Raw genomic sequence first — 251,830 nt, 5'->3', positions numbered from 1 at the left:
GTCCATGTTTATGCCATAAGTAGCATGAGCAATGGGTGGGCTGGGGTTGTCCTGTTGAAAAATGTCTCCTGGGATGCTTTGGAGAAATGGCTGTACTACTGGTTGTGCTGAATGTAACAAGTGTACCTTAAATGAAGATTAGAAGGGTCCGCCTACTGTATATTAAGCTACCCTACACCATAATCCGAGGAGTAGGACTGGTGTGATGTTCCCTTGTGAAGCCCTCCTCATGGTGTTGTCCATTTAGCCTGAAATTGGTCTGGAAACTATCGCTGCATCTGAGACAAAAGCAGGACTCATCCCTGTAGAGCAGGCATCCTCAAACTGAGGCCCTCCAGCTGTTATAAAACTACAACTCCCACAATGCCCTGCTGTAGGCTGATACATGTAGGCTGTTCGGGCATGCTGGGAGTTATAGTTTTGCAACAGCTGTAGGGCCAGCTAGGGTCTGTGTAGAGCAGGGATGGCTAACTTGCGGTTCTCCAGCTGTTGCAAAACTACAACTCCCAGCATGCCCAGTCTGCCTACAGCAGGGCATGGTGGGAGTTGTAGTTTTACAACAGCTGCAGCGCCGTAGGTTGGCCAGCCCTGGTGTAGAGGTTCTTCTCTGTGCACCTTTTACTGTCATTCAAGTTCGCCATTGTTCTCCCAACCACCAGGACCTGCAACATTGAAAAGTGCTGACATCTTGGCCTAGGGGCAACGATCTGCCTGTATTGTTTTGTGAATTTTCTTTGTATTTAATGTTCCTTTACTTCGTTTTTTTTTCCTCATATGATACACATTAGATATGTTTGGCGTGACCACAACTGAAAGTAATTGTTCATGCTTAAATTTTTTTTTTGCTTTAGAAGGAGCAATTATTACATGGATTGTGTTTAAAGGGAGTCTGTCAACTGGAAATTCACTGATAAACCAGGCACAATGCCTTGTAGGGCTAGCTCAGCTAAATGGTATGATACCTTAGCGATCTGTTGCTTCCTTCTGGAGAATAAGTGCTTTTAATCCGTATCCCCATAAGCAGTTAATTGCACCAAGGGTGGGCCCAAACCCCTCTGCACCCTGCTCCTCCTTTTTTTCCTCTGAGAGACCCTTCCTCTCTTTCCGGTTTGAAAAGGCCAAACCATTTAAAACATTTGTACAAAGTGAAAAATCCTTCGCACTACCAACGACCTTATAAATACAAGTCATACACCACACAAGAGCTGCGTTTGAAGTCTGTATGAGATTTGTATTTTTCTTGCACAAAAACCTGAAGCGAATCTCATCAGAAGAAAGCAGCAAGTCCTTTCAAAGGAAAGCCATATTGCTGTGCTGTGACAGGACGAATACTGCCGTTATATGGACTGAAGCCTTGATTAGATTGCTATTCAAAAGTAGCCATCAAGCCCCACATTCATGCACATATATTAGAATATTTCATTTAGCCCAGATGCTCTTTTTGGACTATTTAGGTACCATTAATGCTAATTGAGGCCTACAGTAGACTTCCTTTATTTTATTTTTTTCATTTCAATAAGGTGTGACCCTTCACACGCTGACACTGTCAGCACTAATGAGATAGTGTGAGACTCTAAGGGCACATCCTCTTACCAATGAGATCGGTAAGACTCTAATGCTGGCAAATAAAAGTATTTACTAAAATGCACATGTCTGCAGGGCCTATATTAAGCATATTTCTGGTGCAGATTTTTGCCGCAATCTGCAACACTTCCCCACTCACGCCTGGTCAAAAAAAGTGGGTGCGGTAGAGAAGAGGACGGGCCAGTATGCCCGTCTCATTCATCATTTGCTATGCCTGTTTGAGGAGGAGAAATTGGTCTAAATTTAAGCCAGCAAGGAAGCTGTCTTACATTTAGACCTGCGGTGGATATGTCGAAGTTATGTGGAAGCCGGTGCTGCTGCTGTGACACAAACCAGCAGCAATGCTGTGAATCCCAGTCTGACTGTGGCTGTACAGTTCAGTAAATCCAAGGTCGGGCAGGAACTGACAGCATTTTAAATCATTCTAAGGCTACATTCACGCAAACGTATTTTGTTTCCGTGTCCGTTACGTTTTTTTTCCGGACTATGTGCTATCTGCATCTGTATGTCTGTTCCGTAGCCCTGCAAAAAAAGTAGAACATGTCCTATTGTTGTCCATTTTGCAGACAAGGGTAGGCATTCTTACAATGGATCCGCAAAAAAAAAAAAAACGGATGCCATACGGCCATCCGTCATCCATACGGTGGTGTGAATGTAGCCTTATTCAGCGAGTTTGTGTCACATGAGCAGTGTTCAGCCTGAGAAATACTGCTCTCACACAGAGTGTGTTTCCCGGGCTGGAAACCCTCTTGTAAAATGGCCATTACGTGGTGACCTTCTTTTCATCTTTTTAGTTGCGCATACACCAATCTCCTGTTCCTCTCGCCATCTAAGATGGCCTGGCCTACCTGGTGCATTAGTTATCCCAAGACACTTGCTGCTGCCCTTGGTTTGGCAAACACTGCTCATTTGAACAGTGCGGGCCAGTCCAGGAGCAGGGTTGGACAAGTAGGAAGAATCTTGAACTACCAAATGACCACTAGTCTGACAAGCGGTGGCCGCAATCTTGTATAGCAGAGGAGGAGCATGAGAATTGACGGCTCTTCAGCGAAAAAGATTAAAAGGAGACACCATGTGTTTGTTCCCCAGTAAGTGTGACTTTTTCTTTTCTTGAACCAGAGGCTCACTTTGAAGGTGCAGCTTTTGTTTTAGGTTAGGTAGCTTTTTACCTGCCTTGTGTGGCTGTACTTGAGTGACATAATTTCTGCCCATTATTTACCTTGTATCTTGCATTTATTAACAGTTTTTTTCCTTGTGCAAGCTCCATCTTAACTCAGTTTTCCTGAGCTCCAGAGTTAGTGGAGACTAGCTGCTATAATGTCCCCCATACACTGCACACAGAAGAGAACTGTCTCTCTCACACTGAGAGAGAACATTATATGACAATACTGAGCAGTTTTGCTGTTTCTGCAGCTGATGATAATTTCTCTTAATCTCTGCTTCTCTGAAGACAGATTTTTACGAGTGATCTAAATGAGTGATCAGTGTAAGGGCTTGTTCACATGACCGTTGCCCGCCCGTGCTGTGGACTGCAAATTGTGGTCTGCAATGCATGGGCATCGGCCGTGGGGCTGCCGCATGCAGATCGTGACCCCATTCACTTGAATGGGGTCCACGATCAGTCCGTTCCGCAAAAAGATAGAGCAAGTTCTATCTTTTTGCGATGCGGAGGCACGGAACGGAGCCCACGGAAGCACTCCGTAGGGTTCCGTTCCGCACCGCATCTCCGGATTTGCGGATCTATTCAAGTCAATGGGTCTGCATCCGTGATGCGGAATGCACACGGCCGGTGCCCCGTGTATTGCGGACCCGCCATATGCGGGTCGCAATGGGGCAACGGTCGTGTGAACAAGCCCCAAAGGGGAGGACGAGATGATAAGGGCTGATTCACATGTCCATGATTTAAATGCGTTTTCTCCACAGACAGCACACGAATCTATTGAATTGTATATATCTATTAAGACATCCTTGTTTTCCATGAGAACGCAAGACCATACACTACTTTGGTCTGTCATAGACCCCATGCACGTGTCTGTTCCGTGCATTGGCGACCGCAATTTGCAGTCCCCAATGCACAGGCAACATCCGTGGGGTGGCCGGGACGGATCGAGACCCATTTAACTTGAATGGGTCCGTGATCCGTCCACAACGTAAAAAAATAGAACATGTTTTATTTTTTTGTGGTGCGGAGGCGCGGACAGAAACACCACAGAAGCACTCCGTAGTGCTTCCGTGGGGTACCATGCCTCCGTTCTGCAACGTAGCTCCGGATTGCCGACCCATTCAAGTGAATGGGTCCTCATGCGTGATTCGGGGAGAAATGTTTGCGGGTGGCAATACGGCCATGTGCATGAGGCATTACAGACAGAACATGCTCATTCTATTCAATAGGTCAGTAAAAAAACACTTTAAAAAGGGACAGCACACTTATGCCATCCATGTGGTCCGTTTTTCACTAATTCATTGCATAGAAAAGTGACAAAAGTTTGTGAAAAACTAATGTTCGACTGCAGTAAAAAAAAAACACAGAGATGTCATGATGTCAGACCTTTGCAGATGCAAAAAGGTTCTGGCCTTGACTTGTATAAATAAGGCCTAAGGCTCCTTTCACACTAGCGTTCGCTGGTCCGCTCGTGAGCTCCGTTTGAAGGAGCTCACGAGCGGACCCGAACGCAGCCGTCCAGCCCTGATGCAGTCTGAATGGAGCGGATCCGCTCAGACTGCATCAGTCTGGCGGCGTTCAGCCTCCGCTCCGCTCGCCTCCGCACGGACAGGCGGACAGCTGAACGCTGCTTGCAGCGTTCGGGTGTCCGCCTGGCCGTGCGGAGGCGTGCGGATCCGTGCGGATCCGTCCAGACTTACAATGTAAGTCAATGGGGACGGATCCGTTTGAAGATGCCACAATGTGGCTCAATCTTCAAGCGGATCCGTCCCCCATTGACTTTACATTGAAAGTCTGGACGGATCCGTCCGAGGCTATTTTCACACTTAGCTTTTTTTTTGCCATTTTAATGCAGACGGATCCGTTCTGAACGGAGCCTCCGTCTGCATTATTATGAGCGGATCCGTTCAGAACGGATCCGCCCGAACGCTAGTGTGAAAGTAGCCTAACTCATTATGCCTCTGGTTACAGGGAGAGGTAATACTCACCTGTCTTCATCTGTGTTCTTCGCCCTTTAGAGCTGTACCAGCAGGGCCACCTCACGACCGCTGACAGCAGGGGTCCAGGCAGAGAAGGGCTGGAGAGGAGGTGGCCCTATTGCTGGCGGGAAACAGGGGAGCGAGGCTGCCCTGGTCCGCTTTTTCTTCTTGGGGGAGGTAGGACGGTGGAAATCATGACACTCTGCGAGCGACTCTGTGTCACTTAAGTAACTGTAAAAAAAAAAAAAAAATAAAGAGCCACCCTGCTAGATGCAGGGAGGTCTGCCTCCTACGACACTAAGCTAAAAACTGATATGCTCTCTCCAGGCTGGAGGGGGTATAGCCTGCAGGGGAGGAGCTAACAGCTTTCAGACTAGTGTCGCCTCCTAGTGGCAGCAGCAAGCTATACCCACGGTCCTGTGTCCCCCAATGATATGAGCGAGAAATACGCTTGTGTACATGTGAATTTTAGGCTAGGTTCGCATCATCGTTTCATTTTCCGTTCTTCTGATCTGTCAGAAGAACAGAAAATAAAAGGATCCTGCAAAAAACTGATCCTGAGCATCAGTTATGTATATATTGCATCAGTTTTAGCTATTTCCTTCTGAGATGGGTTTTTTTCAAATGGGAAAAAAAGTTGTGCATGCATGACTTTTTTTTTCCCTGTCTAAAATAACAGATCTCTGACGGAAATGGCTCAAATGGATGCTAAATGTGCATAACTGATGAACAGGATCCATTTTTTTCTTTCTTTTTCTGTTCTGACGGGTCAGAAACCCATGCACCAAGATAGTGTTAGACGTTGTTAAATTTCTGTGTGGATTCTGAGACTGCAATTTTTGAATGAATACTCAAAATGTGAATTTACCCTTAGGCTAGTTTCAGATGAGTGTGTCCTGTGTGGAAATCACACTCCAAGTGTGAGTAGGATTTCCCATTATGGATACTGCTCGTTTCCCAGTTGTGCCCAGAGTTCAAATGATTTATAATGCTGTGAGTCTCTGCATGACCTTAAGGGTCCATTCACACGTCCGCAAAATGGGTCTACATCCGTTCTGCAAAATGCGGACCCATTCATTTTCAATGGGGCCGTAAAAGATGTGGACAGCACAGTGTGCTGTCCGCATCCGCACTTACGTTCTGCGGCCCCGCAAAAAAATAGAACATGTCCTATTCTTGTCCACAGACATAGACAAGAAAGGGCATTTCTATTATGTTTAAACGATTAATTGAGTTTTTCATGTAGTATAACATCGTTAAATGCAAGCCACAATAAAGGTATTTGTAAATCAGCAAGACACCTGAATACCAAACATTGAAATAAGTGACTGTCTTTGATTGCTGCAAGATGGGGACTAGTTTAGACAACACATGTATGGTTAGATTAAAGAATGTGAAATGAAGAGGGGAGATGACTCCACAAAACTGGAGGTTCCTTTAGGAAATATCTCAAGTGGAGAGTAAGGAAAGGAAGTTCGGGGAATTCAGAAAATCTATCAATTTCGGCCAGATCCTTATGTATTTGGAGGACTGATGATTTGCTTCGGAGGAAATCTCCTCCATTCTAGCAATATATAGCATTTCTTGGTACCATTCTCTCAAGTTAGGTACATCTGTCGTGCGCCAGTGTCTAGGTATTACCGATCTAGCTGCCGTGATACAGAATCTCAGCTCTTTTTTTTTTTTGAGATGTGATGGAGCCCGGTAAGAGAGGAGTGCTACCTGAGGGGAGTTGTGAACAGTTTTCTGTGTGATGCTGTGGAATACTTTAAAAACCTTATGCAAAAATGGTTTGACTAGTTCACACCCCCACCATACATGTAACATTGTGCCTTTCACTATGCCGCATCTCCAGCAAAACTCAGAGACCGAAGGAAAGATCCTATGTAGTCTAACTGGATACCCGTACCAGCGTGACATAATGTAGTTCTTTTCCTGTGCAGAACATGCCATAGAAAGCTTATGAGAGAATATGAAGGCTTTTTCCTGGTCAGTATGTTCAATGTTAGTTCCTAATTCTTGTTCCCACCCCGAGACATCGAGTGTCTCTATAAGAATCTGCCAATAGATTTCGGTATAGTTGAGAGATCAAGTGTGTCGGCTGAGAGGACAGAGTAAACAATTTTTCAGTCTCCGTCAGAGATGTCCCAAAAGCGCACTGCTCTCCTATGACTACAGTTCATATTCCAGCCATGCGATCTGCGCGTTAGGAAATTTCACGGCTATCGCGGATAAAGAAGGCAAAGGGTTCCCTAACAGAAGATGGTGAAAGCGAGGATCATCTATAGCTGCATACCAAGGAAAGAATCTCTGCCTTTGCTATCGGAGAAGGCCAGTTTATGAAAGATCGGAGTAAGTGGGCTGAGTCTTCTGGTGCAAATGCCTCTGAGCCAGGGAATCCCACAATTTAAGAGTTTGTCGTAATAAGGCGTTCTTTTCAATCCAAGGGGTGTATTTAAGACTACTTCCACACTGGCGTTTTGGCTTTCCGTTTCTGAAATCCGTTTAAGGCTCTCACAAGCGGTCCAAAACGGATCAGTTTTGCCCTAATGCATTCTGAATGGAAAAGGATACCCTCAGAATGTCTCAGTTTGCCTCCGTTCCGTCTCCATTCCGCTCTGTGGGAGGACACCAAAACGCTGCTTGCTTTCTGAACGGATGCAGACGTTTGTATTATCTGAACGGATCCGTCTGTGCAGATCCATGACAGATCCGCAGCAAACGCGAGTGTGAAAGTAGCCTAAGGCCCCTTTCACACGGGCGAGTTTTCTGCGCTGGTGCAATGCGTGAGGTGAACGCATTGCACCCGCACTGAATCCGGACCCATTCATTTTTATGGGGCTTTGCACATGAGCGGTTATTTTCACCCATCACTTGTGCGTTGCGTGAAAATTGCAGCATGCTCCTCTTTGTGCGTTTTTCACGTAACGCAGGCCCCATAGAAATTAATGGGGTTGCGTGAAAATCGCAAGCATCTGCAAGCAAGTGCGGATGCGGTCGATTTTCACGCACGGTTTCTAGGTGACGATCAGGATAGAGACCCGATCATTATTATTTTCCCTTATAACAAATAACATGGTTATAAGGGAAAATAATAGCATTCTGAATACAGAATGCTAAGTAAAATAGGGCTGGAGGGGTTAAAAAAATAATAATAATAATTTAACTCACCTTAATCCTCTTCTGTCTTCATCTGTGAGCAATAGGACCTTTGATGATGTCACTGCGTTCATCACATGGTCCGTCACATGATCCATCACCATAGTGATGGATCATGTGACCGACCATGTGATGATTGTAGTGACGTCATCAAAGGTCCTATTCCTCACAGAACAAGACAGAAGAGATGGCGGCTGCGTCAACAAGTGGATTAAGGTGAGTTACATTTTATTTTTATTTTTTTAACCCCTCCAGCCCTATTGTACTATGCATTCTGTATTCAGAATGCTACTATTTTCCCTTAAAACCATGTTATAAGGGGAAATAATACAATCTACACTACAACTAACCCAAACCTGAACTTCTGTGAAGAAGTTCAGGTGTGGTATTTTTTATCACGCGCATGCAAAACACATTGCACCCGCGCAATAAAAACTGAACATCGGAACGCAGTCGCAGTCAAAACTGCAATTGCGTTCCTACTCGCGCGGGTTTGCCGCAATGCATCGGGACGCATCCGGACCTAATCCGGACACGCTCGTCTGCAAGGGGCCTAAGAGGAAGAGGATAAAGGGATTGTTCTAACCCTACCCATTGTTTAATTTCCCCATTGTACTGCCAATCAAGGGAAGCCGCTGTGTGATATAACTTGAGATCAGGAAGGCCTACCCCCCCCCTGAGACTTAGGTCTGATTAAAGTGGAGATCCTATCCGAGGGCTAAGGTGTCCCCAAACAAATTGGGTGATTGCTGTTCTTAATTTTCAAAAGAAGGATGAGGGCGGTGTGAGTGGAATGGTTTGGAAGATGTACTAAAATTTTGGTAAGATGTCCATTTTGAGGACGTTTATTCGACCGAATCATGACAAGCCTTTTTTTTGTTAAAAGTAGCAAAATCCTTCAGCGTTCGTTCCAATAAGGAAAGGTAGTTCAGATTAAAAATTAAAAAAATGATCCATAGTTACTGGAATATGTATTCCCAAATATTTAAGCGAAGACGGTTGATGTCTAAACAGGAATGAGCTGAGAAGTCTGGCAAACTCACTGTGGGGGATAGATATGTTGAGGATTTCAGATTTTGTGTAATTAACCTTGAAGTTCCTTAAGTGGCCAAATCTTTCAAATTCATTTAGTATCGAGGGAAGGGATATTGTGGGGCTGAGTAACGTATAACAAGAAACCATGTATTGATGAATTAAGGTGGAGAGTGTCGGCCAAGTGTTCCATCTCTAGGACATATAACGGCCATCCCTGTCTGTTTCTGATCGTTATAGAAGGGGATAAAAGCCCTTTTACCCTCACTTTGGCTGTGGGTTAGAATATAGGGTGCTAATTTTATGTAAAAACTTGGGTCCTAATCCGATTTGTCATAGAGTGGAATTCAGGAAAGCCCAGTGGACCCGGTCAAATGCCTTCTCGGCATCTACCGACAGCAGGCATAAAGGAGAAGCATCAGTATTCATCTATGCGCGTAGATAGAGAAGAATGTGTCATGTCTGAGAATTGGCCTTTGATGTTATAAAGATGGGAGTAATAAGATCGAAATACCTCCAATATGTCTATGGGATTGTGTGTGGCTTTACCATCAGATTTCTTGATATGAGGAATAAAGGTTTGTGATGATCGAGGATGTAGAAGGCGGGCTAGCGGTCTGCCACATTTGTTAGAGTATTCGTAAAAAAAAAAAAAAAATTTCCCCTGATCCCGATATTTTTTATATTGTTGGTCTATCAATGCTTTAATGGAATCTCTGACTTTGAGTATCTCTACATGCTTAGCTAGTGAGAGTGTTTGTTTATGTAATGCTTTCAGGCTGTGTGCCTGGGCAAGGAGGTTAGTGAGTTTATTTGCTCTTTCTTTTTTTTTTTTAGCCGGGTACAATGTTTTATAAAAATTCCCCTAAGGACTCACTTCAGTGCTTTCCATTGCGTTGGTAGAGAGGTAGTATCAGTGGTGTGTATCTTCCAAAATTAATTCGATTGCTTTTTGAATGTCTGCCACTCAAACTACAGTACATCCTTAAGAAGGTTGTCATTTAACCTCCAATTCCATGGCTTAGGAGCTGCATCGGGTAGCTCTAGCACCAGATAGATCGGTGCGTGGTCAGAGAACAGTATGTCCCCTATAGAGGCTTGTGGTTTCCATACTTGGGTGTGGTGGCTAACAAGGAAGAGGTCTATGCGGCTATAGGACTGGTGTGGAGGGGAGAAGAATGTGTAGTCTTTACCTTGTGGATGGAGAATCCGCCAAAAATCTACAAACTGGAGAGAGTGGAGATGTGAAAGTAAGGATCTTAGTTGCTGGTGGGGAGCCACGCTCTGACCTGTAGAGAAATCCACAAGTGGATCTAGTGTGAAGTTAAAGTCTCCATCGACTATCAGTCCCTCAGCAAAATCGGATAATTGACGTAGGAAAGATCTGCAAGTAGAAAGCTATCTCTGGTTAGGTAGGTACCAGTTGACCACAGTGACTAAAGTCGAGTAAATCCTCAGCTTAAGGAGAATATAGTGCCCCTCTCCATCCATTCACCACAGTCCCTTGTAGGGATTTGTGCAAGCCCACAGAGACTCCTCTTGATCGTGAGTCTGAGCTCGGGTTATGATGCCAATGTGTAAAATACCTGTCATGTAGCACCGACACATGCCTCTCTTTAAAATGTGTTTCCTGTAAGAGCACAATTTGTACTCTCTGTTTATGCATATGGTAAAGAATCTGGGACCTTTTTTGAGATGCGCTAAATCCCCGGACATTCAGAGATCCTATTGTTAAGGAAGTCATCTGTCTTTGAGACAAATGAAATAATAAAGAGAAGAGAGAGAAGAAGAAAAAAAAGGGGGGGGGGGTGGAGGGGGGTTTATTAAGAGGTTGGTGACAGAGGAAAGAAAACGTTAAGGACAGTTAAAGATTAAGAATAAGACTTGGAGAAGTGTTGAGTTAAAGAGAAAGTAGCAGGTAAGATTGTACTGTAGAAAGAAGGGAAGGAGTATATCTCACATCAAGAGAGACGGGAGTTCCTATGTGGAAGCGTGCTTTCAACAGAGAAGCTACCTCCTCTGGAGGGAGGGACCTTGTATGATGATCTGAAGAACAACAATAAAGTATAAACATCACCATTTTATAACCATGGACGTCTAGTGAGCCATGAGCCCTTAATCATAAAGTCACCCAGCCAAGGTATATGTTTCTCAAAGGTTAGTAACATCAGCGTCATAGTTAACGCCATGCCTTTGTGGATCAGCCATCCAGGGACCAGGCCCCCAATGGAGGAAGCTGTGTCCCCAGGGGCCGACCGACACAGCTCAACAGTTGTGATCATATAACAGATCCGGACTAAGGCCTCACACCGTATCCTACTGTCAAACCCTATGGCAAATTCAAAGCTAAGTATATAGCATCAACAACAGATATATCAATATCTAGAATCTTTTGACTAGGGCCTTGAGTACTATCGGTATGTGGAGATTTTTATCATTATGAGCTGGCCACCTACTAGAGCCCTCTATCTCTCAGATACCATGTTAGGTCGTATATATCACAAAATTGGGCATCACTGGTATTAGACATGATGCATGCCCATGAGGATGCGCCATCCGACACCCCCGGGAGGGCCAGATGATCCAGTTAGGAGTTAAGGTACTTTCACACTAGCGGCCGGACTGATCCGACAGGTTGTTCACCCTATCGGACCGTCCTGCCGCTATTTCGCCGCTCCGTCCCCATTGACTATAATGGGGACGGGGAGGAGCCCGGCGCAGTTTGCGGTGAGAGGCCGCCAGACTAAAAAGTCGGACATGCAGTACTTTTAGTCCGGCAGCCTTTCGCCATGCACTGTCGTGCTGCACCGGAGCTCTGCCCCCGTCCCCATTATAGTCAATGGGGACGGAGCGGCGGCACGGCGAAATAGCGGTAGGACGGATCCGACAGGGTGAACAGCCTGTCGGATCTGTCCTGCTGCTAGTGTGAAAGTAGCCTTATAGTCCCCTTTTGCAGGGCCCAGTTCGTCAAAACTGAGTGTCAACATTAAAGGGTTTCTATCATCAGAAATTCTGTTATGTACATAACAGTGTTCTTTATACTTTTGTCCCTGCCGCCGTTCTCCTAAAAAACACACTTTTAAAATATGCTAATGAGCCGCTAGATGCTATGAGGGCGTTGATTCAGCACATAGAGGCTCGGTCTACTAACCATTTATCCCACCCAGGTCCTACGTTTAGCCCACCCCGCTCCTCCTGAGTGACGTCCGAGTTAGCTGGATAGCTGAAGAAATCCCGCGCCTGCGCCTTCCACTTCTGTATTCGGCGCAGGCGCAGTGAGTGAGTGACGCACTCCTGGTGCCGGCTTCCTCACTGCGCCGACTACGTCACAGTGAGGAAGCCGGCACCAGGAGTGCGTCCTTTACTCAGTGCGCCTGCGCCAAATACAGAAGTCGACGGCGCGGGCGCGGGATTTCTTCAGCGATTCAGCTAACTCGGACGTCACTCAGGAGGAGCAGGGTGGGCTAAACAGAGGACCTGGGCGGGATAAATGGTTAGTAGACCGAGCCTCTAGGTGCTGAATCAACGCCCTCATAGCATCTAGCGGCTCATTAGCATATTTTAAAAGTGTATTTTTAGGAGAACAGCGGCAGGGACAAAAGTATAAAGTACACTGTTATGTACTGCTGACATTAGCACATCGCTAATGTCAGTCAGCTACATAACAGAATTTCTGATGATAGAAACCCTTTAAGTATTATTTTTAGAACTCTAAGTCAGCTTAAGTAAGCGTATCGAGCTAATAGCTGGAGTGTCCTCCGTTGGGCCCGGACATCTATGTTTCCTGACAACCTCCCTCCATGGAGGCCTCGGCTAACACAGCCTGGCTTCTGGTAGTACGGCGAACTTTCCGGCAAGGTGGTCTGGCTTCCTTCTGAGGCATTGGTGCCATATACCTTGTGATTCCATTGGGTAGAGAGGGCCATTCCGAGATCTCCACTAATGCAATATCTAGCGCCTCAGAGAAGGTTGGTAGATCTCTAGGATGTCGAAGGACCGCTGTCTGTCCGTTTACACAAACTTGCAGGCGGAAGGGAAATCCCCAGGTGTACGCAATTTTGTTTTGTAGGAGGGAAAGCAAGGCCTTCCATTTTAGTAAAGTATAGCGTGAAAGGTCTGACAGAAGTTGTATGGTGGAACCTTTAAATTGCACCTGACCAGCCTCTCTGGCCTTCTTCATTATGGCTGGTGTACTCGGCATATCACATCTCTAACCCTATCCAGGTCAGTAGGTTTGGGTCGCAGAGCATGATGGGTCCTATCCAGCTCCAGGGGTGTATCTAAAGGAACCCCTTTTTGGGGGGGCAAAGGAAAAAACTGAATTCTCAATATGTTAAGGCTATAGCCTGTTGGTAAGAGGTCAGGCTTACATGTATAAACCTAGGTTCAAGTCCCAGCAGAGACTTCTATGTTTTTTTTTTTCTTGTTATTTTTACCTCCCTTCTTTAACCCATAATAAAATGTTACATTCTTATATTGAGAAGTGTTTTTTATGCTTAGAAAGCTAATACATATTGCTTGTTTATTCACGGGCACACAATATGATTATAAAGAAACCAGTAATATATACAGGTGAAACCTCTACACTTACGAACAAGCTTCAATAGCAGGCAGAGCGGACGGCAGCAGTAACGTCACTCACTGACGTCAAGCGCCTGCTCTGCCCACTTTATGAATGAAGCAGACGGAGCAGACGCACAACGTCAAGGAGTGACGTTACTGCTGCCGTCCGCTCTGCCTGCTATTGAAGCTTGTTCGTAAGTGCTGTGGGGATACAGGGGAACATGGGAGAGCGCAAAGTTAGTTAAACTTAATAACAGGATAAGGATTCATGTTTATAAATACTTCGGTGAGCGGCGGAGCCCGTTATAAGAGTACAGTGACTGCACCGGGCCCCTAGTTCCGTACTTCAGACCTTCCTCTCTCCCGGCTTTTTGGGGAAGAAAAGTGCATCTTATGGGGCGAAAAATACGGTAAAAGGAATTGCATTAATGCAGCTTAAAATTAGAATTTAGTGAAAAGGGTCAATATTCTAGGCTCAAAGTGTCACACTCTAGTCAGCTAATTAATCCATACCCCCTGAGCAAAGGGTACCTCAAAATTGAGTCTTTGGGGTTTCATAAACTGTAAGCCATAATCATCCAAATTATAACAAATAAAGGCTTTAAATATCTCGCTTTGCATGTAATGAGTCTATCTCATATGTTAGTTTCACCTTTTAAGTTGCATTACTGAAATAAATTAACTTTGCACGATATTATAATTTTTCGAGTTTTACCTGTATTAGCTTAAAGGGTTTATCCAGCAATGGATAATGATGCAGGATAGGTCCTCATTATCACTTCAGCAGGGGTTCACGTCCCAGCACCCTTGCTGATCAGCTGTTTCAGGGAGCCGCCACGCTCACCAGGAGCTCTGGTCAGCACAGCCAGCTCCCATCAGCTCTCCAAGCACTGCGTTGAGCACTGTACAGTAGCTGTGCTTGGTGTTGAAGCTCAGACACATTCACTTCAATGGGGCTGAGCTGCAGCTATGCCATGAGACTGAGGTACGGTGACATCAGATGGTCTCGGAAGAAGCCGCAGCGCTCATGGAGTGCCGGCCTCTTCTAACAGCTGATCGGCGAGGGGTCCTGGGTGTCAAACCCACTTTAATCTCATATTGATGACCTATCCATTCTGCTTGAAAAAACCTCATTGTAGTCACAGTTTGTGAATAAATTCTGAAATTGCATTGAAGACATTGAGTGCTGTGGTATTCTCTTCATATTTCAAGGTTACCAGGGGCCCAATGGGCTAGGGCCTGACACTGCTGGCACCCCCACTTCATGGCTTGTCCGAATAGGACCTAACAGTAGTGCTGTCTTTGGTCACCAGTATTAATTACCAGATAGCCCCTTTAAAAGGATAAAAGCCACTAATCTCAATATAATAAAACTATAGCTTTTTATTGCAGGTTAAATGAAACAGAAAAAAAAATATCTGAAGAAATAAAATCTAAAACTCTCTCTCTAGATTCAAACCTGGGATCTCTACATGCCAGGCTGACCACTTACTTACAGGCTATAGTCTTATCATATTAAACACTGGTTTTTCTATACTTACCTAATATTACTGGTTTCTTTGTACTTATATATTGTGAATAAACCAGCAATATGTATTAGCTTTATAAGCATAGAAACCTGTATTCTCAAAATGGTAAGGCTATAGTAAGTAGTGCATATGATACTGTATGTATATGCCATGACACAGCTCTGCCCTCAGCATGCTGATATCTAGCCCTGTCAATCAATGGGAGGGGGGAGTGTGCAGAGCACAGGGGAGTAAACAAAAGCAGTGCTCCAAGGATTCAGCCCCACCCCTTGGTACTCCAAAGTGCTCATTTGCATAGGAATAAAATGCTGATGTATCTGCAGCTGTTTAACATACAGACAAAAGAAAGGTATCATTTTAATCAACATGATCAAACCTACCAGGCAGTAGGCCTGGTTTAATAGTGTTGATCATGCTGACAGAGGCTCTTTAAAAATCCATAAGAACTCATGTTTGTGGAAAGTAAGACTCAAGCAGACCCTGAGACACAACACCTACAAATGAAAGATGTGCTGATTTTATATATGGCACATAAATCTATGTATGCATTTAATCTTCCGAAAATGTTTAAACATGAAGGTAAAAAAAAGAAACAGCCCAAACTTCACCCTTTTTACATGCAATAGCCCCGCAATCAGATAGCGACCGGCTGTATCATAAATTACTATGATACAGTCAGTTTGGGTATAGGAAGCCATAGTCGGCATGGGAGATGTGGCTGATCATGGCCATGAGCCCAAAGTGATAATGGAGTGACTGCTCGCAAGTCTTGTCCTATCCCAGTATTAACATCTGCAGAGACGAGCAGCACCAGACTGAATTATCAAGAGCTTGTCTGAAGCTAGCCTAAGCCCGCTTTCAGACGAGCAAATTGCATACCGCGGACTTGCTGCGTGAGTATAAGACAGCTTCCGTCCTGAACTTCCAGCACTGGCCGGGTCGCATAGCATTAAATTGATATATGATGATATGTAACCCTTAGAGGTCTGGAATGTATTGTATAATACTGACATAATACTGTCAGTGTTATCCAATGCATTCCAGAAAAAATCCCCTTCTATAGATCATCTCACTGCATACAAGCAATCCCTTCTCATATTCAAATCCTCACTCGCTGATGCAAAACAGGCCTACTTCTCATCTCTCATATCTTCCCTGTCACACAGCCCTCCACCCTCTCCTCTCTTCTCAGCTGAGGACTTTGCCAAATATTTCAAACAAAAGATAGTCCACATCAGAGAAAGCTTTACTACACAGTCCCCACAGACCCTCTACACATCTGCTCGGTCCTCTCCCCCTAAAACCCGCTTCTCCACCATTACAGAAGAAAAACTCTCCACTCTACTCTCCAGATCACATCTCACCACCTGTGCACTTGACCCGATCCCATCCCACCTCATCCCTAACCTCACCCCAGTGTTTATCCCAGCCCTAACTCATCTCTTCAATCTATCACTAAACTCTGGTGTCTTCCCCTCTGCTTTTAAACATGCTACCATTACACCCATCCTCAAAAAGCCTTCACTTGACCCATCTTCCTTGTCCAGTTATCGCCCCATATCACTTCTTCCATATGCCTCAAAGCTACTTGAACAACATGTCCATTCTGAACTGTCCTCCCACCTCTCCTCTTGCTCCCTCTTTGACCACCTACAATCCGGCTTCCGAACCCACCACTCGACCGAGACTGCCCTTACCAAAGTCACCAATGACCTACTGACAGCCAAAACCAAGAAACAATACTCTGTCCTCCTTCTCCTTGACCTGTCCTCTGCCTTTGACACTGTTGACCACACCCTTCTGTTGCAAACTCTCTCATCTCTTGGCATCACTGACCTGGCTCTCTCCTGGATCACATCATACCTCACAGACCGGACGTTTAGCGTCTCCCACTCCCGCACCACCTCCTCGTCTCATGCCCTCTCTGTTGGTGTCCCGCAAGGCTCTGTCCTAGGACCCCTGCTCTTCTCAATCTACACTTTTGGCCTGGGACAGCTCATAGAGTCCCATGGCTTTCAGTATCACTCCTATGCTGATGACACACAAATCTACCTTTCTGGTCCAGACATCACCACCTTACTATCAAGAATCCCACAATGTCTATCTTCTATATCATCCTTCTTCGCCTCTCGCTTTCTTAAACTTAACATGGATAAGACAGAATTCATAATCTTTCCCCCATCTTGTTCAACCCCCCCAACAGACCTATCTATCACGATCAATGGCTGCACATTATCCCCAGTCAAAAAAGCCCGCTGCCTTGGAGTGACCTTAGATTCTGCCCTTTCCTTCCGACCGCACATCCAAGCCCTTTCCACCACCTGCCGCCTCCAACTCAAAAACATCTCCCGCATCCGTGCTTTCCTTAACTTTGAATCTGCGAAAATGCTCGTACATGCCCTCATTATCTCCCGCCTAGACTACTGCAACATTCTCCTCTGTGGCCTTCCATCTAGCACCCTCGCACCCCTCCAATCTATCCTCAACTCCACTGCCCGACTAATCCACCTCTCACCTTATTACTCCTCTGCCTCTCCCCTCTGCCAATCCCTTCACTGGCTCCCCATTGCCCAACGAATCCACTTCAAAGTACTGACAAACACATACAAGGCCGTCCATAACCTGTCCCCTCCCTACATCTCTGAGCTACTTTCCCGATACATCCCCACACGCACTCTCCGATCCTCACAAGACCTCCTTCTCTCCTCTCCTCTTATCGCCTCTTCCCACAATCGACTCCAAGATTTCTCCCGTGCATCCCCCATACTCTGGAACTCGTTACCCCAACATATCAGACTCTCACCTACAGTGGAATCCTACAAAAGAAACCTGAAAACCCACCTCTTCAGACAAGCCTACAACCAATGACCCTGCTGCCTCTATACCGCCATGACCAACTCAACCCGCACCTACTGTGTCCTTCTCCCATACCATGTAGATTGTAAGCCCTCACGGGCAGGGCCCTCTCTCCTTCTGTACCAGTTTGTAACTCATCTTGTTTATGATTAGTACAATTGTCTGTTATGTATGTGCACCGCTTATCATATGTACAGCGCTATGGAATGAATGGCGCTTAAATAATAAATAATAATAATAATAAATCAATATAATGTTATGCGACCCCAGCAGTGCTGGATGTTCAGGACGGAAGCTGTCTTATACTCACGCAGCAAGTCCGCGGTATGCAACTCGCTCGTCTGAAAGCAGCCTAAGGATGAATTCAAATGCTTTTTTGAGACTGAGTGACTGACAGCAACTTCCAACTCTCCTCATAAGGCCCCGTTTGTCCCGCAGCGAGTCCGCATCGCAGCACCTGGCCTGACCTCCCAGCACTGACGGGATTCACATAGCATTATATTGCTTTATGATGCTATGTAACCCTTACAGCATTATGCCAGTGTTATCCAATACATTCCAGAACTGTAAATAGCATCATAAATCAATATACCGGTAATGCTATGTGACCCCCGGCAGCGCTGGGAGGTCAGGCAGGGAGCTGCGTTGCGGACTCGCTGCGGGAGGAACGCTCGTCTGCAAGGGACCGAAGTGTTCTTTTGAGCTGTATACCAGGCTCAATACACAGACTCTCAAACTTTAGTTGTAAGAGTTGTCCAGTGGTTTATAGAATTGACTTGCACTTTATGGTTATCCTATATGTCCATGGTTGCTTAGGCCACAACTTACTATTACAGAAAATTCCAGTGGAAAGAAGCGTTTGTGTGAAACATATCAAGAAGAAAGAACGACTTTGAATTATTTTATTCTCACATAAAACTTTGCTCAGATTGTACAAAGAGGAATGGTTGATGGTAACAAAAAGGTTTACACAGCTCTTCATTTCTGTCAAGGAGCAGCCTGTAGAAAATAGATTAGTATTTTGTTAATGCAATTAAATAGAGTTAAATTATACATACACAAGGTACAAAAAGGCTAGAAAAGCATGAATGACACAGTGATTCCAGCCATAAAATATGTTGCATACATTTTTTTTTAAACTAAATGTAACAAAAATTTGTAACAGATATGCAAGGCAGTCTGTGAGTATATTACATTCTTTGGATTCTCTTGTTGTGCACATATCTATTCTATATATCATGAATCAAAGCCAAAATCATAACATATACTCATCCATTTAAGGGTTTTTAAAGGCTCCTGATATCAATGACCTATACTCATGATAGGTCACTAATATCCTATCAGTAAGGATCTGACCCCCCGTTCGCCCACTGATCGTCTATTCCCTCAAGCCTCCAGTGCTGGAACTAGCACATTGAATGGAACAGGATGCACAACTCAACAAATTAAAATTTGTGAACAGTGGTGGCAATTATCGTCATTGTCATATTCATAAGAACATATGTTAGGGGCAATGTAGAATGATTATGGCCTAGACCAGGGATCAGCAACCTCTGGCACTCCCGCTGTTTTCTGAAACTACAACTCCCAGAATCCTCCTTTCACTTCCATGGGAATTAGAAGAACAGCAGAGTATGTTTGCATGCTGGGAGTTGTAGTTTCACAGCAGCTGGAGTGCCAAAGGTTGCTGACCCCTGGCCTAGACTCATGGACAGTACAATTTCTAAAGAGATGAGCTTATTATAAAGACATGAGAATCATAGCTTCTGACTTTTGGAACACATACAACATGGGATGTAAAATGCAGTGGAAAATCTGCGTCAGTTTCCAACCATTCACCTCGTGGATTTTTTATGCAGCGTGTGGATGAGATTAGTTGAAATGTCATCCACTTCCCTTCTACTGTAAAATGCTGCTGAATTTCCGCTTGGAAATTCTTTCCTGAAAAACCACAGCATTTCCACCACATTTGGCTGTACCCTATGGCCAAACAAGGAAAACAATTTGATGCATATTTTCAGTGCAGATTTACATGTTACATGTGTTACATGCAGATTTTATCGTAGATTTGCTCCACAATGATAGACTGCAGAAAGAATTGACACGCTGCAAATTTCTAAAGCAACACCACAGGTCAATTTACACGTGGAAAATTTTGATAAATTTGGAGCATCTTCAAGTCTAAGGCCCCATGCACACAACCATATTTTTCAGCCATGCGCTATCCACATTTTTTGCGGATGTCTATAGGACCATGCACAATTCCGTATTTTTTTGCAAATCTGTGTGACAGTTTTGCAAATTATAGAACATGTGCTATTCTGATCCACATTGAGAAGAAGAATAGTCCTTTCTATTGATGGGAGAAAAATGCAGAGTGCACACACGTATTTTGCGGATGTTGTTTGAGGACCAAAATACATGAAGCCTAAGGCCCCTTTCTCCACGCGGGTGCAATGCGTGAGGTGAACGCATTGCACCCGCACTGAATCCGGACCCATTCATTTCTATGGGGCTGTGCACATGAGCGGTGATTTTCACGCATAACTTGTGTGTTGCGTGAAAATCGCAGCATGCTCCTCTTTGTGCGTTTTTCACGTAATGCAGGCCCCATAGAAATGAATGGGGTTGCGTGAAAATCAAAAGCATCCGCAAGCAAGTGCGGTTGCGGTGCGATTTTCACGCACGATTGCTAGGTGACGATCGGGATGGAGACCCAATCTGTATTATTTTTGTTATAAGGGAAAATAATAGCATTTTGAATACAGAATGCATAGTACAATAGTGCTGGAGGGACCATGTGATGCACGCAGTGACGTCACCACAGGTCCTTTTTCTTCAGATGAAGACAGAAGAGATGCCGGCTGCGCGAACAAGTGGATTAAGGTAAGTTAAATTATTTATTTTAACCCCTCCAGCCCTATTTTACTATGTATTCTTTATTCAGAATGCTATTATTTTCCCTTATAACCATGTTATAATCGAAAATAATACAATCTACATAACCTTGAACCCAAACCTGAACTTCTGTGAAGAAGTTCGGGTCTGGGTACCACAGTTAGTTTTTTATCACGCGCGTGCAAAACACATTGCACCCGCGAGATATAAACTGAACAATGGAACGCAATCGCAGTCAAAACTGACTGCAATTGGGTACCTACTCGCGCGGGTTATCCGCAATGCACCGGGACGCATCCGAACCTAATTCGGACATGCTCGTCTGCAAGGGGCCTAACACTTTTATCTTGAGCTGTTACTCCACTTTCAACCCACTCCTTTACTGGGGACAATTGAGACGATTTTTACCATTTAAAAGTCTCAGTTGAAGAATCTGAAGCTAATTAATATGACCAAGTACACTCACTTTCCCACCTTCTTTATAAAACTGATGTGGTGTAAAATTTCAAAATGTCTAAAAACATTTTGTGCAAGTAAACAAACTCCATTTTTATGCGACTTTTTGTTATCAAAATTCTGGCGTCCTGGGAATCCTAAATTCCCTTCACAGTGCCTGTGGTCTATGATATTGGCTCAGAGGAACACAATAGGGTGAATTTACAAAAGCATTAAGTTAGGTTTTTGGCATAGAAAAAAGTCACTAAATTTGTTTCAAAGGGCATTTGGTGCAAAAAATATTTTGACTTTTGTGTTTTCTGCCACTTTTGTAAAAAGTGGGTAGAGCTTAGTGAAAGTGGAGGGACCACATCAGCTCAATACATTTTCAATAATTTACACCGGAAAATTGTGGCAATTATAACTAAAATCTACTCCAGTTCTAGAGAGGTGCACCAATCTTTAGTACAGGAACCACAACAGGTTAGTATAATTGCAAAATACACCGAAAAGATGCTGCAAGAAGAGAAGTAAATGTGAATTCCACAAAAACTTATTTGGAGTTTCCAAGTCTGATCATGTAAATATAAGTGGGAATGGGCTTTACTTGCATTACAGTATTAAGCGGCTCATCAGATAATCTCCCGACAGAACATCTGCTGTCATCACTGTGTCATGAGTCTCCATTGTCCAGCCCTGATACACATACTATCCACAATCGGGTCATGTTGAAATTGTATTTTTATAGTTTTTTTTGGAACAGTGGTGTTTATAGATTCCTTATGCACACAGACAGTCCAGTAACAAGCTGTATACATCCTTTCATATATGTATACTTCTCCCCTCATTCTAATTTTGATTACGGTGCAGAACAATTGAGTTGGTTTTATGTTGTACTTACTCCAAGATAGGACTGGGCAGTCTGTCAATGAGGACGGCTGCATGCAAGCTTTGAAATTAGCATTTTAGGCCTCATGCACATGAACGTATTTTGTTTCCGTGACCGTTCAGTTTTTTTAGGATGCGGACCCATTCATTTTAATTGGTCCGCAAAAAATGCAGACAGCACACCGTGTGCTATCTGCATCAGTATGTCCGGAACATCCTATTCTTGTCCATTATAGGCATTGTTACAATGGATTCGCAAAAAAAAACGGATGGCATACAGATGTCATCCGTTTTTTTTTTGCGGACTGCAAAACACATACAGTCGTGTGCATGTAGCCTTAGATGTAAGAATTCCATGTAACATCTCCATTTCTTATGAATGCAGAACGTGGTTATAAGTCTCAGCTTCCAGTAATTAGAGGAATTATTGCTTGAGTCAAGTCCTTTTCATGGCATTCATTTTTAAAAAAAATTGATTTGCCCTTAAAAGGGTTTCCACTTACACATCTGTCTTGGCACTGAGAGAACTGTCCTCTGTTCTGCCTTCCTCCCGATTTTTCACATTGTCTGTTCCATCCTCTTTACATGGCAGGCGAAGAAGAATTTGACGGAATTTCTTGACAGCAAAGAAATAGACCAGCGGGTCTAGGGCAGCATTAAGGGTGCTGAGGCAAGAGGTAAAACGGTTTGCTAAAGCTAACCCTTGCCTTAAGTGACAGGGAGATAGCACAGCAGCACTTTCGCCACCTGGCATCAGGACATGGTAAAGTGCTCGACTTAGATGGTATGGAACAAAGCAGATCAGGAATATGGTAAGGACCAGGAGCACCATCTTTACAGCACGCTCCTTGGGTTTCCTGTCACCTCCTTTCTGGAGTCGTCTCAATATAAGACCATAGCAAGTGACTGTGGCCAAGAAGGGGATGGCAAATGCTGTACTGAGTGATGACAGTGCCCTCAAAGATGGCGTTTCACGATATAGAAGTCGACAAACCGTTTCATCCATTGCTGCCCCTCGACCTAACAGTAATGGTGCAGTAGCAAATGCAACAATAGCCCACAAAAAGCCACAAGTCAAATGAGCATGTAATGGTTTTCGGAACTTGACAGAGTTGAGGGGATGCACAATAGCTAGATACCTATCAATGCTTATGCCAGCCAAGAAGTAAAGACTGGCATACATATTGAGGTAAAAAACAAAACCAGACAGCCTGCATGCCAATGAGCCAAATGGCCAGCTATTTCCTGACAGGTGGTAGAAGAGCCGAGTAGGTAAGCTGAGGAGCAGGAAGAGATCTGATAAGGCCAGGTGAAGGAGAAAGATGTCAGAGGGTGACTTAGGCTGGCGGTCGCGTACAAAGAGTGACAGAGCAATGACGTTTCCCAGACCTCCAACAAATAGGCCGAGCAGGTAGCATACAGACAGCAGAGCATTTTCTAGCCAAGTTTCATGAATACACGGATCCACCCATGCCAGGCTGGAGGAGTTATCAAAAACGTTGTCCTCGGAATTGGTCATTGTCACCAAGATTCTTCAGAGCCACTCTGGAAGACAGAGGCATATGCATTACTTATGTAGTACTGTAAATTATTACTTATTTGTCTATTCCAGCTTTAATTAAAGAAGTGCTGACCACTGAACACAGTGGTTCAGTGGTTAGCACTGTTGTCCTACAGTCCTGTGTTTGAGTCCAAAGGAAATATCTGCATGGAGATTGAATGATTTGGCCCTGTTTTTACTGCAGGTACTCTGATTTCTTCCCACACTCTAATGCGTATGGACAGTTACTGATGTGACTGATACAAGCTCTGCCTCTATTGCCACCACCACCAGAGCAAAGCTTGCTAACAATTTATTTGAATAGTCTCTTCTACTCTATAAGACTCGTATAGCGATGACACAGTGCTGCGCTATATCAATGAATAAAATCCTAGAAATTGTTCTCTGGCTTGGCAATGACATGTAGAAAAGATTTGATGAATCATTGCTCAAACGTTACATTCTGAGGTTAACAGAAAAAGTATACACAGTACTTCAACGATAAAATATAAGGAAATGCTCAAATATTGGATGCAAATGTTGTTACCCCAAAAAGGCCATAACTGCAAGTTTAAAAGCTCTAAATACTGACCCAATATGATATTCATTGCAGGAGATACTTATAAAAACTGAACTATTCATGGGCCAACAACAGTGTACACTAAAATACATTCCTGACTGTCATTAAACAGCGCGCCCATTCCTCGAAGTAGCCACAGAGCAGGAGATGCAAGGACATTGTAGTACTTGCCATGAATATCGAAACTACATTTTTCGCATTTGACCAATAAAGAAGGCCTATACTAAACACTATAACTATAACAAAAAAAAAGTTTTACATGCTAGACACAAAAATAGGTTAAAAACAATTACTGGAGGTGGAGGCAATTATATCCAGATTAAAACAGCACTACTCTTAGGTCTTAGTTCATGGGGTGGTAATGCCAGCAGTGTCGGGCCCTAGCCCAGAGATGGCAAACTCGGCCCTTCAGCTGTTGTTTAAAACTACAAATCCCATCATTCCCAGTCTGCCTACAGCTATCAGCCTACAGCAGGGCATGATGGGATTTGTAGTTTTAAAACAGCTGGAGGGCCGAGTTTGCCCATCCCTGCCCTAGCTCAACAGGCCCCTAGTAGACAGGAAATGTGATGTGGAGAAAATACTGCAGCACTCTATTTCTTCAATGCAATTTTATATCTTTTTTCACAAAAAATGCAACGTTTCCACTACAATGAGTCTTTTTCAAGCAGAATAAATGTATTCTGCTTGAAAAAGAACAATTGTAGTAGAAACATCGCATTTTTGGTAAATAAACACAGAATTTGAATTGAAGACATCTGGTGCTGCATATATGTATAACAAAAACAAGCACACATAAGTAATGAAGAGTCCATAACAATACAATCAAGACACAAATATATGAAAATCAAATATAGCATGCAAAGTCAGGCATCACCAAATATTACCAACCAGGAAAAAGAGTCTATACCAAACAAAAAATGCAATGTCAAAGCCCCAACGCGCTTTTCACAGTCTGCTTTACACCACTCTATCCGACCATTTGTATTGTGTTTGGTGTACTTGTCGACTTGCATACAGCTGCTCAGCCATGAAGCTCCCAATGCAGTTTTTGTGCTGGTGTTAACCATTTCGCTATCAGCGCCGTACATGTACGGCGCTGGAGTGATGGGTAAACATGGCGCCTGCTTGCGCATGCAGCGGACTGCCATGGCAGGCAGGTCTCCGCTGTTTAAAACAGCAGAGACCCGCGGCTAATGACGGCGACCAGCAATAATGCCGATCACTGTCATTAAAGCCTTTAGGTGCCTTGATCAAGTGTGATCACAGCATCTAAAAGCTAAAAAACCCGAAAGCTCATGCTTCTAGGCTTCTTACTCGCATCCTCTGCGGCCAATGAGGATACTGGTAATTGATTTCAATACACTGGGTCTCTCTGAGGAGACCCAGGGTTTTGAAGCTGCAATTCTTATTTTGGCCAAAAGGTGGCAGGCTGACATAGGAAATCAGTAATTCACATATTACAATGCCCCTGTATGGAGTGTGGTAATATTGAAGAAAAAACATGAGCTACAAAACAATAAAAAGTGAAAAAATATGTAAAAAAAATATATAAAAAATGAAATATAAAAATTTAAATCATCCCCCTTTCCGTAGACTTAAAAAATAAATACATAAATTGCAAAAAATATAAACATCATAAGCATCACTGCGTCCAAAAACAACCGTACTGATAAAATATAAAAATATTTTTCTCCAATACAGCGAAAGCTGTAACAGTAAAAAGGGTCAAAATGGCCAGTTCGCCATTTTTTTCATCACTTCTTCTTAAACAAAAAAATGTAATAAAATGTGATCAAAAAGTCTCACACACTCCAAAATGGTATCAATAAAAACTACAGATCGTCCTGCAAAAATCGTTCGGCTCAGTAGATATAACTATAAAAAAGTTATGGGGTATAGAATATGGTGATGCAAAAAAAAAATTTTTTTTTCAAAGTTTTAATCTATTTGTACACTATTTAGACATAAAAAACCTATACATGTTTGGTATTGTTGTAATCGTACTGACCCAGAGAATGTAATTATGTTTGCCTCATGGATATGCACCTGTGATCCTGAAGGTTTTAGTCTAAATTTTCTTGCAATATGTTGGGGGTGGCACCCCTTTTAGACTGGACACGCCCATCTACCTGGGACTTCTGAGCAGAATATGTTTGTAGCTGGTTCCTACACTGCCCTGAATATTGTAGGCTTAAGTAAGTCCAAAGTGAGCCAGGCTATGAGCTGTGTGCTGCGATTGGCCAGCACTGCAGCAAGGGACACGCCTCCTACAAAAAAATCAGTCCAATACAACAGACGGAGCTGAGACACCGGAGCCTATGCCGGGCGAACAGAGCGGCGCCCAGGCATACTAGTAAGTGCAGGGGGACCCCTGGGCGCCGCTCTGCCCACAGGTATAGTTAGTTTTTAGTTTCTATATTAGTTAAAGGTCCTCTTTAAGGATCCTTAAAAACTGTCCTGAATATATGCTGCTAACACCAGTACACTATGCAATAAATAATAGTGGTATCCAGCATGCTCATCTCAGAAGGACAAAATATGTCCATATTTATGAATTTGTATCTAGGCTGAAACACCTGGACCTTGCATAGTGCTACAGAACTGAGTTAGGATTGTTAGAATCATGTGTGGTCTTGTCATCATAATATGGGCTAAAATATGCTTCTATATTTTGGCTGTTAGCTACTTTACAATCACTGAGTATCAGGATATTACAGCAGACAGTTACTATTCCAATACATATATCACTGAGGGCAACTTCTAAAATGTAACCTTTATTCTACATATATAAGATAAAAATATTTATCCAAACAGGACCCTGATAACTATAGTACAAAAAGCTGTCAAAACAATGGACGGTTAGCAAAATACGCACAATATTATGCGGATTGACGTGAAACTTCTCAGTATCAAGTACCAATTCCCGCGCCTGCGCGGTGCGCTTCTGTATTCTCCCGGCACAGGCTTCCTAACTGCGCCTGCGCCAACTACGTTACAGTGAGGAAGCCGGCACCAGGAGAGCGGCATTCACTCACTGCGCCTGCGCCGAATACAGAAGCGCACGGCGCAGGCGCGGGAATTGGTACTCGATACTGAGAAGTTTCACGTCAATCAACAGGAGCGGGGCGGGATGGAGCGACGCGATGGGCGGCTGAAATGGTTAGTGGACGGAGCCCTCTAGGTGCTAATGACGCCCACATAGCACCTAGAGGCTCATTAGCATATCTATAAAAGTACGTTTTTAACAAAAACGGCTGCAGGAACTACTGTTAGAAACATACTGTTATGTAGTGCTGACATGGGCGAATCGCTAATGTCAGTCAGCTACATAACAGTATTTCTGGTGGTAGAAGCTCTTTAAAGAAATTGCTCAGCCCAGAGATGCACCTTAAAGGTAGGTGCACTCTGTCCACGTTCCTGGGCTAACCTATCCTGATATAGCCCTATCACTACATACAATGTGCCAATGCGTTTACTCTTACAGATAATCAAAGGTTCATTTTGCCCCCTGGAGCCCCCCAGCCGTGCATCCTGCATCTGTGAGAGGACTGGACCAACACGCTATCCATCTGAATCAGCTAAGTTGCTTTGTGTTGACAAAAAGAGTTGCTAATACTATCTAATATGTGGTAGACTGACATAAAGTGTATTTAAGTGTCCACACACTGTGAATAAGTACTCAATTTTAGAGGCTTGACGCCTCTTCCCTCGTCACAGATGTTTTCTGGTCTGGGGTGCTCCAGTAATGTTTTGATTTATCGGTTATTTATGTTTACTCTGTATATTGCAACCTATTACCATACTGATGCTTTTAGTTCCCTGATGAACCTTTGATTATCTGTAAGGGGAAACGCGTTGGAACATTGTATATCGTGTCAGAAAGTGATAAGGCTATATAAGGACAGGTTAGCCCAGGAACGTGGACAGGGTGCACCTGCCTTTAAGGTACCCAAATATTTGTATCTTATATATGTAGAAAAAAGGTTAAGTTTTAGAAGCTGCCCTGAGTGATATATGTTAGCTACTTTAGGTGATTACATGTGATTAATGAGCACCCCGAATTACAGACAATTATGTAGATGTTCCAGTATGAGCAATAAGAACTGTAGTACATTTTATAACATGGTATGAAAAGTATTTTTATTTAAAAAACACTATGAAATGTATGACAGTAAATTAATCTTAAATGAGTTTTCTAGTTTTATATAAATAAAGCGCATTCAGTACATAAATGAAAAGCTCTATATTAGGCCTCGTTCACATCACCGTTCCTGCATGCAGGACTTTCGTCTCCGCTCAAAAATCATGTTCTGACCGACACCGAACGGACCCCATTATAATCTATGGGGTCTTTAGGCTCCGTTACACTCAGTTAGGTCTCAGTTATCTGCAGAATCTGTCCTTTCCGTTCTCCTGCTCCTCAACGGATCCGGAGAACGGATAGGAGAAACGGTGATGTGAACGAGGCCTTTTTGTAATATACTATAAGTGAATGAGAACACTCTAGTCCAGTGATGGAGAACCTTTTACAGACTGAGTGCCTAAACTGCAACCCAAAACCCACTTATTTATCCCATACAGTATATCTTCCATGTACTTTATCCTTTAGCTATAATGACCTGCCTATATTCAATGCGCCATCTGTGCCGTTCATAGTGCGCCCTGTGCTGATGAATGGCAGGAAACATCGAAGGCATATTGGTACACCATTGACTTTTTCCAGGGTGCGGGTGCCCACAGAGAGGGCTCTGAGTGCCGCCTCTGGCACCCGTGCCATAGGTTCGCCACCACTGCTCTAGTCTATCATTTAAAACAAGTGCATATCTAGTCCTGCTCTCAGATGTGGATACAATGTATTCAGTCCTAGACAATGCTCTGTAAGCTTAACACATCAGGAGCAGCTGTATCCACCTCTGAATATTTGCCACAATGTATCAGTCTGGAGACTAAGATGTTTAGCTCACAGAGCATTGTCTACACTGGATACTATTGTGTCCACCTAAGATATAGTTTCAAAAAATCCCAATCTTGGCCATTTGATGTGTTTGGTGAGTGCATAAAAAATATATCCAGCATGATGTTCAATAGTAACTGATTTATAGGGCATCAGGAGTGTGAAATTTGTCTAGATTGATAGAACAAGACACAAACTTATTATGTGGATGACCAATGTGTGTCCCAGGGCCAGACGTATAATATACCACGCACCCTGGTATGAAAGTTTGTTCTCATGCATTTGGACTAAAATTCTCTATTTTACAGAGTGTATGTGGATTTACAAGCAAGTCATGCTTGATAATCTGATGCAATGTTTCTACCTAGAGTTAAGATTGTTTCACTCACACAGAATTAGGATGGAATTGTAGTGAAGAATCTGCAGAGAGCATTTCTTTCACTTACAGCAAGCAGAAATTTTGAAAATGGGTAGCAAAGTATATCAGAAAGATGCAAAACTTTTCTGTAGACTGTGATTAACAGCAGTCAGTTATACTCACAAATCACATATAGCTTTACATGATGAAATCCTAGATGAGCTGACAATGACAGAATGCCTATAACAGATGATGATACTTACAGCCTCATCAGTCTCCTGCTCTGTCTGTCCCTCTTAATGGTCTGCTCTTCTCTGCCCTATAGCTTAAGTAATACTGCATGTCTGTATTGGGGTAGTCAAAAAAGCTCTTTCACTAGAGGGGAGGGTGTCCCCCACATTCCTGTCCTCTTCTTCAACCCCCGAACAGATAGTCACAGCAGCATTTTTCATAGTAGGACAAAGAGGGGAGTGTGTCTGGGGAATGGATGAGTGCACTGTTGCCATAGTAACTTGAGGGGGGGGGGGGGTACATGTTCATGGGGTTTATGACTTTTTGTCAGAAGAAACTATCATCCCTTGTGTGCTATCAAGCATAATAGGCTGCTCGTCAAAGAGCTCCCCATTATATGCTGGGCTCACACATACTCATCTTGTTCTACAGTCCAGCACAGCTGCAGACACATTGGGAGAGTGCATTCTGGGCCATGGCGGAGAAAATAGGCAGCTATATGTCTGGAAATGGGTTGAGTAGGAGACGTCTCTTGTAGAAGTCACCTGTAGTCAATAAATGGTTAACAAATAGCAAGGACTTTTACCCATTCACATTTACCAGATGATAGATAACACAGTTGTAGTTGTCTTCAACAGACGCAAAAATCTGAAAGGCCCAAAAATTGCAAATAAAAAAGTTGTGATACAAGAGAGAGCAAAAGTGTACAGCTAGCCATTAAATAGCACTCTACTGTATAAATTGTGTGATAGCAGATGTTCAGTTCACAGCCCATGTCGTATAGGGCTCATGCACACGAACGTATTTTCTTTCCGCTTCCATTCCAGTTTTTTGGGAGGACTGTATGCGGAACCATTCACTTCAACGGGTCTGCAAAAGCAACGGAAGGTACTCCGTGTGCATGTTGTTTCCGGATTTCTGTTCCGCAAAAAAGTTGTGCATGTCCTATTATTGCTCAAACATTAATGCCTACACGGCTACTAACCACTCTTGTCCCAGATTAATAAAACATAACTTTTACTTTTTTATCCTTAAAAGTGATGAAGGAATTGATTGTGAGCTACCTAAAGAGTTAAAAACACTGAGCCCCATGGACGACGCTGTGAATGAGGGGTCGGTACGGTGTATAGGTAGGCGGGAGTGCACTATCACCGCTCAACTACACACCTCCATCCCAATTATATCAACAAAGTACTGTACTGTGCCTAAAAACTACTTGGCCCCCGTATCTGGAGTATAAGCACAATTAACAAATGAGCCTTATGGCAATGCGTATTTTCACTTTAGGCACACTGGTTGCAGCGATTGCTCAAAGGGGTACAGCAGATTAAAACCTAGTTCCGCCCCCCTTAGCGTCGTCCATGGGGCTCCGTGTTTTTAACTCTTTAGGTAGCTCACAATTTATTCCTTCATCACTTTTAAGGATAAAAAAGTAAAAGTTATGTTTTATTAATCTGGGACAAGAGTGGTTAGTAGACGTGTAGTCATTAGTGTTTGAGTATAAATAAACCCTTCCCAGACAGGGTCCTACATAGAAAGTAGTGTCCTATTATTGTCCGCAAATCATGGTCCGAGGCCCCATTCAAGTTAATGTGTCCGCAAAAAATACGTAACGCACATGGAACACATCAGTATTTCATCCGTATTTTGCGCATCGATACTGTAGAAATGCTATGCCCAGCCCATATTGCTCATGTATTTGATGATTAATAAGTTACTGTTTCCGTTTCCAATCTGCAAAAAACACATCGCATACGGAAACCATACGTTTATATTTTGTGGAATAATGGAACGGAAGAGGACTTAAATCAGAGAATAAAAAACCTCAGATACGGAACAACGGATCCGTGAAAAATGGACCGCAAAACAACAACGGTCGTGTGCATGAGCCCATAGTCTGATAAAATGTTTTTTTTTTTTTTTTTACAAAGTTTCATATTCCACTAACTTGTGACAAAAAAATAAAATTTTACATGAACTAACCATACCCCTCACGGAATACCTTGGGGTGTCTTCTTTCCCAAATGGGGTCACATGTGGGGTATTTATACTGCCCTGGCATTTTAGGGGCCATAAAGCGTGAGAAGTAGTTTGGAATCCAAATTCGTAAAAATGCCCTGTGAAATCCTGAAAGTACTCATTGGAAATTGGGCCCCTTTGCGCATCTTGGCTGCAAAAAAGTGTCACACATGTGGTATCGCCGTACTCAGAAGAGGTAGGGCAATGTGTTTTGGGGTGTCTTTTTACATATACCCATGCTGGGTGAGAGAAATATCTCTCTAAAAGACAACCTTTCCCATTTTTTTTATACAAAGTTGTCATTTGACAGAGATATTTCTCACACAAAGTTTGGGTATATGTAAAAATACACCTCAAAACACATTGCCCTACTTCTCCTAAATACGGTGATACCACATGTGTGACACTTTTTTGCAGCCAAGATGCGCAAAGGGGCCCAAATTCCAATGAGTACCTTTTAGGAGGGCATTTTTAGGCATTTGGATTCCAGACTTCTTCTCACGCTTTAGGGCCCCTAAAATGCCAGGGCAGTATAAATACCCCACAAGTGACCCCATTTTGGAAAGAAGACACCCCAAGGTATTCCGTGAGGGGCATGGCGAGTTCATAGAATATTTTTTTTTTTGGCACAAGTTAGCGGAAAATGATTTTGTAAGAGAAAAAAATTAATAAAATAATAATTTTCCCCTAACTTGTGCCAAAAAAATTATATTCTATGAACTCGCCATGCCCCTCATGGAATAACTTTGAGTGTATTTTTTCCAAAATGGGGTCACTTGTGGGGTATTTATACTGCCCTGGCATTTTAGGGGCCCTAAAGCATGAGAAGAAGTCTGGAATATAAATGTCTAAAAATGTTTACGCATTTGGATTCCGTGAGGGGTATGGTGAGTTCATGTGAGATTTTATTTTTTGTCACAAGTTAGTGGAATATGAGACTTTGTAAGAAAGAATCAAAAATATAAAAATAAATTTCCGCTAACTTGTGCCCAAAAAAATAAAATTCTTTTATGAACTCGCCATGCCCCTCAAAAGTGATCTTTTTATAGCGCCGCAGCGATTTTACGGTGTTTTTGCAGTGATCAGAAAAAAAAAGACTGAACGCAAGTGTGCGCACAAGATCAGGCCTGATCGGGTGAACACTGCGTTTTTTGTACAGCCTATAGAACATGTCCTATTTTTGTCCGCAATTGCGGACAAGAAAAGGCATTTTCTATATAGTTCTGGCAATGTGTGGATCCGCAAAATGCGGAAAGCACATTGCCGATGTCCGTGTTTTGCGGATCCGTGGATCCGCAAAACACATACGGACGTCTGAATGGAGCCTTACAGGGGGGTAATCAATGACAGGGGGGTGATCAGGGAGTCTATATGGGGTGATCACCCCCCTGTCATTGATCACCCCCCTGTAAGGCTCCATTCAGACATCCGTATGTGTTTTGCGGATCCGTGGATCCGCGGATCCGATCCGCAAAACACATACGGACGTCTGAATGGAGCCTTACAGGGGGGTGATCAGGGAGTCGATATGGGGTGATCACCCCCCTGTCATTGATTACCCACCCCCCTGTAAGGTTCCATTCAGACGTCCGTATGTGTGTTGCGGATCCGTGGATCCACAAAACACAAACGGAAGTCTGAATGGAGCCTTACAGGGGGGTGATCAATGACAGGGGGGTGATCAGGGAGTCTATATGGGGTGATCAGGGGTTAATAAGGGGTTAATAAGGGGTTAATAAGTGGCAGGGGGGTGGGGGGTGTAGTGTAGTGGTGTTTGGTGCTACTTACAGAGCTACCTGTGTCCTCTGGTGGTCGATCCAAGCAAAAGGGACCACCAGAGGACCAGGTAGCAGGTATATCAGACGCTGTTAACAAAACAGCGTCTGATATACCTTTCAAGGGTTAAAAAATCGCATCTACAGCCTGCCAGCGAACGATCGCCGCTGGCAGGCTGTAGATGCACTTGTTTACCTGCCGTTTCCTGTGAACGCGCGCGCCTGTGATGCTTCCGCAAAAATGGAACGGATTCGGAAGACATACGAATGCATTTCCGTATGTGTTCCGTTTTTTTTGCGGACCCATTGACTTGAATGGAGCCACGGAACGTGATTTGCGGGCAATAATAGGACATGTTCTATCCTCTATACACTCACCACTGCAGGTTTGATGTGTGATAGACAAGGGACGAACATATCGCCTGGTTCAGCTGCACAGGGGCCCAGAGAGGTAGGGGTCCGTTCCCAGTGCCAGCTGAGGTTTTTTATTTATTTATTTTATTATTATTTTCCCTCCCTTCCTCTGCCAGGGTAACCTGGTCACCTTGGGGTGGAGAGGGGAGCTGATTAGAACTTACTTTGAATCTGCTGCCTGTTCTGCCTATACTCCATAGCAGTTGCATGGTCTGCCGCTATGGTAGTTACGCCCCTGGATGTTAGTTACACGGGACTGTGTGTTACAGAAGATTGGAGGGAGATGACTGGTGTTATTTACATGGGACTGGATATTATAGAGGACTGGAGGAAAAGGCGTGATGTTATTTACATGGGACTATGTGTTGGAGGGGCTAAAGTAGCAGATTTAAGTTATTTACATAGGACTGTATCTTATAGAAGACTGGAAGGAAGGTTTATTTACATTGGACTGTATCATATAGAAGACTGCTGGGAAAGGACTGGTGTTATGTACATGGGACTGCATGGTATATAAGACTGTAGGGAGAGGAGTGATGTTATGTACATGGGAATGCATGGTATAGAAGACTGTAGGGAGAGGATAGGCATTATAATTTATGAGGGCACTACATAGAAGATTATAACTAGAGCGAATCGACTTCGGATGAAACATCGCGAGCCGGTCTGAAATCAAATGCGGTCACGGGAGCAGGCAGTTCCGAGAACAGCCGCTGGCGGCCTTCATCGGGCTGTTCTCGGAACTGCCTGCTCCCGGTGACCGCATTAGTTTCAGACAGGCTCCCGTCACAGGCACAGGTAAGGGCTTACCTGTGCATCGCCGGACTTGTGAGTCAAGATGGCAGCCCGCATGTGTTTGCTGGCAAACACTGCGAACTGGCCATCACTGGTGACAGGTACTTTCACTTTCAATTTGTGATGGTCATCTAATAATTGTTTGTACGCACTCTCCTTTTTTGATATTAACCCCTTAAGGACCTCCGCCGTATGTGTACGGTTTAAGTCCGGTCCCTAAACATGGCGCCCGCTCGCTCATGCAGCGGGCACCATAGCTGCTGGGTTTCTGCTATTTTAAAGTCAAATGTGACCATGGCATCTGATCAGTCCGGAAGCGGAAGTCGCGCGCTTACGCTCCTGTAATAGCATTCCCCGACTGAGATCGGGGAACCTGTTACATCTCTGAAATAGCCCGAAGCTTCAAGCAGGCTTTTGTGTCTATTTCAGGAATTTACCAATACAGGCCACTAGGTGGCAGCATTGTATTGTTATATTGGAAATGAAGTGTTAAATGATGGCTGTATAGCCATCAATGAACACAATAGGCAATCTAATGATTGCCAGTTATTGTCACCCAAGGTGACTTAAAAAAAAAGTTTTTACAAATATAAAAGAAATACAAAAAAACTAAAAGTTCAAATCACCCTGCCTTCATTAAAATAAAAATACTTATCAAAAAATAAAAAATATCATGGGAAATCGCCGTGTGCGAAAATTCCCATACAATTAAAATAAAACAATATTAATGGCATACAGCAAATGGCAAAACGGGAAAAAAATGAAAACAGCCAATTTGCCATTTTTTGTCACTTCAACTACCCAATAATTTTTTTATAAAAAGTGATCAAAAAGTCGCACACACTTCAAATTGGTAGCAATGAAAAGAACAGATTGTCCCCCAAAAAATGAGCCCTCACACAGCCCCGTACACATTTCTCCCAAAAAGTTATAGGGGTCAGAATATGGTTATAAAAAAAATAATCCCTCAAAGGGTTTAATTTTTTTAAAGTATTAAAACGCAAGGAAAATTATACAAGTGTGGTATCGTTGTAACCGTACTGACCTGGAGAATAAAGATAACAGGTCAATTTTACCGCATAGTGTATAGTATTAAAAAAAAAAAAAACTTTATCAGAATTGCGTTTTTTCCCAATTCTACCCCATATACAATTTTTTTCCCGCTTCCTACTACATGGTATACAACTGTAAATGGTGCCATTAGAAAGTACAACTTGTCCCGCAAAAAATAAGCCCTCATAAGGCTATGTGAATGTAAAAATAAAAAAGTTAGGACTATGGGAAGGCGTGGAGTGAAAAAACAAAAACTCAAAAATGGAAAATCTCAGGGAAGGGGTTTAAACTTCACTTTAATAAGAGCCTTCTTGTGTTCTAATGATTCCATGACCTTAGAAGAAGCGTTACCTAGATTGATTTATTAAACCTGTGAATGCTAGCAGTCGTAGAGAATACTTAGGTGTTATTTCATGCAAGGTGTCTCGTCAGCCTGATATGACGAGTGGTGGCAGCTAAGATTGATTCGTTTCAGGAAGGAGTGCTGACAGAGGGAGGTCCAGTGTGACCCTGCAGACTCCCCTCCTGAAACGAAGTCCCTGATCCTGAGAATTGTCACCAGCCATATGTGAGAAGCCATTAGAAGCTGTGATGGTTACAGGGAGAGAGGTGCAACAAAATAACAAACCCCCTGAACTGTGATAGAGAGAGAGCTGCAAAAGGAAGGACACACTCCCTGAGCTGCAGCACAAAGGACAAACCCCTGAGAAAGAACTTGCTCCCCTGTGCAGCAGAAAGGACACACTACCTGAGAAAGGCCTTTTAAAGGGTTTCTACCACTTCGGTGTCACATATTTAGCTGTCAGACACTAGCGATCCGCTAGTGTCTGCTCTGGCCAACCATCCTAATATAATTGCTTTTGGGGAGGTGGTTTGGCTAAAAAAACTACTTTTATTAATATGCTAATGAGCCTCTAGGTGCTATGGGGGCGTCATTAGCACCTAGAGGCTCCGTCTACCTTTAGAAACTGCCGCCCCCAGCGCGTCCCTCCAGCCCGCCCATCTCCTCCTGAATGCGATCCTCCTTGTGAGCGCCTGTATTCGGCGCATGCGCAGTAAATGTCTGACAGCTTCCCTGCTCAGACATCTCCACTGCGCCTGTTCCTCGGAGCACTATGGCGTCATCGCGCAGGCGCAGTGGAGATGTCTGAGCAAGGAAGCGGTCAGACATTCACTGCGCATGCGCAGAATACATACGAGGATCGCATTCAGGAGGAGATGGGCGGGCTGGAGGGACGCGCTCGGCGGCGGCAGTTTCTGAAGGTAGACGGAGCCTCTAGGTGCTAATGACGCCCCCATAGCACCTAGAGGCTCATTAGCATATTAATAAAAGTAGTTTTTTTAGCCAAACCACCGCCCCAAAAGCAATTATATTAGGATGGTTGGCCAGAGCAGACACTAGCGGATCGCTAGTGTCTGACAGCCAAATATGTGACACCGAAGTGGTAGAAACCCTTTAAGAGCTTGAAATAAATCTAGCAGAGCAATTGAAGCAATGAATGGGCAAATCTCTGGATCCACGTAAGGTACAGGGCTGGTTCTAGCTTTGTTAGAGATTGTCATGTATTATGATAGGATCTGTGATTTTAATTTTTTTACATTAATCATGGGATAACCCATTTAGGTCTTGTTCACACGAACGTATGGGTTCTGTTGCCGTATTGCGGACCGCATATGCTGATCCACAATAAATGGACACCGTTCGGTGTGCATTCCGCATCACAGATGAGGACCCATTCACTTGAATGGTCCGCAAATCCGGAGATGCGGAGCGGTGCGGAACGGAAGCATGGAACGGAAACTAAAGGAAGCACTACGGAGTGCGTCTGTGGTGTTCTTTTCTGTACTTACGTTCTGCACAAAGAAAGAACATGTCCTATCTTTTTGCGAGAACGGAGGGATGCGGACCCATTCAAGTTGAATGGGTCTGGATCCGTCCCGGAGGTCTCACGAACCTTCTTCATGCATTGCGGACCGCAAATTGCGGCCCCAATGCACGGAATGGAACCCATACGTTCATGTGAACAAGGCCTTAAGGTATTTTATTTTAAGGGGCTGATTTCAGAAGAGTTAAAGACAAGGCACACAAATAGTGCTTAAAGTAAATAGGGGGATAAAAAGTGGCACATGAGATCTGAGGGTTATAGAATTAACAATGAATGTAATTGTATACCATTTGGCAGTAATTTCTGAGCAGAGTTTAATTACCCATAGCAAATGTATGATCACCACAGCAGATTATAGAGGAAGAGGTCCAAACAATGAATGTAGGGTTGTAGTCTTGCAAAGTGTGCGTACCAAGGAAGAGGGAGCAAGATTGCCATACAGTTCACCCCCGATTTGACTAGTTACAATGTAGTAAGCTTCTATTTTTTGGTGTACCTGCCTTGTTTTAATACAGTTCATTGCTCTTATGTGCCTGCCTGGTGCTTGTAATACAAGTCACTGCCTGCTCTAATGAGTCTGCCTAATGTAACACAGTTTATTCTCTGATGTACCGGCCTGGTTCTAATACAGTTGCTCTCCTCCAGTGGTGTAACCAGAATTGATTGGGTCGCAGACCAAGCAATCCCCCCTCATGTGCAACCCTCACTCCTGCGGCTAGTCAAGATCACCCTCTCACACCAGGCCCAGCAGTCGCTCTGTCCATTTCCTACATATATATATATGTCATGTCACTCTATATACTGTCACTGTATATAATGTCATTGTATAATTCTATTGAGGGGGCCCTGATAATAAAATCTTTCAGTTTGTCTCCTGGGTGGGCCCCTTATAAGTTCAGGCCCCGTGGCAGCTGCCTCCTCTACTTCCACTATACACACCTGCTCCCCTCACTGTTGTGCCTGCCTATTTGTAAGGCTTAGTTCACATCCCGCCTTAGCTTTCTATCAGACACATACATTGAGAGTATTGTATGACAGTATTGTATATAGAAACATAGAATGTGTCAACAGATAAGAACCATTTGGCCCATCTAGTCTCCCTAATATACTGAATACTATGGATAGCCCCTGGTCCTATCTTATATGAAGGATGGCCTTATGCCTATCCCATGCATGCTTAAACTCCTTCACTGTATTTGCAGCTACCACTTCTGCAGGAAGGCTATTCCATGCATCCACTACTCTCTCAGTAAAGTAATACTTCCTTATATTACTTTTAAACCTTTGCCCCTCTAATTTAAAACTATGTCCTCTTGTAGCAGTTTTTCTTCTTTTAAATATTCTTTCCTCTTTTACCTTGTTGATTCCCTTTATGTATTTAAAAGTTTCTATCATATCCCCTCTGTCTCGTCTTTCTTCCAAGCTATACATGTTAAGGTCCTTTAATCTTTCCTGGTAAGTTTTATCCTGCAATCCATGTACCGGTACGTCATGTGTATTTCCGATCACCGCTGCCCGGCGGGCGGTGATCGGAGCGGGGTGCCTGCTCAAATCATTGAGCAGGCACCTTGGTTCAATGCCCAGGGGGGTCCTGTGAACCCCCCGTGTCGGCGATTGCCGCAAACCGCAGGTCAATTCAGACCTGCGGTTTGTGGCTTTTTATGTTGCGGTGGGCGGCGGTGCCATTGGGTCCCCATGGGGCTGTAGGGGGGACCCAATGGCAAGGAAGGCAGCGCGATGCCTAAGGAAGGCATCGCGCTGCCTTCCGGTGACGAGCCTGTGAGATCCAGCCCCCTGGATCTCACAGGCCGGAAGCTGTATGAGTAATACTCACTGTATTACTCATACAGCCAATGCATTCCAATACAGAAGTATTGGAATGCATTGTAAAGTATTAGACCCCCAAAAGTTGAAGTCCCAAAGTGGGACAAAAAATGTAGTGAAAAAAAAAGTTTTCCCCCCAAAAAATGTTAAGTTTCAAGTTAGGCCTCATGCACACGACAGTATTTTTTCACGGTCCGCAAAACGGGGTTCCGTTATTCCGTGATCCGTTTCCGTTTTTGTTGCCGTGTGTCTTCCTTGATTTTTGGAGGATCACCAGACATGAAGGAAAGTGAAAAAAAATCTAAGTCAAGTTTGCCTTGCAAATGATAGGAAAAAAACTCACATGGATCACGGACGCGGATGACAATCTTGTGTGCCTCCGTGTTTTTTCACAGACCCATTGACTTGAATGGGTCCGCGAACCGTTGTCCGTGAATAAAATAGGACAGGTCATATTTTTTTCATGGACTGGAAACACGGATCACGGACGCGGATGACAAACGATGCATTAGCCGAGTTTCCCACGGACCCATTGAAAGTCAATGGGTCCGCAGAAAATCACGGAAAACGGAACAACGGACACGGGACACAACGGTCGTGTGCGTGAGGCCTAAAAATAAACAAAAATGTCATTTTCCCCAAATAAAGTTGGTAAAAAATAGGGGGGGGGGGGAAATATTAGGTATCACATGACCTAACCCCTCAGTTGAACACCATAAAAAATAAAAACTGTGCTAAATAAACCATTTTTTTGTCACCTTACATCACAAAAAGTACAACAGCAAGCGATCAAAAAGGCGTTTGCCCACCAAAATAGTACCAATCTAACCGTCACCTTATCCTGCAAAAAATGAGCCCCTACCTGAGACAATCGCCCAAAAAATAAAAAACTATGGCTCAGAATATGGAGACACTAAAACATCATTTATTTTGTTTTAAAAAAGCTGTTATTGTGTAAAACTTACATAAATAAAAAAAAAGTATACATATTAGGTATCGCCGCGTCCGTATCGACCGGCTCTATAAAAATATCACATGACCTAACCCCTCAGATGAATACCGTAAAAAATAAGAACTGCTAAATAAACCATTTTTTGTCACCTTACATCATAAAAAGTGTAATAGCAAGCGATCAAAAAGTCATATGCACCCCAAAATAGTGCCAATCAAACCGTCATCTCATCCCACAAAAAAAATGAGATCCTACCTAAGATAATCGCCCAAAAACTGAAAAAACTATGGCTCTCAGACTATGGAGACACTAAAGCAGGGATCAGCAACCTTCGGCACTCCAGGTGTGGTGAAACTACGACTCCCAGCATTCACACTTGCTTGACTGTTCTCAGAACTCCCTTAGAAGTGAATAGAGCATGCTGGGAGTTGTAGTTTCACCACAGCTGGAGTGCCGGAGGTTGCTGACCCTTGCACTAAAGCATGATTTTTTTTTGTTTCAAAAATGATATTATTGTGTAAAACTTACATAAATAAAAAAAAGTATACATATTAGGTATCGCCGCGTTTGTATCGACCGGCTCTATAAAAATATCACATGACCTAACCCCTCAGATGAACACCGTAAAAAACTTAAAATAAAAACTGTGCTAAATAAACAATTTTTTTGTCACCTTACATCACAAAAAGTGTAATAGCAAGCGATCAAAAAGTCACACGCACCCCAAAATAGTGCCAATAAAACCGTCATCTCATCCCGCAAAAATCATACCCTACCTAAGGTAATCGCCCAAAAACTGAAAAAATTATGGCTCTCAGACTATGGAAACACTAAAACATGATTTTTTTTGCTTCAAAAATGAAATCATTGTGTAAAACTTACATAAATAAAAAAAAAGTATACATATTAGGTATCGCCGCGTGACAACCTGGTCTATAAAAATACCACATGATCTAACGTGTCAGATGAATGTTGTAAATAACAAAAAATAAAAACGGTGCCAAAACAGCTATTTCTTGTTATCTTGCCTCACAAAAAGTGTAATATAGAGCAACCAAAAATCATATGTACCCTAAACTAGTACCAACAAAACTTCCACCCTATCCCGTAGTTTCTAAAATGGGGTCACTTTTTTTGAGTTTCTACTCTAGGGGTGCATCAGGGGGCAGTGGCGTACACACAATCCATGGGGCCCCTGTGCGAAACTGATCCAAGGGCCCCCCCGCCCCCCCAGTGTCCCCGCCCCCCCCAGTGTCCCCGCCCAGTCGCCCACCCTCAATCCACACCTACGCACAGCCCTACCTATATATCGCGCCCATACCTCTTACATCCAGTGACGTCTCCTTTGATTTCGATGTTCTCTTTCTTCATCTTCTCCATTCAGACCGGACCACCATGATGATTTCTTTCAGCCATCTCTCATCTTTGCAGAGTTTGACAGACAGACATCTTAGTTTCCTACCCCCATCAGACCCCAAGTCAGCCCCCATGAGACTTCAGATCAGCCCAAAGACCCCCAGTCAGCCCCCATGAGACTTCAGATCAGCCCAAAGACCCCCAGTCAGCCCCTATGAGACCTCAGATCAGCCCAGACCCCCAGTCAGCCCCCATGAGACCTCAGATCAGCTCAAAGACCCCCAGTCAGCCCCCATGAGACCTCAGATCAGCTCAAAGACCCCCCAGTCAGCCCCCATGAGACCTCAGATCAGCCCAGACCCCCAGTCAGCCCCCATCAGACCTCAGATCAGCCCAAAGACCCCCCCCATCAGCCACTTTTGGGGTCATGGTAGGTCAGGGCCCCCAGGGGCCCTCACTACTCGAGTCAGGGGCCCAGGCCCAGCCTGAGGCGGGCTTTTCCTGCCAGGCAGCTCAAACCCCCCTGGGTGCCTGGGGGGCTGGGGGCCTAGTGTGCCCTGCTGCTGCAGCCTGCCGCTGCCCCCCCCAGTCATCTGCCAGGGGGATGCCTGGGGGGCTGGGGGCCTAGTGTGCCCTGTGCCCCAGAGAGACGACAAGTGCCAGGCCAGCCCAGGGTCCGGTCGGGTCGGGTCCGGTACGCTCCCGCCCCCCCCCCCCCCGGCTTTTACTTACCGTTGAGTTACCGGCTGGCAGGGCAGGGGAACTTCAGTTCTTCTTCTGTTCTTCCGGTCGGCGCCTCGGCGGTCCTCTTCTTGAATCTGACGTCCTCTCTGAGTTCCCGCGAGACCTGCACAGGAGTTCACACAGGTCTCGCGGGTGTTCACGGGCCCGGCGCTGACCGCAGGGAGGAAGGAGGAGGGAAGGAGGAGGGAAGGAGGAGGGCGGGGGCAACTTAAATGTGATGTGATTGAATATGTGAATCGGACGGATGGATGCCAGACACAGCTGCAGCAGGGGCCAGGGGTCCGCAGGCGGCCGGGCCCCCCTGGGGTGCCGGGCCCGGTCGCAACTGCGACCCCTGCAACCCCTATATGTACACCACTGTCAGGGGGGCTTCAAATGGGACATGGTGTAAGAAAAAACAGTCCAGCAAAATCTGCCTTCCAAAAACCGTATGGCATTCCTTTCCTTCTGCGCCCTGCCATGTGCCCATACAGCAGTTTACGACCACATATGGGGTGTTTCTGTAAACTACAGAATCAGGGCCATAAATATTGAGTTTTGTTTGGCTGTTAATCCTTGCTTTGTTACTGGAAAAAATGGATTAAAATGGAAAATTTGCAAAAAAATTTAAATTCTGATTCTCCATTTGCCAATAAGGGTCCAGTCACACGTCCGTAATTTGGGTCCGCATTTGTTCCGCAATTTGCAGACCCTTTCACTTTCAATGGGGCTGGAACGGATGCAAATCCACATTTCCTGGATCCGCATTTTCGGGATCCGCATCCGTTTTTTGGGGATCCGTTTTTTCGGGATCTGCAATTTTGTTCCTGAAAAAAAATAGAACATGACCTATTCTTGGCCGCAATTGCGGACCAGAAAAGGCATTTTCTATTATAGTGTCTGTGATGTGCTGTACGCAAATTGCGGATCGCACATTGCAGGTGTCCGTGTTTTGCGGATCCGCAATTTGCGTATCCGCAAAACACTTACGGATGTGTGAATGGACCCTAACTCTTGTGGAACACCTAAAGGGTTAACGACGTTTGTAAAATCAGTTTTGAATACCTTGAGGGTGTAGTTTCTTAGATGGGGTACATTTATGGAGTTTCTACTCTAGGGTTGCATCAGGGGGGCTTCAAATGGGACATGGTGTAAAAAAAAAACAGTCCAGCAAAATCTGCCTTCCAAAAACCGTATGGCATTCCTTTCCTTCTGCGCCCTGCCGTATGCCTGTACAGTAGTTTACGACCACAAATGGGGTGTTTCTGTAAACTACAGAATCAGAGCCATAAATATCCTTTTTTCATTTATGTATCTGAAGAATGTCTTATCACCTTTTTTCACTGACTGAGCTAATTTCTCTTCTGCTTGTGCTTTAAAAGCTCTTATAACTTGCTTGGCCTCTCTCTGCCCAATCTTATAAATTTCCCTGTCATCCTCGTTTTTTAAAATTTTTATAATTACTAAATGCTATCTTGTTTTTAATGATTTTGCCCACTTCTGCTGAGTACCACAGTGGTCTCCTCCTTTTTTTGCTTTTACTGACAAGCCTAATGCAATTATCTGTTGCCTTCAATAGTGCCACTTTTAAGTAGTCCCATTTCTCCTGGACTCCATTGAAACTGTTCCAATCTGATAGGGACTCGTATACCACTAATCTAATTTTAGAAAGTCTGTTTTTCTAAAATCTAAAACTTTTGTTTTTGTGTGGTGTGACTCAGTCACTGTACTTATAGTAACCCACACTGACTGGTGATCACTAGATCCCAAGCTTTCCCCTACAGTAATATCAGATACCAAATTCCCATTTGTGAATACTAAATCTAAAATGGCCTTCTTCCGGGTTGGCTCCTCAACTACTTGCTGTAGAGATTATGCCAGTAGGGAATTTAGAATATCTGTACTTCTGGCAGAACTAGCTATTTTGGTTTTCCAGTTTACATCAGGAAGTTTAAAGTCTCCCATAATGATAACTTCCCCTTTAAATGTAATTTTAGCTATTTCCTCAACTAGTAGATCATCTAATTCTTTGACTTGGCCAGGTGGTCTATATATCACACCTTATGATTATCAAGCTGCAACGTAACCCAAACTGACTCTAAATTGGTCTCGCTAACTTGTATTAGATTAGATTTTATGCTATCTTTCACATACAGGGCCACCCCTCCCCATTTCTTGCCTTCTCTGTCTTTCCTTTATAGAGAGAACCCTGGTATTATTATATCCCAGTCATTACTCTCATTAAACCATGTCTCAGTAACAGCCACTAAATCTATATTCTCAGATGCCATTATAGACTTAAGTTCATTGATCTTATTCCCTAAACTGTGAGCATTTGTAGACAAGACTCTGAGCTTGTCATTTCTTAACCTATGTTTGACATCTTCTGGCATTGTTCCGGGGGGCAGTCGGACTACTGGATTATCACTCTTTTGCCCCCCTTTCCTAGTTTAAATGCTCCTTAGCAAATACTTTGAACTGTTCACTGAGGACATTCGTTCCCTTGAGAGAAAGATGCAAACCATCTTTCATGTACAGTTCTTTTTCATTCCAACTAGAGCTAACATGAGACACAAGGCCAAACCTTTGGTTCAGACACCATTCACCAAGCCATACATTGAATCCCTTAATGCGCATCTGCCTGTCATGCTGAAGGTTATGCACAGGCAAAACTGCAGAGAATGAAACAGTTGATGCAACCTCCCTTATATCATTAGCTCTGATGTATGCCACTGTATAGACATATCCCCACGCAATGGGGAGATGCAGCGTTCAGAAGTGACGCAGGGTGCCAGGGAGCGAGGTAAGTGCAACCTTTGTGAGGAGCCCGGGCATATGGAGAGCTATTATAGGTCTTGGATAACCCCTTTAAGCCAATTTTAGTTGTCTTACTTTTTTCAGATTCGTGATCTGAAATGTGGCAAAATTTTACATGAAAAATTGCAAAATTTTACACAAATTAGAGGCGCAGTCGATTGTGCATCTGAGCCATGAGCACTATGTAGCATGGAAAAGTAAAAACAATTGATTTTAAACTTCTTCTATATTCTGCAATTAAAAGACAGAGGGTGGTTGCTGAGGTCTTATATCTTTACATATTCTGCAAATGACACAGTGTTAATTCTTTTGAATAATTTATTGTATTTACTGACATCAGGAGCCTTGTTTTAGTAATAAACAAAATTATCATAATCCATGTTTAGTCATTTTATTGCGATATAAAATTAGTCTAAAACAAATCACTTACTGTAATTTACTGACATCTCATTCCTACACAAGACATTTTTCCAAGTCTCTATCTTAAAGGGGTTCTCCAGGAATTAAGAAAATGAAAATACTTTAATATTACTTTGTTCTAAATATCTTTCATTAGTTAGAATGGCTCGTTTTGTCTAGGAAGCAATCAGGGTGAATAAAATGGCCACTGTGCTATTAGTACACCTGTCCTAATCACACAGGAGGACAAGTTACTTTACAACACTGAGGTAAAGAGCTGCCTCATCCTCCTCTGTGCTCTGCTTGTCACACATAATGATCCTGAATACAGATCATAAGATCTTCAGCTGAATCTCTGTAGGAATGGAGTTCATGAGGAGACATGAAGTACATTGAGGATGGGCAGGGCAGACTGCATACAAGTGCTGATGCTTATTACCCTATCCTCTTCTCTGTACCTCATGTCTCCTCATGAACTCTATTCCTACAGAGATTAATTTCAGCTGTATTCAGGATCATAATCCCTGACAAGCAGAGCAGAGAGGAGGCTGAGGCATCTCTTTAGCTCAGTATTCTGAAGTAACTTGTCCTGCTGTGTTATTAGGACAGGTTTTGTGTGTACTAATAGGACAGCGGCCATTTTATTCCCCCTGATGATTGTTCCCCAGAAAAAAACGAGCCATTATAACTAATTAAAGGTATTTGGGAATATATTTATAATAAAGTGATATTTAAGTATTTGAATTTTCTTAATTCCAGGAGAACCTCTTTGATGAACTAATAAAGGCACCCAGTATGATAAATAAGAACTTGGCATGTGACAACAAAAAGATGTCTACTAAGGTATGCCAAGTCACATATGGTATCTATACAATGGTTTCTTTTTATCAATTGCTGCTCTGTTTTAAGTAGTTCCATGTTAGCACCGAAGTCCTGGTATCCCTAGCAAGCAAGGATTACCCCAAATATTAAACCCAATGCCATTAAAGGAATACAGGTATATAAAGCACATCTTGGGGTATGTAGCAATAGAAAAGGTACACACAGTTGGTGCTTTTCATGTCTTTATATATATATATATATATATATATATAGATCCCATACAAAGTTCACAGCAGTAGCTGGATATAGATGCTGCCGTGAGCCCTCCCTGCCTTGCCAGTCCGACACAATATTTAGTATCAGAAGTTGTGAGCACTTTAGGTACTTTACATTACATCAGGAGAACCTCATTAATAATCATCTATTGCCTTGCATGGTTGTGACAGAATAGAGCGGTCCTCAAGGCTCCCGGTAACGGGCAGGTGTATTTTTTATAATGCCACTTGTATGTCCAAGGTCCATGATGTGAAATAATGACAGTAAATACTTTTGTGAAGAACACTCAAGGCACAAACGTTATGCACGTTGAAGGAAGATGAAACAGATGAAGATACCATGCAGTGACTTGAGGCTTTGCTTTCGGAATTCACGATTTACATGTTATTGATATGGGAACATCAAGCATGGTTAGGCTGGAAATAAAGATGGCATATATAAATGTCCTTTAACAGATGTACTATGGATTGGTTGGTTTTTGCTGCATTGAGAGAAAGTAACTGATGTATGATGTCAGAAGGTCATCCATCTTATAGCCCTGTAGAATAATAATAGTAGAATATTAGCATAGAATGCAACACTTAACCTTAATATATTACTTATGTATCCAATTAAATAAAGAACTAGGGCCTTGTTCACGTCTGTGTTTGGGGCCTCCGTAGCAGATTCTGTTTGGCTCCATTTGGGTCAGTTATGTGCCGAATTGAGCATTTCCACTATTCTGCTCCTCTAACAGAGCAGAACAACGGAAATCAATAGAAGTAGTGTAAACTGACCGTATCTTTGTTAAATATTAGAAGATTCAAAATTAGCTGATTACCACATCTGCCACATAACAAAGCACACAGCACCATTTCAGATTTTAAATCTTTTTTTGCAATCTGTAACATCCTGTGTTGGAATCTGACAGAAAAAAACAATCAAAAGAATTCATAGACATATATAAGTACAATAGAGGCCCCATAGAAGTCTATGGGTACTCTGCTATGGCTCCCTAAAACTTCGAGGCTGGGTATCAGGATAGGGGATAACTATTAAATTGGTGGGGGTCCTACCACTTATCACAAAAACAGGGGCTCTGTACCCTGCAGGTCCCCACCAAAAGAACAGAGATGAAGATCAAGCATGCGCACCGGTGCTCCATTCATCTCTATGGAATCTGACGGAAATAAGCGAGTGCTGTCTAATAGAAATGAATGGAGCGGCTGTGTGCACGCTCAACTTGCTGCTTTGTTTATTTCAGAAAGCCCTGCGGGCTCTGGGCCCACACTTTTGTGAACGGTGGCGGTACCAGTGGTTAGATGATCGATCCCACACCTATCTAATAGTTATTCCCTATCCTGTGGACAGAGGATAAGTTCAAATTACAGGAATACCTTTTTAACTGTAAGGGCACTTCCACACATGACTGAAATGCTGCAGATTTGCTGTAGCGGATTTTTGTGTGGCAAATCTGTAGCATTGTACAGTACTAGCAAAGTGGGTAAGAAATCTCATCCACACACGGATTTGAAATATGCAGTATGTAAAATTACACTGCGAATTTCCACTGTGGGTTTTGTCCTTTGCAATAGTGAGGGTAAAATGCATGAGATACATTTGTGCATGTGTAATACATCAGTGACAAAATCGGCAGGGGAAAATGTATTTTCTGTTACATGTGGATGCAACCTAAAGATGAACATGCTCCTTAGGCCTCCTGCACACGAACTTTTTTTACACGGTCCGCAAAAACGGGGTCCGTGGGTCCGTGATCCGTGACCGTTTTTTCGTCCGTGGGTCTTCCTTGATTTTTGGAGGATCCACGGACATGAAAAAAAAGTCGTTTTGGCGTCCGCCTGGCCGTGCGGAGCCAAACGGATCCGTCCTGAATTACAATGCAAGTCAATGGGGACGGATCCGTTTGATGTTGACACAATATGGTGCCATTTCAAACGGATCCGTCCCCATTGACTTTCAATGTAAAGTCTGGAGTTCTTTTATACCATCGGATTGGAGTTTTCTCCAATCCGATGGTATATTTTAACTTGAAGCGTCCCCATCACCATGGGAACGCCTCTATGTTAGAATATACTGTCGGATATGAGCTACTTCGTGAACCTCAGATCCGACAGTATATTCTAACACAGAGGCGTTCCCATGGTGATGGGGACGCTTCAGGTTAGAATACACTACAAACTTTGTACAAGACTGCCCCCTGCTGTCTGGCAGCACCCGATCTCTTACTGGGGGATATGATAGCACAATTAACCCCTTTAGGTGCGGCACCTAAAGGGGTTAATTGTACTATCATATTCCCCTGTAAGAGATCAGGGCTGCCAGGCAGCAGGGGGCAGCCCCCCCCCTCCCCAGTTTGAATATCGTTGGTGGCACAGTGTGCCAACCACCATCGCCCCCCCCCCCCCTCCCTCTATAGCAGTAACATTGGTGGCAGTGTGCGGTCTCAACAGTAGAAGATTCATACTTTACCTGCTTGCTGCTGTGATGTCTGTGTCCGGCCGGGAGCTCCTCCTACTGGTAAGTGAAAGGTCTGTGCGGTGCATTGCTAAAGAACTGTCACTTACCAGTAGGAGGAGCTCCCGGCCGTTCACAGACATCGCAGCAGCAAGCAGGTAAGTATGAATCTTCTACTGTTGAGACCGCACACTGCCACCAATGTTACTGCTATAGAGGGGGGGGGGGGGGCGATGGTGGTTGGCACACTGTGCCACCAACGATTTAATACAATAGAGGGAGGGAGGGGGGCCGATGGTGGTTGGCACACTGTGCCACCAACGATATTCAAACTGGGGAGGGGGGGGGGGGTCTGCCCCCTGCTGCCTGGCAGCCCTGATCTCTTACAGGGGAATATGATAGTACAATTAACCCCTTTAGGTGCCGCACCTGAAGGGGTTAATTGTGCTATCATATCCCCCTGTAAGAGATCGGGTGCTGCCAGGCAGCAGGGGGCAGTCTTGCACAAAGTTTGCAGTGTATTCTAACTAGAAGCGTCCCCATCACCATGGGAACGCTTCTGTGTTAGAATATACTGTCGGAAATGAGTTTTCACGAAGTGAAAACTTAGATCAGAAAAAGCTTTTATGCAGACGGATCTTCGGATCCGTCTGTATGAAAGCAACCTACGGCCACGGATCACGGACACGGATGCCAATCTTGTGTGCATCCGTGAACCGTTGTCCGTCAAAAAAATAGGACAGGTCATATTTTTTTGACGGACAGGATACACGGATCACGGCCTCGGCTGCAAAACGGTGCATTTTCCGATTTTTCCACGGACCCATTGAAAGTCAATGGGTCCGCGAAAAAAAACGGAAAACGGCACAACGGCCACGGATGCACACAACGGTCGTGTGCATGAGGCCTTATAATAACCTCACTATAATCCTATATTTTATTATTCATCCTCTTCATAGTTTGTCATGAAACCTTTTGTGTCAAATGTAGAACCACAATTGAAAATATGCAGCCATAGAAAGGGGGGAAAAAACAAAAAAGGGGGGAAAATGGCACCAAAACGACGCTCAGCGGACTCCTCTGTTATTAAGCTGGGGGCTAAGACTCCAGAGAATAAAATTGACAAGTTTTTGAAATCGCCCTTTCTAAATGAAAAAAACCAAGCTAAAATTAAACCTCCTGCCAAGCTGAAAAAATCTGCTAAAATTCCCCAAAATGATGATTTCTCTGAGGACGGATTAGAGGATGCAGATCAGGAGGCAGGTGAGGAAAGTCCCTCTGCACAAACACGAACTGAATATGACCCATTTGTCTTGGATAAAATCCTCTGTGCTGTGGAAAACAATGGCACTTTAGTCCAAGGAATGTCCACTCAATTGGGGTCCGTGCAGAGTGATATTTCTTTAATAAGAGAAGACCTAGCAAAGATACGGGATCGAGTCCTTAGTGTGGAAAAAATTGTTGACTCCTTACAAACTGACATGGGCATGTTAAAATCTAAAACGCTACTTCTGGCCTCAGAAAATCAAGCACTCCAAAATAAGCTAGAGGACCTAGAAAATAGGTCAAGGCATAACAATGTCCGTATAATTGGATTTCCAGAAGGAGCTGAGGGCCGACATCTAGAGGAACAAATTAAAGATGTGGTCAGGCACAGTCTCGGCAGCGATAATTTCTCTTCCATGTTTCAAATAGAAAGAGCCCACCGAATTCCAGGAGGGAAGCCTACACCAGGAAGACCGCCGCGCGCAATTCTAATTAAATTGCTACTGTCCGCCGATAGAGACATGATCTTGAAAAGAGCAAGAGAATGCTCACCTATTGAATATCAGGGCACCAAATTGCTCTTTTTTCCTGATTTTGCGCGACAGACTGAGGAAAAAAGAAGAAATTTCATAGAGATAAAGAAACGCTTGGCGGCTAAGGAGATCAAATATTCCCTACAGTATCCAGCGAAATTAAGAGTAATCCATAAGGGGACTTCCCTCTACTTTGAGACACCACAGCAAGCGCTAGACTGGATGGATCAAATAGGCATCTGAAATCGCGCACTATTATGATTGAAGGGATGGAAGGGAGGGGGGGTTAGGCCGGGGGAGAACGGCCTGTTATAACTGATGTCCACTAGGATTGTAGCTTGGAATGTCAGAGGGCTCGGGGAAAGGGTTAAAAGGCAAGCGATCATGGATGCAGCAAAGAGATATCTTCCAGCAATCATCTGCATAGTTGAAACTCATCTAACTAAAGAAACCCTGTCCCGTCTGACAACGGGATGGCAGTCTCAATCATATCACTCCACTTTTAGCGGCTCCTCCAGGGGTGTTTCGGTTCTTATTCATAATTCCATAGATTTCACCCTTATAAAATCACATATAGATGACCAGGGCAGATTTATTTTTTTACATGGCAAGCTGCATGGCCATAGTTATATTCTTGCCTTTTAATACATACCTCCGCCATTTTCAATGTACCCACTGCTTCAGCTAATGCTTTTTTTCGAAAAGAGACCAGAATGCCGCTTAATCCTGATGGGGGATTTTAATGCGGTTATTGACCCCAACAAAGATAGATTTACATTAGACGCAGAAAGGGGGAGGAACTTTTTTAATTCTCTGTTGCCTCAGTTTTGCTTAGAGGTGGGACTGGTGGACATATGGGAACATTTTTGCAGAGGAAAGAGAGTTTATTCCTGTGTTAGCAGGGGCGGCAGAGCAATGTCTAGGATCGATCTAGCATTCACCAATGAGAGCAACCTGAGTAATATCCGGAAGATGCGATATGGGGTAAGAACAGTTTCAGACCACACACCCGTTCTGGTTGAGGTTGGCAGCGTGGAGAATAAGGACATTAGGGGGCTAGGATTTAAGCTGAATCCATATTGGCTCACTATTATGGACAATATTCAGTCGATTAAACCACTGATGTCCTCCTTTTGGAAGGTGAATCTACCCTCTGCTAACATCAACATAGTATGGGATGCCTTTAAAGCATTTCTGAGGGGGGTTTTTATAAGTGAGATTGCCGCAGTAAAGAGAACGTTTAGGAAGAAAGAGCAGGAACTGGACAAGACGGCTGCCCTTACAGCAGAGCGATATGCTAGCCAGCCTACTGAATACAATAGGGAAGAGATGCAGAAGGCTAGTTGTGCCCTGGGGAAATATGTAATAGAGAAGGCAAACCATAGGGTATTCTTTAAGGGGCTCAATTATTTCATTGAGTCTGGACGCCCGGGTAGGCTTTTAGCTAGAATAATTTCACAACAGGAAAAAAAAAAAAATCTATTACTTCGATCCGCAACGTAGAGGGGGAAATTATAGCAGATTTGGGGGGAATTGGGAATACCTTTTTACAATACTTTGCTCAGATATATAGATCCTCCCCAGGTCTGTCATCTGAACTGGCGATGCGGTTCCTGGAGAGAATTCCACTTCCTACTTTAAATGAAGCTCAAAAGGAATACTTGGAGGAGGGGCTGTCCCTCATGGAGCTGCAGGAGGCCCTTGGATCCATCTCGGGGAACTCATCGCCAGGATTGGATGGCCTTCCATACGAGGTCTATCGCAAGTATAGCGAGGTGATTCTCCCCAGGTTGCTACAGGTCTTTTCCCAAGCAATACAGGAAGGGCAACTACCATACTCTCTATGGAGATGTTTTAATTCCAAAAAAGGATGAGGACCCGGCAGAACTGAGCTCCTATAGACCAATATCCCTATTAAACACAGATGCTAAGTTACTATCAAAAGTCCTGGCTAGGAGGCTCTCGCGGGTTATGTCCACCATTATCCACCCAGATCAAAATGGCTTCATGCCAAAAAGGGGTACCCATAACAATCTACACAGGCTATTCATGAATATTCAGTCCCCTGGGCATGGTGCCCGCTCCATCCTGTCGCTGGATGCAACTAAAGCCTTCGACAGGGTGGAGTGGATCTTTCTCTGGGAGGTCATGAAAAAAATGGGCTTTGGTCCAAGATTCATGGGGATGGTTCAGTTACTCTATAATTCTCCTGTTGCTAGGATCAGGATCAATGATTTGACGACAGAGAGTTTTACCTTTGGACGGGGCACCCGTCAGGGTTGTCCCCTTTCCCCTTTTCTATTTAATATTTATATCGAACCTTTAGCTGCCATGATAAGACAGGACCCGGAGGTGGCCGGTTTTGGCATAATGGGGAAGCATGACCGAGTATCCCTTTACGCAGATGACATCCTGGTTTTTATCCATCAAACAGACACCACTCTCCCTCGAATAATGGACCTTGTTGGTCTTTTTTCCGATCCGTCTGGACTGCAGATCAACTGGGATAAGACCGTTCTCCTCCCTATAGATGAGCTGCGAGGTGAATGGAATAACCAATTAACAATTTCTGATTCAATAAAGTATCTGGGGATAACAGTTTCTGCCAAACCTCAGGAATATTTACAACATAACCTGATTCCTTTGCTGATGAAGTTGAGAGCCAAAATTAAGATATGGCAAAAAATCCTGCCAGCAAGAGCGGACAGAATTTCATTAATAAAAATGGTAGTGCTGCCCCAGGTTCTTTATGTCCTGCGCAATTCGCCCATATGGATCCCAGACAAGTATTTTAGACTGATAGATCGTATGATCAATGATCTATTATGGGGGAGGAAGCGCGTGAGACTGAAGGCACTCTATTTTTCCATGCCTTACAATCGGGGAGGTCTTAACCTCCCCTATTTTAGGGGCTACTTTGTGGCTTCCCAACTCTGTCTTTTTAATGACTGGGAAAATAGCCCTTTTTGTAGTAGAGTGGTGAAAGATTCAGGCTTCTCGGATTTTTTCACCGTACTGGAATCTGACTATCTAGCAAATATCCCGAGCGGATACTCACTTTTTTGTAGAATGGCCATAAAGACCTGGCTGGCCATAAGGAGTTGGTGCGGAGTTAAGGCATCACTCGTCTGCACCCCATTATGGCACAACTCAAAACTTCTCATTTTAAACGACTTAAGCTGCCGCCAGTATTGGAGGATCAAAAATGTTCAGTACCTACATCAAGTAGTCAGTGGGGGACAAATTTTGTCCCTCATGGAACTAAGGGCAAATTTAGGTGAGGTGGCTTGGTATGCATATTTTCAATTGAGGTCCGCACTCTCTAGCACTCTAAATAGTCACTCTTTTATTATAGATACTCCCGCATTTTTACACGATTTAATTTGTAGGAAAATTGTTACGAGAATTAAATTATCATACTGCTATAGACACTTAATGGATAATTTCTTTTTGGATGTTCTCTCTCCAGGGCAGAGAGCTTGGTCCTCTCTCCTTGCAGAGGCGGGTCATCCAAATTGGGATAAGATAGGGGAAAGCTTAAAGCTGGTTTCACACAATTTTAACCACATTGTTGTACAATTTAATATTTTGCACAAAATTTACGTGACACCTTTATGGCTACATAGAAGAGGACTCAGGGTCTCCTCCGAATGCCCACGTTGTGGTGACTCCGAGGCAGATCACTTACATATGTTCTGGGGTTGCCCAATGGTGAGCAGGTATTGGAGTTTGGTCCAAAAAAAACTGGCGTGTAAACTTAAAATTGTTGTTCCTTTGTCCCCCAGGATATGGGTCCTAGGAGACCTATCTGAGGTTAATTACCAGCCCACAAAATGCCACCTCTTGATTAAAGTGATGTTCTTGGCCAGACTACTCATTTCTAGAGCTTGGTTTTCCTCTTCCGCCCCAGACTGTAATAACTGGCTGAGTTTAGTTGAGAAAGTGAAAAGCTACGAGAAGATACTTCATAAACAAAGAGGATCCTACTTAAAGTGGAGTAACTTATGGAAAGACTGGGACACAGTTAATTAATTAACTATGTTTTTTTTTTTTTTTTCCCTGCAAGGTGGGAGGGTGGGTGGGTGGGGTGAGATAGGGGGATACTCCATTTGTCCGGCTCGCTCTATATGTATTGCACCGGGGAAGAATGTGAAGATATATTTGAGCACATGAGGATCTCTAGGAATGTTGAGGATGGGGGGACTTTCCGGCATTAAAACAAAGGTTGTAACTTTTGTTCATTCAGAAGGCTATATACATCTGCTTACTAGGCTCCGGATCCTGCCATCCTCCTCAGCTAGAGTCCTCCATTTGATTTTTAAAACATTTACACAATTATGGATATTTCTATGCAATTATTGTCAATTACGTCCATAGACTAGATTTGACGGACTGATGGACTATAAATTATTAGCTATGTATTTTGGTTATTAATTCTGTATTAAAACAATAAAATTTATAAATAAATAAAAAAAAGAAAATATGCAGCCATGCCAGTGACAACCCAGCAGCATTTCAAGTAACTATGAGAAGAGGCATGTGAACAACGCAGCTCAAGCATCTAAACATTTAATCAGACTATAGTGTAAAATGTCATCGTAAATAAAGTAAAACATTTTGAACTCATATAGTGAATACAACAGATTTCAAGAAATAGCTCTTACCAATGAAGTCTCACACAGGATCTTGTTATCTCGTACTAGGTTCCCAGTTGTCATCTGAAAATAAGTATTTCCACTGTTCCAGCGAGATATTTTATTTAATGGGTGGTTAATAAGCAACTCCTATATGAACAGAAAAATACAAAAACCCCTATAGCTTTATTGTTAAATAGAATTTCCTGAAAAGTGTAACAATGTGAATAGATTAAGCATTTACACTGCATAATAATATGTATAATATGACATCTGCTGCTACAAAAGTCTCTATGTATAGCACAAGAAAGACTTTAAATAAATTTAATCGGCATAAATTATTATTAGAGTATTTTTTTCTCTCTCCTTGTTCTAGCGATTAGTTGCCGATCAAAACGTTTTTACAAAGCTCAGTGACCCTTTAAATTATGTGCTTCAGCATTTTATCATCTACAGAGCTAACTGAAATGGCACCACACTTACATCTTCCCTTTCTATTGCAACAAATGCCCCTGGTTGTACAGTATTTTGAAGAACAGCATCAAAGACCTACTGCGAGATCTCTCCACAGGAGTTAAGGAAGTGCTTCCCACTTCCATATGTGTCTTAGGGCTCTTTCACACTTGTGTTGTTTGGATACAGCGTGTACTCCACTTGCCGGAATTACACGCCGGATCCGGAAAAACGCAAGTGAACTGAAAGCATTTGAAGACGGATCCGTCTTCAAAATGCGTTCAGTGTTACTATGGCAGCCAGGACGCTATTAAAGTCCTGGTTGCCATAGTAGTAGTGGGGAGCGGGGGAGCGGTATACTTACAGTCCGTGCGGCTCCCGGGGCGCTCCAGAATGACCTCAGAGCGCCCCATGCGCATGGATGACGTGCCATGTGATCACGTCATCCATGCGCGTGGGGCGCCCTGACGTCACTCTGGAGCGCCCCGGGAGCCGCACGGACGGTAAGTATGCTGCTCCCCACTACACTTTACCATGGCTGCCTGGACTTTAGCGTCCCGGCAGCCATGGTAACCATTCATAAAAAGCTAAACGTCGGATCCGGCAATGCGCCGAAACGACGTTTAGCTTAAGGCCGGATCCGGATCAATGCCTTTCAATGGGCATTCATTCCGGATCCGGCCTTGCGGCAAGTCTTCAGGATTTTTGGCCGGAGCAAAAAGCGCAGCATGCTGCGGTATTTTCTCCGGCCAAAAAACGTTCCGGTCTGGAACTGAAGACATCCTGATGCATCCTGAACGGATTTATCTCCATTCAAAATGCATTAGGATAAAACTGATGAGGATTCTTCCGGCATAGAGCCCCGACGACCGAACTCTATGCCGGAAGAAAAGAACACAGGTGTGAAAGAGCCCTTAGTACTTTCTTTAGGGTGCTTTCAAAAATCGGTTCCATTAAACTAAATGGGTTTGTTTTAGTGGCAAGCCGATGGATTTCTGCAAAACTCATTCAGGTGAATGGAGCTGATTTTCAGTTGCAGAAAATTTCTGCAAAAACAAATCTGCAGCATGTTAAGGAAATGAACATTCCCAGTACTTCTGGGATCTTGCCTTGAAATGCAAATCCACTCTGGAATTTAAGGAGAAAAGTTTATAAACAAAAATTTGCATGAAAGTAAAGTGCATTTTCACAATGGGTTAGATATGTCCTTTCAAAAAGTAAATGGGTATGGGGTTATAATTACTTTATAATTTAGGTTTTATTTGCGTTGGTAAAAGTGGTCGTGGCAGCAAAAGATAAATCAAGTAAAATAAGAAAGTGTGATTGCCCTGTTGTTGCTCTTTATTTTTAACTTTTTAAGTACTAAAAACATGATTCTGCTTGATTGCTACACAACACAAAATATACAGTATATAGTAGTAAGGGTGTTAAAAAGTATAGGAGCAGTCTTTTGCATTTGGGGCATAGTACGGGGTTGGGATGCAGGGGCAGACTGGGAACTTAAAGCAGCTCTGGAAAAAACCCTAAAAGAGGCCTTATGCTGTAGCCAGGACCAAATGGACAGAAGGCGGGCCAACATAAGTAGGCGAGAAGTAGATGGGACCAGCAATACCGTAGTGCAGCACTAAAGAGATCTGAATTCAAGAGGATATAAGTACCTGATGCTCCTAACATTGACCCCTTAGTGACCACCCATATGCCTTTTTACAGCAGTTACTAAGGGGATATAGGCTGGCCTTTTCACCGCGGCCTGGTCTAAGCGCTGCAAGGGTCCCCCTCTAACAGCCCAGACTGGCAGGAGTGACACCTTATATGCCTCTGGCACGGCGCCGCCAGATGTAAGTGGTGACAGAGGGAGCAGACTCTCTCTGTCTCCTAATGTGATCGCAGGGTGCTGATGTGTGTATAGGCTGGCTGGGACCTAGTCTGCTGGTCAATATCAGTATAGCACTGATATTAAAATGCAATGCACTGTGGGGATAGTGCATTGTATTTTAAAAGCAATCCAAAGATTGCCTGTTATATTTCCCCTGCAGGACTAGTAAGTGATTAAAAAAAAGTTTAAAAAAATGTTTAACAGTTTTAAAAATTGCAATAAAAAATATGCTTTTTCCCATTGAAAATATGCTTTTTCCCATTGAAAATATGCTTTTCAATGAAAAAAACCTTCAAAAATAAAAACGCCCACACATATTTGGTATTGCCACATCCATAACAACCAGCACTACACAAATATAATTTTATTTTTTATTTTATTTTTTTTATTTCCAAAAAATTTATTGGGAAAACTGCAGAACATTTACAGTAAAACAAAGTCTTTACAATCTCTCAATTCTTAGTGACCCAACTAATTATATATAAATATAAATATATTCAGCTCGTCTTTTCATAACATTTAGAAAACCCTCCCCTCCCTCCCCCCCGATTTGTGGTGCGTCAAAGTAGGACCCCTATATATAAAACAACTTGACCTCAGCTAATCGGACCTCCAACCACTCCATATCCTACTCCACTGGTGTTCAATTTCCCTCCGTCTATATATAATTTTCTCGTAGTTCTTTACCTTATCAATTAAATTTGTCCATGTATTTATGTCTGGAATGGATCGGGCAAACCAGGTCCGACTGATCAAAACTCTAGCCAACATCAGTATTCTACTCAGGAAGATCTTTTGATACTTGTGATTTTTTAGTTTGGAAAGATCATTAAGAACAAATACTTGTGGTTCAAAAGGAATTCGAATTTTTAGTTTACACATAATACAATTATTGATACCATTCCAGTAATTTATAAGTTCTGGACAGGTCCATATCATATGGAGAAAGTCTGCTCCTACAGTGTCACATTTGGGACAGTTGGACGTGTCTCTTAACCCGCATTTATTCATCCATAGGGGAGTTATATATAATCTGTGGCAAATATAGAATTGTATTAGAACATGGTTAAAGTTCTGGGATAATAAAGATAAATTCCCAAAAATATTCTCCCACCCTTCTATTTGTAAATTCGGACAATCCACCTCCCACGATTTTTGTCCTGGTGAGTGTATATCACTAAACCGTACCTTAAGTAATAACTTATATATATTTGAAATTTTTATTCTAGAAAGTGTGCCCCCTACCCAATCATTCAAAAAGGATAAATTATCTATATCCAACAGCCGCTTATCATCCAAACTAGATAACACAGATCGCAATTGAAAATACCTAAACCATGAAAGATTTTTTATATTATGTGTCATTTCTATAAAGGGTTTAATTTCTCTATCTTTAACTACCTGTGAAATATATAAAATTTTATTCTTCTGCCAAAATGTGTCAGCTGCAATTTCATCCAGCCTTTGTAAATACAAATTATGCCAAAGAGGCGTAAATGTAAGTGAACCCTTAACCTTCAACCATGTCCTAGTTGTAGCCCACACCTTAAGGAGTAGTTTTATAGTCTCTCTATAGCCTTGCTCATAACTCTTCAATAGACCAGATTCCAACAAGGTGAAAATATTATTGTGAGCGTGACTAGTTACCAACTTCCCCAGCAGTGCGCTGTTCTCTGATTCATAGCACATCAATAACTGGGCTGCAATAAAATACCCCTTAAAGTAGGGGAGATTTAAACCCCCGCACTCCACTGATTTATACAAATATTCCAACTTAATTCGAACTCGCTTTCTTCCCCATATTAAGTCATTAATTATTCTTTCCATAAGTTTAAAATGTTTGTCTTGTATCCAAATAGGTGTATTCCTGAGCACATAAAGAAATTGTGGTAATATCACCATTTTAACCAGTGAAACTCGATCAGCTCTAGACAGGGGAAGTTTCAGCCAGATCCCTATTTTAGCTCTAATCTTTACCATTATGGGGATCAAATTAAGTTCTACAAAGTTTTCGACCCGAGGCGATATAGTCAAACCCAAATATTGAAAAGTATCAACAATATCCAACTGTGTAACAGGAACCTCTTTCTGTGGCAGGGGGTCTATTGGGAGCAGACTGGTCTTGGCCCAGTTTATAAGAAGACCAGACACCTCACCAAATGCTTTAACCATTTGAATAATCCTAGGGAGAGTAGTTTCCGTGTGATCTATAAAAAACAGAACATCATCTGCATATAATGAGATACGGTCTTGTATTCCTAGCGTACCAAATCCTTTAACCTGATCGTCCTGCCTGATGGCCATCGCAAGGGGTTCGATATACATATCGAATAGTAAGGGAGATAATACACAAATATAATTGAAATTATACCCTACAGTGAACGCTGTAAAAAAGAAAACAAAGAAAATCCAGAATTACTCATTTATTCTTAGTCGCCACCGAAAAAACGTAATAACAAGCTGTCAAAAAGTGTTATTTACTTCAAAATGATTCCAGACCCAGAGAATAAAGATATTATTTTATTTATGCCAGAAATCGAATGCCGCAAAATTCATTATGTAAACACTCAGTGGCAGTATTGCTGTTTTTTTTACATCTCCCTCCCAAACAGAGTTAAAGGGCTTCTGTCACCCCACAAAAGTTTATTTTTTTTGGCTACTTATAATCTCTATACTGTGATATATCAATCTATAATGCTATTACTCATTTTGGTTCAGTAGTTAATTAAAAAAACTGACTTTTATAATATGCAAATTACCTGTCTACCAGCAAGTAGGGCGGCTACTTGCTGGTAGCAGCCGCATCCTCCTCTCATAAAGACGCCCCCTCCTCATGTTGATTGACAGGGCCAGCGAACGCGCTCGTCCTCTGCTGGCCCTGTCTGCATTCAAAATCTGGCGCCTGCGCCGTACCTGTCTTCAGTCGGCGCAGGCGCACTGAGAGGAGGACGCTCGCTCGGCCGCTCCTTCCTCAGTGCGCCTGCGCCGGGTGTAGATGTGACGTCATCGACGCAGGCGCTTTGAGGATGGAGCGGCCAAGCGAGCGTCCTCCTCTCAGTGCGCCGACTGAAGACAGGTACGGCGCAGGCGCCAGATTTTGAATGCAGACAGGGCCAGCAGAGGACGAGCGCGTTCGCTGGCCCTGTCAATCAACATGCGGGGGGGCGTCATTATGATAGGAGGATGCGGCTGCTACCAGCAAGTAGCCGTCCTACTTGCTGGTAGACAGGTAATTTGCATATTATAAAAGTCAGTTTTTTTAATTAACTACTGAACCAAAATGAGTAATAGCATTATAGATTGATATATCACAGTATAGGGATTATAAGTAACCCAAAAAAAAAGACTTTAGTGGGGTGACAGAAGCCCTTTAATCAGAAAGTTATATGTATCCCAAAATGGCACTATTAAGAACTACACCTTGTTCCGCAAAAAACATGCAATCATACAGCTACATAGACAAAAAAATAAAACAAGTTATAGCTTTTTGAAAAAAGGAAGAAAAACACTTGGTCAGTATGGCCCAAAACTGGCTGTTCACTAAGGGGTTAATTACTACCGAGAGCATGAGACCATTAAGTATCCAGCTGGCAGCCATGAGGAGGGTTCAGGTAGCCCCCTGGGCATTGGTCCACCAGGAAATTTCCTATTTGAGTCTATGGCCAAGTCCGCCCCTGGTGGCATGGGATTTGGGGCAAGCAACCATACATGAAAAGAAAGGTCGATAACTTTGAGTGTCTATTGTTTGACTGGACAGACTACAGCTTTTTCCCAGATAAGGCAATGCTTCTTTCCTGATTACTTGCAAGCCAGGTGCCATTAGTCATGGATAGGTAGTATATGCTGGAAATCTCAATGTACACTACTGTCAGGTGGTGATGGTATTATTTCCAGGTCCTCTACAAGGATGACTGACATATTTAGTCTGTAGGATAGGTGCAGGGTAGATGTGAACAGGCATAGGAGGATTCACACATTATATTTTGTTGTTTGAGTAACCCTCCACTTCAAACTTCTCGATAAAGGTATGATAGGGGCATGAATAGTTTCCTGATGTCTTACCTTAGTTTTGGGATGAAATAAGGATACTCCATGCTTGTTTATTGCAATAAGTACAATATCAGGCAATGATGGATCAGAAGATTGCTGAAAGGTAAAGTTTTCATTATCAATATTACATACAAGGGTATGAAATGCATTCCTAATAGAAATGAGCAAATTTCTTGAAATTCGGCTAGGGTCTTATTCACACAAGTTGGTCATCAGATTTGATTCAGGTCCGTATAAATTTGATCCTAATTGAAAGTAACGAATACATAACAAAGTTACTTTGTCTAGAATCGATTCCCTCATCTCTAATTTCTAATGCTTCTACTGGCAATTATTATTTTGCTTGTAAAAGACCAACTTCTTGCACACACATGTATATACTATACTGACCTTAACCTCGAAGAACGCAGAACCAAATGTCGGCCACCTGCTAATATACTTTAGAAATGCTATCTTGGCTTCTTCCACTGTTTTCTTCTCATGCTTACTATAAGCAGCTATTATGTTCTAGGAACAAAGGAACACATTTATTAATCAAGTCCCTGACGCACTGTAAAATAGTGGTCCAAGAAAAATATGAAGTACCCAATATGATGCTCTTGTGTTATTATAACTCAAAGTACATCTTGCTACTATTCTTTTGAAACATTTCACAGATTTTCCAGTTTATATCCAGCCAACCAAATTGAAAGTAGATATTGAAATATTGTAATATATGAACCAGGACAGCTTAGCTGATGTAGTGCTACATCCCAAATCTGACCTTTAACGGGGTTCTCCAGGAATGCAGATTTTTCAGCAAGTACTGTCAACCTCCATTAACAGAAGATTCATACTTACCTGCTTTCTGCCGCATTGGTCCTCCACAATGCCTCCCCTGTGTCCATGTTAAGGTCCCCTTCTTGTTTTCTTCCAGTGCTGCATAGGCAAGGTCACGTAATCTGCTGCAGCCAATGACTGGCTTCAGTGGTGATGTGCTGCTTCTGGCAAGTCGGGGACTGAAACATGGACACAGCACAGGGATTGCGGAGGACTGTAGCTGAGGGCAGCAGTATGAATCTTCTCTTTATGGAGGCAGGCTGTGGGCACTTGCTAAACAAAATCAGTATTCCTTAAGAACCCCTTTGAAGAGTCATTGAGCTTTCATATAACCGTTGAGGTCATAGAGACTTATCAAAGGTTTTGATTAGTGGGAGTGCTGAGCATTTTTGAAGTCAAGGAGACTCATTCAAGTCAAGGCAGACAGTGTGCACCTGTGAGGTTCGCTGCACACATCGCTCATGCACAGAAGCACTGAAGTCAGGCGCTGTACACCCAGCTTCACTGCACAGGGACCCTTAAAGAGATAGAGCATGTCTGAGCGAGATGTGGAGACGATAATTTTCTGTGCAACTATGAAACAGAAGAGCAGAATAATGGTACCACTGGGGACATGTTTAAAATCAGGGATGCCCTCCAGCAATTGCAAAACTACAACTCCCAGCATGCCCAGACAGCCTACAGCTATCAGGGCATGTTTGGAGTGCCGCAGGTTGGGAATCCTTGCCTAAAATAATAACGTAGTTAAAGGGGATGTTTGCTTTATTTATATTGATGACCTATCCTCATATACTTGCAATTACACCTGCTCACCGCAGCGGTGAGCAAGAAAACAATGAAGGGAAGGCACTGCTCACAGGACGTGGCCTTCTCTTCAAACAGCTGATTGGTGGTGGTGCCAGGTCTCAGACCCCCACCGATCTGATATTGATGGGCTGTCCTGAGGAAAGGGCAACAATATAAATAAAATGGGCAACCCCTTTAAATGTTGAACATCTGGATGTCAGGTTCCCTTTAAGTGTATGGGGCTGGCTGCAGGTCCCTGCACTGGTGGGTAAACAGATGTGCCGCAGGGATAAATTAGAAGGAAATGCAGCGCTGCATTAGCACCATTCCTGGAAAACATGAGGCTAGGGATATTTTCTATCTCAACTTTTAATTGCCAACTTAATTTCCTATGTGCATTCCCTGCTGATATATATTTAAAAAATTTTATTTGTCACCTACCTTCTTCCATTCCTCCTGTGTACTCATACGCAGAAGGTACTCTGGAACCAGATCCCGTAGGATTTTATTGAGGTTGGCAAACTGAGTGCGGTCGTTGTTGTACTGTATCTTGTATATCAGTCCAGCTAAGTTCACAGCATCTTCCACAGTACATCGGTGGTATCCACGCATATATTTTGGTAGCTCCTGAATATTACATTCAGATAACAAAGGACAATTAATCTTGCACCTTTTGATCCTCTATAGGCAAACTAAATACAGTACATCTTGTAGTGCAAATGACACTCACCTGATGATAGTGAAATATAGTATCAGCCTTGATATCCTTCCCTGGCTGAACAGATACCCACAGCTTCCGCATGAAGTACAACTGGAAGCTGGCAAAAGAAGGCGCTCCTGCATGACAAGATATGTCACTAGACTCAACATCACCTGATAAAATTATTTATCTGCAAGTCAAACACCATATGCACAATTTACCTGCAGTAGGACGGCTCTTTCGGATGTAGTCATTCAGCTGCCTCAATGCATCATAGAAATAATCTTGTTCGTTCAGACTTATAACCTGTAGCAAAATTATCACTCAGTGAATACATGAATATGTGCAACGGGCGCCTCCCCCAGGGGCCTCTATATATATAAAACGCGTTCCAGGTGTAGGAATGCCTAGTGGTATAGTGCGGCCTAAAATGTCACTTTATGTGTGTCACGGTGCTTCTACCTGGATACGGCTGGACCCCAAGTTTTCGCTCCGAAGCAATAAATAGGGGGAATAATTTAGGTATTTAGAAGAAATATTGAGTCCAGACCTTGTATGTAGTTGAACAGCAGCTTTAATTTGCATAAACGTTCTCCAAAACGGTTTACAGGCTTTGTCTTGGTCCCAGTAGGCTTTAACATTAAAACTGGCAGGCAAACTCAACTGTACTACATCTGTTTCTCTCTGGCTCTGCTGTACTGACAGGTTGACTGTATGGCTTTGCTTCTTCTTTATGTTGCACTTCTCTTTGTATGGTCTGTCTTTAGATTAGGCCTGGGAAACTCCTGGCTCCTGAGGCTTTAAGCTTTGGCCTCCGTGGCCAGCAGAGCTTAGGGTGCTCTGGCTGGCTTGGGCACGTTCAGCAGAGACATGCCCTGCACACCTTACCCTAGCAGGTGATAAGCTAGACTAACTCTAACTGGTCCCCATCCTCCCTGCAGGAAGTGGGGACTCGCCCACTTCTCCACAGAGGGGGGTTAGAATGGAATGGAAGGTTCTATTCTATCGAAATATAGCTCTGCCATATTTGCAGCCACATGCTGGTAAACCAGAGATATAGCATTTGAACAGTTACATGACAAAATAGGAATGCACATCGTGGAGGACCTGAACAAAATACATAAGATGACGTTTTGTTAGCCCATTAGAGATAGTAGCAGGGTGCAGGAGTGGTAACACAACTCTGGGGTGTTACATATGCTACTCCATAAGAGAGATGTACTAAATGATCATCACAATCATCGGCAATTATCCTTTCAACAAAACTTCATAAATCTTTTCTAAAGTTAGGGTGTAAACTAGCACTTTTTTCATTAGACTTTTTTACCCCAAAATTGGGGAGATATGTAAAGCTGTTTGAAACCAAAACTGCAAAAGTTCTACTGTGATTGGTTGCCATGACAACAAAGACAGTTTTTCTTTCACAGTTTCCATAAATCGACCTGTATGTAGCATATGTCAGTCCAGTGAAAAAAAGTAATCAAAATGTCTAAATGTATTGTCTATGTTTTAATAAAGGGAACCTGTCACCAGGATTTTGTGTATAAAACTGAGGACATGGGTTGCTAGATCGCCGCTAACACATCTGCAATACCCAGTCCCCATAGCTCTGTGTGCTTTTATTATGTAAAACATTTTTTTTATACATATGCAAATTAACCTGAGATGAGTCCTGTATGTGAGATGAGTCAGGGACAGGACTCATCTCAGGGTAATTTGCATATGTATCAAATAGTTTTTTTTACACAATAAAAACACACAGAGCTATGGAGACTGGGTATTGCGGATGTGCTAGCGGCCATCTAGCAACCCATGTCCTCAGCTCTATACACAAAATCCTGGTGACAGGTTCCCTTTAAGTGATGGCCTATCCTCGGGATAGACCCTCACTAGCTGTTCAGTGGGGTCTGACACCCAGCACCCTGCTGATCGCCTATTTAAACATAGCTCCAGCTCCAGAAGCAGAAACTTTGTCTACTTTTTAGTGGACTAAACTTATAATCGCAGAGCTGCTCCAATTTGTTTCAGTTTTTATCTTTCTATCATTTGCTATGATTTCAGGTGACTTAAGAATAAGTTTTCATGTGTGATTAACATTTTTTTGACCATTATATGACTTGGCTCAATTGTGTAGCATATGCTACATAGCAGAGTAGCTGCTTATGATGTCTCCCATACATAGCACACATAATGAAGAGGAGATCCTGCTCCCCTTCACTGTGTAGTACACTCATAAAAGCAGCAGCTCATTATACAGCAGTACTGAGCAGCATTGCTGTTAGTTAAGCTCTGGAGTCGTGTCCCTTCCTCACCATAGCCTTCTATGAGCAGCAACTGTATCCTTATTTTTCAATGTGCAAATTTTTATGTACAGATTTTATCGGGAAATTGAGAGTGGTGATCAGTGCAGGATGCTGGGGGAGAGAAGAAATGTCTTATATGGGGAGAATGAGGCATTTTTCTGTAATAAGAAACTTTGTCACATATATTATCCTAATTTATATTATTAATTTATAGAAAAAACTGTCAATCGGTACTCTTTAACACCTTCCCAACAGTTTTTTGACATTTTAATTTTTCACTGTATGCCTTCCCAGAGCCATAACGTTTCTTTATCTGTTCACATAGCCATATGAGGGCTTGTTTTTTGCAGGACAAGTTGTAACTTCTAGTGGTGTAGCTGGCCAGCTGGGACCTGTCCTGGGTTGCTAGTGTAGCTTGTACAGCTAGACCTGCCAACAGCCTTAGTGCAGTTCCTATGTTTATGTGTTAAAGACAAAAGCAGAGTTATATACTGTGACATTGTGTTTTGGATGTCATATTTCTGTTTTATTTTGTGTTCACAGAAGCAGAAAAGATAATATGCCTTTAAGATTAATTTTGTAATGTGAGGTAAACTCAGTGGCACAGCAGAAACAGTTATTCTGTTCTTTCTGGGCAGAAGTCTAGACCAATCACAGCCATCTTCTCATGCAGCAAGAATTTTCACCAAACACAGCCAGCCTCACAGACAGCCTGTCTGGGAATTCCCCCAGCTCCTGCTGCTAGAATCAGTATTCACCAGAGACAGGAGCTGAAGAGACATTCACTCCACTGAGAGCTGCGTTTTATGGGAACGGCGCTAGAGGAGTTACAGAGTAATAGACAGTCTGGTTAGACTAAAAGTCAGAGATATCAAAATTCTTCTAATGCCACAGCACAAAAGGCACTTCATAGTGCTGCGCCTGCCACAGTGGAACTATAGCTCTCAGAGGGCGAAGCGATAGCGCTCCTCAACTTGCACAGTAAAGAGCGCATTAGAGCAGCGGAGCGCCAGTCTATACCGCCGCGCAGCAACTGTTCCCTGAGTGAGCAAGCAAAGACACCTCAGCGGAGCTACCATAAAGGCCATAGAACGTGTGCATTAGTCAAACTGCAGCAGACTCTTAAAGTGGCAGAACAGCAAAGGCAAAATAGTCAGAGAAAGAACGCCAACCCTCCTGCGATCCCTAGAGAGAGAAAGAGACGCATGGTGAGAGGCCAAAGTCCAGAGCTAGAGTGCCTGAACTGCTATCCATGGAGAGACCATGTACTGCAGTCAGCAAGTTTCCCAACACCAGACCCAAAGTCTGCAGCAGCGTATATCCAAGGCAGCGCATTGCAAGTCATCACAGATCATCGTAAGTCATCACAGAGCATCGCAAGTCTGCACAGAGTATCGCATCACATCAAGAAAAGACAAGTCTCATTTATGACACACATTTGTTCCAGCAACCTTCAGATCGCACTATCCTGCTCTTCAGAATAAGGTCAGAAATAAGAGACTTTAAATAAAAACAAAGGACAGTTTGTAGTACACGGACTCTAAAGCATTTAAAGTGAAAGTCATTTATTGCCTGCATTTATCGCTGTTGCATTTAAAGTGATGGTCATTTATTTCTGCATTTGTCAGTATTGCACTTAAAGTGAAAGGACTCTTAAAGGGGTATTCCAATCACAATGATCACTGTTAAGTCTGTTAATGATTTGACAGTGATCAGTTTTGTAAATACATTTTATTACCCAATTCTCACCCTTTTTGAGAAAATAAGTCCCCTCTTACCTGATTGTTGTCTTTCGTCTCCCCTGGTTAAGGCCACCTCTCGCCTGTCGAATCCTGTGGCCGCGCTTGCACAGAAAACTTAAGATTTTCTCCCGGCCGGGCCGCGCAATGTCCTGAACGCGCACACCACCGCGCATGCGCCATGATGACTTCTTCCTTGCCAGTAAAATACAGAGCTGCACACGCCGGCTCTGTACTATACAGGCCAGGAATTAGTCACCAGGGCGCATGCACAGCGGCGTGCACGTTCAGGACATTGCGCGGCCAGAAGAAAATCTTCAGTCTTCTGCGCAAGTGCGGGCCGGGAGAAGTCGTCAATATAAGAAGTGAACGTCGCGCTCGCCGCAGGTAAGTATGAAAACTGCTGATGCGAATACCCCTTTTATATTCGTATTAATTGTCAGTATTGCATTTAAAGTTACATTTCTGAACCTAGTATTACCATGCCACTGTTAGAGGATACAAAAATAGATAGAGTAGAGGGGGAAGAGCAAGGGAACCTGTCTGAGGTAGAAGAGTCTGATGCAGCATTAGTCTTGCCTCAAACAAATATAGCCCAAACAGATTAACTAAGACGTTCATCACGTGCCATAAAACGGACACCAAAAATGCTGGAAAATTTGGAGCAAGAAGCAGCACTGGAAGCAAATGGAAACTATACCTTAAAGACATTTGTAAAAAGCTAAAGCAAGAAAGTATAAAAGGGAACTTGAGTGATATGGTAGAGACGGTAGAAGAATCTGAATCAGAACTTATGGCAGTATATGTCAACCTGCGGTCGTTTACAACACTTTCCCAGGATATTGTAAGGAACATGGACACATGTACTGCGGTCACAAAAGATTTTGTAAAACTCATGAGAGAACTATCATCTGCAGCAAACTATGATGAAGTTAAAGCAAGGAGTACAATGAACTAGCTTTTTATGAGAGACTATGCTAGGTCCTTAGGGGGAACCACAATCTCAAGTGTGACTTCCTTTGCTAGCAGAAGTGCCACCCACATATCAGAGTCCTCAAATACTTCAGCCAAAAGAAAGGAAGTAGCTGAACAACTTGTTGTCAAGAAAGCAGAAATTGAGATGGAAGCTGCCATTGAGGCACAGCGTCAACTGATGGCTGAAAAGCAAGTTGAAAAGGATGCACAACGCCATCAGATGGAAGCTGAATAGGATGCACAACGCCATCAGATGGAAGCTGAAATGAAGGCACAGTGCCATCAAATGGAAGCTGGAATGGAGGCACAGCGCCATCAAATGGAAGCTGAAATGGAGGCACAGCGCCATCAAATGGAAGCTGAATTGAAAAGTCTGGAAAGGCAGAACAAGTTAAGATCATAGAAGCCAGACAGAGTACATGAGGAGGATATGAGTCAGAGTAGTCATAGGTTCAAATCTGTACTAAGTGAAGAAAAAGACTCCTACTTTCCTTCATATGCCCAGGAGAATGGAAGGAAATCTCCAGCATGTAGTGAAGAAATAAGTTATTATCCTTCCATCCCTGCTCATAAAAACAGAGAGGCCTAGTCCAGTGTTAGGAAAAAGGTGTGTGAATTTACCCTCTATCCCTACCCGAAAAGATAAAGAAAAGGACTCACCCAATTCAGAACTAAGTGAGAAAATAGAACCGGATGATTCTATTCCTAGACGGCAATGCTCAGGAGAGTGTTACAACTATTGTCCCAACAGGACAACAGAAAACAGTCCTCGCTAGACTTCCCGTGCCGGAACCCACTGTATTTTCAGGAGACGTACTGAAGTTCATAGAGTGGAACGCATGTTTTAAAATGATCATTGAGCATCATTGCTTCAGTCCAATCGACAAGTTATTCTACCTTCTGAGATATGTTCGTGGGGAAGCAAAGAAAGTTCTTGAAGGTAACTTCTATCGAAAAGACGAAGAAGCCTACAAGCAAGCTTGGGAAAAATTTAATGCAAGATATGGTCATCCTTTCTTATTACAAAGAACTTTTAGAGAGAAATTGAATAAGTGGCCTAAAATAGGTCTTAAAGAACACTTCAGACTCCAAGAGTACGGTGACTTCCTGCCAGCATGCAGCAATGCCATCCCACATGTTCAAGGACTGGAAGTACTGAACGACTATCTAGAAAACCACAGGATGCTAACTAAGCTACCTAAAGAAGTGGCTTCTAGATGGAATCGCTATGTGACTGAACATTTAGATCTAGGTAAGGACTTCCTAAGTTTTAAAGAGTTCTCTGAGTTCATCAATAAGGAAGCACGGATAGCATGTAATCCAGTAACAGCATCTTACGTCTTAAAATCCTTAGAAGAAAGGCCTGCAAGAGATATAAGACGCGCAAGAGTAACTAGCTTTGCAACCAACACAGCAGCTAAAGGTCCAGATACCTACGAGAGCAAACCGACAAATCTTCAAACTACCTTCAAGTGTATGTTCTGTGGAGAGAACCACTCCATACACAAGTGCCAACAATTGAAGGTGAAGTCCCCAGAAGAAAAGATTTTTTTTTTTGCTGGATAACCAACTGTGTTTCGGATTCCTAAGAAAAGGCCATGTTACTAAGGAGTGTAAAAAAAAGGCCACATGCAGCGTTTGCAAAGGACGCCATCCCACACCACTACATGAAGAACGTGCAAAGAAATATAAATCCTCAATACCTAAAGATACTGAGAAAGGAAAGAAAGTATCAGTATTTTCTTGCAGAGTGAGGGAAGGAGAAAGCAATAGCACATCAATGGTTGTACCAGTGTGCATATAAAATCCTAAAAGGAGAAACAAAAAGGTATATGCCTATGCACACTAGATGCCCAGAGTGATGTCACCTTCATTGATCAAGAAATCTGCAAGAAATTACAAGTGGCTACAGAACCAGTGAAGCTCAAACTCACTACAATGATGGGGAGAGACACATTAGTGAACAGTCAAAGGGTTGAGAGTTAGAGGACTCCATTCAAACTGCACATTAGATCTACCTCCAGCTTATACAAAAGACGATATACCTTTAGATTGAGATCGCATACCTACCTGTGAAACAGTCAATGAATAGGAGCACCTATCTGTCATATCTCATGAAATGTCCCCGCTGAAGGAGTTTGGTGTTGGACTGTTTATAGGTTACGATTGTCCTGAAGCTTTGGTACCATGAAAGGTAATCACAGGAGGAAAGGGTGAACCCTACGCTGTTCAAACCAATCTAGGATGGGGTGTTGTTGGAGGAAAACAGCAGATTGCAAACTCAAGACAGGTGACAGGATTGTGATAATACAATGTGTCAATCAGCACTGCAGTTTGAAGTGGAGTAGCGGTGCACGTGTCTCAGGGCTGGCGTCCCCTATAGATAAGGAGAAAAGAGACCAGCACTCGCTTGTTTAGATAATCTTGCTGTGATTTATTGTCACATTCCAGTGACGCGTTTCGGCATACAATCTGGCTTTGTCAAAACAGTTTGACAAAGGCAGATTGTATGCCGAAACGAGTCACTGGAATGTGACAATAAATTACAGCAAGATTATCTAAACAAGCGAGTGCTGTTCTCTTTTTTCCTTAGGTGACAGGATTGTGTCATTGAATATCTGTCCAAGAGTTACGACTTTGCAGATATAAGTTCTAAAGAAATTAGTGTATCCCAAGAAGACATAAAGTTCATACACATTCTAGAAGAAAGTATTACGCAGAATCAACAAGGTCATCTTGAAATGCCCTTAACTTTTAGAGAACGACCTCGTCTGCCAAATAACAGAAATCTTGCCCTGGCAAGATTGAAATGTTTGAAGAAAAAGATGGGAAGAGATCCCAAATTCAGGCAGGATTATTTGAAATTCATGGAAGGCATCCTCGAAGAAGGACATGCAGAGAAAGTTAATGACAAACCTAAAGAAGGAGAAGTGTGGTACATCCCACATCAAGGTGTTTACCACTCAAAGAAACCAGATAAGATTAGAGTGGTATTTGATTGCTCAGCAAAGTACAATGGTGTTGCATTGAATGATCATCTACTAAAAGTACCAGATCCTACAAACGCTCTGCCTGGAGTACTCTGTAGATTCAGAAAGTATCCCGTAGCGGCCATGTGTGACATTGAAAAGAGGTTTCACCAGTTTCATGTGAAAAATGAAGATAGAGACTTCCTGAGGCTTCTATGGTGGGAGGACCGAGATACAGATACAGAGCCAGCAGAATACAGAATGAAAGTACACTTGTTTAGAGCAGCATCATCTCCAGGTTGCGCCAATTATGATATGAAGTACCTGGCCAATCAGAATGAAAGTATTGCCCATCAGCTGCAAATTTTCTGAAGAAAAACTTTTATGTAGATGATGGTCTCATAAGTCTAGAGTCTACAGAATCTACAATCAAACTAGTGAAAGAAAGCCAAGAGTTATGCGCAAGAGGAAACCTGTGCCTTCACAAATTTATCTCAAACAACAGAGATGTACTGGAATCCATCAGTGACTCTGAACGTGCAGCAACAATGAAGAATGTAGATCTGAATTATGATCATCTTCCAGTTCAGAACGTACTTGGTTTGGGATGGAATGAAGTATCTATTGAAGAGAAAGTTGCAACTAGACAAACCATTCTTTCCACAGCGGCTTCTATATATGATCTATTAGGATTCTTGGTCCCAGTAATCCTCAGAAGAAAAGAAAGTACAAGAAAATAGAACTTCATCACTTTTCAGGTGCCAGTAGTTATGGTTATGGTACTCCTACATCAGAGTAATAGGAGAAGAAAAGATACACTGTTCCCTGGTTATGGGGAAGGCAGAGTTGCACCTACCAGTATTCAGACAATACCAAGACTTGAACTGACAGCAGCCGTGGTTTCAGCATCAGTAAGCAAGTTTCTGAGAGATGAATTGGAATTGAAAATAGATGAAGAATATTTTTGGACAGACTCACAAGTTTTCCTAGGATACACAAACAACGAAACTCGAAGATTCCATATCTTTGTCGCCAACAGAGTTGAGAAAATTCAGGAAATAACAAATCCGGAACATTGGCATCACATTGACACAAAGCATAACCCAGCAGATCATGCTTCAAGAGGCCTGAATGTAACAGAATTGAAACATTCAAACTGGTTCACAGGCCCAGAGTTCCTTTGGGAAAAGGAAATCCTGCCCAGTAAAGGTTACACAGAATTGTCTATGGGTGATCCAGAAGTAAAAGTTGTACAAACATTGAGCACTGAAGAGTTGAAAAGACTTAGTCAAGAATCTAAAAGGCTTCCAAAACAACCACCCTTTGTACAAGCTTAATCCTGTTCTGCAGGATGGTATACTGAAGGTGGAAGGGAGACTGGAAAATGCATTGTTAGGCTACATGCAAACGACCGTTCCGTTTTTGGCCTGATCCGCAAAACACGGATGGCGTCCATGTGTCTTCCGCAATTTGCGGAACGGCACAAACAGCCTTTAATATAACTGCCTATTCTTGTCCGCAAAGCGCGGACAAGAATAGGACATGTTATATTTTTTTGCGGGGCCACTGAACAGAGTAACGGATGTGGACAGCACCATTGAAGTGAATGGGTCTGCATCCGAGCCGCCAAAACTGCGGCTCGGATGCGGACCAAAACAACGGCTGTGTGCATGAGGCCTTACCTAGCAGAGTGAAGCATCGAGTAATTCTACCCAAAAACTACCACAACATATCCTTACATCAAGGAAGAAGCTTTACCCAAAGCTTTTTGAGAGAAGGTGGTTACTGGATTGTGAAAGGAAGCAAAGTTATAGCAAAGTATATAAGTAAATGAGTAGTCTTCAGAAAGGCACGTAGACCTACAGAAGAACAAAGAATGGCAGATTTACTGGCAGATCGTGTAAACCCATCACCACCATTTCTTTATAGCGGAATGGATTGCTTTGGCTTTTCATCACCAAACAGAACATGTCTGAGCTCTAAAGCAATTCACCTGGAAATGTTAGAGGATATGTCAACTGACGCATTCATCAACGCCTTAAGATGTTTCATAGCCATTAGAGGTACTGTCAGAGAGCTTAGATCTGACCAAGGATCTAATTTTGTTGGAGCAAAAAATGAATTGAAGAAAGCTCTAAAAGAGATCGGTAAAGAAAAGGTAACTGAGTATTTGTTAGAGAAACAGTGTGATTTTCATATGAATGCTCCACATGCAAGCCATACAGGAGGAGTTTGGGAAAGACAAATCAGAACTGTGAGAAATGTGTTAAATCCAGTGTTGAAAAAGAACGTCGGAAGAATAGATGATGCTTCACTTAGGACCCTATTCTATGAAGTAATGTCTATTGTTAACAGTCGTCCCCTTACAGTTGATAACATCAACGATCCAACAAGTTTGGACTCTTTAACTCCCAACCATCTACTTCACTTTAAGTTGGATTACATACTGCCACCGCCTGGCAAGTTCACTAAAGAGGATTTATATACCAGAAGGAGATGGTGAAGAGTTCAATATCTATCAGAACAGTTTTGGAATAGATGGAGGAAAGAGTACTTAGCCAATCTTATGCTAAGAAGTAAATGGCAAACACCCAGAAAAAATGTCCAAGTTGGTGACATAGTGTTAGTAAAAGAAGAAGATTTACCTAGAAGTCAATGGAAATTGGCCAAAGTTCGAGAAGTTCAAAAGGATGAAGACAAAGTAGTAAGAAGAGTATTACAAATAGACCAATCTATTAATGTCTCTAGGACTAACTTACACCTATTAATCCTACACCTCCTATATCCTAAAACCTAACCTTTAATTGTAGCAGGCAGAGCTACAATTTCATTCATAAAGTAGGCGACGCAGGCACGTGACATCAGTGAGTTCCGGCCGGCCGGCCGCCCGCCCTGCCTGCTACAGGGCATTTAGTAAGTAGTACAGATGGGGCTGGGGATCGGAACGTTAATGAAAGCTATTATTTTAAAATGTTTAGGCAATAAAGCAGTGAGTGAGCGGTGGGGCTGGAGTACAGTGACCGCACCGCCCCACCGCATTTGCATGACACCGACCCCTCCCACAGGTTTAGCTCCCGTATATTAGGGCATCTGTAGATGCCACTATTATAGGTTGTGGGATATGTGGATGGCACTGTTATGGGGGGGTGATCTGTGGATGGCACTGTTATGGGGGGTGATCTGTGGATGGCACTGTTATGGGGGGATCGGTGGATGCCACTATTATGGGGTGGGGGATATGTGGATGGCACTGTTATGGGGTGGGGGAATCTGTGGGTGACTCATATATAGCAGTGCCATCCACAGATCCACACCCCATAACAGTGCCATCCACAGATCTCCCTCCATAACAGTGCCATCCACAGATCACCCCCCTATAACAGTGCCATCCACAGATCAACCCCATACCAGTGCCATCCACAGATCACCCCCCCATAACAGTGCCATCCACAGATCACCCCCCATAACAGTGCCATCCACAGATCACCCCCATAACAGTGCCATTCACATATTCCCCCCCATAACAGTGCCATCCACAGATCACCCCCCATAAAAGTGCCATCCACAGATCCCCCCATAACAGTGCCCCCCTCAGATCCCCCCCATAACAGTGCCCCCCCATAAGAGTGCCATCCACAGATCCCCCATAACAGTGGCATCCACAGATCACCCCCATAACAGTGCCACCCACAGATCACCCCCATAACAGTGCCACCCACAGATCACCCCCATAACAGTGCCATCCACAGATCCCCCATGGTAATGTCATGCACAGACCACCATTAGTTCAAAACCCACCAAAAGCACACCTTTTGGTTGAAAATATTTTTTCCTCATTTTGCCCCTCAAAAACCTAGGTGCGTCTTATGGGCCGGTGCGTCTTATAGGGCCAAAAATACGGTATACGTTTTTTTTTTTTTTTTTGCAGGAATCACAGGATGGAAAACGTAGCACATCATGCTTCCATCCTGCAAAGTCAACCAATACTTTACAATGGAACTCTAAGGTGATGGATGCCACAGTATGGCATCTGTCTGAGGCATCCATTAACGTATACTTTTTGGGGGTATATTAAAAATTTGACAAAAACGTGATCTGAACCCAACCTAAATTTCTGGAAATTTTATATCACACTGTGGGTTTTGCAGCATACAGTATATGATGGTGACCATTGATGTTGTAGGGGGGGGATTACAATTTAACAATATAATTAGGGATGAGCGACTTTCATATTTTGAAACTCGTTTTTAGTTCGTGTTGTGGTATTTATTAAATTGCGCTATGGATCCCGTCACCACAGACCATAACGCAATTCCATGACGGAATGCATAACGGAATGCCTTTAGAGGCATTTCGTCATAATAGAAGTCTATGGACTGCATAACGGATCCGTCTGGTTTACGTTATGCAGGAGAGGACTCCAGCACAGGAGATGGATCCATTATGCAGGCCATAGACTTCTAATATGATGGAATAAATAACGGAATGCCTCTAAAAGGCATTCCGTTACTCATTCCGTCATAGAATTGCGTTATGGTCCGTGGTAACAGAATCCATAACGCAATTCAGTAAATACCACAAAACAAACCGAAAACAAATGTAAAAATATGAAATTCGCTCATCCCTAAATGAATAAATGATTTACACTGTATATGAACTAATTGCTTTTAGATGTTTGATTTAAAAAAAAAATGTATTAACTTTTTTGTGTACTTGAATTGTGATTGCCATTTTGAACAAATTGTTTGTACGATGGATAAATGCAGCTTACATGTTTAAGGCCAATAAGGCCCTAAATCAGAACCTAGGGTCAATTCCACATTGTTCTAGCAACTGGCACGGTTCACAGGAGTAAACTTGAGTTGTCATGAAGTGCATTTTTCTCATTAATTACTATTTAAAATTTTAACAAATTACTAAAAAGCTAAAATGATATTCCTTTTATTATCAGGAAAAAAGGTCAGAAATACATATTATATTATGAATTTCAAATATACATTAGCACTTTTTCAGAATAAGCTGCCATGTGGGTGTACAGGAGGAATAACTCTGTCTGGACATTAAATGACTTGTATCTGGCATTTTGCAGAAGTTTGTCCCTCTGCATTCTGTCTGTATTTCTAGTTTCTTTTTGAGCTGGAATCATGTCTGCCCATAGACTATACATGGAGAAACAGGAGATGCTGCTTCCTAACTCTCTGTGGCACAACCTCAGAAGTAATTGAGGACCTTACACTTCAGAACTAAGCAGTGTAGGAAATGTTCACATCTGCATTGGAGCCTGTTTTTGAGACCTCCATCAACGATTCCACCACAAAGAGCTGACAAAAGTGACTGCTGAATGGACCCTATTATAGTCAAAAAGGACTGTTCGGCTCTATTGGGTTCAGTTATGTGTTAAAATCCAGCACTTCTATTATTTTCATGTTCTGCTCCTCTAATAGAAAAGAACAATGGAATGACTAGAGCTGTAAATCCAACAGTGAAGTTACATATTAAATGGACTTAAAGGGGTCAGGAAATAGTGTTTATTATGTAGAGAAAGTTAATACAAGGCAATTACTAATGTATTGTTTTTAACCATATTGTTTCCTTTGCTGTCTGGATTCATTTTTCCATCACATTATACACGGCTTGTTTCCATGGTTACGACCACCCTGCAATCCATCAGCAGTGGTGTGCGTGCACAATATAGAAAAAAGCTCCAGCCAGTGTGTGCGTTTCATTCTAGCTAATTACACACTGGGTAATTGGCAGCACCTTTACACTGGCAGATTATCATTAATGAGCATCTGTATGAGTGAACCTGAGTGAATCTGCTTGAACATCGGACAGTGTAAAGGGCCTTTTACAAACCAGCAGCAGTCACTTTATCTGTCTCTGCCTATCCCCGGCAGCCCCTCCCTTATCCTCCTTCCTTTTTCCTCTGCATAGACTTCTATGTAAACTCATCTTTCAGTGATCAGGCAGTCATTTTCACTGAACAAAGACCTGAGCTACTGCCATCGCTCGTCCTCATACAGATTAAATGTTTCTGGGCAGAAGAGTGCTCTTTAGACAGAAAGATCTGCTTCCCAGGAATTAATATTTAGGTGTCCGCATGAAAGATTGTTTCACCCAATGAATGAGCATTTACCATACATTGGCAGATCATCAGGAATGATTGTTTTTACAAATGTTCGTCCCTGATAATCTGCCCAATCGGGCAGTGCAAATCTAAATTTAGTGAAGGTGGCCAGAGGAGAAGCCTGATAAAGAGAAGGATGCATCTTTCTTAAATAAAATATATTACAACGTTTCTTATATTCACTTTTTTACTATTCATTTATGAAAAAATTAGACGTTAATTTGTTAAATCAAAATATTAATCTTTAATAAAATTGTTAAAGACTTTACCTTGTCTCCTATTTTTAAAAAGATGCTGAAGCCATCCCAGGAGCTGAGCTGCAGCTTGTTAGAGATGTTCTGACACACTTCTCTCACCTTAGTGTTTGTACCAACTTCAAAGGCCTATGGAAATGTGTGACATAACGGAGATATTACTATAAATTGCTGGGTCCCTTTATTCTCACAGTCTGTCTGTATTTAACAAAATTTTATTGAGAGCAAGCTGATTTTAAACCATGTGAAGGTGTCCACACCTGCCAGCTATTCTTCCCTACTCCCCCATACACATGCACACTTGGCTTGGCAGAGAGTGCCTGCATTTACTGTGGGGAGAAGGGAATAAGCCAATGGCAGAGGAGCTTATATCCTGTGGGAACAAAGGATTGGGCTTGCTGAAATCCAACATGCTCAATTCTCTTTCCCCTGACATTTGCCATTGGGAGAGAATTAGCACACCCCTATATATATATATATTAGACACTCGTTTAATTCTGCCACAGCTGGTGTGCCTGTCAAACTATCCTTTAATGTGTGTGGGCAGCTTAAAAGACAGGGATAAGACCTAAAAATAGAATGCTGGATTATTTTAATAACACACAACTCAATAAAAGGTAAAAATGTTCTTTAAATATGCTTAGTCTTTCTTAGTTTAAATGCTAAGAAAATTGGTCTTGAAAAGAATTCTTATCTTATAAATATGATTATAAAAGAAAGATGTACTACAGCACATGTGTACTGGAGATCTACACTAGAATTGCATCCATACCTCTTCTGTTTCATTTGGAAAGTACACTTTGTGGTAGATCTTGGTGCTCATTTGTTGTATGGCTTCAACTTCTACCTGGTGAGGGGGCTGTTTTCTTGTCCCACTTCTAAGTATATTTAGCAAAAATATGGTCAGTAACATGTCCAGGATATTAAATATCTATCCCATGCAATACACATGTTACTTTTACAGAGCTTTAACAGAGCTTTAAAAAAAAAAATTAAATAAAAAGCATCATATCAAGAAAAAGCAAATGTGACACAAAGCATTAGAACATATTCATGTACATATACTGTACGTCTAACGTTTTTATGTTAAACATATTATTAGAACAGGAAATCATGATGTATTATTAGACCTTGTGGCCAGTGTGAAAAATTGCAGGATAATATACTGTACATTTTTTAAAATATAGATTGTAACATGGAAAATTTAAACAAACTAAAGGATTCTAAAAATATGCTTAACATAAAATGGTGTATTAAAGAATAGATCAACATGTCCTTTTATTTAATAATATTTTTTTTCAGTGTACTATTATCTATACAGTACAGTTGTAAATAAGAGACAATAGGTGTTATTACTGTAGTACTCTTTGAATCCTTCGCTTGCATTCTTTGGATAGTGGTTCCTTTGGACGTTTCTCAATAAATTTCTGAACATGAACCAACAAACTTTTGCTTGGTGGAAAGAGTCCGGTGCATAGCCAAAGCAGCTGCCATCCGCTGCTTAAACTATAACTGGAAGAAGAAACACAATTTTATATTCTTAAAATAGAGAATATAGATTGTATGTAGTAAGTACAAGTTGGGAATTTAGAGATTTTCTAGCAGCAAGTATAGCTAGTGCCTAGTGTGTTTGAACTTATATGAAGTTTTATAAAAAATATAAAAACTATTTACATATAAAATAAAGCAGATTAAATTAATGACTAAATAAATTGCTGAATATATATATATATATATATATATATATATATATATATATACACACGCAGTATATAAAGCAATATATTCAGTAATATATAAATACAATATACTAAATATATGAATGTACAGCAACCTGCAGGAGGAGAGCCAGGAGGAGAGGAGTGGTAGTTGTGGCACTGTTTTAGTGGTTCATGGTGGCTGTTCTCACACCAATGCTCCATTGGGTTACGCAGTGAATAGAGGGCACACCCTTTCTTCCCTTGGTCACTCCCTGGCCTCTTTGGAGGATTCCTGTCGGGTGTTAGGTGGGGTGCCCTTGATGGTGGATGTTTGGCAGGGTGCAAAGCAGGAGGTCAGGTACAATGAGAGCCAGTGAATGGTGGAGACAAAGACCAATCCCAGTTTAGTGATGATAAAGAGCAGTTTGTTTACTAATGATGGTGTGAATTTCAGGGCTGATAGAAGCAATAGCCACAGTTCTGAGTATAACACAGAGCTTACTTTCCTCAATGGCTGTGTATAGGCAGCAACAATGATGATAGGCATGCAAGGATGAAGGTTCCTTTCAGCAGGTCACACTTCTGCACATGCATATGCAACTGCTTCCTCTCACTTAGCCTGTCTAGCTCAGGCTCACTTGCTCCTAAATCAGAGTTGAAGAGCCTTCCTCCTCCTGCTAAGCAGGGCACATAAACTAAACAGTGTTCCCACGTCAGCTCTTGGATAACAAACATCACATAGAAAAAGTGCATTAACATTAACAATTCACATTAACGCATTAGTAACAAATTAACCCAATTGCAGTAGCCCTCAGGGGTACTGCATGTTTTCTTTGACTGATCAAAAGTGGTCATTCAAAAGCAGAGTTTACCTGTTGCTATTTGCTGTCATTTGCTTCAAGATCTGGCAGTAAATTTCATCTCTGAGAGTTTCCTCATGTACTGGGCCAGAGAATATCTGATCTGTAAGTTCTACTGGGGAGAGAGACTGTTTTGTTGGATAGTCTCCCATGTATTTCATAATAGGTAGGTTATGTTAAGGTCAAATATTATGATTGTAGAAACAGGTCTGTCTATACTTAATTTTCTACATGCATGACATACCACATATTTATTTACGCTTAATGGTCTAGAGAATAATTTCTCTTTGCCTTTACTACCAGGGCATACAAGTGTATGATCATACACTGTGCTCCGCCTATTAAAGCACTCTATAAGAGTAGTACGAGTGGTTTAGGGGGTAAAACTAAATATTTCTGGTGGTTTAGGACAGTAGAGAGTTAAAGAGCATGTCTAATGAAGACAACCCTTTTTATGTTAATAGGAATAACGTTATATTATGTTTTACTAGATCATGTACTGTCCAAGTCATGTACTCTGTCCTCTGCTTAAATAAAAGATATCAATGAAAGCCTGGCATGCATAATCGCGCAGATCAGCCACTTCATAAACTTTCCGAAGCAAGGGCTGTTTTAATGGTTCCCGCGAATAAGCCCACAGCTGTGACTTAGCCCGAGATCTTTGTAGAAAGGCCTTGGAAACACTCTCAGGGTCTGGAGGTCTGAGAACAAAAGCAAGAACATAACATTATATACTCTGTAGTTTACAAATTTTGAAGTTATATAAGTAAAATTTTCACAATGTACAGTATTGTCAGCAGATTTTGTAGAACAAAATGGAAAACTAAAAATGCTGTTTGCTTAATTGTGTGATTTATACGCTTCCTGCTTCCATATCCTTGTACTTAAAAGATGCATACCTGAAATATTGCATGGAATACTCCTCTAATGTGTATGGCTTAACTATTTCCTGGAGGCTAGACTCATCAAATGAAGAACCGATTAGTTCTGATTTCCGCTGTTCTGGAGACATGGCAATCATCCTCTAAGAGCAAAAATTAAATGAAGTAGTTAATAAACAACCACGTTTACATATGGCAAATAAATAGAACTAACATAAGAATTTATATTTATATAAGATGGCAATGTACATAACCAACAACCACAAGGGTGATTTGGCATTTCTGGGGACCCTCGTCACCCTTACTAAGCTCTGCCTCCATTAGCCTGCTAAGCTTAGTCCCCACAGTAATAAAGACCGCTGTAGTAATAAAGCCTCCATAGTGGCCAAGTAAAAATAAAGTCACCCTGTAGTGCCACCAGTAGTAATAAGGGCCCTCTGCAATGCCCCAGTAGTAATAAGCCCCCCTGTAATGCCCCCAGTAATAATACAGCCCCCAGTAGTAATAAGTTCCCCTACAGTATACTCCCCCAAAGTGGCAAAAAAAAAAATCAAATAGTCACCTGACTCCCGTTCCATCTGCGATGCAGTGCAAACCGCAAGCCTCTTCCAGCCTGTGACTGACATGACTGTTTCCCGATTCAGGTGGTCACAATAATATCATTGTCTGCCTGCGCTATTTATATGTCCTATCAGGCTTATGAACAGTGGAGCACGGAGCCATTGGCTTCTTGCCCTGCTACAGTATTTAAAAGGAGTCTGTCACCACAGTATGCCATTATACACTGCTTACATAATACTGTAGCATAACTATAGATGAGTCAAATGGTACCTGTCTCCTTTTGTTTTGATGTTCACCAAAGAAAAAAACGCTGTTTTATTCATATGTAAATGACGGCTCGCAAGTGCCCAGGGGGGGCGTTTGGGCTGTAAGTGCCCAGGCAGCTCTTCCTTCTTCTCACATAACCCCTCCCTAGCCTGTTGCTTGGCCCACCCTGTAAGCCTCTAGGGTCATCCAGTTTACTGTATGAGATCCCGCCTGTGCATGTGCACTGTGATGACCATTGTGGGCAGCAGCATCGCTCCATGCAGTGCCCATGTGCTGGCGTGGTCTTTTCCAGTACACTGGATGACGCAAGAGGCTTACGGGGCGGGCCAGCCAACAGATGGGGAGGAGTTATTTGATAAGAATGATGAACAGCCTGGGCATTTACAGCCCGAACACCGCCCACTGTGCGAGCCCTCATTTACATATGAATAAAACTGTGTTTTTTTTCCCTTTGGTAAACATCAAAACAAAAGGAGACGGGTACCATTTGACTCATCTATAGTTATGCTGCAGTACTATGTAAGCAGTGTATAATGGCATACTGTCGTGACAGACTCCCTTTAATTGTTTCAATGTCCTGAGGATGCCAATACAGTCAATTGTAGCATGCAGTAAAGGGTCCCCTGATCTCTGAGGCCCCACACTTTCACACTTTTGTGTGGTTTCCATGATGATAAAGACCACCCGTAAGTGGCAAATTGGTCCATATTTAGTAGCCTGTTTACTCCAAACTTTGGCCTAAATTGTGCATTTATTGTGTGACACAACTGAGCAATTTTTAGCAACTTTTTTCCTCCCACCATTTAAGTAGCCAAGAAAAGTGGCAATTGTGTTTTAATCAATCAAAAAACTCCACAATTATTAACAGTTGTGGGCCAATTACATGATGTACTTTTACAAACAATATCTGCTTACCAGTATTTCAGAGCTGGGTTTGGTAAGGGTAGGTACAATATAGATGGCATCCAAAGGCACAGCTCCATTGTTTCCTGTTTTTTCATTTTGTGCATAGGTCCAGTTCGGTCCAATCTGAAGTTCTGGACTTCTGTTAAGAAGAAGTAGATCCCCATTCTTAAAGCTTAACAGGTCTGGCTCATCTAAGAATAGAGATGAAGGAATGTGATCTCAGAAAAACATTGCCTATGAATTTTGAACACTGCAATAGGCTATGATAACTATTTTATGAACCTAAGACTAAATCCATACTGCATTTCATAATTTACATTTTTTTGGGACAGTGAAACTCCTGCCAAACATGGTCAGATATATCAATGTATGTTGGCCAAAAGAATATCCTTTACCAACTAAAATCTAAGAGCTGTGTGCATCTGTGTATGTCAGGAGATTTTCCCAGTGCATGCAAATACAGTACAGTTAATATGGATTTAATATGGATAAGTACATGCAACGTTTTGGCTACAAACAGTCTTTATTAAGGTTTGTAGTCGAAACGTCACACATACTTGGTCTATAAATTTGGAAGATTCTTGAAGAAAACAGGAGTGCTGGAGTTATTCCATATTAAGTGTACACAGGGGCTGACAAACTTGAGCCTAAAGCCTCATTTATACGTCCGTGTCCGTGCTCAAAAAGGTGGTCAGTGATGCATCCGTAGCTGTCTGTGAAGGATCCGTGTTGGGTCCGTGTGTCCGTTTTTTGCTGTCCGTGTGCCATCTGTTTTTCACTGACACTGCACAGCTGAAAAATAATTTCCAAAGCATCTCTTCCTAATGATCTGTGAAACACGGATGCAACATTGATTGCATCCGTGTTGCATCCATGGTTTTCAAGGACCCATTTACTATAATGGGCATTATGGATCCGTAAACACAGAAAAAATAGAGCATGCATCTGTGGTAAAAAACTGACCCACAGACTGTACTAAAACTCTGATGTATGTATATACACATTAAAATGAATGGGGATGTGTACTGTCCGTGGAACACTGATGTGTCAATGAGACTTAACACTGATTGCACCGCCACTAAATAGAAATAAGATAATAATCATCTGGAGTGCTGCTGATTTATTACATTTTTTTACATCGACAGTACACCATTATAAATAATGATTTATAATGCTTACAGTTCCTGCCTGACCTCAAATCTAATGATTTGTATTGACAGCATTATGTAATTACAATTCATGAGAGTTAGGACTGTCAAAAACAGACATCATTATATGGTAAATAATTGTAATGCTGTGGGTATATGTCATAGGAGCAGCATGCAGGATGAGAAATACCTCTGACACATGAAGCGCATTTCTCGCACAGAATATGTTTGTGTGAATTTGGCTGTCAGAAACTTTAATACCTGTTAATGTCTTTTGTTTTGAGTCTGTCAATGACCTGGAGCTGTCCTGCAGAGCGACTGCATACAAAGATCTCGCCTTAAGCCCATCCAAAAAGTGGAGAAGCAGCTTAGCAATTTCTTCACTGTTCTGTGAGGTTAGAACAAATTGCTCTCCTCTCAGTGTATTTAAGACACAAGACTGGCCAAATGATTTTTCAGCTCTGTAAAAAGATAATTAGGTATGCTATACATGCATAGAAATTAAATATCAGAATATACAGTAAAACATTAAAGGGGTTGTCTCACTTCAGTAAGGCTACTTTTACACTGGCGATTTGGTTTCCGTTTGTGAGATCCGTCATGGGCTCTCACAAGCAGTCCAAAACGCATCAGTTCTGCCCTAATGCATTCTGAATAGATAAAGATACGTTCAGAATGCATCAGTTTGCCTCTGTTCTGTCTCCATTCCGCTCTGGAGGAGGACACCAAAACGCTGCTTGTAGCGTTTTTTTGTCTGCCTGACGATGCGGAGGCAAATGGATCCATCCTGACACACAATGTAAGTCAATGGGGACGGATCAGTTTTCACTGGCAATGTTAAAGATAATACAAACTGATCCGTTCTGAACGGATAAATGCGGTTGTATTATTGGTGCGGATCCGTCTGTGCAGATCCATGACGGATACCCACCAAACGCGAGTGTGAAAGTAGCCTAAGCTGCATTTATCATGTAGAGAAAGTTAAAACAAGCCACTTACTAATGTATTGTTAGTATCCATATTGCTTCCTTTGCTGGCTGGATTCATTTTTAAAGCACGCTGTGGACAGGGTATACTATTAAGGCCCCATGCACACTGCCGTGTTTCACAGCCGTGTGCGGGCCGTGGAACCGCGGCCTGGATCCCTCCTGAGAGCAGGAGCGCACGGCGTCACTGGTTGCTATGACGCCGTGCGCTCCCTGCTGCCGGCACAGTACAGTAATACACTGGTATAGATCATACCAGTGTATTACTGTATTGCGGCGGCAGCAGGGAGCGCACGGCATCATAGCAACCAGTGACGCCGTGCGCTCCTGCTCTCAGGAGGGATCCAGGCCGCGGTTCCACGGCCCGCACACGGCTGTGAAACACGGCAGTGTGCATGGGGCCTAAAACATAATATTTTAATATACTCAGTAAAAGTTATTAATAAAAAACTAACAATTGCAGTGAGTGAACAAGCTCCAGTCTCCACTTCCTGAGGCTACAATATTATAGTAATAAATGGATAGATCTTACCACTTCCAGAAGTATTAAGGCCAGCCTCAGGTGTGTGACGCAAATATCCTATCCTCGGTGGCAAAAAGACATGAGTGACTGGTGCTCATAGTGTCGATGGCAGTAAGCAATCCGTCTCTTAATTAGCCCTGAATGTAAAACCCTGCCTACCAGAGGGTCAAGGAACTAATTAGCACCTGCCTGTCAGACACAGAGCACCTGCCCGTTAGGGGCGACCCCATACAGAACCTTTCCCTACTTTGGGCCTATTCACTACAGATACCCTCACTTGGTGTCACGATGGGGAGTTGGGGAAACCCCCACCATACAATGTCAGGGAAGAAAGGAATGCCACCAGGCCTGAAACTAAGGATAAGGGAACGGGACACCTCCTAGCACATCCCTAATCCTCACCCTGACTCCTAACTGCATGAGCAGACCTAGAAGGTAGGGCGGCTCATGCTCAGGAAACCTAGAGATCTACTAACCCTGATGATCCCTGGTAGTAAGGTCAGGGCCAGAGACGACCTGTTCTTCTATGACACGGAAGAGCAGGAGTCTCTGCAGGCCTAACAGCAAGGAGAGGAGCAGACAGTAAGCAGAGGACAAACTCAACAGGCATGTGTCCTGTGACAGAATGATAATATTCCACAGGACCACAACATCACTTACCTGCCCACAACAACTAAGAAGAATGAGTTGTGTGAAAAAGCACTGAAGCCCAAACTCACAAATCTGGACTCAGTACCAACACCAAACACAGGAGCAGCAGTAACTGCCTGGACCACCATGCGGCAAGATGCATGGCGGACCCAGAAAGCGCTGCTTAACTGAGTTGTAGTTCCCCCTCCGGGTAACCCCAGGGACCCCCTTCCGGAGGTACAGACAAACAGGTGAAATGTCAAACAACCATGCTGGACTGTACGCTACAAGGAATCGTCCTTGACTTTGAATCAGTAAGTAGATGGTGATACTTTTTCTGCACTTTCTCCCTGTTTTTGCTGTGGATATTTATCTGTATGTTTTGAGTGCCCAATTGTTGTTTTTGTTTCCATCTTGTTATTTCAGTATTTACCTTCACTTCATAAAAGTCTCCTGATGAGTCCCGTTGCTGGGACGAAACGTGGCATGTAGGGAATCCAAGTGAGGGTATCTGTAGGGAATAGGCCCCAAGTAGGGAAAGATTCTGTATGGGGTCACCCCTATCAGGGCGGGTGCTCCGTGTCTGACAGGCAGGTGCTAATTAGTTCCTTAACCCTCTGGTAGGCAGGGCTTTACATTCAGGGCTAATTAGGAGACGGATTGCTCACTGCCATCGAGACTATGTCCTTTTGCCACCGAACACTAGGATATTTGCGTCACACACCTGAGGCTGGCCTTGATACTTCTGGAAGTGGTAAGATCTATCCATTTATTACTATAATATTGTAGCCCCAGGAAGTGGTGACTGGAGCTTGTTCACTCACTGCAATTGATAGTTTTTTATTATTAATATTTTAATATACTCAGTAAAAGTTATGTTTTAATACCCTGTCCACAGCGTGCTTTAATATATTGAGGTGAGACAACATACCTCTACACGGCCATCCATAGTGTATTGGGGTATTTGTAGTTTTATGGATTAATTTTTCCATCACATTATACACTGCTCGTTTTCATGGTTACAGACCACCCTGCAATCCATCAGTGGTGGCCATGCTTGCACACTATAGGAAAAAGTGTCAGCCTCTCTGGTGGACGTGACCATGGGAGCACACATAGGCTAGTGCTTTTTCCTATATTGTGCAAGCACGGCCACCACTGATGGATTGCAGGGTGGTCTGTAACCATGGAAACGAGCAGTGTATAATGTGATGGAAAAATGAATCCAGCCAGCAAAGGAAGCAATATGGATAATAACAATACATTAGTAAGTTGCTTGTATGAACTTTCTCTACATGATAAATGCCACTTACTGAAGTGAGACTACCCCTTTAACCAAGATTATAGAAGGGTGATCATTATTGCTCAATTTCCCTACTCTATGCAAACCAAGACATGCAACTGGCAATTCAAATTACTCATATACATATTGACTGTGAATAAATAAGTGCATTTCATGTCTTAAAAACAGTTTGCTATAAGCTATAATCCTTTTGTCTGTCTATGGATCGTGTGCTGCCTGATTCCCGAGTCTGTCTGCCACCTGACCTGTGCCAGTTAACCTGATCTGTTTGTCTGCCTGTGCTTTGTCTTCTGCCTGTTGCCTGAATTTTATCCATGTGCTGCCTTTCCTGACCCTGTGACTGTTTCTTGGATTCATATGTATTCTGCCTGCCTGACCTCAACCCAGTTCTGACTGCTAGTGTTGCTTCATCCCCTGGTGCTTTGTATCTGTGTCTCTGACCGCTGACAAGCAATGCAAGCCTGTATGATCCATGCTGATGATTGTTGGTGGCCGGTTTGTGGTGCCAAAAGACATAGGATTTGTGATTATTTGCATTAATGTATAAGCATAATGACTGGCCAAGGTTGAAACAGAAATCTTTATTGTGGGCTAAAGTTAAAAGGGTTATCCAAGAGTATATAGTGTCCCCCCATTTGCCGGGTCCCCCACATGGAATATACTTACCCTGGTCCCCGCTTCCTGTGTGCGCTTCTGGTCCCCGCATCGCCGCTGCTGCTTCTCCCCGTACACGGATGAAAATATACAGTGTCGGGGGGGGAGCAGCCAATAGCAGGCTGGGACTAGGTAAGCATATTCCATGTGGGTGGCCATATGAAGGGGACACTTTATACTCTTGGATAACCCCTGTAATGAGTGCCTGGTGGCATGAGCCTTCAGCACCTGGAGACAACAAAACAAACCCATTACCTAGAGTTGCTCTTTAACAGTTAACTTGTTACAGACAATAGTTGTGGAACCACTGTGCCAACTAACCAGTTTGACTTTGGGCCATTTCTGAGGGCATTGTCCTGACGGTCCCCTGATTTTCACCCTTTAAACCCTACACAGGGATCTGGGTTTTGCTGCATGGGAGCCAACAGGCCACTACCTCTTGAAATAATCCGGTGTAGTTGGCAGCTGGAAGCATCTTTCTTAAAGAACCAACACAGGTGGCTCAATACCTAAACCACGTGGTTCAACGGAACTGAACTTAGCTCGGCATAGGGATCTTTGTTAAAAAGCACACACCCCTGAGCTGATAGGAAAAGAGTTTCAGCAGAAAGGACACACCCATTCAGAAAGGACATGCCTTCTGAAGTGCCAGCTTGATGTACATCTAGCAGAGCAATTGCAGCAATGAAAGGGGAGATCTCTAGATTCATGTGAGGTATAGGGCTGGTTCTAGCTTTGTCAGTAAGATTTTTTACATTACTCATGGAATAAAAAATTCTCTGCAACGTGTACCTTTTTGTAAGGATACCAATTAACTCTGGAAAAGTAAGATCCAACAACTTTTTCTCAGTCTCATCCAGGAAACTCACTCCTTTACAGTTTATTGCAACAATGAAGTGGTTTCTGCTGATGCTGGGTCCTGCAGAATATATGAGCAGTAGATAATGTAAATTATTATGATAGGACAACACCTTTTATCTTAATCCATATATTTCTGAGAAGTATCATGCCTGTAATTATAAAACTTGGCAGAAATGCCTTATCTTACCTGCAAATCTGGAGGCTTCAAATAACTTTGAAAAAAATAAAGGCCACTGCTGGCGGGAATAATCTACTACCATTTCCTTTACTTGCTGTCCAGGAGTTTTCTCTAGTATATACTGAGCCTAAAGATAAGACATAAATCCAAATTAAATGACCTATAAATAATGGCTACATGGCCAAAAGTGTGTGGATACTTGACCATCATACCTATATGAGCTTGTCGGATATCCCATTCCAAAACCATTGGCTTTAATACATAGTTGGACCCATAATTATTATTTTTTATATAAGACTGGGGCTACGTCGTGAGTTGTTGTGTACAGCAAGTCTCAGAAAAGTCATGCAACTGACAATCAAGTGTAATGCACTTTCTCACACAGGGAACTGAAAGCATGGGATTCGTTGTGGGGCAAAGGAGTCAGTGACTGCAATATAGGCAATCATCTTCAACACTTAATAGGGTCAATTTCATAACAGGTCTATTTAGTATATTTTTTGGAGTGTGGGAGGAAACAACTGTATATGGAGGGAACCCACACAAACACTAGTGGAGGTGCAGTAGACATCGCATATCTAGATTTTAGTAAGGCTTTTGACACTGTCCCACATAGAAGACTTATCAATAAACTGCAGTCATTGAGCATGGACTCTCATATTGTTGAGTGGATTAGGCAGTGGCTGAGTGACAGACAACAGAGGGTTGTAGTCAATGGAGAACATTCAAAACAAGGTCATGTTACCAGTGGGATTCCACAGGGATCTGTACTGGGACCAATTTTGTTTAATATCTTCATAAGTGATATTGCAAAAGGCCTCGATGGTAAGGTTTGTCTTTTTGCTGATGACACAAAGATATGTAACAGGGTTGATGTTCCTGGAGGGAAACGCCAAATGGAAAAGGATTTAGGAAAACTAGAAGAATGGTCAGAACTCTGGCAACTGAAATTTAATGTGGATAAGTGCAAGATAATGCACCTGGGGCGTAAAAACCCAAGGGCAGAATATAGAATATTTGACACAGTCCTGACCTCAGTATCTGAGGAAAGGGATTTAGGAGTAATTATTTCAGAAGACTTAAAGGTGGGAAGACAATGTAATAGAGCAGCACGAAATGCCAGCAGAATGCTTGGATGTATAGGGAGAGGTATAAGCAGTAGAAAGAGTGAAGTGCTTATGCCGCTCTACAGAACACTGGTGAGACCTCACTTGGAGTATTGTGCGCAGTACTGGAGGCCATATCTCCAGAAGGATATAGATACTCTAGAGAGAGTTCAGAGAAGAGCTACTAAACTAGTACATGGATTGCAGGATAAAACTTACCAGGAAAGGTTAAAAGACCTTAATATGTATAGCTTGGAAGAAAGAAGAGACCGAGGGGATATGATAGAAAATTTTAAATACATAAAGGGAATCAACTCGGTAAAGGAGGAGAGCATATTTAAAAGAAGAAAAACTACCACAAGAGGGCACAGTTTTAAATTAGAGGGGCAAAGGTTTAAAAGTAATATAAGGAAGTATTACTTTACTGAGAGAGTAGTGGATGCATGGAATAGCCTTCCTGCAGAAGTGGTAGCGGCAAATACAGTGAAGGAGTTTAAGCATGCATGGGATAGGCATAAGGCTATCCTTCATATAAGATAGGGCCAGGGGCTATTCATAGGATTCAGATATATTGGGCAGACTAGATGGGCCAAATGGTTCTTATCTGCCGACACATTCTATGTTTCTATGTTTCTATACAAAGTCCATGAAGATATTGGCCTTTGTGAGATTAGAACCCAAGACCCTAGGGCTAAAAGGCAACAGTACAAAGCACTGAGCCGCTGACCAATGACTAAAGGCATGTATATAGCTTGTCTGCAACTATTTAAGAGCTTAGATTTGGCTTTAAATCTAAGCTCAGGCAAGTCACAGTGACATGCAGCGTGCATTTGGTCTATAATAGCAAAGTTGTGTGCTACTTGCAACCAAAGATACAGCAGTGTCGGATTTCTTGAGATTGGAACAGTTGATGTTAACATTGAAAATAATTTGATGCAGTGTCACAGTGAGACATTGCAACCTTCATGTCGAATGACATGTCACTGTGTAGCCCCAGCCCCAGCCTCCACTTTCTTTTGACATTTTGTAGTGTGTCTGTAGGAATTTGTGTCCATTCAGACAAAAAGCACTTTTGGGTGATAAAGATTGCTTCAATTCATCCCAAAGGTGTTTGATGGGGTCAAGGCCAGGACTCTGGACAAGACACTTGAGTTCCTCCACACCATTTTAATTAGAATCATTTTAAAAAAAGCTCTTGTATTTAGATTTTTATTTTATGTTCTGGTGTTCTTTTAATGTCTTCTGGGGAAAAAAAGAATGCTAGGGGGAGCTGTAACAACAAGCATGTAGCAGCGATATCTGCTCACAGAACCTTTATTTAAATTATTACAATTAAAAGGGTTGTCTGGTTTCATGACATTGATTTGGTATCTGCATAATCGTTCTGACCCACAGAATAAAGGTACAGTGCTATTTTTACCATAGCAAATGCCATAAAAATAAAACCCACAAAACTAAGGAGGAATTGCATTTATTTCTGTTTCAACTCCAGAAATATTTTTGCAGTCTTCCCTTATGATAAGGAACACTAAATTAAGCTATGTCAGCAGATGAATAAAAAAAAAAGCCGAGGCTTCTAGATGGGGGGAAAATAAAAATGAAAATGAAAAACTGCTACCATGAGAAGGGGCTGAAAAAAAAAGTCAGTTGTGGCAATAAAAAACCTTGACATCAGGCAAAATATAAGGACAAAACCTTGAAAAGCTGCATTAAAATAAAGCTGTCATAAAATAATATATATTATTCTATTACATGCTGTGGTTAGTTTATTACCTTAGCTTGATTTTCCTTCAGTAAGTTTACCCAGTATGTGCTGGGTTTAGAGGCTAATTGTTTTGCAGGAATGCAGTCTTTAAGGACATTGTGCACATTTTCCTCTTTTAAGACCTCACCATATTTAATATAGTAGTGTTTGGACATAAGTTCCACTAAATCATCTTCCTGCAAGACAAAGATTTTAATCAAATAAGGATGTGAGATGTTTGCCTTATAGCTATATGAATTTCAGCAATAAATAAAATAAGATAATTTAAACCTAATATAAAAATATCATATAAAAACATATACGGTAAATCCTTTTTATTGCATAATAATAGTTATAGTAAAAAAACAAAAACAAAAAACAAAGTGAGGAATAACATGTAACATAAGTCCTTGAGGTATTCTCTCTTCTCTGGTTATATCTGTTTCTTCAATGACTGCCACGGCTTGTACTTTTTTTTTACAGAAAAAGGTTATAAATTGAAGGAAACACCACCAAAATGGTTTGGAAACAACATGGGGAGGACCTCTTGATGCATCTTGGACTCCTATTACCTATAACATACAATAGGCAACCACACAAAGGTTGTATGCCAATAGCAGGGTATGTGCAAGCCAACAATCTATCCATGAGACAGATACAGTCAGCACACCTTACAATGGCAGCTTTGTGCACTTTGAGACATTTTAAACCAGCTCTCATCTGACTGAGAGCCAGTAAGCCTCAAAGTTTCTTCATATCTGTTGGATGGCTGGGGTGGACCTGCGCACCTAGATCAATATCATTAGGGTGACAAAAAGTTTTCTGATTGTCCTAACATACTGTTCAATAACCTCTCTATACTGTTTTGTCATATAAACTTTTGCATAAACATGGGCATATGGGAAAGACATACAAATGAGCAGAAAAAACATTTGTATGGTAAATTCACGATTACAATATTCGCGATCTACACTACTCATGAACAGTGCCATCTATTTGATTCATAGTTTTTGTCATAAGACAATGAAACCAATAACATATAAAGCATCATCAATCCTTACATAAAGACGCACTACCATGAGACTACACAACAATAAATCCATATAAACTCTGAAATGAGACACTGTACACCTCCAGGAATACCTATAATAAAGCGAAAACATTAACCCACATCACCTGTATAGAAGGGGGTGGGTTAGAGGGGGGGGGAAAGGAAATGTTTAGGTAAAGGATTATTGCACTGTTTATATGTGTTTTATCTTTGTTTTCCCTGCACATCTGTAAAAAAGGAATATAACCTGTAATTTGATCCCATATGTACCTTTGAATGTAAATGTGCAAATTATATTAAAACCTAATAAAATGTATAAAGAAAAAGACTGAAACCAATAGATGGCGCTGTTCATGAGTAATGAACAGCGCCATCTATTGGATTCAGTCTTTTCATAAGACTATAAATCCAATAAATGGTGCTGTTCATGAGTAGTGTTGATCGCGAATATTCTAATCGCAAATTTTTATCGCAAATTTTCCGTGCAAATGGTGTTTCAGCTGAAAAACAAGCAGATTCAGATAATTTGCATATGCCCATGATTATGCAAATGAGTTTACATTACAAAACTGTATAGAAAGGTTATTTCATATTATGTTAGGACAATCAGAAAACTTTTTGTCACCCTAATGATAATGATCTAGGTACGCAGGTCCACCCAACCCATCCAACAGTTATGAAGCAACTTTGAGGCTTACTGGCTCTCAATCAGATGAGAGCTGGCTTTGAATGTCTCATAGTGCGCAAGGCTGCCATTGTAAGGTATGCTGACTGTATCTGTCTAAGGGTCCATTCACACGTCCATGAATGTGTCCGCACCCATTCCACAATTCTGTGGAACCGGTGCGGACCCATTCATTCTCTATAAGGACGGAATGGACGCAGAGAGCACACTATGTGCTCTCCGCATCTGCATTTCCGGAGCGCGGCCCTGATCTTCCAGTCCGCGGCTCCGGAAAAAATAGAACATGTCCTATTCTTGTCTGCAATTGCGGACCAGAATAGGCAGTTCTATGGGGTGCCGGCCGGGTGTATTGCGGATCCGCAATGCACTACGGACGTGTGAATGGACCCTTATGGATAGATTGTTGGCTTGCACATACCCGGCTATTGGCATATAGCCTTTGTGTGGTTGTCTATTGTATGTCATATGTAATGGTAGTCCAAGATGCATCCAGACATCCTTCCCATGCTGTTTTCAAACCATTTCAGTGGTGTTTCCATCAATTTCTAACCTTTTTCTGTGAACCAGACACCCTCGCTTCTTCAGAGCAGGGGTGCCTGGTTTAATGCTTGGGTCTCCCATTGATTTTCATTGTGTTCAATTGTGCTCGAGCATACACAGTATTCGGCCGAACACTGTGATGTGCCGAGCATAGCAATGCTGGAGCCGAACTGCTGTTTGGCCGAGCATGCTCGCTCAACACTAGTTGTACTGTGTAAGGAAATGCCAAAAATATGAATATAAACTGCTGTATGGGCACACAGTAGATCTCAAAAAGGAAGTAGCGCCATATGGGGTGGGAAAGACCACCTTTTGGCTTTTGCAGCACAGATTTTGATGGATTGGTTTATGAGCACCATGTTGCTTACAAACAGCCTCTGGGATACCAGTACAACTATTTTTTGACAACCATACTTTTTGTATTTATCGTTCAACAGAGCTTTGTGTGGTCTTATTTTTTTGCAGGATAAATTGCCATTTTCATGCAATTTGTTTTATGTATTTTTTATTGCAGTGTACACCGTGCAAGGAAGATGACATTAACTTTATTCTGCTGGTTATTATAATAACTTAGATACCAATTTTATGTATGCTTTTTTTTTAAGTGTTGGTACTTTTACTCCACTAAAGCATTTTTTGGTTTCATACATCTTTTTAATACCATAATGTTATATTTTTTGAGAAGAGAGGTGACCACAATGGCTGTTCTGGCATAGCTTTTTTCTTTAATTTTTTTTTACAATGTTCAGTTGATGGGGGAGATCATGTCTATATTTTTCTACTATAGTACTGTAAATGTCTGGATGATGAGAAGGTATTATTTTTTTTTGCTACACTTGAAACTTATTTGTTTATTTTATTTTATTTTTAAAAATCTACTTTCTATTTTAGTCCCACAAGAGGACTTGAACTTTTGAGGACCTGATTGATTCAATGCAGTACACTATTTCACACCGACAGTTGTCTAGGCTTCCGTAGCTGTCAGAACCAGAAGCCTATGTAGGGCTTCCGGATGCCATTGCAACCATTAGCATTGCACTCCCTTTGTAAGCCTCTAAGATGCCGCAGCATCTAAGGAGTTAATCTACCAGCGTTGGTGTTTTCACCGATTACGGTGGTTACAGTAGGTTCCTGTCCCTGATCGGGCAAGCTCAGTTCCTTTGCCCGCCCGTTCAACGCGCCATACATATATGGCGCTTGTTGGGAACTGTCTTCCTGCTGTGCTGTACATATACAGCACATGTTGGGAAGGGGCTAAGTGGTACCTTTGTATACCAATTTATATTTCCAATACTGTTGTACAGAGGAAGTGACTTTACAAAGGTGTACATATTGTCTTATAAAAGAATATATAAGGCATGCAAAAGGATGCCATTAACCCCTTAGCGCAGAACGCCGTACATGTACGGCGGGGGATGCATTGCCAGAATGCATTCCGCCTTACATGTACGGCAGGATGATCGGGCGGGCACCGGAGCGGTGCGCACCCGATCACTGCAGGGGTCCGGCAGTCCCTGGTAGCCGGGCCCCTGCTGTATCCGCCGGCATCGCTGTTTACAGCGATGCCAGCGGATTAACCCTTTCTATGCCGCGGTCCGCGCGGACCGCGACATAGAAGTTGTTTGCGGCAGGTGAGTGATCGCATCGAGTCCCCGCGCTGCTGTGGCGGGGACCCGATGCGTGACAAGGCAGCCCGATGCCGTGCAGAGGCTGCCCAATGCCCTGCACGGCATCAGGAACTGCCTTCTACGGGAGCCGAGGAGATCCAGCCTCAGGCTGGGTCTCCTAGGCAACCAGTTAGTGTATGACTCAGTGTCATACACTAACAGGCAATGCATTACAATACAGATGTATTGTAATGCATTGCAGAGGGGATCAGAGTGGGATAGAAATAAAGTTTAAAAAAAAAGTTTAAAAAAAAGTGTTTGGAATAAAAAAATAAAGTTTCAAGTAAAAAAAAAAACAAAAAAAAAAAAACGCCCCATTCCCCTGATTTCTAATAAAAAATTGAAAAAAAAGAAAAAACACACATATTAGGTATCGCTGCGTCCGTAACGAACGGCTCTATAAATATATTACATGATCCACACCATCCGATAGGCACCATAAAAAATAAAAAATAAAAACTGTGTGTAAAAAAGCCATTTTTGTCAACTTACATCACTAAAAGTGCAACACCAAGCGATCAAAACGGCGTATGTCCCCCAAAATAGTACCAATCTAACCGTCACCTCATCCCACAAAAAATGAGCCCCTACATAGTACAATCGCCCAAAAACTGAAAAAACTATGGCTCTCAGACTATGAAGACACTAAAACATTATTTTTTTGTTTCAAAAATGAAATCATTGTGTAAAACTTAAATAAATAAAAAAAATATTTATATATTGGGTATTGACGCGTCCGTATTAACCTTCTCTATAAAAATATCACATGACCTAATCCCTCAGGTGAATACCGTAAAAATAAAAAATAAAAAACGGTGTAAAAAAAGCCATTTTTTGTCATCTTACATCACAAAAAGTGTAGTAGCAAGCGATCAAAAAGTCATACGCACCCCAAAATAGTGGCAATCAAACCGCCATCTCATCCCGCAAAAATCATACCCTACCCAAGATAATCGCCCAAAAACTGAAAAAACTATGGCTCTCAGACTATGGAGACACTAAAACATGATTTTTTTTGTTTCAAAAATGAAATCATTGTGTAAAACTGACATAAATAAAAAAAATGTATATATATTAGGTATCACTGCGTCCGTAATAACCTGCTCTATAAAAATATCACATGATCTAACCCCTCAGGTGAATACCGTAAAATATAAAAAATAAAAACGGTGTAAAAAAAGCAATTTTTTTGTCACCTTAGATCACAAAAAGTGTAATAGCAAGCGATCAAAAAGTCATACGCACCCCAAAATGGTGCCAATCAAACAGTCATCTCATCCCGAAAAAAATGAGCCCCTACACAAGACAGTCGCCCAAAAAATAAATAAAACTATGGCTTTCAGAATGTGGAGACACTAAAGAATCATTTTTTTTTTCAAATGCTTTGTTATGTAAAACTGAAACAAACAACCAAAATACCATATTTGGTATTGTCGCGTCTGTGACAACCTGCTCGATAAAAGTACCACATGATCTAACCTGTCAGATGAATGTTGTAAATAACAAAAAATAAAAATGGTGCCAACACAGCAATTTTTTGTTACTTTGCCTCACGAAAAGTGTAATATAGAGCAACCAAAAATCATATGTACCCTAAAATAGTACCAACAAAACTGCCATCCTATCCCGTAGTTTCTAAAATGGGGTCACTTTTTTGGAGTTTCTACTCTAGGGGTGCATCAGGGGGGCTTCAAATGGGACATGGTGTAAATAAACCAGTCCATCAAAATCTGCCTTCTAAAAGCCACACGCCGCACCTTTCCCTCTACGCCCTACCGTGTGCCCGTACAGTAGTTTACGGCCACATATGGGGTGTTTCTGCAAACGACAGAATCTGGGCAATAAATATAGACTTTTGTTTGGCTGTGAACCCTTGCTTTGTTACTGGAAAAAATGGAGTAAATAAAAAATTTGGCAAAAAATTTTAATTCTCGAATTTCATCTCCATTTGCCAATAACTCTTGTGGAACACCTAAAGGGTTAACAAAGTTTGGAAAACCAGTTTTGAATACCTTGAGGGGTGTAGTTTCTTAGATGGGGTCACTTTTATGGAGTTTCTACTCTAGGGGGGCTTCAAATGGGACATGGTGTAAATAAACCAGTCCAGCAAAATCTGCCTTCTAAAAGCCACACGCCGCACCTTTCCCTCTACGCCCTACCGTGTGCCTGTACAGTAGTTTACGGCCACATATGGGGTGTTTCTGCAAACTACAGAATCAGGGCAACCCTTGAGGGGTGTAGTTTCTTAGATGGGGTCACTTTTATGGAGTTTCTACTCTAGGGGTGCATCAGGGGGGCTTCAAATGGGACATGGTGTAAATAAATTAGTCCAGCAAAATCTGCTTTCCAAAAACCACACGGCACACCTTTCCTTCTACGCCCTACCGTGTGTCCGTACAGTAGTTTACGGCCACATGTGGGGTGTTTCTGCAAACTACAGAATCAGGGCAACCCATATTGAGTTTTGTTTGGCTGTTAACCCTTACTTTATTGCTGTAAAAAATGGGTTAAAATTGAAAATTTTCCAGAAAAAATAGAAATTTCTAAATTGTTTCTCTATCTGCCATTAACTCTTGTGGAACACCTACAGGGTTAACAAAGTTTGTAAACCCAGTTTTGAATACCTTAAGGGGTGTACTTTCTTAGATGGAGTCACTTTTTTGCAATTTCTATTCTAGGGGTACAAGGGGGGGCTTGAAATGGAACATGGTATAAACAAAACCAGTCCTGCTAAATCTGCCTTGCAAAACCCATATGGTGTTCCCCTCCTTCTATGTCCTCCCGTTTGGCCAAACAGTAGTTTACGACCACATATGGGGTATTTCTGCAAACTACAGAAGCAGGGCAACCCATTTTGAGTTTTGTTTGGCAGTTAACCCTTGTTTTTTTCCAGGAAAAAATTGATTATATTGGAAAATTTTCCCAAAAATCTAAATTCTTAAAATGTATGTCTTTTTGCCATGAAGTCATTTTTGGGAGGTTTCTATTATCTAAGCCTCACAAAGTGACTTCAAACCTGAACTGGTCCATAAAAAGTGGGATTTTGAAGATTTCTGAAAAATTTCAAAATTTGCTTCTAAACTTCTAAGCCTTGTAACATCCCCAAAAAATAAAATATCATTCCCAAAATGCTATAAACATAAAGTAGACATATGGGGAATGTAAAGTCATCACAATTTTTGGGGGTATTACTATGTATTACAGAAGTAGAGAAACTAAAACTTTGATATTTGCAAATTTTTTCAAACTTTTGGTAAATATGGTATTTTTTATGCAAAAAAAATTACTTTTTTGACTCAATTTTAGCAGTGTCATGAAGTACTATATGTGACGAAAAAACAATCTCAGAACGGCCTGGGTAAGTCAAAGTGTTTTAAAGTTATCAGCACTTAAAGTGACACTGGTCAGAATTGCAAAAAATGGCCTGGTCCTTAAGGTGAAATAGGGCTGTGTCCTTAAGGGGTTAAAAAACGCCAGGTGCTAAAACACACTGTCCCAGATTTACTAATCCTATAGATGGCATAAAATATGCTGTCTAGACATGCAGCAGATGTTTCACAGTGGCTCATGCTGGATGATAAATGTGTACTTGGCTAGACACGGTTGTCTAGCTCTATATCAATTATTGTTTGGCTTACTTTGAGACAGAATTATAGCACCAGTATTATGATGCCTTTTTGGCGCATTCCCCCTGAAGCCAAGACCCTTTCTGTTAAACATTGCCCTTTTTGAGCAGTAGTATAAAAAGGTTAAATTCTAGATGCAGACACGTTTTATGGCATTTTTGCGCCGGGAAAACACCACAAAAACACTACAAAAAATTGCAAAAGGCAGGCAGTTTTGAATTCATTTTTGGGCAAAAAAAATCAGCATGAGAAAAACTATGTGTGGCAGCACCCTAACAGTGATGTTTGGGTTGCATTGTTGCAGACTTGATAAAATAAATTTATATTTAGAATCATGTTGAATCCAAGTACCCTGCTTTGTGCTAACATGCATCTGGCAAGTTAGCAAGGTGTAGAAGACAGACACAGTGAAATACAATGAAGTGCATGATCAGACTATACATAGTTTTATTGTCTGCTTCCATAGAGAAGCATTGCCGGCATACATATGCATGCATGCATATACTATTATATTTATTAATTTAAGTAGTGTAGTAATTCAGCTTCTGACAGGTTCCCATAGATCAACCTACCTTTTCACAGTGATACTCTCCATACCATAGGCCACGTATCACCTGGTTGTAAATGAGGTCAGTGCTTACGGGGTCATCTGAACAGTTATGCCATGGTGCAAATACTTCTTTACGGAAGAAGAGACGCCAGGGTGCATGCTTCTCTTGGTCTCCTCTTTCCCTGGCTAACTGCTCACATTGAGAAATACCATCCATCAGGTGCTCCGATCCACTGCCCAGTGACCAAACCTAAAATGTATAAGAAAGAAGTTGGTGTAAGGCCAGTATCTCATGAGCATGAGAGGTGCAGTAAATACGCACAGTGTGACGGATCATGGTTTGTCTAATCCAAACTCACTGCATCATAGTGATTTATGATTTTGTGAATTCCCGCCTGACCATGGGTCTATTGTACTCTACTCACTACCTCATGTGAGTACATGACAGTAGATCCACAGTCAAGTAGGAACTCAAAGCATCATAGATCATTTTGATGCAGTGAGTTTGAGTCAGACAAGCAGCAATAGGTCCAGGAAATACAGACGTAACATAGAACTGCTGTGTGCGGCCTTAGGGTCCATTCACACTTCCGCATGAATGGGTCCGCATCCGTTCCGCAATTTTGCAGAACTGTGCTGACCCATTCATTTCAATGGGGCCGCAAAAGATGCGGACAGCACACCGCATGCTGTCTGCATCCGCACTTTCATTACACTGCCCCGCAAAAAAGATAGAGCATGTCCTATTCACAGGGCAGGCCATGTGCAATCCGCACATGGCCGGTGTCCATGTTTTGCGCATCAGCAATTTGCAGAATGCAAAACACTTGCGGATGTGTGAATGGACCCTTAGGCTGGATTTCCAATTTTTTATACAGTTTTAAAGTTTTCTACTCTCTTTGACTCTCTTTGAATCCATTTCTGTCTTAAAAAAATGCATAAAAAAGCCTGAAGGTAGAAACCCAGTCTTACAAAAATAGAGCTGTGTCACAGTCTTGCCACCAATGTCAGATAAGTGTGGGTCTCACCTCTGGGACTTGCACCTATCTCCAGAACAGGACTCCCAAAGTTAGCGGAGAGCAGTCGCACATGCGTTGCCTTCCATTCATTTTTATGGGACTGCTGAAAATAGCCAACTGGCTCAGCTATCGGCAGTCCCATAGGGAGTGAATGTAGCGGTGGCCACACTTGCGTGGTATGATCTCTATTCATTTCTAAAGGATTTCCGAAAAAAAAAAAAAGCCAATCAAACTCTCTCTGCTATTTTTAGAATTCTCATAGGAATGAATGGAGAGAACGGCACCCAAACATGGTGTGCTCTCCTTCACTTTCAAGGGACGTTTTCTGGATTTAGATGCGGGTTTTAGAGATGGGACATGCACCCACCTGACTTTGATGGTATACCCTAGTGATATACCATCAAAGTATGAGATGATAAGACCCCTTTAAACAGATACTCTTGTGTAAGTATATCATAAATAATTCATACATTAAATATTGAAATACTAATGTACTAATTTTAAGTTAGATCTATAATTATACTATAGAATGCAATTAATATGCATGAATAAATTTGTGTTGCGGAGGGATAAATATCAATGTGGTATCACACATCACAATCTCTATAATGTACACGATATTGGAAAAAAACTTTATGCACCTGATCATATATTGAGATATAAATAGAAAAACCAAATGCGTTCTTCATCTTTAATTTCTGGGCAACATTCCTGCATAATTCCTTAGCAGAGGTGGCAGAATCTGCTTGTATCACCAAAGTCTCCCCAGTCATGATCTTGACAGGCACTTCTAGAGATGCTGAACCCTTCAATGCCTAAAAAAAGACAGGATTGAATTGCAAATCACATAACAATATAGCAACTTCAAAGACGTTTCAGGGTAGAGTCAGATGTAGCGGCTAGGGTGTGGTTGATACATACATGACTGTGTCACCATGCACATGCCATGGTTTTCTAAAAGATAATGAAAAATGTTTATTGAAAATGGCAGCATGTTTTTCAGCCATCGTGCCACCAAGTATTTAACTGTGGTAATATAATAATTTTAGTTTATATCATATGTTACCTACAATACTTTTTTGAAAGTATTGTGACTCACATACTTTAAAAGAAGTATTTATTAAACTGAAATGTCTGCTAAATTTTTTGTGGCAGGGATATGTTCATCAAATACTTTTATTTAAAGTCTGCCTAAGGCTTAAAGGATAACTGTCACACTTAGACCCTAATTTCAATTTTCATATATGTAGTTACTAATAACATGATATTCCAGAATCAGTTACTATTAGACTGACTTACCCCATATTTAATAAGATTCAGCCCTTAGCAACCAGTCTGCATAAAACTGCAATTTCACTATTCAGTTAAGATGGCCGCCACCGCCCTCACCCTGAGGCTAATCCCGCCTGCCCTCACTAGCCAGTAACAATAGCCCCCCAAAAGTGCCAGTAACCAGAGCCCTCCCCCTAAAGGGTTAATCTCCTGCAGCACAAAGGGGTCCTCTTACCACATGTTGCTTTCATTTATACACTGAGCAGACGGCAGATCTCCCTTCCCTGCTCTGCGCTGCTTCAGCTCTGCCTTCTCCAGCTCTGCTGAGTGAGGGAGCGTCTGCCAAGCGCAGTAACAGGGAGAAGTGCACACAGCCCAGGCACTGTTATCAGCTGCTGGGGAGGACCTGGCTTTATTCATTTATATACAGTCCCTGGCTGTTTGTAATCTGACCTTGCAGGCTGCGTGCTTCTGCGTCCTCCGTCCTCCGTCACATAGACGGACCATGCCTAGCAACCTGATTTTAAGCACAGGTAAAAATAGGCAGTACAGGGAACAAAAATGTGGAATTAAGGGGTAATTGAGTACACAGTGAAAAGCTGAAATAGGGCCACCAAGGAGATATTAATCACCACAATCCAATACTCCAAAAAAAATATATATGACAGTTATACTTTAAGGGACATCTGTCAGCAGATTTGTACCTATGACACTGGCTGACCTGTTGTATGTTTGTTTGGCAGTTCAAGACATCTGTGTTTGTCCCATGTTCATATGTGTCCACATTGCTGAGAAAAATGATGTTTTATAGATGCAAATGAGCCTCTAGGAGCAATGGGGGTGTTGCCATTGCTCCTAGAGGCTCTACTCTCTCTACAACTGTTGCGAACTCTGCACTGCCCAGGCAGTAATAACCCTGGCCCTTTCTGCTAACTCTGCCATATGTAATGCCATAAGTAAATATAGTGTTTGGCACACAAACAGAAAAGGCATCTTCTCACATCTGTATAACTAGATTCTGAATCTTACAGTGGCATAAAACAGCATTTACAGTTTTCATTAGGAATTAGCATTAGAAATGTTTGACCAGTTACACTGTACCTGTAGCTCTAACCAGCTAGGGGGCTGTGACCGAGCACCATTAGCAATAGTTCGGATTAGCTGTTTCATACATACGGAGCTGTGTGCTATCTGTCGTCCACGGATAAAGTTCTGCAGGTACTGTGAAAGGCAACAGCATGTACACAGATAAAAGTATTAGGCTTCATTCACACGTCCGCAATTCCGTTCAGCATTTTGCGGAACGGAATTGTGGACCCATTAATTTCTATAGGGCCACACAATGTGCGGCCCGGATCCAGAAATGCGGACCTGCACTTCCAGGTCCGCAATTCCGATGCCGAAAAAAATAGAGCATGTCCAAGGCATTTTCTATTAAGTGACGGCAATGTGTGGTCCGCAAAATGCGGAACGCACATTGCCGGTGTCCATGTTTTGCGTATCCACTGATCCGTAGATCCGCAAAACACACACGGACGTCTGAATGGAGCCTTAAAGCAACATTCCGTTTTTTTCTGGTTTTCAACAGTTATGACATGTAGTTCAAAAATATTTCTCAATTTCTTTCTGTGATCTCAAACTCGAAAAATATATAATTGTTAATAGATGGTTTCAACAGTAAAAAATTCAAAAGTTAAAACTTAGTATACAATACCCAGTACTGAACTCAATACATTTGTAGTGCTGTGTACAAAGGGCAAGACATATTATTTATGTGAACTTGCTCAATACACTGTATTGTAAGAGGATTTGAGTCTCCTCCATTCATTTCATCTTGGCAGGATGTTACCAGACAAAATGCAGACAGTTCAAACACTGTGTATTATAATAGTGCAAGCAAAACTGGTAAGGCTAGACAAGTTAAGTTCATCATCTCTCCCTCCTTTGTTCTATCTTTGGCACTGCACATGTACAACTCTTCATACAACAGCGGTTATCACCATTATTTATAAGTTAAAGAGCTATTCCATACTCAGAATTGCCTTTTGACCCCTTCCCACCTGGATGCAGATGTCAGGAGTAGTCGGAAATACAGAAACAATGAAGTGGGCAGTACCAGGCTGATTATTTAGTTTCCATAAACGTGAATGTATAACTTATGAGATATGGAAGCAACACAACTTGTTGTTCTGTTTCCATAACTCCCATTCACTTATAGGTAGCACAGCCTGCTTGTCTGTTTCTGTACTTCTGACCACCCATGGCAGTTACAGTCAGACATTAAGGGCTCAGGGGGTTGATAGACCAGTTCTAGAGATAGGTGCAGGTTATGCCATAAAGATTTGGGATGGGAATACCCCTTTTTCTGCTACATCCAATGCTCCGCTTATCCATATAATGGTAAACCCATTGATCACTAGAATGGGCCTATTTCCCTCCTCACTGCACAACTGCATTGAGAAGGAGTTTGAATGAAGCAAAGGTCTCGCATGCAACCTGCCACTCCATTCAATATAGGATTGATGAAGACAATTCTTGAATGTAGGAAAACTTTGCATAAAACGATACACTGGGATTTCATGTGATAGACCAACACATAGTAGCAAGTATGTGTGAAGTAATGATACATGGTTTTAAAAAAAATTAATAAATAAAAATATGGAAAGTGTTGGGTGCATTTGTATTCAGCCCTCCTGATACTTTGTAGGTCCGCCTTTTGCTGCAATTACAGCTACAAGTCTTTTGCGTAATATCTCTACCAGCTTTGCACAATTCGGGGCTGATATTTTTCCCCATTCTTCTTTGCTAAATAGCTCAAGCTCAGTCAGATTGGATGGAGAGCACCTGTGAACAGCAATTTTCAAGTCTTGCCACAGATTCTCAATGGGATTTAGGTCTGGACTTTGACTGGGCCATTCTAAACATGAATATGCTTTGATCTAAACCTTTTTCATTGTAGCTTTGGCTGTATGTTTAGGGTAATTGTCCTGCTGGAAGGTGAACCAACTCCCCAGTCTCAAGTCTTTTGCAGCCTCTACCAGGTTTTCCTCCAGGATTGCCCTGTATCTAGCTCCATCAATCTTCCCATTAACTCTGATCAGCTTCCCTGTCTCTGCTGAAGAAAAGCATCCTCACAGCATGATGCTGAATCCACCATGATTCACGGTGGGGATAGTGTGTTCAGGGTGATATACAGTTCACCACACATAACGTTTTGTATTTAGGCCAAAAAGTTCAACTGTGATCTCATCTGACCAGAGCAACTTTTTCATGTGTTTACTACGTCCCATACATGGCTTCTGACAAACTGAAAACGGGAATTCTAATGGCTTGCTTTCAAAAAATGGCTTTCTTCTTGCCACTCTTCCATAAAGGCCAGATTTGTGGAGTAAACGACTAATAATTTTCCAGGGAACAGATTCTCTCCCCTGAGCTGTGGATCTCTGCAGCTCTTTCAGAGTGACCACGGCTGCTTCTCTTATTAGAGCTCTCCTTGTCTGGGTTGTCAGTTTAGGTGGACGGCCATGCCTTGGTAGGTTTGCAGTTGTGCCATACCCCTTCCACTTTCGGATGACGGATTGAACATGGGATGTTCAGAGCTTGGGATATTTTTTTATAACCTAACCCTGCTTTACACTTCTACAAAACTTTATCCCTGACCTGTCTGGTGTGTTACTTTGTTATCATGATGCTGTTTAATCACTAATGTTCACAAACAAACTTCTGAGACCTTCACTGAACAGCTGTAGTCAAACGGAGAATAAATTACACACAGGTGGACTCTATTTACTAATTCAGTGACTTCTGAAGGCAATTGGTCACACTGGATTTTATTTAGGGGTGTCAAAGCACAAGGGCTGAATACAAATGCTCACCACAATTTTCAGATTTTTATTTATTGTCACGGATCAGCGGATGCAAACCCACTGTGCTACTGACTGGCTGTACCCTGGAGGGGCGTGACTAAGCAACTACCTGGTCTTCGCTAGAGCCTCTGATGGTAAAGATAGACTTGGGCCATTCTGGTACCCCGGAAGATGCAGGAACAGGAACAGGAGTATGAGGATGTTGACCAAAAATGACAAAGAACGGAGAGGATCCAGTAGACTCACTAGTGTGATTGTTATAGGAGAACTCTTCCCAAGGTAGCAGTTGTACCCAATTGTCGTGTTGAACGGAAACAAAATGCTGAAGATAGTTCTCCAATATCTGATTGACCCGCTCTACTTCCCCGTGATAATCAGAAGAGAAGTCCAGGTCAATTTCGGCAGAGCTCTCCAGAGCTTGGATGTAAACAGGACTCCTCGATCAGAAAGAATGTGCCCAGGTAAACCATGCAGACAGAAGATATGTTTAACGAACAGTTTAGCAAGTTCCACAGCCGGGGGCAATCCCATCAAAGGAACGAAGTGCGCCATCTTGGAGAAGCTGTCCACGACCACCCAAATAATGGTACAGCCAGTCGAAGAGGGCAGATCTGTAATAAAGTCCATGGCAATGTGTTGCCATGGAGCATCAGGAACAGGTAGGGGGTAACAACAGGCCCGGTGGTCTGCTACTGGAGATTTTGTTCTGAGCACAGATGGTGCAAGCAGAAACATAGTCACGCACATCCTTGGACAATGTGGGCCACCAGTAGTAGTGAGACACTAGTTCTGTGTTCTTGCGGATCCCTGGATGACTGGCGATTTTGGAGTTGTGCCCCCACGTTAGAAAAACGTTTCCTTTTGGCAGATGACACAAATGTCTTCCAGGGAGAAATGTCTCTTACCAGGACAGGAGCCACTGTGATCAAGCGAGCAGGATCTATTAAGTATTAGGGCTCCTCCTGCTGGTCAGAAAAGTCAAATGATTGAGACAGAGCATCCGCCTTGATGTTCTTCTTGGCCGGGCGGAAGTGCAACTCAAAATCAAAACGGGAGAAGAAGAGTGCCCACCTGGTTTGGCGAGTGTTCAGACGCTAAGCTGTCTGCAGATATGTAAGATTCTTGTGGTCGGTAAAAATTATTACTGGATGCTGAGCTCCCTCCAATAGATAATGCCACTTCTCCAAGGCGAGTTTTATGGGCAGAAGCTCCCTGTCTCCTATCCAGTACAATTCCTCTCAGCAGAGGAGAAGAGCTTGGAGAAGAATCCACAAGTAAACATCTTGCCCTTGGAACCTTTTTGTAGTAAAACAGTAGCGGCTCCTATGGAGGAGGCGTCCACTCTAAAAATAATTGGCGGAAGACATCGGGATGTCACAGAACAGGTGCAGAGGCAAAGGAGCTCTTTAACTGGACGAAAGCGGCCTCTGCCTCAGGAGTTCAGTCTTTGGCATTCACCCAGTTCTTAGTAAGAGCAGAGATCGGAGATGTAAGGGATGAATAATTTGGAATGAACTGCCGGAAGAAATTGGCGAATCCCAGGAAGAGCTGTATAGCACAAAGACCCTGTGGTCGTAGCCAGTCCATTATCGCCTTCAATTTTTCAGGATCCATCTATAATCAGGCATCTGAGATGATGTATCCGAGAAACGGTACAGTAGTCTTCTCAAAGGTGTATTTCTCGAGTTTGGCATAGACTCGATTCTCCCTCAACCGCTGTAAGACTAAACGTACATGCTTCCGGTGAGTGATTAAATCTGGAGAATAAATCAGTATATCGTCCAGGTACACGATCACGCATATATAGAGCAGGTCCCGGAAGATATCATTAACAAACTCTTGGAATACCGCAGGAGCATTGCACAGACTGAAGGACATGACATGATACTCGTAGTGTCTTCCACTCGTCGCCCTTTCGAATGCGGATAAGCAGGTGGAATGACAAGATGATCCCCAACGCAGGATCTGACTGGAGTGCCAGCCCACAACCGGAGTGTGTAGATGCAGTCAGGGTAGCCCAAGGATAACTGGATTCACAGAGCCTGGCAGCACATAGAAGGAAATCAACTCAGAGTGCAGAACCCCTATCTGTAAATTAAGGGGTATAGTAACAGAGAGTACCGGTTCAGGGAGTGGTAATCCATTTACGGAGGCTTGCTGAATGAAGTTACCGGCTGACCCAGAGTCCAAGAATGCAGGCACAGACAGTCGAAGGCGCTCTATTTGCATGGGCTCTTCAGATGGGGTGGACACTAGAGGAACAAACAGTCTCTGGAAGGATGGAGCCAAGCGAGGTGGTCTTCTGTTGCTTGCGACCTGCTTAGAACATTCCCTGAAACGCATATCAATCCTTGTAGCCAATGTGATCAGGTCATTCAGAGTAGACGGGCAGTTGTGACCAGCTAGTTCATCCTTAATACGGTCAGAAAGGCCCTCCCAGAACACTGCCAGTTGTTCCATGCGAGTTCGCCAGCCAGGGTATGAAACTGAATGGCGTACTGACCCACATACGAGGAACCTTGTCGTAGAGGCAGCAGAGCTGAAGCAGCAGAGGATGAGCGACTGGGCTCCTAAAAAAACATCCGGAAGGTAGCCACTGCAGATTATTGGTCTCTGGACCTCCATGTTCCCAAATAGGATTTGCCCAGGCAAGGGCCTCATCAGACAGCAGAGACACAATGAAGGCAACCTTGGACCGCTCAGTGGGAAACCTCTGCCCAAGTGGATCAGGCACTGATTTAAGAATCCACGACAGGTCTTTGGATCACCACCATAGCAGGTTGGCAGAGGGAGTTGCACACCAGCGGCACTCAGATCCGGATTCTCCGATGTAGTCGTAGCAGGGGTAGCAACGACTGGCGACCCTGCAGTGGCTGAAGAGGAGATGGCATCCAGACAAGCAACAACATTTTGCATGAACTGCATCTAGACATCCTGCCGTTCGCTCTGGCGCTTTAATTCCTGTAACAGATCACGAACGACAGCCTTGGGATGACCAGCGAGGTCTATGGCCTGAGTGTACTGTCACGGATCAGCGGATGTGAACCCACTGTGCTAATGACTTGCTGTACGCTGGAGGGGCGTGACTAAGCAACTACCTGGTCTTCCCTAGAGCCTCTGATGGTGAGGATAGACTTGGGCCGTTAGGGTAGTTGCCAGGTGCCACTCCAGAGCAGTCCCAGAGTTAGTAGCAGCTGGTCCAGGTGGACCAGAAGATACCTGATATAGGTACCAGCAGTACAGGCGTGGTAGACAAGCAGGGTCGTTACCAGGAGCAACAAAGCAGGAACCGAAGGATGAGGCAGAGGCGTATTCAGACAGGCAGAAGGTCAGGGCAGGAGGCACAGGTACAGGTCAGGCAATCCGGGTCAGCAAAGGGAGAGACAAAGCAAGTAGGCAGGGATCAGATGATAAGCGGAGTCCAGGGGCAAAGTATAGGTCAGTAACACAAGTGGTTATCAAGCTCTTTAGCAACAGACTAGGACCTTGACACTCAGGCATCTGGGAAAAGGGCTGAGCCCCTTAAGTATGTGTAGCAGACCCAGGGTTGGTCAATGAGGACACATGACCCGACCCAACCCAGTACAGGGAGTGATGGTACTGCCCTTAGAGCAGTGACACATGAAACCAGCTGAACTCATGCTGTGTCCAGGGCTGAATGGAAGCTGTGGAGTGGAATCCTCAGAAGCAACATCACTCACACAGAGTGTCCCGGACTGCAGCGGTAAGCAGGGGGACAGCGTCGCACAGCAGTCGCTGTTACATGGTTTTCAAAATATTTAATAAATGTATCACTTTCTTTTCACTTCACACATACTAGTTACTTTGTGGATGTAATGTGAATTTTTTTTTTAAAGTTCAAGGGGTTATGAATACTGTTTCAAGACACTATATGTGGATAAAAGTATTGGGACACACCTCTTAATGATTGAATTTAGATGTTTCATTCATGCTTGTTTCTACAGGTGTATAAAATGCAGCCTGTAGCCATGCAGTCTGCCTCTACAGACATTTGTGAAAGAATAGGTCATTAAAAAGAGTTCAAAGTAATAAAGTATTGAGGCACTCAGGTTGAGAGTTTTGCAATTGAAGTGAGGTTTATTTCATAATCTCTGCATCATCCATTTGCCCGTAGTATATATATAGGTCAACAACAAAATATTTCTGAGCAGACGTTTCGGTCACGGTGGACCTTTATCAGTGGTCATGTTATCTGAGTGGTGGGTAGCGGTATTCTGGGGCGCTGGATGCACTCAATCCAGCGCCCCAGAATACCGCTACCCACCACTTAGATAACATGACCACTGATGAAGGTCCACCGTGACCGAAACGTCTGGTCAGAAATATTTTGTTGTTGACTTATATATATACCACGGGCAAATGGATGATGCGGATATTATGAAATAAACCTCACTTCAATTGCAAAACTCTCAACCTGAGTGCCTCAATACTTTATTACTTTGATAAACGGCATAACAAGCCCTTGATTGGCACCGGTGACACCCTTGAACGAGTGCGGTTCCTCACTTTACTACAAGATTAAAAAGAGTTCAATGAATTCCAGCTTGGTTCTGTAATTAGGATGTCACCGTTACAAGTCAATTTGTGAAATGTCTTCCCTCCTAGATATTCCATCATCAACTGTGAGTAGTATTATTACAAAGTGGAAGGATTTAGGAACTGCAGTAAGGGTCCATTCACACGTCCGTTGAATGGGTCCGGATCTGTTCCGCAACGTTGCAGAATGAATCCGGACCCTTTCATTCTCTATGGGGCCGGAAGAGATGCGGACAGCACACATCTGCATTTACAGAGCGTGGCCTGATCTTCCGGTCCGCGGCTCCCGAATAAAATAGAACATGTTCTATTCTTGTCCGCAATTGCGGACAAGAATAGGCAGTTCTATGGGGGTGCCGACCGGGTGTATTGCGGATCCGCAAATTGCAAACACAATACACTATGGACATGTGAATGGGCCCTAACTCAGCCACGATGTTGAGACCACGTAAAGTTACAGAGCGGGATCACCGAATGCTGAGGAGCATAGTACATAAAAGTCACCAATGCTCTGCTGACTCCATAACTGCAGAGTCCAAACCTCCTCTGTCATTAACATCAGTGCAAACATTGTGAGCCAGGAGCTTCATGGCATGGGTTTCCATGGCTGAGCAGCTGCATGCAAGCCTTATATCATCAAGCACAATACCAAGCGTCTGATGAAGTAGTGTAAAGCACACCGACACTGGACTCTGGCGCAATGAAAACATGTTCTGTGGAGTGATAAATCACACTTCTCAATCTGGCGGTCTTCTGGTCGAGTCTGGGTTTGGAGAATGCCAGGCGAATGTTACCTATCTGACTGCATTGTGCTAACTGTATAGTTTTGAAGCAGAGGGAAAATGCTATCGGGTTGTTTTTCAGGGTTGGCCTAGACACCTTTGTTGCAGTGAAGGGAAATATCGATGTCTCAGCATATCAAGACATTTTGGAAAATTGTATGCTTCCAACTTTGTGGGAATAAACTGTGCACAAAGAAAAGTCCATAATTGCAGAAGAAGGGAAGAACTTGACTGGCTCGCATAAAGCCCAGATCTCAATCCCATCAAACACCTTTGGAATAAACTAGAACAGAGATTGAGAGCCATGCCTTTCTCGACCAACATCAGTGTCTGACGTCACAAATGTTTTTCTGGATGAATGAGCAAAAATTCCCACAGACATACTCCAAAGTCTTGTAGAAAGCTGTTCCAGAAGAGTGGAAGCTGTTTTAGCTTCAGAGGGGGGAAACCAACTTCATATTAGTGCCTATAGCTTTAGAATGGGATGTTCTGAAAACTCTTGTAGGTATAATGTGCAGGTGTCCCAATACTTTTGTCCATATAGTTTATCTTTGTTCATACCATGTTTTTGCTATGTTTTTGGACACAATATTTTACATATTTTCAATAGGGTAAAAGTATGGTAAAATAATGTATCTTTGCCTATGTTTCGTCACTAATATAGTATTTTAAACTACTTTATAATGTAGCGTTCCTCTGTGCTATTCATCACGTCTTGAAATATATACATCATTTTATTTTTTATAACTATAGAAATGAATGAGCACATGGATCTAGATAAAGGACTGGAATCTGTTAGGGCTAAATTGTTTTGGAACTGTCAGAGAGGAGAGACAAAAAATAGAACCTTCTGCCACATTATTACTGGTAGGCAGTAGTTTTTTCCTGTCCTCCATAGGATGATCCAGTGAACAAGAAGGAAGCACAACAATCTTATTTTATTTACCAAGACAGGTAATTTACCTTAGTAAACTTTTCTGTTGGTGCAAAGCAGCCAAGACAGAGTGATAGTAGAATCCAGCCACGAGCATAGCTATTCTTGTTATTGTTTCTAGAGAGTTGCTTGCAGATTTGACAATAAATTTCATCCCTAGAAATACAAGGTCGATAATGGAGGCATTTTTTAGCAGTTTTTCGATTAGCCTATATTGAAAATTACATGAGATTTTTATTTTGTGGTTTTATCACAAAGGAAGCGAAAGACCCAGAAGTGATGAGAACCCCATTTATTTTGTTTTTTTAAGATTTAATAATTTTTATTGATTTTAAAGACATACATGATTATAAATAAGGCAAAGAAAAACGGCTACACAATTAATGCTTTTCATAGCCACATTGGGAGCACCAACTTAGCCGAAGCCAATACAGCAATAGATGTACAACAAACAGAATGTAAAAGATAAAATAAAATAAAAATACAGTGCAGTCATTTAAGAAGAAATAGATAAAAATCTATTCTAATATCTTGTCAACCGGTCAGCAATATATCTTACAAACATCTTAATTAGGATATGATACTGCAAGAGGAGAAGACCTCCAATTGCTCCAATCCCTTTCAAACCTCACTGATGAGTCTCCGGATCCCGCCACCACCATCTCATGTATATAGGTCGAGTTTAGTTTCCGAATAACCTCCCTCCAACTAGGAACGTTCCGGGATTTCCAATTTTTTGCTATAGCCAGTTTAGTTGAGAGGAAGAGATGACCAAGTACCACCATTGAGTCGCAGGGTATCTTAGTCAAATCAATCCATAGAAGGGCCAGTGAGGGGGAGGGCAGGAGACGAAGACCCAACAGGTCCGAGGCAATAGAAAATATAGTACTCCATATATCCTGTAGCCTAGGACAGGACCACAGGACATGATATAATGTGCCTCTCTGTCCACATCCCCTCCAGCACAAGGATGAGGAGCCAGGGAAGAGATGGCTTAGACAGTCAGGGGTATAATACCACCTCAATATAGTTTTCATCAGGGACTCATAATGTAAAGCGCATCGAGTGTTCTTGGAGATAAAGGAAAAAGCCGAAGACCACTGCTCATCAGAGAAAACCGTCCCCAGTTCTTTTTCCCAAGTAAGCAGTGGAGTCGTTTTAACAAAGGATCCCTTATCTCCAAGGATCATATACGCAGGCCGCAGTCGTGTACCCTGTGGGGGAGGAAGTGACCAAATTTTAAAGACTTCCCAATTACCCACAAGGTTTAAAGGGGCATTAGCAGTAAAAAAATGCCTAATACATAAGTATTTATAAAAATCTGTATGTGGAATCAGAAACTGTCCACAAAGGTATTCAAAGGAGCAGAGGGTATCTGAAACAAAAAGCTTAGATAAAAGATCTAATCCTTTCAACGCCCAAGAGGAAATCGAAAGGTTTGGGATAAGGTAATTAAGTACCGTTATAGGGGTACAAGGTGGGAATGGTCCGGATTCGCATAGGCATCTTTTATGGTATTGGGACCAATTATCCAATGACATGGATACTAATGTCGGAAGCAGTGGACGATTAAATGACGGGTAAAGAGCAGCCAGTAAAAAAGTTTTAAGACTATTACCTGGAGATAAAGTTGCTTCAATATGTACCCACTGTTTGGTATAGTTATCCATCCACCATTCTCTTAGCTGGGATATCTGTCTAGCTAAAAAGTACTCATAAATATTTGGAAGGCCCAGCCCACCTCGAACTTTAGCTCTCTGCATTATTGTGATAGCAATCCTGGGTCTGTGCCTTTTCCAAACCAAAGCATTAATTATCTGAGTACACTTCCTGAAAAAGCTAATTGGAGGGGTAATGGGCAATGCCTTAAATATATACAGTAGTTTAGGGAGGGTAAACATCTGGAAGGATGCAATGCGACCTACCCAAGAAATCTCAAATTTACCCAGATTATCAAGATCCTTCTCTAAAACCCCCAAGAGTGGAAGATAGTTTGCAGCATATAGCTTCTTAAATGAGTCTGTCAGCTTTATTCCCAAGTAATTAATCTGGGTATCTTGCCAGTCCAAACCAAAGCTATCTTTAAGTATCTTAATCTGGGTAACAGAGATACCTATTAGGAGAGCTTGGGATTTTGCAGGGTTTAATTTATAAAAGGAAAGGTCTCCAAATCTGGATATAATATTTATAGCGGCTGTTAGAGACCTCTGGGGATTTGACATCGTCAAGATAATGTCATCTGCGTATAAGCTGACTTTATGTTCCGTGTCTCCTATATTAATTCCCTCTATCTCCGAGGATTGGCGTAGGGCTTGGGCTAACGGCTCTATGCTCAAAATGAAAATCAAGGGGGATAGGGGGCAGCCCTGGCGGGTACCATTAGATATATCAAAGGAATCTGAAAGCGCCCCATTAACCCACACTCTAGCGTTAGGTTGAGTATAAAGTGCTCTGATAGCCGCCAGGATGGCCCCAGAAAATCCCATCCTTGACAATACAGAGAAGGCGAACTGCCAGTTAATACGGTCGAACGCCTTCTCGGCATCCAGAGTGACCAGAAGAGCAGGAATTTTCAGCCTCTGAACATAATCCATAATATTTAATGTCCGCCTAATATTATCCTGTATTTGCCTACCTCTTACAAATCCCACTTGGTCTACGTGAGTAAGAGTTGTGATGTGAGGAGCTATCCGACCCGCCAAAATTTTTGCATATATTTTTACATCTGTGTTTAACAGCGAGATCGGGCGATAGCTCCCCACATCATCTGAAGGGGGGTCGGTTTTCGGTATGGTGACTATAATTGCCTCCAATGTCTCCTTTGGGGGCCGGCTAGTTCTCACTATTTCTAAAAAGAATTGACACAGGTAGGGAGAAAGTTCTTTTTGAAATACCTTATAGTATTCGTTTGAGAACCCGTCTGGTCCTGGAGCTTTGTTGTTAGGTAATTTCACAATGACATCAAGAATTTCTTGTTCTGTCACTGGGGAATTTAATTTCGCTAATTGAGCCTCAGTAAGATGTGGGAGGTCAAGGGTATTCAGGAACTGATCTATGTCTTCTGCTGTTAAAGGAGATTTATCTGATGGTGGTTCCAGGTTATATAGGGTTCTATAAAATTTTTGGAAAGAGTTTGCTATTCCTTGCGGATCTATGATCCTTTTATCCGCCGATTTTGACGTAATAAACGGAATCTTAGTCCTAGCAGTTCTCTCTTTCAATCTACGAGCAAGCAGTTTCCCCGATTTGTTATCCTGTGCATAGTATGTTGCACGGATCCTTTTTAAATCTTTTTCGTATTTATAGAGGAGATGAGCTTTTAGTTGGAGGCGGAGATTTTGTATTTGGGTTGTTAAAATGGAAGAGGGGGTCTGTTTTATTATTAGACTCTAGGAACTTGATCTCTGTAATCAAGCTATTTGTCCGCTCCTCTCTATCTTTCTTTGCTCTAGAGCCAATCTGGATAAACAACCCTCGGATGAATGCCTTGTGAGCATTCCAGAGGGAAAGGGGGCTGGACACCGATCCATCATTAATATAAAAGAATTATTTTAAACCCTTCTGCAAGAATGTTTTATATTTAGATTGTTCCAGTAGAAAGGTATCATTACGCCAGGGAGCGTAAGGGGGTCTGTTTATGGTTTCATCGATTATTAAGGTAACAGGGGCATGGTCAGACCATGTGATCGTTCCTATTGTAGATTGCATAGCTTTACATAACAAATGTCGATCAACAAAAAAAAAATCAATCCTGGAATAGGTTTGATGGGCATTTGAAAAAAAAGAATAATCTCTTTCTCCATCATGGTGAAACCTCCAAACATCATAGAGATCTTCTTTCAATAGGAGGGAATTGAGGCTCTGGGAGTGAGACGCGGTTCCAGATGAGGAATCCAAAATTGGATCCAAGATAGAATTAAAGTCTCCCCCCCCCAGAGGATCAGACCCCTCCTAACGGAATTCACCTTGTTTATCAGTTTACGTAAGAAATGCACCTGATGCTTATTAGGAGCATATACAAAAACCATAGTATATATCAAGTTATTTATTGATGCTATAATGATAATATATCGGCCGTTCTGGTCTATTATAGACTTAAGCAACTGAAAAGCAACCGAGTCTTTGATTGCCGCCATGACCCCTCTCTGCTTTTTCACATAATGGGAATGAAAAACATAAGGAAAGTGGGGATTGTTAAGTCTATAGGCATCCTCTTTCAGCAGATGCGTTTCAGTTGCGCAAATGATGTCCCCCTTCAAATTTTTTGCTTCCCTCCAGACCATGGACCTCTTAAATGGGCTGTTAAGGCCCTTCGTATTCACTACAACAATTTTAAGAACCATAGACGAGGAGAAAGGTAGGGGTCCATATTCTGGAGAAGCTGCTCTTCAGTGCAGAGCATACTTCCCTCCCAGCACCCCCCCACAAAATTAGTACCCGTTGACAAACTTCTCTATTAATGCACTGTTGAACAAAACATACATAACAAATAAATCTGCATAAAACCGAAGAAAATAGAGGACCCTAATCCACTGACGCCCATGCTATTCACCGGTGGCGGGACCCCTTGCCCTGAGTAACTACTTGCCAACCAGAGTCCATGGGGGTGAGCGAACTTTGGACCGGGATTTCCATCTTTATATTCCAAGCATCTAACAGTTGCTTCCCGGATTCTAAAGAAGTTACCACATGGGCAACCCCCAAGTGGTAAATAAAAGCTTTAGTCGGGAACCCCCATCTATAGGGGATATTATTAGATCTTAAAGCTGAAGTAAATGGACTAAGCAAGCGGCGTTGTTGTAAAGTAGTAATAGACAAATCTGCAAAGATCTTAATATGACCATACGGAGAAGGTAAAATGTCTGATTTCCTAGATGTCGCCAGTAATGCAGCTTTAATATGGAAAAAATGAACCCGCACCAAAACATCTCTAGGTGAGGAGTTAGGGAGATGTTTTGGTCTCATCACCCTATGCACTCTGTCCAGAGTAAGATCATATGGAGAGAGTTCTGGAATCAAGGCTTTCATTAAATTCTTTAGGTAAGGGGTCAGATCTTTTGGCGCAATTTCCTCTGAAATCCCCCGGAATTTGAGATTGTTCCGACGTGATCTGTCCTCTAGATCGACCACTTTTACCTTAAGTCGATCTATTTCTTCTAGCAGATCTTTATGTGCCTCTTTCATCTGGTTATAAGAAACAGCATACTCTCCCATTTTAAATTCAATAGAGTCCACCCTGGTTTCCACTTCTGCTACTGCAGTCTGAAGTGGTCAGACCAAGGAAGTTAGATCTTTATGGATAGACTCGCTAAAAAGAACTAGCATATCCTTCAAGAGATTGCTTGATGCAGGTTGATCATTGGTAGGGATCGCCTGAATGGTTAAAGTAGTATAGTCGCTCACCTCAGTCATCGGGGTCTCCCCACTGTGTTGCAATCCAGGTGGCAGCTGTTCCACTGTGGGGGAGCCCAGGAGTGGAATCGGAGGGGCAGCACGCTCCTGCAATCCCTCAGCTCCAGGTCCGCGGGTCTCTCCGGGCCTCTCACCTCCCGCGTATGCACGTGTCGGTGTGTAATGGAGTACGTCGGACAAAGCGTTTGGTGAGGTTAGCGCTGTATTGGATCCAGGACTACTCCCGGCTTCCTCGGCTCGGGAGTTCCGCTGGCGAGGTGGCAGAGGTATTTGCGGTGTTTGCGATGTTTGAGATAGTTGAGATGATTGAATATCTCCGGGTGGGCTTCCCTTGGCCAGGAAGGAGTCCATCTTCCCCTGTTTTTTTGCAGACCTCGTACCTCGGGTCATTTTCCAAGCCTGCTGATCAAATGACCGCTTCCCGCTTCTCCAATATAGTCCAGGGTCAGTTAAGGGGAGTATTATCCCGCTATTATCTCATTGTTGTCCCGCTGTTACTGGAGTAGCTGGAATAGCTCTAGCAGCGCTGGAGCTCTCGCCTCAAGCAGCCATCCTACTCGGCCAGCAAGCCATACCCAGAACCCCATTTATTTTGTGAAATCAACTTTACTTCACAGCTTAAAGGAGGGAGGTACAGGCTTGAATGTTACATCAACAACTTCCACATAGCAGAAAATGACTAGAACAGGCAAATACCGTACATCTTGGAACTGTACACACATATGGACTCTCTGTGGACTCTCTTTTTTTTCTTCTGCTTGCTTCTTGTCTCTATGTGTTACCTCAGCTTTTATTGCCTTTTGGTTTCTGCATTTCTTGGGATCTCACTGGACCACAGCTGGTTTTGGCTGAATCCCAATGATCAGCATGATATGCCCAAGCCAAACACTGTTTCAGCTTTAAAGGAGTTGTCCGGGTTCAGAGCTGAACCCAGACATGCCCACATTTTCATCCAGATAGGCCGACCGATGTTAGCATCACTAGATCTCGCAGGACAAGTTGTTTATAACTCACTGCTGGGCAGAGGCCTATGGGGTTCCAGTGACGTACCAGGTTTTTCATAAGGACTGATAGGCGGAGGCTTCCACCCAGCAGTGTTCCCGGTGACGTTACCGACTCTGATGGGTGTGCTTTCGCGCTACCCTAGCTGATGCTCCAATGCTAACATCAGGGGGGCTGCCTGGGTGAAATCATGGGTATGTCTGGGTTCAGCTCTGAACCCGGACAACCCCTTTAAGAGAGTACTCACTTAGAATGCTGCTGCAGTTTCCTGGTCGATCACAGGTAATGCCAACAACTTTGGAGCCAAACTCATGTCGCTTTTATGAGTTCATAATCCCATCTATATACCTGTGCATTCTCAGAAGTCCTCCCAGACCTCCTAGAAGGAGAAATTGCTGGAAGGACCCATATGCTCCTTAGTTTGGGATCAAGCGTGTCGGATGTTTATTTATAAGTTCCAGCTTTCTGCAACACCATCCGTGACATTATAAACTGCCATAACCGTCTTAAGCATGGATCTGGTTTCAGCCTTCATTGACCGCATGCAGGGTCTTTCGCTGGAGGTAGCAGATCTCTGTAAAACTGTGTCTCAGTTTCAGGGGACCGGTTCTGATGGCGTTCATGGATTTTTTTTTCTGAGCCTAAGATCCCGCTTCCGGATACGTTCTCCGGGGGTAATGAGAATTTTGTTTGCTTTAGAGAGGCTTGCAAACTCCATTTTCGCCTACTTCCCCATTCCTCTGGTGATGAGGAGCAGAGGGTCGGGATCATCATCTCGCTGCTCAGGGATAACGCTCAGTCTTGGGCCTCTTCGCTACCAGTCGGGGCATGGCCCCTCCGATCGGTGGATGAATTTTTTGTAGAGTGAAGGCAAAAGGGCCAACAAGTGCAAAGCATCTCTGGGAACTCCTTCAAGACTGTTGGAAGACCATTTTAGGTGACTACCTCTTGAAGCTCATCAAGAGAATGCCAAGAGTGTGCAAAGCAGTAATCAAAGCAAAAGGTGGCTACTTTGAAGAACCTAGAATATGACATATTTTCAGTTGTTTCACACTTTTTTTGTTATGTATATAATTCCACATGTGTTAATTCATAGTTTTGATGCCTTCAGTGTGAATCTACAATTTTACAATTTTCAAAGTCATGAAAATAAAGAAAACTCTTTGAATGAGAAGGTGTGTCCAAACTTTTGGTCTGTACTGTATCTGCACTGTTTTGTGGTGGAGAATCAGGAGGATTGGTGTTCTTTTTTGTCCCTTGCTGAGTTTGCTTTAAATAACCGTCGCCAGGAGTCCTCTGATAAGTCACAATTTTTTGGTGCATATGGGTTTCATCCGCAGTTTGGGACATTCTCTGGAGAGGGGTCTTCTGGTTTACATGATAAGGAGAGATTTTCCTCGTCTTTGTCATTTATTTGGCAAAAGATTCAGGGTAATCTGAAGAGGATGAGTGAGAGATATAAGCGTGTGGCGGATAAGAGACGTGTGCCTGGTCCGGACCTGAATGTGGGTGATCTGGTGTGGTTGTCTACAAAGAATATCAAACTGAAGGTTCCCTCCTGGAAGTTGGGTCCTAAGTTTATTGGGCCTTACAAGATCTTGTCCATCATCAATCCCGTTGCCTTCCATCTTGATCTTCCTCAGACTTGGAAGATCCATAATATTTTTCACAGGTCTTTATTAAAACCTTATGTCCAACCCACTGTACCCTCCTCTTTGCCTCCTCCTCCGATTGTTGTTGATAGTAATCTTGAATTTCAGGTCTCTAGGATTGTGGATTCTCACATTATCCTTGGTTCTCTCCAGTACCTTGTTCATTGGGAGGGTTATGGGCATAGCAGTCAGGGAGAGCTCTAGGGGTTTATAGGGCTCACCCATATGCTCCTTAGTTTGGGATCAAGCGTGTCGGACGTTTATTTATAAGTTCCAGCTTTCTGCAACACCATCCGTGACATTATAAACTGCCATAACCGTCTTAAGCATGGACCCGGTTTCAGCCTTGATTGACCGCATGCAGGGTCTTTCGCTGGAGGTAGCAGATCTCCGTAAAACTGTGTCTCAGTTTCAGGGGACCGGTTCTGATGGCGTTCATGGATTTTCTTTTCTGAGCCTAAGATCCCGCTTCTGGATACGTTCTCTGGAGGTAATGAGAATTTTGTTTGCTTTAGAGAGGCTTGCAAACTCCATTTTCGCCTACTTCCCCATTCCTCTGGTGATGAGGAGCAGAGGGTCGGGATCATCATCTCGCTGCTCAGGGATAACGCTCAGTCTTGGGCCTCTTCACTACCGGTCGGGGCATGGCCCCTCCGATCGGTGGATTAATTTTTTGTAGCCTTGGGGCAGATATATGATGACCCGGATCGTATTGCTCTGGCTGAATCTAAACTGCATCTTTTATGCCAGGGTAAACAGTCCGCAGAGATTTATTGTTCAGAATTTCGGAGATGGGCAGCTGATACTGGTTGGAATGATGATGCACTCCTAAGTCAATTTTGCCATGGTCTTTCAAAAAGATTGAAAGATGCATTTGCTTTTCATGAGAGACCAGCCTCATTAGAATCTGCCATGTCTCTAGCTGTTCGCATTGACATGCGTCTTAGAGAGAGAGAGGAGACTACTCCTTCCTGTCATATTCAGTCCAAGGACAGTGGCGCAGGGGTCTCAGTCGGTCTCAATCCCCTCTGAGGAGGAGGCCATGCAGCTGGGTTTGCTTGCCTCTGATAGTAGAGGATTCAGCTCTCAGAGGAGGGTTTGTTTCTGTTGTGGGGGTATAAATCATTTGGCAAATGTTTGCCCCTCTAGGAGATTCATGGAGTTTTCTGAGGGTAATAAAAGAAAAACAAAAAGAAAAAAAAACTCTAAAAACGTTCTATTCGCTACTATTGGCAAGGTTGATGCGCAAATTGAATGTTTGCCACTTACTTGTAGTTCCCGTTTTCTCCTACCTGCCATGGTGGCGCTAGACAGCAAGAACATTGTTTGTGAGATTTTTGTAGATAGTGGAGCAGCTGTCAATCTCATTGATTATCAATTTGCAATAACGCATGGTTTCCAGGTATGCACTTTGGAAAAGGATATACCTGTTTTTGCTATCGATTCCGCTCCACTTTCTCAAAGATCGTTAAAGGGCATAGTTCACAATATCCGTTTGACTGTGGGTGACGCTCATGTTGAGGATATGTCATGTTTCGTCTTAAGAGGATTACCTACTCCTCTAGTGTTGGGGCTACCCTGGCTCACTAAACATAACCCCACCAATAATTGGCAAGCAAGGCAAATAAATGGTTGGAGTGAGTTTTGTAGAGAGAATTGCCTCACGGCGTCTCTTTCAGAGGTTTCTACTAAGACTGTGCCATCTTTTCTCTCTGAATTTTCGGATGTGTTTTCCGAGAGTGGTGTCCAGGAGTTGCCCCCGCACCGGGAGTACGACTGCCCTATTAATCTCATCCCAGGCGCCAAACTGCCAAAATCACATTTATACAATCTCTCCCAACCTGAAAGAGTCGCTATGCGTACTTATATCTCTGAGAGCCTGAGAAAGGGACACATCCGACCCTCGAAGTCACCTGTTGCCGCTGTTTTTTTTTTTTGTTAAGAAAAAAGATGGTTCTTTAAGACCTTGTCTGGATTTCAGGGAGCTGAACCACATCACGATTCGTGACCCATATCCGCTTCCTCTGATCCCGGGCCTGTTTAACCAGATTGTTGGGGCTAAGGTTTTTTCTAAGTTGGATTTAAGAGGGGCATACAACCTAGTCAGGGTCAGTGAAGGGGACAAATGGAAGACGGCCTTCAATACCCCTGAGGGTCATTTCGAGAATTTGGTTATGCCTTTTGGTTTGATGAATGCTTCGGCCGTCTTCCAACATTTTGTGAACAGCATTTTTCATCATTTAATGGGGAAATTTGTACTGGTGTATCTGGATGACATTTTGATTTTTTCTCCTGATTTCAAGACTCATCGAGACCACCTACGTCAGGTCTTGCTGATTCTGTGGGATAATAAATTGTACGCTAAACTGGAAAAATGTGTGTTTGCGGTTCCGGAGATTCAATTTCTTAGTTTTCTTCTCTCCGCGTTTTTTGCATGGACCCTGAGAAGGTCTGCGCTGTGCTTGATTGGGAGCTTCCTGAGAATCAGAAGGAGCTGATGCGGTTTTTGGGTTTTGCCAATTATTACAGAAAGTTCATTTTGAATTATTCCTCTGTTGTTAAGCCACTCACTGATGTGACTAAAAAGGGGGTAGATTTTTCTTTGTGGTCGGTAGATGCGCTTAAAGCCTTTTCTAGTATCAAAGAGAGTTTTGCTTCCGCTCCCATTTTAGTACAACCTGATGTCTCTCTACCTTTTATTGCCGAGGTGGACGCTTCTGAGGTGGGTGTGGGTGCAGTCTTATCTCAGGGTCCCTCTCCTGCCAAATGGCGACCGTGTGCCTTTTTCTCAAGGAAACTCTCCTTTGCAGAGAGAAATTACGATGTGGGAGATAGGTAGATGTTAGCCATCAAATTAGCTTTTGAGGAATGGCGCCATTGGTTAGAGGGAGCCAGACACCCTATTACAGTGTTTACAGACCATAAGAATCTGGCCTACTTGGAATCGGCCAAGCATCTGAACCCGAGACAGGCCAGATGGTCTTTGTTCTTTTCTAGGTTTAATTTTGTTGTTACGTTCCGCCCTGGGGTTAAAAATGTGAAGGCAGATGCCCTGTCACGTTGTTTTCCGGGAGGGGGGAACTTTGAAGACCTGGGTCCCATTTTGGCTGAAGGGGTGGTCATCTCTGCTCTTTATCCTGATTTGGAGGCAGAGGTTCAGGCAGCCCAGGCAGAGGCTCCTGATCTTTGTCCCCCTGGGAGGTTGTTTGTGCCTCTTGCTTTTTACGACACAAGGTTTTTAAGGAGAACCACGATATTGTCCTTGCTGGGCACCCGGGGAGCAGAGCCACAGTGGATCTCATTGCTCAGAGATTCTGGTGGCCGGCTCTTCGTAAGACAGTTGAGACACTGGCGCGTTTGTTGATCACATTGTTAACCAGCATAGTCCCCTGAGGAACCAAGGATTTATTACTTGGGGAAACGCGTCGGGACAACAAAAAACTTATATCATCTAGGACTGACATCTTTGTCCTACTAAACAGAGGAGAACCATTTAACCCACCGTGAGGTAACACCTAGGGTCACGTGAGGGTAAGGAAAGGGTTTAGCCACCGAGAGGTGGGGTCGCCCCTCTCGGGGCGGGTGCTCTGCCTGTAGGCAGGGGTAGACACCTCAGGGCATCATTAGGGATAATAATTCCTCCTGACCTCACCGGATCTGATTCAGCTATATATGAACCATCCAACTGTAAGTGCTATATCGCTTACCTTCATTATTGAATGACCTACTGCCCTGATGTCCACGGTGGGTCTTGATTCTACCTTCATTCTAGCATTTGATAATATATCAAAAAATATTTGGAATCAATACCTCTCTTAATTATTATCCATTAAAAGTAAAATTTTAATTGAATAGCTAATATTTCTGTGACACACATTGTTAAATTGCATGGCATTCCTTCAGACATCGTCTCTGATAGGGGCACGCAATTTGTTTCCAGATTCTGGAAGGCCTTCTGTTCTCGCTTGGGGGTTCGGTTGTCATTCTCTTCTGCTTTTCACCCGCAGTCGAATGGTCAGACTGAACGCGTCAATCAGAATCTGGAGACATACAGTACAGACCAAAAGTTTGGACACACCTTCTCATTCAAAGAGTTATCTTTATTTTCATGACTATGAAAATTGTAGATTCACACTGAAGGCATCAAAACTATGAATTAACACATGTGGAATTATATACATAACAAAAAATTGTGAAACAACTGAAAATATGTCATATTCTAGGTTCTTCAAAGTAGCCACCTTTTGCTTTGATTACTGCTTTGCACACTCTTGGCATTCTCTTGTTGAGCTTCATGAAATGGTTTTCACTTCACAGGTGGGCCCTGTCAGGTTTAATAAGTGGGATTTCTTGCCTTATAAATGGGGTTGGGACCATCAGTTGCCTTGTAGAGAAGTCAGGTAGATACACAGCTGATAGTCCTACTGAATAGACTGTTTGAATTTGTATTATGGCAAGAAAAAAGCAGCTAAGTAAAGAAAACGAGTGGCCATCATTACTTTAAGAAATGACTACCATGGCTACCACAGCATCTTGCAGAGGCATGCTATTCCATCCGGTTTGCGTTTAGTTCGACCATCATTTATTTTTCAACAGGACAATGACCCCAAACACACCTCCAGGCTGTGTAAGGGCTATTTGACCATGAAGGAGAGTGATGGGGTGCTGCGCCAGATGACCTGGCCTCCACAGTCACCGGACCTGAACCCAATCGATATGGTTTGGGGTGAGCTGGACCGCAGAGTGAAGGCAAAAGGGCCAACAAGTGCAAAGCACCTCTAGGAACTCCTTCAAGACTGTTGGAAGACCATTTCAGGTGACTCCCTCTTGAAGCTCGTCAAGAGAATGCCAAGAGTGTGCAAAGCAGTAATCAAAGCAAAAGGTGGCTACTTTGAAGAACATAGAATATGACATATTTTCAGTTGTTTCACAATTTTTTGTTATGTATATAATTCCACATGTGTTAATTCATAGTTTTGATGCCTTCAGTGTGAATCTACAATTTTACAATTTTCAAAGTCATGAAAATAAAGAAAACTCTTTGAATGAGAAGGTGTGTCCAAACTTTTGGTCTGTACTGTATCTGCGCTGTTTTGTGGCAGAGAATCAGGAGGATTGGTGTTCTTTTTTGTCCCTTGCTGAGTTTGCTTTAAATAACCGTCGCCAGGAGTCCTCTGATAAGTCACCATTTTTTGGTGCATATGGGTTTCATCCGCAGTTTGGGACATTCTCTGGAGAGGGGTCTTCTGGTTTACATGATAAGGAGAGATTTTCCTCGTCTTTGTCATTTATTTGGCAAAAGATTCAGGGTAATCTGAAGAGGATGAGTGAGAGATATAAGCGTGTGGCGGATAAGAGACGTGTGCCTGGTCCGGACCTGAATGTGGGTGATCTGGTGTGGTTGTCTACAAAGAATATCAAACTGAAGGTTCCCTCCTGGAAGTTGGGTCCTAAGTTTATTGGGCCTTACAAGATCTTGTCCGTCATCAATCCCGTTGCCTTCCGTCTTGATCTTCCTCAGACTTGGAAGATCCATAATATTTTTCACAGGTCCCTATTAAAACCTTATGTCCAACCCACTGTACCCTCCTCTTTGCCTCCTCCTCCGATTGTTGTTGATGGTAATCTTGAATTTCAGGTCTCTAGGATTGTGGATTCTCACATTATCCTTGGTTCTCTCCAGTACCTCGTTCATTGGGAGGGTTATGGTCCTGAGGAGAGGATGTGGGTCCCAGTGGCGGATATTAAGGCCACTCGTCCTATCAGTGCTTTCCATAGGTCTCATCCTGAGAAGGTGAGCTCTGAGTGTCCGGAGTCCACCCGTAGAGGGAGGGATACTGTCACCGCCACTTCTGTGAGAAGGTCTGTTAGATGTTCTTCTCTACCTGCATGAAGTTCTTTGATTTGGTTTCACTTTGTCATCTCCTTTCCTTCTCCCAGCCTTAACCTATTTACACTAATTGTCTCCCTTTATATTACCTCTCATACTGCCTCACTTTGCGGTTTATACTTCTTCCTGGATTGTGTTCACTGCTGGAGGCTGCGTCTGATGATTCCTCAGATAAGTCTGTTTCCTTTATTTGTGTTTCCTTGCTGGCTTGATACTAGGTGACCCTGACTCCGTCCGTATTAAGTGCAGGGATCCAGTGGTCGTGTCCCCTCACTATTATAGGGTTTTCAGGTGTCACATAGTATGAGGTACGTGGACATGCAATCGTCTACCATAAAGACCTTTGCATGGGCATAGCAGTCAGGGAAAGCTCACGGGGTTTTATAGGGCTCACCCATATGCTCCTTATAAGTTCTAGCTTTCTGCAACACCATCCGTGACAGTTACTGATGGTAGCCTTTGTTACTTTGGTCCCAGCTCTCTGCAGGTCATTTACTAGGTCCCCCCGTGTGGTTCTAGGATTTTTGCTCACAGTTCTTGTGATCATTTTGACCCCACTGGGTGAGATCTTGCGTGGAGCTCCAGATCGAGGGAGATTATCAGTGATCTTGTATGTCTTCCATTTTCTAATAATTGCTCCCACAGTTGATTTCTTCACACCAAGCTTCTTGCCTATTGCAGATTCAGTCTTCCCAGCCTGGTGCAGGTCTACAATTTTCTTTCTGGTGTCCTTCGACAGCTCTTTGGTCTTGGCCATAGTGGAGTTTGGAGTGTGACTGTTTGAGGTTGTGGACATTTTTTTTTATACTGATAACAAGTTCAAACAGGTGCTATTAATACAGATAATGAGTGGAGGACAGAGGAGCCTCTTAACAAAGAAGTTACAGGTCTGTGAGAAATCTTGCTTGTTTGTAGGTGACCAAATACTTATTTTACCAAGGAATTTACCAATTAATTGATTAGAAATCCTACAATGTGATTTCCTGTATTCTTTCCCCTAATTCTGTCTCTCATAGTTTGAGGTATACCTATAAAGAAAATTACAGGCCTTTCTCATCTTTTGAAGTGGGAGAACTTGCACAATTGGTGGCTGACTAAATACTTTTTTACTCCACTGTATATTAGTTTAAATTTGATCAAATGGGATGCTTCTTCGAGCATGTGAAGAGATCCCTGATTTAGTGAGCCAGCTGCTTCTGAAGCTGCAGCATCTTCTCTACGTGTCTGAAGAAATACTGAGCAAGTGAGACAGCGTTACTATAACTGCTAAGGTGGACACAGAAAGGCTGTTCAGTAGAAGCAGTAGATGGCACCACTCTAATGTTATTCCTGAAATATCTGGTGTCATGAGCATTTTTATAATTTTTTTAAAATAAGTGTAAATGGCAAAAATGCTTATAATAATGGGGTGGATTTAACTATAAACAATATTTTTGAGAAATAACCCCTTTAACCCCTTCCCAACATCCGCCGTGCATGTATGGCATACAGTGAATGGCCTAATGGGAAAAAAAATGGCCGATTCACCATTTTTTCATCACTTTACCTCCCACAAAAAAATTTACCAAAAAGTCATGAAAAAGTCATACACATGCCAAAATGGTATTAACAAAAACTAAAGACAAACATTTATTTTGGTTGAAATCATCCATTTTGATCAAATCTAAACTGATATATATGGCCACCATAAATCTTTGCAGCAGAGTTCCTATTGAAGGTGGGGTTCTCCCAGAATAAAATATTGTTTATAGTTAAATCCAGACCATAATTCTAAACATTTTATTGTAATTAGACAGAAAGGCTTATATCCGCAGATAGGTTTAAAAAATATTTACCAAAAAAATATATAACAATTGAAATCACACCTTTTCCCCAAAATCAAAATAAATAACATCATGGGCATCAGCACGTGCGAAAGTGGCCATACTATTAAAATATGAAAAAAACGTATCCTATACAATGAATGGCCTAACGGAAAAGAAAAAAAAAATGGCCGATTCACAGTTTTTTCATCGCTTTGAGGCCTCATGCACACGACCGTTGTGTGCATCCGTGGCCGTTGTGCCGTTTTTTTTCGCGGACCCATTGACTTTCAATGGGTCCGTGGAAAAATCGGAAAATGCACCGTTTTGCAGCCGAGGCCGTGATCCGTGTATCCTGTCCGTCAAAAAAATATGACCTGTCCTATTTTTTTGACGGACAACGGTTCACGGACCCATTCAAGTCAATGGGTCCGTGAAAGAACACGGATGCACACAAGATTGGCATCCGTGTCCGTGATCCGTGGCCGTAGGTTGCTTTCATACAGACGGATCCAAAGATCCGTCTGCATAAAAGCTTTTTCAGATCTAAGTTTTCACTTCGTGAAAACTCATATCCGACAGTATATTCTAACACAGAAGCGTTCCCATGGTGATGGGGACGCTTCTAGTTAGAATACACTACAAACTTTGTACAAGACTGCCCCCTGCTGCCTGGCAGCACCCGATCTCTTACAGGGGGATATGATAGCACAATTAACCCCTCAGGTGCGGCACCTGAAGGGGTTAATTGTACTATCATATTCCCCTGTAAGAGATCAGGGCTGCCAGGCAGCAGGGGGCAGCCCCCCCCCCTCCCCAGTTTGAATATCGTTGGTGGCACAGTGTGCGCCCCTCATCGGGCCCCCCCTTTTTCCCTCTATTGTTAGAAATCGTTGGTGGCACAGTGTGCGCCCACCATGCCCCCCCCCTCCCTCCCTCTATTGTAATAAATCGTTGGTGGCACAGTGTGCGCCCACCATCGCCCCCCCCCCTCCCTCCCTCTATTGTAATAAATCGTTGGTGGCACAGTGTGCGCCCACCATCGGCCCCCCTCTCTCTATAGCAGTAACAACATTGGTGGCAGTGTGCGGCCTCCCATCTCCCCCCCCCGATCATTGGTGGCAGCGTGGTTCCGATCGGAGTCCCAGTTTAATCGCTGGGGCTCCGATCGGTAACCATGGCAACCAGGATGCTACTGCAGTCCTTGTTGCCATGGTTACTTAGCAATAGTACAATAGTAGAAGATTCATAGTTACCTGCTTTCTGCTGCGATGTCTGTGTCTGGCCGGGAGCTCCACCTACTGGTAAGTGACAGGTCTGTGCGGCGCATTGCTAAAGAACTGTCACTTACCAGTAGGAGGAGCTCCCGGCCGGTCACAGACATTGCAGCAGCAAGCAGGTAAGTATGAATCTTCTACAATTGTACTATTGCTAAGTAACCATGGCAACCAGGGCTGCAGTAGCTTCCTGGTTGCCATGGTTACCGATCGGAGCCCCAGCGATTAAACTGGGACTCTGATCGGAACTACGCTGCCACCAATGATCGGGGGGGGGGGAGATGGGAGGCCGCACACTGCCACCAATGTTGTTACTGCTATAGAGGGAGGGGGGGGGGCGATGGTGGGCGCACACTGTGCCACCAACGATTTATTACAATAGAGGGAGGGAGGGGGGGCGATGGTGGGCGCACACTGTGCCACCAACGATTTATAACAATAGAGGGAGGAAGGGGGGGGCCCGATGGTGGGCGCACACTGTGCCACCAACGATTTATTACAATAGAGGGAGGGAGGGGGGGCGATAGTGGGCGCACACTGTGCCACCAACGATTTATAACAATAGAGGGAGGAAGGGGGGGCCCGATGGTGGGCGCACACTGTGCCACCAACGATATTCAAACTGGGGAGGGGGGGGGGTCTGCCCCCTGCTGCCTGGCAGCCCTGATCTCTTACAGGGGGATATGATAGTACAATTAACCCCTTCAGGTGCGGCACCTGAGGAGTTAATTGTGCTGATCACGGCCCCCTGTAAGAGATCGGGTGCTGCCAGGCAGCAGGGGGCAGTCATGTACACAGTTTGTAGTATATTCTAACTAGAAGCGTCCCCATCACCATGGGAACGCCTCTGTGTTAGAATATACTGTCGGAAATGAGTTTCACGATGTAGCTCATATCCGACAGTATATTCTAACATAGAGGCGTTCCCATGGTGATGGGGACGCTTCAAGTTATGTTCGGGTGTCCGCCTGGCCGTGCGGAGGCAAGCGGATCCGTCCAGACTTATAATGTAAGTCAATGGGGACGGATCCGTTTGAAGATGACACACTGTGGCTCAATTTTCAAACGGATCCGTCCCCTATTGACTTTCAATGTAAAGTCTGGACGGATCTGTCTGAGGCTACTTTCACACTTAGAAATGTTTTAACAATATAATGCAGACGGATCCGCTCTGAACGGAGCCACCGTCTGCATTATATGAACGCAAGTGTGAAAGTAAAGGGACTCCTGACTTTACATTGAAAGTCAATGGGGACGGATCCGTTTGCAATTGCACCATATTGTGTCAACGTCAAACGGATCCGTCCCCATTGACTTGCATTGTAATTCAGGACGGATCCGTTTGGCTCCGCACGGCCAGGCGGACACCAAAACGTCCGTTTTTTTTCATGTCCGTGGATCCTTCAAAAATCAAGGAAGACCCACGGACGAAAAAACGGTCACGGATCACGGACCCACGGACCCCGTTTTTGCGGACCGTGAAAAAAAACTGTCGTGTGCATGAGGCCTAACTCCCACAAAAATCTTACTAAAAAGTCATGAAAAAGTCATACAGATCCCAAAATGGTATTAACAAAAACTAAAGACAAACATTTATTTTGGTTGAAATCATCCATTTTGATCAAATTTAAACTGATATATACTGCATTAACAAAAACTAATCATCATCCCGCAAAAAATAAGCCCTCGCACATTTTCATGGATATAACGATAATAAAAAGTTCGGAGGGCCAGAATATGGCGATAAAAAAATAAATCTATTTTTTGGTATTATTATTTACTATTAAAGCGAGTTACAAATTGGTACAGATTGAGAGAGGGCCCTGCCCGCGAGGGCTTACAATCTACAGGGTATGGGAAAAGGACACAGTAGGTGAGAGTAATTCTGGTCATAGTAGTATAGCAACAGCAGGGTCACTTATCTGAAGAGGTCGGTTTTCAGGTTTCTTTTGAAGCTTTCCACTGTAGGTGAAAGTCTGATATGTTGGGGTAGAGAGTTCTAGAGTGTGGGGGATGCACAGGAGAAATCTTGGAGGCGATTGTGAAAAGTGGTGATAAGAGAACAGTAGAGAAGAAGGTCTTGTGAGGATTGGAAATTGCATGTGAGGATGTATATGAAAGTTTGTATTTTAAACTGAATTCGCTGGGCAATGGGGAGCCAGTGAAGGGATTGGCAGAGGGGAGAGGCAGATGAGTAAAGGGGGGAGAGGTAGATTAGCCAGGCAGCAGAGTTGAGGATAGAATGGAGGGATGTGAGGGTGCTAGATGGAAGACCACAGAGGAGGATGTTACAGTAGTCTACGTGGGAGATTATGTGGGCATGTACAAGCATTTTTGCAGACTCCTGGGGAATACATGGATGGAAGAGATATTTTTGAGTTGGAAGCGGCAATTGATGGAAAGGACTTGGATGTGCCGTTTGAAGGACAGGGCAGAATCAAAGGTTACTCCAAGGCAGCAGACTTGGTTGACTGGGGATAGTGTACAGCCATTGGTCGTGATAGATTAGGGGGGTTGAATGAGATGGGGGAAAGATGATAAATTCTGTTTTATCCATGTTGAGTTTTAGAAAGCGAGAGGAGAAGAAGGAGGATATGGAAGATAGGCATTGTGGGATTCTGGATAGTATGTTGGTGATTTCTGGACCAGAGAGGTAGATTTGTGTGTTGTCAGCATAAATGTCATACTGAAATCAATGGGACTCTATGAGCTGTCCTAGGCCAAAGGTGTAGATTAAGAACAAGCAGTGGCCCTAGGGCAGAGCCTTGAGGGACACCAACAGAGAGAGACAATGTGACGAGATTGAGAGACACAAAATATTTAGTCTGTGAGGTATGATGTGATCCAGGAAAAGGCCAAGTCTGTGATGCCAAGAGATGATAGTTTGTAACAGAAGGGAGTGGTTGAATGCAGAGTACAGGTGAAGGAGGAGGAGGACAGAGTAATGTTGTTTTTCTTTGGCAGTTAGCAGGTCGTTGGGGACTTTAGTAATGGCAATTTCTTTTAAATCAAATCTTTTTTATTGATTTTCAATACAATTTTATGCAAACAACCCAAAAAGGGGAAAACACAAACCCTCCCTCTCCCCCCCTCCCCTCACCCTGAGTCCTGGGTTCGCGGTTGTCAGAAAGTCCATAGGAGAGGTATCGATGATGGTTTCGTATTTCTCCAAGAACCATAGTCCAAAAAGATCCTCAGGATAAGCCATTGCTCAATTTCCCATTGGTTCTCCAATTTCCACATTTAAATCCTGCAGCCACGTCATCTATCACCCAACCTTACTCACAAATTCTCATGCAATACATACCCATCACCATTAAGAGCAACAAGTCTACTACATTAATCTACAACATTATAATCTGATATCCAAAGGGACCATATTTTTTCGAATTTCCTATTACTCCCTTGTTTTTGGTATACGTAACTCTCTAGTCTTACTAGGATATGAATCTTATCCACTAAATTCTGGATAGCCAGGGGAGCAGAGGCAATCCAGTGAAACGCAATTAACTTCCTTGCCTGGTAAAGGATTCTCGTGATCGCTATTCTAAGCTCAGGGGTAACAGGTATCTTTTTGGTATACCCCAGAATACAGATTGTAGGAGTTAGATCAATAGTTATATCAAACACAGTACAGACTAAGCTCATCACGTCAGACCAATATCGTCGCAGCCTTGGGCAATTCCACATTAAGTGAATTAAATCAGCATTATGTGCGCCATTATGTACCCCATTTTATGTAATAAGACTGGAACCCCCCTATCCCTACCCCATGTAAACAATTGGAACCAACAGGTCCCCGCAAAAACTCCCATGACAGGACCGCGGGATCAATAACCAAAACCTGTCAGCACCACCGGGCCCAGCCCGTAGTTAGCTACCCCATGAGGGGAGTGGTAGTAAAATACAAAAGTAAACTCTGAACCATGTAACACGGAATAATGAAAATAGAATCTACAATCATTGGGGCCTGTAGAGTCCATGGACCCACTGCTATCACCCCCTTTGGACTATGCAATTTCAATATAATCTCAAACCTAGCTATATTATATAACTTCTATGGATCCCTTATACCTTTTGTTAGAAAGGGAAAACAGTGCAATCAAAATGGAAACTCTAGTACATAGCAGCATAAACATTCAGGAACACATTCTCATGCATGCATTCAGTACAGTATACTAAAGTATTCAATGGCAATCAGAAGAGGAGATAATTCATTCCCCGTCTCCCTGTGGTTCCGCCGCGCGGAGTTGTCGCTCATGACGATCCAGCCATCGCACCGCTTCTCTTGGGTCTTCAAAAAATGTGGTATTCCCAAAGGCAACTACTCATAATTTTGACGGATAAAGCATAGAATAGGACACGCTGAGACCTCGCAGGCGACGTTTTATATCCAGGAATTACGCCCTTCTTTTCTGGACATCCAGAGAATAGTCAGGAAAGAGTGACACCTTCTGGCAATTAATAGACATTGCAGGCATTTCACAAGCTTTTCGGAGAATAATGTCCCGGTCTTTATAGTGAAGTATTTTCATGAGCACTGGTCTGGGTGGGGCACCCGGTTGTAAGGGTTGGGTCGGAACCTGATGCGCTCTTTCTATTGCGAAAAGTGGAGTCAGGGATTCTGTCCCAAATTGCTCTTTAATCCAATTTTCAAAGAAATCAGTAGGGTTCGGCCCTTCCACCTTTACCGGTACTCCCACAATACGCACATTATTTCTGCGTAGATGGTTTTTGAAGTCGTCCTGTTTGGCCGCAATAACATCTAGCTTTCGGGCATGCTCACTCGTTTCCCTTCTGAGAGGTGGTATGGCGTCCTCCAGATCCCCCATGCGGCCCTCTAAAACAGTGGTACTTTCCGCCAACCGTTTTAAATCATGGCGCACTATAGACACGTCCTCTTTAATAGTACCCACTTGCATTGTAAGAGCAGTTAAGGACTTACTGCATTTAGTGATGGCTCGCAGGACATCCTTAAGAGTAGGTTCTTCTGGCTCTGGATCCAAAGCACCCATCTCAGCTCTGTCTTTATAGGTCAGCAGGGAGTCACTTATGGCAGAGACATGCCTGGCTGCAGTGCCTACAGCAGTATCTTCTTCCTCCGAATCACTGGGAGGATTGTGTCTGTTGCCACTGCTATTCTTTGCTGGGGTTGAGGCTGCATTACGGGCATACTTGCCCAGCTTAGCTGCTGCTTCCCGCTCAACCTCCCCAGCACGCTCTCAGCGCCTCAGCGTGTCGGGTCCGGCGCCATCTTGGATTTCTCTGTCTGCGCTTTTAGCTCCTCTCCGGCGGGTCATTTCTCTTCTTACTGCTGTAATACAGGTAGCGGAGGACTCAGGGCACCGTTGGGCAGGCTGTAGGGATCCAAGTGTAATAACTGGAGTGGTTTAACAGGATAATATGCCGAGGGTGTGCGGGAGCTCACCGGACTTGCGGCCGCTCACATGCTCGGCTAGCCACGCCCCCCTAGTAATGGTAATTTCAGTTGAGTGGTGGGTTCAGGAGCAAGATTGTGGCTGGTCGAAGAGGGAGCAGGAAGGAAAGGTGAGAGGACAGTTCAAGGTGGACATGTAGTTCAAGCAGCTTTGAGGCATATGGGAAAAGTGATATGGGGAGATAACTAGATGAAGAAGATGGGTCAAGGGAATCCTTTTTGAGGATTGGTGCAATGGTAGCATGTTTAAAACCAGAGGAGAAGACACCAGTGGTTATTGATAGGTTGACGAGATGAGTTAGGGCTGGGATAAACACTGTGGTGAGGTTAGGGTTAAGGTTAAGAATGAGGTGGGATGGGATTGGGTCAAGTGCACAGGTGGTGAGAGGTGATCTAGAGACTAGGGTGGAAAGGTTTTCCTCTATAATGGTGGAAAAGTAGGTTTTGGAGGAAGAGGACTGAGTAGTTGTGTAGAGGTGCTGTGGGGACTGTAGGGCAAAGCTTTTTCTTTAAAGTATGTGGCAAAGACCTCAAGTGAGATGAGAGGTGTAGGTGGGGCACTGGGGAATGGAGAAGAACACTTTTTTAACAGTGTTAGGCTCCTTTCACACTAGCGTTCGCTGGTCCGCTCGTGAGCTCCGTTTGAAGGAGCTCACGAGCGGACCCGAACGCAGCCGTCCAGCCCTGATGCAGTCTGAATGGAGCGGATCCGCTCAGACTGCATCAGTCTGGCGGCGTTCAGCCTCCGCTCCGCTCGCCTCCGCACGGACAGGCGGACAGCTGAACGCTGCTTGCAGCGTTCGGGTGTCCGCCTGGCCGTGCGGAGGCGTGCGGATCCGTGCGGATCCGTCCAGACTTACAATGTAAGTCAATGGGGACGGATCCGTTTGAAGATGCCACAATATGGCTCAATCTTCAGGCGGATCCGTCCCCCATTGACTTTACATTGAAAGTCTGGACGGATCCGTCCGAGGCTATTTTCACACTTAGCTTTTTTTTGCTAATATAATGCAGACGGATCCGTTCTGAACGGAGCCTCCGTCTGCATTATTACGATCGGATCCGTTCAGAACGGATCCGATCGAACGCTAGTGTGAAAGTAGCCTTAAAAAGTTGTTTAGGGTTGTGATAAAAAAAAATTATGGCTTCGGGAAGGCAGGGAGCAAAAGACAAAAACGCTGGCTAAGGATGCTAAGAGTACATGGCTTTGTCTGCTATAACAACGTTCCAGTTCTCTTGGGGTTCCCATATTCTAGTCCATGCAGTATTATTTAGCAGTGCATGGTAGAATTATTTGAGAATTGCAGTAATATGTTGGAATTGCGCTGTATTTATTATGTGTGCTCTGAGTATTTGGATGTTGAATATAATCATTTGGGCACTATCATAGTGTTATTATATAGCAGTATTATCTTGGCATGTAATGGTCTGATGTTGTTAATAGTGCTCTGCATTTTAATCAAAGCAGCCATGATGGGAAGGTACTACATTTGCTGAAAGAATTTTGTATGGCTTATTATATCCCTAGTCAATATTATGGAGATTAATAATATAATTTGCCTTGTAGAGAATAGCCCCCAACTTCCCAAGATTGAACGACTGTTTATAAAAGCGTGGTTTACATTTCTCACCTAATTTCAGGTCTCAGGATTCCATTCCCAACAATAAAATGTATTTTTTCTAACATTGACATGGGTTTATCAATCAATGAGCTCTCCTGGTCTGGCATGTCTGTTGCACTGCTCAGTTGACTTGAAACCTAAAATGATATAAAACAGCAGAAGCATTTGCTAATGTAAAAAAAAATCAGAAATGCCAATAAAGCACTTGGGTTTTTTATCCAAATCTATTGTTTTCTCAATCTAATCAGCACTAGATTGTCTAACAGACATTTATCTTGCTATCTTGAAGGCAGAAATCATATGGCAGTTGAATAGAACAGGCATGTGTATAATAGATTTGGGAGACAGCTAGTACCTGAACATTTGAGCTGCTAGCAGTTCTCATGCACGTGGCTAGCTTAAAGGGGTTGTCCAGTACTTTTATATTGATGAATTATGACAGGAATGGCAGTGGGGTAGGTATAGGGGATTCAATGGCTCCAGTTGCACCCAGGCCCCTAAGCCCACCTAGCGTACCTATGCTGCTGGCCTGCTGCATTTTACTACAGCTGCTGCATTAATCAGTCACAAACAAGGTAGTGTTACCAGCATGGGTCTGTAAATCGATCTGGTTGGAGTAAAGAAGTGGGGGGTGGGCTTTGCTATGGGGCCAGGCTGCTGTGATGACGGCACTTACTTGATTGGGCTACAGTGGCCCTGGTTCGCCCCCCAATAAGGTCCTTGTGTGAACCACCCACCTGCTGTCCAGCAGATCCCTATATGCAAATAGAAGAGGGGCAGGGGAACAGAAAGCGGAACTACCTGCCCCTTCTCCTCCTAAGCTCCTTAGTACCCTTTTCACACAGTTTCTTAGACTACTTTCACACTTGCGTTCGGAGCGGATCCGTCTGGTATCTGCACAGATGGATCCACTCCTATAATGCAAACGATGGTATCCATTCAGAACGGATCAGTCTGCATTATATTTCTGAAAAAAATCTAAGTCTAATTGTTAGTCAGATGGATCCGTCCTGACTTTGCATTGAAAGTCAATGGGGGGCGGATCCGTTTGAAATTGCACCATATTGTGTCAACGTCAAACGGATCCGTCCCCATTGACTTACATTGTAAGTCAGGACGGATCCGTTTGGCTCCGCACGGCCAGGCGGACACGAAAACGCTGCAAGCAGCGTTCGAGTGTGTGCCTCCTGAGCGGAACGGAGGCGAAACGAAGCCATACTGATGCATTCTGAGTGGATCCTTATCCACTCAGAATGCATTAGGGCTGTACGGATCCATTCAGGGCCTCTTGTGAGAGCCTTCAAACGGAACTCACAAGCGGAACCTCGAACGCAAGTGTGAAAGTAGCCGAAGAGATTCTAATCCAGGGAGAGCCCTGGATCAGCATGTATTTAAGGTCTGACATTTTTTTGGGTCACTACAAAAACTGCATTTTTTCCCATATCATGCTTTTTTAGTGACCTTGTTTTGCAAAACAACGGTGTGGATAGAGATTTTTTTTTAGCAAAAGAAGCATCAAGAATGGCAAAAAAGACCAAAAATTGCAAAAGTGCTGAAAAAAACACCATAAAAAATCTATGTATGTTTTCAGTCCAACAGGGTTGTCTGAGATCTAAAGAAAATTAACAAGGGCCATGCATGGTGTAAAAAAAAAAATTGTCAGAGCATCCAGGTTCTATCTCCAAGGCTCCTGTACCTGCCATTTTTGCACCGGACTGGAAGTGTGATGTGCCTTACACATGCACTTCACCGCTGCCAACCAACCAATGGTGTGTGCAGGAACGGCAAGTGAAACCAGATCAATGGGGATACAGGGTGTCAGACCCCCACTGATCAGATATTGATGGCCTATCCAGACATAGCCAGTGGCCGTTTGACGCCCCTGACCCTGAAGCTCCATTGTTCCACTGAAGGAAAAAGCACCCCAGACCATTATGGCGCCTCCTCCTCTGTGGCGCATATAAAACATCTCAGGTGGGATCTGCTTGTCATGCCAGTAACGTTGGAAACCATCAGGACCATCAAGGTTAAATTTTTTCTCATCAGAGAATAAAACTTTCTTCCACCTTTGAATGTCCCATGTTTGGTGCTCTCTTACAAAGTCCAAACAAGCAGTTCTGTAGCGTTCAAGGAGACAAGGTCTTTGAAGCCCTTCAGTCTCAGATGCCGTCTGATGGTTATGGGGCTGCAGTCGGCACCAGTAAGGACCTCAATTTGGGTTGAGGATCATCCAGTGTCTTGACGGACAGCCAATTGGATCCTCTGGCTCAGTGCTGTTGAATTTTTTTGGGGTCTTCCATTTGACTTTTTTGTTCCATAACCCTCAGGATCATTTAAGAATTTAAGAAATTCCAAATGACTGCCCTACTGCGTCCCACCTCAGCAGCGATGGCGCGCTATGAGAGACCGTGCTTATGCAGTTCAACAACCCGACCATGTTCAAAAAGAGAGAGTTTTTTTGCCTTTGCCAGCACAACGTGTGACTACCTGACAGAAAATTACAGTAAATCCACATCTTTGCACAGATTTGGCCTTTTAAAGGCATGTGGTCCTAAACTTTTGATCAGCTGAAAAACAGCCTGTTTCAGTTTATTCGTTGTTTTCATTAAATTGAATGCTCAAAAAATGTTTTGTCTCACTCCCATTTCTTTTTGTTGCATGTTGAAGCTCTACTTGGAACCTTGTTAAGATCAAGCCATGCTAAATATGATTTTTTGACATTTTTTAAGTGGTCTAAAACTTTTGATCAGGACTGTACATTTTAACAAAAGTCAATGTATATGCTTGCAAATGCCAGCACAGTATACATTCAAATCTGTTTAAGGAAATAAAACAGTCAAAGTTTAGTTTACTGTACGTTAAGTTTAATACTGCAATATTTTCATTTTACCTGCCCAGCCAATTTTGATGACCTCTTCAATTTCATGGATGAAATTTCCTTTGAAAACTTTGCCCTTTGATTGATTCTTGGCGACTGAAACAGAATACAGAACTCAATATAATCTTTAATGCTATACTAAATTGAATATGATCTAAAACTACAGTTTCCACATTTATTTAAGGGTATACTAATTTTTTAAATGTTAGCCAGGTAACCAGTAGTTTTGCTATGCAGAGAATAGCAGTGAAGAAGCCCCTGACATAACTAGAACTTTTCCTCCTTTATTCTACGGAGAGGTGGGGGCAAGGTAATTGGACCGCCATCAATCACTAAGAGATAGCATCATATTTTTTTAGACAAAGGCAAGAGTTGAACCTTAAATAAACTGTACCTTAAGGAAATAAAATCACAGTTCTGAAAAGACTTCATTTTTGATACTCACTCCTTGCATGTTATCCTTCATGCCAGATGGAATACTGTTGTTTTTCCTACTTAACGTGTCATAAATTTGTGTAATAACAGAGCTGTTCTGGCTGCCAGATCTAGGAGCATATAATACTGGTTCAGGAAGATCGCCCATGAATCTCAGTATAATTTTCCAAACTGTCAATGATGCCTTAAATAAAAATGCACAAAATATAACAAATGGATAGATGCATACAAATAATATTATGTTGTATTATTTTGACACTTTAACTATTGTTAACCTGTCTAACTTTTCTCCTATAATAGATCATACAATTTTTACTCAGGCCCTCTGTTTTCCTTCATATACATTCTTTTGTACGGCTACGGTTAAAAGTAAGATTGCAATATTTGTATCTTTCTCAGGACTCTTTTACACCAGCCAAGGATTGTCAATTCCTACAAACGCTCATTCCCAATAATTGGTCTTTGTAATGGTTCAACTAATCACCCAACAAATAGGTAAAATACTCGCTTGCTGGGTGATCATTTATACATTTCTCAGCAGCATATTGCCCTGTGTAAACAGGGGATATGCTGCTGACAATATTTCACTTTTCATCAGCCTGTTTGAAATGCCCAATAAATCAGTGCTTTTCAATCTGTATATCATCGATCGGTGTTCCTTTATTGGCCAGGATCAGCCTGTGTACAAGGACCCTCAGGCCATCATCTCCTTTCTTAAGAATACAATATCATTCTCTCCAGTTACCCAAATTAACTGATGATGGAGGAAGCTTTGACACTGTCCTAACATTCAGAATGTAACAGCTGTTATCATCAGTAAATTCCTCTTTTCACCTAAACTTCCTAGGTTTCTTTCATAATATTCTAATATTCTTACAGTAATAGTTGAGACAGATTTTAAGTATGTTTGACAGTTGCTTGTAGTATTCATTCCATTCCTCATCTATATGTCTCCTAATCATTCAACTAACAGCTATCTCTCCCAACTCCCGCGTACACATATATGTTCAGCTCTGACGAACATAAAAGTGTATTTAATGAGGAGAAAGCCACTGCCAGACACTTTTGGTGGTGGCTTATCTTCCTGGAGAACAAAAGAATCAGTTGAAAATATTCATTTCGACCAATCCTGCTGCCCTAATAAAATCGGGTAAGAGTCAGGAGCTCCTCATACATAGTTGTCCGAACCCAGCTGTCAATAGATGAATGTGTATGGGGGCCATAAGTGACTCATCTGTATTGTTTTCGTGGAACCCCCCGGTATAACTGTGTTATCCATTTGGTCTGCTGACAGCATCAATTTCTCTGGACAGTTTGTTCCCTTTCTCGTGTGTGTTTTATAACTGTATTTATTTATCTTGAACATGGAAGAATTATATATTTGTACCAGTGTTGAATGCATATATTTTTTATTTAGTATTTATATATTTAATGTTTGCAAATATTGTACCTGGTGTTCAGCCCCTGAGATGCTCCTAGATGTTTTCCATTGCTTGGAGGTGTTTTCTTGCATAAAATTATTGTTTATATTATATTTACCTTTAGGCCTCTTTCACACTACCGTTTTTTTTTTCCGTTTTGCGGTCCGTTTTTTGCGTTCCGTATACGGTCGGTATACGGAACCATTCATTTCAATGGTTCCGCAAAAAAAAGGAATTTGTTCCGTATGCATTCCGTTTCCGTATTTCCGTTCCGTTGAAAGATAGAATATGTCCTATTATTGCCCGCAAATCACGGTCCGTGGCTCTATTCAAGTCAATGGGTCCGCAAAAAAAACGGAACACATACGGAAATGCATCCGTATGTCTTCCGTTTCCGTTCCGTTTTTTCTAAACCATCTATTGAAAATGTTATGCCCAGCCCAATTTTTTCTATGTAATTACTGTATACTGTATATGCCATACGGAAAAACGGAACGGAACAACGGAACGGAAACTGAACCACAATGGAAGCAAAAAAACGGAACAACGGATCCGTGAAAAACGGACCGCAAAACACTGAAATGGACATACTGTAGTGTGAAAGAGGCCTTACTTTGGGGTGCACCTATATAGCCCTTATTAACTTTTCTGCAGTATCTTTTAACTGCTGTGTTTTGAAAAATCACCCAGCAACCATTGTGGGTTTGGTTGTGCTCACACTATTTCCATTGGATTATAACTGGTATTACAATAACAGAAATTTTGTATGACTACAATAGTCACTTAAATAGCATCACATAATTAATATGAACTTGACAACCGTACTAGAACATCACCATGGTCTTCATGATACAGCAGGGGCTGGTATAAAGTCTTGCGTATGTGGGTATCTGTTGCTGATCCTTGAAAATACGTAGCAGCAAACTTTGGAAAAGTGAATTCAGCCAGATGGTCAACCACTTTCTCTGGCTCAAGAGGCAGCGCGTCCAGGTCGATTTCATCTAAAGACTGTGAATCTAGGTCCTTGTGGAAGAATATATTTTTTATTATATTTCATTTACTCAAATAAACACTTTCATATAATGTACGTTAATCTATCCACGTATGTCATTGCTAATTACCATGAGAGGTAAAAACCCAAACACTTGCTCCACCATTTCCAGGTTTTCCTTCTCTTGCTGCAGTAAAAGCTCTTTTTGCACCATCTTCCTTTTCTTTTCCATTGCTAGTTCATGTTGATGTTGTACCTCCTGCAGTATATAACCAAATTTTCTATGTAAACTGACTGATTAGTTATCATTTCCTGTCAAATTTATTACTCCCCATGCCAGTTTTCTAGTTAAAAAGTTGCAAACCCTGGTTTTGTAACTTTTTGTTAATGCCATTGTCACTTTTTGTTAGTCATAACTGGCATATTTACACCGCCCTTGTCAGGTTTCCAAAAATGGGGTGTGGTGAGGGTGGGGTGTGGGCAGGGCCATCGGCTCTGGCACATTTATCATTATTTATGCCAGAAAGTGTTGTAAATGATTACAGATATTTTAAATGATTACTGATATATCTGAGCTGCCATAGACCTCAGTCTGGTGCGTGAACTGCCAAAGAAGGCAATTGTTATATGACAAGGCCAGTGCCTATAAGACGCACCGGCCCATAAGATGCACCTAGGTTTATGAGGCGGAAAATAAGAAAAAAAAAATTTGAACCAAAAGGTGTGCTTTTGGTGGGTTTTGAACTAATGGTGGTCTGTGGATGACACTATTATGGGGGATTTGTGGATTGCACTGTTATGGGGGATCATTGTGGGGGCATCTGTGGATGACACATATATAGCATCTTATCTAATGTGTCATCCACAGATCCCCCATAACAGTGTCCCTGTGTAGTGAATGGGGGCCGGCATCTGGTTTTGTAATGGCAGAGGGCCCGGTGCAGTCATTGTATTCTACTACACCGGGTCCCACTCACTGTAGTATAATCATATCTAACTTGTGTGTATTGTTAAAGTATTCAAATAATCTGATATACTACTAACTTCGTAGCAGGCAGGAGGCCGGGCGGGCGCTCGCAGCGTGACTCACTACATCATGCACCTGCACCGCCTCCTTCATTCATAAAGGGAGCTACGCTGCGAGCGCCCGCCCGGCCTCCTGACTACCAAGAAGTAAGTACTACAAGCGCTGGATTTCAGATGATTTGAATACTTTAACAATACACACAAGTTAGATATGATTATACTACAGTGATCGGGTGTAGTATACACTACAGTGACCCGGTGTAGTATAATACAGTGACTGCACTGGGCCCCGCTGCCATTACAGAACCAGATGCCGGCCCCCAGCCCCTCCTCCCTCTCAGCCGATACACCCGATGGTCGCAGCATGCGCCCCATAAGACGCACTGCTATTTTACCCCACTTTTGGGGGGGGAGTGCATTTTATAGGGCGAAAAATACTCTAGCTTGTGGGTTTATACAGCTACACCTGCCAATAACCTTAATACAGTTCCTATGTTTGTGTGTTAAAGACAAAAGCAGAGTTATTTACAGTGACTTCATGTTTGCATGTCATACAACTGTTATATATTGTGTTCACAGAAGCAGAAAAGATAATATGCCTTTAAGATTCATTATATGGATATAAGGTACGCTCAATGAGACAGCAGAAACAACAGAAAGCATAGAGTTAAACTGTTGTTGCTGGGCAAGAGTCTTGACCAATCACAGCCAGCCTCACACACAGCAGGAGTTTTGACCAATCACAGCCAGCCTCACACACAGCCTGTGTGGAAAATCCCCCTAGCAGGAGCTGCTAGATTCATTACACTAGAGGAGAGGAGCTGAACAGACAATCACTCCACTAAGAGCTGTGTTTTATTAAAGCAGAGAGGCCAAAATAGATGTTTAAAACTGTTATATAATGTTCCTACTGTTAATACAGTGATTAGAACTGTATACTGAACCAGTTATGTGTGTGTTTACTTACAGTTCCACCAAATTCAATTGCAAACTACAAAGTTCACAATCCAAATTCAAATTCCATATTGCAATCCAAATTGCATACAACTATACCAGATTATACTCAACCAATCTGCAAATAGTTACTGCAAATTGCGACCAAATTCAGCAAGTGAACTATTAGTTAGACCTCAGATATACCTCTCAGAGAGATCATAAAGTGCTTAAATAAAATAAAGTGAGAGTACAGCTACTCAAGAGAGAAATATATCCATACAGCTGAACCACCATCTTATGCATACTGCCATTTTGTGATACTTTATTCAAAACGTGTTTTGTACATGGACTATCTGCGGCGGAGGCGGCAGTGTTATATAAAGAAAAGTTGAAGTTAATAAAGAAGTTATTTCAAGCATTTGGTGTGCTCTTTAAACCTATTGTTTCCATAGAACGGCGCTAGAGGAATTACAGAGTAATAGACAGTCTGGTTAGACTAAAATTCAGAGATATCAAAATTCTTCTAATGCCACAGCGCAAAAGGCACTTCATAGTGCTCCACCTGCCACAGTGGAACTCACGCCATTCTAGATAAATCAGTCATACTCTTTTTCCTCTACCTCAGCATTCTTTGGCACCAACAAAAGTGTCTTATAATTAAAAAACATAGTAGCTGTAGCTTCTGCTGTAGGGGCTTCTGGATAATTCCAAAATATTGGAATGTTCAAGCTGTCTTTAGTTATACTTACACTCCTCCTCATCCTCTGATACTTATTACGAGCCAGCATCCCCCTGGTGTATGTTTGAAGAAGAACAACAGCATTCTTTTTCTGTGCAAGCCTCTTTCTTACTAGATAACCTCTGCATTTGGCCTGCAGTTTTGTAATTATTGCCTGAGACTTCTGATACTCTCGGCGTAAATGTCTACTTCTTATCACCGCCTGTAGCCTTTGGAAACCATGTTGCATCTGAAACAAAACAGTAGAAACCTCTGGAAAACATGAACATTACACTGCACTAAAACCCTTAAAGAGGTTATCATATAGCACATAACAGTCTCTTTCTAACAAAGCTAGAACCAGCCCTGTAGCTCACATGGACCTAGAAATCTCCCCATTCATTGCTCTGCTAGATTTGTATCAAGCTGCATGACCATGCTCTCCCTAGACAACTCAGGAGACAGTTGAAGGATGAAACTGAGCATGTGGGACCATCTGAGTGAGCAGGACAAAGGAATAAGAAAAAAAAACAGAAGGTGGCGCTATACAGATACATTTTATTGAATAACTCACTGGCTATGCTAAATTTTAATTACATGCAATTATAAAAGTACTCAGATTCAGGTGCTGGATTGAAAACTGTAGAATATTTTTCATGGGACAACCCATTTAATTCAACAATGACAGAAAAGGCCCATACTAGGAAACAATATTACCTTTAGGTAAAATTTTCTGTCATGGTAACCTCTCCACACTGCTTGAATCTTCACTGCTGCCTCTTTCTGCCTAAGAAAGCGTTTCCTGCAAAGTTGGAAGATGAACAACACTGCAAGATTTAGTCAAAGTGAAGTGGTACAAATGCTGATCAGTAGGAATGCAAGGAGTCAGACCCCCACTGATCTGATATTGATGACCTATCCTATTATAGCACTGCACAAACCCTTTTACAAAATATTGGCAAAAAGGGTTCTTAAGGAATGTGCCCCTCAGACCTCTTGAGTTCATCACATTCATGGACTGAACATCAATTAGAGGACAATAAAACTTTCACACTGCTTATCTATAATCCTCATGTATAAGTGCTCCAACAATTTACTTGCACAACTGTTTACTCCTCCACTCATATTCATCTGTTTAACATCACTTGTCTCATCCACCTCATGGTGTATAACTATGTGAATCTTCAGATACTGTCTTAAAGTGGTTGTCCGGGTTCGGAGCTGAACCCAGACATACCCATATTTTCACCCAGGCAGCCCCCCTGACAAGAGCATCAGAGCATTTCATGCTCCGATGCTCTCCTTTGCCCTGCGCTTAATCGCGCCGGGCAAAGGCATTTTCAGGAGATCCGGTGATATACCGGGCTTTCCTCAGGGCTGCCGGGCGGAGGCTTCCAACCAGCAGTGAGCCCGGTGACATCATCGGCACTGATGGCCGAGCTTTAGCGCTGCCTTAGCCTGTAAAACGGCTAGGGCAGCGCTAGAGCCGGCCTATCACAGCTGGTGACTTTACTGAACACACTGCTGGATGGAAGCTTTTGCACAGCAGTGTATTATTGTAAATAAAAAAGCCCTTGCCCTGAGCGATCCAGCGCAGGGCAAGGGAGCTCATATCCGATGCTAACATCAGGGGGGCTGTCTGGGTGACAATATGGGTATGGCTAAGTTCAGCTCTGAACCTGGACAACCCCTTTAAGAGACACCTGAGAAAAGGCTCAAGTAGCCTTGAAAGCTTTATCATTATTCTTTCAGTTAGTCATTAAAAGGTAACGACCACTGAGGAATCTCATTCCCCTATTTTATCTTCTATTTACTGACTAACACAGTACAAATATATATTTTTTACTTTGTGCTAAGGCACAAGTTATTTAATAGAGAATAATATAATATTTGTTTATTGATAAAACATATATTAGCCACACACAGTATCTCTAATTTGGTTAAGCTAGCCATGCACATAAATCCCTAATTTGCCAGAACAAAACATTTTTCTGTGCTTCCACAAAGTAGTGATTGACCTGCTGTAATCAGCTGATCATTCCAAGCACATCTAGTTAATCTGTCACCAGGATCAACCCTTTTAAACCAGACATACTGCCTGGTAGGGCTCATCATACCAATTAAAACTATACCTTTGTTTTGTCTGTACCATAAACAGCCGCAGAAGATATCTGTGTTCTTATTATTCATATGCAAATGAGAGGTTCCAGCACCAGGACGCAGGGCCGAACCCTTTAAGCACTGCTATGTAACACCCCCTGTGCTCTGCACACTCCCCCCTCCCCTTGATTGACAGAGCTAGACTGATGGCAGAGCCCTGTCCAAGAGCTGTGTGCTAGTATGTAAATATCTTATACACTATGTACAATAGCTTCACCACAGTGAGATATACTCAGAAAGCTCATATACATATTACTGTTTTATTGACAGGCCGAATATATAATTATAAAGACACCAGTAATATGTGTTCTAAGCAAAGAAAATACATGCTTCTCTATGTGGTAATGTTATAGTTTAGGGGTTAAGTGATTGGTTTTGCATGTAGACATCCAAGGTTTGAAGACTTTGTTTTCTTCTTCAGATATTTTTTTTCTTCCACATTTATCCCATAAGAAAAGTCTGTGGGGTCATTTATTAGGACTGGCATTTTAGACAGCGATCTTAATATCCCCTATAACTATTTATGTAGAGGGGCACCACCGCTTCAAAACGTAAGACAGCTTCCTTGCTGTCTTACATTTACACCATTTTCTTCACCTAAACCAGGCATAGAAAATGGTAAATGAGATGTGCCTGCTGGCCTGTCCCCTTCCACGCCCACTTTTTTAGACCTGGCGTGAATGGGGAAAAATCACAGATTGCAGCACAAAGCACCTTTGCGCCACAATCTGTGCCAGAAATATGCCTAATATAGGTGGATTTCTGGTTAGAAAATGACCCTCTATGCCCTTATCATATTGAGAATAATGGGGGTCATTTATCAAACTGTTGTAAAGTAGAACTGGCTTAGTTGCCCATAGCAACCATATTTCATTTCATTCTCCAAATGAGCTTTCCAAAATGAAAGGTGGAATCTGATTGGTTGCTATGGGCAACTAATACAGTTCTACTTTGCACTAGTTTGATAAATGACCCCCCAATGTTTTTTTTTCAGAAACCTAATAAATATTACTGGTTTCTTTATAATCATAGATTGTGTCTGTGAATAAACAAGTAATAGGTTTTAGCAACAAAAAAAATATAAAAAACACTATTCTTAATATAGTAATGCCTTTTATTATTATTATTATTATTAATAATAATATATGATTATATATAATTTATTATAGTATAGCCTTTTAATATGGTTTTAAAATAACAGAATTTTTTTTTATGTAAGTCTCTCCTGGGACTTAAATCTACGGTCTCTACATGCATGGTAGACCATTGTACCACCAAGCTATATATTACCATATAGAAAAACATGTTTTGTCTATGCTTATAAACTAACAAACATTACTGGTGTCTTTATAATCATATATTGTGCTTATGAATACAGCAGTAATATGTATATTAGCTTTCTGAGCAGATCTCAGTGTGGTGAAGCTATAGTACATAGTGTATATGATAGGTAGATACTAGGACACGGCTCTGCTCACCCCATGCTGACGTCTAGCCCTGTCAATCAAGGGTAGGGGGAATGTGCAGAGCACAGGGGGTGTTACAAAGCAGTGCTCAAAGGATTCACCCCCACCTCCTGGTGCTCAAACTTCTCATTTGTATATGAATAAAACACAGACATCTCTGCAGCTGTTTATCGTACAGACAAAAGAAACGCATAGTTTTAATCAGCATGATGAACCCTACCAGGCAGTATGTCAGGTTTAATAGGGTTGATCCTGGTGATAGAGCCTCTTTAACATTGTTAAAAGTGACAGATCATTGTTTTGGCAGACAGTAGTCTGCAATCAGACATTGCAAACAACTGCATGTAACTGAAACGACGATTGAACAAAATGGTCAAAATCTGTTATGTGTCTGTCTTTTAAAGGGAAACTGTCACCATAAAAATGCAGTGCTATGTGCTTGCAGCATGTTACAGAGCAGAGTGAGCTGAGCAGGTTGATATATAGTTTAATATGAAAAGATTCAGTAAAACTTGTAATTAATTTATTAAAATCTCTGCTCTTTTTGAGCTCAGTAGCCATGTGGGCAATATGACCAGTGATTGACCAACTTCCCTGCTGAGATAGCTCTTCACGATTGCCATACGGCTATATATGTGCTAATTACACATGCCCCGTGCAGCTAGCACATATATAAACGTTATGGCACCTCTTTAATCCAAGCGCTGCAAAGCCCTGCACTGCAGCATACAGTCCACTCTATGCAGACTAACCAATCGGAGCGCGGCAGTGTAAAATGTCGGTTTCAGCACTCTGCAGATCAGAGCCTAAAATCAGGTAACATATCCTCCGTGCCCCCAATATGTGAGCCCCCTGCCCCGATCATCTGTGCCCCCTTCTGTGCGCCCTGCCACCAATATGTGTGTGCCATGCCTCTTTGCCGGCCGTGCATTTTGGATGTGCCGGCAACTGTGCCTGCCTGCCCCATCCATGGTTCTTGCCCCCATCCATGTCCCCTGCCATCTGTGTCCCCTCCCCAGCCATCATCTGTGCCCCCTTGTGTGGTGGTCCTGCTGTATCTGATAACGGCGGCTCTGTTCCTGTGCCGCCGCCATAAGCAGCAAGTTGGGTTAACAGAAGGAGGGGGCTCCCTCTCCCAACCATTGGACCCCCGCGCTGTGATAGCAGCGGGCCAATGTTTGCCATGCGAACCAGAAACCTTGCAAAGGCTTCCAGTGTTGCCATCTATCAGTGTAAAACTGATAGTATTATACTTTGCAATGCAAGAGCAATGCAACAGCCATCAGCCCCACTGGATCTTCAAGAAGTGTAAAAAATGAATAAATAAATAAATAAAATGTAAATTAAAAATAAAAAAATATATACGCTCATTTTTAAGAGCTTAAAATTGAAGAAGAAAAAAACAGTGTAAAAAAAGCCTTTTTTGTCACCTTACATCACAAAAAGTGCAACACCAAGCGATCAAAAAGACATATGTCCCACAAAATGGCACCAATAAAACCGTCACCTCATCCCGCAAAAAATGAGCCCCTACATAAGAAAATCACCTAAAAAAAAAAATATATAGCTCTTAGAACGTGGAGACACTAAAACATAATTTTTTTGTTTCAAATATGCTATTATTGTGTTTAAGTGAAATTAATTTAAAAAAGTATACATATTAGGTATTGCCGCATCCATAACAACCCGTTCTATAAAATTTCACATGACCTAACCCCTCAGATGAACACCGTAAAAAACAAAACAAAAAAACTGTGACACAAAAAGCCATTTTTTGTCACCTTACATTACAAAAATTGTAACACCAATCGATCAAAAGGGCGTATGCCCCCCAAAATAGTACCAATCTAACCATCACCTCATCCTGCAAATAAATGAGACCCTACCTAATACGATTGGTCAAAAAATAAAAAAGCTATGGCTCTCAGACTATAAAGACACTAAAACATATTTTTTTGAGTTTAAAAAATGCTATTATTGTGTAAAACAAAACAAAAAAGTATACATATTAGGTATTGCCACGTCTGCAGGGGCGTAGCTATAGGGGGTGCAGAGGTGCAGAGGTAGCAGTCGCTACCAGGCCCAGGAGCCTGAGGGGGCCCAAAGACCCTTGTGCTGCATAAGAAGACACACAAAGCACTGAGGGAAGGGGGGCCCAAGCCTAACTCTTGCACCAGGGCCCATGAGCCTTTAGCTACGCCCCTGCACGTCTGTAACGATCTGCTGTATAAAAATGTCACATGACCTAACCCCTCAGGTGAACGCTGTAAAAATAAATAAAAACTGTTCCAAACAGCCAATTTTTTCGTCACCTTGCCCAATAAAGTGTAATAATGAATGATAAAAAAATTACCCAAATATGGTACCAATAAAAACGTCTTTCTTAAAAAAAAACTACCCCCTGTACAAGACGATTGGCAGAACAATTAAAAAATAAGACCCTCAGAAAATGGAGACACAAAAACAGAATTTGTATAATAAAGAAATGGCACTCAATATCTGGAGAACTGCTCAAAACAAGCAGTTGAGCAGTTCTCCAGATATTGAGTGCCATATCTATATTATACATTTTTTTAACCCCCTGGTGTTTTGGAGTTAACACTTAGATAGTGAGCACCTTTCCTCCCTACGGATTGGTAGAGCCACCCCATTCTGTGAATTTTGAATAAAAACTGAATTTATTTTTCAAAAATGCTTTATTATGTAAAACTGAAACAAACAAAGAAAGTAGACATATTTGATATCATGCATCCGTAACAACCTGCTCTATAAAAATAGCACATGCCCTGTCAGATGAATCTTGTAAAAAATAAAAAATAAAAACGGTGCCAAAACAGCCTTTTTTTGTTACCTTGACTCACAAAAAAACTTAATATAGGGCAATTAAAAATCATATGTACCCCAAAATAGTACCAATAAAACTGGCACTGTATCCCCTAGTTTCCAAAATAGGGTCACTTTTTGGGAGTTTCTACTGTAAGGGGGCATCAGGGGGGGGGCATCAAATGGGACATGGCATCTAAAAACTAGTCCAGCAAAATCTGCCTTCCAAAAACTATATGACGCTTCTTTTCTTCTGCGCCCTGCCGTGTGCCCTTACATCAGTTTACGACCACATGTGGGGTGTTTCTGTAAACCGCAGAATCAGGGTAATAAATATTGATTTTTGTTTGGCTGTTAACCCTCGATGTGTTAAAGAAAAAAATTGATTAAAATGGAAAATCTGCCCAAAAAGTGAAATTAAGAAATTTCATCTCCATTTTCCTTTAATTCTTGTGGAACACCTAAAGGGTTAACAAAGTTTGTAAAATCAGTTTTGAGTAACTTGAGGGGTGTATGGGGTCATTTATGGGGAATTTTTACTATTTAAACCCCACAAAGTGACTTCAGACCTGAACTGGTCCTTAAAAAGTCGGTTTTGGATATTTTCTTAACAATTTTAAGAATTGCTTCTAAAATTCTAAGCCTTCTAATGTCCTAAAAAAATAAAATGACATTAACAAAATGATGCCAACATACAGTAGACATATGGGGAATATTAAGTAATAAATATTTTATGCGATATAACTTTCTGTTTTAAAAGCAGAGAAATTAAAATTAGCAAAATTGCAAATTTTTTAATTTTTTTCTTAAATTTGGGATTTCTTCATAAATAAAGGTGAAATATATTGACTCAAATTTATGACTATCATGAAGTACCATGTGTGACGAGAAAATATTCTCAGAATGGTTTGGATAAGTAAAAGCGTTCCAAAGTTATATCATAAAGTGACACATGTCGTATTTGCAAAATTAGATGTGTTCACAGGGACATCAATGAAAGGGTTACAGAGCATGATTAACCTTAGTAAACCAGACATACTGCCTGGCAGGGTTGAGCACGGTGAATGCATCAACCCCTGTCTGGCAGCAATATCATGTTGTTTTAGAGTAAATACTACTCCTCCTATTTTATGCAAATTAGATATTCGGAGCCCCAAGGGGGCAGGTCTAGCCCTTGGAGCACTGCCTTACCTCTATATTTCAGCCTCAGTCTCTCCGTCTCTTTCAATGACTGACATTGTCAGGCACCATCACTCTTTCAATGCCTGGCTCTGAAATCTCACTAAAGTGCCAGGCCAGCAAGTCATGAGCAGTCATTCAGCATTCCCCACTCCTGAGAGCCGAACTGTGCTGACTGAATTCTCACCGATGCATGGATTTCATGACAAGGCATCAGAACAGAGATGATCCCTGATCCAGATATCTCTCGTTGATTGAACTCTCGCTGACTGAGCATTCGAGAAATTTTGGGACAAGACATCTGAAAAGTTATGATGTCCATAGTAAAATTCAAGCTCACCTTTAGTAGATTATATAAGCCCCTTGAGACCGGAACAAAAAGGTAAGTGCTTTGGTAACAAAACAATAAATGCAGTTCCAGCACTCCAATGTGTTGCTTATTTCTTTATTTGTGGGAACAAAATTGTGGCATGTAGACAAATTCTTACACTCCAACACCAGTTTATGCGTTTCAGACACTTAGTCCTTAGTTATAACTGATAAAAAATATCGAGCTCTGTGATTTATATAGGTGGTTCCAACTTCCTCTAACCGAATCAAGGGTGGGGAAGAAAAAAAAGGAAAAAGAAAAAAGGAGGAGGATGGGGAACCACCTAATTAATTAAGTAAGGCATTTGTTATTCTATCATGTTACATACATAAAAATCACAAAACAAATACTAAAATTTTGTATACTTCCAGAAAAACTATGCAATCATTATTTTCAATCACATAATTACCAAATTTGCATCATAAATGTTAAATGATATTGATAGGTATATAAATGCATAGTGTGAACAAAAGGAAGAATGAAAAAAGACAAAACCATGATTTTATTTGGTACATATTGTGAAAGCACAATATAAATGGTGTAGATCGTTAATTAAATGCTAGCAAAAAAGAAACATTTTCAAGTAAAGTATTAGTCAATAAAAATACATGAATTCTTTTATGAGATTTAAACCTAGTGGGTTTCTAGTATTGATCTAAATATCCAGTATGCTTCTCTCAGGAAAATTATTCTTTTGATATCACCACCTCTAGGTGGAGCTGTTACTTTTTCTATGTCTATGGCAAAGGTTTGGAAACCTCTCCCGCATCGAATATGTTCTTGAATAAAATGTCTTGCTAGATTCGAAATGCCTCTACTTTAAGGCCTCTTTTACACGGGCGTCATGTTTTAGGGCTGGATAAGATGCGGGTGCGTTTCGGGAAAATGCACGATTTTTCTGTGCGAGTGCAAAACATTGTAATGCGTTTTGCACGCGCGTCAGAAAACTCGCCATGTTTGGTACCCAAACCCGAACTTCTTCACAGAAGTTCGGGTTTGGGTTAGGTGTTGTGTAGATTTTATTATTTTCCCTTATAACGTGGTTATAAGGGAAAATAATTTCATTCTTAATACAGAATGCATAGTACAATAGTGCTGGAGGGGTTCAAAAAATAATTATAATAATTTACTTCCCCTTAATCCACTTGTTTGCGCAGCCCGGCTTCTCTTCTGTCTTCATCTTTGCTGTGCACAGGAAAAGTGCACAGGAAAAGGACCTGTGGCGACGTCACTGCACTCATCACATGGTCCATCACATGATCCATCACCATGGTAAAAGATCATGTGATTGACCATGTGATGAGCGCAGTGACGTCACCACAGGTCATTTTCCTGTGCACAGCAAAGATGAAGACAGAAAAGAAGTCGGGCTGCGCAAACAAGTGGATTAAGGTAAGTTAAATTACATATTTTATTTTTTTTTACTCCTCCAGCCCTATTATACTAAGCATTCTGTATTAAGAATGCTATTATTTTTCCTTGTAACCATGTTATAAGGGAAAATAATAATGATCGGGTCCCCATCCCGATAGTCTCCTAGCAACCGTGCGTGAAAATCGCACTGCATCTGTGAATGCTTGCGATTTTCACGCAGCCCCATTCGCTTCTATGGGGCCTGCGTTGCGTGGAAAACGCACAAAGAGGAGCATGCTGCAATTTTCACGCAACGCACAAGTGATGTGTGAAAATCACCGCTCGTGTGCACAGCCCCATAGAAATTAATGGGTCCGGATTCAGTGCGGGTGCAATGCGTTCACCTCACGCATTGCACCCGTGCGGAAATCTCGCCCTTGTGAAAGGGGCCTAAGGATTAACAATATAATAATTATGCTCAAGAATTCTGGCTTTAAAATTCCTTGAACTCACATACAATACATTACATTCTGTGCAGTTTATAATATATATTACTCCTGTTGTGTTAATATATAATTTAATGGGAAAAATGACAGAATTATCTGAGTTATGAAAAGTCTTCACTGGTATAACAAAGTCGCATGTTTTACAGTGGTGGCTTCCACATATTGTGAAGCCTGTGTACCAAATTTCATCCAGGTATTAGATGCGGCTTTGCTAGTAGCTGAAAAAAAATTAGGGGGACAAAGAATTGGCTAGGGTAGATGGACGTCTAGAATCTGTTCTGCATCCTCCTTTCAATAGCTCATATAGAGTATCATCCTTGTAAAGAATCGGTAAACATTTTGCAATGACTTGTTGGATCTGTGTGAATTGTCTACTATACGTAAGTACTAAAGTTGGTTGTTCCAAAGAATCAGAGTTTTATTATTTCTTTTATAATTTTTTTTTTGAAAAAGGGATCTTGTCTGGATTTATTTTGGACAATATTTGAGGCTCTGGAGGACATACAGTCATGTGAAAAAATTAGGACACCCTTTGAAAGCATGTGGTTTTTTGTAACATTTTTAATAAAAGGTTATTTCATCTCCGTTTCAACAATACAGAGAGATTAAAGTAATCCAACTAAACAAAGAAAACTGAAGAAAAGTCTTTTCAAGATCTTCTGTAAATGTCATTCTACAAAAATGCCTATTCTAACTGAGGAAAAAGATAGGACACCCTTGCCCCTAATAGCGAGTGTTACCTCCTTTGGCTGAAATAACTGCAGTGAGACGGTTCTTGTAGCCATCTACCAGTCTTCGACATCGGTCTGAGGAAATTTTACCCCACTCCTCAATGCAGAACTTTTTCAGCTGTGAGATGTTTGAGGGGTTTCTTGCACGTACAGCCCTTTTCAAGTCACCCCACAGCATCTCAATGGGATTCAAATCTGGACTTTGACTTGGCCATTCCAGGACTCTCCATTTCTTCTTTTTCAGCCAATCTTTGGTTGATTTACTAGTATGTTTTGGGTCATTGTCATGTTGCATGGTCCAGTTCCGCTTCAGCTTTAATTTTCTAACTGATGGTCTCACATGTTCTTCAAGCACCTTCTGATACACAGTAGAATTCATCGTGGATTCTATGATGGTGAGCTGACCAGGTCCTGCTGCAGCAAAGCAGCCCCAAACCATGACACTTCCACCTCCATGCTTCACAGTTGGTATGAGGTTCTTTTCTTGGAATGCTGTGTTTGGTTTACGCCAAACATGTCCTCTGCTGTTGTGTCCAAATAATTCAATTTTGGACTCTTCTGTCCAAAGAACATTATTCCAGAAGTCCTGGTCTTTGTCAACTTTATCTCTGGCAAATGTCAGTCTGGCCTCGATGTTTCTCTTGGAAAGCAAAGGTTTCCTCCTTGCACACCTCCCATGCAAGTTAAACTTGTACAGTCTCTTTCTGATTGTAGAGGCATGTACTTCTACATTAACAGTAGCCAGAGCCTGCTGTAGTTCTCGAGATGAGACTTTAGGGTTTTTGGAGACCTCTTTTAGCATCTTGCGGTCTGCTCTTGGGGTGAACTTGCTGGGGCGACCAGTCCTGGGCATGTTGGCAGTTGTTTTGAAAGCCCTCCACTTGTAGACTATCTTCCGGACAGTGGAATGGCTGATTTCAAAATCTTTTGAGATCTTTTTAAATCCCTTCCCAGACTCATAGGCTGCTACAATCCTTTTTCTGAAGTCCTCTGACAGCTCTTTTGCTCTCACCATGGTGCTCACTCTCACTTCAACAGTCAGGAGCACACCAAACTAAATGTCTGAGGTTTAAATAGGGCAAGCCTCATTCAACATGCAGAGTAACGATCTACTAATTATGTGCACCTGGTGTGATATACCTGTGTGAGATCTGAGCCAATTTAAGAGGGAATACATGTGAGGGTGTCCTATCTTTTTCCTCAGTTAGAATAGGCATTTTTGTAGAATGACATTTACAGAAGATCTTGAAAAGACTTTTCTTCAGTTTTCTTTGTTTAGTTGGATTACTTTAATCTCTCTGTATTGTTGAAACGGAGATGAAATAACCTTTTATTAAAAATGTTACAAAAAACCACATGCTTTCAAAGGGTGTCCTAATTTTTTCACATGACTGTAAATCACTGTAATTATTAATTGATTTTCGCAATTACGTCACTGATAAAGGTCATTCAGTATGCTTGAGGATGCTAAATTAAAAATAACAAACCAACTTTATTGGAAAAATACTGGGTATCTCTATTCAAACCCTGCTGTTCCTAAGACCTATTGGTATCACTAGTGAGGGTACGGATGGAGGTATCTTATCTCATATCAGTGGATCCTGCTCTCATACACAGTGCCCTACAATCACCCCCTTCCTTGTACATTTTTGTTTATCCTCCCCTGCCAATGATGATATTGGTAAATGCTAAGGTAGAAATCACTGTATCCCTCACTATCAAAATAGCACAAAATCTATTTGGCTGCCTGTCACATATTCCTAACATCTGTTATTGCAGGCTGTAGTTAACTCTGACTCTACGCGTTTCTGGTTGTTACCTAAACCTCATCAGGAGCCTTTTAACTATATTGCCTAACACTGCCTAATTCGTTACAGACAAAAACAAACACAAATGCGCATGCGCCACCTCTTGATGTGGCAGCGCTCCCGGCACTATTGCGGCTGTGAAGCGGCCGCCAAAACCCCAGTGATTTATCAGTATGGCTCCACCCCTAAGATCCAGTCTGGCCAATGAGCTGACTCTGCTCCTGGGAGGTAGGAGTGCTCCAACTGAGCCACTCTCCAGGCAGACGTCAGCCATCACTCAACTGGCCCGACCTCGATAGGGGAGAAAATCACCCTATATTGGGGACCTAAACGGCGGATATCAGGAGGTAAATAACAGGGACATATTAGAAGCAAAAAAATCTAGCTATGGTGGATATTTCAAATTTTCAATAACGGAAGACCGCATATGAGTAAGTATTGCGAGTAATGTATGTATTCCATTATGGAGAACTGCATATGATCATGCGCAGATCCAGTGGATGGCTGCTAGCATTTGAACAGCCATCAAATCACAGAGTGACAGGGAAATCTGTATTCAATATTTTTATACAATGTAACTCCATAATACACCCCCAACTTGATAGTACCCTAGATGACATGCCAGGAGTGGACGCACACTCCTTGGTGTATAATAATATTATCCCTTCCCATGGTGAATCCCTGGGTGCACCGTGCCTCACTTGCCACAGTGACATACTGTACCCTGATGCATGGCATAATTAGCCCATTCAGTCCTAAATTGGATAACCATCCCAGGGCTGAATATGCAGTGACCCCTCACGTCACTGTCATATTATTGTGGGGTGTTACGGCTATAGAGACCTAGGGTCCTTAGCATATGATGTACTAAAATGTACAGGGATCATTCATGTCCCTGACGCAGTCACGTCGTTATGGGGTGTTTTTAATGTACCGGGATCAATCACATCCCTGTCACTGTCCCGTCATTATGGAGTATCCTAAGGTCCTAAACCACTTAATGTCTGTCTACATGACCGCATGCGGAGGTGGCTTAATTGAAAATAACCACAACCATACTCAGTTGGAGCAACCAAGGGTGATAGGTCCAATAGTTCAGAGGAAGCAACTGTGGAAAATGTGATTATTTAACCCATCTGGTCGTACCGTTCTGAGGCGGAATGTCCATTGGGCCTCTTTTTGCAGCAGGCGCTTATCCATGTCCCGGCATCTCGTGATGGTCTGATCACTTCGATCCCCTGGAAGTTCATCTTGGCTGGACTGCCTTTATGGCATTCTGCCAAGTGGCGAGCAATAGGGGTGTCAGCCTCTTTGCGTATATAACCCAGATGCTCGCCAATACATCTCCTGAACTCTCGCAGGGTTTTTCCTACATATTGGATCCCACATGAGCACATGGCGAGATACACCAGCCCAGTCGTCCTTCAATTCACAAATGTTCTAATATTGTAGGACCGACCTGTCTTTGTGCTCCTGATATTACGGCCACGCCGATATGTAATCGCTGGATTCTCACCAACCAGATGTTCCACATCTGGGTATGCTCGTAAGATGGCCCAGAATTGTGACAATATCTCCCTTACTTCTAGATGGGAATCATCAAAATTACCTATAATGCGGATCTGTTCCGATGTCTCATTCAATTGCCGCGGGTTAAGTAATGAGGTCCTTTCACAACTGAGAGCATGTTGGTATGCCTGATTAAGGACCCTCCTAGAATACCCCCGACATCTAAATCTTTGTTGTAAATCTGCCGCCGCCATCTGAAAATCCTGCATCGTCGAGCAGTTGCGCCTCAGACGCAAATATTGACTGTTAGGGATCCCACGTTTCAAGGCCGGAGGGTGACAACTGTGCCAGCCTAGCAGGCTGTTCCTGGCGGTATTTTTCCGGAACAACCGCGTGCCCAGAGTTCCATCTTCTCTCTTATAGATGGTAAGGTCAAGAAATGTAATACTCGATGGATTGATTTCCCATGTGAAGAATAGGCTCCAATTGTTTTTATTCAGCCTGGCCACAAATGAAGCGAATGTATCCTTGTCCCCTTTCCAAAGGATGAACACATTGTCGATGTATCTTATCCACATTACAATCAACGATACTTCATCCCTAAATTCAACAGCAGTGACAATTTCCCATTCCCACCTGCCCAGATATTGGCGAAAGTGGGGGCACATGGGCTTCCCATGGCCACACCCTTTATTGGATGGTAGAACCTATTGTCAAACAAAAATGTGTTGTGTTCCAAAATAAATGTCATTAATTGGAGCACAAACTCGTTATCAGGTTGGAGATGAGTGCCCCGTTCACATAAGACCTCGCCACTGTCTCACATCCCCTATCGTGGGGTATAGAGTTATACAATGCCTCTACATCCAGGGTTGCTAGTATCATATCATCTTCTATCTCGATGCCATCAATGCATTTGATGACATCCATAAAATCCCTGGCGTACGAGGGCAAGGCAGTAACGAAAGGCCTTAAAATCTGATCCACATAGGTGCTAATGGGATGTGTCAGGCTATTCGTGCCTGACACAATTGGTCTCCCCTTAAGCGGATTTAGCCCCTTGTGGATTTTTGGGAGCCCATAAAAACAGGCTGTTTGTGGATACTTAGAGAGTAAAAACTTAAACTCTGATTTGCTTATCAACTTGACTTCCAGAGCCTGTTGCAAGATCCCCTTCAGCTCTTTCCAATATGCGGTCATTGGGTTACATGGGCGGATTGAGTAACATTGTCTGTCCATCAAGATGGTCAAACACATGTCGGTGTACTGTTGGTAATCTACCATCACAATGTTTCCTCCTTTATCTGAAGGTTTTATTACAATTGAGGAATCTGACTCTAGAGCTCTCAGCGCTTCCATCTCCGCATGTGTTAGATTATTATGACCAGTTCTATGTCCCTCCAATTGGCTCAATTGTTCTTTGACCACCTTAAGAAAGGTGTCACATGATGTGTGATCTCCAATGGGTGGATTTTTGGAAGATGGGCATTTCAATTTAGCAAATGGACCCTCTCCTGGGCCTCTATTCCCCTCCTCTCATAGTTCAGCCAACAACTGGACATCAGGGAGATCTTCCATCTCAATACCCATACTGCCTTCTGTCATGTGTGATGAAAAATTTCCTCCACTTTAACTTACGTATAAAGAGATGTAGATCTTTCACCCAGTCAAACTAATTAAATTTGTTCGTGGGTACAAATGATAAACCTTTCTTGAGGAGGTTCATTTCATCACAATACAACAGTCTACTGAATAAGTTGATGATCTGCATCTCATCTGAGAGGGACCCCGTTGTTTTATAGGACCTTACTTCCTGTCCCTCAGCAGATAATCGTACATAGGTTGGCCCCTCCCTAAAAAATTGCTTTGTGTACGTGAGCCTCTCCCACGTCTGCCTCTATTCTGAGATCTCCCTCTATAGTGGGCTAATTGAGATGACTGTATCTGTTGTGTCCTGGATGAGCCACTCTCAGACTCCCCTTCAGACGAAGAGGGTTCTGTGCCCAATTCTAGCGCCTTGCTTTGTTTCTGACTGTAATCAAAAATGCGTCCATCTTTAAAAATCGGTGTTGTCCCTCACATACTGGAAGTGCTTACGCTCCATTATTTGAGCAGTAAATATCTCCACTGTCTGCTGGAGGGCAAGCTCTTTAAGTGAAAACTCAGGACTGTTCGCAAACTGCTTTATTCCCTCAATTTGCTCCTTCAAGATAATGGTATTTCTGTAATATGCTGTTCTTTCCTCCTCTAACAGGAGAGACATAGGATGTAATGAGGAGTCAATTATCTCCTTTTTTCATCTCTTGAGAAATTCTGGGGAACGTAATCGCGCCACAGGTACCAATGGGTTTCTGAGGCCGCGCAGCACAATCCCAAGCATCAGATAAGTTTCCAGTGTTTGGATATCCCACCACCCTCTGATGTTATCTTTATATGTATTAGTTAGTAGTTTAAAGGAACTGTTAATGCTTAGCGCACGTGTTGTATTTTAAAAGTATTTTTCCAATAAAGTTAGTTTGTTATTTTTATTTTAGCATCCTCAAACATACTGTGAATGACCTTTATCAGTGACGTAATTGCGAAAATCAATTACTAATTACAGTGATTTGTTTTATACAAGTTAAATTTGGTCTGTAAAGGGATGGGATGGTTATCCAATTCAGGACTGAATGAGCTAATTATGCCATGCATCAGGGTACAGTATGTCACTGTGGCAAGTGAGGCACGGTGCACCCAGGGATTCACCATGGGAGGGGATGATATTATTATGCACCATGCCACTCCTGGCATGTCATCTAAGGTACTATCAAGTTGGGGGTGTATTATGGAGTTACATTGTATGGGAATATTGAATACAGATTTCCCTGTCACTCTGTGATTTGATGGCTGTTCAAGTGCTAGCAGCCATCCACTGTGGTGATTTTCTCACCTATCGAGGTCGGGCCGGTTGAGGACGTCTGACCGGGGGAGCGGCTCAGTTGGAGCGCTCCTACCTCCCAGGCGCAGAGTCAGCTCATTGGCCAGACTGGAGCTTAGGGGCAGAGCCATACTGATGAATCACTGGGGTTTTGGCGGCCGCTTCACAGCCGCAATAGTGCCGAGAGCGCTGCCACATGGAGAGGTGGCGCACGCGCATTTGTGTTTGTTTTTGTCTGTAACGAATTAGGCAGTGTTAGGCAATATAGTTAAAAGGCTCCTGATGAGGTTTAGATAACAACCAGAAACGCGTAGAGTCAGAGTTAACTACAGCCAGCAATAACAGACGTTAGGAATATGTGACAGGCAGCCAAATAGATTTTGTGATATTTTGATAGTGAGGGATACAGTGATTTCCACCTTAGAATTTACCAATATCATCATTGGCAGGGGAGGATAAACAAAAATGTACAAGGAAGGGGGTGATTGTAGGGCACTGTGTATAAGAGCAGGGTCCACTGATATGAGATAAGATACCTCCATCCGTACCCTCACTAGTGATACCAATAGGTCTTAGGAACAGCAGGGTTTGAATAGAGATACCCAGGTGGATTAACTGGCAATACCTTTTATTGATACGGCTTATAGTATCGTTTTTCCAGGTATATACAAGTGTGGTTCTCCGAGTTATTTTATAAGTATTTTTCCAATAAAGTTGGTTTGTTATTTTTATTTTAGTGTCCTCAAACATACTGTGAATGCTCTGGATGAAATCCAACCACATTGGAGTGCTGGAACTGCATTTATTAAAAAGTTATGATGTATGGGTCTGTCAGTCAGTGGGAGAGAGGGAGTGACTAAAGCTGAAAGGCAGAGGTGAAGCAGTGCTAGGGCCTGCCTTTAGTGTTTGGAGCAACTCATCAGCATAAAAAAGCTGTATTTTTCCAAAACGACAGACCATATTGCTACAAGACAGGGATTGTTGTACTCGACGGAGCATCCCCTTCATCAGGACAGTAATGACAGCATTACTGTCCTGATGAAGAGGATGCTCTGTCCCAGAAACACGTTGACATTTTATTATTACAATAAAGAAGGACCTCCTAAGAGCACTGTTTCTGCATCTATACTGCAGCGCAGACTTGTGGGTTTCATCTACTTTTCTCCACGTTCTGTGTATAATGCACAGCCTAGTGTGAAGTGTATCCAAGCTGTTCTCTATATCTATATCAAACAATAATGACATGCTTCACGGCATGTAAGAGGACGTGCGTTAGCTGAGCTCTGGAACCCCCTAAGTTATTTATCCTGTTAAGCGATATCCACCGTGACACTTTTGGATCCACAGCGACCCGCAGGAGTGGGCTACCACTATAGAACATCCTTGAGCCAGACATCAGAGGAAATGACCAAGAAAAAAGAGCAGAAAGGTGTGGAGAAGGAAATCCAAGATGGCGTTGGTGAGGCCATGCCGGGCAGACCAGGCCGCTCGACCTCAGTGCAACAGGCAGCGGCAGCCAGGCTGGAAAAATATGCCCGCTCAGACCCCGTAGAGCAAGAAGTCAAAACGACTTGCCGCAGACCTCTACAATTGCCTTATGACGGAGATGTGGAGTTGGATATGGAATAGTCAGAGGTACGGGATACCGGACGGGAAGGCCGCATGACACGGTAAGATACCAGTACAAGGCCTGATAGGGCCTCTCAGGACCTGAAGTCTGAGGAGCCCACTCTAAAGGACATTATGCAGGCTATAGCAAAGTGTGGTAGGTCCCTGACCGCCCTGAATATGCAAGTTGGGGGCATAAAAGAGGACAATAGTGCACCATGATCTTAAAAAATTGGCAGAGCGTACCACGGCCCTGATAGACCGGGTGGGGGACGTGGAAGATGTTATACCGCCACTGCAGAGAGATATGGGGGAGCACAGCAGGAGATTGGAAATAATAGCAGCCAAACAGGTTGAGCTTGAAAATCGGCTACGCCGTAAACAATGTGTGTATAGTTGGAGTGCCCAAGAAAGTGGAGGGGCCTAACCCCACAGAGTATTTAAAAAAACTGTCTGAAATGTACATTTGGAGTAAAACTCCATAACCCAATTGTTTGCTTTGGAACGGGCACATAGAGTTCCGACAAGACCGCTACCCCTGGGCAGTCCTCCCCGTCCTGTTCTTATGAAAATGTTACATTATAGGGATCGGGGCATTATCCTTTGCCAGGCCCGAGACAAGCCTGATTTATCCATAAGTGGCCAAAATGTGTCGCTGTTTCCAGACTACTCGATGGAGGTACAAAAACAATAATGACATCAAGGTTTATATTAGCTTTACTCAGTTGTACCATACCTGTCTTTAAATCCTCTTAACACCCTTTGTATGAGAACGGCTCTGGATATGAGTGCTTTTTCACGTTCCACCTCCAGTTTTGTATCATGATGATCCTGAACAAAGAATAACAAATGACAAACACTTTATTTCCCTGTCTGTATAGGAATATATGTGGAGCAAACATATAGCAAAATATAAATTTGCATTTATCAGATCTACATAGTGAATTAATTACTATTCAGATTTGTTGCTTGGTATATTATCTGAACAGCAAATAGATTGTAGCTAGTGTTGAGCGAATCAAAGTTGACAAAGTGGAATTCGATCCGCCTTTCAGGAAAAATTGGATTTGTCACGAAGCCGAATTTCCTCGCACTTCGTGGTAACGAATCAGATTTTTTCTAAAATGTCTGCTGCACATGTTACAAGCAGAAAGTAAGAAGCCCGGGAGTGAGGGATCACCCATAACGCCGTGCAGCCAGCCAATCAGCAGATAGCTGTAACAATACAGCTTGGACCGCAGCGGCTCCCTGTGACGATACGCTGGCTTGCGCTCCAGCGTGGAACGTAGCGACCGCCTGTGTTGTTACGCTGGCTTGCGCTCCAGCGTGGAACGCAGTGGCCGCCGGGCCTTCTGTGACTCCGCCCACTTACCATTCAGCCCTTAAATTGAAGACAGGTGCTAAGCAGGGTGTTCCACTAATGGAGTGCGCACCCTGATAGCTCCATGGTATCTGAAGACTCTGTCCACATATCCAAACCTGGATGCGTAACTACATTGTGAATGACTGTCTACCTTCTTGCCACTGGCTTTCTAGCCAGGACCAACTAACCGCAAGTATATGCCTGTTACCTGCTCTGATTAATGTCCTGGAACTCAGAGTGAACCTACTGCATAGTGTATACCAAACTGTGGACATGCTATACTAACTCTGAACCTACTGCATAGTATATACCAAACTGTGGGCATGCTATACAAACTCTGAACCTACTGCATAGTATATACCAAACTGTGGACATGATATACTAACTCTGAACCTACTGCATCGTATATATCAAACTGTGGACATGCTATACTAACTCTGAACCTACTGCATCGTATATATCAAACTGTGGACATGCTGTACTAACTCTGAACCTACTGCATAGTATATATCAAACTGTGGATATGCTATACAAACTCTGAGCCTACTGCATAGTATATATCAAACTGTGGACATGCTATACTAACTCTGAACCTACTGCATAGTGTATACTAAACTATGGACATGCTATACTAACTCTGAACCTATGGCATACTATATACTAAACTGAGGACATGCTATATACTAACCTTAAACCTATGGCATACTATATACTAAACTGAGGACATGCTATATACTAACTCTGAAGCTATTGCATACTAGATGCTAACTCTAAACGTTGCACAAGCTTATACTAACTCGTGACTCCTGTAATTCTGAGAGTCCCTCCTTACCATCAGTAAAACTAATTAGATGGATAGCGGTAAATTATTTTGTTACCCCAAACTCTCCGCCTAAGACTGAGAGTGATGTCTGGGGTACATACTGAGTAACCGCGAATCCCACAGCCAAACACAAGGGTGGTGGGATAATAGTGGATGTCCATTGCTTCCGCAGTTGAGATCCTAACTGATCAACTAGGTGCGTTACAATAGCCAGCCCTGATGTCACAGCCCTTTAAAAAGCCTCATCCTGCCCGGTCTCTGCCATTTTCCAGTGAACTTAGTGCAGGGAGAGACGTTATAGGTGCAAGGGACAGTGATTAGGAAATACTTTATTCACAAAATATTACTTTTGAGCAGTTCAGTAATTCCATTCAGCCTGGATTCTGGGGTGAAATTGTGGCCTGATACTACTGTTTTTTTTTTTTTTTACATGTACAGTTACTTTTACTGTACACTTAGTTACTTCTACAGTATAGAATGTCCGACAGACAGGTGTCAGGGCCTTCTAAGAGAATGGGAAGTGGCAAAAATGTTTCTGGCACTGGCAGAAGCAGCAGCAGAAGGAGGGGAGGTGGTAGCAGCAGTCGCAGCGACAGGCTAGAGCTGCCAGTGTCATCCAGCGGTTGTGTTTTGACCAGCAACCCAGCGGTCCTTCAATGGTTGACTAGGTCTTCAACATCATCTCAACTGGCATCAGACATCCCCAGCAAGGCGTCTGTGGGCTCCTCTAAAACCACACTTTGTTGGCATGGCCCAGGAACAAGCTCTGCGCCTCCACCTATCCTGAAGCAGCCTCTTTCATTTTCTGTTCCTTCTGCTCGGGAAGTATTGTATGATGTCGGCTCTGCTCCGCTTTTCAGCAAGAATGAGCTTATTGAGGACAGTCAGCAGCTCCTGCCCAGCCAAGATTTGGAGGAGAGATCCGTTGCTTCCTCTGGTAGGCGGGCAAGTAGCGACAATGACAGTCACGTGGGAGCAGGTGTTGCGAGCGGTCAGGCACGCGGCCCTGAGACTGGTGAAGGTGACATCAGCGACATGCAGACAATAGTGGATGATGATGTAGCCAATCACAGCCGGGTGAAGAGGGGGCTTCATGATCATCATCAGGGGATGAGGGTGGCAGCTTGCTCGTGAGACAGTGGCTGAGCCAGCAGGGTGGTAGCGTGGCCGTGAGTCAGCAGGGTGGCAGCAGTGTGAGGTCTGGAGCAAAACATGCCCAGGGTAGACCATCTGCTACTAAGGAGCCTACCTGTCCAGAAACAACTAGCGGTGCACGGTGCAGCAGGCAGTCAGCATGCAGTGGTGAGGTGAAAATGCCACACTTGCCGGTGTGGGAATATTTCATCAATTCGCCGGAGGACGTCATCGTGGCCATGTGTAGAATTTATGGGCAGAAGGTGAAGTGTGGCCAGGGTGCCAATGTTGGCACCACAGCCCTGTGTCAACACATACAGCGTCACCATAAAGTAGCCTGGGAAAGCCGTGGAGCTAATGTTGTTGTACAGGCTGATGCAGCAACTGCTGCATCTCCCAGTGGCCTGCACCCCTTCTCCAGCAGTCAAGGCTCCACCACCTCAGCAGAAGGGAGCAATGTTTCCTTCCCATCATCTACTGGTCCTCCTCCTACTCCTCGTCACTCATTTCGCCAGCAATAGATCAATGAGACGATTGCAAAAAGACAACAGTATGCTTGCACTCCAACATCGAAGAAGCTGAACGTGCCCCTGGCCAAGTGGTTGGTACTACAGTCCCTCCCTTTCCATGTAGTTGACTCTGCCCATTTCAGAGAACTGATCGCTTGTGCCAAGCCAAGGTGGAGAGTCCCAAGCTGGCATTACTTCTCCAAATAAGCTGTACCAGCCCTGTACATGTATGTTGAGAAGAAGGGGGCCATTCCTTGAGCCTGTCGGTGTCTGCTAAAGTTCACGGCAGTGCCGATGTATGGAGCTCTAACTACAGTCAAGGACAATATATATCCTTTATGGCCCACTGGGTAAATGTGGTTCCTGCCCAACCACAATAGCAACTTGGCCAGGTGACGGCACTGTCGCCTCCACGTTCTCAAGCTGTAAGTCCTGTGCTAATGTTCTCCTCTGCCTCCTCATCCTCAACCTTGTCTTCAGTGTCCACTGCAGGCACAATTCGGAGTGCTCCTCCAGCATACCACCTATGCAGAGCATGGCGGTGTCATGCTGTTCTGCACCTGGTTTGCCTCGGTGAACGAAGTCACACCGGGGAGGTACTACTCCGCATCCTTCAAGAGGAAATTGAATCCTGGCCATTTCCTTACCAAAGAAAGATCGGAACCATGGTCACCGATAACGAGAAGAACATTGTGTTGTCACAGTGTCAAGGAGGGCTGACCCATGCGTCCTGCATGACGCACGTCTTTAATCTGGTTGTAAAGCGTTTCCTGAAGTCTTCCACCCAAATACAAGACATCCTGAAAATGGCCAGGAAACTGTGCATGCACTTCAGCCACTCTTACCCTGAAAAACACGCCCTCCTGGAGCTCCAAAGGCATAATAGCGTTCTCCAACATCGCCTAATATGCAACGTTTGCACCCATTGGAATTCAACCCTCCACATTTTGGACTGACTATATGAGCAGAGAAAGGCTGTGAACGATTTCTTGATGATGCAATCGGACAAGAGCACTCCCCTGTGTAACTTCGACATTAGCCAGTGGCAGCTCATGCGTGACACCTGCTGTTTGCTCAGGCTGTTTGAGGAGACCACTTTGTCAGCCACCAAGACTACAGGATGAATTACTTCATTTCACTCCTTCATGTCCTGGAGCAGATGCCGATAAATCTGGCTGGCCATGGGACAGGAGTCGTGGTGCCTACATCTCACGGCCACCTGAGACCTTTGGGGTCTAAACTGGTGTATCTGCACAAGTGACAGGAGAGGACCAGGAGGAGATGACGGTTGATGAGGAGGACCAGGCAGATGACCCCGACATACCGTAGCAGTATGTAGTGGAGATGGAGGCAGGGAGTCCCTCCAAGTCCCTTGCGCAAATGGCTAAATACATGCTGAGTTGCTTGCATAGTGACAGCCGTATTATCACCATTCAGCAGAGGGATGACTACTGGCTCTCCACTTTGTTAGACCCTTGCTACCAGTCCAAAATGGGGGCCTTTTTCTACCTGCTGAGAGGAAGGATAAACTCAACTACTATCAAGACATCCTATGTAGTCAGTTGGCAGCTGTCTATGTGCGCCATCGCCCCCATCCTCACGAAGGTCTAACTGGAGGAAGGGGGGCCCTCTGCACTCACGCTCCACTGCCATGACTGCTAGAGGAGGGTGGGTGGGGGCAGGAGCAGAATTAGCTCCATCAGCAGCAAATTAAGTCTGGAGTCTCTACTGAGCACTTTTCTTCACCCGCCTACTGAAGAAAGCACCCAGCACCAGCAGGACAGGGAGCAGAATCTGAACCAGCAGGTGGTGGCATACTTGGACGACACCCTGCCACCCCACATCCAAGATCACCTGGACTACTGAGCTGCCAAATTTGATTTGTGTCCGTAACTGGCCGAGTTTTCCCCAGACAAGCTTTCCTGCCCGGCCAGTAGTGTGGCATCAAAGCAGGTGTTTAATGCGGCGGGGGGCATAGTTACCCCAAAGAGAACTCGACTTTCCACACAAAATGTTGAGAGACTAACCTTTGTAAAGATTAATCAGGCATGAATCACCAGGTTTTCCATGCGCCAGTGCCTGATGTATCAGACTAGATCATTCTGGGTGCCACAACAAAACATTGTGAAAAATACCTGTTTCTTCTGGCCACCTGCTTCTGCCACTATTCTGATGCTGCCAAGCGCCTGATGCCACACACCTGCTGCCATCTTCTCCTACTGCCACTATCTTGTGCTTTTAATACCACTGCTGTTGCCCCCCACCTCCCTACTCTGTGACGGGGCCACTATGTTGACTCCTCATGCGGTTGCCACCCTCCCCACTCTGTGGAGGGCGCTCTTTCACTCAATAGTACAATCTTGGGCCACAGCACAGTTAAATTCTTTATACCTGACACTAACATTGACCTATAAGCTGAGTTCAGTTATTAGCTTCAGTTATTTGGTCAGTTTTGGCCCCAGATGTGACCAAATAAGTGAAATGTAATGTTAGGGCCAGATGGAATAAAGACCCACAAAAAACTGCTACAGGATCAGAGCCTATACAGGGTAAATAGATTAGGCAAGTATATGTCTACATGTATAACTTATCAAATGTATCAATAAATGTTGCAGGTAGTAAAGGTCCAATATTACCATAATGGCTCGATTATAGCTCAGGCAGTTACCAATTATGTATAGTAGACAATTAACACCATCCATCTGTGAGAGTGTAATAAGTGTAAAGTAAGGTGTAATAATAAATAGTAACGGACTTTACTGATATATAGCCATATATATATATACAGACTGGATAAATTGGGAGTCAGTAACTAACACGCATATAGTAATGGAATGTGAACATACTACTATTAGAGCAAAAATACAATATGGCCGCACAGGTAAACGAATAGATCACAAAAAAACATAAGGGATCATAAATATGTTTGTATACCTATAATGGCGATGGTCCAATCTACTCTGTGGTTACAGTTGGCTACGTGTGACGTGACACACGCCGTTGGGGAAGGGCTTGAGCTCCGTGGCGTTGGGTCTGACCGCATCATCATGAATCCCAGGTGTGGTGTATTTAGATGCCCATATATCACTCCATTTGTTTTACATTTACTGCCTCCTGACGAAGCCAATCTTGTGGCAAAAAGCGCGTTGAGGGTTCTGCTGTAAAGGGTAGATTGAACCATCGCCATTACGGGTATATAAACACATTTATGATCCCTTATGTTTTTTTGTGATCTATTAATGTACTTGTGTGGCCATATTGTATTTTTACTCTAATAGTAGTATGTTTACATTCCATTACTATATGTGTGTTTGTTACGGACTCCCAATTTATCCGGTCTGTATTTAAGTATGGCTATATAACAGTATAGTCCATTATTATTTATTAATGACACCTTACTTTATACTTATTACACTCACACAGACTGATTCTTTGGGGTTATTTGTCTATTATACATAATTGGTAACTGCCTGAGCAATAATCGACTCATTATGGTAATATTAGTAATAATAAAGGCAGCTTTCACCTATTCCTCTGCTAGATGAGCAAGGATACCGCATCTGGACGCGGTTGAGACAAATTATAGAAGGAAAATCCAGCTCCACGTCATAGCAGGAAAACTTTATTCATGCGGTTAAAATCTTCAAATACAGGAAGTTTCGTCAACACGTTTCAGACCATGTAACAATTTCGGTCCTTCTTCATGACATGTGAAACTTGCATGTTTGTTTCCTTCCCATCATCAAGGTTGTGGCTTATGTGCTCCCTGATCAGCTGGCCGTGCAATCAATAGGTCACATGGCCCAGAGAAAACACACCCGACACAATCACTGTTAACACTTAAAAAGTTATAGACTCAGTGTGATAGAATAATACAAAATTGTACAAAAAACTGAAAAGTAAAAAATACAAAAACTGTGGAAGCTAAAAAATAAAAACACATATAGCCCTACTAAAAAAAAGAGACAAGCAAGTACAAAATACTTTTTTGTTTTATGTTTTTGTCTGTTGTACTTGCTTGTCTCTTTTTTTAGTAGGGCTATATGTGTTTTTATTTTTTAGTTTCCACAGTTTTTGCATTTTTTACTTTTCTGACCCTGAGGCAGTTTTTGTATTTTTTACTTTTCTGATCCTGTAGAAGTTTTTTTGTGGGTCTTTATTCCATCTGGCCCTAAATATTTCATGTGATGTATTGTTGATTACACATGTTATTTAATAAATTATGTATTTTTAATTTTATTTCTTACTTTATGGGGTTATTGGCATTTTGTTATAAGTGGATAGTCTAGTTAGGCTAGACCCCTTAAAGAGGACCTTTCACCACTCCTCACATTCCTGTTTTAATAGCTACATGCATTCCCCATGTAATAATAATAATTCTGGAGCATCTATTCTTATGTCTGTATGTTGTACCATTCCTTTATTATTTGCACGATTAAGTTCTGAATGGATTGCTATTAGCCTTCAGTAAGGGTACAGAGAGGAGGTAACCAGTTGGGGGGGCAATGGGGGTATACCTGCACAGACTGACTCTATTCAGTCAGTGCTGCCATTTTCAGACTGTGCAGGTACACCCCCCCCAACTGGTTACCTCCCCTCTGTACTAGTGATGAGCGAGCGACAAAGTGTTCGGGTACTCGGTCCGAACACATAGCGATATTCGTGCGCTCGGCCAAGCACCCGGGTATAATGGAAGTCAATGGGAGACAACCAGGCACCCCCTGTTTGGATGAGGGGAGGGTGCCTGGTTCATAGGAAAAGGTCTGAAAGTGATGGAAACACCTCTGAAATCGATCAGGAACAGCAGGGGAACCATGTCTGGATGCATCTTGGACTCCAATGTCGCTGCTGGGAACCATGCAGGAAAAATTGTTAGGAAACATTCTTTCCTGTATATTCAATTGTATATACAGTGTAAGTGCTGCCAAAAATTACAAGGAAGAAGCACTCCGATACAGCCTGTATATCACATAAAGGAGGGCCTCATTCAAATGGTGCTACAATTGCACTAAGTGAAAGGGCCGCCAAATATTACAATACACCCTTTCTTACACATAAAGAAGGGCATCATACACACCCTTAAAAATTATCCTTGATGGCCTGCTGGTGACCATCCAAAACATTCAGAGCAAGGACCCTATAAAAAATTAGGGGCGAGTGCCTGCTGCTGAGCTGACCTTCTAAAACATTATATGTGAGGGCCTGCTGTTCAGCTGATGCTCTAAAACATTATATGTGAGGGTCTTCAGGTGAGCAGACCGCATAAAACATTACAGGTGAGGGCCTACAGGTGAGCAGACCGTATAAATCATTAGAGGTGAGGGCCTACAGGTGAGCAGACCGTATAAAACATTGGAGGTGAGGGCCTGAAGGTAAGCAGACCCTATAAAAAATTGTAGTGAGGGCCTACAGGTAAGCAGACCGTATAAAACATTAGAGGTGAGGGCCTACCGGTGAGCAGACCGTATAAAACATTGGAGGTGAGGGCCTGAAGGTGAGCGGACCCTATAAAACAGATGTGCCCAAAAGTAGTTAAATGTGTCCCAAATACAAATAATTCTCTGCTGGAATACTGTATATATGGTTGCAGCCTAAACGCACACACAGATGTGCCCAAAACAAGTTCAATTTGCCCAAAATATAAATAATTCTCTGTTGGAGTACTGAATATAATGGTTGCGGATTGAACACACACACAGATGTGGCACAAATTAGGTTAATTTCCCCAGATTTTTTTTTCTCTGATGGCGCAGTGTATAACTCACTAGCAGGCACACTCTAGTGAATAAGCCCCTTTTAATAATGTCTGCTAAACACACTGCTTTCTGATGGCGTACTGTAGATCTCACTAATATCAAATCTTTCTGTCTTTTAAAAGCTTTTGGGTACTTAAAAAAAGTGATTTTTCAGCCCTGCACTATCTGTCCATTTCTGAAGACGCCTGTCCCTGATACTGCTAAATTTAACCCTTAGTAAAAAAAAAAATATAATGGTGCTGCACTGCTGTCAAACACACACTGTAGTCCTTAAGAGGACTGTTTGGTCTTTCAATAGTTTTTTGGTAGTTCAATCTGTGAATTTCCAGCAAAACGCTATCTGTCCCTGCCTACTGTCTGCTCTCCCTGACGCTGAATGATCCGAGTGCGGGGCATCGGCTCCTATATAAACTGGTATCACGTGTTCCGGCCAGCCAATCAGTGTAAGGCTAGTAGCTAACATGGCTATGGCATTACACTGAAGGGAATTACTTACCTTAACGTTGATTGGCTGCTTAGGAGGCGCCAAACGTGCGGGGAGGAGACTTGAGCAATGCGACGAGCACACGTGGTATTCAACCAAGTACCTCCACGTGTCGAGCATTGCGATGCTCGAGCTGAACCGGTACTCAGCCGAGCATGCTCGCTCATCACTACTCTGTACCCTTACTGAAGGCTAATAGCAATTCATTCATAACTTCTAGTAGAAATAATAACGGAATCGCACAACATAGAGCCATAAGAATAGAGGCTCCAGAATTGTTATTACATGGGGAATGCATGGAGATATTAAAATAGGCATGTCAGGAGTGGTGAAAGGTCCTCTTTAAATGTATAGTAATATTTTGAAACAATCTTCCCAGACCCCCCCCCCCTTACTAGCTTGCCGACAACCTCCAAATCTAAGGAACATTCTGATCAGATCTAGTTCAAGGCCATGTACCACAGAAAAAGGAACCCATCCCTGTAATATAAGAAGATGCAAAACCTGTTCCCGTATAATGACAACAGATAAGATCCAGATCCCCAACACACAGCAGGAATATAGGATCCCTGGGACATTCACATGTTCTACATCTAATGTTGTTTATCTGATTCTCTGCACTAAATGTCCTGTTAGAGGCCTCTACGTTGGAGAAACAGGACATAGACTCAATGCCAGGATGAGGTCCCACCGCCACACAATTAAAGAGAAGAAGCTACACTTTCCTGTGGATAAGCATTTCTGTAGCCCAGGACACAATGTAGAACACATGAAAGTTCTCATATTAAAAGGTAACTTAAAATCCCCAAAAAGCTAGAAGAATTTGGGAATACAAATTTATAACACTGCTTGACACTTTGAATACTGGACTGAATTTGTCCCCGGGATTTATGACACACTACAAGAGATAACATCAATTTAGAGACCATAAAACTTTCACACCCCTTATCTGTAAGATAATTAAGGACTCATTCTCAAGATCTTTAATATGTTGTGTTTTTTTTTTTGTTTTTTTCTTTTGTTTTTTTCCAAATGTCCATTCATTCCCCCCCATGCCTCTGTTCCTATTGTATATATATTGCTGTTTCTTCATATATTCTTGTAGTACGCCTGATGAAGAGACTGGTGATGTCTCGAAAGCTCGCTATGTAACATCATTACTTCTATTTTTGTTAGCCATTAAAAGGTATCAAACCTGCAATACTCTTATTTTGTTTCTCTTAATGAGAGCACTAAACTATTGGTAATACTGACACACAGTAACTGTTTTACTACCACAGCGGACTAGCTATGCACGTTTCTGCAATGCACAGCAATATACAACGATGTACAGGCGCCCTGCCGCTGGTAAACAGATGATTTTCAACGCACTTCGTAACAAATTAATTCGGAACAGATAGAATTTTTGGGGAAAATTCGGTGAAGCATCCAAATAGAATTTTTTAAAACTTCGCTCATCTCTAATTGTAGCCTTATACATTAAGGGCCTTTTACACGAGCCGACAATTGAACAGATTATCGCTAACAAGCGTTACTAGTAACGCTCGTTAGTGATGATCTTGAGGTGTAAATGCACCGCCGATTACCTGATGAATGGGAGAAAACACTTGTTCATTGTGCAATTGGAACATTTGTGCAGCACAAAAGATCATTGTTTCCCAGTGGCAGATCGCGCTGTGTAAACCCACTCTGCTGCCTGGAAACAACAAGACAGTATGGGGAAGGGCGATGGCATTAGCGATCGCTCCTCCCCATACTCTGTAGCAATCAGCAGATTGTCGGGAAGGAATGCTTCCTTCCTGACAATTTGCTAGATCGTCACCCTGTGTAAAGGGACCTGTAATAAGGGATCTTTGGTGGGTGTGAAAGCTTTTGCTAAATTTCTTGTATCTCCAATGACATAGGGGACCCCTCAAGTCCTTTTTTTAGGAAGATCTCTTGCTGAGAGCCTGGAATACTAGTCAGCATTAACAATTTTGGGAATAACAGCACTAATGCATTAACTGAGTCAAGAAAAAAATTCCACTACATGATTCTAGGCTGCCAGAATTTTTATTTAAAATATTACCTTCAAGAAAAGCTTTGTCTTTCCTACTTTCCAGTCTTCCTCTTTTCCAATGATTGCCCCAGCAATATCAATGCAGCAAGCAAGATGGTTCCACTAAATAATGAAAAAAATGTTAACAGAAACTTAACCATTGTCAATAAACTGCTAATGATGAACAAGTTAGCCTGCGTTCTCATCTCCATTTTAGAGATCTGGCTGCCTGATCCGGTGAAAATGCCGGCTGTCAGCCAGAGGAAAAACCATTGCATGCAACGTTTTTTATCCAGCAGAAACCCAGCATTTATGCCGGACATCGGCTGGGTCACCACTGGACCTCATTGGTGTCAACGGGGATCCAGCAGTGAAGTAGACGATCCAGAAGGAGATGTGAACAAAGCGTTATTCCTTTGTTTGTTTTTAGCAATTTAAGTGCATGATAGTCTTATGCTCGAAATGTTAACCAGACTAATTGGATTTTCATACATTAAATAGGTTGTCTTTATATTGCTGATAGACAAGTTCAACTCCCAGCACTGCTAGGAAACTGATTGTGCAGGAGAAATTGTGGCCAGCAACTCATTTCCCCTGAAAGGAAAAGGTATTATAACATGGCATCCATTCATATGAATAGCTGAGCATTTTATATATGACAGCTCAAGATGGGTGTAAAATGCCCTTATAAACGTCTACAGGGTCTTATATGGTATATGGACAAACAGGGGCAAATACCGTAGTTATAGCAAAACTTAGTATGGGCCATGAATATTTTACATTAAGTGGAGTAATTTTTTAATAAAATAGTCATGCTCAACCTCACTAACTTTATCTGAGAAAAAGTGGAACAGGTGCATCATTAATATGGTGCTCACATTTCTCAATGTATTTACACCAGACATCATTGAATGCAATGGGAACTGTAAAATTTTATTCTGCATTGAGCTCCTCCTAATGGTGACTGTGGTGTTGGAAGCGGCAGGATTTCAACACCTGCTCCCTCTTACCCACGCTGCTTTGGTGTTTTTCCTGTTTTGTTGCATTGCAACCTGGAACTAAAATGGATTTTAGCACTAGTGCCTTGCAGGGCTGGGGTCCTAGGTTTAAATCTGACCAAGGATAACATCTACATGGAGTTTGCATGTTTGCATGGGTTTCCTCTGGGTTTTCCAGTTTCCTCCCACACTCTAAAATACAGAAATATGTATTCACCCCCTTTGCTGTAAAATAGGTTCTGGTCTAACCAGGTGATGTGCCACTTTCTGGCTACTGTACATCAATGTGACTGTAAGGCACATACTGATAGTCTTATTGATATGCTGGTGCCATATTCTATATTTCACAAGGCATACCCCCTTGTTGGGCAAGTCTTTTGTGCTGTCCATATGGAGGTCCTGTCCATAAAATGGCTGCTGATAGAGGGTCATATGACCAGGCATATCACTCAGTCTCATCCACTCAATACACTACATACATCTGCCATCTGTACTGGCACTGCTGGTCGGTTAGTGAAAGTGGAGTTTGTTTGAATGGAGGAGGCTGGGTGATGTGTCTGGTCACATGACACTCCATCATCGGCTATCTTATGGACAGGACCTCTATGTGGCCAGAACAGAAGATTTGCTAAACAGGTGGACACGGCCTATAAAAAATGTTGTAAACAGAACAGAATATCAACAAAGTCTATATTAGTGAGTCCATACAGTCATTTTACATACACATTAGTCCAAAGCAAGCAGATAGTAGCCAACCCTTTTAACCTCTGAAGTCACATAATTAGTTGAATAAAGTCCCTATGTGTGAGACGTGTCACATGATGTTAGTGTAAACACACCTGTTCTGAAAGGTCCCTGAGTCTGCAACACTACTAAGCAACATGATACCAAGAAGTTCTCCAAACAGATCAGAGACAATGTTATGGAGAAGTACAGATCAGGGAGGTAATGAAAAAAATCTCAAACCTTGAGCATATAGCAAAATTAAATCAACTATAATAAAATTGAAAGAATATGGCACAACTACAGCCCTGACAAGATAAGGTCGCCTACCAAATCTCACAGACCAAGCAAGGTGGACATTAATCAGAGATTCATCAATTCAAGATACATGTGATAACATTGAAAGAGTTACAAAGATCCACAGCGAAGTTGGAGGTATTTGTCTATAGGACCACTATAAGCCACTAGCCACATACTTCGCAGAGCAGGGCTTTATGAAAGAATGAGAAAAACAAAGGAAAATGCATTTCGAGTTCTCCAAACAGCGCCCGTCAGGCTACCAAAACATCTGAAATCAAGTTCCCTGGTCAGGTGAAACTAAAGTTGAACTAAAATGTTATATGTGATGTAAACCCAACACTTCCCATCAACCTAAGAATGTCATTCCCTCAATGAAGCATGGTGGTAGACAACTGGTCAAGATTGAAGAAAGAAGGACGGCAGTGAATACAGGGCAATTCTTGAGGAAAATCTGTGTCAATCTGCCAAAGATTTATGAGATGCTTACCTTCCAGCAGGTCAATGACCCTAAACAAGCAGCTAAATCTACACTGGGTTTAAATGTTTTGGAATGGCCTAGTCAAAGCCCAGACCTTTATCCAATGGAGAATCTGTGGCCTGAGTTAAAGACTACTGTACACTAATGCAAACCATCTAACGTGCAGAAGTTGCAGCAGTTTTTCTGGATGAATGGGCAAATCCCACTGTCTAGATGTAGTATTGACTTTCAGAGGGTGAATACTAATGCACATTTAGGCTACTTTCACACTAGCGTTAATATTTTCCGGTATTGAGATCCGTCATAGGGTTCATTCATTGTAAATTGAAAGGGGACAAAACAGGAAAAAACTAAACAGAACGGAATGCTCCAAAATGTATTCCGTTCTCATACCAGAGACCAAACCACAGCATGCTGCGGTTTGCTTTTCGTCCTGGGATGCGGAGCAAGATGGATCCGTCATGACCCACAATGCAAGTCAATGGGGACAGATCCATTTTCTCTGACACAATAGAAAACGGATCCGTTCCCTATTGACTTTCAATGGAGTTCATGACGGATCTGCACAAAACGTGAGTGTGAAAGTAGCCTAAAACAAACGGAACCCCGGTAAAAAAATAAAAATTTAATTTTATTTAAAAAGCAAATGCAAATAGCAAAAACATTGAATACTGGAAGGCATTGTAAAGTCAGCTATCCTTGGTAATTACCTTAACCATAATATAATTTCAATTACAATAATGTCATAAAATCTGTCAACTGCAGCTACCTTGCTTATTAACAGTAGAAAACATAAACAAAATAAAAATAAACTGATAAGCAAGTGAGAAAAGGTGCAAACCAGAAGCAGGTCCAAATCACGGGACCTGTGCAAATGTTTCCATTGGATGATAATTACTGATGCAAAAACTGACGTGAATAAGGCCTTCAGGTGCTGGATTTTATATGTGCTCATTAAATAGCTGTTGTTAATCAAAGGTAGAACTTCAATTTTATATGGTGAAAATCAGGTTAAAAATAGAATTCCATATTATAACACGTAAAGAATAGAATATTAGAATACTTTCATGTTTTGTGAGTGGGGGGGGGGGGGGAACGGCTCACTTTGTATTGTATCAAGTTAGTTTTCTAGTGTGCAAAAGTCGCAAATGTTGGTGCGAGTGCTAGTTTGCGCAAACATTTGCGACTTTTTGCCATCCTACACCACCGTCATCACTTTTGAAAAGTGTTTTTAATGTGTGGGTGGATATGGTAATATGGTAATGTGAAAAAAAAGCCTTACATCTATGTGGAGAGCACTCTATGGTAATTATCAACGGGCATATTCCCATCTTCAACATTTATAACACATGCCATAAAAGTCTGATGGGTGTGGTGCACCTGGCAGCTTTTCCTAAAAAAGTGAATGGAAAAAAACCTGCACTTATCATTAATAAATATTGAGCATTTACTGGAAAACCAAAACTGATTTGAAATGAAATGCAAAAAAATTATTATACATTAAATTATATGCCATTCAACTATTACCTCATTGCGACTAGAGGACTTTAATGGCAGCAACACTCGAAAACGGTGGAAGAAGTCAGAGAAGCTGTAACGTATTGGGTACCCTGCCTTCCGGATTCGTATAGTCTCCATCATTCCAGAGTATCTCAGTTGGCGTATACACAATTCTCGATCAAAAAGCTAAGGAAATATAAGGACTAAAAGTTGGAGAGGTAATGGCACAATCATGTGAATATTTTATATGCATAGGCTATGCAACTAATTAGTGCTCAATCCCTATTTCTGCAATATGTCCAAGGTTTTATGCATTTGGTCTAGTTTGACATTGTATTGTGTTACTCATGTGCATATAGAGAACAAATAATAACTGTTTCATGATTAATTGATTCTCTCTTTGCCATTCAATGAATCCCTTGTTTATGCACCTTCACCTCAGGCCTAAGATAATGTGCAGATTTTACCCTCAAGCTTCCCATAAGGTAGTTTTAATAATGATATACAAAATATATTATAATGGCATAGGTACAGTGGGATGCGAAAGTATGGGCAACCTTGTTAATCGTCATGATTTTCCTGTATAAATCGTTGGTTGTTACGATAAAAAATGTCAGTTAAATATTTCATATAGGAGACACACACAGTGATATTTGAGAAGTGAAATGAAGTTTATTGGATTTACAGAAAGTGTGCTATAATTGTTTAAACAAAATTAGGCAGGTGCATAAATTTGGGCACCACAAAAAAGAAATGAAATCAATATTTAGTAGATCCTCCTTTTGCAGAAATTACAGCCTCTAAACGCTTCCTGTAGGTTCCAATGAGAGTCTGGATTCTGGTTGAAGGTATTTTGGACCATTCCTCTTTACAAAACATCTTTAGTTCATTGAGGTTTGATGGCTTCCGAGCATGGACAGCTCTCTTTAAGTCACACCACAGATTTTCAATTATATTCAGGTCTGGGGACTGAGATGGCCATTCCACAACGTTGTACTTGTTCCTCTGCATAAATGCCTTAGTGGATTTTGAGCAGTGTTTAGGGTCGTTGTCTTGTTGAAAGATCCAGCCCCGGTGCAGCTTCAGCTTTGTCACTGATTCCTGGACATTAGTCTCCAGAATCTGCTGATACTGAGTGGAATCCATGCGTCCCTCAACTTTGACAAGATTCCCAGTCCCTGCACTGGCCACACAGCCCCACAGCATGATGGAACCACCACCATATTTTACTGTAGGTAGCAGGTGTTTTTCTTGGAATGCTGTGTTCTTTTTCCTCCATGCATAACGCCCCTTGTTATGGCCAAATAACTAAATTTTTGTTTCACCAGTCCACAGCACCTTATTCCAAAATAAAGCTGGCTTGTTCAAATGTGCTTTAGGCCACCTCAAGCGGCACTTTTTGTGCTGTGGGTGGAGAAAAGGCTTCCTCTGCATCACTCTCGCATACAGCATCTCCTTGTGTAAAGTGCGCCAAATGGTTGAACGATGCACAGTGACTCCATCTGCAGCAAGATGATGTTGTAGGTCTTTGGTGCTGGTCTGTGGGTTGACTCTGACTGTTCTCACCATTCGTCGCTTTTGTCTATCCGAGATTTTTCTTGGTCTGCCACTTCGAGCCTTAACTTGAACTGAGCCTGTGGTCTTCCATTTCCTCAATATGTTCCTAAATGTGGAAACAGACAGCTGAAATCTCAGAGACAGCTTTCTGTATCCTTCCCCTAAACCATGATGGTGAACAATCTTTGTCTTCAGGTCATTTGAGAGTTGTTTTGAGATCCCCATGTTGCTACTCTTCAGAGAAAATCAAAAGAGGAGGGAAACTTACAATTGACCCCCTAAATACTCTTTCTCCTCATTGGATTCACCTGTGTATGTAGGTCAGGGGTCACTGAGCTTACCAAACACATTTGAGTTCCAATAATTAGTTCTAAAGGTTTTGGAATCAATAAAATGACAACAGTGCCCAAATTTATGCACCTGCCTAATTTTGTTTAAACAATTATAGCACACTTTCTGTAAATCCAATAAACTTCATTTCACTTCTCAAATATCACTGTGTGTGTCTCCTATATGATATATTTAACTGACATTTTTTATCGTAACAACCAACGATTTATACAGGAAAATCATGACAATTAACAAGGTTGCCCAAACTTTTGCATCCCACTGTATATGTGCCAAATTCATAAATCAATTAGGCATCGATTATTGCATATGTTCCTCTCATGGCCAGCTTTCAGTTTGGGGCTCTGCTTGATGGCTGTTTTCCAGACTTGAATATCTTGTTGAAAAACTCTTATGTTTCATGAACAGGGGTGCACCACCAATGAGGCCAGGTGAGACGATTGCCTCCGGCAGCACCAGATAGGGGCAAGAGGGGGTCAACGGAAGGGCCATGGGCTGAAGGGAAGGGGTAAGGTTAATGAATTGCCATTGGGAGGGGGGGGGCGCAATTTCAGTTTTTGCCTCGGGCAGCAGAAAGGCTAGGTGCACCCCTGTTCATGAACAAGAGAGATAATTAAAAAACAGAGTGTGAAATATATAACGCTTATTTTCCACATCAGATAGCTTGCCCCTGTTTGCAAGCACATCCATATACTGTTCAGGACCCTAAGCGGCACTGCCTTGTATATAAACTTAAATTTCAGTTTTCATATATAGATGATAGATCACACCTACCAAAGGCTTCTTGAACTCATTAGGTTTAATGCAGCGAACAAAATAAGGTTGACAATTGCTCAAAATTTTCATCAGTTGCTCCAGTGACTGTTTGAATTGTCCTCCAAGTGTGGGTAAGGACTTATTTGTATCAGTGATCTGCAGGCAGAACATAACATGTGAAATATATTGCAAGGTAGATTGGGATTCTACTATGATAATATAGGGCTGTTCATTCTATATAATAGTCATGTTGTGCCTTTTCATAGGTAAATGCATTGATATCCAATTAATTCTAGTCAAGATGGATGTTCATTGCCTTTAAGAGCCATGCTCGACTATATTACAAAGGTTTCTGCTCTTTAGTGTTATTCTTCTCATGAATGTACCAGTCTGAGAAGAATCCTCCTTGTCTACTTATACAACCCTTAGAAGGGCGTGGTCTATATATAGTCAAAATTAATGTCCTGGTACTGAAGGGGTTAAGCCCATATCAGAACCGCAGATGAGTTGTTGCAGTAAAGTGTTATTACACGAATACAACCAGTGCATGACATGTAAATCAACTCAGGAGTTGTTTATGCTAAACACAATTGATGTTTTTGTATTGCCAGAAATTAATAGTAAATTGTCCCAAGATAGGGAACAGATGTAGGTCTCATTAGCCTAGGCGGTACAGGGTCCGGTTCTAGTCCTTTGTTTGACTCAGGAACCTTCCTATTAATTCCTGGACAGTTCACTCTCATAGTTGGAGATTTACCCCCATATACAAGGAGGTTGAGTTTAGTAGCTCAGAGCGTTACAGGATAATAGAGGAACTTTATACATAAACTCTGACCCGATGTTATTGATAAATAGAATCTATAAGAGAACTGTTTTTTATAACCATGTAACCAATAAATCTGCATATTTTTATAAACCTGTGTATTATTGTATAATCAGGGGCGTAGCTAAAAGCTCATGGGCCCTAGTGCAAGAGTTCAGCTTGGGCCCCCGTCCCTCAGTGCTTGTTGAAAAGGGGCAGGGGAGCATGTAGCCTTCCTGCTGCCTGAGGCAAACATTGAAAGGGCACCCACTCATGCCAAATTCTTGACCTAACCCCTTCCCTACAGGCAGAGGTGTAAATTGACCAGTATGCACTTTCTATAATGCCAGTATCTTATGTGGCACAAGGGTCTTTGGGCCCTTCAGGCTACTGGGCCCGGTAGCGACTGCTACCTCTGCACCCCCTATAGCTACGCCCCTGTGTATAATGCAGAACTACATGTTTATCATTAACGTCATCTCACGTCAAAAATAACTTATTTATCTGAGGAAATAGTCGGACTCAGATGTGAATTGTATCAATTAGGTTGTCTACAATTCACCAGGTCATGATTTTAAGAATTTATGACAAATTTTGTACATTTTATTTTTTTATGGGTAATTATTTTTATGACCATAATTAATAATTCTTAATTGAATTATTACCCTCCGACAGTCAGTAAGTTTCTATTCTGTGAAACTGTATTCAACCTGGAGTGTGCATACTACACTCACAGTGAACTGCTTGGATTGAGTGCAAATAATGTGTTTGACCACAAATCAGGAAGAATGGGGCAGAGATGCCCAACCTGTGGCCCTCCAGCTGTTGTAAAACTACAACTCCCACAATGCCCTGCTGTAGACTGATAGCTGTAAGCTGTCCAGACATGCTGGGAGTTGTAGTTTTGCAACATCTGGAGGGCCGCAGGTTGGGCATCCCTGTACTAAAGGCTCTTTAACATGGTCAGAATTCTACCCAATTATCAGGAACAAAAATCCCTACAAATGTATCTTCCTGATAACTGTCTCATGTAAATGTGCCACTGATCACCTGACAAATGATCAAAATGCTTGTTTGCTCAGTGACCTGATTATTTAATGTGGTGCCTAAAATCATCATTTTTCAGGAGCACATCTCGCAATCTGTAAACCTGTCCAAGTGGTAGAAACAAACTTACCTTCTGGTAATTAAGTCCAGTGTTTCGGATGATTCCCCGAATGGAAGCGTTACTTGAATTTTTGTCCACCTGGAAAATTTGCTTTAGTAATTTACTGGTAGAGGAATGCATCAACAGGATAAGATCTGTGCTCAGCAAATCACGATTCTTGTCCAGGAATCCTGAATGAGAAAAAGAAAAGAAACATTCTTCTTTTAAGCTGAAAGTTGCAGGATTTCTATTGTCTTTACAAGTATAATATAAACACATTTGTATAGCATGATTATAAAATATACACTGTATCATATATAAACAATATATAGGCAACTAGCTATTCTATCATACTATAACACTATAATATTTTGCAGCAAGAAACCACACCAGTTTTTAAAAATATGACACTCACCTTCAGTTTCATAATAGACAAGTCCTGCAAAATGGTTTATCCCAAATTTCGTGTCATGTACACTTTTGGATGCAATGTAAATATTACTTTTGCCATGAACACTATTGAGTTTAGTTAGCATAGTAGCATCAGTCCCCTAAAAAGAAAACTAAAATATTACTGTAATCCAATAATTTCTAAAGGCAGATAATGTTTTGGCGTGCTACAGTTCGGTATGCTTATATGGTTGCTATTTTGACTTTTGCGGGGAGCTATTATGAGTTTAGCAATTTAGCAAAACTATCTGCCACTTCTGTGTAGGAAGCCATAGCAAAAGTATATGGATTTATGAGGTACCATTATAAAAGCAATGCTCATTGATACTTCTAAATGGCTACTACTATATGAAACATATATATAGATCTACATTAATATGTTGCTCACAGCACTGTATAATAAGACATCAGCAGACTGACCTAGGATGACAAAACACTTGAACCTTAAAGAGGTTCTTTAGCTTTCTCTTACTGATGATATATCCACTGGATAGATATCAGCATCTGATCGTTGGGGGTCCGACACCCAGGATCAGATGCTGACCCGTCGATCAGCTGTTTGAAAAGGCAGCAGCAATGGCATTAGCGCCGCAGCCATTTAGTTGTTTCCTACAGGCCCAGTGATGTCACGACTAGTTTCACTGGCCCTCTGCACGGCTAAGCCCTGTTTACTTCAAAGGGATTTAGCTGTGCCAAGGCCAGTGATACTAGTTGTGACGTCACTGGGCCTGCGGAAACAGCGAGAAGGCCGCGGCACTACTGCCAGTGCCGCTGCCTTCTCAAACAGCTGATCAGATGCTGATGATCTATCCAGATGATAGATCATCAGTAAGAAAAAGCTGCAGAACCCCTTTAAGCACGAAACAAAAAGTGTTCAATTTGTTCAACAAAGCCATACATTAGCCATACACATTAGACATTAGTAAGTTGATGGTTTAACAACCATTGAAAAAACTATTTCCTGGTGAGGATGAGTTGATTTATTCTAAAAGAATCTAATTCATTAAAAATTTCCCAAAAATGTAGCTTCCCAGTGAATCTGAAGCTCCTGCACTTTGAATTGGGCAAATCACTAAAAATTGCATCCTGTCATTTTAAAGATAGCAGATCAAAGCAGGGAAGATGAAGAAACATCATCCTGTTATCTTTAGACACACAATAAATACTGTACAGTTAGTTTAGGGTCAAACAGGAACAGTGTTAGGGAAGATAACAGGAAGTTAGTTAGATTTAATAAATTGGTAGACAGAGAGGTTATAGCTAGGGAGTAGGACAGGATAAGGTCAATGTACTGTGTGTGTCACTGGGCTGCAACCATTTCCATCCAGTGAGGCTTTGTTTGCACTGCACATCAATAGTTAAAATTACAGTACTCAGTTTTTCCTAATGTGTAGAAGTCAGCTAAAATCCAAACTAACATAAAAAAAATGATAAATTACATATTTTGGTGTTGCAATGGACTCTGACCAATTTAGCATTTTTTTTAAACTGTTACAAAGTTTCTTAAATTAATAATATGTACCAAACCTAACTGGAGGTATTTTCCTATGTTACATTAACAGTACATGGTTGTATTGAGCATTTTTTCTTGTTTTGACAATTTTATTACAAAAATTCCACTGATCACAGACTAGTTGTTCTAAATTACTCAAATTGTAGTGGACTCTTTTCCAACTGTACATTTTGTTTTAGAGAATATTCTAACCTTCTATTACAAAGATAAAATTATATTAATTACAGACTAGTTTATTTGACGTGTTGATTCGCTATTACATTGTAATAGGCTCTGTACAACTGCACATTTTGTTCCACAAAAATTGTTGAAAAGTTTGTTACAAAAATCCCATTCATCATATATACTAGTGTACCAGACGTATTGTTCTGTGTCACTCATTGTTATATTGTAGTGGACTCTGGAGCAGGTATTGACACTGTTACTATTGGTGCAGGCTCAAAAGCTGTGAGACCTAGGGCAAGCTCGGATGGTGGTGGTTCTGTATAGGCATCTGCAAAGTGGAAATTTTTCCGAACATTGCCGGCCAGGCGGCCACCAAAACCATTGCAGTCTGCAAACTCTGCAGGCATAAAATAAGATACAGCTATTCAAGCACAAATGTTCAAGCACTATTTGCTACCACCAGCTGCCATTTGTTTACCCACTGTCACTTTGACATTACTAATGCTGTCTTGGCATTAAAGAGCTTGAAAGGAGTTAGATACTGTCTTAGATGACCTAATAGTGCCATGCTTAACTTTCAGGGCAATTTGAGCATTTTCCATCTATTTATACCCAAATCAAATCTGCCAGCCAACTTGTTCAAATTAGAATGAATTTCAAGCAATTTGCTCATCTCGAATTTTCTCAATGAACAATCATTACACTGATGCAGCCATACACATTTTATTCCATATTGGCAGCTGTAGTCGAGGTTTAATGACATTGGGTGACAGATGGGCAATCTTTCTGGGAATGATCTGAGAACAATTCTTTCACTTAAATTGTCTGTTTTGATCAACTTTAGACTAATGTGTAAGGCCAACTTTATTACTATAGGCAACATTTTGATGTATAAGGTGTTATAACAAATCTTACCTGTGGAAATTTACTTTCCTCATCTATGAGGGAGATGATATTCATGGGTCTAAGTGCAATTATATCCAATGCACGCTGGTTATCAGTAAAATCGATGTGTTGCCAGGGTATCTGTTCTGCATTGTATTCCTCTTGTTCAAGTTTAAATATGTGACGTACAAAAAACTGCTGAAGATGTTCATTTGCAAAATTAATGCAAAGTTGTTCAAAGCTGGAAAAAAAAAAACTAATGTTAGTTGCATACAAAAAGTATAATAATAGACATTAGCATTGCCAGGATTTTTAGTTATACTGACTGCATTCAATATAATTGTTCTTGTAACAAACTCCCACAGCTCAGCTGGCCACTAGAATAATTCTGCAGGGATTTCCCAGTGGATTATACAATGCAAAATGTGAAACTGCTGCTGGAGATCCTAAGGGCATACTAAGCATTTAGATTTAAAAGGGGTCGGTCCATCTCATACTTTGTTGGCATATTACTAGGATATGCCACCAATGTCAGATAGGTGTGGGTCTCACCTCTGGGAGCCACACCTATCTCTAGAACGGGGCCCCCAAAGTGAAGAAGAATGCACCATGCATGCATGGCATGCTTTCCATTTACTTATATGGGAGTTCTAAAAAGAGCCGAGGGTGTGTGCTCAGCTATTTCCAGAAGTCCCATAGAAGTGAATAGAGAGCACACTGTGCAAGCTCAGCCACCTCTCCATTCACCTCTGTGGGAGTTTTCAGCACTCTAATTGAAGTGATATACCACCAATGTGTGAGATGGGCCGACCCCTTTAATTATTTTGCAGCAATTTGGTCCCTAAGAAAAAATGTCTTAGGGCTCATGTTGACCATATTTTTCTTCAGTGTGTTATCTTTTTTTTTTTATGATAGCACACTGACATTCATTTCTGCAGGTCCATGCACACATCAGTGTTTTTCATGGCTCTGTTTGCCCAAACCACAAATCACAGTGCAGGTCCTATTCCTGTCAGTTTAGGAAGATGAAAATAGACCTTTCTATTGATGGAAGTGAAAAAGAAAACAGACTGCACAAGGAAACAATCAGTTTTTTGCGAACCGAAAATCGGATACAGCTGTGTGCATAAAGCCTTAGACCGTGTATCCAAGGACAGTATTACATCCATTACATTCAAGAAGAGCTATGACTACATCATGTTCTAAATATACATTCATCTATGAACAAACTGATGCATTCATTCAACCTATAAATATGACAAATTTAGGAATCAGTTACATTGCTAAATTTATTCTGGTAGTTTTTTCTATTAGCAAACTTACCTATTTGTGTTAAAATGTTCAAAGCCAAAGATATCTAATAATCCAATAGACCTTCGCTCAGTCCCTAGATCTTTAGATGCTGGGATGAAAATTGCTTCATTGATTTTATTAACTATCCACATGAACATCCGCCCATAAATACCCTGTAAAAGAATTTCTCCCTTGTATGAAAATATGTTTGAGGTAAAGGGTGTATTAGACAGGTAGATATGGTAATGATGACGATTGACGATCGAATAGTTGACGAGTCATTATCGTTCATAAATGGTCATTATTACACAAGACAATGATTGCAGAAGTAAATGTTATTGCAATCATTCAAAAGTTGAACATGATTCGTAAATGCATTAATTACATACAAAGATTTTAGCACTTGGAGGTTCCACTCCGATTCTAATCTTCTACTATGATGTCTTGACAATCAGGTGACGACTTATTACATGCTGAGATGTCTTGTCGATGGACAATAATCTTTTGACAAGTTGAAAGATGTGGTTGACGAGAATTGAACGATTTCCCGATTTCTAGTGACTATTACACACTATGAAAATCGGTGGATAGGGAAAGATATTAAAATTTTCAGGACGATTATTGATTTGTCCAATACCCTCTTGTATGAGTGATAGCAATCTCTGCACAAGAATTTGTTCAGCACTGGTGTCCATTCATAACACATATCTAAAATTAAACATGCACACTTGTTTGTGATAGTATAAAGCTACACATTTAAAAAATATATGTTTTGAAAAAACATTGGGGCACATTTAATATAGCTTAATAAATCACCCCCATAGAGTAAGCTTTGGATCTGCTGAGTCAGACCTTTCTCTCATATACCCTTGCATGCAAAAAATTGGTTACTCTATAATTACATACAGTAGAATGGTGTTACGAGCAGTGGGTGTGGAACCACTGTGTCAACCAACTGGTTTGACTTTGGGCTAATCCTAAAGTGTTATCCTGGAAGTCCCCTAGTTTTCACCCTTTAACCCCTATACAGTGATTTAGACGTCACTGCAGGGAAGCCACCAGGCTGTTACCTCCTGAAGTAGTCCTGGTGTGGTTGACAGCTGATCCACAATGGTCAGAGACACCGTTGCAGAGGTCAGGCCAGAGAGCGTACAGGCAATCCATTTAATAGTCCGAGGTCAAAACAAGCAGCAAACAGGCAATATGATCAATGGGCATGGGTCAGATCAAGCAGTGGGGGGTGAGGTACAGGTAACAGGCAGAGGTCAGTACATGAACTGACAAATTGAGTAGCACACCTTTGCTGGACTAGTACAAAACGTTTGCACATGCACCCACCCCTAGGGGAAGGTGCCTTAATTACTCCAGGGTTACCAGCCATTGGCTGCTAAAGATTAGGGTGTGAGCAAGCTGGTCCTTTAAGAGCAGGGAAGCGAGCACATCCTACAGGCCAGCAGTGGACATTCAGCAGACAAGTGCAGGCCACAGTCTGTAGCAGAAGACGGGTGCACAGAACTCTACTGGCCAGGCTTTAGGGTCCAGGCCACAGGAAGACACAGACAGCAGCAGCAAGGTGCATGAAGCGTCAACGGCTTAGAGTAACTCAAAAATGTTTCCCCTATATTGATGTAACTGTATTGATGCCAGGCAATCTCAAAGTCAGGTGAATGAGGTCCTCATTATTTTGAAAACACCTAGGATATACAATCTTTTCACCCCATCTTCTGAATCTGTAAGAGTAAAATCAAGCCCTTGAATTAACATACACTGAATAGAATGAATTTGTCTATTACTTTTTAGCAATTTATCTTCTATCACTCCTCCACCTGTGAGAGATTTACTTTGCTAAAAGTAATATTTTATATATTCTAGAAACCAGCCCATTCTTATCTGTTTGTGCTAATAATCTAATATGATAAGTGATGGTACTCTAATATTATTCTTGTTTGTAGTGGAGTTAGTTATAGATATGATGAAGCTGTACATATTTATACAGCCCATACTGTGGAACATTATAAAGGGATTGTAAGGTCCCGTTTACATGGATCGATACAAAGGGCAATGATCAGGCTCGATCCTGATCATTGCCTGCTTGTTCAACTGCCGTTACATTTCATAAGTCCACCATCAGGAAGACACGAATCATCAATGGTGTGCATGGCAGGATTGCAAGAGGAAAGTCGCTGCTCTCCAAAAAGAACATTGCTACCCATCTGCAGTTTGAGATCACCTGGACAAGTCAAGTGGTTATTGGAACAATGTTTTGTGGACAGATGAGACCAAAATAGAACTTTTTGGTTTAAATGAGAAGCATTATGGGGGACATTTATGAAGACCAGCGAATTAGACGCTGGTCTTCCTCCCTCCCTTTTTTTGACGTGGCGTGAGCAGTGTAAAATTACTCCTATGTTTGTAGAAAGGAAAACACTGCATTCTGTGAAACAAGTTGGGGGTGGTAGTATCATGATTTGGGCCTGTTTTGCTTCATCTGGGCCAGGAAGCCTTTCCATCATTGATGGAACAATGAATTCTAACTCATAGAAGCAAATTATAAAGGAAAATGTCAGGACATGTGAGCTGAATTTCAAGACAACGTGGGTCATGCAGCAAAACAACACCACTAAGCTCACAAGTCGTTCTACCAAAGAATGGTTAAAGAGGACCTGTCACCACAAAATGCAATGCAATCTAAAAAAACACCAAGTTATAGAGAAGAAGCTGAGTTAATTAATATATAATTCTGTGGGAAAAGATTCTGTAAAACCTGTAATTTATAAATGTATATCTTTGCTTTTTCCACTTCCTATAAAGAACTATTGGTACAGGGGGGGAGGACTATCAGAGACTGACAGCTATCTCTGTATACACATTTATACACACAATGCTACTAATCACTGGCCCGCTGATGGCTATTGCGGCTCATCCCGATTTACCTCCCTCGATTAGAAACTTACCATCATTCCGGGTTTCTCCCCCTCCCCAGATTCTAATAAGAGATATTTTTAAGGGATCAGGACCTCTTCCCCTCGGTGATCTTCCCCACATCTTCTCTAATTCTCCAAGTCGCTGGTTTCATTACCTTCAACTCCGAAGCTTTATGGGATCCCTGGCTACCGGATCGCAACTATCCGCTCCTTTGACAAACTTTGAAAAGCTTTGTGTAGCTGGTACGGGTCCAGGCCATGGGATATCTCTGATTTATGGTCTGCTTGGTGCCGGGGAGGTAGGGGATATGTCGTTAACTGATTAGTTGAGGGGTGTCGGATTTGCCTCTGGTTGGGAGAGTGAACTGGCGGCCCCGCTATCGGCCGAACAATGGACTTGTTCCCTACTATTTACTCATAAATCGACTACATCATGTAATTTACAAGAGTTGAATTATAAAATTCTCACCCGTTGGTATAGGACTCCGGTCAAGCTGCATCAATTTTACCCATCAGTCCCCAACACCTGTTGGCGATGCCAAGCAACAGTTGGATCTATGCTTCACATCTGGTGGGACTGCCCCGGGGTCGCCCCCTTGTGGCAGGATATGTTTGCTCTCGACAACGCGCTATACCGGACTACTATATCTCCGTCCCCCCTGATTGCATTACTGTCTGTTTATTCGGGCAGACATCAACATGTCAAAAGAGGGGCTCTCAGAACATTTGTTCAGTCTATGAGGCAGATTATACCGCGCCAGTGGAGATCATCAGATAGTTTGAGGAGAGTCACGTGGGTACGTGCTCTGGGCGCTTTGGTCCGAATGGAGGAACTAGGGGCTGAAGCACATAACCAAACCCAAATGTATGCATCAACCTGGGAGCCTTGGCTACAGTTTAGGAGCTCCTCTGGCTTCCAAACCTGGTTGGATACAGGTGATTTTACCTGATGACATCTTAGACAATTATTATTTTATTTTATTTTTGTCAGATGGCCCACTCCCCTTTCCCCTCCTACCTTCCCCCTCCTTCCTCCCCCGGTCTTTTGTTTGTCGGTGTTCTGGTTTTGTATGTTTCATTGTCCTTGTTTGTTGATTTTTTTTCGTGTTTCCACGAAAGCCATGTTTTCAGAAGCTTTATATTTGCATGACTATAATATGTAATTTTGGAACATGATACAGGTGCTTGATACATTTACCCCCATCATGTAAGGCTCTATACTTGGCATTGTATGTCCTCTTTTGCTTCTCCTCCTTTTTTTCTTTTCTCTTTTTTCTACGTCAATTCAAGTGTTTGCACTTTGTGAAACTAGAGGAGCCTCACCTCCTTCAGGTAGAGTGTTATTATGTCCCTAAGCCAGGGTCTACCTTTGTTTGTGTTCGTTTATTAGTATGCAAGGGGTCCCAGTTCCACAATTCCTATTATTTTCGGTGTTGTCCCCAGAGCATTATGGCCCAAAAAGAGATGTAAATGGAGGATTGTGTTGCAATGTATGATTATTCATCCAATACTGCCTAGTGCCTTTACCCGAATGTGGGAGAAGGAAAAGGACATTTAATGTTTACATTGTCAAAAATGATATGTCTACCTGCTTTGTCCTTCCTTATAATAATAAAAAGAGATTTAACAACAATGCTACTAATCACTGATAGCTCCCCACCCTCCTGTACCGATGTTCACAGAAGGTAGTAAAAGTAGACACAATTGTATAAAATACAGGTTTTACTGAATTGTTTGACACAAAATTATATATCAATCTACTCAGCTTCTCCTGCTCTATAACATGAGGCTTTCAGATTGCATTGCATTTTAAAGCAGAATAAAGTTAAAGTTTTGGAATGGTCAAGTCATAGTCCTTACTACCTTAATCTAATAGAAATGTTGCAGAAGGACCTGATTTGTATAGAGGAATGGGCTAAAATTCCTCAAAGCTGATGTGCAGGTGTAACAGCGGCTGCTGTGCGCTACTGTTCCCCTGCTTACCGCCACGGTCCCGGGCACCGTGTTCAGCGGTGATCTGCTACCAATGTTCCTGCAGCATTTCCTTAAGGGCCGGCGCGCGTCACTTTCTGTGTTTTATGGGTTGGATCATGTGACCTCGCCAACCAATCCTAGCCCTCTTGCACATATATAAATGGCTCAGCCCCCTTCTCAGATGCCTCAGTGTCAAGGTCCTTGTGTCCTGCTAAGGTTCCTAATATCCGCTTGTGTTTCTGTGTTCCTGACTCGTCCTTGTGTTCCTGGACTCTGCTACGTGTTTGATCCCTGCCTGCCTTGACTCTCCTGTTGCTGACCCGGATTGCCTGACCTGTACCTGTGCCACCTACCCTGACCTATTGCCTGTCTGACTTCGCCTCTGCCTCATCCATCGGCCCTGCACTGTTGCTCCTGGTAACGACTGTACCTCTGGTACCTTTCTCAGGTACCTCCTGGTCCACCTGGACCAGCTGCCTCATGTGCCTATCGTCCTCAAGAGGTATCGACCTGGTGTTCCCCTCGGGAAAGTCTATCCCCACCATCAGGGGTACTGTGAAGATTGAGGGGTTCACTTATACAACACTCTTATATGAGGTAGGACATGTGGCACAGTGGGTTCACACCCGCTGGTTCATGACAGCAGGACCAATGAACAATTACCACAAACGTTTAATTGAAGTTACAGCTGCATAGGAGGATCACACCAGATACTGAAAGCAAAGGTTCAGAAACTTTTGCAACTCACAGACATGTCCTATTGGATCATTTTTCTCAATAAATAAATTACCAAGTCTTATATTTTAACTCAAGGTGTATTTACACAAGACAAATATTGGGCATTCCCAACAATCTGCTCGTGTAACTGTGCTGCCGTTCACCCGTGCAGGCACTCCAGTCATCATTCCTGGGTAGCAGATTGTGCTGCGTAAACAGTGATCTGCCACCCACAAACAATGATTCTCTATGATGATGAGGGATCACTAGCAATTCCTCATCCTTATACTGTGGAGGTGATCACCGCATGTAAATGCAGCGGTCTCCTTCACTTAACGAGCAGCCGACTGTCAGGAAGGAACGCTTCCTTCCCTACAATTGGCTGCTATATCGTGCAGTCTAAACCCGCCTTCATTTAATTTGTTGGTTTGGGTTATCTTTATCTACTTCTAGCAGTTGTGTGAAAATCTGGTGTAGTTTTAGGCAAAATTTATGCAGAAATATAGAACATTTTGAAGGGTTCACAAACTTTCAAGCACCACTGTATTTATTTAATAGAATCCAATACTATTAAATACAACACAGAGTAGGCTTATTTTAATCCTTGTTACATCATCCAGTTACCTTAGCAAAAGCATCTCTGCCATCAGAAGCCTGTGTGCAATTCAGAGGTTTTGAAACACTGTCTCCTCGAGCTATTATGGTGTGTCTGGTAAGGCTACTTTTTAAATCCATTAAGTTCACCTAGTTAAAACAAAAACAAATTGCTGATATTATACAATACATAGCTGGGTATGACATCAAGATATAATTGGATATACCATTCCAAGTTTAATGCTTACAGTAAAATTTCTATGGAACTTCTTTTGTCTGACTTTGCAAGCAATTCATATAGTCAGCACTAAATTTACATTGTGTTGCACCTTCTGCCTCTTCCAGTAATAAACCTTTTAAAACTGTGTTTATGGTAATTACTATGCTCAGTTGAAGGGGTTAAAGAGAGCTCTTTTACACTATATAGAGTCAGGCACCTGTGAGACCAGCACTTTATTAAAAAAAGATTTGCAGGCTTGGGATGGAAACAACAATATTTCCATTCATTAACACCAAGTGCAAACAGTATATCTACTGTACATGAGCTATAAAATATGAATGTGTTCATAACTGTTCATATCTGGTGAAAAGGCCAACATCATGGAAATGTCACTGATGCAAGTTGCTTTTTAGTGATGTTGAGAGGATGTCAACACTAATAAAATTCTATATGATGATGCCCTTTACCAAGATGACATTTACTTTCTGTGCATTGTAAATACAAACTGGATTCCAAAAAAGTTGGGACACTAAACAAATTGTGAATAAAAACTGAATGCAATGATGTGGAGATGGCAAATGTCAATATTTTATTTGTAATAGAACGTAGATGACAGATCAAACATTTAATCCGAGTAAATGTATCATTTTAAAGGAAAAATACGTTGATTCAAATTTTCACGGTGTCAACAAATCCCGAAAAAGTTGGGACAAGTAGCAATAAGAGGCTGGAAAAAGTAAATTTGAGCATAACGAAGAGCTGGAAGACCAATTAACACTAATTAGGTCAATTGGCAACATGATTGGGTATAAAAAGAGCTTCTCAGAGTGGCAGTGTCTCTCAGAAGCCAAGATGGGTAGAGGATCACCAATTCCCACAATGTTGCGCAGAAAGATAGTGGAGCAATATCAGAAAGGTGTTACCCAGCGAAAAAATTGCAAAGACTTTGCATCTATCATCATCAACTGTGCATAACATCATCTGAAGATTCAGAGAATCTGGAACAATCTCTGTTCGTAAGGGTCTAGGCCGTAAAACCATACTGGATGCCCGTGATCTCCGGGCCCTTAAACGACACTGCACCACAAACAGGAATGCTACTGTAAAGGAAATCACAGAATGGGCTCAGGAATACTTCCAGAAACCATTGTCAGTGAACACAATCCACCGTGCCATCCGACGTTGCCAGCTGAAACTCTACAGTGCAAAGAAGAAGCAATTTCTAAGAAAGATCCACAAGCGCAGGCGTTTTCACTGGGCCAGGGATCATTTAAAATGGAGTGTGGCAAAATGGAAGACTGTTCTGTGGTCAGACGAGTCACGATTCGAAGTTCTTTTTGGAAATCTGGGACGCCATGTCATCCGGACCAAAGAGAACAAGGACAACCCAAGTTGTTATCAACGCTCAGTTCAGAAGCCTGCATCTCTGATGGTATGGGGTTGCATGAGTGCGTGTGGCATGGGCAGCTTGCATGTCTGGAAAGGCACCATCAATGCAGAAAAATATATTCAGGTTCTAGAACAACATATGCTCCCATCCAGACGTCATCTCTTTCAGGGAAGACCCTGCATTAACAAGATAATGCCAGACCACATTCTGCATCAATCACAACATCATGGCTGCGTAGGAGAAGGATCTGGGTACTGAAATTGCCAGTCTGCAGTCCAGATCTTTCACCTATAGAGAACATTTGGCGCATCATGAAGAGGAAGGTGCAACAAAGAAGGCCCAAGACGATTGAACAGTTAGAGGCCTGTATTAGACAAGAATGGGAGAGCATTCCTATTTCTAAACTTGAGAAACTGGTCTCCTCGGTCCCCAGACGTCTGTTGAGTGTTGTAAGAAGAAGGGGAGATGCCACACAGTGGTGAAAATGGCCTTGTCCCAACTTTTTGGGGATTTGTTGACACCATGAAATTCTGATTCAACATATTTTTCCCTTAAAATGGTACATTTTCTCAGTTTAAACTTTTGTTCCGTGATTTATGTTCTATTCTGAATAAAATATTAGAAGTTGGCACCTCCACATCATTGCATTCAGTTTTTATTCACGATTTGTATAGTGTCCCAACTTTTTTGGAATCCGGTTTGTAAATTTTTCCTAAATTTGAAATCATCCTCTGTTTTATTACAGTGGTTCATTGGTTGTATACTACTGCCAAGATTTATTTAGTCTGATATTTGATACCTAGCACTGGGGGTCCTTAACTTCTGAAATATAAGCTGTCTATACTCATTAGATCTATGTCAGACAAAGCCACCAATCCAGCAGTTTCGGATGATCATATAATGTTCATGGGGCCTCCTGACTATACTCCGATGGCTGGTGCAGGATGAGACAAGGATAGGAAAAGTTGGATTTCAACTTCCTGATCTATTAGTTCTCAGGAGCTATCCTGCTGTCATTAATTGTATAGCAGGAGCTTTCTCCCCTCTCCCTATTTACTACGTATGCATTCTCAGCTGAGCAAGCATGCATATCTATGGGAGGATTGGAAGAGATTGGTCAGTTGGCAGTTATCACATGAATGGGTAGCAACTATAACCACAGACAGCCATAGCTATGGGAGGGGAGAAGGCAATCAGGTGAAAGAACATTGTACCTTTTTGTGGGGAATAATATAGTGGCTGTTTGCTATAATCGGGATTTTCTGATATGTGGTGCTGTATATATACCTTTAATTGTTGCTGTTTTAGTTTTCTTACACTAGGTGGTAGAGGCCCCTATCTTATTTAACTATTGGGCCCTATGAATTATTATTATGCCCCTAATCTTATGTGTATGCCCAGCTATAGACAGATGAGGGATTAGCTATATCCAGTGTATTAAATCAATATAATTTAGCTGCAGTTTAGTGCTTGAGATTGTGAAGTACTTCCTGTGGAAGTAAGAGATCAGCTTAAAGGGATTCTGTCACCAGGTTTGGGGCTATAGAGATACGGACATGCACGGCTAGATCGCCGCTAGCATGTCCGCAATATATGTGTCCTATAGGGCTGTGTGGTTTTAATTTCTTTAAAAAAGGATTTTATAGATATGTAAATGAGTGTTGAATGTGTCCAAGGGGCTGTACTAACCTTCCTTGTGCCCAGCCGAGCCCAGCACCGCCAATGTCTCCTCCTTTCATCAACGATAAGCTCGCGCATGCGCAGTGCCGGTATAGTGTTCCTTCCCTGTGCTGGCATCAGCCTCAGGGAAAGAACTGTGCATGCGCGAGCTCGCGCATCGCAAGATTACAGCTATCTATCGTTGATGAAAGGAGGAGACATAGGCGGTGCTGGGCTCCTTCACAGACGGGCGTGGCTGGGCACAAGGAAGGTTAGTACAGCCCCTTGGACACATTCAACACTCATTTACATATCTATAAAATCATTTTTTAAAGAAATTAAAACCACACAGCCCTATAGGACACATATATTGCGGACATGCTAGCGGCGATCTAGCCGTGCATGTCCGTGTCTCTATAGCCCCAAACCTGGTGACAGAATCCCTTTAATTCTGTATACAGAACGGTTTCAGAAGGGTGCACAATGTAAGCTGTTAGCCAATGCAAGGGGTTGGTCTCCTGAATAAATTAGTATCATATACTGGTGTGTGACAAATTTTGGACTGGGTCCTTTAGGATTTTGTCTCATTGTTTATTTTTTCTCATTATTTGTCATTTAATTTTCTTTGTTCCCAAGTTGTAAAGCTCCACAGACTATGTTGTATCAAGAAAGATTATTATTGTGTACAGAAAAAACGCCCCCTTCTTCCTATACAATTCTCTATATACTTAAGTATCTAACTTTTTGAGGCCAAACCAATATAGCTTATAAATAAATTATTACAATAAACAAAATTATGAGTGCCAGTATGAAATAAAATTATGGATTTTTCCTAAAAGCAATGCTTTCCTGAAACGCGGACGTTATCCCAACTGATGTAAAGGTATCTATTAATCCCATTATTCTAGCAGTACGATTATGTATTGCAAAACTGTGAACATCATCCAACTCATGGGCGTAGGGATCACCATAGCAGCCATAGCAATGGCTATGGGGCCCTACGCCACTGGGGGCCCGGGCCACCGGCTGAGGATTATATATTTTTTTTATTCATGTGGCGTAGCTACAGGGGTCGCAGGCCCCTCCAGGACAGACAGAGAAAGCGCTATCTGCAGGGCCTGCAGGCTGTGGGCGGTGCGATAGGGCGCGGCCGGAGGCAGAGAGGCATACCTGTAATGAGGAGATGGAGTGGTCCCGCTCCCAGTCTGGGCGGCATTCCAACTGGCCAGAAGTGGAGGAGGCGGAGCGTACAGCGAAGCTGCGTGCTGCTGGGCCTGGCAGCGCTGCTGGAGTGTGGGCGCGCAGACGTTCAAGTGGCTGTGAGGTGAGGGCTGGCTGACTCTGGGACTGGTAAAACTTACTCTGGAGTCCTGGACCATTATATCTGGGGAGGAGGGGGGAGCAGCACCCTGGAGGTCTGGACCAGTACATTTAAGGAGAAGTGGGGAGCAGGACCCTGGAGGTCTGGTCTGGACCATTATATAGGGGGGAACAGGACACTGGAGGTCTGGACCATTATATCTGGGGAGGAGGGGGGAGCAGCACCCTGGAGGTCTGGACCAGTACATTTAAGGAGAAGTGGGGAGCAGGACCCTGGAGGTCTGGTCTGGACCATTATATAGGGGGAACAGGACACTGGAGGTCTGGACCATTATATCTGGGGAGGAGGGGGGAGCAGCACCCTGGAGGTCTGGACCAGTACATTTAAGGAGAAGTGGGGAGCAGGACCCTGGAGGTCTGGTCTGGACCATTATATAGGGGGGAACAGGACACTGGAGGTCTGGACCATTATATCTGGGGAGGAGGGGGGAGTGGCATCCCCGAGGTCTGGATTATTATATCTGGGGAGGAGGGGGAGCAGGACCCTGGAGGTCTGGACCATTATATTTAAGGAGAAGGGGGGATCAGGACCCTGGAGGTCTGGACCATTATATTTAAGAAGGGGGGAGCAGGACCCTGGAGGTCTGGACCATTATATTTAAGGAGAAGGGGGGGGGCAGGATCCTGGAGGTCTGGACCATTATATAGAGGGGGAAAAGGACACTGGAGGTCTGGACCATTATATATTGGGAGTAGGGGGAAGCAGGATCCTGGAGGTCTGGACCATTATATATGGGGAGTAGGGGGAAGCAGGATCCTGGAGGTCTGGACCATAATATATGGGGAGTAGGGGGAAGCATGAATCTGGAGGTCTGGACCATTATATAGGCAAGAGGGGGGAGCAGGACACTTGATGTCTAGACCATTATATCTGGGGACTGGCGGTGGGAGATTTAGGGTGGGGGTGGGAGGTCTAGGAGGGGTGTGGGGATGTTGGGGTGGGAGGTCCTGGAAGGGTGTTTGGGTGGGAGCTCTGGAAGAGGTGGGGGTCTAAGAGGTATGTGGGGGTGGGAGATCTGGGAGGGGCTATGGGGCCCAGTCATTTCTAGCTACGCCCCTGATCCAACTCTTTATTTTAGGGAAACAATAATTCCTGTAGAATACTTGCATGCATACAAAATTTTAAACAGTATCCTTAAAAATTTGTGGCACACTTGCCTCCTGACCAGACTGATTATACCCCTCCCTTTCATGCTACTAGGCACACTTCAATTCAATTTAATTTATACACGTAGGTGCCACCAGTTTTTCAATTTTAGTTTCCTTTGTTGTATTTACTTCACTTTTGTATGTACTTTTCTTTTTTTCTTTTTGTTATTCACTTCATTCTATGCATAACAGATTACTATGTGAAGATGTGTATAAATATATGATACATATGGGTCCCCATTCAGTCTTCATGCTACTTTACATATGGTTATGAACTGTATTTGCTAATTGTACATTTTCTGCTGTATCACATAAGAATAATTAAAAACATTGTTTTCCTGATTACCTCAAGCAAAGTAGCTACAGTGGACAGATGGATGGACTCAGGAATATCACAGCCATCAATATTTCCAAACATTGCACCTAAAAATGAAATATATATCATAGAAATAATATAAAATATAAACATTTGATATAGAAAAAATATATATGATACATTACTTTACTTCAAGAAGTAAGTACTGTACATCGTTAGGAGAGATGACTCACAAACAAAGTAACTACGGTATATCAAGGCACATCAGTATACAAATTTACAATGTACTATTTTGCAGAAATGACATATGTAGCACCCAGACCTAAAATAACTGCATAACCTTCAAACTGCTTCTCCAGTCCAATCATAAAATAGTTTTACATCAGTTTACAGATACAGTCAAATTTAAAGGGTAAGCAGCTGACAATGCTATAAAACCACAAAAGAACTGTTACTCACCTTACCAACTTTCTGCCAACACTTCCCTCATGCCCATCAGTTTATTCAGGTCCAGCGAGGTTGTCTTAACATATGACTGCTGCAGTCACATGCTGACACACCAAATCATCGCTCCAGCCTAGTAAACGGAAACTGGCATGGGGCCATGGAAGAAATGGCACAAGAACAGCAGGGGGTTGGTAAGGTGAGCATAACTAATTTTTATTATTTTATACATTGTGAGATGTTTACATAAGATTTATTAGGGGTAATTAACCTTTTAAAGGGGTTGTCTCAGTTCAGCAAATTGTATTTATCACTTATTATTGTGATTGTCCATATTGCCTCTTTTGCTGGCGTGATTCATTTTTCTATCACATTATACACTGCTTGTATCCAGGGGTTATGACCACTGCTGCAATGCAGATATGAAGTGGACAGGAAAGCAGCTGCTGTGCATGCGTGTCTATGCGCACTCCCACAGTTTCAGTCACCAGAGAGGCCGGCACTTTTTCCTATAGTGTGCAAGTGCAGCAAAAGTTTCTGGATTACAGGGTGGCCATAACCCCTGGAAACGAGCGGTGTATAATGCGACTGAATAATGAACCAAGCCAGCAAAGTATGCAATATGGACAATCACTAGTCTACATGATAAATGATTTTATTTACATGATAAATGTCATTTCCTGAAGTTAGACAACCACTTTAAATTTGATATATTCTATGCAAAAAACAGACATTTTCATTCACAATAACAATGCATACTCTGAAAGTCCAGATTGCCAAGGTGAAGCATGGCAGCCAGCAGTCTATTAATTTCCTTTCGATCTTGTTCAGAAAAGAGAAGAATCTTCATGGCAGAAAGGACCTGTGTGTAGTCTCTGGCATCATTACGTCCCTCACATGTTGTGCAATTACCCTAGAGAAATAAAATAACAGAGATCATGTTACTGTATGGCATTAGAAGCCATATCTTGACTTCATTCCTTTCAACAGGGGCGGTTTAGTCATAGACCTTAGAGGGAACTTTTACGGTGGGCTGATGCCACGGGGGGTGGCCTGATCCCTCCCTCCGGCCAGTCGAAGTTTTTTGGGATGTATTTTGTGCTCCTGGGGGAGGTATTTTGTGATGGACTGTGGTATTTGGCTCTGTTGGGGTGGCATAATGTGCTGCAATATGGTATTGCTGGCCCTGCCTACTTGTGTTGGCCCTGCATTACATCAATTTGGACCAGAATACAAAACAGGGCCACTTTTAGTATTTTTTCCAGGGCCAAAAATCACAGTCCGTCGCTGCCTTTCAAAGTGACATATTGTACAGTAGTAATACTTTTACTGTGGTGTCATATGCTAAGCAAGTAGTTATCTCTATGCTCTATAAAGACATATTAACAAATGTTATATGTGAAAATATAACTAATGAAATAGGATCTATTACATAATTTACAGGTTGGTCTAAACATTTCGGATCATAGATTTAAGATCCTTACTCATGACAAGTGAGTCATAAGTAAGGATCTTAAATCCACGATCCGAAACACGTAGACGTTGTTTGTACATTGTGTTCAGTGGATTTTACTGCTTGGAAGAATAAAGGTCATCACTTTCATTTGAAGCTGGATTTATATTCTTCATTGTTCAAGTCATCTATAAGGTGATTACACACTTATTTATAGCAGTTCAAGATGTCTGGAGCATATTGAATATAAAGGTAAGTTACCTTGGTTAGATACTTGTAATCTGAAGATTTTCCTAGGTTCAGTTGCTTCTTTTCTTCTGAACTCATTCCCAGCAGCATGCAGTAAAACATGTGATAATTTCTTTCCCCTGCAGCCTACAGAATAACAATATAGAACATGATAACAATCCTCTGACTTGTCGTTACCTGGAACATCCACCAATTGCTAGAATGAAGGAGTTTCAAATGCTCCTCTTAGAACCATGCCCTCCAGTATTACAAACCCTATGATAGTGCTGTCAATATTAGCTTGGACTTCCCATGGCCAATGGTAAGGAATGGATGCTAGCACAGGATTCACATTTAGTTTTGTGGCTGCTTTGTTATAATAGTGGTGCACCACCATTACTTCTGTTCACAAGGCTTATTTAGCTTAGTTGTCAAACAATATTTCTACAGCTGGGGGCTATACAGAGCAACACTGCTGCTGAATGTCTTGTGGTCAATAAAAATATAATTTCCTGAATTTCTATCTGAATTATGTACAAAGGAAAGAAAGTCAAGCAAACAAAACATTGCTCGCACAGTTATCATTAATACAAATTCATAGATGAAACGGAAGTCACCATGCCAAAATAATATGCAATTGTGCAAATGTGTGTACTGCAGAATGTATGTCCAAATAGACGGATAGTAACAGTATCATCAATACTATTAAATATTCTCAACTTGCCTGGAATATGTTTCACATATATGTTTGGATCACAGAGATTCTTATGTCATTCTCTGTTTTAACACCGAACTATGTTAATATAAGGTACTTTGTTAGTTAGTAAATTACATGAAGTATATGGATAATGTTTTTTGGGCGACCCACCTGCCTGCATACTCGAGACTTCTCTAAAAGAAACTGCTCAATACGGGCTCCCTTGATGACATTCTCCTTAGAGAAATGGATTTCTATGTATTTTCCAAAACGGCTAGAATTGTCATTTCGAATAGTCTTGGCGTTTCCAAAAGCTGAAATAATATTAACACTAGATAAAATAAATGAACAAAGACAAAAAAGCAAAATCATCTGCATAGGTGATGGTAGAGATATGTGGCTGTAAAATAAACTATGACAATAAACAATGGCTCATCTACAGAGCTGTGTGAGAGCAAATTTTTTTGCAGGGTGATCTGTACCTTTTATTGATACCGTTTTGGAGTGTGTTTGATTTTTTGATAATTCTGCATTAAATATTTTTGAGGTGATGTGCCAAAAAACTATTGAATCAGCCATTTTTTCCATTACAGAGTTCCTCATATTGGATAAATACATTTCCATTTTATTAGTATGGGCGTTTTAGATTGCAGCGGTACAAATGATCATTCCTTTTTTGTTTATTTATCTTTAAAATTGGGAAAGGGGTGATTTTTTTAAACTTTTTTTTTAAGGCCCCTAGGGGACTTTAACATGGATCATTAGATCATTTCTCCAATAGACTGCATTTATTTAAGAATGCAGCCTATTGGAGATTCAATATATCCTTTGGAGTACTGTCACCTGCAGGCCTCCATGGGAATATACCTGAAGTAGGCATTATAGCCTTCAGCAGGCTTCCCAGATCTCAGTGCGGCAATTGACCACATCATCTAAGGGGTTAAATGTCTGTGATTGGTGACTGCAGACATTAGCTCTGGGTTTCTGCTACTTAAAACGGCAGAAACTTGGTGGCTATGGTGCCCACTGTGCGAACGAGCTGGCGCCATCTGTAAAGACCTGACCAGTGCCGCACACATACAGTGCTAGTCGGTTAATGGGGCGACGCTAAATAAATAAACCTCAGGCAGTAGCAATAAATGTCTTTTATTGGCTGCCACTTCCAGCAATGCACTCTGGTCCTCCCTTCTCTAAAACTTAACACGGATAAAACAGAATTCATCATCTTTCCCCCATCTTGCTCAACCCCCCCAACAGACCTATCTATCACGATCACTGGATGCACACTCTCCCCGGTCAACCAAGTCCGCTCCCTTGGATTCTGCCCTCTCCTTCCAACCACACATCCAAGCCCTTTCCACCACCTGCTGCCTCCAACTCAAAAATATCTCCCGCATCCACGCTTTCATTAACTTTGAATCTGTGAAAATGCTTGTACATGTCCTCATCATCTCCCGCCTAGACTCCTGCAACATTCTCCTCTGTGGCCTTCCATCTAGCACTCTTGCACCCCTCCAATCTATCCTCAACTCTGCTGCCCGACTAATAAACCTCTCACCCTGTTACTCCTCTGCCTCTCCCCTCTGCCATTCCATTCACTGGCTCCCTATTGCCCAGCAAATTCAGTTCAAAATACTAACAAATACATACAAGGTCGTCCACAACCTGTCCCCTCCCTACATCTCTGAGCTACTTTCCCGAAACATTCCCACACGCAATCTCCGATCCTCACAAGACCTCCTTCTCTCCTCTCCTCTTATCACCTCTTCCCACAATCGCCTCCAAGATTTTTCCCGTGCATCCCCCACACTCTGGAACTCACTACCCCAACATATCAGACTCTTACCTACAGTGGAATCCTTCAAAAGAAACCTGAAAACCCACCTCTTCAGACAAGCCTACAACCAGTGACCCTGCTGCCTCTATACCGCCATGACCAACTTCACCCTCTCCTACTGTGTCCTTCTCACATATCATGTAGATTGTAAGCCTCACAGGCAGGGCCCTCTCTCCTTCTGTACCAGTCTTTAGCTCGTCTTGTTCATGCTTAGTGCAATTGTCTGTATTATGTATGTATACCCCTTATCATATGTACAGCGCTATGGAATGAATGGCAGGTTAATACAAACCGGATTCCCAAAAAGTTGGGACACTAAACAAATTGTGAATAAAAACTGAATGCAATGATGTGGAGATGGCAAATGTCAATATTTTATTTGTAATAGAACGTAGATGACAGATCAAACTTTTAATCCGAGTAAATGTATCATTTTAAAGGAAAAATACATTGATTCAAATTTTCACGGTGTCAACAAATCCCCAAAAAGTTGGGACAAGTAGCAATAAGAGGCTGGAAAAAGTAAATTTGAGCAGAATGAAGAGCTGGAAGACCAATTAACACTAATTAGGTCAATTGACAACATGATTAGGTATAAAAAGAGCTTCTCAGAGTGGCAGTGTCTCTCAGAAGCCAAGATGGGTAGAGGATCACCAATTCCCACAATGTTGCGCAGAAAGATAGTGGAGCAATATCAGAAAGGTGTTACCCAGCGAAAAATTGCAAAGACTTTGCATCTATCATCATCAACTGTGCATAACATCATCCGAAGATTCAGAGAATCTGGAACAATCTCTGTGCGTAAGGGTCAAGGCCGTAAAACCATACTGGATGCCCGTGATCTCCGGGCCCTTAAACGACACTGCACCACAAACAGGAATGCTACTGTAAAGGAAATCACAGAATGGGCTCAGGAATACTTCCAGAAACCATTGTCAGTGAACACAATCCACCGTGCCATCCGCCATTGCCAGCTGAAACTCTACAGTGCAAAGAAGAAGCCATTTCTAAGCAAGATCCACAAGCTCAGGAGTTTTCACTGGGCCAGGGATCATTTAAAATGGAGTGTGGCAAAATGGAAGACTGTTCTGTGGTCAGACGAGTCACGATTCGAAGTTCTTTTTGGAAATCTGGGACGCCATGTCATCCGGACCAAAGAGGACAAGGACAACCCAAGTTGTTATCAACGCTCAGTTCAGAAGCCTGCATCTCTGATGGTATGGGGTTGCATGAGTGCGTGTGGCATGGGCAGTTTGCATGTCTGGAAAGGCACCATCAATGCAGAAAAATATATTCAGGTTCTATAACAACATATGCTCCCATCCAGACGTCATCTCGTTCAGGGAAGACCCTGCATTTTTCAACAAGATAATGCCGGACCACATTCTGCATCAATCACAACATCATGGCTGCGTAGGAGAAGGATCCGGGTACTGAAATGTCCAGTCTGCAGTCCAGATCTTTCACCTATAGAGAACATTTGGCGCATCATAAAGAGGAAGGTGCAACAAAGAAGGCCCAAGACGATTGAACAGTTAGAGGCCTGTATTAGACAAGAATGGGAGAGCATTCCTATTTCTAAACTTTAGAAACTGGTCTTCTCGGTCCCCAGACGTCTGTTGAGTGTTGTAAGAACAGTGGTGAAAATGGCCTTGTCCCAACTTTTTGGGGATTTGTTGACACCATGAAATTCTGATTCAACATATTTTTCCCTTAAAATGGTACATTTTCTCAGTTTAAACTTTTGTTCCCTGATTTTTGTTCTATTCTGAATAAAATATTAGAAGTTGGCACCTCCACATCATTGCATTCAGTTTTTATTCACGATTTGTATAGTGTCCCAAATTTTTTGGAATCCGGTTTGTAATAAATAATAATAATACTGATGTTTGTTCCTGGATGCAGCGTTGATGACCCATACATATTGCATCACTGCTGTAGCCAATCACTGGTCTCAGCAGTCACGTCCTGTACACTTCTGAGGCCAGTGATTGACTGCAGAGTAACCTGGTGCAGATGGGATATCAGTGTCAGGAAAATTGTAGATGTCCCAAGTTGTGAGGTGCAATACGGGTTGGATGTAATCCACAATCAGTAATACTGAAACACCACTGCACTCTCTTGGGTATGATGCAAGTAAAATATATTGCATTGTAAATCTTCCATTAAATCAAATGCAATAATAGAATGGCATGAGATAACATGAGACTTTTAGTTCTGACGTTTCAGTCCTAGAATAGGAACTTGGTTACAGAGTCACAAGGGGAAGATGCAGGAAGAGAGGAGTAAGACCCCAGAGGTGGGCACATGTAGCGCTGATGTGTGTCAAGAAAATTAAGTCAGTGTTGCAGAACGGGAGTGTGATGCTTGAAGCAATCAAGGAGAAAAAGAGTTTGACTTTTTTTTTGCTATTCTGCTGCCAGAGAGTCACAGACATTCCCGCGACAGGTGGCAGGAGATTGGTGAGACTGGCAACACGTGGTATGATCTGACATGTTTTCCGTTTAGATGAAATGACGTCTGTGTTGTTTCTGGTGCTTGCCACAAATTTCCCCAGGTATGGCTATTAGGGTTATTTAACTTTCTCTATTTATAGTTGCTGGTGCTTCCATTGCTCCTTTGAAGTTAAGTCTTTCCTTTCCCTTTTGTATTTTGTTTGGGTTCTGTGTGTTGCATTTCCCTATTGTTTGTATTAGGCCTGAAGTAAACTCAGGTTCGTATTCCTTTTGGAGGAACAGGTAGTCTCGTCCCTGCCATTAGTACCAGGGTCCTGTAGGGCTAGATAGGACTCTAGGTATTCCTGCGTATGAACTCACCTACCTTTGGGGTCTGTTGATACTGGTAGTCAGTCAGGATTAAGGTTAGGGTTTTCACTAGGAGGTGTCCATTTTCCTTCCCTAGTTCTCAGGCCTGATTACCTGTTCCCCCCCCTTTCCTCCTATGCTCTGTGTGGAGTTTCCCTCCCACCATGAAGCGTGACATTATAAACCGCCAAAATTATAATTTTTTGTTTGTTTGTGTCCAACCATGGATCCTATTGCTGCACTGGCAGGTCACCTGCAAGGGCTATCTTTGGAGGTAGCTGAACTCCGCATGACCGTCTCACAGATTCAGAGATCACAGGCTGTTGGTCCTGGTGGTAGTGGTGGAGACCAGGCCTATCTGGAGCCTAAAATTACCCTCCCAGACAGTTTTTTTGGGGGGATGCGATAATTTCATTTTGTTTAGGGACTCGTGCAAACTGTATTTTAGGCTACGCCCAGACTCATCTGTGGATGATAAACAGTAAGCTGGTGTGGTTATTTCCTTGCTTAAGAGGGGTGCGCAGTCATAGGATTTCTCTCTGCCAACCGGATCGCACTCTTTCCTGTCAGTAGATTCATTTTTTAAAGCTTTGGGTCTTATCTATGATCTGGATCGGACCTCTCTAGCCGATACCAAGCTGCGCATCCTTGATCAGGGTAATTGTTCCACTGAGATTTATTGCTCTGCGTTTAGGAGGTGGGCTACAAATACAGAGTGGAACGATCCTGCCCTCCATAGCCAGTTTTGTCAAGGGTTATCAGAGAGGCTGAAGGATGCTTTGGCCTTTCATGAAAACCCCAGTGTATCTGGAGGCTGCTATGTCTCTTGCTATACGCATTGATAGACATCTTAAGAGAGATCTAGGGGCCCCCACTCTCAAGACGCACAGATGTTGTATCGTCCTCCTCTGACACGACTCCTGGGTTTATGTCTGGGGACGAACCCATGCAATTAGGGGGAGCTACTCCTTGATCCGCTTTTAAGCATACTGGTAATAGGAAGGGAGTGTGTTTTTTCTGCGGACAGAAGGGACATTTTATCAGAGCATGTCCATACATTCAATGGCAAAAAGAAAAAGGAGGGACATTTAATTCCCATCTGACTCTTGGAGGGGTGAGAGGAGAGTCAGAAAATGTGCATTTGTCTTGGTAGTTAAAAAGCTAGAGTCAAAAACTGTGGGGATTGAGGTGTTTATCGACAGCGCAACTGGGGTGAACTGATGAATGCTCAGTTTTGTCCGTATGCATGGGTTGTTACCGAGTGCATTAGAAAACAACATTTCTTTTTTTTCTATTGATTCTGCACCTCTAACTTAGAAGTGTTTATCTCAAGTGGTGCATGATATCAGATTAAGAGTGGGTGACTTTCATCAAGAATTTATCTTGTGTTTTGCATTGAAGGGCCTCCCTGCTCCGGTGGTTCTGGGTTTACCGTGGTTAAGCAAGCACAATCCAACCATCGATTGGCAAGCTAGACAGATTTTGGATTGGGGTCATTATTGCATTGTCAATTGTCTGAATACATCTTTTTCTGTTTTAACTACTAAGACATTACTCTCTTTTATATCTTAATTTTGCCGATGTATTTTCTGAGAGTGGATGCCAGGATTTACCTCCACATTGGGAATATGATTGTCCTATCAACCTTATTCCCGGAGCTACTGTAAGTTGCCAAAATCTAGATTGTATAACCTTTCTGGACCTAAAAGACTGGCCATGAGAGAGTATATTGCCGAGAGTTTGGCTAAAGGACACATAAGACCTTCCAAATTTCCAGTGAAAGCAGGGTTCTTTTTTGTTAAAAAAAAAAAAGGACGATGGTCTTCGGCCATGTCTGGATTTCCGTGAACCCAATCGGATTACTGTCCGTGATTCTTAACCTCTTCCTTTGATTCCCGATTTGTTTAACCAGATTGTTGGTGCCAAGGTGTTCTCCAAGTTGGGTTTAAGGGGGGCATATAATCTGGTTAGGATCAAGGAAGGGGATGAATGGAAGACGTCTTTTAATACTCCTGAGGGGCACTTTGAGAACCTGGTCATGCCTTTTAGGTTGCCAAATGCTTCTGCGGTTTTCCAGCATTTTGTGAATTACATTTTTCATCATCTTGTGGAGAGGTTTGTAGTTGTGTATTTGGATGACGTTCTAATTTATTCTTCAGACATGTAGATACATCAGGATCATGTTAGACAGGTGTTACAGATCCTAAGAGATAATAGATTGTACCCAAAATTAGAGAAGTGTGTCTTTGATGTACACGAGGTGCAGTTTTTGGGCTACCTGCTGTCATCAAAGTCCGTGCTGTATTGGACTGGGATCGATCCGAAAATTTGAAGGCTCTTATGCGGTTTTATGGGGTTCACCAATTATTACGGAGAATGTATTCAGAACTTTTCGATAATAGTAAAACCCTTAACTGACTTTACTAAGAAAGGGACAGATGTTTCAGTGTGGTCTGATTCGGCGTTGATAGCCTTTCCTGAGATTAAGGAATGCTTCTCTTCCACCCCTAAATTGGTGCAACCGGATGTATCACAACCTTTCATTGTGGAAGTGGACGCGTCCGAGGTGGGGGTAGGAACAGTTTTGTCGCAGGGCCTGTCACCAGGTAAATGGCGTCCATGTGCCTTTTTCTCTATAAAACTCTCTTCCACAGAGAGAAATTATGATGTGGGGAACAGAGAGTTGGCTTTTGAGGAATGGCGTCATTGGTTGGAAGGGGCGATTCATCCGATTACGGTGTTCACAGATCACAAAAACCTGGCTTACCTGAAGTCGGCTAAATGACTGAACCTGAGGCAGGTCAGATGGTCTTTGTTTTTCACCAGATTCAATTTCACTGTCACCTATCGTCCTGGGGTTAAGAACGTCAAGGCAGATGCCTTGTCACATAGTTTTCCTGAAGGTGGTGATATCCACTCTTTACCCTGGCCTAGAAGTGAAGGTGTTAGAGGCCCAGGGAGATGCACCAGATTCTTGTCCCTCTGGGAAACTGTTTGTGCCATCGGAATTGCGTCACAAGGTGTTTGAGGAACATCACTGTAAGGTTATTAAGGGACACCCAGGGAGCAGATCCACTGCTGACCTAATCTCTCATAGATTTTGATGGCAGGGGTTGCATAAGTGTGTTGAGGACTATGTGTCAGCCTGTAGTACCTGTGCACGCGCTAAGGTGACACATATTTGGCCTTCCAGATCTCTACTTCCGTTGCCCATGCCGTCCAGACCATGGACTCACTTATCCATGGGTTTTATCACTGATCTACCTAATTCTTTAGGAAAGACAGTTATTCTGGTGGTAGTTGATCGCTTTAGTAAAATGGTGCACTTTATAGCGTTGCCGGGCCTACATAATGCTAAAACACTTGCAGAAGTGTTTTTTGACAACATTGTAAAACTCCATGGCATTCCCTCTGATGTGGTCTCGGATCGTGGGACTCAATTTGTTTCCAGATTCTGGAAAGCGCTCTATACTCAACTGGGGGTACAACTGTCCTTTTCTTTGGCTTTTCATCCTCATTCGAACGGACAGACAGAGAGCACTAATCAGAATCTGGAGACTTACTTGAGATGTTTTGTCTCTGAGAACCAGGAGGAGTGGTCTTCATTTTTGTCTTTGGCAGAGTTTGCAATAAATAATCGTAGACAGGAATCCACTGGTAAGTCTACGTTTTTTGGGGCATATAAGCTTCAGCCGCAGTTTGGAAGATTTTCTGGTTCAGATACTTCTGGTATCCCTGAGGAGGAACTTTTTTTGTCATAATTGTCATCTATATGGCGGAAAATTCAAGAAAGCTTGATGAACATGGTCAACAAGAATAAACGTGTGGATATCTTTTGGGTTTATTGTGGGTAGCAAGGGCCAAACTACAGCCATAGCACTTGCCGTTGGGCCCAGGGTTTTAGAGACACAATTAGGTGTAAGAACATACACTTGTCACGATCAGTAGAGGGGGGAAACTCCACACTGAACACAGGAGGGAAGGGGAACAGTAACTGGGCCTGAAAACTAGGGAATAAACAGGTAACCTCCTAGACAACCCTAATACGAGCCCTAACTATCAATATAATTTGGAATATTCATATGCAGGATACCTAGGCCTTTATATCCCTATTAGGCCCTGTAAAAGGTTAGGACCAGAGACAACCCATTCCTCCCCAGATGGATGAATATAAGTCTCTGTCTCAGGCCCAGATACAAACAACAGGGAATATAACAAACACAAACAAACGCGACACTTAACTTCTGTAGAGACGGACGAGCAGGAACACCAGAGACAAACTCACACCAGCTCAGCCAAACCCAAATGAAGCTATCTACCGCATAGTCAAAAGGGTGGGGTCAGACTATAAAGGGTAGAAGTGATGACCACTGAGCAACAGCTGAGCAACCCTATCAACACTGAATCAAGAGAAATCAAGGAGGCTGTTAGATTCCTCCATGCTCAGCCAATCTCCTTGTTTTCCTGACATCAGTCACCTGAGGGACTGTGACAACACCTTTTAGTGGGGAATAACAAGTTGATTGGCTTTTTGCAGTATTTTCTGAAGTGCTATTATACATAAATTTATTTACTGCTACTGCCCTATGAATTCTAAGTATGCCCCTGGTGGGTATAAGACAAAATCTTTTTTCTTTTTCACCATATCCACCAATTGTATATATCCAGCAATTTAATATAGTTTTTATTATTCTGTTTTTATTATATTTGTGTCTTATTTAAAGGGAACCTCACTGAGGGCAGCATAATGTAGTGACAGACTGCTGATTTCAGCAGTCTGTCATTCTTGTGATGGCATTCAGTAGTTTTAGAGTAATTACATGCTAAAGCCCACATTATGCCAGCGCTGCGAGAGACATGAATGCGATGACGCCTGCTGTCTCCGCTCTCCCGTGCCTCTGGTTATAGTTTTCTTTCCTGTTAACTGACTAATCACCACAAATTCAGCTTCTCTAAACCCCAACAAGCATCTGGAAGCTACATGTTAATGTTACTGTATATTTCCCATGTAGCACCACATGCCAAACAATCAGATGACCAACCACAATATAATGCACGGATTGGCTACATCCGCATTATGATGTCCATATGTCCTAATACAATATATGGACTTCAAAAGACATACTGATAGGGACCTTAGATTGTGAGCCCCATTGGGAACAGTTGGTTGCCAATGTCTGCAAAGCGCTGCGGAATATAGTAGCGCTATATAAGTGCATAAAATAAATAAATAAATATGGACATCATAAGTACAAATATAATTTTTTCACTGACCCCAAGCTTTTGAAATGCTGGAACACATCACGTATGTGGCTTATAACTAGTAATGATTTTGTCCTTTTAGTTTATGTAAAGATTTCCAACAGAAGTTAAAATAATATTTTAATTCCAATTCTATTAAAGGGGTTATCCCATGATTTATGTAAAAATTTAAATCAGACACCATATAGTACACGACAATCTGTTTCTAAGAAAGCTAGAACCAGCCCTGTACCTCACATGGATCCAAAGATTCCCCCATTCATTGCTTCTTTTTGCTGCTGCTCTCTCCCTATCACAGCTCGAGGCGTGCTCTTTCTGCTGCAGTTCTCATCCTATCACAGCTTAGAGGGCACATCCTTTCTGCTGCATCTATTAAATCTCAGAAGGTGTGTCCTTTCTGCTGCAGCTCTCTCCCTATAACTGTCACAGCTCCTAATAGAACTTGTGGCTGGTGGCAATTGAAGGTTGGAACTGAGCATGTGCATCCACCTCAGTGGATACATTTTATTGAATAGCTCGCTGGCTATACTAAATTTTTATTACATCCAATTACAAAAGTATTCAGATCCAGGTGCTGATTTAAAAAAATTAGAATAACTTTCTTGGGACAACCCCTCTTGGAACAAAATTGTATCTTTTGACACAAAGAAACTCTAACTTTACCGAACATCCACCAACTGATCTAATTACACCTAAGAACACATCAATGCTCTTTCAATTACTTGATACTTCGACCCTGACTCTCAATTAGGCCGAATTCACACGGCCGTTTTTCACGGCCGTGAGCAGTCCGTGGAACCGCAGCCTGGATTCCTGCTGAGAGCAGGAGCGCACGGCGTCATTGGTTGCTATGACGCCATGCGCTCCCTGCTGCCGCCGCAATACAGTAATACACTGGTATACCAGTGTATTACTGTATTGCGGCGGCAGCAGGGAGCGCACGGCGTCATAGCAACCAATGACGCCGTGCGCTCCTGCTCTCAGCAGGAATCCAGCCCGTGGTTCCACGGACTGCTCACGGCCGTGAAAAACGGCCGTGTGCATTCGGCCTTAATTGGACAGATCTACTCAGCTTATTCACTGCTTTATATGTTTCTATGACTTTATTTTATGTAACATATTGTCATTGCATTTACCCCAGTTCTGTCTCTTTCCTTTCTATGTAGCCTTACACTATCCCATTTAATGTTTTAAAAATTCTTTAGAAAAATAATTTACAAAATAATATTTTCAACAAACTTCCTAAAAATAGATTAATGAGGGCTCCATGTATACCTGTACCCAGCTTACCTTCCATGATAGGATTAGCCTCTAGAATTTGCTGCTCTATCCAGGAATGTTGGCCACTTGAAGATGCCAGGAACTGCAACATTAATTTAGTGCTCTCTGTCTTCCCTGCTCCAGACTCTCCACTAGAATTAAAAGTTTAGAATGTTTAACAGGGTTGTCTCACTTCAGCAAATGGCATTTATCATGTAGACAAAGTTATTACAAGGCACTAATGTATTCAGATCATCCATATTGCCTCATTTGCTGGCTTGATCCATTTTTCCATCACATTATACACTGCTCATTTGCAGGGATTATGACCACCCTGCAATCCAGCAATGGGAGTCACACATGTGCACTATAGGAAAAGGTGCTGGCATCTCTGGTTGCTGGGACCACTGGAACACATATAGGTCAGGCTTTTTCCTATAGTATACAAGCAGGACCCCCACTGCTGGACTGCAGGATGGTCGTAATCCCTGGAAAGGAGCAGTATCACAATACATTAGTAAGTGCCTTGTATTAACTTTATCTACATGATAAATGCCATTGGTTGAAATTAGAAAACCCATTTAAAGGAAACAATGTTTAGACTACAGAAATGGTCTGTTCACACTAAGTTTGCCATGTACAGGGGATATAAAAAGTCTACACACCCCTGTTAAAATGTTATGTTTTTGTGATGTAAAAAAATTAGACAAAGATAAATCATTTCAGAACTTTTTCCACCTTTAATGTGACCTATAAACTGTTCAACTCAATTGAAAAACAAACTGAAATCTTTTAGGGGGAGGGAAGAAAGAAAAAAAAAATATATATATATATATATGTATGTGGTTGCATAAGTGTGCGCACCCTCTTATAACTGGGGATGTAGCTGTGTTCAGAATTAAGCAATCACATTCAAAATCATGTTAAATAGTAGTCAGCATACACCTGCCATCATTTATAGTGCCTCTGATTGACCCCAAATAAAGTTCAGCTGCTAGTTGGTCTTTCCTGAAATTTTCTTAGTCGCATCCCACAGCAAAAGCCATGGTCCACAGAGAACTTCCAAAGCATCAGAGGGATCTCATTGTTAAAAGGCATCAGTCAGGAGAAGGGTACAAAAGAATTTCCAAGGCATTAGATATACCATGGAACACAGTGAAGACAGTCATCATCAAGTTGAGAAAATATGGCACAACAGTGACATTACCCAGAACTGGACGTCCCTCCAAAATTGATGAAAAGACGAGAAGAAAACTGGTCTGGGAGGATACCAAGAGGCCTACAGCAACATTAAAGGGGATGCAGGAATATCTGGCAAGTACTGGCTGTGAGGTACATGTGACAACAATCTCCCGTATTCCTCATATGTCTGGGCTATGGGGTAGGAGTGGCAAGATGAAAGCCTTTTCTTACGAAGAAAGACATCCAAGCCAGGCTACATTTTGCTAAAACACATCTGAAGTCTCCCAAAAGCATGTGGGAAAAGGTGTTATGGTCTGATGAAACCAAGGTTGAACCTTTTGGCCATAATTCCAAAAGATTTGTTTGGCACAAAAACAACACTGCACATCATCAAAAGAACACCATACCCACAGTGAAGCATGGTGGTGGCAGCATCTTGCCAAGGGGCTGTTTTTCTTCAGCTGGAACTGGGGACTTAGTTAAGCTAGAGGGAATTAAGAACAGTTCCAAATACCAGTCAATATTGGCACAAAACCTTCAGGCTTCTTCTAGAAAGCTGAACATGAAGAGGAACTTCATCTTTCAGCATGACAACGACCCAAAGCATACATCCAAATCAACAAAGGAATGGCTTCACCAGAAGAAGATTAAAGTTTTGGAATGGCCCAGCCAGAGCCCAGACCTGAATCCGATTGAAAATCTGTGGGGTGATCTGAAGAGGGCTGTGCACAGGAGATGCCCTCGCAATCTGACAGATTTGGAGTGTTTTTGCAAAAAAGAGTGGGCAAATCTTGCCAAGTCAAAATGTGTGCACACTTATGCAACCATATTATTTTATTTTTAAATGATTTATCTTTGTCTAATTTTTTTTTACATCACAGAAAGCTGACATTTTAACAGGGGTGTGTAGACTTTTTATATCCACTGTATGTGGGAGGTATATGTCAGGAGAATTTCCTGACACGTACCTCCAACTAATGTCTCTGACATATGCCAATGTATAAGCATACAGCATCACCATAGGCTCCCATGTTAAAAAGAATGTATACTTCATGGTATTTTTTTTTTCTTTTTTTGCAGAATTTTTCTGCTTAGAAGATGCAGACAGAAATTTAGCTATATGGCTGCTTCTAGGGAAGCAGAGGATTTGGAACTCTGGAACAAAAGAATGTTGCTCCAACCTCTATAAGGCTACATTCATACGACCGTATGTGTTTTGCGGTCCGCAAATTGGAATCCGCAAAACAAGGATACCGGCCTTGTGAATGTAGCCGGCCCTATGATAGAAATGCCTATTCTTGTCCGCGATTGCTCTATCATGCTCTATCTTTTTTTGCGGGGTCGCGGAACGGATCTAAGGATGCGGACAGCACATTGTGTGCTGTCTGCATCTTTTGCGGCAAAATTGCGGAATGGATGCGAAGCCAAAAATATGGTCCTGTGAATGTAGGCTTAAGATAATTTATTAAATTAATCAGAATAATTTACCTGTTTAAGAAAAAACACATTACAGTGATAGACTGTAAGCTGTATTTAAATATATATCATACAGATATTATTAATTGGTGTACCAGTATAAAAATATTGATGAAACAGAACTATATTTTATGTTATTACTGACAGTACCTAATAACACAGCACTGGTCAGCTCTGTTCCTCTCCATGTTGAAGTAACAGGTGTCTGCCAGGGCAAAAATATGTGGAGGAAGTTCTCCAATGCGTTTATTTCTGTACAATTGGATCTGTTCATTGTCATAAAGAGGCAGCTCTTCATAAGGATTCACAGCAACTAAAATGGCTCCAGTGTATGTCTGTAACAAATATATGAATTCATATTATAATCCTTAGTCTGCAGCCTATGAAAAAATATTCGTATGAAAGAAAGCAGATTAATTTTCTTTAGAGTTTTAACCCCATGCGGGTCAAAGCAGTTTTGGCAGCGACATTTTCATTTTTCTTCCCCGCCTTCAAAGAGCCATTATTTTTTTCATCGACATAGCTGTATGAGGGTATGTCTTTTGAGGGACAATGCAGTATGTACAGGGAGCCCCACGAAAAAGTAGCCCGCATTCAGCGATAGTATGACAATATAAACGAGTGGATTGTCTTTTTTCGTGGGGCTCACAAAAGTTCACATCTATGCATCTTTGGGCACATCAGATTATGTTGGCTGATACTGCTTCTGATGCTGCAGAAGAAAACATGTCCTGCTTTTTCCAACAAGATGGGACCACATGCCGCACCTCACGGAGCTCACTGGAGCGGGTTCATGAACTGTTTACGGAGGAGCGAACTGTGAGCAGGGGTTATGGCTTCCACGTTCCCCAGACTTGTCCGCATGCCATTTTTATCTGTGGGGAAATTTTAACCAGAAAGTGTCCCCTAAAAATCCCCATCCCCTGGATGAACTCCCTGGATGAACTCAAGGAAAACGTCACAAGAACTATCCGCAGCATCACTGCTGAAGAGCTGCAAGCATCAAGTATCAGCCAACATAATCTGACGTGTCCAAAGGTGCAGAGACGTGAACGTGGACCACTTTCAGCATCTTTTGTGACTTGTGAGTAATTAAAAAAACAATCCACTTGCTCGTTCATCTTGTCATGCTGGAGGCGGGCTGCTTTTTCGTTCGCCACCCTGTATGTTCTATATAATATATATAGAAGCTGTAAAAAATTATTTGTGTTGTGGAAATGGAATTAAAACGCAATATCACTATACTACTTTATTATGCAAGTCAGTAAGATTATGGCGATATAAAATTTATATATATATTTTTTCATTTACTACTTTTAAAAAAATCTAAACTTTTTGAAAAAATAATATGTTTATAAACAGTTTCTGACAATCATAAAAATGTTTTTATTTTTCCAACTACAGTATATAGCTGAATAAAGTTTTGTTGTGGGGTGAGCAGCAGTGTTTTGTACCATTTTTGTGGATATATTTTTCTGTAATTTTTTTATTAAATTTTTGGGGAAGAGGTAAAGTGACAAAAAAACTGCAATTCAGACACTGGAACTTTTGTTTTACTACATTCGCAGTAGGGTATAAATTGTTTATTTTTCAATGGGAAAGGAGATATTAAAGTCTGATATTTCTGAGAGGGTATATATTTTCAAAAACGAAAAAAATAATTTTTTTACTTTTTTAAAGTTTTTATATTTCTGGGACGTTAAAAACGTTTAAAAACCTGATTAAACTATATATTTTTTTACTTTTGTGCAGGGATGCTTAAACCTGTGATCATTTGGTTGATTGTACAATAGACTGCAATACTACTGTATCACAGTGTATGGTGATTTTGCTGATGTCCTATTATACCATTCCTCTGGCATGGTGTAACAGAAGCAGGGAGATTCCAGCGCAGGGTTGCCATTTGGTGGGCAGAGGAAGCCCCTTCCATCTGTGCAAACACTTAGATGTTACGGTCCCAACTGACCACAGCATCTGAGGTGTTATAGAGACAGGATCTGAGTTATGTCTGATCTCAGCCACTGTATCCACTGTAACACACCTGGCACCCAGTATGTATGTGCATGCTGAGCTCCTGATACATTTCTTTAAGGCAGGGATTAGCAACCTTAGGTTCTCTGGCTGCTGGGAAACTACAACTACTAGCATGCACACTTGCTTGGCTGTTCTTGTAATTCCTATAGAAGTGAATGGAACATTCTGGGAGTTGTAGTTTCAGAACAGCTGAAATGTCATAGATTGCTGATCCCTGCTTTAAGGGGTTAAGGTCAAAAATAAAGAATCGATAACTTACATAAATGGTATTCTCTTTGTATCGGATATGCAAATTGTGGACAATTCCAGCTTCATTAAGATCTCCCAGTCTGATCATGTCTTCTACTCCCTGTGCTGAGCTAGGGTGCATAGAATGTATGCTGCTCATGTTCCGAGCAGATATCCAATGTTCCTGTAACAGCAAAAAAGAAGCATACTTAATGGAGCTTTCTAGGGTTTTCCCAGGGTTGATTTAAAACTGGTTACCTTGTCATCAGTAAAACAGGTACATCCTTTGTTCATATGGCCTATTACTAAGTATGGGCATCATAGACGTTGGGTGGATTACCTGGAGACCTGGCCTGTCTATACAGTATATGGTATTTTCAGAAGTGGTTCCATTGTTGAAACAACCCCTTTAACTTGTTTTTTTTGTTTGTTTTTTACATCGTCACAATTTTTTTTTTTTATTCTAAAGGTCTCCAATGGATTCTGTGGCCTGTAACTGGAAGCTGTTTTGTGCTTACAAATTTACAGAGCAGTATTAGGAAATAGATTTTCTGTATCTGTACCACTCTGTTACTGGATTATTCCTGCTCATAAACAGAGCAATTAAGACACTAAATATATTATAAATGTCACAGGAAATGTTACATTGACCTGTCTGCAAATAAGGTTTGTACAAATACCACATTCTGATGTCAGAACCATAATACAGTGCTGAGTGGTGCTAGATCACACTGCACATCTCTTCCTGCACAATCTGTAACAATTCACTTTGGCTGGAAGTTCCTTCTCCTGTGTCAACCACTGACTGAGATGTAATGCTCCATGGGGTGCCATATCAATCAGTGGTGGACAGGAGGTCCTGCAGAATCTGAGGTGTGTATGATAAGCATTAATGAACCCCCTAGAGATTTATAAGTCATTGCTTTTATTTTTGTGACCTCTATGCTTGATCTGTACACTTTTGCTTTTATATGGCTATGGAACTCCTCAGTGACTTCTGATATTCTTCTGATATTCTTATTAAGCCATGTTCACACATTTAAGATCCTGTCAGGTTTTGAGTACAGATTTAGCACAGAAAAGCTGTAGGCCTGTGATGGCTAACCTCCGGTACTCCAGCTTTGGTAAAACTACAACTCCCAAGATGCATGCTTGCTTGGCTGTTCTCAGAACTCCATAAAAATTAATGGAGCATGCTGGGAGTCGTAGTTTCACCACAGCTGGAGTGCCGGAGGTTAGCCATCACTACTGTAGGCTAACTACTGAAGCACAATTGGAACCTATCCACGTATGGAGCCACTTGCCATTTCAGCTTCAGATTTCTGCCACAGATTGTTTGAAAAATCAGCAGCAGATTTGCCTATTCCAAATTTGTGCCATGTGAATATGACCGTTACAGTAAGAGGTATATTATACCATAGCTATTACAGAGTTGAAGTATGTGCTATATAATTTCCTTATGGACAATTATCTTTACATACATGGCTCTCTCAACAGCTATTCTCTACTTTAAACAGGCAAAGTTTTTTTTTTTCCCATACGAAATATGTATATAAGGTACACTTACCTTGCCATCGTCATCCTCAAGCAAGGTCTGTCCATTGTGTGTATCTTTAACCACGGCACCAATATGTATTCGACTGTCAGATGGGATTTCCAACCAGACATGTTCCCCCTATAATAATATGATGTATATGCTGCCAGTAAGCAAGATGGTGAAGAACAGGCTTTAATAAGTACTGCATATGATTTGTAGACATCAAAAAGATGGCTGGTCTTAAAGGGGTAGTCGAACACTGAAAAAAAATTACATGGGGGCTAGACAACTTTTAAAAGGAAAAGAAAAAAAGCTTTTCATGGTGTCCCTGTTTACAGTAACGTTGCTCCTGTCCCAGTGGCTTTTGGTCGCCTTCAGATTAGAACTGATGGTGTGCCAATCAGTGGGCTCGGCAGTGACAATTGGCACATTACCAATGAGGGGCACACTTACATCTATCTATAAATTGGCATTTTATTGAGGGTTACAGGGGTTTCTGGGGAAAAGCTTGAAGATGATTTCAAGGGAATCTGTCACCAGCAACCTCCCTATCAAACTTTGTTGATCCAAGACTCCGTTCCCAATGATACCTGTTCTTAATATGCAAATTAGCCCTTTAGTGCAATAAGCGTATCACCATTGCACTTGTTGCACCCAAGCTCCACGCCATTTTTGTGGCCATTGTCCACTGCTTGACCCTGCCAATCAAATGAGAGAGGGACAGGCTGGCCACCCAAAAAAGCAGCGAAGAAGGAGCTGGCCACAGAAAAAAGCTCCAGGTGGGAGCTGAAACAAAGGTTAATAAAGCACGCTATTTTTTTGATTATTTTTATAGTGCTGCGATCATGTCTTTTTGTATGCAAACATTTGGACAGGAAGGTCACTGGTGACAGATTCCCTTTAAAAAGCTATCATACTGTGCTGATATCAAGCTTTTTTTAACCATTGCATGTGAACTCTTTATGACATGGACTTGACACATGCTGGGTGTTATATCTAGAACTGCAATGTGATTAGTTTCATCTGAATTTCACATTAGCATTTTCTGTCATATGAAAATAACCTTGATGTCATTTTATTAACCACCTTAGTTTATATTGTTATGCAAAATGGAAGTAGGAAACAGGATACACTTTTCAATAAAGGGAAACACCCCGCTCCGATAAGTAGGTATCAGGCAGTAATGTGATACTTACTGACACACAAGGTGGACACATCTGTCAGTCTAATATTTAACTTTCCCTATGACTCAGAATTAGATTAACCCCTTAAGTAGAATTTATTTTTCATTTTCCCATCTATATTCTGAAAACCCTAAGTAGCCTGAGTAGCCATATCAGAGCTTGTTTTCTTTGTGCAATGAGTTGTATTTTTAATGTCCCTTTTTTGGGTACATATAAAGTATTAAATAACTTTGAATTTCTAGGCGGAGGGGGTGGAAACAAACAGCAATGTCACTGTTGTGTTTTGGATCTATTTTTACAGAATTCACGGAGCAGTATACCGTAAATAATAGAGCAGATTTACTAATACTGCCTAATTTTTAGACAGTGTAAACTTAGACTAGACAATCTAAAACTGATCACAGTGGCTGATGCTGGATGATAAACTTAACGCTTTTTAACTGTGCAGTGCAATAAACTCCAACCCATAGCCCCTGATATGTAGCTCTGCTCATACTGAGAATCTGTAGATTCCCACTGTTCAGGTCTGCTACTGTTCCGCCGCCATATACACAAACGCATGGCTCTCCTTAGGAGAGTGATACAGTTAAATTACTGCGGTGGGTCACAGGAGCCAATGGCCACTAGGCCTGAGGCCTATGAGACAGTAGACCGATGCAGTCACAAAATGATTACATCATCGCATCTGGCTGTGGGATTCAGGTAAATATTGAGTTTTTTTAAACACATTTTGGGGGGAAGGTAGTACTGGGCCACTATGTGGAGGGGCATTATAACTATAGGGGTATACTACATGTGCTGGGGCACTATTAATACTGGGAATACTACAGGGAGGCATTATACCTACTGGAGGCCCTCTAGAAGGTCATTATACCAACTGGAGGCACTACAGAGGGCATTATACGTACTGAAGGCACTAGAGGGGGCATTATACATACTTAGGGCACTACAGGGGGTGTTATACCTACTGGAGGCCCTCTAGAAGGGCATTATACCTACTGGGGGCACTACAGGGGGTATTATACATACTCAAGGCACTACATGGGGCATTATACCTACTCTGTGTACTTCAGAGGGGTATTATACCTACTGGTGGAACTACAGAGGGCATTACACCTACTGAGAGCACTACAGGGATACATTATAACAACTGGGGGCATGACAGGAGACCAATTATAACTACTGGTGGCACTACAGGGGGGCCACCATACCTACTCAGGATACTACAGAGAGCCATTATAACTACTTAGGGCACTACAGCAGGCCATTATAACTATTAGGGGACTATAGGGGGTCATTATCACTACTGGTGGCACTACAGGAGGCATGATACCTTCTGGGGGCACTATAGGGTGAAATATAACTACTGGGGCACTATAGGACGAATTATCATTACTAGGGTCGCTGCAACTAATGGGACACTATAGGGGGCATTATATCTGCTGATGGTACCATAGGTGGCATTATAACTACTTGGGCACTACAGCGAAATGTGAATCTTCAGCCATGAAAATATTGAAGTCTAAATATAGAGCTGGGTGACTGCATGCATATGGATGTCACTAACTGAAACAATTTTGAAAGACTAGGAGAAAACATTTGGAATAATTTCCAGCTGTTTCCTGTTGGTTATATGGCTTCTACAGTCTCTTCAAATGTGGCTCGCAACCATCTCTCAGCGCTGAATGTAGCTCTCAAGATAAGAAAGGCTGGGGACCACTGGTCTAGTGTAAATTTACACCACTTATTAGTTGCCTCACTTTACACAAGAATTATGTGCCAAAATTGTGGTGCAATTTTTGTTACACATCATGCCATGCTCCCTTAAAGGGGTGATCCAATCCCTATAATGACCCCTACAATGCCCCTCCTCTAGAGCATAGTTACTTGCTAGATCATGGCTACTCCCCCCTGTCGCCGGATGTTTTGATCCACGTGATGAGGAGATGCAGTGGTGGCCGTGCAGGGATCCGTAGGGACGCGGGAGCCGGGGATCAGGTAAGCATGCTTTAGAGGAGGGGCCGGGAGATTCTGGGGGATTATTGTAGGGATTGGATGACATGGAAAAAGTGTCTAAAACAGTTAATGAATGTGGTCCAAAGCATGCATGAGAGTTTTGTGGCAGAAATTATGGCAAACTTTAAAGAATACATCTCTCCCAATATGTTAACGTTATTCTATGGGTCATTACAATTATGTAATTATCATATTACGATGGCCTATCCTGAGAGAAAAGATTGTACAACCTCACTAAGGCAAATGTATACCAACATATACCAGCCAACTAAACATATACCAAAAGGACACTTTTGAAAGTCATAGTTGAAAGTCTTAGAGCGATGGCAATAATGTAAATTCAAAGATTGCTAAAGTCAAAGTCTGTTAGATAATAGCTTTAGTCATAAATAACTTTCTGCTATAAAGAGCAAGTACCAGTATAATGTATAGTCAGTACTTCAAGGGACATTTTAGACAACACATTTTTTATATGCTCTATGTTTAGGCTTGTTGTAAAATAGAGGGGGTTGCTGTTAAGAGAAGTATCATCTTATCTGTGCAGCCTATAGTGCAGGACTACAGATCAGAAGGGGTTCTAAGTCTTTAGAATATTTTAATTCAATCAGCTATAGGGAATAAATATGCAGAATAGGTAGTCATACTCAGGCTCTGATGTCTAAAGGTGACAAATGCCCCTCAGCCAAATAAAAAGATCAGCATTCGGGTACCCTATTATAGAGTTTGCCCTGGGGCTCCTGAGATTATATACCACCACAAAATACAGTACAAAAGGTACACGCATTGTCATTATATAACGGCTGAGCTATATTTGTATAATAGTAGACAACCACTTTATGTAAATATTCTACTACTTTATAAGAATACCACACTGTACTACTGAATACTAATGATGACTATAAACATTACTATTACTATAAGAACTGAAGAAAAACAGGCTGAGGAACATATTGAACAGGAAGAACAAGTATCTACCACACGGGATAGTCTACGCTAAGTGTGGCATACTGGCCTGTTGATATGAGGCCCCATTAGTCTGCTGGACAGAGGCCATTGGAAGGCTGGTTTGAAAACTGATTTGTTGTGAATTCGGGTGCCACATGGCTAGAATATAAGAATATTATATGAACACAGATAGAAAGTTTGGATCAAGAAAGAATCAGTTGAGCAACAGAGACTATCTAGAGCTAAGCAACATCTCATATATTTAAGCAAGAGATACTGAGATATAAACATGTTTTTTAACTAATAGTAAGGAATCATTGTAATGCACTTTTAATACAGACTACAATACATTACTATAAGAAATTGTAATGTCCACTGAAAATGAAAGATTAATTAATCAATCATTCTAGTACTTACCATCTAAAAGTATAAGGCATTATGCATACGTGGAGATTTTTTGCACTGTTAGAAACTACAGCAATGGCCAGCTGTACATACAATGTAGTGAATGGGATTGTATGAAATTCCATTCATATTGTGTAGTTAAAAGCCATCATTATAGGGCTTATCCCACAAATATAAAACTCTTTGTTTACTCACATATCTGCAGGACTTTCTTCCTTTGATGTGAGAGGGTCATATGAGACAATCAAGTACGTGCATCTCTATTAGCTCTTGTTAGTCCCTTCCTTCCGTGCATAGAAAACAGTCCTTCACAAATAGCCCCAGAAACACATACTGCATACTAATGTCCCCACAATTTCCTTATCCACTGTCTAGAAAGAGATATAGCTATATACAGTCATGTGAAAAAATTAGGACACCCTTTGAAAGCATGTGGTTTTTTGTAACATTTTTAATAAAAGGTTATTTCATCTCCGTTTCAACAATACAGAGAGATTAAAGTAATCCAACTAAACAAAGAAAACTGAAGAAAAGTCTTTTCAAGATCTTCTGTAAATGTCATTCTACAAAAATGCCTATTCTAACTGAGGAAAAAGATAGGACACCCTTGCCCCTAATAGCGAGTGTTACCTCCTTTGGCTGAAATAACTGCAGTGAGACGGTTCTTGTAGCCATCTACCAGTCTTCGACATCGGTCTGAGGAAATTTTACCCCACTCCTCAATGCAGAACTTTTTCAGCTGTGAGATGTTTGAGGGGTTTCTTGCACGTACAGCCCTTTTCAAGTCACCCCACAGCATCTCAATGGGATTCAAATCTGGACTTTGACTTGGCCATTCCAGGACTCTCCATTTCTTCTTTTTCAGCCAATCTTTGGTTGATTTACTAGTATGTTTTGGGTCATTGTCATGTTGCATGGTCCAGTTCCGCTTCAGCTTTAATTTTCTAACTGATGGTCTCACATGTTCTTCAAGCACCTTCTGATACACAGTAGAATTCATCGTGGATTCTATGATGGTGAGCTGACCAGGTCCTGCTGCAGCAAAGCAGCCCCAAACCATGACACTTCCACCTCCATGCTTCACAGTTGGTATGAGGTTCTTTTCTTGGAATGCTGTGTTTGGTTTACGCCAAACATGTCCTCTGCTGTTGTGTCCAAATAATTCAATTTTGGACTCATCTGTCCAAAGAACATTATTCCAGAAGTCCTGGTCTTTGTCAACTTTATCTCTGGCAAATGTCAGTCTGGCCTCGATGTTTCTCTTGGAAAGCAAAGGTTTCCTCCTTGCACACCTCCCATGCAAGTTAAACTTGTACAGTCTCTTTCTGATTGTAGAGGCATGTACTTCTACATCAACAGTAGCCAGAGCCTGCTGTAGTTCTCGAGATGACACTTTAGGGTTTTTGGAGACCTCTTTTAGCATCTTGCGGTCTGCTCTTGGGGTGAACTTGCTGGGGCGACCAGTCCTGGGCATGTTGGCAGTTGTTTTGAAAGCCCTCCACTTGTAGACTATCTTCCGGACAGTGGAATGGCTGATTTCAAAATCTTTTGAGATCTTTTTAAATCCCTTCCCAGACTCATAGGCTGCTACAATCTTTTTTCTGAAGTCCTCTGACAGCTCTTTTGCTCTCACCATGGTGCTCACTCTCACTTCAACAGTCAGGAGCACACCAAACTAAATGTCTGAGGTTTAAATAGGGCAAGCCTCATTCAACATGCAGAGTAACGATCTACTAATAATGTGCACCTGGTGTGATATACCTGTGTGAGATCTGAGCCAATTTAAGAGGGAATACATGTGAGGGTGTCCTATCTTTTTCCTCAGTTAGAATAGGCATTTTTGTAGAATGACATTTACAGAAGATCTTGAAAAGACTTTTCTTCAGTTTTCTTTGTTTAGTTGGATTACTTTAATCTCTCTGTATTGTTGAAACGGAGATGAAATAACCTTTTATTAAAAATGTTACAAAAAACCACATGCTTTCAAAGGGTGTCCTAATTTTTTCACATGACTGTATGTCTATGAATTTTGAAGTAGTGATGAATGAAAGGTGTCTGGGTCATTTCATCTGCTTCACTATGAGATCACTATACTGGCACTGAGGGCAGGGAAGCTACTGATGTCTGCCAAAGATGTCTGGCAGCAACTTTCTCCTCTCTCCCTTTGAATATATAAACATGCTTGTCCAAGTGGCGCATATATGTGTTCGGGGGAGTTTCACACCCGTGACAAAAATTTCGGCACTGCTGGATGCAACCAGAATGCCCGCTGAAATGGTCCGGCGAAGATCTGGCCGCAATCCAGCAAAAATGTTGAGAATTGGTCACACAGAAACTGATGCATGCTGCAGTTTGTGTTCGGCCGATTCCCAACATTCTCTGCCAAAACTAGAAGCTGGATCGCAATGCCGCAGATGTGAAAGTAGCCTAATAGACCTTTTGTAACATGATACATTGTCACAAAACCAGCAGATGTAAGCAGGACTAGATCAGGACTGGGCTTTCAGCTTCTGAATGTAACTGTTTGTTACCAATCATTACCAGTTTGGTTGGTTTAAAGGGATTGTCCGGGATTAATAAAAAAAAACACGTTATCTCACCATATATAGCTGATTCATGTCCCCCATGATGTTTTTATGTACTTTTACCACTTCTCCAGGGCTCCGACAGTCCCCCAATGATTGTTTACATGTATGTTACGTGTGCGGTAACTTCCTGCCGCACTGCCTTGTGGGTCCTAGCGCAGCTCAGCATCACATTGTTTGAGCTGTCCATCATATTACTACCAACTCATCCGTGCATCCGCCCCTCTCATTGACATTCCGCCTCCTGGCGCACATATCCCTCCCCCTTCTTAGTTACGCCCCTAAACCCACCTGATCTTACACCTGCACGCTCAGTCCCTCCCTTCTAACACGCGCTCAATGTGCTCTGCATAATTAGCTTCTGTGCCGGTGATGTCACAGGACCAGAGGGGCGTGGCTTAGCGCTGTTTGTTGCCGCCTAGTTACTGCCCTCCGTGCGCTGTGTTTAATGAGTGTAGCTAGCGGTGACGTCACCGGGCTCTTTGCGAAGCAGAAGAAGAGGCTTCACTCTCCACAAAGGGGCCTGGTATGTCACTCACTTTGAGAAAATCTACACTCCCGGCTCAGATTTTTCAGATGTGAAAAAGGGGCATCACAAAATGCATATAAAGGTAGGACACTCATCTGCAGGCAGCATGTTATAGAGCAGGAGAAGCTGAGCAGATTGATATATAGTTTTGTAGGAAAAGATTCTGCCAAACTCGTAATTTAATTTGCATTTAAATCTCTGTTCTTACTGATTTTAGTTCTACGCAAGGGTCGTCGATTCTCTGTGTAAACGTGTATAACATAGCTAGCTGTCAGCCACTGATAAGATGACCCAAACTGAACTCAGAAGGAGCAGAGAACAAAATGATTAAATTACAAGTTTTACTGAATGTTTTCCCACAAAACTATATATTAATCTGCTCAGCTCCTTCTGCTACCGGCACAGTATTTTGTGGTGTTAGACTCTCTATAAATCTACTTATAGTTACAATCTAGACAGCTGTAAATTGATGTAAACCAATTCAAGTGTTAAATCATTGTGCTTGTGATAACATTTTATGGGAATTTCATGTTGATCAAAGGAAACTACAGTATTCTGTCCACATGCCCATGTGTTCATGTGAGCTGGATCCTCACATGTAAGAGTACAGATACTCAAAGGTAAGGCCTACTTTTCACATCTGCGGTTGGCTGTTCCTACAGAAAATGCTGGGAATCGGCCAGACAAAAACTGCTGCATACAGTGGTTTTTGTCCGGCTGATTCACTGTGTATTAGCTGGGTAGCAGCTGGACCTCGGCCAGACACCATTAAAGGCGGCAGAATCTGGCAATGCCGGATCCGGAAAATTCTGTCAGGCTGTTCTTTCCCGGATGTGAAACTAGCCTTATACCTCCTAAATACTTACAGTAATAAAAAAAGGAGATTTCATATTGAATAAAATAAACTTATATAATACTAAACACACAAGAATTAATAGGGAGGCTATGTGAAACTACAATGGTACTTACCGTTCGGAGAATAACCATTCTTTGTCAGGATTTTGTACTTCTACTCTTGCCTGTAAATAACCAAACATAGCTGTCAGCATGACTGGATCACAGCCATCAGTCACATGTCCTATTGAAAGGGTCTGAGTTGCAATACCATGCACAGCCAATATACAATCTACAAGACTGTGCTTGGTAAAGCCACTTTTACACTTGCATTGTTAATTCCGGTATTGAGATCCGGCAGAGGATCTCAATACTGGAATTAAATGGATCAGTTTTGATTTTGCACATCAGGATGCATCCAATACTAAGCAACGGAGGGCACACCTATCGTTATAGGGAGTGCAGGCCTGGTATCAAAAAACAAGCATAAGCTAAACTGAGAAAAGAAATACCATAACAGAGCCGCACCTCCAAAAATAAGACATCATTTATTGACACATATTGATTAAAAACATGGTACAAACCCCACCGATGGGTAAAATAATGTGCAAAAATGCATCCAAAGTCACCATGAGATAAACAATTCTAAAACAGGAAAACAAAAAGATATCTGCAATTCCTGAGTAATATACTTATCACACAACACAGTGGTAACACATGGAAAATCAGCAGCCCGTCAGTGGGGAGAGCAAAGAAGCCCTCACGCGTATCTCTAAGTGCAGGGACTAGCTTCCTCAGAGGTCCATGTAAATCCAAAATACCATTTCAGAGTTCTTATAGTTGTAATAATTACTCTATAATTATATAGGGCTGTGGTCAAACCTATCAGGTAATCGTGGGGAGGGAACCAGGGAAAGGCGTCAGAGGGTGTCACCTGGATTCTCCCCGGTGAATGGTCCCAGCGCTGATGCAAGCCGGCGTGTTGATAAAGCAAATGCGCAAAATGGCACCCAAACGGAAGTCAACGCCATGATGCGTTCCACAGACCGGAAACACAACTTATATAAGCAACTTATATAAGCCTTCGGCCATAATAGACCTACAATCGGACAAGTGATTTATACATATATTTGTAATAGACAAGACAATCAAGTTTTGCCTAAAAGCATTTCACGTTCACTCCCTTTCATATATCGTTCTTCTTGATTATGTCTTGTCTATTACAAATATATGTATAAATCACTTGTCCGATTGTAGGTCTATTATGGCAGAAGGCTTATATAAGTTGTTTATTCAAAATTATATTATGTATAATCATGTAGTCACTTTTGATCATGTTTTGTCTATTATATATATATATGTATGAATTATTGCTTTGATTGTAGGTCTATTATGGCCCATTATTTATACATGTTGTTCACTTTAAATTATATTGTACATCTAATCATGTAGTCACTCTTTTTGAAACTTATTCATAACACTAAATTATGTTAAGATACTAATTTGGCTCGTGTAACTGGCCTGCTTACTGTTAGATACTTTTGGTGTTCGATTTAATCCCTGCTCTCTGTGCCCTATTTCGCTATTTGTCTTCTGCGTTACATTGGATGGATTAGCGCGACCTGGCGTCCGGACGTGACGTCGGGGCCGGGATGTGTTTCCGGTCTGTGGAATGCATCGCGGCGTCGACTTCCGTTTGGGCGCCATTTTGTGCATGCGCATTTGCTTTATCAACACGCTGGCTTGCACCGGCGTATGCATCAGCGTTCGGACCATTCACTGGGGAGAATCCAGGTGACACCCTCTGACGCCTTTCCCTGGTTCCCTCCCCACGATTACCTGATAGGTTTGACCACAGCCCTATATAATTATACAGTAATTTTTACAACTATAAGGCCCCTTTCACACGGACGAGTATTTCGCAGGGATGCGATGTGTGAGTTGAACGCATTGCACCCGCACTGAATACCGACCCATTCATTTCTATGGGGCTGTTCACACGAGCAGTGATTTTCACGCATCACTTATGCGTTGCGTGAAAATCGCAGCATGCTCTATATTGTGCGTTTTTCACGTAACGCAGGCCCCATAGAAATGAATGGGGTTGCGTGAAAATCGCAAGCATCCGCAAGCAAGTGCGGATGCGGTGCGATTTTGACGCACTGTTGCTAGGAGACGATCGGGGTGGAGGACCAATCATTATTATTTTCCCTTATAACATGGTTATAATGGAAAATAATAGCATTCTGAATATAGAATGCATAGTAAAATAGCACTGGAGGGGTTAAAAAAAAATATATATAATTTAACTCACCTTAGTCCACTTGATCGCGCTGCCCGGCATCTCGTCGGTCTCCTTTGCTGAACAGGACCTGTGGTGACGTCACTCCGGTCATCACATGTTCCATGATCTTTTACCATGGTGAAGGATCATGTGATGGATCATGTGATGACCGGAGTGACGTCACCACAGGTCCTGTTCCTGAAATGAATGCTCACCACAGGTCCTGTTCAGCAAAGGAGACAGAAGAGATGCTGGGCTACGCGATCAAGTGGACTAAGGTGAGTTAAATTATTATATATATTTTTAACCCCTCCAGCTCTATTTTACTATGCATTCTGTATTCAGAATGCTATTATTTTCCCTTATAACCATGTTATAAGGGAAAATAATACAATCTACAGAAACACCGATCCCAGACCCGAACTTCTGTGAAGAAGTTCGGGTACCAAACATGCACGATTTTTCTCACGCGAGTGCAAAACGCATTACAATGTTTTGCACTTGCGTGGAAAAATCGCGGGTGTTCCCGCAACGCACCCGCACTGTTTTCCCACAACTCCCGTCTGAAAGAGGCCTAAGAACTCTGAAATGGTATTTTGGATTTACATGGACCTCTGAGGAAGCTAGTCTCTGCACTAGCGATACGCGTGAGGGCTTCTTTGCTCTTCCCACTGACAGGCTGCTGATTTTCCATGTGTTACCACTGTGTTGTGTGATAAGTATATTACTCAGGAATTGCAGATATCTCTTTGTTTTCCTGTTTTTAGAATTGTTTATCTCATGGTGACTTTGGATGCATTTTTGCACATTATTTTACCCATCAGTGGGGTTTGTTTCATGTCTCCATGTTTTTAATCAATATGTCTTATTTTTGGAGGTGCGGCTCAGTTATGGTATTTCTTTTCTCAGTTTAGCCCTTACATCAGGATGCATCCGTTCCATTTAAATCAAAACAGAAAAACACGTATCCGTCACTAAATACATTTAAAGTCAGTGGGTGACGGATCCGGTATTTTAGGCTCTCTGTTTTTATGACCAGACACAAAACCTCTGTGACCAGACACAAGAATTATTAGGAACACCTGTTCTATTTCTCATTAATGTGATTATCTAGTCAACCAATCACATGGCAGTTGCTTCAATGCATGTAGGGTTGTGGTCCTGGTCAAGACAATCTCCTGAACTCCAAACTGAATGTCAGAATGGGAAAGAAAGGTGATTTAAGCAATTTTGAGCGTGGCATGGTTGTCTGAGTATTTCACAATCTGCTCAGTTACTGGGATTTTCACGCACAACCATTTCTAGGGATTACAACGAATGGTGTGAAAAGGGAAAAACATCCAGTATGCGGCAGTCCTGTGGGCGAAAATGCCTTGTTGATGCTAGAGGTCAGAGGAGAATGGGCCGACTGATTCAAGCTGATAGAAGAGCAACGTTGACTGAAATAACCACTCGTTACAACCGAGGTATGCAGCAAAGCATTTGCGAAGCCACAACACGTACAACCTTGAGGCGGATAAGCTTACAACAGCAGAAGACCCCACCGGGTACCACTCATCTCCACTACAAATAGAAAAAAGAGGCTACAATTTGCACGACCTCACCAAAATTGGACTGTTGAAGACTAGAAAAATGTTGCCTGGTCTGATGAGTCTCGATTTCTGTTGAGACATTCAAATGGTAGAGTCCGAATTTGGCCACGCCTTATGACCATCATGTACCCATCCTCTGATGGCTACTTCCAGCAGGATAATGCATCATGTCACCAAGCTCGAATCATTTCAAATTGGTTTCTTGAACATGACAATGAGTTCACTGTACTAAAATGGCCCCCACAGTCACCAGATCTCAACCCAATAGAGCATCTTTGGGATGTGGTGGAACGGGAGCTTCGTGCCCTGGATGTGCATCCCTCAAATCTCCATCAACTGCAAGATGCTATCCTATCAATATGGGCCAACATTTCTAAAGAATGCTATCAGCACCTTGTTGAATCAATGCCACGTAGAATTAAGGCAGTTCTGAAGGCAAAAGGGGGTGTTCCTAATAATTCTTTACGTGAGTGTATATTATATACTTAATAAGCAGGGAGATAGCTAGTCATTCCTTCACCCATGGCAAATAAGCAGTTTGGCTCCCTCCATTAAATGCCACACACACCAATCTTCATAGGGAACTCCTAACTTGCCCTCAACAGATGATGGAGAAGAAGGATTGGATGCATTGAACTGTGTTTTTATTAAACTATTTTCAGTTTTTACAAAAATAAATGGAGTACAAATCGTAGATAACAACAAATTATGCTTAATGGCAAAAACTGCACAAATAATTGAGAAACACAGTAATAGAAAAATACAGGAATAAAGGCATATAAATTATATGAATGGAGAATGCATGATCAAAACTGGTATGGAAACACCTACCTAGTATGAAAGAGAACCTTAGGACAGGAAAGGGTAGGAGTTGTGGATACACATGTATACATGAGAAGGGAGGAGAAGGAGAGGGAGCCATTAAAGAGAGAGAGTGACAGCCCAGGCGTCTCACAGAGACCAGATAGAGAGTTTATGGAAAGCAATTGATTTTTCCATAGAGCCAATAACTTTAATGTGGGTGTAGAGGTTCACCATGGATGGCAGTGCAGTACTTTTTCAAAACAGAGGAATAAGGCACTAAGCAGTGGTGACGATGTGGAGAAGCAGGCTGGTTCTAGATCATATTTTTGGGTGGCACATTGAGTAGATAAATATATATAAAGATATTAAATAAATCCTGGAACCTTTTTTTTACCATGGACCAATATTGAGCAATTAGGGACAGTCCCAAAAGATATGTTGTAGAGTACCCACTTAGGATCTGCAATACCAGCATACGTCTAGAATACTATCATGTATTCTATGAAGGGGAGATGGCAGATGATAACAAGCAAAAAAGGAGTTTATATTGGTTCCCCCTATATAGAGAACACAGGGAGGGTATATAGTTGCCCTAGACAAAATCACAAATCATGAAGACAAGAGGAGCTCTCACCCCAGCCAGGACTCCCATTTTACCATGCAAGAGTGGGGTGGTGGTCCCATATGGCAAACGGAGTAACATAAAAAAATTAAAACGGTCAATTCACCATTTTTTTTTATCATTTCAGCTCCCAAAAAATCTTGAATAAAAAGTGACCAAAAACTCATACACACTCCAAAATGATATCCAAAAAATTAGCCCTCATACAGCTCCGTAGACATAACTATATAAATGTTATGGGGGTCAGAATATGGTGCAGATTTTTTTTTTATGGTGATGACATTTTTTTTTGTATTAAAGCACAAAAAGTATATAACTATAGTATTGTTGTAGTGACCCAGAGAATGAAGGTAACAGGTCAGTTTTGCCACATAGGGAACACCGTATGAACAAAACCCATAAAAACTGTGGCAGAATTTAGTTTTTTTCCCAATTCGAACGCATTTTGAATTTTCTTTCCACAGCTTCCCATTACATGGCATGCAACAGTAAATGGTGCCATTAGAAAATACAACTTGTTCCGCCAAAAACAAGCCTCATACGGCTATGTGAATGGAAAAATAAAAAAATTATGGCTCCCGGAAGGCAAGGAGTTAAAAAATTAAAATACAAAATCGCAAGATCATAAAAGGGATAAAAACATGTTTAACATAAAAACTTGATTTAAACAATAGGTCATGTTCTGATGACACATTCATTTTAAAGAAAAGGATTCTCATAGCACTCTGATGACAAATTACGGAATGTATTAATCTGGCAAAGTAGAATGGTGGTGTCTAGAACCTATTATAATCAGTTACAAAAGCATCAAATCAAGGAGCATTTGTCACCATTTTTGACAGACCAATCAGATCTCAGCTTGTAGAGGAAGCTGCTGAATAATGTGATCGAAAACACAGAACCCGTATTCATGAGCAGCCATTTTGATTAGGATCCATAGATGAAAACTGACAGAATAACTGTGTAACTTACATGGAAACAATAGCCTTTTCATAGTGCAGAATATATTATTCTAACATGATTTGTGCACCCCCCCCCCCCCCCCCAGACAAAAAAAAAAGAGCATTTTGGTTACTAATTGTCTTTAGGGGTGGCTATGGATATACATTGTTCAGATTTAACTCATACGTAAATGTGTATGATAAAATCAATGGAGGAAGGACGGGGAGTGGCTGTGGGCACCACCAGTGCCGCTCTGCTAGGTGGAAAAATAAAATAATTGAACAAGATTCAACATGATTAATTAGTTCCATTCCTTTACAGAATAAATACATTCAATTATCAGCAGATCATCCCTCCAAGTACAAATTCCACCTATATCAGTATAATGTCTATGCAAAGCTTATGTCAAAGGTAATGCTCTTCTACTGTACAAATATTTTCAACCCCAAAAACACATTTCTATGCTATTCACAATCCATAAATACACTGCTGAGTACAAGTCTTAATTCCTTACACTGTATCATTCACATTAGTATAGGATATAAGGATTACCTTCTCTGTGTGCTGCTTGGTCACAATTCCCAGGAAAAAGAGTTTTCGTCACTTCTCACGAGTCTCATTTATGAGCGGACTTTGCTCTTCTTGCAGTCAGGCTAATCCCTGTCCCTTACCTCATTTACATAACCATAAATGAATATCTAGTAGTAACCTTTTAATTGCTAGTCCTCTCCTGTTTCACAAGGGTAAATAAATTGGTAATTTTATGCACTGATAATCTAAAAACCCCAAAATAAAGTAGTCTTTAAATGTGTTCATAACCCCAAACCCTCTGACTATTCAGTCTCTGCCTTCCCAAACTTGGACCAAGCTCTGGAAATTTCCCTTTTTACCTGGTAACATCAGATTTCTGTTCCTATGGCAGGATACATTGGAATGGCACACCATTGTGGAAAACCTCCAAATCAGTGATGCGCTGACATACACTTAGGGGGAGATTTATCATGACCAGCACAGAAATCACAAGTCTTGATATCCCCTGTGCTGTGAGAAAAGGTGCAGGCCTCTTCAGAAATTAGGCGCATCCTCCGGCACTCAATGAGTCTAAACTGGCGTAAATTAAAATAAATTTGTTTCAGAGGCTGGTCATGCTTCCTTTCTGCCCTTGCCATGCCCCCTTTCTGAAAAGTGGCGGGGGTGGTGTAAAAAGTTGCAGCTAGTTTTTCAGACTTTTTAACACCACTTTTCTGGTGCAGGGAGATGATAAATCTACCGCTATGCGGACAAAATTATTAGGACACATCACTTAATCGTTCACTTAATTCATGGGTCTTCATTCAGTCCCATTGCCACAGGTGTATAAGATCCAGCCCCTAGCCATACATTCTGCCTTCACAGGCATTTCTGAATTAATGGATCATTCTAAAGGGCTCAGTGAATTCCAGCGTGGTACTGTAATAAGATGTCACCGCTGCCACAAGTTAGTTTGGAATTTTTTTTCACAATTAACTGTAAGTGACATTATTGTAAAGTGGAAGGGTTTAGGAACCATAGAAACTCGGCCACAAAGTTGAGACCACGTAAAGTTACAAAGCAGGATTAGTGCTGTGGCACATAGGGTGAGCGTTATTAAAATTAGTGTAAAGAAAAACTCTGTGTAAAGGGAGCTCTGAAAATGAAAGGTGGAATCTGATCGGTTGCTGTGGGCAACTAAGCCAGTTCTACTTTACACCAGTTTGATAAATCTCCCCAGAGTGTACACAAGTCACCAACACTGCTGACTCAATAACTGCCAAGTGCCAAACCTCATTTCACATCAACCCCTTGGCAACCTCCGCCGTACATGTACGTCTGAGAAACAGCGTGGTCACTTGGACAGCAGAAGAGGAGTCTGGAAATCGTCAGATCTTTGGCTAAAAAAATGAATGGGAGAACACTATGCAAGTGTTGTGTTTATTCCTCATTTAATGTGATTTTTTTTTTCATGAACTGGAAAGTCGCTTTAACTGTCTGACTGCATTGTGCCAATGGTATAGTTTGGTTGAGGAGGGATAATGAACAAGGGTTTTCAACAATTAAGTTGAATTAAATTGCATAAAAGCACAAAAAAAAATCAAAGAAACCAATTTTCCAATACTCGCCTTGAAGGGGTTGGCCACTTTCTTGTTAGTGTTGACCAGTGTGTTTGTGAGATGACACCTTCTAATATAGCCTTTGTTGAAATTCTGCACCAGTTTTTATATTTTATAAGGTATGCTCCTTTGTGTACAAAGTCTTCTGTGCCGTCCACAAGATGGCCGCTGATGGAGGGTCATGTGACCAGGAAAATCACCTCTATGTGATGTCTTCTCAATTCAGACACACTGCAGCTACAATGTATTTGGCACTTTATTTTATCTACCTGAGAAAAAAGGCTTGGGTAGAGTTCAAGTCCATCTTTATCTCTCCCGACTTCTGTTATCAGGAAAAAGTTGGTAGGCCCCCATACACATTAACTGACATTATTGTGTATGACCTGGTTAACGATCACTAAAATACAAATTCTACTTAAAAGTGCATGCACACGACAGTATGTATTTTGCGGTCTGCAAAATGCAGATTCGCAAAAAATACAGATGACGTCCATGTGACATCCATTTTTTTGCTGACCCATTGTAACAATGCCTAATCTTGTCTGTAAAATGGATAAGAATAGGACATAGTCTATTTATTTATTTTTTTGGCAGGGTTGCGGAATGGATATATTGATGCGGATAGCTCATAGTGTGCTGTCCGAATTTTTTGCGACTCCACTGAGATTAATGATTCCGCAACTCTTCTGCAAAAAATACGGATCTGATGCTGAGTAAAAATACGGTCATGTGAATGGGGCCCTCCTCTGTAAATATCTATCCATGCCAACAATCTCTGGACATCACCTTCAATCCCTGCTCATCTATTTGAGACCAAAAGATATAAAGCATACATGGGTGTAACTACCAGGGTAGGAGGCATAGCAGCTGCTACGGGGCCAATAACTAAGGGGTCCATCTCTACTTCAGACATACACTATGTACAGTTAGCTGTGACATCACTCATTTGCTGTACTCTGGCATCATTGTGAACATTATGTCTGTGCTGTATCTTCACTGTGCACATTATTTTACTGTTGTGACATTACTGTGTAAATTATCTCTGTTCATAAAGGAAACTAACATAATCTGGTGCACCTCATTTTCTGAACTTACTACTGAAATTGGCTGTGGTGAAGAGGGGCCCTATTCCAAGTTTTGCTATGGGGCCCCATGGATCCTTGTTATACCCTTGTTATACGCACATGTCCCTTATCAGCCAATAGAAGCTCGCAGGCCCTTAGTCTCCACATACACACAGTTTTACTCCAGGTTTCAATAACAACCCGGTCATTTTTCTTCACTGCTTTAGGCTAGGGCTACACGACGACATGTGTCGCGTGACAATACGTCGCACGACACAGAGCACAACTACACTGCTACATGTGTCATGAGACATTGATGTCGCACCAATGTCGCGCGACAATTTTTATAATGATAGTCTATGGTGTTGCACTGCGACATGTGACAGGCTGCAACGCAACAGTCGCAGAAAAATCCATCTTGGATGCATTTTTTGCAACTGTCATGTCGCAGTCGCAGCATGTCGCATGTTGCAATGCGACACCATAGCCTATCATTATAAAAATTGTTGAGACAAAATGTTGCGCGACACATTAAAGGGGCAGGGCACTGTGGAGATCACTGTTAAAGGGGCAGGGCACTGTGGATGTTACTGTTAAGGGGGCAGGCCGCTGTGGAGGTTACTGTTAAAGGGGTGGATACTGTGGAAGTCACTGTTAAGGGGCAGGGGACACTATGAAAGGGGCAACTGCTGTGGAGGTCACTGTTAAGGCAGCAGGGTACTGTGAGGTCACTGTTAAAATAGCGGGGTACTGTGGAGGTCACTGTTAAGGGGGCGGACCCCTGAGGAGGTCACTATCAAGGGAGTGGAATGCTGTGAAACTCACTGTTAAAGGGGCGGGCTGCCGTGAAGGTCAAAGTTAAGGGGATGGGCTGCTGTGGAGGTCCCATTTTAAAGTGGCGGGGCACTGTCGGGGGGGTCAGTGTTAAGGGGCGAGGGACTGTGGAGTTCACTGTTAAAGGGGTGGGGTGCTGTAGAGGTCACTGTTATGGGGGATACTGTCAATATCTTTTAATGTCACACACAAACATTAAATTAAATAGATGAAATATACCGGGTCCTTCTGCTAGTATTACATAAAAGGGTCAATGAGACAGTTAGAGAATAAGGAAGTATACGCACGATTGATGAACAACCCAATTTCTCAATACCAGAAGCAGCTGAGGTCACTGTTATGGAAATATATGGAGAGAGGTGTGATAACAGAAAAAAAACAGCAGAGAGACTGTATCCCAAATACCCCACAAAACCAAAGTAGCATTTTTTTCCTAAAGTGCATAAATCGGTGGAAATAGTGTCAGGAATAGGGTTGATTACAGAACCCCTGTCACAATATGTAGATTGGCTACTTCGTCCTCTTTTGAAAGATACAAATTATTTTTTGAGAGTGATCAGAGATATACTATCACGATCGGCGTAACTGTCACATACGTGACACGGAGGGAGGAAAAGAGGGAGGCCCTGCCCTAGTGAGAGGGAAGGTGGTGACCCCTGACTCACCTTGCGTCTGGCACCTGGCTGCCCTGTCGTCCCTAGACGGGTTCCTCACCCGTACGCCGATCACGTGCCTAAAACCCTGGCTTTCCCTAGGATGAGCCCTAGATAGTGAACAGGGCGGTGGGAACACTAGTCCGCACCACTAGCTCTAGAGGAAAACACCAAGGGGAGGACAGACAATACAAACTAAACATATAATCCCAGGTGGGCAACAACAGGAGACAACAAAAGCCCAACAGGGATCCGGAGGGTAGCACTCTGGAACAACAACCAGATTCTCAGCTCCAGTGGGTCAGCATAGATGTCCAGGCAGGAAGCTCTATAACTGGCAACAAGAGAAGTGTGAGAGGAGAATATAAGGAGTTTGGGAGTGGCAGACAAGAAACAGCTGAGGAGGAGAAGCTACGGATCCCTGAGTGAGACAAAAAGGATAGTAAGGCAAACACAGAAAACAAACACTAAGAAACACCGTGATCTTTAGACATAGAGCGCGCAGCCACCCGCTGCGACTTCCTGACCCCGGGTATAACGGAGTCAGACGTGGCTCTTGACACCCTCGTGACAGTACCCCCCCTTTCACGAGGGGCCTCCGGACACTCAGGACCAGGTCTCTCCGGATGAGAGACATGGAAAGCCTGAATCAACCTGTTGGCGTTTACCTCTGACGCTGGAACCCACATTCTTTCCTCGGGACCGTAACCCCTCCAATGCACCAGATACTGAAGAGAGTGGCGGACCCGACGAGAATCAACAATTCTGGATATTTGAAACTCCAGATTACCATCCACAACAACAGGAGGAGGTGGCAGCGGTGATGGTTCTAGAGGTGGAACATACTTCTTGAGCAACGACTTATGGAAGACGTTATGGATCTTAAAAGTCTGAGGTAGCTCCAGGCGAAAAGCCACAGGGTTAATGACGGCTACAATTTTATAAGGACCAATGAACCTAGGACCCAGTTTCCAAGAGGGAACCTTCAACTTAATATTCCTAGTAGACAACCACACATAGTCATTCACTCCTAGGTCCGGACCTGGCGACCGTTTCTTATCGGCCATGCATTTGTATTTACCACTCATATTTTTCAAGTTAGCTTGCACCTTCTGCCATACCGATGAAAGAGATGAAGAAAACCGTTCCTCTTCGGGAACCCCAGAAGACCCCCCCTCTTTGAAAGTACAAAATTGGGGATGAAAACCGTATGCACCAAGAAATGGTGACTTGCCAGTGGATTCCTGACGGCGATTATTTATGGCAAACTCGGCTAACGGTAAATATGATGACCACACCTCTTGGTTTTCAGACGCAAAACACCTTAAATATGTTTCTAGGTTTTGGTTGGTACGCTCAGTCTGTCCATTCGACTGAGGATGGAAAGCTGAGGAAAAGGATAAGTGTACCCCTAAACGGGTACAAAAAGCTTTCCAAAACTTAGAAATAAACTGGGTTCCCCGATCCGAAACCACATCGGAAGGGACCCCGTGAAGCTTCACGATTTCACTGATAAACACCTGAGCAAGAGTCTTAGCATTAGGAAGTGCGGGTAACGCAATAAAGTGTACCATCTTGCTAAACCTGTCCACTACTACCAAGATAACTGTTTTACCCGCAGACAAAGGTAAGTCAGTGATGAAATCCATTGATAGATGTGTCCATGGTCTATTGGGGATGAAAAGTGGCAATAAAGACCCTGCTGGACGTGTATGAGAGACTTTCGCGCGTGCACAAGTAGAACAAGTAGACACGAAATCTATTACATCCTGACGCAACCTTGGCCACCAAAAACGACGAGACAATAGCTCCAAGGTTGCTTTACTACCTGGGTGCCCAGCAAGTGCCGAATTATGATGTTCCTTCAATAACTCAAGACGCAGGTTTAACGGTACAAACAATTTCTCTGAGGGGCAAGAGGCCGGGGCGTCCCCCTGGGCCTCTAACACCTTTCCCTCTAGAACAGAGTGTACAGCCGAGACAACCACTCCTCTTTGTAAAATAGGTACCGGATCACTAACATTACCCCCTCCAGGGAAACTACGAGACAATGCGTCTGCCTTGGTATTTTTTGCCCCAGGACGATAGGTGATTACAAAGTTAAATCTGGTAAAGAATAGCGACCACCTAGCTTGTCTAGGGGTGAGACGCTTAGCCGATTCTAGGTACAGAAGGTTTTTGTGATCCGTAATTACCGTGACGGGGTGGATTGCTCCCTCTAAGAAGTGACGCCACTCTTCAAACGCCAGTTTAATCGCCAACAGTTCCCTATTTCCAATATCATAGTTCTTTTCTGCTGCAGATAATTTTTTGGAAAAGAAAGCGCAAGGACGCCATTTGCCAGGAGACGGACCCTGAGACAATACAGCCCCCACTCCCACCTCCGACGCATCAACTTCAACAATAAAAGGCTGGGAGACATCAGGTTGAATTAGAACAGGTGCCGAGGTAAATCTCTCTTTTAGAGAGGAAAATGCAATTTTAGCGGCGTCAGACCATTTAGAAAAATCAGTCCCCTTCCTAGTCATGTCAGTAAGGGGTTTAACGATCACTGAATAATTTTTAATAAACTTTCTGTAGAAATTTGCGAAACCCAAAAACCGTTGTAGAGCTTTAAGGTTCTCAGGAAGATCCCAATCTAAAATTGCCTGGACCTTCCCAGGATCCATACGGAAACCTGAAGCAGATAATAGATATCCCAGGAATTGTATTTCCTGAACGGCGAAGACACATTTTTCAATTTTCGCATATAATTTATTCGTCCGTAGGACCTGCAGTACTTGCCTGACATGTACTTCATGTGTTTTCAGATCAGCCGAATAAATTAAGATATCATCTAGGTATATGACTACAAACCTGCCGATGAGATGACTAAAAATATCATTAACGAAATGTTGGAAGACAGCAGGGGCATTGGTCAGACCGAAAGGCATGACTAAATTTTCATAATGCCCCTCAGGGGTGTTAAAAGCTGTCTTCCACTCATCCCCTTCCTTGATACGAATCAGATTGTAGGCCCCCCTAAGATCAAGTTTGGAGAACCACCTAGCACCCGCAATCTGATTAAAAAGGTCAGGAATGAGAGGAAGAGGGTATGGGTCTCGGACGGTTATCCGGTTTAGCTCACGGAAATCTAGGCAAGGACGCAGGCCCCCATCTTTCTTTTTAACAAAGAAAAACCCTGCAGCCACGGGTGAAGAAGAGGGTCTGATGTGTCCCTTGGCCAGACTCTCGGAGATATAATCTTTCATGGCTTGTCTCTCGGGACCCGAAAGATTATACAACCTGGACTTGGGTAATTTTGCACCGGGAATCAGGTTAACCGGGCAATCATAAGGACGATGAGGTGGTAGCTTCTGACAACCCTTTTCAGAAAAAACGTCCTCAAAGTCCGAAATAAATGTAGGTAGGGAAGCTATGGAGGCGATTAAGCAATTGTTATTTAAGCAATTCTCTCTGCAATGCTCACTCCACTCCAATATCTCCCTGGCCTGCCAATCCACCACTGGATTGTGCGCTACCAACCAGGGAAGACCCAATACCACAGGAGAGGGAAGGCCCTCCAGAACGTAACATGAAAGACGCTCCTTATGGTGGTCCCCTACCCGAAGATGTAAGTTATGGACAACGTGAGTGAGGTTTCTCTGAGACAGAGGAGCAGAGTCAATAGCGAATATGGGAATGGGTCTCTGCAGCGTACAGAGAGACAAACCCATAGTGCGGGCAAAATGGGCATCTATCAAATTTACCCCTGCACCACTGTCTAGAAAAAAAGAAATAGACTCCGTCTTAACACCAAAAACAATAACCGCTGGCAACACAAATTGAGATGTTCGTATGGAGGAAACGTATACCCCCCGGCTGACATCCTCCGCACAGCCTGGGGTTAGTAGTTTTCCGACGGTCTTTTGTTTTTGGGAAAGGAGGGACAGACATTAATGAAATGACCCTTCCCCCCACAGAAAAAACAAGCCCCCCACCTACGGCGAACCTCAGGAGGACGGACCTGACGAGAAGTTCCTCCTAGCTGCATAGGCTCATCCAAGTCCGTACAGACTAACTGCTGCTTGGGAGAGGTTACCGATTGCTCAGGAATTTTCGATCTCTCCCTAAGACGTCTATCTATCCTGATAGAGAGGGACATAACAGCATCAAGGGAAAGGGGGGTCTCATACAGCGCCAGCGCATCCTTAACCCTTTCAGATAACCCAGAGCAGAACTGGCTCCTGAGAGCCGGGTCGTTCCACTGAGTATCCGTAGCCCACCTGCGGAACTCTGAGCAATATTCCTCTGCTGGCCGATCTCCCTGTAGGAGTCTCCGTAACTTCGACTCAGCCAGGGCGACACGGTCAGGGTCATCATATATGAGACCCAAAGCCCCAAAAAATCCCTCCACTGACCGGAGAGCCTGGGAACCAGGGGGTAACGAGAACGCCCAGGATTGCGGGTCCCCCTGAAGCAGGGAAATAACAATCCCCACCCGCTGTTCTTCATTACCTGAGGAGTAAGGGCGCAGCTTAAAATATAATTTGCAGGCCTCACGGAACAACACAAATTTGTCCCTTCCCCCAGAGAATCTGTCAGGAAGAACAACCTTGGGTTCTGTAACAACCTGGTTACCCATAGCAACCGCTGGGCTTACGGTCTGCTGCATTTGCTGCTGCTGTTGGAGGACAGACGCCTTCAATCCTGCCACCTCCAAAGACAGGCCTTGAAGCTGTTTTGCCAAAGCAGCAATAGGATCCATATTGGATTCTAAGTAGAGAAAAAAAAATTAAATATATATATATATTTTTTTTTTTCTCAAAAAATAAGGGCCAGTTATAATATCACGATCGGCGTAACTGTCACATACGTGACACGGAGGGAGGAAAAGAGGGAGGCCCTGCCCTAGTGAGAGGGAAGGTGGTGACCCCTGACTCACCTTGCGTCTGGCACCTGGCTGCCCTGTCGTCCCTAGACGGGTTCCTCACCCGTACGCCGATCACGTGCCTAAAACCCTGGCTTTCCCTAGGATGAGCCCTAGATAGTGAACAGGGCGGTGGGAACACTAGTCCGCACCACTAGCTCTAGAGGAAAACACCAAGGGGAGGACAGACAATACAAACTAAACATATAATCCCAGGTGGGCAACAACAGGAGACAACAAAAGCCCAACAGGGATCCGGAGGGTAGCACTCTGGAACAACAACCAGATTCTCAGCTCCAGTGGGTCAGCATAGATGTCCAGGCAGGAAGCTCTATAACTGGCAACAAGAGAAGTGTGAGAGGAGAATATAAGGAGTTTGGGAGTGGCAGACAAGAAACAGCTGAGGAGGAGAAGCTACGGATCCCTGAGTGAGACAAAAAGGATAGTAAGGCAAACACAGAAAACAAACACTAAGAAACACCGTGATCTTTAGACATAGAGCGCGCAGCCACCCGCTGCGACTTCCTGACCCCGGGTATAACGGAGTCAGACGTGGCTCTTGACACCCTCGTGACATATACAGTGGCAAGAAGGAGATCTTTTAGCATCCATAGATGTAGAAAGCTTGTACACAAGAATACCACAGGAATTGGGGGTTCAGGCAATAGGTAAAATATTGGAATGTCAACAAAAAAAGTGAGGTATATGTGGAATTTGTGAGAGAAGCCTTGAGATTTGTTTTGACACATAATGCCTTCACATTTGATAATAAATGGTATTACCAAAAAACTGGAACAGCTATGGGGACACCAGTCTCCTGCACTTTTGCTAATTTATACCTGTCCACCTTTGAGGACGAATATGTGTTCACCACTAAAAATAAGTATGTGAGCAATATAAAGCTTTTTTAAGATTTATTGATGATGTGTTTATTATATAGAGAGGAATTAAAGTGCAATTTGAGGAATTTGTGGAGTATTTAAATACTCAAAATAATATGAATATTACATTTACTGGTAAAGTAAGTTCAAGAGAATTGGAATTTTTAGATGTAAGGGTTAATGTACAAGGGGAGACATTAAGAACTAAAGTATATATAAAATCTACTGCCACAAATTCCCTCTTACACTTGAGGAGCTCCCATCCCCCACATGTAAAAAAAATAAAAAGAAGCAGTACCCTATGGGCAATTTACAAGATTGAGAAGGATAGCTAGTGAAGATGTAGACTTTATAGATCAGTCTAGAGATTTAAAAAGAAGACTAATTGATTATTCATTTTTGAGAGCAGCGAAGGAGAGTAATCAAAAAGAGAGGAGATATAATAAACAAGTAGAAGAAACGGCCGTTGCCTGTGGCTGAGTGAGTGCCCGCACCAGCAACCATGTTTTAACTTTGAATAAGCAAGCTGCAAAGAATATTGGATGAGGGCTGCAAGTTTTTGTCTTCTATATATTACCCTTGGAAGAATATTTACTTGTTTGCTTCCTTTATCGGACCTTCATATGGGGGTGCAAAAAATCCTGGATTCCATTATATATGCTATGCAGCCCAAATTCAATGGCGGCATAAATTTCACCAAGTTTACAACTTTGGCTCAGAATTATTGTAGACTGGCTCCATACCAACTCAACTTTTACAGTCTATGATTTCCTCTCCATACTTCCCTTTTCCACAATTATCAGACAAAATCAATCATCTGCTAATTTCCATTTGGTGAGAATAGCAGAAAGCCTGAAAACTCCTTATTTATTATCCACATTTCTATATTAATGTATGCCTTGTATACAACCCTAATAATCAAAATAGAAAAGATCATTATACCATTTATCACTGACATAAACTAGGAGTCAGAACCATCAATAACCTACCGGACCATACTGTGCGTTGGATGCTAATTCTCTCAAAACTCTAATAAGTACACAGTGAGTTCTTCTCTTACAAGTACTGTATTGCCAAATGGAGTTCTTCACTGCAGGCAAGAAGGCGGCACGAGCTACTGAATGAAGACGTACTATGGAATATGTTACGCATCTTCACCCCAATGGTTGGGGACTATCTTCCACTTCTGTTTGTGATCAACAAATCAAGTTTTTTTACCTACTCCTCAGAATAGTGTAGGGACAGACCCACTGATTCTAGGGGTCTCTCACTCCTGTGATGGTATTCAGTGCTTTTACAGTAAGGATCCGCCAAAGTCCACAGCCCTCCAGATGATGACAAAACTGTCAATCATCCAGAGGCGTGAGAGATCAGGGCAACGTCCAGTATTGTACACATCGATCTTGTGCTGGCACATACTGCAAGCCTTGGCCGGTCAGTACTCTAAAAGTACTTCAAGGGGTTCTCTGGGAATTATTTAAAATGGCCAATAACCTGTGAGTAGGACTGGTTGACTTCACTTGCAGAACTGCCTAGAGATGTGAGGGGGAGAGGCCTCACTATAGAGTATAGACTATACAGCTCTACAATAGATGGTAATAATGTGATCCTGCCTGATATGCCATCATGGCTGAGCAGCCTGACAGGAAACCCCATTAATATGTAGTATATGCAAGTGCCAGAGTATAGTACACCCTTAGGCAGCTGCGCAAGGCAAGTGGAGGCAACCAGTCCTGCTCACATTTTAGGACAAGTTGCTGGCAGCCATTTTAAATACAAACCGGATTCCCAAAAAGTTGGGACACTAAACAAATTGTGAATAAAAACTGAATGCAATGATGTGGAGATGGCAAATGTCAATATTTTATTTGTATCAGAACGTAGATGACAGATCAAACGTTTAATCCGAGTAAATGTATCATTTTAAAGGAAAAATATATTGATTCAAATTTTCACGGTGTCAACAAATCCCAAAAAAGTTGGGACAAGTAGCAATAAGAGGCTGGAAAAAGTAAATTTGAGCATAACGAAGAGCTGGAAGACCAATTAACACTAATTTATTTATTTTATTTTTTTTTTAATTTTTTATTTGAGTTTCACATACAAAATAGATCCATAAAAATGGAAAAAACACATTACTCTAACACTAGACATAATAGTTACAATTCTTTTTCATCATTTTTTCTTTCCCTTACCCTCCCTCCTCCCCCCACATGGGGACGCGAGGAAAAAAAATAAAAAAAAAACCAACACTAAAGTAGCCAATTTTTCCATACCGGGTCGAGATTTAATGACCTTTTTTTGTGACTCTTCATCACTCGTTCTTCTTTAATTAAATTATCTATCATTTTTCTCCACTGTCCCACCGTCGGTAAGTCTACTTTTATCCATTTCCTGAGTATAAGTAATCTGGCCTGAAATAGTACTTTATTCAGAACCAGTCGTGTTTTTTTATTTAGCTTCAAATGTTCAGTTGCCCCTAGAATACAAATTATTGGATCCCTGGGCAGCCGAACCTTCAAAAGCAAAAAAACAGTTTCAATTATTTCTGTCCAATATCTATGGAGCTTGGGACATCTCCAAAAGCAATGTATTAGATCAGCTCTCTCCTCCCTGCATTTGGGGCACTTATCTGTTGCTTTCACTCCCATTCTTTTCAACATCCATGGAGATCGGTGTAGTCTGTGCACTATAAAGAATTGTGAGATTTTATGTGAGCCCCTATCCGAGATTGTCGCATAATTTTTAAGAGCATCTCTCCAATTTTCTTCTGTTAACTGTTAGGTCAATTGGCAACATGATTGGGTATAAAAAGAGGTTCTCAGAGTGGCAGTGTCTCTCAGAAGCCAAGATGGGTAGAGGATCACTAATTCCCACAGTGTTGCGCAGAAAGATAGTGGAGCAATATCAGAAAGGTGTTACCCAGCGAAAAATTGCAAAGACTTTGCATCTATCATCATCAACTGTGCATAACATCATCCGAAGATTCAGAGAATCTGGAACAATCTCTGTGCGTAAGGGTCAAGGCCGTAAAACCATACTGGATGCCCATGATCTCCGGGCCCTTAAACGACACTGCACCACAAACAGGAATGCTACAGTAAAGGAAATCACAGAATGGGCTCTGGAATACTTCCAGAAACCATTGTCAGTGAACACAATCCACCGTGCCATCCGCCGTTGCCAGCTGAAACTCTACAGTGCAAAGAAGAAGCCATTTCTAAGCAAGATCCACAAGCTCAGGCGTTTTCACTGGGCCAGGGATCATTTAAAATGGAGTGTGGCAAAATGGAAGACTGTTCTGTGGTCAGACGAGTCACGATTCGAAGTTCTTTTTGGAAATCTGGGACGCCATGTCATCCGGACCAAAGAGGACAATGACAACCCAAGTTGTTATCAACGCTCAGTTCAGAAGCCTGCATCTCTGATGGTATGGGGTTGTATGAGTGCGTGTGGCATGGGCAGCTTGCATGTCTGGAAAGGCACCATCAATGCAGAAAAATATATTCAGGTTCTAGAACAACATATGCTCCCATCCAGACGTCATCTCTTTCAGGGAAGACCCTGCATTTTTCAACAAGATAATGCCAGACCACATTCTGCATCAATCACAACATCATGGCTGCGTAGGAGAAGGATCCGGGTACTGAAATGGCCAGTCTGCAGTCCAGATCTTTCACCTATAGAGAACATTTGGCGCATCCTAAAGAGGAAGGTGCAACAAAGATGGCCCAAGACGATTGAACAGTTAGAGGCCTGTATTAGACAAGAATGGGAGAGCATTCCTATTTCTAAACTTGAGAAACTGGTCTCCTCGGTCCCCAGACTTCTGTTGAGAGTTGTAATAAGAAGGGGAGATGCCACAAAGTGGTGAAAATGGCCTTGGCCCAACTTTTTGGGGATTTGTTGACACCATGAAATTCTGATTCAACATATTTTTCCCTTAAAATGGTACATTTTCTCAGTTTAAACTTTTGTTCCGTGATTTATGTTCTATTCTGAATAAAATATTAGTTGGCACCTCCACATCATTGCATTCAGTTTTTATTCACGATTTGTATAGTGTCCCAACTTTTTGGGAATCCGGTTTGTAATTCCCTAAAGGGAATCTATCACCAGTGAGATTCCTATTCAACTGTTTACACAGAGACGTTGCTGTAGTTCACCTCAATAAAGGTGATCCAAGGCTCCAATTCCGATTTAAGCATTTGTGTGAAAGGCATTTGGCTCTAGGCCATTAAAGGA

General features: G+C 42.4%; 2 protein-coding genes across 3 annotated transcripts; both read right to left on the bottom strand.

Moving 5' to 3' along the window:
- Positions 1-18,772: 18,772 nt before the first annotated feature.
- On the bottom strand, positions 18,773-29,830 carry GPR17 (G protein-coupled receptor 17). Its single transcript, XM_044291025.1, has 3 exons — positions 29,784-29,830; positions 22,589-23,630; positions 18,773-18,863 (listed from the first exon to the last, which is right to left on the bottom strand). Exons 2-3 carry the CDS (start codon positions 23,602-23,604, stop codon positions 18,773-18,775), a joined length of 1,107 nt encoding a protein of 368 aa, XP_044146960.1. The 5' UTR covers positions 23,605-23,630; positions 29,784-29,830.
- Positions 29,831-46,436: 16,606 nt separating this feature from the next.
- MYO7B (myosin VIIB) lies at positions 46,437-237,706 on the bottom strand. 2 transcript variants are annotated; one of them, XM_044290687.1, is made up of 48 exons: positions 237,668-237,706; positions 231,007-231,056; positions 222,404-222,511; positions 220,868-221,020; positions 218,725-218,909; positions 215,947-216,068; positions 204,925-205,067; positions 204,090-204,203; positions 203,135-203,288; positions 201,962-202,038; positions 195,848-195,967; positions 189,639-189,781; positions 188,346-188,556; positions 185,718-185,853; positions 185,333-185,493; positions 183,372-183,509; positions 180,720-180,878; positions 176,724-176,816; positions 165,323-165,417; positions 146,874-146,958; positions 146,188-146,406; positions 143,607-143,735; positions 143,311-143,508; positions 141,075-141,248; positions 140,642-140,725; positions 137,761-137,888; positions 113,687-113,813; positions 104,620-104,739; positions 102,888-103,061; positions 101,250-101,477; positions 93,138-93,305; positions 90,268-90,385; positions 90,012-90,138; positions 85,385-85,584; positions 83,985-84,166; positions 82,260-82,384; positions 81,904-82,061; positions 81,373-81,526; positions 80,157-80,312; positions 79,573-79,678; positions 78,816-78,929; positions 64,655-64,739; positions 64,464-64,570; positions 64,175-64,360; positions 62,519-62,635; positions 62,141-62,224; positions 55,780-55,899; positions 46,437-47,400 (listed from the first exon to the last, which is right to left on the bottom strand). In XM_044290687.1, exons 2-48 carry the CDS (start codon positions 231,022-231,024, stop codon positions 47,323-47,325), a joined length of 6,381 nt encoding a protein of 2,126 aa, XP_044146622.1. In that variant the 5' UTR covers positions 231,025-231,056; positions 237,668-237,706; the 3' UTR covers positions 46,437-47,322. The 2 variants fall into 2 exon arrangements, with proteins under 2 accessions (XP_044146622.1, XP_044146623.1); XM_044290688.1 differs by lacking the exon at positions 146,188-146,406.
- Positions 237,707-251,830: the final 14,124 nt, after the last annotated feature.

The sequence above is a fragment of the Bufo gargarizans genome, chromosome 4 (genome assembly GCF_014858855.1).
Source record: "Bufo gargarizans isolate SCDJY-AF-19 chromosome 4, ASM1485885v1, whole genome shotgun sequence".
Classification (NCBI taxonomy): Eukaryota; Metazoa; Chordata; class Amphibia; order Anura; family Bufonidae; genus Bufo; species Bufo gargarizans.
The sequence above is the reverse complement of the archived record's forward strand: the minus strand, read 5'-3'. Positions and strand labels throughout refer to the sequence as shown.

What these genes read in the sequence shown, in the direction of transcription:
- GPR17 (XM_044291025.1), bottom strand. Translation starts at nt 23,604, where the DNA reads ATGACCAATTCCGAGGACAACGTTTTTGATAACTCCTCCAGCCTGGCA. An exon ending in CTCAGTGCCAAGACAGATGT is followed by an intron (nt 18,864 to 22,588) that starts GTAAGTGGAAAC and finishes TATTTTCTACAG; the next exon opens with GCTGCTCCTTGACAGAAATG.
- MYO7B (XM_044290687.1), bottom strand. An exon ending in ATTGGTATCCTTACAAAAAG is followed by an intron (nt 85,585 to 90,011) that starts GTACACGTTGCA and finishes ATCTTTTTACAG; the next exon opens with AGCTGAAAAATCATTTGGCC. An exon ending in CTGCGTTCTTCGAGGTTAAG is followed by an intron (nt 62,225 to 62,518) that starts GTCAGTATAGTA and finishes TTTACCTTTCAG; the next exon opens with CAATCTTCTGATCCATCATT.